This window comes from Triturus cristatus, chromosome 12 (genome assembly GCF_964204655.1).
Source record: "Triturus cristatus chromosome 12, aTriCri1.1, whole genome shotgun sequence".
Taxonomy (NCBI): Eukaryota; Metazoa; Chordata; class Amphibia; order Caudata; family Salamandridae; genus Triturus; species Triturus cristatus.
The window spans coordinates 817,016,466-817,304,823 of record NC_140595.1 but is presented as its reverse complement, the minus strand read 5'-3'; the positions used below and the strand labels follow the sequence as shown (position 1 = coordinate 817,304,823).

General features: G+C 45.7%; 1 protein-coding gene across 1 annotated transcript; it reads right to left on the bottom strand.

Annotated features, from left to right (window-relative positions):
- Positions 1-58,348: 58,348 nt before the first annotated feature.
- On the bottom strand, positions 58,349-203,990 carry LOC146782970 (uncharacterized). Its single transcript, XM_085638102.1, has 4 exons — positions 203,863-203,990; positions 126,535-126,655; positions 106,638-106,864; positions 58,349-59,447 (listed from the first exon to the last, which is right to left on the bottom strand). Exons 2-4 carry the CDS (start codon positions 126,647-126,649, stop codon positions 59,013-59,015), a joined length of 777 nt encoding a protein of 258 aa, XP_085494228.1. The 5' UTR covers positions 126,650-126,655; positions 203,863-203,990; the 3' UTR covers positions 58,349-59,012.
- Between the last annotated feature and the right edge of the window lie 84,368 nt (positions 203,991-288,358).

Genomic DNA, 288,358 nt, shown 5'->3' with positions numbered 1-288,358 from the left:
TTTTTATAAACATCCCATTATTGATGGCGAAGAGAAGACTAGCAGTTTGCGGGGGCAAACGGAACTTACAGATGAAGCAGCAATGGCTCACAGACCATGTATATTGCATAGATCAACTTGTAACATATGTAGAGGAACTACCTGCAGCATCGCGTTCTGAAGATATATGGGCGCCTTTGACCACCTACCTGTCGACAGAGGAGGAAATACCATTTACGTGACTATGCCCGTGCTTATATGAATCCTACAATCATAGTTGTAATGGGTTGTGTTACTGTTAACCACTACGTCTGCAACATTGTCAACTTTGCAATGCTGTAGTTTATGCTTTGAAGAAAATGTTGTTTATTTTTTCGTAGTACTTCAGATTTATGTTGTAAACACACCAAAACTCAAATAAAACAAGCATTGGCATAGCCAATAGGTCTCACTTTTGGGACCTTATAAGTATTTAGTTATGCAACACAATATCCTTGGTGCAACAGCATCAACTGTTGCATGGCTAAACACTTATAAGGTCCCAAAGGCGAGACCTATTGGCTATGCCAATGCTTGTTTAATTTTACTTTTATTACTTCTCCTGACCAGGGGTGACTCCTCAATTTGAGTGGAGGAGCGTCGCCCCACTCAATTGCCCCAGAAATGCTTCAATGTTAATGAAGTTAATTCATTACCATTATATTTTCTGTCAACCCGTCCTGAACCAAGTGTCAGGACGGGGTGGGGCCTGCTGAGTGGCAGCAGTGATGGGCTGCCTGTGCACTAGTTTATAGTGCACATGTCCCTTTGGCTGGCCATCTTGCGACAGCCAGCCTGACATGCGCATTATAAAGCTCCCAACCCAGTTGTCTTAGACAGCCGGATTAAGAGCCTACACACGCCTTCAGTGTCCTCGGGAGCGGTGAGAGAGGCCGCTCCCTCCAATACTGGCGCTGCTCTCGTGCTGGTTAACAGCATGGGAGCAGTGCCAGGATTGGTTAAAAGCAGCTAGTCAGGAGAAGAAGATGACGGAGTGAGGAGGACGTGTCTCCGGAAACAAGGCAAGTACCTTTATATTTATGTATTTAATTTTATTTGTGTATTTCTTAATGTATTAATCCATTTTCCTGCCCTTCCAATTGCCGTACTTTCCAGCCGCCACTGCTCCTTAACCCTTCCACATTTCCCCATCCTACACCGTCTTCCTGCTATCTTTGCACCTTTTACTTCCCCTTCCATTTCTTCAATGGCCAAATGTCTTGTTCCCCATTTCTTTTCTTCTTTTGGTTTTACTTATATTACCTTCCCTACCTGTTTCCATATCCCTATATCCTATACGCTCTCTCCATTAACGTCCCTCTTCTGCTCTCTTCTACTCTTTTACCTTTCCTTCCCTTTCTTTAATACCTGTGTCTTCTACCCTTCCGCTTTACTCCTGTTTTTAACTTTACTCTACCCATTCAGTGTCTCCCCAACCTATACCCTCTTCCCTGCTACTTTTTATCCTTTCAGTTCTCCTTCCCTTTCTTTAATACCAGAGCCTCTTGTAACCTGCTGCTTTGCCCCCTTTGCTGCTTTGCCCCCTTTGCTGCTTTGCCCCCTTTGCTGCTTTGTTCCTTTTTCTACTTCCCTCGACCACATTTATGTTTTTCCACATCTTACACACCCTCCTCTGATACCTTCCTCTCTTTACTCTCTCCTATTCTTTTACCTACCATTCCCTTTCTTTAACACCCATGCATTGTCTGTCCTCTTGCTTTACTCCTTTTTCATTTATGTTATTGCTTTGCCTACCCCATCCTATACACCGCCATCCTACGTTCCTACCTTTATAATTGAAAAGACATTTCCTCATTTTGATATTTGTGTAACATGCATCTTCCTCAGGCTGACTCTCCACATGTATGAAAACCATCAATGCCTTTGATGATAGAACACACATACACGGCTGCCTTTCAACTTCTTGAAAGGGCAGTACCCCTTGCCTCCACTGGGTGGCACGAGTCTCACACATTGATAAAGGACAGAGGTCTTGTTATTAATGAGTACTGGAGTCACCACAAAGGAGACAGACGCTTCCCTTCTCTGACAGGGTCGCTCATATGACACCGCGTGACTACTCCGGTTTGCAAAATATTAGACGTGGTATGCAAATCCTGTGGGATGTATATATAGACTGGCTTGTTTTCCTCTCTTATTTGGCTTGAGGGCAGGCAAATAACTTGCTGTATGCTGAGCCATGAAGTAATCAGGGGTAGATCTCAAAGTCAGGCTGTGGGGTGGTTGGGTGGGTTGACCCAGGTTCAGGATGGACTGTTCATGAGGGACAGGGTCAGTAGTGATTCGCATTAGGTGGGCTTCTGTCTAGAGTGACAGACATGGTGGGCAAAACAGGATGGGTTGTGATGCTCTCCTGAGCGGTTGCCAGTGCTTAATTTGTAAAACAAAATATAGTGCCAGAGCCCTCGTCAGGAGGCCACCACAGTTTACACCACCCATTGATACTACCAGCGCTGCCAATGACAGTACCTACACAACTACTAACCATCACACTGCTATAAGTGTGATATTTTAGACTGTTTGAGGCCTCAATCCTATAAAAATGGTTTAGGCAGCTGGTATTAGTTGTTTTTAATGTATATTGAGTTAATAAACAACTACTGTCTTCTCATTTTTTAACTGCACAAACAACGCCACCCTGTGGCAGCTGCCATAAATGCCGCTGTTGACAATTAAGTGCTGATGCAGAGCACCAGAAACCACCAGCTCATATTAAGCACTGATGGTTGCCAGCGGTTAGACTTTCTGCAAGCATTCGTCCCATCACCTTTTGGGTGTTCGATTGCCAGTAATAGGCCTGGAAAACCTGAGACTGGTGCAGCTTTCCAAGCCTCTGTCAATGTTTGTGTATTCCAAAAAGTAGTACATTAATTTGCACCTATTCAAGAGTAGTTCTGTGGGTGTAGATGGCCTGTTGTTTTGAAAAACAGGTGTAAATATATTTAAGTTCTGGATCAAAAGAATTAACAAGTTGAAAACTTTAACTGAAATTAGAACAAGAAAAAGCAACACAAACAGCACACCCAACTCAGGGCCCCTAGACCCAACTACCAAGCTAAGAATGCATTTATTTGGAGGGGATCCCCTCCCCCCCGAAGTTACAACCCAATACAGACACTCTTGTATCATAGTGCAAGGGTGCCTGTGTTTAAGGACGGGCAGAGAACTCCACTCCGCCAGCGGAGTGTGCAGAGTATTGCCTACTCCACGCTCCTGCTGAGAACGTGGAGTTGTAGGCAAAATTCCGACTCCGCAGTGGAGAGTAGTTAGCCAGCCCCCCGACAAAAAAGACTCCCCACCTCCACCCCCCTAAAAAAAAATATTAAAACATACATTAAAAAAGAAAAAAGGCACTTACCTGGCCTGTGGCAAGGACTGTGCATGCGCAGTTCTTGCAAGACGTACGTCGGACATAGGGGTTTGCAGGAGAGTGACCACGGCGAGGAGGAGGAGGGCAGCCCGGAGATGCCACAGTACAGGTAAGTGCCTTTTTTCTTTTTAAATATATGTTTTGATATTTTGTATTAGGGGGGGGGGTGGAGGTGCGCAGCGGAGTTCCACAGAGTGTTTTCCCAACTCTGTGGAACTCCGCGTAGTGGCACTATGCCAGCTCCGCCCAGGGTTACCTATGTTACAGGCAGGATTCTTTTTGGGCAGGAAGGAACAACATCCTGCACAAAAACATTCCGTAGAGGCAAGAGGGAATAATGTGGCAAAATGAAGATATTTCTTCTTGTTAAACCTCACTGGGAAAGGCACAGCATTTTGAGCCATTTCCAGGTTCAATAGCTTTATTAATTCTGTGAATTTGCCAAAATTCATGGCTGGATGCATGGGACCCACCCATGGAACGTCTCACAACTTAAAATGTAATGCAATGCAAGGAGCTACGGTGCATTACATTTCATTACAACGCCCCTCAAGGTGGTGCAAATTGCCCCTTTGTGTGATTTTGTAAATATTAAGGAAGCGTTTGTGCTATCCTTGAGTCAACTTGTGTGACCCAAGGACAATGGAAGGCTTGATGTATCTGGGCCCTAATGTTCCTCGACACCAGGCCCAATGACCCACATTGATGGACACCAGGCATAGTTACCCAGCGTTGACGGCTATCAAAACGACTCTCACAAAGACCATACTTAGTTACCCAGTGTTAAGGGGTACCAAACCTAGTTACTCAAACTTGAAGGACAGCGGGGAACAGCCTTTACTCTGAAGGTTTTTCTTCGTATTGCATTTTCCACGCATGTTTTACATCGTAAGACTGTTGGCACGCCAGTCTTTACAACGCAAGACAAAATCACACATTTATAGTCATTAAAAAAGGGGGCTTGGGGAGTTTCCCCCCCAAAATTTAACATTTTCAAATAGTACCAAACCTGTAAATGACAAATGCAATTAAAAATGTATTAAGAAGTAATGTATAATCTTTGAAAAGTAGGTGGCAGTGTTAGACCGTGAAAAAGTATGCACGGTGTGGAATGCGTGGTGAAGGTGTTTCTAATGTGAGTGAATGTAAATGCGTGGTAGTGGTATGCGTTGTAAAATCTGCGACGTAAAGATGTGCGAGCTGAAGGAAGGCATGGTGATGTCATTCAACCAGGACACCAGGTCTAGTTATATAGAGGTGATGGACACTAAACCAAGACACCCAACATTCACAGACACTCGGTCTTGTTATCCAGTGTTGAAAAGACACCAGTCTAATTAGTTAACACTGAAGGACGTCAGCCTAGTTACCCATTGTTGACAGACATCAGGCCTAAATATCCAGTGTTGAAGGACACCAGGTCTAGTTACCCAATGTTGATGGACAACAGGGGCTGTATTAATCATTGAACCCCCTTTGTGGGCCCTGGAGCACAATGGTATTATAGAAGGGGCCACATACGCTTGTGTGGCCCCTTCCGTAATACTGACAGTGCTGGCACACATTTAGTGCCAACGCTGTCATGAGAGGGCATTCCCTTATTTGCATGGGGACATGGCAGTCACTCACTGCACCCACCTGCAGGGGGCTCTCTCTTCCCTCTTTAAAGTACAGGCGAGCGTCTTTAAAGCAGCTGCTCGGCATTTCACTGAATGCGCTCCCCCAGGGCAGATGAAGTTTGCAGCTGCCCTGGCGGAAGCGCATTCGTTGCAATAGCGGGCCCTGTCCCTGTTTGAGCACAGCGCACCTGTTTAAAGAGAGCACGCCTATCCATAATACACCCCCAGGCCAAGTTTCCCACCGTTAAAGGACATCAGGAGTGGACTAGTTACACCACACCGAAGGACACCAGGTCTAGTTACACCACACTGAAGGACACCAGGCCTAGTTAGCCAACACTGACAGACACCAGGCCTAGTTAGCCTACAGAGACAGACCAGTAGCGGCCCGTGCAGGATGTGCCGCGGGGCGCGGCGGGGGAGGGACAGGGTGGAGGGTAGGAAACTCCGGCTCACGGCCGACCGGAGTAATGTAACGAAATAAATAGATAAAACGAATTTCATTGCGCGCGCTGAAATGCCAAATGAGTTTCAGCCCTTCCCCCACCCCGCCCCACCACGCCGCGGCACTCCCTGCACGGGCCACTACTGTGATAGACACCAGGCCTAGTTACACCACACTGAAGTACACCAGGACTTGTTAGCCAATGCAAACGGACACCAGGCCTAGTTAGCCAACACTGACTGACACCAGGACTAGTTAGCCAACACTGACAGACACCAGGCCTAGTTAGCCAACACTGACTGACACCAGGCGTAGTTAGCTTACACTGACAGACCAGTAGCGGCCCGTGCAGGGAGTGCCGCGGGGGAGGGGCAGGGTGGGGGGTAGTAAACTCCGGCTCACGGCCGACCGGAGTAATGTAACAAAATAAATAAATAAAACGAATTTCATTGCGCGCTGAAACGCCAAATGCGCTTCAGCCCCTCCCCCACCCCGCCCTACCGCCCCGCGGCACTCCCTGCACGGGCCGCTACTGTGACAGACACCAGGCCTAGTTACACCACACTGAAGGACACCAGGACTTGTTATCCAACACAGACAGACACCAGGCCTAGTTAGCCTACACTGACAGACACCAGGCCTAGTTAGCCAACACTGACAGACACCAGGCCTAGTTAGCAAACACTGAAGGACACCAGGCCTAGTTAGCCAACACTGACAGACACCAGGCCTAATTAGCCAACACTGACAGACACCAGGCCTAGTTAGCCAACACTGACAGACACCAGGCCTAGTTAGCCAACACTGACAGACACCAGGTCTAGGTAGCCAACACTGACAGACACCAGCACTAGGTAGCCACTTTGAAGGACACCAGGCCTAGTTGCCCAATGTTGACTGACTCCAGGCTCACGGCTGACCGGAGTAATGTAACGAAATAAATAAATAAAACGAATTTCATTGCGCGCGCTGAAATGCCAAATGCGTTTCAGCCCTTCCCCAACCCCGCCCTACTGCCCCGCGGCACTCCCTGCACGGGCCGCTACTGTGACAGACACCAGGCCTTTTTACACCACACTGAAGGACACCAGGACTTGTTATCCAACACAGACAGACACCAGGCCTAGTTAGCCTACACTGACAGACACCAGGCCTAGTTAGCCAACACTGACAGACACCAGGCCTAGTTAGCAAACTCTGAAGGACACCAGGCCTAGTTAGCCAACACTGAGAGACACCAGGCCTAGTTAGCCAATACTGACAGACACCAGGCCTAGTTATCCAACACTGACAGGCACCAGGCCTAGTTAGCCAACACTGACAGACACCAGGCCTAGCTAGCCAACACTGACAGACACCAGGTCTAGGTAGCCAACACTGACAGACACCAGGTCTAGGTAGCCACTTTGAAGGACACCAGGTCTAGGTAGCCAACACTGACAGACACCAGGTCTAGGTAGCCAACACTGACAGACACCAGGTCTAGGTAGCCAACACTGACAGACACCAGGTCTAGGTAGCCACTTTGAAGGACACCAGGCCTAGTTGCCCAATGTTGACTGACTCCAGGCCTAGTACACAACGTTGACGTCTGCTGTGGGTCTTCAGGCACAAGGATGATCTTTCCACTGTTCTGTCTTGAAGGAGCGGCCAGCAGGGCTTGGCCTGAGGCTGAGGAGCGCCTCAGACCTAGTGACGTCTTCAGCTCATAGGGACCCACTGAGGGCTGGGAGTGGTCTGTTCTGTTTGTGGCCTTTGTTCTGTGGTGTTTGAGTTGCTAAGTACACATGCAAGGCCTTAACAATAGCCGCCCCAGGCTTTGTGTGTGACTGATGGACGTGAATAAGTAGTGGAGGCTGGCACGCCCTGTTAGCACCAAGGCCTCCCTCAGAGTCTGAAGGACACTCAAGGACTCTCAGAGGGGGTGGAAGTTACCCCCAACTTATCCTAGTCAATCAAGCACTCCTGCCCGGCAGCCAAGACCCCTCTTGGAGGTCCATTCCTTCCAGAGGAGGGACTCTCTGTCTGCCCCCTGGTGGGCTAGCCCCCCCCCGCACCGAGGAGTGGAAAACACACAGTTCTATTGCCAAACACCTTCATGATTTGCATATTTTGCAAAGTGTCTCCGCTCTAAGATATATTTCAATTGTTTTCAGAGTATTAATGACTCTCAGATAATCCCCCGATCCTCTTTGTATTATTGACATGTTCAACAACTCAGACCATTTTTTCTTAGTAAGTCTCAAAGTATTGCTCAAATGTTCCTAATTCTACCTCATGCCGCAGGTCCACACTGTCTCTTTAATCTGTGCCTCTCTGTCTGTCTCTTTATTTCACTTTAACATGTTCTTTTTTCACCCAATTGTATCCTCTTTCTCTTCCTCCTTTCTGGCTTTTCTGTCTTTCTCTCACCAATTCCGATGTTGAAAAATAAATCCCTGCCTCCAGAAAGGAGTGCCAGGGCCCACCACAGACACCGGAACAAGTTAAGCACTACCTACTGCCTGCTGCTTATCTTTATAATGTTGCTGTCTTTTAACATTTCCCTAATTGTGCCGACTCTATTTTTTCTCTCTCTTTATTATTGAAAACATGCCTTAAAGTTGGCAATATCCGGTACGTTTCCAGATATTTTGATCCAGTGTGTTTGTACCTCTGTTTTTTAGGTTTCTCCTAAAACAGCGCATGCGCTGTCACTGGGAGGACCTTTGTTATCTTACAGGGGGCTTAGAGCCCGCCCATTCCTTACCAGTGGTTGGTTTCACTGTCACTCACTCGCTTCTTATTGGTCAGCTTCTGTAGGCTTCCTTCTTCATGTGCTTGTCCCTCCCCTGGAACATGGATGCATTACTTGTTTTCTTCCACTGTGCATTTTTCGGTAGCCACATTTTCATTTTTGCTTTAGTTCTCCACAAGAGTGCATATTTTTTACCTGTCTCTCTTGTGTACTACTCCCTCTCCACAGTGGCGTAACATTATACCCCTCTGCCCCGGCGGTGCAGGGGGCCCGGACTACAGGGGGTGCCTTCTGGCCCTGTGCACGGGCAGCGGGCCCCTAGTCTGTAATCCCCAGACTGGGTCCTGGGGTGGGGGCCCTCAATGCACTCTACAGGGGGTACCCTCAAGATTCGTTACGTCACTGCCTCTCCACGGTCCTCACCTAGTCCCCCGAACCCTCCATTGTCCGTCTGCTTGCCCCAGCCCTTCCATCCTCCCCCATTGTCTGTGTGCTTGAGTGACACGAACCCTTCATGTCGGCCTCCCCACATTAAGCTGGAGAGCCAGAGTTACATCCTCCATCCTACAGCCTTGCCCTTGAGGTGGCTTCACTGGGTGAGACGGTGTGGGTCAACACACTGATGTGTTTCAAACTGAACCTTCATAGGTTTACTTGAACATTAACAAAAGCATTTAGACTATGCTGTGTTGTGACCTGTTTTTTTTTTTATTCAGTCGTTTTTATTTGTGACACTTTCTACAATATCCATTTATGGGATCATATTCCCTTAGTCCATGTCTTGACTTGTGTAATTAAATCTTTGACACTAATTTGCTTGGACCTTTAAGTCCTTTCAATCATAACTGTAGTGATGCTTGCCTGGGGATTCCACACATCCCACCCACACTTTGATGGAAGCCTTGCTGCTGAGGACAAGCTACCAAGGGTGAGCCAAGGACTCTTTACAGACACCGGGCTGTGTGGGTCTGAATATTTGGTTCTTCTGGCGGTTCAGTCACAGTTTACATCAAAACAGGGACCTCCTTACACCACACCCTTCCAACAGTCATTCCTTGCACGAGAGGACATCAGTTTGCACAGTAGCGAGATGGGCAGCAAGGTAGGGGCTATCTTGAGGGGCTTAAAATGTGAATCTTAAGTTCCCAGTGTGAGTTTTGTGTTATTGCATCCCAGCATGTCACATAACAAAGAACATACACCTAAAATAAGCAAGAACAATTGGTTTTGCCAATGCTTCTTAGGAGTATCAAATAAATGAATAACAATGATGTTGTTGTGAATAATTAGAACTAAGGTCTGTGGAGGGGGTAGTGGTTTTTGGAGTGTCACTCAAGTTCTCCCCTACACACCTCTTTCCTCCACAGTCTGTCAGTCTATTAGACACTTACACCATTTCCCCCTCACACATTTCTGAGATCTTCCATCTGCATATCTCCCACCTCATCTCTTTCCTCTTCAGCATCATTTTTTAACCCTCTCTCACATGTACTTTCATCTCCTCTGCTTCCCTATCTCCTCACAACCCATTTACTCACCTCTAGGCTCTGTATTGTGTTGCCTTTGGCACTGTTCATCTTCCCAACACTTTCCGCCTTTACAGTGATCTATGCTCTGTGCAGAACTTCTGAGTCTACTAGCCACAGATCCTCTATACCATAACATACATAGCACAACTGATATGGCAGGAATTAGCTCCCTGTATTTTATCAGGTATAAATGGACACTTCTGTGCTACAGGATAGTTACCACGACAAGTATGAAGACATTTGTCGGAAAGTCCTCACCCACTCTTTTGTGGCATGCTTCATCATCGGCCAGTTTGACCCACCATGTTAAGATGATACCAACACAGTGGTCTCAACTTTATTGGAGGGGGAGATCGGAAGAGTGGGGTCCAGTTAATCCTAAAACTCAAACCTCATTATAGGGTACACTTGGTTAGATTCAAATGTGAGGATGCTACAGAGAGCTTACATGTCGAGCATCACATCAAAGCATATTTGTCAACATGTTTCGGCCTCATCTGGATCACTCATAGGAGGGTCGCGGGTCTTCGTCATGGCAGTCCAGGTACCCCTAAAGTCAGACGCTCATGTACCCTAGGTAAGAGTAGGCCTTACCTCTCAATCTACCGTCTTCACCCTATATTACTTAGGTGTTATGCCATGAAGACACACCATGGACACACTAGGGATGAAACTCTCCTGTAGTCACACATTCGTCAAGATGCAGGCTCCTGCTGACAATCTTTGGCAGACGCCGGTGCTCTTCCTTGCTGGTCAGCAAGTGAAGCCGAAGCATGCCACAAAAGAGTGGGCGAGGCGGTTCCGCCCAATATCTTCATGCTTTGTCATGGTAACTATCCTATAGCACCAAGTGTCCGTTTTTCACTGATAAAATACAGGGAGCTAATTCCTGCCATCAAAATGATGTGATATACTCTCTGCGAATGGCCAAAGTTTGGATGTGCATGTAGCCTGTCGGACTGTCGACCTTTATGATTCACTGAGACACTCGCACATTCAGCCAAAACTCCAGAGCTCTCAATCGTGCCCCGTCATAAACAGCCGCCCACACCCTGAACTCACCCAGCCACCTGGAGGCAACTAATTTCACACTTTGCGCTAAATATATATGCACTGTGCAGCCGCGGCCCGTGGAGGGAGTTCCGTGGGGCGGAAAGGCGGGGCGGGGGAGGGGCACCCTGCCCCTCCCCCGCCCCGCCTGTCCGCCCCACGGAACTCCCTCCACGGGCCGCGGCTGGCACTGTGTCAAATCTACAGAAATAGGAGATGAAATAGGAATTAGAACACTTTAATGTTTAGCGCTCCATTGAAGACAATGGAGTGCTCCGGGCTTCTAATGGTTGGTAGATACCCGGAGCATCAACATGTCAATGTTTCCATTTCATAGCTGTTGCTGTGAACAAAGGATTTCTGGAGCCCAAGGGGATTTCAACCCCCTCGGGCTCCGAGAGGACGGTGTTTTATAAACTAGAACATCCTGGTCTCTAGGGGTGGAATGTTCTAATAGCCTTATAGCTTTCCGTAGCGGGCTGTCCATTTTCAGTCACCTCCAGTCCTTAATTTGTTTAAAAGAAAGGGCAGATACCCAAAGTTTTCGTTAGCCCGCTGCTAGCGCTGCTGAATACCTGGGTTGCTGAATACCAGGCCTAAAAGACTGAGACTTTTTGACTTTGCCAGTGCTTATCTTAATGGTATTTGTCTCCTGCTGTGCTATCAGCAGACAACCCTCTTAGAATGTGTATTTTGGCCCTTTCAAGATGGCCCCAACTAGTGCACATGTGCATGCAGTGTTCATCTTTGAATGGTTTTGTTATAGGTACCAAAAATCCCATTTTAGACGGCGCACACATCCACGGCAGCCTTGTTTGAGCGGTATGTGTTAACACATTACAAGTATATGGAAAGAAGGATGCACCTCCATTTGTGGTTACTGTATGTAACAGCACTTCATGTAGCTTAAATGACGGGTGTGCATATTTGATTTTCATTCTCCTAAGTTTACAAAGTTGTGAGTTCACACACTCCTAGTTTATATCCGCTGCATAGAACAAAGAGTGAGCACGGAGTATGATCTCTTCGTTCCTGCCTCACCTCGTCCACACCCGGTACCTGGTCCTTGCCAAGGTAGCTGTTCTCAATTCCAGGGCCCTTTTTTTAGCATGCGCTGGTGATACCATCTGAGATATGTGCTTGTCGCTTACAGGTGCACGTGCCCCAGGGGCAGGTCGACAAACCTGCAGGACAGGTCAGACCGTGCACTCGCATATTTTAGCCTTGCCCTTCTTAGAAAATACCAGGCCTGGGTTGGAGGAGAAATTACAAAGAAACTCAGCAAACTTTCTCCAACAAACGGATGTTCAATTGTATTGCCAGTGAGACAGACCACTAGGTGAACATTAGAAATCAGTGATTGCCATGTATGTTACATGTTCGCAGTATGACAGGACTGTTCCAGACTTTTCATCCTCTGACCTGTCCTGCAGGGTGATTAGCATGATTCCATTATGTTGACTGTGGCCTTTCCTTCCCTGGGCATTGACGTGACTGCATTAAGTTGACTGGGCTTTTCCTGCATGGCGCATTGCCAAGGCTGCACTATGTTGACTGTGGCCTTTCCTTCCCCGGGCATTGCAAACGCTGCACTTTGTTGACTGGGCTTTTCTTGCTAAGACTGCACTATGTTCGCTGTGGCCTTTTCTACCCTGGGCATTGCCAAGGCTACACTATGTTGAAAGTGACCTTTCCTTCCCCGGGCATTCCCAACACTATATTGACTGTGGCCTTTCCTTCCCCGGGCACTGCCAAGGCTGCACTATGTTGACTGTGGCCTTTCCTTCCGCGGGCATTGCCAAGGCTGCACTATGTTGACCGTGGCCTTTTTTCCCCGAGCATTGCCAAGGCTGCACAATGTTGACAGTGGCCTTTCTTTCCCGGGCATTGCCGAGGCTGCACTATGTTGACTGTGGCCTTTGCTTCCCCGGGCATTGCTGTGGCTGCACTATATTGACTGTGACCTTTTCTCTCCATGGGCATTGCCAAGGCTGCACTATGTTGACTACAGCCTTTCTTTACCCAGGCATTGCCAAGATTGCACCATGTCGACTGTGGCATTTCCTTCCCCTAGCAGTGCCAAGGCTGCACTATGTTGAAAGTGACCATTCCTTTCCCGGGCATTGCCAAGGCTGCACTATATTTACTGTGACCTTTCCTTCCCCAGGCATTGCCGTGACTGCACTATGTTGACTGTGGCCTTTTCTACCCTGGGCATTGCCAAGGCTGCACCATGTTGACTGTGGCCTTTCCTTCCCTGGGCATTGCCGTGACTGCACTATGTTGACTGTGGCCTTTTCTACCTTGGGCATTGCCAAGGCTGGACTATGTTGACTGCGGCCTTTCCATACCCAGGCATTGCCAAGACTGCACAATGTTGACTGGGGCATTTCCTTCCCCGGGCATTGCCAAGGCTGCACTATGTTGATAGTGGCCTTTCCTTTCCCGGGCGTTGCCAAGGCTGCCCTATGTTGACTGTGGCCTTTGCTTCCCCTGGCGTTGCCAAGACTGCACTATGTTGACTCTGGCCTTTCCTTCCCCGGGCATTGCCAAGGCTGCACTATGTTGACTGTGACCTTTCCTTCCACGGGCATTGCGACAGGCTGCACTATGTTGACTGTGGACTTTCCTTCCCCGGGCATTGCCAAGGCTGCACTATGCTAACTGTGGCCTTTCCTTCCCTGGGCATTACCAAGGCTGCACTATGTTGACTGTGGACTTTCCTTCCCCTGGCATTGCCAAGGCTGCCCTATGCTGACTGTGGCCTTTCCTTCCCTGGGCATTGCCAAGGCTGCTCTATGTTGACTGTGGCCTTTCCTTCCCCAAGCGTTGTCAAGGCTGCACTTTGTTGACTGCGACGACTGGTGCATGTGAATTCAAATCCCTTTCGAGGAGTTTGCCATTTGTGCGCCTGTCTACTGCACAGTTACTCAGGCTGTCACTAGGAGTATCCAAAGAAAAATGGACTACTAGGTCACAGCAACTTCTCAATGCATGGAAACTAAACAATCAACACAAACAGCAGGTCTCCAGGTGACAGCAGCAGGACTTTCAGGATGCTGACGTGGAATATCACCTAGGTGAAAATGGTGTCAGAACGCATCACTCATCCACCTATACATTCATCTCAGTGAGTTAAGCACCAGCTCCAGATACCTGTCTGTGCTCTGCATGTCACACCTGCAAAAACTATACAAGTTCGGTTTGCAATGAAAGCTTGCTCTCATCTGCCCTGCTGAATCAGTTCTATAAGGAATGATAGAGTGCCCTTGCTTCTTTATGGGAGAAAGGGAAGCTTGCTTTGCTACTGCCGTGCTGTACCTGTTCTGTGAGAAAGCAAAGCTTGCGCTGTTTCTGCCCAAAGAGCATTCGTTCTATGAAGAAGCAGATTTTCCACGACTGTTTCCCCAGCTTATGACAAAACAAACAGTATATTGAATGCACTTACAGAAAATGCCCTATGAAGCAGGGACTGATTTACAATTTTTGATGTTAGACACTGAGACCTGTAGTCCTGGGGAAGAACCTTGCCTCATAAGGGAAATATTAGAGTGTCGAAACATGTCACTGGAAACGAGAAGCAGGGTCCATTGGTAGTCTCTCCTATTTTTATACCCATGGTAGGGGACACCAGTAAAACCATTTTTAGCTCATCCACACACAGTTTTAATGCATGTGTGAGACTTCAACAAAGGGACCAAATATACGTTAACATAAGGGGTATAACGCATACCTAGGAGACTGTGCTACGAGTGAGCAGTAGTTCTCGCAGATGCTTCGCACTGCTAGATGTGGAACCCACTGATGAAGCATAGCACACTTGGTAGGTGAGGTTTAACCGTCCGATGTGAGTACATGAATGTATGGAAATTCCATAGGAGGTTTGGATGTTTCTTCCAGGAGTTTTGGACTTCTTGTATGTTTTGTGTATATTTGCGGGGAGCATAGAATTGTCTGGTGACTCCTCTCACTGTCTCTTTTGTGTGTTTGTCATCTTTATGTGTGAGAGGAGCATTGCCACTTGCCCTTTACGTATTCTTCGGGTTAGGGAAGATCGTGCTGCTCCTGCCCATGCTCCACATTTGTTCTTTGGTGAAGTTCTGTATAAAACTTTGCACTACACACAAGTCAAAAAGATTTGCATTGCCAATGCAGTTTTAATGCATTACCTGAATGAAAGAGTGAACTCTCACAAGATATGTATGCAGATTTTACTTAGGGTTTTACTTGTGAAACAAGCAGTTTTTGAAATGGACTATGGGCATATTTATGGGAAAGTCACGCAGCGCAGCAAATCACCTTGCTGTGCTGTGCTGCATGACTGGGAAAAGGCAGGAAAGTGCCGTATTTAAAAGAATATTGTGCATTCCTGCCATTTTCCATGCACTGGTTCCCTTTTGGCAGCCTAGCGCCAACGCAGGCACCCTTGCACCATGGTGCAGGGGTTCCTGTGTTGCATGCAGGATTGCTTTTGTGCAGGAAGGGTCATCTTCCTGCACTAACACATTTTCCTGAGGTGTATTCCTCTTTCTGTGTTTCTTTTCAGAACACAGGACACATAGAAAGAGGAAGTGACGAGGAGAAATAAAGATATTTCTCCTCGTTACGCCTCTCCTGGGAAGGCGTAGCATTTTTCCCCATTCCCAGATTTAGCATTTTTGGTAGATCTGGGAATGTGTCAAAATCCATGGGAGTTGTGTGGTAAGACCTATGAAATGCCCATGAAACGCCTTCCTAGGGCAGAGTAACACAACGGAGCGATTTGCACAGCGTTACTCCAGATTTATGAAGCCCCCCAGGGGTATGCAAAAAGGCCTTGCGTGGCTTCATAAATCTCATTTTTGAGTTGCGTCACGCATGCACCATGCTGTGTGGTGCAGGTGCAAAGGAACTGGGCTCATGAATATGGCCCTTAATGATTGTGTAAAATGTAGACGAAAACTGACAAGTGTTTCCATGTCATGTATAACACCTTTGTTCAATTCTGGCATTTAGGCACCAGCACTTCTGGGGGCAGTATTGAAACACAAATACAAGCCCCACAAGAGAGCATGCTGTAAGCTGAAAATGTAGGAGGGGCACCTGCTAACATTTGTCTGCAGGAGCTGCCCTGCGAGGGCCACACGTGCACTGGAGTCTACCAGGGAGAGGAGATTCAGATGGGCTGATAGTGAAGTCATCATGGGGTGCTGTGTCAGTGCTTGTAGACGTGAGGTATGCTACTTATTTTCCAAACTGCATGTTGTGATCTCTGATACCGCTTTGTTTTGTTAGCATGAGTAGTTTGCTTCACTCAGGTGTTGAGCCTCTCCTGAACCCAGCCCCTCTCTTAAGACAAGAGGAGCCTGCTAGACTTCCTGGTGTCATCTTTTTAGATGTGTGAGAGAACAAGGTATTCGCCCAGGGGCTGAATTACACAATGTGTAACCAGGAAACCAGGAAAGCTACAGGTCAGGGTTCAGCTCATCAGCAAATAGTGTGATCCTAGGCAAGGACCTCACCGTGCTTCTTGTCTGTGATTTTCCTGTTTGAGGGGCTTTGATGTTACTTACTTCAGGATACTTGCTCTACAACACTTCTCTTGCATGCACTATCACATTGTTCAAACATTAGTGACAATATAGGGCACAGGCCATGTAAAGGAGGCACTTAACATCTGGATTGCTTCTTAGACCCTGTTGGCATCATCATCAGGGAAGGGGGAAAAGTTCTAAGGTCCTATTTAGAAGCTGTCACTTCCAATACATGTCACTCAGTGCAGGGTATAATCTAAGATACTAAAGCGAAATGCCTCCTAATGTAAGAGGAATGGGGTTTGTAGCACATTTACATACCAAGCCTTTTACTGGCTCAGCTGGTGCTCCGGCTGACCCTGGCTCGGCTCTCCCTGGTACTTTGCTGGCTTGCCCACATTTACGCTGGAAAAGAGTTTAAAAAAAAGTCTCAGTCTCTAATTCCCTTCCCTTGCCTCCTGCTCTTTGTCCTGGTCTGACTCCACGGTGCAGGAGCTTCAAGGCTCGCACTTGCCCAGTGGCGCGGCACGAGTGCCGGGGGCTCCTATTCAAGGAGCAACAATGCTCCTGCTGCACCCTGGTCTGTAGTTAAAAAAAAAAGCTATAACAGGAAGCAGTGGCCACTTGAACAGGAAGCAGTGGCCACTTGAACAGGAAGCAGTGGCCACTTGAACAGGAAGCAGTGGCCACTTGAACAGGAAGCAGTGGCCACTTGAACAGGAAGCAGTGGCCACTTGAACAGGAAGCAGTGGCCACTTGAACAGGAAGCAGTGGCCACTTGCTGTCATAATAACAGTAGATGCCCCTATTCTTGCACAGGTGCCAACCATAGGCACCTCCCTTCTTACGTCTAAGCTGTTTTATCACTCCTGTATGGCCAAAAGAACCTTCTCTTCCTTCTCTGGTCTGCTCTCAGGCCCTCTCCCTCACTTCCCTCTACTTTGATCACCTCATGTTAACCCGGCTACAAAGTCTGGACCCGTCCCATTGTTACACGGACACCGCAAGCCCCTCAACCACTGGTGGATGCCTTCTCTTCCTGGGATATTATTTGCTCTTCCCCCAACTCCCTTCCCTTCCACACCTCATCTTTGTTTGTCTCGCCTATAGACAGCTTTTTGTGTCTGTTGTGAAATATCTTTTGTGTACTATACCTAAACTTATAGTGGACTTTGAGCCGGCCGATTGCATACAACTTGTTGTTTTTATTTCCTCTTCTTGTGTTTTTCCCTCCACTGGAGCATAGCTTCTTTACCATTTATTTAATTGGGTGACTTGTATCCTTCCACTGCCCACATTCAGGGAACTGGGCTGTTCTTTCTGATTCAGCACTCCATGAGAGTACATGTGTTTTCTTGCTCTCTGCCTCATGTGCTGCTACCCACTTAAATACCAGCCTCCCCTCATGCTCTGTGTGCCTCCCTCCTCTCCCACCCCAAGTGTGTCCATTGCTTCCCTCATCCCTATGTGTCTTTTACATTTTTTTTTTCTTTCTCGCCCTATGCACCTATTTGCGTCCCTGCTACCTCCCACACCCTGTTGCTTCCATGGTATTGACACATGCATGTGCGTTTGCTATGATGTGTGTGCCCATTTAAGTCATCTCGCTTTTTTATGTTTTTTTGTTGGTAATGCTTGGCATAAAGCATTTCTTTTTTCCAATGCTAAACAGCATTGGCCAAAATTGGCAGACCGCTCCGTCAGAATTGCAAGAGCGATTGACTTTGCCAATGATTTATTTTACTTCCACTATGTATGGTACAGCGGTAGATTACAAACTCTTGCTGCCTTGATAAGCTCATCTCAGGGAAGCCTGTCATTGGATATATTCTTCTAGGTTTGCCCTGTTCCTTGGTGGTTGATGCACAGCCTGATGCTCCCACTTGCTGGTGGTTCACTGCTGTAGCCCCTTCGCTGATGACTTCACTGGTAAAGGTTTTTCCAAGCGATGCCTTGTACGAGGTCCAGGACTCCAACCCCCAAAACAGCAGGTGAGAAATTATGTGCCGTTTGACCTCCAGTAGCAAATAGATCACGTGTTCCACCCTCTGCACCTCCTATTCGGAGCTAAGAGGCCAGGGTAGTGCATAGTGAGGAAACAGTAGAAAGTGTACATGGGTTTGGAGCCGTGCTACCCTTAATGTGCCTGCCTCTCCAAAAATCACTACATACCCGCTTTGATGAAGGCTAGCATGTGCAGCGAAAGGGGTAGCATAAGGCAGGTCTGGCAGTACCTACCTCCAGACTTGCCTCCCCTCCTGGTGGCTCCATCCCATACTGCATTCAAGCATGCAACTTGCCCTATCACAAGTGGCTCAGATCATTCCTAGCATTCCTTCTGTCACTTTATTGTTAGTTGCACTAATAGGATTGTAAACTTTGCTTTTGCTAGCAATATAATTTTTAATATCAATATTGTTATAAGTAGAATGAATAAAATTATGTTTTGTCAATGCTAATACTATTTCCAGTAAATATAATAGGATCAATGTTTACATTGTGTGTAATGTTAGGATTGTTGGTATTGGTCCTATATGTATTGTTAAGATTGGACCATTAAAAATATTTAGATTAGTTGTTTCTTTCAGTTCAAATTATTTTATTGATATTTTCAAATAACAATATGGCATACATTAAAACTTAATATAAATTCAATGTATAATACAGACTAGAAGGAAGAGCTAATATCGTCTATGATAGGGGAAAAGGTAAGGAGTATAATAAAAGCGATAAAGTAACAGAACACAAACAATATCACAATCCGTTGTTCATAAATGTATCCAAACAAGACCACCAAGGTGAGCCATGAACTCTATGTTAGATAGAGAAGTGAAGAAACAGCCACATTCATTCCTCTCTTGGTAACATTGACCCACTCCCAACACGTGTGACGGGATAATCTAGTCGATGACTTTCAAGTAGAATAGATTTAACTTCCAAGACTATTGGAATATCAAATAACTTACGCTCATTTCTCTTTAAATGGATTTCAAACCTTTGCATTTATAAATAATTAAAGGTGTGTGTAATTCACATAATTTGTAAGAGTTCATTTTGATAGAATTACGGGAAATTATGTTAAATTGTGTGAAATGCAAACCCATCATTTCGAGCTATCTTTTAGTTCAAAATGCATTCTCACATCAATTTCTAATGCAAGGAGCAACAAATCAAAATCACTAAGAGGAACATTCACTCTCATTCTCTTTTCCAGTGCGTTTGCAGTAAATTTGCATAGTGAACATTTTTCAATGAATGGCGTGTATTTGGGTGAAGTGGCATAATGGTATAGGGAATTTCACATAATAAGTCTGTTGCAAATCTCCCAAAATTACACTGGCTTAACTGAAATTTTGGCCCATAAATATTGTGTAAATTTGGTACATTCTCTTTCATAGGAACATTTTTGAAAATTATATCCTATACCAGATTTCAAAATGTAGTAACTCTTTTGCATTGAAATACGGGCCAAAATATTAATCACATTTCCAACAAGAAGAGGATTTGAGCAGTTTGGCTTTAAAATATTTGGTGGAGTCCATAACACATCATGCATTAAAAAGTAGTTAGTTTGAAAAGATGACATTGGTAAAAATCTTCTGAGATTATATGTCCATGACTCCAGTTGTCATCAGTAGTCAACATATTAGTCTTTTCTTTCTATTTATAAAGAGATAGTTTTTTTTTTTTTTTACAAAAATAAGAATGAAGTATTTTATACACTGTTGATGACCTATGATGTGTACATGTGAAGAAATTAAACATACGCAAGATTAAAGGAGGTCTAAAAATCTTTGGGCTATCTGGGTATAATTTTTTGAGAGCTTTTTATAGCTGTAAATAATGTGAATGTTCACTTGATGGAAGGTGAAACCAATCCTTTGGCAGGGCAAATGACAGTCTTGTGTTATTAAACATTAGAACACTGGAATGTCGGGAGCTCTATTGAAAACAGTGGAGTGCTCCGGGCTTCTAACGACCAGTAGAAGCCTGGAGTGCCAACATTCCAATGTTTGTTCACAGCTGTTGCTGTGAATAAAGGCCTCACAAAGCCCGAGGGGATTTCAATCCCGTCGGGCTCCGTAAGGCCTTTGTTTACAAATTAGATTCTGCCCTCTAGAGGCGGAATGTTCTAGGAGCCTTAGAGCCCTCTGTATCGGGATCTACTGGCCATTAAAGGCCCACTTCCCTGGTTAACTCTGGAGCGGGCCTTTAATGGCGGGCTCTAAGGCTTATATTAAATCACCCAGGTTGAAAAAAATTCTCAAATGCAACTCTTGCCAGTGTATAGATTTACCTGAATGTTTGGTTATAGGATTATACATAATTGAAATAAATTGAGACTTTTAAAATTAGGATGCAAAGTATCTAATTTCAATAAAGCTCTCACTGTAGAAAATATAATATTACTTTCAGCCAATGATTTGAAAATAAACATAGTAAAAATTAGTCTGAAAAGGAAAATTGTTAAATCCAATTTTTCTCTGCCAAGAACTATTTAGGAACAATAACTTTACTATCCTTCCTAAATCATGAAGACCATTGGTTTACAAAAAATACCTAATGATAAATTTGGACAATAGGTACATTAACTCTGCCATTCACTTTAGAGGCTTAGAGTTTATTTAAAGTAATGTTTGTTTTTGGCATATAAAATGAAAGATCAAAGAGTCAATGTATTAAAAAAGTTGTTGTGGAACTGGTAACATATTAAATAAATAAATAATGTTATGGGAAATAATCATTTTAAATGACTCACTTCTCTCCCATCAAGATAAATAAAGACCATTTAGATATATCATCGTCTATAAGCTTTAGAGTATTATTACAAGTTAGGGACATAGCATCAGAAATAAGTTTAGTAGATGAAATACTGACACATTTAATAGAGGAAGTAACCCATAAAATACCTAAAGTATCTAAAATGTAAGAAAACATATACTGTTAAAAAGATCATATTTGCTTCTATTTAAAAAACTATACAAAAACTTTAGAGTTCTCAGATATCATACCAGGATTGCAAGCAATAGATGTTAAAGGGTTAGTTACAAATAATAAATAATTATTTGCATAAACTGATGATATGAGTTTTATTGTAGTGTATAACCTGGTAACAAATACTAGTATGAAATTTTTGAAGCAAAATTTCTAAACGTCAATAAGAAAATAAAGGAGAAAGAGGGAAAACCTGTCTAGTACCTCAATATGATCTAAAAGGAGAGGAATCTACTCCATTTTAATAAATAAGAAATTGTAAGGAGCTGCATATAAACATTTTACCATAATGATACATTTTGAACCAGAATTAAATTTACGCATAACGCTAAATAGGAAATTCCAAGTTACGTGCCCAATTTCAAGCCCTCCTGTTAGCTGATTGGTTGACCATTGTTGAGAGGCATTAGCACATTTTTGTCACTCACCTTATTGGGAATCTCTGAACTTGCTCCTTTCTAACTATAGTCTGTATTTTGCCTTGGATACAATATCTATCAACACACTTTTAAAGGTGACGTATTTTGGCAGAGACTCAGGTAATCTAATTAATTACATTCGAATTTCACCAGATATAACAACTTTTTTCTCAGACTATACTGTGAGTGAAACTGCATTCAGTGACCATTGTCTTCTTTCAGTGACATGTCGTGGAAGGCAGGTGGCAGGTGAGGTTAGTGCACCAGGTCCAACTCTTATCCATGTTAACTACGAGCAAATTATTCAGAAGTGGGGGTACATAGATAAAGAAAAACTGATCTCCTTTTTGATGACCCAAAATATGACTGAGGTTTTACCCTGTTTAGATGTGGATGCTAATGTTGATGATATTGCCTGTTTCCTCGGGCTATTCACCTCTGTCAAAGAGGTGTTGATGATTCCCTGCAAGCTAAAATAGATTCGCACCATGCATTGGTTCGATGCCAATTGTTCAATGGCCTAGAGGAATTTGATGATGGCTTTGAAATCAACCTTCAGGTCTCTGGAGGAATTTTGGTTATGTCGAACAGCCTATAAAAAAGCCACTGCCGTAAGAAAACAACTGATTCGGGAAGAGGTTTACGAAGGCCTCTTAGAGACATGCTAAAATAAAGATAGCAAAGGGTTTCGGCAAGATATCAATCATTCGTTTTGTAATGATTCAACCAATTCAGGGTTGGATGTTGTTATCTTTCCAGATGATTGGCTTATCCATTTTACCGGGGTCTATAATATTGACATCTTTTCTGAAATTGCTTCTAAGACAGTGCCTTTAAGACACTGTGGCCTGAGAACAGAGCTTGAGAATGTTGTAAAAGGCATTAGCAAATTCCCCTGCGCCAAGGCTCCTGGGCTGGATGGGGTTCCCAATGATCTTTTTAAGGCAAGCTTCGAACTATGGGCACCTCTTCTCACCAACACTTTGATTGCTGTTGTCGCCATGGGCATCTCTAGGACTTGGTCATATGCTACAATTGTGCAGATTTTTAAGAAGAGTGACACAATATGCTATTGCCTTATATCCTAGATCGATTCCACCGCCAAGGTGATGGGCAGAATTTTATTGGATTGGCTCGAATCCTGGGCAAAAGACAACCAGATAATTTCTGATCTACAGTATGGCTTTAGGCCATGTGTGGGCCCAAAAGAACAGTGTCTCAATTTTTATCTTTTAATCAACAAGTATTCAATAGTGCAAAGTGGATCTGTTTGTGCCACATTTATGGATCTTAGCTCGCCCTTTGGTCACGTAAATTGTAATAAACTTTGAGCTGCTATGATTGATTTAGAGGTCGAGGCTGATAATATTGCTTTTTTAAGACAATTGTATAGTGATGTGACAGTTAATGTCAGATAAAGTTCCAACGAGGAGACAACCAAGCCTTTTAGGATCATCAGGAGTGTCAGGTAGGGCTGTCAAGTTCGAAAAATGTCTCCTTAATTCCCCCGTTGATGTAGCACATGTTGTTACGAGTCCCATTCCTGCATTATTACATGCAGACGGTGTTGTCCTCATTGCTCGGAATCTGCTCAGGCTTCAGAGGCTATTGGGCAGGTCTGCAAATTTCATGCTAAATCTTGATCTCACAATAAAACAGGCAAAGACTAACATTATGGTCTTTTTGATTAAAAAGTTCCAGAATTATCATTTATTGGTACTCAAACCAAAATTAGTCACATTCCTTCTTTTTCTTATTCAGAAATCCTATTTCATGATTCTTGTAGTTGGTCCACCCTTGGTTGAAGTGAGGCAGGCCTGTTTGGAAGAAGCCTAGAAGCACTTTTCAAATTTTCTTTAAGGCGAGGCAACAAACCGATAGGAGATTTAGTTTGGGAATATAAATCAACGTGCCTTTCTATTGTTACATATAGTGCCGGGAGATGGAGTATGCAGGAGTACGACATTGTTCAAAAAATGGAAAATAGATTTCTAAGACGTTTATTATCAGCCTCCCCATAGTATTTCCACAGTTTTGTGTTACACACTCCCTGGATGTGGCAAGTCCAGAAAGTCAATTTGTGGCCTGAGATGTGCAACTTTTGGACAAAAGATTGTGGCCGACACCTACATTCTCTGATGTATTGACGCATCAACCACGGTTTTCACCGCAGGCCTCAGCTTGCAATCACAGCACACCAGAAAAATCGATGCAGTGTGAGTTCCGAGCACCATGTCACCGACGTCAGTGATGCCTGGTCCAACTTCGATACAGCACCTGCGTGCGGCATAAAAATCAATGCAGCGCCTGCTTCATAGCTGTGGAATTGACGCAGTGCCTGTTTCACTGCTGTCACATCGGCGCAGCACGTCTAGATTTTCAAGGCATCGTCCCAGGGCACTGATTCTTCATTGACACCACAGTAAGGAATTGAGGCTGCATGTCCAGAAACCAACGCATCACCTCCCCTGCCAGTAAGGAACCGACGCTTCACCTTCCCTGCCTAGCAGTAAGGAACCAATGCTTCACCTCCCCTGCCAGTAAGGAACCGACGCTTCACCTCCCCTGCCTAGCAGTAAGGAACCAATGCTTCACCTCCCCTGCCAGTAAGGAACCGACGCTTCACCTCCCCTGCCTAGCAGTAAGGAACCAATGCTTCACCTCCCCTGCCAGTAAGGAACCGACGCTTCACCTCCCCTGCCTAGCAGTAAGGAACCAATGCTTCACCTCCCCTGCCAGTAAGGAACCGACGCTTCACCTCCCCTGCCTAGCAGTAAGGAACCAATGCTTCACCTCCCCTGCCAGTAAGGAACCGACGCTTCACCTCCCCTGCCTAGCAGTAAGGAACAAATGCTTCACCTCCCCTGCCAGTAAGGAACCGACGCTTCACCTCCCCTGCCTAGCAGTAAGGAACCAATGCTTCACCTCCCCTGCCAGTAAAGAACTAATGCATCACCTCCCTACTAGTAAGGAACCAACATATTTCCTGCGCCTCACCTCCTGTGCACCTGCACCATCTTTGATTTTTGATGCATCTAAGTTACTTTGTGCTAAAACAAAGCATCCATTGCTTGCTATGAACTAAACTTGTGTAATCTTCGAAAAGGGACATTTTGACTTGTTCATGGTGGATTTTTGTCACTTTGGTCTTGTTTTATTCAGATAAATAGTGCCTATTTTTCTAAACTGGTGTGGTGTTCTGTGGTAGTGTTTTCACTGTGTTACTGTGTGTGTGTTTACAAATACTTTACACATTGCCTCTGAGATAAGCCTAACTGCACGTGCCAACCTACCAAGGGGGTGAGCAGGGGTTATCCTAGCTGTGTGGCTCCCTTACCCTGACTAGAGAGAGGGTCCCTACTTGGACAGGGTGCAAACCACTGGTAACCAGAGACCCCAGTTCTAACAAGCACTAATAGGAGCAACTATAAAAGGGGAGAAAAATAACTGTATAGTATGTAGATGAGACAGTCAGCAACCTTAGCAAGGAGCTATAATTGAGCAACGGTAACTAAAGGAAGAAAAAAATGAGTAATAAATGTCTGTAAAGGCAAGAGTGCCCCACGAGGCACCAGGTGTAGATGTTGTGCTATGCTGCGTATCGAGTGATGGCGAAGAAGAGGATCACAACCCAGACAAACAGTACTCCATTTTCTGAGAGGGGAGGCATAGAAGATAATCAAACGCCTTCGCCAGTGCCTTTGGATATGTACGTGAGAGGCCGTGTGTGAGAAGTTGGCCTGGCATACGCTGTTCCTAGTTATAGGAACACCTTGCACCAGTCCAATTCGACTCCTATTGATGATAGGTTTAAGACAACCTTTAAAGAAAGCTATCCTAGTGGTAGCTGTGGAGAGCAGCCTTCAGGCTAAGTCTTGAAGGAGTGTTAAGCTTATTGTTTTACCATAATAACCTCTTGAATAACTAAATGAAAGAGTAGCCCACACAGGTATATATATAAAATATATGTATTTATTCTAGACAGAATCCCACAGTCACTTTATGTGGCTAGTGGCAAAGTTACAATTCAAACAAGCATTTCCAAACACAATAAATAGCACAGAAATCAATGGGCCCCAGGGGGGGACCAAACCATATACTAAAATAGTGGTATAAGGACCACGACAATTCTACAGGCAATGCCTAGGGCATTCAGGATCGCTTGCCCCTTCAGAATCCACCCACAGTTAAGAGGAAGGGGACCCACGGGAGACGCGTGCAGTGCAAAGAGCTGCTATCGGGATCGCAATGATAGCCTATGGAGAATGTCGCGGTTGAATATTTAAAGTTAAAGGACACTTCTAGCAACAGTACAAAGTTAAGGCTTGAGACTTAAGGCTTTGGAGAGCCCACTACCACTGGAGTACCGAAGTACCACTGTTACCTGCCCCAGGGAAGCCGGGTGCATAGGTCGATTCTGGTGTCGGGTCGCGGGCTGATTTTCTATGGAAAAGTAGTCCAAACTGCTGCTAGCTGCGAGTGTCGTTGAAGTCGTGAAGATTGGAGTTGAAGAGAAGATAAAGATGAACCTGAAAGCAGAGGGGACAGAGTCTGGGTCACAGCAAGTGACCAGGGAGCTCACAGCAAGGAGCTCGTGGAAGTCGGGTGCGTCAGGTGTAGGAGGTACAGCTGGGCTCTGCAGTCACGGGCTCCGGGAGGCTTCAAGGAAGGCCAGCTTCTGGAGGGCGACTGTCCCACGTCGGCTGAGGGTCGCTGCGGTGTTAGTGTCCCGATTGGATCCACTAAGCCTTGGCAACCGCAACCCACGCAAGATGGACAAAGCAGCTGCTGGTGCAGACCCACGAGGTCTGAGGGTGCTCTCCTTTGCAGGGAGCGTAGAGCAGGCCTGGAGCAACCAGGGGAACTCTTGGAAACAAAGATTGTCCTCCGTCAGGGCCCACAAGTCGAGGGACAAGGGACCGCGGAAGGCAGCAAAATGGAGTGCGTAAAAGGGCTCCCACGGGCCACCGGAGCGGGCCAGGGAGCTGAGGGTCGGCACAAATGCTGCTGGATGGTTGGCTCAGAAATGGGCCAAAGCACAACTTCCCCACTGGTCGGGGTCGTGTGCTGGACAAGAGGTGGCCGGTGTCTCGGGGTATGCAGGGATCTCGACACCCACGTGGTCCAGGGTGCTCAGACTTGCTGGGCACGCTCACAGGACGCTGGGATGCACTGGAGACCCACCTCGAGGTTGCTGGAAGGCGTCGAAGGTCGTGAGAGCAACGAAGTTCCAACTGGGTATCTTGTAGTCTTTAAGGTGCCTGCCAAGCAGGGGGATAACTCCTTTATCCCAAGGGAGATTTCTTCTGTCAGCTGGGCAGCAGCTCGTCGAAGGTCAGTTCTGTGAAGTTCTGGACGAATCTAAGGCTCTAGGGCAAAGTTATTCCCATATATCCCCAAGATTAGGGGATGGTCCAAAAGAGAGCCTACCAATCAGAGTAGAGGCGGGAAAGGGTGGCTACACCCACTCCCCTTTGTGTGTTTCCCGCCTGGGCGAGGGGCAGGATGCCCCTGAACCGGTTCCAGGCGGTGTATGCAGAATTGGGGCTCTGCAGCTGCCTACGTGCAACTCTGAAAGGACATTTGGTGCACCCACCCTGTTCCAATCCACATTATCCTGTCTGGGGAGGTGCTGGCACCTTCCTGCCACAGGAGCCTTATTGTCCAGCTGGCGAGGCTGGGGTTTTCCCCAGCAACAGCCAGCCAGAGTCGTGTAGGTGGCGGACAGTAGCCATTTTGTGGTACATGTGCACTTTTAAATTGGTGTCTAAAATCTACCGCTTTTCCCATATCACCCTCCTAGCAATGGGGAATCGTGCCCCCATGCCCATGGCTGGACTGGGGGTATGATTCCTTCATGTTTGACACCAAACACGATATGGTTCTGTGTAGCCATTCTCAAGTTATCGCGATGACGCGATTCACTTATAATGCGGTTTAGAGTATATGGTATGGCTACACTACAAACAACCCAGTAACGGTTTTACGAAGGTTGCAGAGAGGTCCTACTCACGTAGGGGTCCCCCCTCACACATACCTCAGCACCCAGCCCTGTAGGATTACCAGGGCCTGCCATAGGGGTGACCTATGAGAGTATATGTGTTGTAATTGTATGGGACATAGGGTACCTACATCCCTGTAAGAGGTGCTAGCACCACCTTACCCAGGCTACAGTAGTGGCCTGGTGGTGTCAGTTTGGGTGGCTGTCCCAGGGTGGCACAATAAGTGCTGCAGCCCTGGTAGGCCTACTGGGGGACCCATGCCCTGGGTACCTAGGGTACCATCTACAAGGGACTGGTAGGGCATGCCCAGCATCCAATTATGTTTTTACCTAGAGTACTCACAACAGTTTTAGGGAGAAAGCAGATAGGCTGGGGTCCTGGATAGCAGGATCCCAGCCAGACTAGTCAAAAACCACTTAAATACCAGGCAAAAAGTTGGGGGCAACCATTAGTCAGATTCCACTCTCCTACACCGTGGGATTGGAGGACCTCATCCAGGGCCTAAAGGCAAGGGATGTTGGCAACACACAGAGGCGGCTGCCATACCTATCCCTGAAGGCCAGTTGCAGTTTACAGATAAACCCCCATCTCCTCAAGGAGGTCTCTTGTCTGCTTTGGCTGATAATTCGTCTATGCATACATCCCAAGCTTCCAGAGATGGCACCATCCCGAGTTAAGGGTAATGACCTCCATGCGGTTGTCTCAGAGGTTGCTCATTTAAGATCTTTCAACCAGAATGACAGCAACGGTGCTGCAGCGGATTTCTAGGCCATGGCTATACGGCGCTTTAGGAGATCAAATGGCAAGTCGATGAACCTAACAATGACCTCAAGCATGCACGTCTGGGTGGTCAGTCCCAGATGGTAGTGAAGCTGATCACACTTCAGTGGGTGGATCATAACCGCAGACATGGCCTGTTTGGCCTCCCCCCAGAAGCGTCTAATTTCCGTACATTGTCAGACGATATGACAGAAGTCGGATTTTATGCAGGGGCAGTGGTGGCATCTCTGAGAGACACCCGGTAAGATACGATGAAGGCACACCAGAGTCAGGTAAGTCAAGTAATCAAGTAAGTGGGGAGAGGAGTTGGCCTAACGGCTAGGGCGCTCGACCTCGGACCTCGGGGAACTGGGTTTGAGACTCATTACGCTAAAACATCCTGTGATTCTGGGCAAATCACTTCGGGCCATATGTAGGTAGCTAAATACCAGTCGGTAACAGCCGAAAATCGGTAAATATCCCGTTACTGACCGGTATTTAGGCATTTGAGATGTAGGAGGCATGATTTAAGGATTCGGTAATTTACCGAATCGGTAAGGGATCGGTAAAATACCGAATCGGTAAAATACAGATTCGGTAAATTACCGAATCCTGAAATCATATGTAGGGAGCACTCAAGTGAGTGAATTTCAGTAGTAAGGATTCAGTATTTACCACCAACTACAGGTTGATGATAAATAACGAATACCTTTCAAAAAGCTATATTTGGCTGATTTAAAAGTGCCATGTGGCAGACATACATGCCCTTAGGGCATGTATGTGCGCCACATGTGCACACATGCACGAATCAGGGGCGCAACAGGGTGTCAATGTGACACCCTGCCACCCATGAATATGCTTCCCCTATTACCGATTCGGTATTTACCGAATCGGTAATAGTAAATGGCTTCCCATTCATTCCTATGGGCCTCCAGGCCCATAGGAATGAATGGGAAGGGATGCATTATTACCGATTCGGTAAATACCTATTCATAAATTCCGATATTTACCGAATCGGTAATAATTACCGATTGTTTACCTACATACTATTTACCGATTCATAAATACCGAATCGGTAAAATTCGGTATTTATGAATCGGTAAATATAATTTATCTACATATGGCCCTTAGTCTCCCCGTGCCTAACAAAAAAAAATATTATGTGTGTCCTCATGTATCGTAACTGGTGCTATGTAAAGCGCTCTGATACCTGATTGGATTCGGGTCAAGTTTGCGCTATATAAAACTATGCAAAAAAAAAAAATCGGAAGGAAATAGTTGAATTGAGTGCATTTCAGGTGGAGTTCCTAGAAACAGAATGCACTTGTTCCAGTGTATGGGTCCACTGCCATTCCTTCAACTGCTGAACAATAAATTGAGCCCATTTATCTCTTAAAATTTGGAGAGTGGGCACATGAGGTTCCAACAGCCCGCCATAAAGCATTGTGATCGCGTGTCTACTGAAGTTGTACCCTAATAATGTCTATAGGGCCAATGCGTGGCTGGTTCGGCACAATCTGGTCCCCACACGACCCCAGTAGCCACTGCAGAGGCAATGTAGGTTAAAAATAAGCCTGGGTGGAAAAAAAACCTCCGTCGCGCTATACGGAACCTCGCAAGCGGCGAGTGCGTTAGATAAATGCCGTTCTCGGTGATTTTCAGTGTCACGTGCTTGTCCACACGGTGCAATCAGCATGAACGGCACCATGCACAGCGCAAGTGAGCAAAGCTTCCTTTTTGCCGCTCGAGTAGATTTTTTACTTGAGTGTCAGCTTTCTCAACGGGAACGGATGGTTTCTCAACGCGAGCGGTCGCGAGCATTCATGACTACTCGCAATGAGAAATCTGACAACCTGCGTTGAAAAATCTCGCCGGGAGGTGGATCTTCCTTGCTCGCGCTTGTCAACTTAACGTTGACAAACGCAAGTGAGGAAGAAAACTCTGCGAGCTCCGCGAAACGTGGAGTGTGGAGAACTCCGCGAGCGGAGTTCACCGCCCAGACATAGTCAAAAGTCAACCTTCATAAATCTCAAATCTCACCGAGATCCTGGAAAGGCATCAGGAGTATGTGGTTGTGTACATCCCCTAAGGTGAGAAGACCTGCATCCATCCACACGCCCATACCATGGCAGTCAGCAATACAGCAAAATGCTGAGAGTACCCACAACGGCATAGTAGGGGTGTAAAGGGCTGGGCCACGGTGCAGGGCCACATATCAATCCCAGCAGTACTTAGCCACCCTGATCAGGCGCCCCACCCATCGCGTATTGCATTGAGGACCTATAAACCAGCCCAGAATATCCTGTCTGCCAAAATCTCAGACATTGCAAGCCCGCTCAGGAGCAGGGCCCATCACAAGCCATCGCATAGGCCACTTCAATTTAGTAACATTTTCCTGCCGATATGCATTCTGGTGACCGGCCTTGTATAGGAGATCTATCAACTCCAATATCTCGATTCCCAGCCGCATTCACCGCAACACCCTGTGCAAGTAAGGCCTTCCCAAGGAGTGAAAGGCCTGCTCAATATTCAACGAAAGGGCTATGCTAGGGGATGTCTCAAGTGGCTGCTCATCTGATGCGAAAAAGGCAGAGATTAAGGAACGTATTTCTCGTTGGAATGAAGCTGTTCTGGTCCTGGTGCACCAAACTAACGATGTGTGGCAGCAAACGATTTGCATTAATCTTCCCCAGGACCATACAGTCCGTGTTGAGCAGCGAGAGTGGTTGATAGGAGCACACCTCCAATGCGTCCCTCCCCGTCTTTGGGAGTACCATAATCAGTGCCTCTCGCAGTGACGTTGGAGGGGCGCCCTCTGACTTAGAGCTACAGGTGAAGCATGTCTTGGTATGTCAAGTAAAACTCCACAGGGAAGTCCATCAGTCCCTGGAGTCTTATTGTGCACTATCTGGTCTAGCGCCAGATGGACCTTGGCAACCATCAGTGTAACATCAAGAGCTTGGTGGTGGGGTGTGGGGTCAAGGAAGGCAGGGTATTGGTAGACTGTCCAAATACGCGGATAACATGGATTCTCCAACCCCAGTGTCTTCCTGTTAAAGGACGCTGTAATAGTCGAAGAAGGCCTTGGTAATGGGCCACCTGTCAGAGACCTAATGTCCGTCAACCAGGGTCACTTATTCTCAGGGAGAAGCGACCAGGTAGGACACATCCCACCTTATCGCCCTCTGCATTTTATTTAGAGGTATATTCTGCATAGTCCAACCACCCCTGTCTGTCCAGAAGACCCCTGTGGTCAGCCAGGAGGGAGGTAAGTACATCTCGCTGATCCTCCTAGCCCCCTAACAAATCGCAGCTACACTCATTGCGGCCTCTGTAATCGTCAACTCATGCAGCAAAGTCACTTTCCTGCCATATTTGGGCTTAATACAAAGAACAGGCATGACCACCTTGAAGGCATTCCACTCCATCCCTCTATCTGACGCTGTGTCTTTGTTAAGTTCAAAGTACTGGAGAACTTACATACACACAAGCTCTCAAAACACAGTTTCTTGGAGTGCATGCGTAGGCAGCTTCCACATAGGGATCGGGGTCTGACGCTTACCCCAACTCAACACAATCAGTCGAGGACTGTGGTCCCATAACGTGCGGCCTAGATATTCAGCTAATTGGACAAAGGGAAGCATCTCTGGCTGCCCAGAAAGATTGACCAGATAAAAATGAGAGTATTCCCACCCAGGGGATTTAGAAAGCGTGGAGCCTACCATGCATCAGCCAATCTGCTAAGGATTTTGCCATCCTCATTGCTTGCGTTCTGCAAGAGGAGGAGTGGGCCTATCCATACGGATGTTATGCACACAAAGGGTCGGGCATGTAAACCAGGAAGCAATGTTGGTGAGAGGGTCAGTGGAAATGAGATTGGTCCATGTTGCGTACATCAAGTCCAACAAGAGCGATGGGCGCACTGTCCAACTGCCCCTCAACTACAACTTGTCACCCCTCCAGATCCACCTTCTTGAGCATAATCTGAAAGGGTAGCGTAGGCGCCACCCATATCAACACCCCTTGGGCATTTGTCCAGTAAACAGTACCCACCACCTGACCCTTACAGCTGCATTGCAAATGCAGCAACTCCACTAATTTCATGTGCATTTACCAGAGATATGCAATGTGTATGTGCATACGCTTCATATGAATACACTCAACGTCAACGCCTAGGAGTCCCCATTTCACGTACAATCCAGGATAGAAAATTGTAAACGGGGGAGAATCAATAACTCTTGTCCCTATCAAAGGATCACCAAAGCACTCCCTCCCCCTCAAGCCACCTCCCCCTGCAGCCACCCACAGCGTGTCCGACCCATCCCCGCCTGCAAGATGCTCGCAATCATTCAAAGACAAGAGAATACAACAAAACAAGAGGAATACAAGATCGTCAGCCCCAACTCCCTTCCTCATCTTGAAGCAAAAACAAGCTCCTGGGCAACAACAGACCATTAAAGAACACAAGTCTAACGAAGTCCGTCATGGTTGAGGGAGCAGAAGTTTGAATTCTAGAGAAAGTGTGGGGAGCCCAGCCTGCCGCCTACACTGGAGCTATGTGAGACCCTTAGTTTCCACAGGGCCTAGCCAATCAATACCCCAACAGTAACAGGATATAAGGCCTTCGCTCAAATCACTAGGTCAGCAGTCATTGGGGTGAGAGCTGGGCCAGTTCATATCTCAGGAGGAATGTCAACCAAAGCAGGCCTCTGTTCTCTCTCCAATGAGAAAAGGGACTGAGTAGGGGAGCCCATGGTGTGGCTATGGCGAGATTCCAGCTCAGCCATCGGCAGGGCCTGCCCTCTCATGGCCTGCTCTTTCTTGGTCTTCCCTTGCGCTAGCCACTGAGTTGCCACTGGTGTGGAGGGATATTTCTGAATTATCCACCAATGTTTGTCTTGGCCCATGATGGAAGCGAAATCCCCTTTAATTCCAACCCCTCTGTGCCTTGGTCTGGAACGTGAAGAAGTGGGTAGAATCAGAGTTCAATAACCGCAGCTTGGCCAGGAACATCAAGGAGTAACACAGGCCCATCTGGTGAAGCTGACGCTTGATTGGCATGAAGGAGCAGCGTTTGGATTTGACCTCCACCGTGTCATCTGGATATATGTTTACTGGACTGTTGTCCACCTGCCAGGGGCCCTTTCTATACACAACTTGTAGTACATGGTCCCAATCGTGATAATTGAAGAGTTGTGCCACAACAGGTCATGCAGAGGACACGGGGTAGGGTCCTGCTGGGCATTCTGTGTGCGCCCTCCACAAATAAGAAAGTGGATCTACGCCCATCAAGTATGGTGTTGAGCAGCCAATCCTCTGAGAAAAAGTCCATGTTGGGACCCACTGCCCTTCTGGGAGCCCCACTATACGAACATTGTTATGCCTTGCTCTCCCCTCAGCATTATTCACCCAATTGAGCATCAACATCACCTCCACCTGAAGGGCTTTCAATTGAGATTGCATGTCCATCATGTCCATCATTGAGAGGCATAGGCCAGCAGGTGCAGACTCACTGGATTCTACTCTATCTCTTAACTTGGGTTGATAGACCCTAAACATAGTTATGTCAACCGTCGATGCATCCAACTTGCGGGGTCCAGCGTGCCCTTAACGTCCTTAATGGCCCCCTGGAGCTCACCGAACCTGGCCATGGTAGATCACTCAGTCAGGTCACAGGCACCTCCAGCGGTTCAGCGCCCTTTGGCGGATGCAACATCCCCCCTCCATACTCTGGTCCACCCTTCAGGTCAAGTTGCTTAACCATGTTGACAGGATAAACTCTCAGGATGGGGAGTTAGTTTGGGCAACGAATCTTGATCATTATCCCAGAGCTAGACCCCAACACACCTTGCAACAGCGACACATGCAGTACTCATGTTTTCTCCAACCAAGAGGACGACACACAAGAGGGCGGCCGTGCAGAATGGACACAGGAACCATTGCAGGTTCTGGAGCTACCAGCACACCAGGTCAATTGTTGCCACACAAACCAGTGGTTTCAAGTGCCAGGTCATCATAATCATATCAATGCGGGGCCCTCTAGGGGGAAAGAGAAAAAAAATCATGTAGCCCCCCCCCCCCCAAGGCGCAAGAGGCACCATCCACTGAGAAACCAATGTCCGTTGGGGGGGCAGCACGCATTCAGTAGGGGATGACACCAATTTCAAGGCCCAACGTTGCAAGCCCATCCACAGGTGCCTTCACCAGCCCGGCCGAGAGCCAATAAGGGCCAACAAAGTCAAGGAGGATCTCTGGGTCAGCTGTCCGGTGCAGGGGGCTCAATCCACTGCACTACACCTCCCCTGCACTGGGTAATGATGTTGAGCACTCTCTAGGTCAGTGAGGGAGGTACTGCACACCAGGATCTGATGCCCACCTGGGGCCACAGCCCAGTCCGTGGCCTCACAGCACCCCCACAGAGGTTGAGGGGCTGCCCTGGCTTCCACACCACCACGGTCCAGTTGTCACCTTCTTTTGAGGCAGGCGTGTGATCTCCGTCTTGCTGAGGGGAGGCGTCAGTCCCTCCGTGGGCAGCACCGATGCTCTCAGCCCATCCCCAAGGGCCACCCCTTACAGGACCACAGGTAAGTCAAGCACTGAGCCCCCAATAGAAAGAAGTTACAAAGGATTTCTCCTCCACGGTGTGGGGGAGGGGGGAGCAGAACAGATGCTCCATGCTGCCTCAAGGTCAGCGGTAGACGAGGCCTTGGGGGTGGGGGGAGATAGTTCCTCTTTTGTGGTTTTTCTTTTGTATCTCTTTGTGGGGCACGCTCAGGCCACACAGGCTGCGTGGACCACAGCTCTAGGCCCTGCTGCGTGAAGCGTAGAAGTCCGCAGATCAGGCAAATCACGTTCCCGGGCCTTTGAGGAGAGGGAGGGGCCTCAAAGAAAATACCCCAGGCACTGGGGTCCCTGAGGTACCCATTCTGTGAAGTCCTGCACTCGACGGTAGTTGCGGCCTCGGACCCAGGAGAGAAAGGCTGAAACCCCCCCCGACGCCTGCTCAGACCTTATGAGCAACGTAGGCCTCAGTTCCGGTCCTGCAAATGGCATTGACGCGCCTGCGGGGAATCATCCTTACCCCGCTGTTGTGGCCCGGGCTCCACCACCTGGCAGGAGGTCAGAAAAGCTTTCACTAGTGGCCTGAGGGGGTCTCTGATGGAGCAAGATACTGTTGGATGGGCAAGGCGCACGGAGCCTTTCCAAGGCGTGTCCGTCCGTCCGTCTGCCATTAGTGATTTACTCTCTCGAAGAGTACATGCAGCCAGTAATTTTGATAAAAAAACCTGGTAGGATTTAAAGTAACTATACATGAGGGATGTCCTTCAAGGACATATGTGGAAATGCAGAAGCAAATGGTGCATTTGCAAGTGTGTTAGTGCCAAGGTCAGTGGAACAAAGACCATTTTCCAGGTGTTGCTATTCCCCATTTTATAGGGTCACCCCCAGTAGATTGTATTAGTCTCCAGATGTATGTGTATAGCCTTCGGCTCTGCGGAGTAAATGAAAATGGAGAGGTGTTCCTCACCCCTCCTTCGGGCCCCACTCATAGCAATATTAGTTTCCAAGGAATCTGGCAGACCTGCCAGAGAAGCTCTCAGAGGGTATAGCTGAGATGCCATACCCTAGGCCCCTTCGTCCGAAGCACTTCACACACTAACCGTAGCATTTTACAGTAATTAATGTTTATTATGTACTGATCTACTATATATAAAGTTAATGTCAGATATGACCATAATAAAAGATAACTCAGCCATACTGAATATTGTTGGAATGAAGAAAATATAACCTACAAACAGTTTCCATCACATTTCTTTCACTGATATTGTTTATCAGTAACATTAGGAAACGTTCTATTTGTCCTACTAAATCATGGTATTATGCTGTTGTGTTGCTAAAACATCTAATACGCCCCGCACTCCTGCTGAAGACTGGAGGGTATTCAGTATTGTGTCCCAACAGGCAGCTGCCCCTCAGCATCTGGTTTCTTTCTCTACCTCTCCCTCATTGACAGGAGCTTATGTATGTTACAACCCGGCCTCTGATAGCGCTAAGGATGCCGATGCCAATCCCGCCTGTAATGGAGTTAGCAGCCTAGTAGTTGGGGAGGGCGGAGCCAGGGTGGTGGAAGGAAGAGGAGGAGTCATGACAGGATAGGGGCAGTTAGAGTAGGGACAAGGCAGAGATAACAAGTAGAATAATAAAGCTCCTGTTACACCACAAGAAGTGTCTGTGGTTATTTGTAGCGCGATGCTACAACTGGCGACGAGGATGGGATGAGCAAGCCCCACTGACCACGGAGCCCCAGAGATCGTTGAGGAGCCGGTAGCAGCCACAGGAACAAGTGTGGACCGGCCTGAAGTGACGAAGCTGATCGCTCCGAAGCGCGACTCACGCTAGATGCGTGTGTCTTGAATGACGCCAGTGTTTGCAGAAGTCGGGAGCCCACCCCGACCCTGCCTTGTGCCCAAGAGCGGAGAGAGAAGTGCCCCAACGTCGGAGACGCTGTCTCTGAAAGCCTGCCAGCGAGCGCCGGTGAGCGCGTTGAAATAGGAGCTGAAAGCCCGTCGATGCCGGCAAACCTCACGCCCGATGCGTGAGCTTTGGCACGCTGTCACGAGGGAAAAACGGGAAGCTGCAGAATAAGGCGGGAGCCCACCCCGACCTCACCTGATAGCTGTCGCCGCTGAGGAAAAGCAGGGCCTGAAGAGTGCCACCCTTGAAGCTGCCCACCGGTGAGTCCAGCATGGAAAGGACTGAATGAGCCAGGAGAGAAAGCCTCGTGCGTGTGTAGTGACGGCGGCCATCTTGGAGTCAGGCGGCTTTCAAGACAGACCCCTTGAGTGTTGCAGAGCGGCCATTTTTAAGTCAGGCACCCAGCAAATAAGCAAGCCTTGTCAAGTGCAAATAAACAAGCATTGGCGAGGAGACGTAAAACAAGCATTGTCAAGGGCAAACAAACAAGCATTGCTAAGTGCAAATAAACAAGCATTGGCAAGAGGAAGTAAACAAGCATTGTTGAGTGCGAATAAACAAGCATTGGCAAGTACAAATAAACAAGCATTGGTGAGAAGAAGTAAACGAGCACTGTCAAGTGCAAATAAACAAGCATTGTCAAGTACAAATAAACAAGCATTGGCGAGAACAGATAAAGACACAGGCACCAACAAAAGGGTGAGAATAAACCAACGACACTATGGTGACTCCTCCTGTCTCACCGTCGAGGAAGCTCCTTGTTGCGGGAGGATCACACCTGCGAGCTCCGGATCCTCTGACCGTGACCACAGGAGGGAGTATGGGCCCCAAGTGGCAAGAATGGTTAGAAGACTTTGAAGATTACATCGAGGGATCCAAAGTGACGGAAGACAAAGATAAGTTAATTGCCCTCCGCAACCTAGCAGGCCGGGAGATAAGTAAAATCATCAAGGATTTCTCACCTGCAGATAATGGAACATATGACAAGGTGCGTGAGGCACTAAACAAAAAGTTTCTACATAAAAGAAACGTGGACTATGAGCGCCACGAGTTTCACCAAGCGCGTCAAGGAAAAGAGGAGGCAATGAGTGCATTTTTCACCCGGTTACGACGGCTGTCGAGACACTGTGAGTTTGAAACCTTCTCGCCTGACGCTGCCATCAAATCACAAATCATAGTTGGCTGTCACTCAGAAGCTCTCAGGAGACGGCTACTGAGGAAATCCCACGAATTGGAAGAGATAGAAGAAATGACTCGTATATACGACGAAGCGGAGGAACACGCCGCTACCATCGAAACGGGACACAACGGCCGTCAGGAGCAAGCGCACCATGTTCGAGACCGACCTCGTAGCAGAAGGAAGTATTCGCGGGAGAATAAATGGAGACAGAGACCGTCGTCTCACCAACGACGCCCAGAGTACAGGAGAAGAGAAACGGGGCGAAGGGACCAAAAGCCAGAGATGACTAGCCGATGTTATCGGTGTGGTTATGACTATCCCCATATAGACACCTGTCCGGCCATGGGTCAGCGATGCAGGAAATGTGGGCGATCCAATCACTTCGAAGCCATGTGCGGGGACTATCACAAAGAAAGGCGAGGTGAGACAATGAGATCGTCCCGCTCTGACACAAGAAAACATCACATTAGAGCTGTTCAAGGAGAGCCCAGGTGGTCCCCAGGTTCATCACATTCCAGCCGGGAATCACGCAGGTCACGCTGGGGACGCAGATCCCCATCTCGGGACTCGAGATCATCTTCCTCCAAAGACTCGGCCTACACTGGGGAACACTTGAACCTGATTGCGGACCCTGATCAACTGAAAAAGTATCCACGCCTAGATATTAAAGTGGGGAATCACGACACCAAATTTATATGGGATAGCGGAGCCTCCCTGAACTATATCCCAGTTGCGGAACACGAGAAAATGGTCCCGAAACCCCCACTAACTTTTGCACCGGTCCGCGTCTTCACGTGGATGTCCAAAAGACCACTCCCCTGTCTGGGTAAATTTCACACAACTCTCACCCATGGCGACATCACCGTACAAGCGGTCATACATGTCATCAAAGGGCCTGAAGCAGACTGCCTACTTAGCCTCCCCACTGCGGAGCGTCTTCGTCTGGTGGAAGTCTTATTCACGGTCAACGACAATAAGAACTGTGTCAGCAAGTTTCCCAAATTACTTCCCAAACCGGGGAAGGCGGAGAACCTGGCTGACTACATGCCCCGCCACCCTCTGCCGTCGTCAGAATCCACACCATCGATTGCTGAGGAGTATATCCACTTTGTGGATAATCAAGCCTTGTCACCTGCCATTCCCATGGACGCCATTCGGGAAGTCACCGCCAAAGACACTGTCCTGCAAATGGTCCTCCACCGGATTCAAACTAATGGATGGAGATACAACCCGCGAGAAGAAGACACAGCCTCTACAATCCGGAAAGAGATACAAGCATTCCGTCACGTCTGTGATGAACTGTCGGTCACCACCGATGGAGTCATTCTAAGGGGTCAACGACTTGTCATCCCCAGTCAACTACGGCAGGGAGTCATCAATCTGGCCCATGAAGGCCACAGAGGAGTAGTATCTACAAAGCGAGCTCTACGGGAAAGCGTCTGGTTTCCCTTTCTGGACCAAATGGTGGAAGCTACACTGAAGGATTGCCATCTCTGTCAGTTGACCAGCAACAGCAATCCACCGGCACCACTACAAATGACCACCTTACCCAGTGGAGTGTGGCAAGAAGTTGCCATGGACTTCTATGGACCGCTGCAGTCTGGAAAATATGTGGTTGCCATAATTGACGAATATTCACGATTTCCCATTGCGCAAATAATATCGTCTACAAGCGCCTCCTGCACTCTCAAAGTGCTAGATGAGATATTCGCAACATGGGGTGTCCCCAAGGAAGTCAAAACAGACAATGGGCCCCCATTCAATGGACACAAATTCAGTGCTTTTGCGAAACACATGGACTTTGAGCACAGAAAAGTTACACCACTCTGGCCACAAGCGAATGGCACCATTGAGAGATTGATGGCTACGATCAAAAAGACATTTCAGCAAGCCACTGCTGAGAAGAGAGAACTGCAGGCAGCTCTGAATGAAGTTCTAAGAGCCTACAGGGCAACTCCCCACTCAACCACCGGACAATGCCTTGCGACCCTCATGCTAGGGCGGCCAGTGAGAAATCGCATCCCGACAGGGGAAGGTGCTCTGCAAGCGGTATCACCAAATTACATGCACCAGGAAATAGCTGTGACTGACAAGCATAACAAGGACAAAATGAAATCGTATGCCGATGCCAAGAGGAGGGCGAGGTCTCCATCCTTGCATGAAGGGGATCATGTCTTCGTTAAACAGGAGCAGCAGAGAAAGACTGATTCCCGATTCCGTGACGAGCCATTATCAGTTACCCAGCAGAAGGGCACGATGCTGACGGCGGAATCTGAACAACGCAGAATCACCAGGAACACCTCCCCCTTCAAGAGGTGTCCGCGAGACATAAAAGGACCTGGGGTGAGCTCGACTGACACTCCCGCACCTGAAGAACCTGATCCTAGTGATACAGGAGGCAGAGGTCAGCAGAGTGAGTCCGTGCCGAGCGTGTCCACTGGGAACATGTCACTACGGCACGTCGTGAAATCCAGCCACCCAAGAGACTCATTGTAGAAATGGACTGAAGCATTGTTGATTGTTTGCTTTATTAAGAAAGGGGGAGATGTAATGGAGTTAGCAGTAAGATGTAACACCACTGGCGCACCAGGCAGGAGGGAGCGAGGGGTAGGGAGAGAAAACTAACAAACACAGCTGGTGGCAAATTGCAGCAACAATTAAAGTTAAGGAGCCAAGGGACCCAAGCAGGGGAAAATAACAAAGGTGAGAATGATTCGGATGAGTGCACACTGACACACTGGAGAAGTAGCTGTAACAAGGGCCCGTTCACCAGAAACCTAGCTTCTGCACACAGTAGGTCTTTATACAATCTCTGTCTCTTCTGATTAATACGTGCTACTGGTAGGGTTGGCCATGCAGGGGCTGGCACAATGCAGCTGACCTGCCTGACTCTGGAAGTGTTGGCTCTTGGTATTGGTATGCAAGTCTATATTTTCCATTGGCGTGTTCTCCACCCTCTTCAAGTTTGAAGTAATTGATGACTTTTACAGGTGACTGTCCTGACATGACAGCATGGGCTTCATCATATCACCTTTGAACAACCTAAGATTACTACGGTCATTTACTCCACCAGGAGTCTAATTTCGCATGCTGGCGTTCCATCTGCTAATGTAGGTGATGGAACCGAAGGAGTGGATGAACCGGCTTTCTCAACGCGGGAGATGTGGAAAACAGGACGGTCTTTCTAATAGATAGGAAGGTCTAATTTAACAGCAGCTGACCACCCTAGTCCTACTACAGGAAAGGGACTCGCATATTTAGGAACAAACTTGGGATACATTTGAGGAATTACAAGATAGTATGTGGCAAGCCGGACCATCTCCACTATATTGAAAATTGAGTGACCATTGTAATGTCTATCTGCAAAAGTTTCATGTCTGGCTTTCAGAAGCCTTAAAGGAAAAAGCGTAGATTTCTGGATAGTATTGATCTCTTGTAAGAGGATTTATACAGAAGGAACTATAAATGGTGAAAATATTGGATTCCAAGTACAATGATGGAGCTCTGATGAACAATACAGGAATATCCTAAAGAGGTATGTAGGGTATTATTTTAAGTGAACTCTGCTGCAGGTATCCACTGAGCCCACTGATCAAAATGACTCGTAAGAAAACATCTCAAATGCTGTTTCAGCATCTCATTGAGTCTCTCTATTTGGACATCTGTCTGAGGGTGATAGCTGGTAGACAACTACAGCAACTGGAAAGGTATCCATTTCCGCAAAGAAAGCAAGAGTGCAATCAGGATGTATTAAAATCGGTGCAGCAGTGACGGCAACTATTTAACCTTTGAAACAATGCTTCCTGTTCTAGCACCAATACAACTGAACACCCTTTGAGTCAATTTAGAAATTGCATGGATAATATCTGAGAAGTCTTGAATGAAACAACAGTAGTAAATGGAGAAACCAAGGAATCTTTAAATTTCTTTGACAGCTCAAGGGGTGTGCCAGTCCCACACTACTCTCACATTCTCATGAGCCATATGTATTCCTTTGGCAGAAATTTTAAATCCCCAAAGTACCATCTCAGGTACTTCAAGAATGTACTTTTTGAGTTTGGCAAAGAGAGAATATTTTTGTAGATACTTCTTTCCCTTGTTCCCAATGATACACTAGATTTTCTGAGAAAACCAGAACGTTGTTGAGATATATTATGATATTGGTGTCTAGGATGTCTTGAAAGATTTAATTTATGAAGTGCTGAAATGCTGCTGGACCCTTGTACAAACCAAAGAACGTCACCAGATACTCAACGTGTCCATATTTTGTGTTGAATGCAGTTTTCTTTTTGTCTCCTTGATGGATTTGTACCAGATTATGGGCCCCTTGGAGATCCAGTTTTGAGAAAATAAAAGCAGCTTTTACCTGATTCAGTAACACTGAAATAAGGTGTATGAGATTCCTGCAACGGATCGTGATGGCATTGAGTTCTTTATAATATACACGGTCAAAATTCTCCTATATCAGAGTTAGATGTCATGGATTCGCTGGAAGCCACTGCTGTCCCCTAGTCCCTGTACGGATGAACAGTTTGATCATTATCACCAGACACAGGACAATGGGGGAAGGGAGTCAGAGTGAAATCCAGGACCGGAGCTCACGATCCAAGACGTCATCTGGTTCAAGGGACAGCACCACTCTGCCTTGATGGCATGAATCTTAGGTAGATCTGCTAACCAATCTCTAAGACACAGGGCAGAAGGTCTGGATGGTTACCAGCTAGATGTCACACAGAGGCAACAACTGAAGCAAGATTTACTGGTTCCAGCAGCAGATGAATGATGAGCTCAGAGATGACCAGGAATCTGGCGTAGGCTTCAAGGCGCTGCTGAACAGAAGCAATATCACTGTAGCACTATAGTGATCTGTCTGTTAAATGATTTTGTGATCCAGAGACAGGAAGGGAAATCACTGCAGTGCTGTGACCTGTCCATTAATCGATTTTGTGATCCAGAGAAAATAAGTGATATCACTGTAGCCCTGGGACTTCATCTCTCAGATGTGGACACCAGTGAGAAGTTCTTCCAAATTTATTTAGCTCTAAATATTAAATTGTTTAACCCTTGGCAAGGAAATTATTGGCCCGGCAACTATCCAGCCCCAAGAGTGCCAACATTCAAATAGAAGCCAGGGACAGCATCTTTCAATCCCCTTAACAGACCCTGATTTAGCACAACAACATTTTAACCTAGAAAAGAGATTTGTCGCTGCCCAAATCATACACAGCTATTGTATCCAGGCTGGAGTCACCCCTGATGTTCAGAATGGAATGTTCCTGCCTGTGCTGAAGGTCATGACTTAAGAACTGTTCCCCATGGTTCATTCATATTCATCCATGGTGTTTTGATTGCACATTTTCCAGTAAAGTGACCCTTACCGTGTCAACTTGTGGTGGCTTTCAACCTCCCACCCACACTTATTCATCATGGCAGTAATGTGTTCCTCTGCCCAGCCCAGCAGCGCCACATTGCTGGCCCCAGAGAAAACAGCTGTAAGTGAAATGCTACGAATGTGGTACTACTAAGCCTGCTTTTCAGTCAGTCTTTCAGCAAACCCGCTTTGACATTGTACGGCATCCTTTTGCTAGAATAGAGCCGAAGAGGACTTGAAAAACTGAAATATGAGAGGCAATTAGGGCCGGGCAGAGTCAATGGCATATCAGATCAGGAAATTATTCTAGGCAATTCTTCATCCAGCATTCCTGTACTTTACACCGCTGCTGCATTAGGTACCAGCAGAAAGTCCTACATGAATATAACTACATTGCTTAATGTTCTGTGTTCTGTTTAGTTCATCATATTAAGTCATTACAAACATAATTTTTCTTTATGATCTAAACATATATTCAGAGTGTCAGAGTGTTGTAGGATGCTCTACACAGGAGCCGCTCTCCACCCAAACTCGGAAACTACCCAGAGTTCTCTTTATCTTCTATATATATAATAGTTTTTCTAAAATATTTTAAAATATTGGTAGCAAGATGTTTGTTTACATTGTTGAACTAATCAGTATACAAAATATTAACAAAAAAAACAGTCATTTCCATTTACAGTTTCTCTTCAAATTCATTATCCTCAGCCTGCTCTGGACCCCCGGGCTCAAGTTTGCTAAGATGCTGGAAACCTCAGAAGACATCTGTCAGGGTAAAGAGAACAGTTTTTCTTCACCCCATAATCTAAAATCTTTATCAATTCCTGCTTGTAGGGGCCTCAAGTGTCACTCATCAGGAGTGAGGCTCACACATTTTGAGGTTACATTGAGCCTACTTCATGCCTGACTGAATCTCACACTTGTGAGGTTGGTTAGAAGCTGACTTCCAGGCAGGGCTCTGTTTAGACCTCTGTGGATTGCCACAATTCCTATGATAGCCTAAGAGGCTGCAGCTGGTCCTCCATCCCAGGGGTGGGGCGGGGACTCTGCTTATTTAAATAGCAGGTAGTAGTTGTTTTATTACATTTATCTTTTAACATGTTTCTCCCATTTAGCGAACACCCCTTCCTGTGACATCATTGGGGTCAAAGATCATGTGGCATTATTTACTATGATGCCAAGGAAGCTCTTCGTTTTGTTGTCTTGAAACCCGCCTCCTTCAGATGTTTGACATGGCGACCACTGAGAGATACAGTCCCAGCAGACTTAGGGACTGGTTTAGAGTTTGGCAGACTACAAATGCTATGGGAAAGGTCTTGTGCCTCTTGGAGCTGCTGAGCTCTGATGACTGCAGGAAATACTCAACCACCCCATTGGTCACCGTGAGGCTGGGCATTGCTCGAATGCTTGCCCTGCCTGCTACAGAATAACTTGCAATATTGTGAGGCACAGCGCTCGCCAATATGGATGAACCATTGAATGACTCTGAAAGACAGTAACCTGTCAGCAATGAGGAGATTGAGCCAATGAGAGCGCTTGGAATGCTGGCACTACCTTCAATTGTTTGCCTTCTTTCTGCATTGGCTGAGAGTTTGAAGCCAGGACATAGAGCGGAGAATGGGAGCAGGCATGATTGTCCGCCATATTGGGTGAAGTCCGTTTTTTTTACACATTTTTAGGTTTGCAAGGGATTCTGGGTAATAAAGAACCTGGTGAGAGCCAGTCAAGTCATCCCATCCTAGATTTCCCTGGGTATCTAGTTTTCAAAAATATATAGTTTTGCTAGGTTTCCCTAGATGCTAGCAGAGTTAGGGTTCAACATCTAGAGCTAGGCACTTTGCAAAAAAAGGGTCAGTTTTCACTCTGAAAATGTGGTGGGTCCACGTTGCGTTTTGGACGTTTCCTGCTACGGGAACTAGGCCTACCCACACAAGTGAGGTACCATTTTTCTCGGAAGACTTTGGGGAACGCGGGGTGGTTAAAATGTTGTGGATCCACACAGATTCCAGAACATTCCACCACAGAAATGTGAGGAAAATGTGGTTTGTTTTACAAAGTTTTAGGTTTGCAAGGGATTCTGGGTAACAGAACCTGGTGAGAGCCAGTCAAGTCACCCCATCCTGGATTCCCCTGGGTGTCTAGTTTTAAAAAATATATAGTTTTGCTAGGTTTCCCTAGGTGCTAGCAGAGTTAGGGTTCAAAATCTAGACTAGGCACTTTGCAAAAAAAGGGTCAGTTTTCACTGTGAAAATGTGGTGGGTCCACGTTGCGTTTTGGGACGTTTCCTGCTACGGGCCCTAGGCCTACCCACACAAGTGAGGTACCATTTTTCTTGGAAGACATTCGGCAATGCGGGGTGAGTGGAATTTTGTGGATCCACGCAGATTCCAGAACTTTCCACCACAGAAATGTGAGGAAAATGTGTTTTTTTAAAACACATTTTTAGGTTTGCAAGGGATTCTGGATAACAGAACCTGGTGAGAGCTAGTCAAGTCATCCCATCCTGGATTCCCCTGCGTTTCTAGTTTTAAAAAATGTATGGTTTTGCTAGGTTTCTCTAGGTGCCGTCAGAGCTAGGGTTCAAAATCTACAGCTGGGCACTTTGCAAAAAAAGTGTAATTTTTCACTGTAAAAATGTGGTGTGTCCATGTTGCGTTTTGGGCCATTTCCTGTTGCAGGCACTAGGCCAACACACACAACTGAGGTACAATTTTTCTCAGAAGACTTTGGGGAACGCGGTGTGGGGGAATTATGTGGATCCACGCAGATTCCAGAATTTTCCACCACAGAAATGTGAGGACAATGTGTTTTTTTACACATTTTTAGGTTTGCAAGGGATTCTGGCTAATAGAACCTGGTGAGAGCCAGTCAAGTCATCCCATCCTAGATTTCCCTGGGTATCTAGGTTTCAAAAATGTATAGGTTTGCTAGGTTTCCCTAGGTGCTGGCAGAGCTAGGGTTCAAAATCTACAGCTAGGCACTTGACAAAAAAAGGGTCCGTTTTCACTGTAAAAATAAAGTGTGTCCACGTTGCGTTTTGAGCCGTTTCCTGTCACGGGCACTAGGCCTACCCACACAAGTGAGGTACCATTTTTATTGGGAGACATAGGGTAACACAGAATTGTAGAGCAACTGTTATTATCTATTGACTTTAGATGCATTTCTGCCTTCCAAATGAAAGACAATGTGAAAAAAATAAGTCATTTTGAAAAATGACCCATAATTCTCATGCTAGTATGGGTACACACAAATTCGGAAATGTGCAAATATCTGCTGTTTCTAAACTCTATATTTTGTTCCAATTTCAGAAATACATAGGTGTCTTTCATACCAATTTTTCGATGTATATATTTTCTCAAATTATTTGCTATATACCCGGTACATAAAAAAATCCATTGCAAGATGCTGCTCAGTAATTGGCTCTGGGTTCGTCGGGTTCTTGGTGAACCTACATGTCCTATATATCCCCACAACTAGAAAGGTCGGGCGGATGTAGCAGTATATTGCTTTGAAACAGCTGTCATAATTAGAAGAAGTTACAGGTGAAAACGTTGACACAAATGGCTGTTTTTTTCCACTAATTTTCAATTTTTCCTACATTCAACGGTTAGTTTCTATAAAGAAACCTTGAAGGATCTACACAAATGACCCCTTGCTGAATTCAGAATTGTATCTATGTTTTTAAAATGTATAGCTTTCCAGCATCCATTATTGCTTTCATACCCATTTCTACCATTAACTGGAAAGAGGTTGAAAGCACAAAAAATAGCAAAAATAGGCTATGTCCCAGAAAAATGCCAAAACTGTCTAAAAAGTTTTGGTTTTCTGACAAAAGTCTGCTTGTCCCTGAAAGCTGGGAAGATGGTGATATCAGCACCACAACCCCTTTTTTTGATAATATTTGCAGGGAAAAACCAGAGGCTCTCATCTGTAGCCCTTTTTTCCCATTTCCCCCTGTATTTTGACTAATTTCTGGGTACCCTCCAGGGGAATCCACAAACCCTGGGTACATTTAGAATCCCCATGATGTTGGAAAAAAAGGACGCTAATTTGGCATGGATACCATATGTGGTCAAAAGGTTACGGGGGCCTAAGCACAAACTACCTCAAATAGCCAAAAAAAGGCTGAGCACAGGGGGGGGAAAGGCCTAGCAGCGAAGGGGTTAAAGGCTATCATATCTTTGCTGCTTAGACTGTTTGTGTCACAAAGGAAGATTTGCTGCTTATACTGTATACGTCACACAGGAAGATTTCATCTTTCAGCAGCATTAACAGCGTTTTCTTGGATTTTCTCTCAGGTGTAATAATATATATAGATATATGTTATTTCTTTTTTTTCTCCACATTTTCTATTTTGGCTTACAATAATAATTATGCAACTCCACCACCGGAATTTTTCAAGGGTCTCAATCAACCCAGCATGAAATGGGACATAAGGCTTAGACATGTTAACAATTATCTTTTGACAACTAATGGAGGAATATTTCCACCCCCATAAAAGCTTTACTTCTAAATTCAAAGGGCACTGATGCTGAAGCCATCGAACGCTTACCTGTTATGGCACCACCACATGGTGTAGAAGCGTAAGATTATAACTGTTATTCTGAAGCGTTAGACGGATTCAAATAGATTTAGTGAAGAACCACATATAGTTTTGGAAATGTTTCATTCCTATACTCGCCATCAATTACTGGAGGAGTCGGTGGATGCTTATGTTTCTTCCTCGAGAGTTCTTGCTGCAGACTGCGCATTTGGTGCTGAAGTAGCCACTTATATTAGAGATCAATTGGTTATTTGTTGCTCTAAAAAAGATTCAAGAACAGCTTTTGCGGCAACGTAATTACACATTACAAGAAGCAATAGACATTGCTAAAAGTGTTGAATGTTCTATTAATTCTTTTAAAACTATTAATGTTGACAGCACGACTGTTAAAGTAGAGGCGTTATCCATTAAAGATAATAGTAAATTTTGATCTGTCAAAACTAAAATGTCTAAACCTTTTACACGTTTCAGTTATTCTAGCACTACATTTGCTTGTAATTGTTGTGGTTCAAAATGCATTCTGCTCAACTTAAGCAAAGTCCAGCCAAGGGTAAAGAATGTTTTAAATGTAGAAGAATTGGACATTTCAGAAATGTTTGTTTAAGTAAGGCTAAAGGAGTTTCAAGTGTTCATGAAGGTGGTAGGGAGCCAGAGTGTAAACAAGAATTGGAGTTGTGTATTAGAGAAAGTATGTCTGTAGTAGAACCTGATCAGAAGAATGATGTTTGCACCACTCCTCCGCAAGTCAATGACTCGGTTTCCAATAACTTTGAAGTTCGAGAAGTGGATTTAAATTCCAGTATTCCTCTTGAAGAAGTGGATGTGGAACCTTATGTACCACCCATGTGTGTGAGATCATTATTGAAGGCAGAGCAGTACGAGTTATGGTGGATTCTGGCTCTCCTTATACGATTATATCTGGTTCTATTTTCTACACAAATTGGCAAGAAAAAAATTGTGAAGCCACTGATGTTAGAGTGTTTGGATTTGGAGGCAAATAAATTACTATGAAGGGATACTTTGTATACAAACTTTATTTCAGAAATATAACTATTATTTGGAAAGTGTATGTTGCAGCAGATGGCTTGCAGGTTTTGGCATGGAGACACCAAGGGAAGTTTAATATCACTCTTCATCCAAATCTGAAAGTACAAGTGTGTTTTGCTGAAGACACAGAGTTTGTTCATGGTGTTATGACTAAAGATAACAAATTATAAAGCATTCTAGGAGAACATAAGAGTCTTTTCCGCAAAGAACTTGATAAGGATTAAGGTTTTTCACATCATATTCAATTAAAAAAGGATGCTGTACCTGTTAAACATAAATTGAGCCATGTTCCATTATCAGTTCGAGCAAAGTTGTCTCAAATGTTGAAAGACATGTGCAAAGAAGGTATAATTTAACCTGTTAATTCATCTGAGGGGGTTTCTCCAATTGTTTTGGTAAAATAAAAATGGAAAACTTAGGCTGTGTTTGGATTTGAGGTCAGTAGGTCAGTAAACAAACACATTTTGCTGGATTGCCATCCTTTGCCAAGAGTGCATGAATTGTTAGCAGAATTGGATGGTGCTAATGTTTTTTCTACAACTGACCTTAAAGCAGCCTATCATCAGGTTGCATTAACACCTGAATCAAGACATGTTGTCACATTTATTATACCTTACGGGGCATTTAGATATGTCAGGATGCCTTTTGGATTAGCGTCTGCTGCATCAGTTGTTCAAAAATTGATGTTTTGTCTTTTTAGAGATATCGATGAAGTTGTTGCATTCCAGGATTACATTTTGGTGTATTCTAGAACAGAGGGCCCGATTCACAGAACTAATCTAAGACAACATCCTAAACTTATTACTTTTGGTATTCACAGAATGCACTTACTACTTTTGGTTAAACTTACTACTTTTGGTTAAACTTACTACTTTTGGTATTCACAGTAGTACTACTAAATGCCTTCTGTGAATACCAAAAGTAGTAAGTTTAACCAAAAGTAGTAAGTGCATTCTGTGAATACCAAAAGTAGTAAGTTTAGGATTTTGTCTCGGATTAGTTCTGTGTATCGGGCCAAGAGTATGTAAATTCTAACATGCTTAGTAGGGTGTTAACTATCTTGGAAGAAAAAGGAATTACTATTCGTCTTGATAAATGTAAATTTTTCACCCATGAAGTAGAATACTTGGGTCACATGATTTCTAATTCTGGCATTTATCCTAAGAAAGATTTGTTAAATTCGATCCAGATTATACAAATTCCCAAAAGTAAGGATCAACTCAAATCTTTTTGGGGTTTATGCGAATACTGTGCTAGATTTGTATAACATTTTTCCGATGTTGTTCTTCCTTAAAGATCTTTACCTAAAAAAGGAATCAAGTTTGAGTGGTTGGAAGAACATTCCTTAGCATTTAATGGTCTTAAGGAAGCGATTATCAACTCTAAACTGTTGTGTTCTTTTTCTCATGATGCTACCAATGTGGTTACTGTGGATGCCAGTTCTACTGGTCCTGGAGCACTTCTGAGTCAAATAAAGGATGGTGTTGAACGCACCATCGCATTTGCTTCCAGACTACTTACGACTGGGTCTCGGTATTCCACAATTGAACGTGAGGCATTGGGATGTTCTTGGTCACAGGAACATTTCCAAATGTATTTATGGGGAAAACATTTTCATCTTAAGACTGACCATCAACCACTCATTTCTTTACTGTCAAAACATGGTAAGCGTAAAGCATCATCCAGGTTGGTTAGAATTTTATCAAAACTCCATGAATATAATTTCACTTTGACATACATACCAGGGACAGAGAATGTTCGAGCTGATTGTCTTCCTCATTAATCAGGAACTGTTTTATCACCCTCTAGTTTACTAACACAAGAAGAATGTGTTGTAGCATTTCTTGAAGATATAGTACTTTCAGTGGGTGAATTGTTACCTAAAGAAGAATGGTTGTTAGCCATGTCAAAAGATGACAAGTTTGGAACTCTTAAGGGTTATATTTTAGAAGGTTGGCCTTTAGAAAAATATTTGTCAAAAGAATTGCAAGTTTTCTGGAAGGCCAGAGATGACTTATTGGTTGAAAATGGTGTAATTGCAAAAAGAGGGCGTTTTGTTCCACCTACAGGCATCAGGAACAAAGTAATTTCATTTGCTCATTTAGGTCACATGGGTCAGTCTTGTACTATCAAAAAGGTCAGAGAGTTTTGTAGGTGGACAAAGATGGACAGTGCCATTGTTAGGTTTGTGGAAGACTGTCCTTTATGTATTAAGTCTGACAAAGTCTTGAAGACTCAACAAATTGATCAGGTTTAAACCAATTTACCAAACATACCTTGGACCAAATTAGCATGGATCTGTTAGGACCTTATGAAGGAAATGAGTTTGGAAAAAACAATAATTTGGTTCTTATTGATTATTTTTCAAAGTGGGTGGAATTGAAGTGGATTTCTCAACCTAATACTTTAGCTGTTATTGATTCTTTGCAGGAAGTTTTTAGGAAAGAAGGTTTTCTTGTATCTCACAATGGTACTCAATTTACCTCTACTATCACGAGTCTCTATTTTAAGAGTGTAGGCATTCCTCATCTTAAGACAGCTTTAGACTCTCCAAATGTGAATGGTTTAGTGGAAAGATTTAACAGAACATTAATAGAAGGTATTCAGTTGGCTCTCAGGTCCAGAATTGACGTTAAGCAACATATTACTGACCTCTTGTGGTCATGTCACTGTACTCCTCATTGCACTACCAAGTTTTCACCTTTTATGTTACTTAAAGGGAGAAGTCCCAGACAACAACTTAATTTTGGTTGGTTATTTCCCAAGGTAGATACTTCTAATCTCAATCAAATGTATAATACTGTCAAGACCAATGTGGAAATGAAAGAAGCTAAAGGTTTTAAACATGAGTTTAAAAAAAGAAAACATTAAGGGGCTCATTATGATGTCGGGCGGAAAGCCTCCGCCCGACACCGCCTTGCAATCGGCATTGACTGATTTGCTCTTGGCAATTCCGACCGCCCTATTACAATGCGACTGAACACTGTTAGGTCTGATTCCCATTGTTTCGCATGGGAGCTCGTGTTCTGCCCGACAACCGGCTGTAGCAATGGCTCCTATGGGGAAATGGGGTGTGTGAAGAAAACCCTGCACCCTGTCAGAGGCACCCCACGGTGGCTGCCACACAGTTGAGGTTTTTACAGGGGGGTCCCTTACGTACCCCCTCGGCAATCAACTGTAGGCCGCAGGGGCTAAGGGGGCCTGCCAGGGGCCTCCAAAGCCACTTTTTGTCAGCCTTTCCATGTCAGACAGGCTGACGCAGAAAGGCTGTTGGAAATTGACATCATAATCCCGACTGCGGTGTACAATGTGTTTCTGACTGATACGAATACTCAGCGAGTTACTCGGAACCGATTCGGAATGACCGTGCGGTTTACGTTCCGACCACGAACATCGTAATCGGGTGGTAGGAATGTAAACCGACCATGTCGGTTCGAAGTGCTTCGATGCGGTCACAAAGGTTCTGACTGTCGGGAGAAGGCTTTCCGCCTGACATCGTAATAAGCCCCTGAATGTTGGAGATGAAGTTAAGATCAAACTTCCTGGGCATGTTCAAAAAAGATGTTCTCAATTTTCAGATGTAAGGAAAATTGTCGATTTGGGAAAAACTTCAGCTTTATTGGACAACGGCACTTGGTGATGTATTTCTAAATTAGCAAGAACTAATTCTCATTTGCAAAGGTATGTCAAAGCAACTGATGAACCTGATTTTGGAGGTGAATCAGTTACAAGAAATGTTTCAGATGATTGTCTTGAGACAAATGTTAGCGAAATACCTGAGGTTTTAGAGAAAAGTAAGAAAAAAACCAAGTTACCAAAAATATTTAATGACTTTATTGCATATTATTTATTTATTTATTATTTCTCTTTTGTTCTTGTTTAAGTATAAGGAAGGGGGTATGTGGTAGCTAATGTTAGCTATTCTACTATGAGTATTCTAAGTATTCTTTATTCCATCTAAGGGCCTCATTACGATGTCGGTCGGAAAGCATTCCGACCGACTCGATGTCGGTATCATCTCCAACTGACTCGGATTGTCTTCAATGGGAGCCTGTGTTTTGACCGACAACACAGGCTCCCATTGAAAAACGGGGTTGTTGCAGAAAGCCTTGCACCCCATGGTGCCTGCCACACCGGGCATGGTTGCAAAGTAGGGACCCATGGGTACCTCCACAGGCCCCAACTGTAGGCCTCCAGGTGAAGGGGGGCCTGCTACGGGCCCCCAAAGTTGGTTACCAACAGCCGATACATGTCAGACAAACCAAATTGGAAAGGCTGTCTGAATTCTACATTGTAATTGTGTTGGTCGGAAACACGTTCCGTAGAGCTGTAGGAGTCGGCTCCAATCGACTCTCTGAATGCCGATTGGAACAAGTCAGAAAGCCCGAATGGTTACCTAACATTGTAATCGGTGGGTTGGAGATGTTTCCGAGTCAGACGGAAACATAGGTTCCGACACCGATCCGAACAAACTGAATGCCGTTTGGAGCCTTTCCAACCGACATCGTAATGAGGCCCTAAGTATTTTATATTCCATGTTCCTAACAAAAGTTCCTTCACTGCAGGTATAACTTACCTGATGGTTGTTATTGTATTTATTCATTGGTTCAGCTTTATCCTGGATGACATTTCATGTTCTAGGCTGGGGAGTTCTGATTCAGTTGGGTAGCAGTCTAGCTTGTTGGTGGATGCTCCAATAAAGTGTCGAATTGAACACTTATGTCTAAGTGTTATCATTACCTCAGCAAGCCTCATGCATTCTTACAAAAATAAACTTTAGCTGGCGTGGTTGGATAAAAAAGAGCGTGTTAATCGAGTGGTGCCGGAGTTGTCGATGGATGGGGGAGAGGTTGTCACTGACCCCGACGGTATAGTCCAGTGTTTCTCGGACTATTTTCGTACGGTATACACCTCGGTTTCGGATAGGCCGACTGAGGACTCGTGCGACCTTCTGCGTGATATTGCTCTGCCCTGCCTTTCTGCCATAGATAGGGATGACCTCGATGGAGATATAACTGTTGACGAAGTGGCGTGTGCTATCCGTGCGTTGCGCTCGGGTAAGGCCTCGGGCCCAAATGGTTTGCCGATTGAGTTGTATAAGCTTCGTCCGGATAAGTTGGCTCCTCACCTGCGCGCCATGTTCGTGGAGGCGCGGGTGAATGGGTTTCTTCCGCTCGATCAACGACTGGCGACGATTGTGGTAATACACAAAGACGGTAAGCCCCGGGATAAGTGTGGTTCCTATCGGCCGATATCACTTCTCAACGCCGAGCCGAAAATCCTTGCCAAGATCCTTGCTAACCGCCTGGTCCTGGTTCTTGGAGATTTGATCCACCCGGACCAGTCGGGCTTTATCCCGCACCGTAACACTGCACTGAATCTTAGACGCCTTCATGGAGTGATTGCTAGGACGGGCACGATGCGAGAGCCGGCCATTGTGGCGGCCCTCGATGCCACGATGGCTTTCGATACGGTGGAGTGGGCATACCTGTGGGCTGTGCTAGCCAAATTCGGCTTCGGGCCTGGCTTTGTAGGCTGGGTGAGGTTGCTTTATGAGGGGCCCCTTGCTAGCGTCGTGGTGAACGGGCGGGCGTCGACACCATTCGAGCTCGGGAGGGGCACCCGGCAGGGCTGTCCCCTGTCGCCGTTGTTGTTCGCCCTTGCTCTTGAACCGCTGGCGGCGTGGATACGATGGCACCCGGATATACGTGGGATTCGTTGGTCGCCTGACCACGAGGACCGTATTTCGCTTTACGCCGACGATATTCTGCTATACCTCACCTCGCCTAAGAAATCTCTCATAGTGGTTTGTGACGTCTTGACTTCTTTCGGTAGGAACTCTGGTCTTGTTATTAATTGGGGAAAGTCATACTTGTATGTCCTGTGTGGTGATGTCCCGCCTGTCCCACGAAACTGCTCGATCCAGATCGCCCGGCAGGGCTTTTTGTATTTAGGGATCTATATTTCCACTGACCCCACTTTACAATACGAGAAAAACTTGCTCCCTCCCTTGGCACGTTTGCGGCGGGACGTGGCGGGCTGGCGGCGGTTGCCGCTTTCCCTCCTTGGCCGCGCCGCCCTGTTTAAAATGATGTCTCTTCCCCGTTTCCTCTATGCCTTGCAGAATACCCTTGAATTGGTCCCGGCCAGTTATTTCCGTGAGGTCGAAAGCCTCCAGCGCGCGCTATTGTGGGAAGGGCGACCGCGCATAGCGATTGCTAAGTTGACGCTTCCGTGGTATGACGGGGGTATCGCGCTTCCAGACATTCGACGTTATTATTGGGCCACTCAGTTGAGCGCGATTAACCATGGTGTCTATGGTCCGGCGCTGAGCCCCGGCTACGCCATGGACCGGTGGTTGCTGCGCGGGGGTAATTACCACAGAGCGTTGTACTCGAAGTCGTTGGACTTAACCCTTACGGGGCCCACCAGGGTGGCCGTGCACGTGTGGAAGGTGGCGACAGATTCACTGGGCTGGAAAGGTAAGCTTACCCTTGCCACCCCGTTGTTTGACTCCGATATTCTGGGAAAGCTTTGGCATACAAAAGGGTTTGAGAAATGGGACCTGATCGGTATATCCAGGGTTGGAGACCTTTTGGTTAAGGGTAGGGTGAAGTCATTCGAGGAGCTGCAGAAGGAATATGAGCTAGGGAGCACGGAGTTCTTCCGATACGCTCAAGTGTGTCACGCCTTGCGGTCAGTCCTTGTAGAGGGGGAGACGGTGCCTGAGTCCTCTCCGTTAGAGGACCGGATCCTGGATGGCCATATGCCAGAGAGTACGATCTCTCTCATTTATAAGAAACTAATTAATGTTCGGGCAGATCTTCTTCTAGGGTTGCGCGATCAATGGACTAGGGATGGCCTCGAATTAGATGATGAGGATTGGCAGTATGCAGTTTCTTCTCCCAAAGAGGTCGCGATCCCTGCGCGCCTGCGGCTGGTGCAGCTTAAAATACTCCATAGAGTTTACGTGACAGGGCCTAGGCTGGTCCATATGGGTTTCTCTGAGGAGGGCTTATGTAAGAGAGGCTGTGGTATGGTGGGCACCTTCCTACATATTATTTGGGAATGCGGTGCGATCATGGAGTTCTGGAAGCGAATCCACGATGTGATGGGGGAGGTGACGGGCATCGTCATGCAGCCGGAGGCGCGGTGTTGTCTCCTGAATGTTTGGGGTCCTACTGACCACGACTCGGCACAGACTCAGTGGGTGACCCTAGGGAACATGGTAGCTAAGCGCGACATCGCTCGCCTGTGGGGCTCTAGTAGGCCTCCTACATTGACAGCGTGGATGGAAAACATGGATTGGAGCATGTTTAGGGAGAAGATAGTGTATTGTGCTCGAGGGCGCCCCCGGAAATGGCACACCGTATGGGGGCGATGGAACCAGTACAGAGGGGGCATATGCCTGCCCCCAGACCCGGACCCGCCTGAGGAGCAGCTCTCCCCTTAGCATTCTTCCCGGCTTTGTATTCATTGCTGGTATGTGTTTGCCTTCTTGAGTCTCTGCCTTCCCCTCCTTTCCCTTACTATAGACCTGTGTCTGATGGACGAACTGGGGCTCGCTCCCCCTGATGGGAACCCTTTTTGTGCTTTAAGTACTTTTTGCCTTGCTTGTGTTTAGGTTTGGGTTTGTGTTTATTTAAAACAGAACCTTTTGATTCTCCTATCAGTGAAATGTGGACGCTCGCTTGTGTTGTGTTTCTAAAGCTGCCGTACCTCCGGGTTGTCGGCTGAATAGCTATGTCCCTGACTTAAAAGAATAAAGGTTTTTAAAAAAAAATAAATACAAAAAATAAATAAACTTTAGCTTTTAATTTGGACCACAATAATTTTTAACTTAATTGTAGCACTGCATTATAGAGCTATAGTTCTATGTAGCGGTCCTGATGATGCAATACATTTTGCCACAACGTCAAATTGCCACAATTTAATTGTAATACACTGGTTAACCATTTGTCATTTTGTCATATTTATTTATGCGTTTTTATACAGCTCAATCTTTACCCGAAGGTGTCAGAGCACCTTACAATACAACCTGTTACATTACATAAGGACTTCAGAGTACATGAATGACATAAAAGATACTAAACAGAAACTCTAAAATCTCATAAGAATGGGAGTCAGTACATTCGTCTACTCCAGATACTAGTGGTTAGAGTTACAAATATACAAGTTGCAAATTCCCTCAAGATTATATTTTAAGAAAAGTTGAAGCGATTATGGTTGGAAAAATATATATCACCTATTTACAGAGCAAGATCTCGCCATTGCTGGGGGTTTTGTGGTGCTCTTTCAGCCAGGCCTTCAGGGTGCTGTTGCACTCACAGGCGGTGATCTAGGGCCTGGAGGGATCACCGAGCAAGTGATGGGCATAGGGGTAGAAGACAGAGTGGTGGTGGGTGAAGGCAGCATGCTGAAGCCTGTGGCTGCTCTCATGCTGGTCACCAACTATGGTGGCTCGGCGCTGTAGAGCAGGAAGGCTCCATAGCCAGTGTAGGGGAGTTCGTAAATAGAGGAAAGGTAGACATTGGTTCGGTGCTGTGGGTGAGAGACTGGAGTAGTGGGAGCTGGCTAGTCTGCGGTGCGCCCGAACTGACCCCCTGAGTGGGGGCATCTCCCTAAAAGGAACTCACTGCTGTGGCCACGGGGGTAATCAAGGGAGCCCCTGCTCTCAAAGGGAGGCCGCCATCTTAGTCCTGGTACTAGGGCTGTAGCCAGGTAATATGGAGGTTGATGGAGCGGTGGATGGGGGGGCCGGTCAGTCAATTAACAGAACCCCTGACAGCAGCAGCAAGCGAAGAGGGCACCAGCCCCTTGGAACTCACTGCCACAGCCACGGGTAGAAGAGGACCGTTCAAGTGCTCTGGGCAGGGCCAAATGTCTGTGCTCCAGCTGCCACCACTGTATATGTGGTAAGTAATACATGGGAGCTTGTAATCAATCCCTATTTAAGCTTGTCTCTGATTTACTTATTACAGGTGACTGCTGACAAAAGAAATGACATAGCTGCTCAACTGTAATAAGTTATTACAGTTGAGGTCTGATGTCACAATTACTGCTGCCAGAGGTAGCAGCTAAGAGGAAAGGCATGTCATGGAGTGTTGTTACAGCCGCAGTTTTTCAAGGAAAACAAAACTTGGTTTTTCTTCTTGCTTCTCTAAATGAACACTTTTCAACAGAAAGCAGATATTTATGGCAATAAGATTAGTTTTGCACGCTACAGGTACTACAGAAAATAGAGACTCCGAGGAACCTGATTCTAATATATTTATTATTACCATGTATTACCAGGAATAAAGTACCCCATCATTCATTATTAGGATATTGCACGTCACCTCGAAGGAGCCCTACCATATAAAGGAGCCCTGCCTTCTGTCTTTTTCCTCTAGATGGTCGTGCAATGCCTCAGTGACTTGCAGAATTCTTATAATGTACATTAGGGGTACTTTGTCACTTATACATAGTACACATAAAAATGATGTAACTTGTTTTGAAGATTCCCACTGCTTCAGATCCATAATTCATGGGAACAATGTAATTCATGTGAATTATGTAACTAGGTCATGGCATGAGTGCTTCCTGTGAACCTTGAGCTGTAAAACCACTGTACTTGCAGTGCATTACCAACATATAAGATTGCAACATCCTATATATTTTCGTTTCTTACAATTTTTCAAACATGTTGTTAACAACATGAATATTTTGCTATGTATATAAAAATAAAATTCAAATATTTGGTAAGCATGATGTGCTCTCATCTTGAACAGCATTCATCCCATACATAAAATGTCTAGTCCACCTACCCTGATGCCACCTTTGAGGAAAGGGGTTCACAGGCGTACAGTGGCAGTTGTGTGTGTTGGAGTGAATAGCAGTGCCCGCCCTGCAGCAATCAGGTCCCGCCTTAACCCCCGCATTACTGATAGTGCTGCACAGCCTGAGCCATGTCATCGGAGTAGGGCGGGGGCATCTGATCAGCCATGACATCGGAGTAGGGCGGGGGCATCTGATCAGCCATGCCATCGGAGTAGGGCAGAGGCATCTGATGAGCCATGCCTTCGGAGTAGGGCGGAGGCATCTGATGAGCCATGCCATCGGAGTAGGGCAGAGGCATCTGATGAGCCATGCCATCAGAGTAGGGCAGAGGCATCTGATGAGCCATGCCATCGGAGTAGGGCAGAGGCATCTGATGAGCCATACCATCGGAGTGGGGCTGGGGCGTTTGAATGGTGGTGGTCTGGGCGGTGACGACGTTGAAGGGCTGCTTCCTCTTCTTGATCTCTCGCGCCATCTGGCACCAGGCGCAGCAGTAGCACCAGTACAGCGTGCAGCAGTCATCGCAGATGGAGCCCTAAAGGGGGTGGTGTGGGATAGAAGATAGAGAAACAAGTTACTTTTATAAAATTATTGGATTAATGCTGCCTATGGGGCCCTTCAATCAATCAATCAGGTATTTGTGAAACGCGCTACTCACCCGTGAGGGTCTCAAGGCGCTGACGCTGGGGGATATGGGGGGCAGGGGTTTCGTGCAGCTCTTGAACAGAGAGAAGCCCCTATTCATTTTACTCTTTCACTTCTATGTAATATAAATATAATCATAAAGCACTTTTAGCATCTGTTTTTCATGCCACAAGTATAAAAAAACAGCTGCAAACTTGAAATTAGTGTCAAAAATAATATATATACATTTTCATTTACAGTGAACCAGGTGCTCGCAAAAGGTCTTTTCAGGGAAAGTAAATCCTTGAGAGATAGTGAACTTCCCCCTGAGATTGAGGTAGACTTTAAAGTGCTTGCAAGTTTCAGCCTTGCTGTACTTTGACTGACCACTAGGTGTCACTAGATTTCATCACTGCACCTATGTAGATTTATAGGGCCTAATGTATGAAATTTCCATCTGCAAAAAGTAGTCATAAATATTGCTGCAAATTTTTGCGAATGAAAAGGAAATATGTGAGTCGACCTATGTACTAATTCTGAACCGTACTGGGTTGCAATCCAACCTATCTCATCAATATTCATAAGATGTGTCATTAGTTGCGACTCACTACGATTGGATGCCATCTCAGGGATGGTGGCCTTTTGGCGTTAGCAGACCACCATGTCTGTGATAGCATTTTAATTACAGTCAACTTTTTTCTTTTTGAATATGGTACGATTTACTTAAATGAAACAGGGCTGCATTTGAAAAGAAATTTTGTTTTTTGCTTGTTTGAGAGTTGTTTGTGGTTTTGTGAGCCACTACCTACTCCCCAAATAAACTACTTAACATAATCAAAGAAGAAGGGGCCTCAAGGATCCCATTTGCAAATGAGATAATACCTTCTTTGAGGTGTAGGTAAAATTTCTATGTTTTGGGAACAGATTTCAGTAAAAAAAAACATGGATACATACCATAATGAATCTCTAATTGGAAGAGACACCCTAAAAACACAACACCCCTTTTAAAATAGTGCTATGTTATTCAGTAACATGTTACTGAATCAGAAAATGGGTTTAGTACATAACAAAAGGTTATTTCGTGGTTGCAAACCCAGCCATTTTGTGAAGTGCAGGCTTTCACAATTGCAAAATGGCTTCGTACATGATGCCACAATTTAGCTAAGCATTCATCTAAACATGTTGTACTGACATATCACACTACACCAACAGTACACATTAGACACAACTTGTTGCTGCATTATGGGAACAGCAATGCTTCCAAACTATCTAGTTGGGTCACTGTTTGCCAGCTCAACCATCATAAACAACTTACATTAACAACCTCACACCCCAGCAGAGCAAAACAACAACCTCACAGCACACACCCCACACCCCAGCAGAGCAAAGTAAGAAGCAAAACAAGAAGTAATGCCCTTTGGCAATTACCCAATACAATCTACCACTGAACAATACACCAGTCTATTCCAACTATGATGCCACTAGCCACTAACCAGTATGAGAAAACCAATAAACGAAGGGGGACCCCCGGTGGCGCGATAAAGAACCGGTAAAAAGGGTTAAAGGCAAAATACTTCAAAGAGAAAACAAAACCGGTTCAATAATTGTAGACTGTGGCCTAATAAATAGGTCCTTGATAGAGCACAAGACACAACTGGAACAAAGGTGGACAAAACAAAGACAAAAAGTACTCAGAAGATAGTAGGTATTAAAATAGACCTAGCATATTTATTTTGCTTTTTTTTGGTTTATAGGAAATTTCATTTTTCAATTTGTATAAATGTGTCTCATCATAAGACAAATACATAAACATATAATGCAAAAAATTACAATACAATAAATATACAATAGTCAAAGACAAAGACAAAGGGAGTGCCCCGCTAGAAAACTTAACCATACATACATTCAGTCAATACCACATTCATAACATCTAGACAAATAATAGGTAAACATAAGTTATCCTTGGGATTTCGAATGGATGAATTGATTGTATCTCATCCAGAGGAAGCCAGATGGTACTTCAGAAAGAAGGGAGGTCATCGAATCAAGCGCCAACGCGCGTTTCGGTATAGGGCCCACGGGGGAGCCCCACCTTCATCAGGGCGTAGACCAAGGATAATAGGGGGCAAACACTCGATCTAAAAATTCAAATAAATATATATCATAAAGTGACAAACACTAATGCATTCATCTCTTAACAACTTTGATATTCAAACAACAATTCTAGATTCTTTAATGTCCAGATCACTTGTCCAGTTATATCACTGGTGGTTCATAAATAAATCGCTTCATATATATAGGCCCAATGGGTCCGACAGTAGCATGAAAAACAAATCACCACTAATAAATGAAGTGACCGAGTAAGAAAGTGAAAATCCATTCACCAAGGTAATGAGGATAAAACTCCAGTTAGATCAGGGCAAAAAGAAAAGGTAATGATAAAAGAAAGATTGATACAGAAAAAAGGAAGCCATCCGCAAGAGTGGTGGAATCATAGACGAACATAAGTGCTGTTACCAGACAACCCAAACATAAAAGGGAATACATACTAAAATAGATGTTCTAGGAGGAACATGGATAATTCGCCTCCAGGCAACAGTAGTAAGACCAGAGTCCTATGGAACCGTAAGATGAGGCTCGCTATAGGCAACATTTTTTGTTTCCAATGAGAAACAGAGGTGCTTAAATCTTGTGCATCAATGATCTACAGAAAGAATAAATGAACAAAGAATAAACCTCCGGCTCTATCGGTTTCTATAATGACAAGCTAATAAAGTTTCTGTAAAATTTTTCTTTACAGAAACTTTATCAATACATATCTACATTATGGTGATTATGGACCGCTAGTCACTTGCCGCTTTTTTGCATTGCTTGCTCTTCGATTCTGAGTATCTCGAGCTTGCGCTCCGATTGGATTCTCTCGCATCGTAAGTATGGTGGTCACCTTATCTAGCCCCATTCTCCCTTTTCCCTTTTATACAGCCTCCCCTTCTGAATAGCTTGTCATTATAGAAACCGATAGAGCCGGAGGTTTATTCTTTGTTCATGTATGGTTAAGTTTTCTAGCGGGGCACTCCCTTTGTCTTTGTCTTTGACTATTGTATATTTAATGTATTGTAATTTTTTGCATTATATGTTTATGTATTTGTCTTATGATGAGACACATTTATACAAATTGAAAAATGAAATTTCCTATAAACAAAAAAAAGCAAAATAAATATGCTAGGTCTATTTTAATACCTACTATCTTCTGAGTACTTTTTGTCTTTGTTTTGTCCACCTTTGTTCCAGTTGTGTCTTGTGCTCTATCAAGGACCTATTTATTAGGCCACAGTCTACAATTATTGAACCAGTTTTGTTTTCTCTTTGAAGCACTAACCAGTATGAGCCAGCTCTGAACACAACTAAATGCAATACCAACAGGTCCCTCTGACTCCAATCAACAAGTCTCCCAGAACCATAAATTCCGAACAGGTTCCAAAAGCTGAACAAAACCATGCAAAGGCTAGGAATACATTATATAAATACACTTAAAATAGTTCTCCTAAAATGAAAAATACTATAGTGACTCCTAGTGGCTACCAAAGAGAGTGCAGGCTCCTTCTGGGCCCCGGATCATACTGGTAGCAAAGTTTTCACAAGGGCCACCTGTCATTAAAATCCTGGCCCAACTTACAGCTTCTTTAAAATGCACAGGTCTGGAGAGAAAATGTAAAGGCCCTGGGCAAGGGAGGGCAAGGGAGAGCCTAGCACCAGGGAGAGCCTGAGCCAGGAAGAGCTGAGTAGTGAGTACTAGGAAGAGCCTAGTGCCACGGAGAGCCTAGCACCAAGAAAAATCCGAACTAGGAAGAGCCTTACGCTAGGAAGAACCTAGAGCTAGGAAGAGCCTTGCGAAGGGAGAGACTAGCACCAGGAAGAGCCTGTGCCAGGAAGAGCTGAGTAGTGAGTACTAGGAAGAACCTAGTGCCACGGAGAGCCTAGCACCAAGATAAATCCGACCTAGGAAGAGCCTTACACTAGGAAGAGCCTAGAGCTAGGAAGAGTTTAGAGCGAGGAAGAGCCTTGTGCAAGGGAGAGACTAGCACCAGGAAGAGCCTGAGCCAGGAAGAGCTGAGTAGTGAGCACTAGGAAGAGCCTAGTGCCACGAAGAGCCTAGCACCAAGAAAAATCCAAACTAGGAAGAGCCTTACGCTAGAAAGAGCCTAGAGATAGGAAGAGCTTAGAGTGAGAAAGAGCCTTGCGCAAGGGAGAGACTAGCACCAGGAAGAGCCTCAGCCAGGAAGAGCTGAGTAGTGAGTACTAGGAAGAGCCTAGTGCCACGGAGAGCCTAGCACCAAGAAAAATCCAAACTAGGAAGAGCCTTACGCTAGGAAGAGCTTAGAGCGAAAAAGAGCCTTGCGCAAGGGAGAGACTAGCACCAGGAAGAGCCAGCGCCAGGAATAGCTCAGCACCAGCAAGAGCCTAAACAAGGAATAGCCTGGCACCACTGTTATATTCTTGTGGTGTGCTCACCACTCTAGTTTGGAACTCTCTGTTGTCATGCTTTCTTCATTCTTTATTCATGCCTATGTCACATTGGAATGTTACATTTGTCATAGTGTTTGAAGTAATAACCTGTTGACACTTGAGGTGGTGTGTCAGTTGATGCTGCGGCTGCCTTGGCTGTTGGAAGGGATCTTCGAATAGAAATAAACCTGCATTTAAGTGCCTTCCTGTTTCCAGCATCTTACTTCAGGAATGCTACACTGGCGTAGTCGGCAGGTCTAAGAAGATCTCAACACAACAAAGTTCCTTCATTGGAAATCCGGTGAGAGATAACCATCTAGTGTTTGTCTTTGCACACTAGGAGAATTCTTTTTTTTTTTTTTTTCTTTCTTTTTTTTTATTCCTCATATACCAAGGTGGGCATTCCAGATGGAGAAACCCGCCCCCTCTCTCCTCTTCCCGCGTTATTCCAATCTCGGTGTTTAGGGGTCTGAGGAGAGATGGGAAGGAAATACCCCTCTAGTAGCAACTGTTTTCTTATTCCACTCCATTCCATTCAGGCCATTTGACCCAATGTTTTGAAGGCAAAGAACCAACAGTGCCCAGGTGAAATCATTGGAATATGCTCATCTATTCCGCCATGCCACAAGGGCCGCCCAGATCTTATCTTGGCTGGTACTATCACAGGCCATATCAAATTCGCTTATATATATAAGGTACTTCAGGCAGTCTGCAAAGTTTGGGGCATTTTCACTCTTCCAGGCTTTACATATTTCTCGTCGCGCTAGGATGATGACATAAAAGATAAATTTAGAAGCCAGATCATTCTGTTCAATGTGCGATGTTACTCCAAACATGATCATCCTAGTAGTTACTACTAATTGTCTGCCTAGAACCTCAGCCAGGAACCCTTGTACTTTAAGCCAGTAATTTGTTAACATTGGGCACTCTACAAACATGTGCAAATCGTCTGCGGCTAACAGTTTGCATCTCGGGCAATAGTAATCTAAACTTGTTATTTTGGCTAATTTTTTAGGTGAGATGTATACTCTATACAAGGTAAAAAGGTGATTTCTTTTTAGGGGGGCAGACTTAACCACCGTATAAAGCATTGCAAATGAGTCCACCCACAGATCCCGCAGATTAACGCCTGTACCAATAACATTGCCCCACAGCTTTTGGAGTTCAGGCTCGGTAACATCCTCCACTTCTATCAACGCCCAATACCAGTAAGAAAGTTCTTTTGGCCATCTGCCCTTTTTATTGACCAGATCAAACTTTGGGTTTGGGATGTTAATATTCCATGGAAAGGTGGCCCACCACCCCGAAAGCTGATAATATTTAAATCTTGTAAGTGTTCCCCCTGTCAGACTCGACAGAGAATTCCAATCCAGGAGCTCCGAATCTCTCTGTAGATCCCTCCAAAATACTAATCCTGCTGTTTTAAGTGGAGATGAAAGGGTGTCTTTAAGACAGTCCGGAGTCCCTGGTGAGTCCCATATCGGGGCGTTAGGGGCATAATAGGGGATACTCAATCTTTTCCTAATAAACATCCAGTTTTTTAAAGCCGTGTTTAGAATTTTTAGTCTCACCCTCTTGTAGTATTTTGGATCTCCAAATTTGAACAGAAAATATTCCTGTCCTTGTGGGATACCATGGAGAAGTGCCCGAAACAGAAGACCCAAAGAGGAGGCATCTGTCTCATCAGCCAGGAGTCTGAAGTTTTTAAAATGAAAGGAGTGGCAATATATGAGTAAATCTGGTAAAGCTAACCCACCCATTTTCAGGGTTCTCCTCATTTTCTTCCAAGAAATTCTTGAAGTCTTCGTATTCCAAATGAAGGAGCCTATTTTCCCCTGAAGTTTGGCCAAATCTGGTGAGTTAAACATTAGTGGGATGGAATTGAATAGGAAAGTGATTTTGGGCAGTATAATCATTTTAATTAAATTTACTCTCCCAAATATGTTCAGCTGAAGGCCTGACCACCGTGATAGAAGGTTGCACACCTCCTTATGGACTCTACTGAGATTTACTTTCGATATCTCCATAATATCTTGAGCTAAATGAATGCCAAGATATCTCATGCGGAGTTTTACATCAGGAGCTGCCACCTCCTGATTCCATTGCATTATCTCGGTCTTTTCCCTATTGATCTTATATCCCGAGATCTTCCCAAAAGACTCTGCCTGAGCGAATAACCTAGGAATGGCTTCAGCCGGATTAGATGTAAACAATAAAAGATCATCAGCATATAAGGCCAATTTTAACGTAAAGTCCGCTATATTGAAGGGTTTAATTGCCTGGTCGCCTCTCAGCTGACAAGCAAAAGGCTCGATATAAAGATTGAACAACAGGGGAGAAAGGGGGCACCCCTGTCTTGTTCCACGTAAAATGTAAACCCAATCCGTAAGTGACCCATTTATCAGAATTTTTGCCCTGGGAGAGAGATACAGTGATCTAACTGCTGTTACATAATTTTTCGGGATTCCAAACCTGGACAGAGCCAACCATAAGTATGACCAATTCACTTGGTCAAAAGCCTTGGCAGCATCGATTGCCACAATAGTCAGGGGGGATTTTTTATCTGTAGCTACATCTATAGCGGCGATGGCCTGGAATGTTAGTTCGTTTAGCTGTCTTCCGGGGATAAAACCTCTCTGGTCTCTATGTACTATGGATTTTATAACTTTAGCCATTCTAGCTGCCAGGACCCCTGCAAAAATCTTATAGTCCACGTTCAATAATGAGATTGGCCTATATGACTCAACCCTTGCAGGGTCCTTATCGGGTTTTAAGATCAGCGTGACTGTTGCCTCTGACCAGGTTTGTGGAATTGCCTCGCCCGATATCAGTATCTTATTAAACAGTGTAGTAAGAATCGGGGCAACCTTATCCAATCCCAGATGGTAGATCTCTACAGGGAGTCCATCCGGCCCCGCTGCTTTCCCTTTTTTCATTTTTTTAATCTGAGTACAGACTTCGCCCTCTTGTATTTCAGAGCTCAGATATCTTCTGTCAGCCTCTGACAATTGTGGCAGTTCCAGCTGATTTAACCATTGCTCGGCATCGTGTATTGAGGTGCCGCTCTCTTCAGTATATAGGTCCTGCATAAACCGTTTTGCCTCCCCGGAGATTATATCATTGTCATGGGAGATGGCCCCAGTGTCACCTATGGTTAACCCCTTAATCACATTCCTAGCCCGGTCTGATCTAGCCTTCCAGGCGAGTAATCGGCCACATTTCTCCCCATACGAAAAGTTTTGTAAGTTACTAGCGTCCCATCTGTCTTTGACTATTTTGTCCAACCTTGCCTGATATTCAGCTTTCAGAGCATCAAATTCATTCTGTATAGTGGCTAGATTAGGCTGGAGGTCTAGTGAAGCCTTCTGCAACTGTTGTTCTTTTAATTTAATTTTTGTGAGATGATCTTCTTCCTCTCTTCTTCGTGACTTATTTTTCCTAATCATAAAGGAGGTTAAATACCCTCTCAGCCACGCCTTAAAGGTTTCCCAGACCAATTGACCTGTTGCGGTACCACTATTTGCCTTAAAGAACTCAGCGACTTCGACCACCAACTCCATTCTCATTTCCTCTTTTAAAAGTATTGACCTGTCTAAGGTCCACCTCCTCACTTGGTCTTCTTGCCCAAGCTTAACCTTTAGCTCAACCATGGAGTGGTCTGAAAGTATGGCAGGAATATAGGATACGGTGACGACCCCCGATATTAATGTTTGATCTAACAAAAAGAAATCTATCCTAGAGTAATGTCTATACCTATGACTATAGAACGAGTACTCTCTACTGCTGCCATTTCTGACCCTCCAAATATCGTGTAAATTCAAATCCTTCATAATATTTTTAAGCTCTGTTTGTGTTTTACGTGGGGGGGTGAATTTAACTCTAGAGGTACGATCCAGATCTTCATTGAGGATCAGATTAAAATCCCCTCCTAAGATAACAGGTGTTTCGTAATTTAAAAGACTCATTTTTAAACTAGATAGAGCCCCTGGAGAATCAGAATTGGGACCGTAATATACTGCGCAAGTGAATCGTGACCTATCTACCACAAAGGATGCGGTCAGCCATCTACCTGAGCAATCAGTTTCAGACTTCTCCACCCTAATCCCACTATTTGCTCGTACTAAAATTGCAACTCCCCTAGTGTTCCCACTCTGGTTGGAACAAAGAAGTTCCTGTATCCATCCTTGTCCCCTGAATGCTATCCTACATTCCTGTCGCTCTAGATGGGTTTCTTCTAAAAGGCATATGTCTGCCTTTGATTTGTTTAAAAATTCACAGATCCTAAATAGTTTCCTCCTTTCCCTTAATCCATTTACATTCAGATTTACTATTTTTAATATTTTTCTAGCCAAATCCGTCATGTCGGATAAAATTCTTGGGTAAGAGGGTCATATACGGCCCATAACTTTTTACTACCGAGGAGTTGTTCCATAAGCCGAGGTTATATGAGGAATGTTTTTTATTTTTTTCCACCCCCCCCCCTTGCCCTCTCCCCCCACCCTTGAGGAACCCTCCCTTGTAGACCTTGGCGATCATATCGCCGTTTAGGAGCCCAAGTCCCATACGCGTGCTCTACCTCTAAACATTCAAAGTGAGAGTGGGAGATAGATAGCTAAACTAAAAATTAAGCTTTTCCGTCAGCTTTCTGTAACCCCCATGTGTACATGTGCTCTTTTTTATTTATTTATTTATTTATTTATTTATTTATATTTTTTTTTTTTTTTTTTTTTTTTTTTCCCCTTTCCCTTCTCCTCCCTCCTACCTTTCTCTTCCCAAATAAAGTCACACTCTTCATCACAGCATTCATCTAAAAAAAAAAAGGCTATCACTGGGACTTCTTCATACCAGCCAAAAACGTATCTACCTCCTGAGGTGAAGTGAAGTTGTACGTTTTATTTCTCCAGACTAGGAGAATTCTTAACCTAAGACTATAATTTATGAATTCTCTTCTCGCTCTGGGAAAGCACGGATTTAAAGTTAATCTGGCGGTGGCATGCTTTGTTAAATTCATTTCTCCACTCTTTGAATTTTACTGGTCTGAAGATTCTGTTAAAGCCAAAAGTAAAGGGAATTGGGATTGGGAGCTTTTGCCGCTAACTCGCCCCTTTCATCTAATTTGGGGTTGGGAGGTACCGATGCGGGCTCATCCCTCATTGGAATTTCAGCTCAATTTGAGTACTTGGCTGGGATTAAGTGTGTTATTTCAGGAGCGAATTTGGCTGGTACAGCGCGTGTCTCCTCACGAGCGACTATGCGAGCTAGCGTTTTGAAAGTAAACTAGTATATTTATTCAGCAGCCGCGTGCTCCATTGTCACATGCGAGAATGCTTACCTTTAATGAGTGCTTGCGTCTTCTCATCACCCAGTTCCAAACTTCTCTACATGAGTGACATTGACGTCATGTCACCTACGCTTTCACGCTGCGTAAGTCTGCATGGCGGCCATCTTGGAGGACTTGTCTTCGTTTTGTTTCGGCGTTGCCTGGAGACGAGTGTAAACACTCTGCATGCCGTTTCAGTGACACGCACACTTTTTCAATAATTCTTGTGCGTTTGTGGTGTATTACATCTTCAAATTCCACTGGGTGTCTTCCGTGACACGCACACAATAAAAAAAGAGGAAAGTGATCGGTCTGTGTACCGTTCAGTTACACGCATATTTTAATATCTCCTGTGCATTTACCTAATTGTGGAGCGTTGTATCGTTAATACACACATTTATTTAATTGTGGTGTATTATATCTTCAACTTCTACTGCGTGTCTTCCGTGACATGCACACGTTAAAAAAAATACCTTTTTGGTTGTGTGCAATTTTTCCGACACATACAGGTTAACTTATAATTTGTATGTATTTCACAATTGTAAGTTTATGTTCAAGTTGTGCAAGGTGGTATCACTTTTCGCCTAGAATTATTACTCACTGATGTGTTGTTTCCCACATTCTTAGATTCATGTGTTTCATGTGTTGCAACTGATATAATACTCAACATTATTTTTATTCAATTCAATAAGGTGATTTACCAGAGGCTGCAATATGCAAAACATTACTGCGGCACCCTTTTTCTTGTTGAGTCCCGGGGTACCACCTATAAAATGGCAAAAATGAAAGATGGTATTTGAAAGATATGCCAGGGTATGTGGAAATCCTCTCTACTACTCCATTGCCTGGGCTCAGAGGGCCAAGATGTGTTTGATCATCTTCCTGATCTTTCTCCTGCAGAAGCTAGAGACTTAAATGATTATGAGATTTGTATAAAAAAACTTGATAAGCACTATTTGCCTAAGGTTTGTACTATCTTGGAAAGATACCAATTTTCAAAAAGAACACAAAAGGATGATGAAACCATAGAAGGATACGTGACTGATCTGAGAAAACTTGCCTCATCCTGCAAATGTGAAAATTTAACGGATTAATGCATCCGTGATCAGTTTATGTTTGGATGCAATGTGGAAAAAGTGAGGGAGGAACTCTGGTTGCGAGATGAACCGACTTTAGATGAAGTTCTCACTGTAGCTAAAAGAATTGAACATTCATTGAAATGTGTTGCAGTGTTGGTGAAAACGATACCAAGGTACAAGTGGTTAAAGAAAAAAATCAAAAGTAGGTTGAGAAAGGTAAAGATAAATCTTACTTTGAGAAGGAAGGGCCTAAAGGAAAAGTGGTAGAGCGCAGATGTTACAGATGTATTAAAATTGGTCATCTCGCTAATGTTAAAAAATGTCCTGCATTGAGTCAAACATGCACAAAATATAAAAGGAAAGGACATTCTGCTACGATGTGCAAAACTAAACCAGAACCAAGGGTCAAAAGAGTAGAGGTTTATGAGGATAACAGTACTGAAAATAATTCTGATGATTGTGAATGTGGCCAAATTGTCATACAAGTTAAAAATGTTTATAGCAAGAAATCTTGTCCCTTTGATAGTATTACTATTGAAGGGGAAACCACTCGTGTCTTATTTGCTTAGGGTGCAAAGATCACCATTGTCTCAAATGAATTTTATCACTCTAAATTGAAAGAAAAAGTCTCACTCTTAAAACCTGATATCGTTCCTTTAGCTTATGGGGGTGAGCCTATCAAGTTACATGATTATTTAATTGGTCTGATTCAGTACAAAAACAGACTGGTGTCTGGAAAAATTTACGTTTCCAAGAAGGGAGATAGCATTATTAGTTGGCTTCACCAGGGTGACTTAGGTGTATTTCTTGATCCTAGTTCTGATCCTCCTATCCAGATTAAGGATGGTGCGTACTCTGTGATGAAGGGCCTCATGTAGGTAGCCAAATACCGGTCGGTAACGGCCGATTTTCGGTAATTATACCGTTACCGACCGGTATTTTGGCTATTGGTATGTAGGGGGACAATTTCTGGATTCGGAATTTACCGAATCGGTAAAAATACCGAATCGGTAAAATTACCGAATCGGTAACGTTACCGATTTGGTAATTTTACCGATTCGGTAATTTTACCGATTCGGTAAATTCCGAATCCAGAAATGATATGTAGGGGGAGTGTGTGGGTGTGTTTAGGAGTCGGTATTTACCACCAACTTATAGTTGGTGGTAAATAATTAATGGATGTGTGTATGCTTTTTTAAACGCTTAGCAGTGTGCAATGTGGCAGACATACATGCCCTTAGGGCATGTATGTGTGCCACATGTGCACACATGGCCGAATCAGGGGTGCAACAGGGTGTCAATGTGACACCCTGCCACCCTTGCATGTTTTCCACCATTACCGAATCGGTATTTACCGATTCGGTAATGAGGCATACCTTCCCCTCAATGGGAAGGTATGCCTCATTACCGAATCGGTAAATACCGATTCGGTAATTACCGAATTGTAACGAATCGGTAAAAAATACCGACTCATTACCTACATACGAGTTACCACTTCTTAAATACCGATTCGGTAACGTTCGGAATTTTAGAAGTGGTAACTGGTATGCTACCTACATGAGGCCCGAAATGTGGAGAGAACGAGTTTCTAGAGGATCTCAAAAAAGAATTACCTGGTGTTTTCAAACGAGAGTTGGGATGTTTGGTAGGATATCAACATAAGATTAAATTAAAGAATGGTGCTGTCCCTGTTTGCTGCAAGGTAAGAAATGTGCCTCTTACAGTGAGGGATGATATGCAAAAAGAAATCTCAAAACTCAATAGCAGTGGATTTATTGAGGAGGTGGAAGGAAAAGAGTGGTTGGCTCCAGTTGTCGCTGCCAAAAAACCTAGTGGAGACCTACATCTTTGCATAGACTTGAGACAGTTAAATAAGTGCATAATTGTAGATAGATATCCACTGCCAAATATTACAGAATTGTCGGTTTTACTTGGTGGGGCTAAAGTTTTTAGCACTATCGACCTCACTTCTGCTTACCATCAGATTGAGTTAGAAGAATCGTGTAGAGACCTTACATCATTTATAACACCCTTTGGCACGTTTAGGTTCATTAGTTTCAGCTCCGTCTGTTTTCCAGCGTGCTATGGAGAACGTCTTAAAAGATCAGACAGGGGTGTGTATTTATCAGGATGACATTCTCATATTTGGTGATAATGTGGATGAACATAATGCTCAATTGAAGTGGGTTTTAAAGAAACTGTGCGACTGCAATCTTACGATAAAAATGGAAAAGTGTAAATTTAGATCTGATTCAATAATTTATTTAGGGCATAACATAACCGGTGATGGGGTTAAACCAACGTGTGATCTAGTTAGTACCATTCAAAATATGAGGTCTCCTACCAATAAGAATGAATTGATGAAATTCTTGGGTATTGTAGAATATTGCACTAAATTTGTAAGAAATATTGCTGATTTTACCACAAGCATGAGGTGCCTGTTACGTAAGGGTGTTGACTTTGTGAGAGAGAATTTACCAGTGTCAAAGAAAAATTAAGTGCTGCTCCCTCTCTTAAGAGTTTTGACCCCAAAATTAAACCTGTTCTAACCACTGATGCGAGTGAAAGAGGATTGGGTGCAGTTCCACAGCAGCACGGTTCCTCTGGTATGCAAACTGTCATGTTTTTATCTTGTAGCTTAAGAGATCCTGAAACACGTTATTCTATTGTGGAAAGGGAATCCCTTGTGGGTTTTTGGGCATAAAATCTGTTTGTTTTTTTAAATCTTTGGGGAATTGATTTTGAGGTCCGCACTGATCGCAAACCCTTAGTTGAAATCCTTAAAAAGAAAGGGTTGGATTTAATTTCCAGCAGGACCACTAAATGAGTCATTGGCCTGCAGGAATATAACTTTCACTTAAGTATATTCCCAGTTTGGAAAACGGGGTTGCAGATGTGTTATCACGTCATATTCCTAGTCAATCTTTTGAGGATGAGGACTTTGATGGAAATAATGAATGGGTGTGTGTGGTGGATCATGGCATTATCTTTGAAAAGAGGAGGAGTGAGGAGTTAGTCATTTGACTCTACCCTCAAAGAGGTAATGTTGTTTATTCAAAAGGGTTGGACTAGCCTTAAGGATGGATCTGAACTAACAAGACCTTTTTGGTACCTACAGGATGAACTGTCAGTGGAGAATGGTTTGTTGTTTCCAGGCACAAGATTGATTCCACCCAGTAGTCTCAGAAACGAATTAGTCGACTTAGCTCATTCTACCCATGTGGGTCATACGAAATGCAAGGAAAGATTGCGTATGTCTTATTGGTGGCCCGGCATGGACAAGCTGGTAGAGCGTGTAGTGCGGGACTGTGTCCCTTGCACCTTAAGTGATAAATTCAAATGTTCTCGGGTGCAACCCATGATTGTGAGAAAGCATCCTTCAAGTCCTTGGCAGGATATCGCTTTGGATATTTTAGGACCTGTATATTGTGGTGGTCTACAAATCTTTCTGTTGGTCATAATTGATATGTACTCTCATTGGCCTGAAGTTTTTTTTTTTAGTGATTGATTCTGCACGTCATTAAGTGTCTTAAAGAATTATTTTCGAAGGAAGGTGTTCCTGAGTCTATTCTAACTGACAATGGTGTTCAATTGACTTCAAGAGAAATGGAAGAGTTTTTATCCTCTAGAGGTATAGTTCATAAACCATGTTCTCGCTATCATCCCGAATCCAATGGGATGGTTGAGAGATTCAACAGAGTGCTTAAGGAGACTATCACTTCAGCAAAGTCATCATCACTAAAATGGAAAAATGAGGTTCCTAAGAAAGTTGAGGAGTACAGGTTTACTCCTCATGGCACTATTGGGAAAACCCAATTTTTATCATTTCGCTGTAGAGTACCTAATACTTGCTTAGAACCTTCTTGGGTTAACAAGTATGAATTAGCCTAGAGAAAGGAATGTGTGTGTGTCATGGTAGTGATGTGCATCGGAAGGAAGAGAGGAAAGCCACTGAAAGGAAATGTTGTTTCGATACAAGGAAAGCTGTAAAAAAACTGTGGCAAATGTAGGAGATTGGGTCATGATTAAACGTCCTGGTCTTGTTTATAATTCTCTCTCTAAGTTCATGAAGCCTTTAATGGTTATTAAAGTTTTTTATAATGCTATAAAAACTCAAGACGATAGCATTTGGAATCTTAACAGAGTTGTGGTTGTGAAGGGAAATCCCATGGGAAGTTTAATGCATCTCCATATAACAACACTTCTCGTGTTTGTCCCTCTTCAAAAATGGCTAGAAACACCAAGGTGATGGGTGATACTCGTCATTCCTTCAGGGCTTGCAAACGTCCTAGCTATCTTGGTGATTATGCTTAATTTTCTTATTTGTTGATAGTTTGTTAAGGAAGGGACGTGTGTAGTGTGCTCACCACTCTAGTTTGGAACTCTCTGGTGTCATACTTTCTTCATTCTTTCTTCATGCCTATGTCACATTGGAAAGTTGCATATGTCATAGTGTTTGATGTATTACCCTGTTGACATTTGAGGTGGTGTGTCAGTTGATGCTGCTGCCTTGGCTGTTGGAAGGGATCTTCTAATAGATATAAACCTGCATTTAACTGCCTTTCTGTTTCCAGCCTCTTACTTCAGGAATGCTACAATTCTGTTATTGTTAGGTCATGCCCATGTGTCCTGGCAACTGTTGCTCTGTTCCAATCCAACAAGTGGCTTCTATTTCTGGAATCGAATCACATTCAAGATATTGAGAGACACGGTTGCGCAGGATCTCTGAACTTCCCAGGGGGGCATTTCTGGATACTAATAAACAAAATTTACAACATCCTGTGAGTCCTGTTGTTATATTCCCGGGTTAGGCCCATGTAGGGAGGCAACTTAATCATTACATTGTCCTAGAAAATAACATTTCAGCTATGAACTTTTGCACACATTTGCATGCATGACAATGTTGAATTAGTTTTCCTGCAACTACTTTGTTTATACATCCAGCTTCACACAATATTATCACGATGCCTTGAACATCATGTACTAGGTCTCTCCACACACTAGGTACAAAAGTTGTCCTATTTTCGTCCACAGGGCAACAGTGCTATCTACATATCCATAACATCACTATTCTAGCACGCACATCGCAAAGGCTGTTTTTAATTATAAATAATAGGCATCCCAATAGATTGGTAGAGGAGGCACTTCTGCTGACCCTGAAGGTCTGTGCATGCTGAGAAACCACAACACACCGGTCTGACATTCTGTGAGGGGTATCCAACTCGAGACAAAGACAGGGTCCTAAACTCTCTCCCATCAGGTAACGGGGTTGGATCGTCCCTAGGGTTTTTTTCGGCTTTATACCTATACACACTCTAGGTACACTTAGAGTAGGGTCCGCATTGTAGGAGTACGTTAGATTACCATTTTGCATATGCCGGCATATATTCACTGCTTCAGCACTATGATAGGAATGTATCTACTGTTTACTCTTTTGGTGCTTGTAATCTCCTTTATTTGCTTCTTTCTCCTAATCATTGCAGCACAAGTATTTTCTGCAAGAATAACGTTGATCCAATAAATCTTATTGAAAACGTCCCACTGTGTATTCTCTGTATATCTCTCTGAGAACAAGTGAGCACGAGTGACTGCGCAAAAGATTATGTACTGTTTGCAAGATTCCTGAGGAATCAGGGTTGTCATGTTCAGTGGTTGCCAGAAACTGTTTGCTCCCTGGTAGGTTGGGGGGCTAACAGTGGCACTGTGAGCTAGCTGGTCTATAGGCCAACATATCCTGCGGGGGTGCCCAGAATCAGTCTTGACACCAAGCCCTTAGTTTATGTTGTCCAAACAATGCGCAGATACAACGGATTAGTAGGAACTACACAACACTGTCATTTTCAAAAATGCTGACGATGGATGGGATCCAGTTAATAGGAAACCTGGAGGAAGTTTTTGCAGCTGTACAAGAAGAAGAATTTTTTGCAGAAGAAGCATTTTTAATGTTTGCGGCCCTGGAGCTCAGAATATAATGAATATTGCTGAGAAGCAACATGCACAACTAATTAGGGAAATAGATTAGCTGTGGATGTAATACAGGTTAGGCTATTGGACGAAGGGAAACATTTAGAACTGTTTACATTCAAAAGACGTGAGAGACGGTGCCGTCTGTTTACATTTGAGTGAAGGTGTGGGTGAGTACCACAAGGAGTGACAAAGTAAGATCTAAGGTGAGCAGCGTGCACCTGCAAAAGCACAAGCAATTACTTGGAGTTTTAGTGCGTGCTTTGTTCCAGTTGCGGTTTTCTGGAGAGCACGTTAAGAATCTCGACGAGTTGGAGAGTAGATGTCACAGCGCATTACGTGGAAGAAGAAGGTCGTGTGACGGCTTGGGGTGCATTTTGGTATTCTGCCAATGGTGGTGTACAGTGCATCCTGACGTTGTGCGTGCCCCTATTTTGGTAATAGCTTAAAGAAACGCTGTGGAATCCTAGCAACAGCAGTACACGATTCGTCCCGATGCTGGACCACATTGTTTGCATTCGCTTAGTGCTGATTTCTACAATTGGTAATTTGTGGTGTCTGTGACGTTTGGGCAGAGTTTTACAGCGACAAGCATGCCTCATTAACCCTTTCATTGCTTGTCTGCTGGAGGGAGTACAGTCACAAATCACTGTTAGAAAACCAATCTTTTCCAATATTGCCCGTCATAATCGTTTATGGAAAAGGAGCGGTGACCAGCACTCCGATCTTCATCAGCGATCGGCACGCTATGCAAGTTTTACTGATGTGCTAGTTGTTCATTGTTGTAGCAAGGTACAACAATGCATTAGAGTGTTCTGTACTGCTAATAGCTCTGAACTCTGTACATTATTGTGATTAGTTCCTTTTTTTTTTTTTTTTTTAAAACCTTTATTTCTTCAAGAGTCTGGACACAGCTATTCAGCCGACAACCCGGAGGTTCGGCAGCTTCGATAGAGAGGAACAGAGACGCGTCCACATTACATTAAAGGAGCAGTGAAAAGATTCCATTTTTAAATAAACACAAACACACAACAAACCCCAGCAAGGCAAGAACACTGAATGCCCATGGTGATAGCCCCCCAGGGGAGGCAGGACCCCAATCATCTAACAGTCACAGTACTGTGAAAAGAGGAAGAAGGGGGACAGCAGAGGCCCAAGAAGTCAATTAACCATCACATCTTATATACTGAGCTGGAAAGAAGGTTAGGAAGAAAGCTGTTCCTCGGGGGGATCCAAATCAGGGGCAAGACATATTCCCCCCCTGTATTGATTCCACCGCCCCCAGATGGCGTGCCACTTCCGAGGGCGGCCTCTAGCGCAATATACTGTCTTCTCCCTGAGCATACTCCAGTCCATATTTTCTTTCCATGCGGTCAATGTGGGGGGCCCCGCGGAGCCCCACAATCGCGCGATATCTCTCTTAGCGACCATGTTACCCAGAGTCACCCATTGGGTCTGTGCCTCATCGTGATCAGTGGGCCCCCAGACATTCAGGAGGCAACACCGCGCTTCCGGCTGCATAGCAATGCCCGTCACCTCCCCCATCACTGCATGGACTCTCCTCCAGAATTCCGTAATGACACCACATTCCCAAATGATATGCAGGAAAGTACCCACCATACCACATCCCCTCCTACATAGGCCTTCCTCCGAGAATCCCATATGAACCAGCCTTGGCCCCGTCACATACACTCGATGCAGTATTTTAAGCTGCACCAGCCTCAGACGCGACGGGATCGCAACCTCCTTGGGAGAGGAAACAGCAGACTGCCAATCCTCGTCATCCAACTCGAGTCCATCCCTAGTCCACTGGTCCCGCAGCCCCAGAAGCATATCCGCCCGGACGTTGATCAATTTCTTATAGATGAGCGAGATCGTGCTCTCAGGCATATGGCCATCAAGGATCCGGTCCTCCAAAGGAGAGGACTCAGGCACCTTCTCACCCTCTACGAGGACTGATCGGAGGGCGTGACGCACCTGAACATAGCGGAAAAACTCGGATGGCCCCAGCTCATACTCCTTCTGCAACTCTTCAAAGGACTTCACCCTCCCCTTAATCAGCACATCTCCGACCCTGGAGATGCCGATCAAGTCCCATTTATCAAAGCCTTTTGTGTGCCAAAGCCTACCCAGTCTTTCAGATTCAAACAGCGGGGTAGCGAGGGTGAGCCTATCCTTCCAGCCCAGCGAGTCAGTTGCCATCTTCCACACACGCACCGCCACCCCAGTGGGCCCCGTGAGGGACGAGTCCAGGGACCGCGAGTACAACGCCCTGTGATAGTTACCACCATGCAGCAACCACCTGTCCATGGCATAACCAGGGCTGAGGGCAGGGCCATAAAACCCATGATTAATCGCACTCAGCTGGGTGGCCCAATAGTAACGTCGGATGTCTGGAAGCGCAATACCCCCGTCATACCATGGAAGCGTCAACTTAGCAATAGCTATTCGCGGCCGCCCATCCCACAACAACGTTCATTGGAGGCTTTCGACCTCCCGAAAGTAGTTGGCCGGTACCCAATCCAAAGTATTCTGCAATGCGTAGAGGAACCGGGGAAGAGACATCATTTTGAACAAGGCCGCGCGCCCAACGAGGGAGAGCGGCAGCCTCCGCCAGCCCTCTACATCCCGCCTCAGGCGCGCTAGGGGGGGAGCAGGTTCCTCTCATATCGCAAAGCGGAGTCCATGGAGATAAAGATCCCCAGATACACGAAGCCCTGCTGAGCGACCTGGATCGAACAAGTTCGCGGGATCGGTGGAACCTCGCCACTCAGAACATATAAATACGATTTACTCCAGTTGATAACGAGACCCGAGTTCCTACCGAAAGATGTGAGTACGTCACAGACCACTATAAGTGATTTCTTGGGTGAGGCAAGATACAACAGGATGTCATCAGCATAGAGCGAAATACGGTCCTCGTGTTCGGGCGACCATCTAAGTCCCCGTATATCCGGGTGCCAGCGTATCCACGCTGCCAGCGGCTCAAGGGCGAGGGCGAAAAACAATGGCGACAGGGGACAACCTTGCCGAGTACCCCTCCCAAGCTGAAACGGAGTCGACGCCCGGCCATTTACCACCACACTCGCAAGGGGTCCCTCATACAGCAACCTCACCCAGCCCACAAAACCATGGCCAAAGCCGAACTTGGCCAGCACAGCCCACAAATATGCCCATTCCACCGTATCAAAGGCCATCGTGGCATCAAGAGACGCCACAATAGCTGGTTCACGCAGCGTGCCCGCCCTGGCGATTACACCATGAAGGCGCCGAAGGTTTAACGCAGTGTTACGATGCGGGATAAATCCGGATTGATCCGGGTGAACCAAGTCACCAAGTACCCTGATCAATCGGGCCGCCAGGATTTTAGCCAGAATCTTCGGCTCTGCGTTAAGGAGTGAGATAGGCCTATATGAGGCACACTTATCTCGGGGTTTACCCTCTTTGTGTATAACAACAATTGTCGCCAGTCGCTGATCCAACGGGAGGGCCCCACTCCCCCGCGCCTCCACGAACATGGCGCGCAGGTGAGGGGCGACCCTATCCGGAAACAGCTTATACAGGTCAACCGGCAAGCCGTTCGGACCCGAGGCCTTGCCCGAGTTCAACGCGCGGATGGCTCCCGCCACCTCATCGACCGTTATGTCACCATCAAGATCATCCCTATCTACGTCGGAGAGACAGGGCAAAGCGATATCACGCAAGAGGTCACGCGAGTCCTCGGGCGGCCTATCCGACACTGAGGCATAAACCATACGGAAATAGTCCGAGAAACACTGTACAATCCTCTCAGGTTCCACAATCACCTCTCCTCCCTCTCCCGTCAACTCCGGCACTACTCTATTAACCCGTTCTTTTTTGTCCAGCCAAGCTAGGAGTTTCCCGGCCTTGTCACCAACATCATACAGGCGGCCCTGCTGTTCCCTACTGAGGGTCTTAGCGGCATTCGTCACCAGATCCTTATACTCAGCTTGCTTCAAGCACAGCTCATGCAGTGAGGCCTCTGTAACCTCCTCCTCTAGCGCTCCCTCCAAAGCCACGATCTCCTCCTCAACCTGCAAAACCTCGCCATCTCTCCGCCGCTTGGCCGCCACTACAAGGGAGAGGGCTTCCCCTCGCAGCACGGTCTTAAATGCTTCCCACAGCGACACTGCCGAGTCCACGGATCCCTGATTGTCCTTGAAAAAATTATCAACTGTCTTCACCAGTGCGCTGCGCATCTTGGGGTCTCGAAAGTACCAAGGGTTAATAGGGGCCACCCTTCCCCCTCCCTCCCGGCCTAGATCCAGCCTGACCCACACTGGCGAATGGTCCGATATACCACGCGCCATGTGCCTGGCCTCGGACACCAATGAGGCATGCGCAGCCAGAGTGAGTAGGTAATCAATCCTAGAAAGGCTACCATGCGCCCCGGAGTGGAAGGTGTATTGGCTCTGTGTGGGGTGCCGGAGCCTCCAGCAGTCTATCAGGCCAAGCGTGTCTAGAAAGTCTGGAAGCCACTTCTGAGCCCCCCCTGTGTCTCTGGGCGGGTATCTATCCAGCAGCCCGGAGCCGACAGCATTGAAATCACCTCCCACCACAAGCATACCCCCCGGGAGATCCAGCAAGGCCCTACCCAGATCTGTGAACGTGGAGGCCTGCAGGGCCGGCGGGACATAAACCGAAACTAAAACCAAAGTTCTTCCTTCCCACCGCCCCGCCACCGCCACAAACCTCCCCCTATCGTCAACAATGGTGGAGTCCACCTCAAATGGTAGCGAGGCTCTGACTAGGATGCCCACACCCCTGGACCCAGAGGAGAATCCCGAATGAGCTATGAATTTATAACCCTTCCTATTAAGAGCATAGCACGTGTTACCTATAAGGTGCGTCTCCTGCAGCAGGGCGACATCCGGCAATGACCGTTTCAAGAATTGCAAAACAATCCCACGCTTAATGCGATCCCCCAAACCATTAACATTCCAGCTAATAACACTTAAACCCTTACCCCCATCCCCAAACGTAAAGAGGCCCACCCCACACCCGAAGAGCCACCATGGAACAGTCCTGGAAATAATCACTATGCCTTGCAGAAACGAACCCCCCAACAACAAACCCAAAATCCCGAATATCCCCCCCACCCTGCACCCCTGCTGCAGCTTACAAAGCCCCCCCAACTTGCAGTGTGCCTGTCGCCCTACCAAACCCAAAGTCTACAAAAAGTACCCTAAGGGAGGAAAGAGCTCCCCTCGTCCTCCCACAACCTCCGTATTTACTGCATTCAGTGCAAGTCATTAGCTAGAGTCAAACCGAGTCAGTCCGGTTCCGAAGACATCAACCTTGTTCATCCCGGCCACTGTCCCCGTCTGCGGCAGTGTCCTCTCCCGTCCGTCGTCGAGGCAGAGCGTCCAGCCATTCATCGGCCATGGCAGGCGACTCAAAGAAGAATGTTCGGTCTTCATACACCACACGTAGTCTGGCAGGGAAGAGCATGGCGTATTTCAGTTCCCTCTCCTGAAGCCGCCTCTTCACCCCCAGGAAGCCCTGCCTCTGCCTCTGCACCTGCTGGGTGAAGTCAGGATAGAAATTCACCGACGCGTTCTGGAAGGGGACCGGGCCCGTTACCCTCGAGGCCTGCAGGATAGCGTCCCGTTCTCGAAAATGAAACGCGACAATCGGCCTCGGTGGGGCTCCCACCTTGGGCCTCCCACCCGGCACTCTATGGGCCCTCTCAACTGCGAAAAACTTCCCAAGACCCTTAGGCTGCAGATGGTTGAGCACCAAGTCCTCCACGAGCAGGTCCACGGAAGTCTCGTCCGAGGACTCCGGGACCCCGATAACGCGCACGTTGTTGCGCCTGGCCCGGCTCTCAAAGTCCTCCAGCCGACGGGCGGCGAGATCACTCTCGGTCCGCAACTTACGGACCTCGGTCTGTAGTTCCGAGACATCATCAGCGAGGCCCGTGGTCTTGAGGTCCAGGGTTTTAACCCGTTCATTTGTTTTGCCCAAATCCGCGCGGATCAGATTAACGTCCACCAAGATGGTATCCACAATGTGCGCCAGGGCATCAAACTGTCTCCCAATCGAAGTCTGCAGCCCTTCGAGCGCGCCCATGACATCCTGCAGCGAGAGCTCCGGGGCCAAGGGTGAGGCAGTCTTCTGTGTATCCGGCGACTGGCTCGGTCCACCCGGTGACCCCTTCTGCTGGGCATAGCGGTCCATGTTATTGGCTTGAGTATAGGCTCCCCGCCTGGTGGCCTTAGGCTTCAGCCGGTCCACCTCTGCTTTGCCCGACATGGTTGGCTCAAGCAAGTCGGTTCAAACAGGACGGCCCTCTCTCAGCGAGAGAAATCAGGAGTGCTCAGTCCTGCGATGGGCCGCCAGAGTAGCGTGCAGAGCGTCCAAATGATAATAAAGCAGCCGAGAGCACTCCCTGGGCTGGGCAGACAAAGGGCGAGAAAGTGAAAGTGAAAGGATGGGGACCTCCGTCCGGCAGTTCACACCTCGCCTGGCCGCTGTTGTTCAATTAGAGGTCGGGCATCCTGCCAACTCTAGCCCCTGGCATCCCTCGGAGATAGGCCTCAATCTTCCGCCATGCATAACTCCGGTTCCCGGTGGGCGATCCGACCTCGGGTAGCATCAATCGCCTCCCTGACAAGTCATCTACACGATGCCATGCGTACAAACAGGATTAGATACAGGATAGTCGACGGAGGGCACGAGGGTCTCGGGAGCTCAAAGCTCACGCGGCCATCTTGGTCAAGCGCTAGGCTCCTCCCCCCCGTGATTAGTTCCTTTTGCTGAGTAGTGACAATGACATCAAAAACTATTCCTCCTCCACCATATTTTGTACAAGATCCTGGTCTATGTTTCATGGATTGGGATGATTGTAAAGACATTTTTAGGTCTCGCCTGAGCCAGCGCTTTAGCGCTGCTCTGGCGAGAGTTTTAGTAAGCGGGATTTGGAAGTGCAGACTAGTGTCTTTTCAGGCCTCCAACTACAGTGCATGTGTGCCGGGCGCGCGCACCATTTGTCAGCCTGCGTGATCACTTTCGCTGCCGCTTTGATGTTCTCAGTGAGCTGCGCGGCCACTGAGAACATCAAAGCGGCCGCGAAAGTGATCACCATTTGCCACCCCCTCCCTTATCCCACTTCCTGGTTGTATGACTCCCACTCGCTGCCTCCTCCAGGGTCTGAGTCCACTCCGGAGTCGCGCTCCCCCTCCCGCCACGCACACACGCCCATCACAAGCTCTCCTACAATAACTCCTCCCAGTAAACTCCGACCCCGCTTGCTTTCCCCGAAGATGGGACATTATTATTTTGCATTTATATTCGGGCGAGATCGTGTCAAGTATGAGCTCCTGGGCTGGCGTGATGTTATTGTCAGCGAACGTTCATTTGTGCCAGTCTCTGCCCTCATGCCGCTGCTTGAGCGGTCCCATTTCCTGCCAGCGCCTTACACAAAGCTCACAAAGTTTACACCGAAATAACTCCCCCACCAAGTCCACATAAAACTTTAATAGGAATAAGTTTCTTGCTTGCCTGTGGCCTCTCGTTGCATCTGCGGGTCTTTGTGATCCGCTCCTGTCTCCAACCGCTGCACATGTTGCCTATGCTCCCGCCCCTCCCATTGTCTCTGCTCGTAACCTACATTTTTTTTTTCGGCCCTTGGTAAAGCGCGCGTGACGGTATGATGGCTCGTTGGACACGCACTGCTTGCATGAGAGCTCTTGAATAGGTTGTTCCCTCCCCGCACGCATGTGGCGTGTTGCCTATGCTCCCGCACCCTGCCGTTGTCTGGGCTGCCTATGTTTCTAACAGACAAGCGGAGGCGGTGTGGAAGCGGAAGGAAGTGGCAAATCTTCTTCTCTTCTAAGATGGCAGCTTCCACAGTCTCCATGTCCGGCTTGTAAATCAGCCCCTCCGGAGCTCCCCCCAGCAACCCACCACTTTAAACATGGTCTGTACGTTTTCTGTCACATTTTTGGGGTTTATTCTTCTGATCTGCAAAAGCTGCCACTACTTCCCACTGCGGCCCGCCACCTTCTAAGGCACTCCAGCCTCTCTGGAAGCGGGTGGTGGGCTGATGAGACCGTTGCCAGGCACGGACATTGCGCAGTGGCCATCAAGAAGCTCATAATGTTTTTTGGAGGCAGCAAAAGAAGGGTAGTTGCCGAGCTGCTCGTTGCACATCTGCAAAAACCTGGTGGGTTGAACATACATTGACCAGAATGCAGTTTGAGCTGGAGTAGTGGGTCCCTGGCTGGAGTCATGTTGTGTTGTCTCTTGCAGGTGGCCCTGTATATTGAAGCCTTGTTTGCTTCAGACATGCTTACTCAAGCTGTTGTTTTATTTTCTTAATAACATTGAATGGCATTTAATTAGAGGTGGATTTTTCTTAGAATGGGGAGTCTTTTACATACTGCTTACACACACACACAAACACACACACACACACACAACCACACAACCACAACCGCACACACAACCACACCCACACACACACAACCACACACACACGCACACAACCACACACACACAACCATAACCACACACACACAACCACACACACACACAACCACACACAAACATACACAACCACAACCACACACAACCACAACCACACCCACAACCACACACAAGCACACACACACAACCATACAAACACAACCACAAGCACACACAACCACACACACAACCACACCCACAACCACACCCACACAACCACAACCACACACACCCACAAGCACACACAACCACACGCACAAACACACACAACCACACACAAAACCACACCCACAACCACACCCACACCCACAACCACACACACAATCACACACACAATAACACACACACAACCACACACACAACCACACACACAACCACACACACACACACACACACAACTACTCACACACAACTACTCACACACAACCACACACACACACAACCACACACACACAACCCCACACACAACCACACACACACACAACTATAACCATACACACCCACAAGCACACACAACCACACACACAAACACACACAACCACACACAAAACCACACCCACAACCACACCCACACCCACAACCACACACACAATCACACACACAATCACACACACACAACCACACACACACAACCACACACACACAACTACTCACACACAACCACACACACACACAACCACACACACACAACCACACACACAACCATAACCATACACACACAACCACACACAACCACACACACAACCACAACCACACACACATACACACAACCACAATCACACACAACCACACACACACAACCACACACAACCACACACACACAATCGCACACACACACAACCAGACACACACACAACCACACACACACCCACATCCACACACACAACCACACACAACCACAAGCACACACAACCACAAGCACACACAACCACACACACAACCACACACACAACCACACACACAACCACACACACACAATCACACACACACACACAACCACGCACATACAACCACACACACAACCACACACACACAACCACACACACACAACCACAACCACACACACAACCACACACACAACCACACACACACACAACCAACCACAACCACAGACATAACCACACAACCACACACACACACAACTAACCACAACCACACACATACACACACACAACCACAACCACACACACAAACACACACAACCACACAAACAAACACACACAACCACACACACAACCACATACACACAACCACACACACACACAACCACACACATACACACAACACCCACACACAACCACAAACAGTCTTTTGGGCTGTAAGCATAAATACGCTGTCACCAAACACTATGAACACCTCAGGAAAGTTTGGGAAGTTACCCCCAACTTTGAAACCACTTGCGGTTTCAGAGTGTGTGCTGTACACATGGCAATACCTTGACACAGCGGACTGTTGCAAGGAATGCTTTGAGCCTCGGAGGCTGACAGACCTCAGTCTGTGCATTAGTTCAACCCGTCTTGGCGCTGCATGAAAACAGGGTGCCCACTGTCCAGCATGAAGTTAGACATTGTGATCGGGGCTGGAGATGCTATTTAGCAATCTGCTTAGAACATTGTGTTTCATTTATGGCATTAAACATAAAGGAGCACTGGCAACGCTGATAAAATGGATTTAATTTTGAGTAGTGACTAAAACTTTTTAAAAAGCCTGCAGTACTGAAACAAGCATTTGCAATGCAATAGGTCTCGCATTTGCAAAAGTTTAAGCTATTGGCATTGTTCATGACAATGCCTTTTTTAATCTATTTTATAAAGCAAACACATAAATAAATGCCATTATCATTTACAAAGCCAATAGCTAGTGTTGCATTATTATTAGCAATGCCAACTGCTCACACTTTTATAATGCGAGACCTATTGCATTGCAAATGCTTGTTTTAACTTGTCTGGAAGCAATTGGGGAGATGTATACGTAGCATAGAGACAATTAGCCATTCTGAAAAACAGTTTAGGTGTGGAAGGTAGGAAAGTATTAAAAACTTTACCAACACCAGTGAGCTGGGGTGTAGATGGATCAGACAATGAGGAAGAGGATGTGTATGAGGATGCTCTTTTGGCATTAGAAGAGAACTACGGAAAAAAATGAAGTATTGTTATCGATGACACCATTGTTTTCATGCGGTCAAGAATCTGGGGAGTCAGTTGGTTAATATGTCACCAGATTAAAGAGATTCCGATCACATGCAAATTCAGGGATCTTAGGGATGATATCATAAGATACCAAATGATAAATAAGTTAAGCAATTTGAATATTCAAGAAAAGTTACTTGACCTGAAAGATCCTACATTAGACAAGACAATTGAAGTGGCCAAACGCAGGGAGAACACCTCCGGTTATGTAAAAGAATTGGGGCGAAGTGTGTCCAAATGAAATTCTGATGCAGCGAAAATATGAAAATATGTGATGTTGTGACAGCAACAAAACATGAAAATATGATTCAGATGTGGTAGTAAAAGATATAATGCAGAGGCTAATAATTGCCCTACTATCAAAAGCAACTGCTTCAAGTGTAACAAGTTGGGCATTTTGCAAGTGTATGCAGGATGAGTAATTCTAGGAGTGTAATAAAATCTGTAACTGTGGTAAGAGACACAGAAATGAGGTCTCATTATGAAGATTCTGATAACAGTGATCTAGGAGAAATAGAGGTACTAGTGGTGAAGGAAGCAGATGGGCAACCGTATACAGTCTCAGCAATGAGTGGGGAAAGTTATCATCCACCAAACTTTTGCATTACATTGAATGGTGTGGAAGTGCAGGTTTGGGCAGATTCGTGCTCACCTTTCACTATTATAGATAAGTCTACCTGGGAAAGGGTTAATGTTTTTGAATTGCAAATTACAAATTTAGAATTCCAAAACAGACATGCATGTGGCAAGGTATATGTGGTCGAGAAAGGGAGGTCATTTTTAGGCTGGAAGGAACAACGGTCGTTGGGCATGGTCATGGATCCCAATCATCCGTGACATGTCTTGTTGACCCAAAATGATTGAGTGCAAGTAATCAATTTCTCGAATTGTTTAGTGAGGAACAAGGCTGTCTAAGAAAATTCGAACATAAAATTATTCTAAAGGAAAATGCTAAACCTAAAGTGCACAAGGTGCGGAATGTGCCATTGGCTTTGAGGAGTGCACTGAAGTAAGAATTGCGAAGATTGTGTGAAAATTGTGTCATAGAACCATTTGGGGCTTCAGAGTGGCTTAGTCCCATTGTTATCACTAAAAATCCCAATAGCAGTATACGCATGTGTGTGGACTTGAGACCTTAACGAAGGAATATGGGTGGATTACCACCCTCTACCTCGCATTAATGAAATGTTGGTGGATGTGTCTGAGGGTGGGTATTTTACCACTTTGGATTTATCAAATGCCTACCACCATATGTGATTACATACTGGATCCAGGCATCTAACATCATTCATCAGGCTAGAGGGGGCGCTCCAGTTTGTTTGCATGCTTTTGATCTGGCATCTGCAGTATTCCAGTGCGTCATGCAGAACATTGTGGGGGGACATAGCTAATCTCTTAGTATTTCAGGACGATGTTTTGGTGTGGGGTAAAGACATTGTTCAGCATAATCAGATTATCAGGAAGCGTTAAGCAGACTGGAGAAAGCTGGTGTTACCATTGGTTTGGGAAAATGTAAATTTGGTAAGATGGAATACCTGGGCAATACTTTAACTTACAATGGGGTCAAACTCAAACACAATTTAGTGGAGGCCATAAAGAGAGCCCCATCTCCACGAGATAAGGACCAGCTCAGGTCATTTCTGGGGTTAGCAGAATATTATGCCAAATTTGTACATCATTTTGCTGAGGGAGTGCATATTTTGTGTGAATTGATGAAAAAGAGTGTTGAATATTCATGGACTGATGAGTGCCAGAAAGCTTTTGATGCTACAAAAAAGGCAATTGTGAAGGTTGTGACGCCTAAACCATTTAATCCTACAGACAAAACTATTGTTGTCACAGATGCCAGTGGTTATTGACTGGGAGCAGTTTTGATGCAAGAACATGAGGAGAAGGAGAGTCCTCGCACTTGCATCACAGACTATAAAGGGTGCTGAGAAAACATACTCAGTTGTAGAGAAGGAGGCCCTGGCATGTTGTTGGGGAGTGCAATACTTCCATATTTTTGTCTGGGGTATGTAATTTGAGCTTCGGACCGATCACAAGCCTTTAGTTGATCTGTTCTCCACTGCTGGTGCAGCAAACGTTACACCACGCATTGCAAAGTGGTTACATTGTTTGCAGTGGCATGACTTCTCAGTGTTCTGGAGGTAAGAAAAATAAGAGACTGCTTGTCTACATTGCCTCTGGATAATGGGAATGTACTAGAAGAAGATGAGTGGACAGTTGTAGAACTGTCTAAAGTGTGTCAGACCATTGAGGAAACTGAATTGAAGGACGCTATGGCTGCTGATCCTGTGCTGACAAAGGTGAAGAACATGTTACCCAAAATGTTTGATTAGAAATTAGATAAAGAGTAAAATTTGTATAACAATGTCTGGGAAGAACTGTCTGAGGTAACTAGGACTGTGAGAAGAGGATATCAAGTTGTGGTACTGGAAGGGCCATGTTGTAGGTTGTTGAGTCCGATGCATGATGGGCAAGGTGGAATGTCCGCAATGAGGAGTAAGGTCAGAATGAATTTCTAGTGGCCATGGATGGACAGGCATATTGAAAGGTATGTTAGAGGTTGTGTTTCATTTATGTGCAACAATAAATCACACATTTTACAAGAAACAACAATATATCCTATAGAATTGCCCAGGCAGGCATGGGAAAAAGTAGCCATGGATATTTGTGGTTCCATTTAACTGTTCAGGATTGAACAAGAAATTTGCCATAGTACTTAAGGACTACTATTCTAAATGGCCGGTTGGGGCATTTGTGCGAGAGGTGGAGACAGTGAACATAATTGCATTTTGTGAAAATATTTTCCGCAGAGACGGATCTCCTGTGAAAATTCAGACGGACAACATTCTGCATTTTGTGTCAGATTAGTTTACTCAATAAATGGGGCATCAAACAGAGTAGGACCCCAGTTTATCACCCAAGGGGAAATGGTTGGAAGAAAGCGGGCAATTGGCGATATCAAACAATATCTCTTGGAGAAGACAAGTTAAAGAAATGTTATGGAATTACAGAACAATGCCCCATTCTGTGACAGGGGAGACGCCTGTTTGTTTGTTGAAGAGAAGGGTACCTTGTACAGTGGCTCTCCCTGTATGGATGGCGAGGTATGGTCAGAAGAAGATACAAAGTGAGAATTTACATGATCAGATGGAGGGTGATCAAAGAGGACAGAAAATGTGAGGAAGGTACGTTGGTGGGAGTATGTGCAGGCAATGTAGTAAAAAAAGGATGTTCCAGGGTATCCGATCCCAAAAGGGTAATGAAAGTATGGGGAAATTTGCTGTTATTGTCTGATGGCAAGAGGTGGAACGCCAGAAGAATACTACAATGCTCTGTAGTTGAGGAGAATAAATGGATGGAAAAAGAAGGGCGTATGGAGAGCAAGGTGGAAAACAGTGGATGGTGTGAGAGGGAGCTAAGCATGCGTTGTTGGGAAACACTGTTGTGGCTTTAGGATTACAAGGATAATTAAAAAGTTAAAATTGTTGTGGCTTTAGTATTACAAGTGGAATTTAAAATGTTAGAATTTAATATGTTAAAATGTCTTGTTTTACTTTATTCTGCTTTGAAAAGGAGATCTGTTATAGTCTGTTATTGTTAGGTCATGACCATGTTTCCTGGCAACTGTTGCTCTGTTCCAATGCAACATGTGGCTTCTACTTCTGGAATCAAGTCAGATTCAAGGAGTTGAGAGACATGGTTGTGGAGGATCTTAGAGCTTCCCTTGGGCCATTTCTGTATACTAATAAAGAAGATTTACAACAGCCTGTGTGTACGGACATTGTCAAAAGCCACAAAGAGCCCTAGTCAGGCAGAGCCTAGTGCCAGGGAGAGCCTAGTGCCAGGAAGAGTCTAGTGCCAGGAAGAGCAGAGTGCCAGGAAGTGCAGAGTGCCAGTAAGAGCCTAATACAAGGGAGACCCTAGAGCCAGGAAGAGCCAAAGGAACGCCATTTGATAGCAACGGATACTCTGAAGGACCCCCAGGTGGCACTGCTGCATCTCTGTCTGTACCAACTCCCCATAGGTTTCACCATCTGTAATAGCTCATCGAACAACACAACAGCACCTTAAGGTGTATCCCCCCGGCCATTAACTAAGGAGCTTAAATTTTAACTATGCAAATCAAGTTCCTTGTCTAGGCAGCACTCTCCTCAGATCCAATGGGACTCTAATCCTGGATTAGTAATGTTAAAGATGAAGTCCCTCGAAAATGTGTTTCTGCCACAAGAGGCTAGTGGCAACAGGTACCTCAGGAACTTCTTCGAACTGGAGTAGTACTTTCCTGAGTGATTGGTAGCTGGTTTTATCCCCAACACTTTTTTGGTCTTGACCCTTTTCTATCCATTGTGGATACTCTGGGTTCCCCACACTGCTCTATGTGAATGCCCAGCTGCTAACACACCTTGTTTGATCCCACTGTTTCAGATTATCTCATATTACAACTTGATCAAAATCTGGGCCATGCCCTTCACAGATTTTCTGAATGTCTGTCTGCCTTCCAGTCAGGGATGGGTCAGAAAGAGCTCAAGCTGAACTCTGACATGACCAGGAATTTGCCTGTGAAGAATGAGAAGGTTGAGAGCTGTAGTATGCAATTGATGCGTTGTTCTTTTATGTATCATTTGCCTTTATGCTTTCCTATCATTTGTATCACTTCTGTTCTGTTTAGAATGGTCCTTGTTGCCTGGGGACATTAGAATCTATGTGGTTTAGGGGATTGGAGCATGAGAAGCAAGATGGCGGCCGCATAGGAGGCCGTTAGCAGCGCAATGACCAAGGGGTGCTGAGCTGTAGCTAACTATGACCTGTGAGAAAAAGCCGAACAAGAAGAAGGCAGAAAGTAAAAGGAAACCAATGCCACTCGGAGCCAAAGCCTGCTGATGCTGCTGCTCGTGGGCTAACTGGATCACAATTCGGGCTGAGAATCTTAAAGCGGTTCACAGCAGCGCACTCACCCTGTACAAGCTGCGGTGTGTCGGACGTACTCGCTACCGTGATGGGGTCAAAGAATTCAGGAACCGGGGGAACAACCAAGGCAGGAGGAGCTCGCTAGGTGCAGAGCGGGTTTACAGCAAGTCGTGGGTTGGAGAGTCCAGAAGAGCCGGCGCCCAGGCAAGGGTGGCGAGCGCAGACAGAGCGAGCAACCCCTGGAGAAGAGAGGAAGGGGAGGGGCCACAGTAAAGCTATGTCCAGCCGGCCCTTCTGTAGTTGATCTGCTACAGCGAGGGTGGGAGCTACAGCTAAGGGCAGACACAGATCATAGAGGACTCGGCAAACCCAGACCGGAGCTGAAGTTAGGAGAGTCTCCTGAGCTAGTTTGCCTTCAAGAACAACCGGAACAACAGGGACTTCTGACACTCCGCCTGGTGAAGGTAGGCCTATAGAGACAAGTGCTTTGCTGGCAACAACGTTGTTAACAGTGCCCCAGAGCAATTCTGAACAAGATGGAGGGGGACTAGCGAGATTTTAACCAGTGACAGGATAATGGCATGTGGGGATCTTAGTGGGACAAGTGGAAGGGGAGGTAATGGTGCATCCTTACCTATGAACGATGATGTAATACCCCTAGTTCCATAATCTGCTCCTTCAGCAATAATGAAAAAACCCTACATCTAACTAGTATGATCAATAATCAGGAAAATAAGAAGTTGGAGAGCATGGTTCACCCTTCAGAAGCAGCATCAATGGAAGGTCAACAAGGGGAGGAGGAGATGGATAAAGGAAATAAAGACATCACAGAGAGAGAGACAAGCGATTGCTTTTTTTTCAGTTTCAGAGGGGGCTGAGTGGTCCAAAGATGGTTGTGGTTACTCCTCTGAACTCAGCAATATTGACACTGACGCTGACCCTGAAGAAAGCGATGGAGCTCAAGTTCTAACTGCTCAAAAAATAAATAGGAAATCTGCTGCACAACGCTTGGGTGGCAAAGCTCTCAAGTGGGACTATACATCTGTGACCCAACTGTCAGGCTCTCCACTAGGGGAGGCAGCAGGCCCAGCCAACCCGGATACCCCAAATCTAGAGGCTATATACCAGAAATTTTTGATGCATCGAGAAGAGACACGCCAGGATAGTCGGAAAGCCCAGTCTGCATTGTGCAAGGTACAGGGGGTTGTTAGGAAATTGACCAAGTCGTGCAATACTATTGGCGAGCGAATGTCTGACCTAGAGACAAGGATTGTTACAGCAGAGACGGACCTTACAGCAACACTAGCACAAAGTGAAGCACACGAGGCCCAGCTGAAGGATATACAGTGGAAGCTGGAGGACCTCGAAAATCGGCAGAGGCGAAATAACCTGCGTGTCCACGGGGTCCCGGAAGGAGTGGAGGGGGCAGATACTTGGACTTACGCAGTGGAGCTGTTAAGAGCCGCCTTCCCTGAACTATCTGACTGGAATTGGTCACCAGAGATACAGCGAGCCCATCGAAGCCCCTTCAAATTAAGATACCCAGCGAAAGAAGATGCAAAGCAGAGGGCCATTCTTGTTTAATTCGGGAAATTTCTGCTTCGCCAAGCTGTGTCAGAAAAAGCCAGGCCCGAATCAAAAAGGAATAGTGGGGGAGGGCTAATTTAGCGCTTGGTCATGGGTGCTGTGCTCATCTCACGCGCAGATCTAGGTCTCAAGGGTAGTGGTGGGGAAGGGGGGTTGACAAGTGGGGAGGAAGCAGGGATATGGGGGAAGGGCAAGGGTTGTGGGGGGTGGTGGGGGATGGAAAATTTCAAAAAAATATATACCCAGGAATGGACTAAAGACTACCGCAGAAACATTATATTTTGGGTGGATTAAGGCAATGAAGGTATACCAGGCTGGTACAAAAGCTAAGCATAAATGGGTAAGATAAATATATGTATAATAAACATGGGCGGTTTGAATGACCGGAAAAAGAGGAATAGGCTAGCTGAGTTTATTAGATTGCGTATATTGGATGTCGTGTGTGTACAAGAGACTTATATTCCCTGGGGAAAAAGGAATCTGATGGGTATGGGAGGATATAGCATGCTGGCTTGTACTTCTCAGAGCTCCAATATTTGAGGGGTGGTGATCTTTGTGAAGGTGGCTATGGGGGAGGCTAAGAGTAAGCTATCAGATGCACTAGGGTGATGGGCAGTGGTCGGATTAGAGACAGGCTATACCATCTGTGTAATAGCTGGCTCAAACCAAGATGACCCAGAGATTTTTGAAGCCCTTGAGATAGAACTGGCAACCTGGCCCTGTCTCCTAATTATCTGTGGTGATCTTAATATCCCAACCGAGTTTTGCAACATTTAGCGATATCAAGGACGAAAGCCTAGAGTACATAGAGCATTGGCATCCCTTATTAGCAGTCGCGGTTTGGTCGACATCTGGGCTAGTAAAAACCTCAATAATCCAGGGCATACTTATTACTCTTGTCCTCACAAAAAATACACTAGACTGCACTACTTTTTCACTTCTATGAACCTGGCTATTAAAAGTGGGGATTAGAAAGCTCCCAAAAGTGATATTGGATCATAATTGATTGATACTGGATCTTGATGTTGATATTTCTAGTAAGATACATGGTAAGTGGACATTTGACAAGAAGCTCCTGTTTAATAAATCTTATATTGAGTATATTAAGAATCGGGCTCAGCAATTCCTAGACATTAATAGATATAGTGCTAGCTGTAATATAGTCTGGGATACTTTCAAAGCTGCCCTAAGGGGTGAAACAATCAGCTTTGTATCAAGTGCGAGGAAAGAATGTCGGCTAGAGAATGAACGGCTGTTAGCTGAGCTGGCCAAGGCAGAAGAAAATCACACAACCTCAATAACTCAGGGACAAGAAGCAGCAGATTACCAATTATGGATTATCTCTCTTAAAGCCAAAATTAACAGCTGGCTTATGCAGAAATCGGACGAAGTGCAAAGCTCGCGCTACGCACCAGGCAAACAAATGTACGAATCTGATATCCGCCATAACAAAAGATGGTCAAACATACACCGAGACTAATGACATACTGGGAGCAACACAGGATGCTTTGTGTAAAATGACCGAAACAGAACTAGGGCCTCTGCTTGATAGTCAGGCTAAGGAGGAGCTAGACAGGGATTTTTCACTAGAGGAGGTATTAACAGCACTGCACGAGCTACCATCAGGGAAAGCTGCTTGCCCCATTAGTATTCCCCTAGAAATAGATAAAATATTACAAACAGTGATTGCCCCCATAATATTAGATCTGTTCCTGGGTGTGCAACATAATGGGCAAACACCAGAATCCTGGAAAGAGACAGACATCATCATTTTTCCTAAAAAAGGCAAACCACCAGATAATCCAGCTTCATACAGGCCTATATCATTGAACAACACAGATACAAAACTATACTCCAAAAAATGGGCTACTCGATTAGGGAGGGTCATTGACCACCTGGTCTCGCCCTGGCAGCATGGTTTTATTCCCAGGAAGGGGACAACCGATCGCATCAGGCGGTTTATAACACTGTTTGATATCCAGGCTACAACAGGGGGACAGATGGCCATGATCCTCCTCAATGCTGAAAAAGTGTTTGATCGGGTGGCCTGGAGGTTCTTGTGGGGGATATTGGAGCTAAAAGGCTTTGGGCCACGAATGATTAGGGCCATCAAAGCAATGTACACAGATCCTAGAGCCTGTTTACAACTGATGGGAAAAGAATCAAATAGTATTTTAATATCAAGGGGGACTAGACAGGGATGCCCTTGTTCCCGTTTTTATTTGCTCTGTACATAAACCCTCTGATAGAAACATACTTAAAAAGTCAAGCTGTCAAGCTATCAAGCCGATTGTTTTTAGAGGTTTTGAAACCAAGATCATGGCTTATGCAGACGACATTGCCATTTTAACCACCAACCCGAGCGATGCAGTCAGGGAAGCCACGGCTATCGCCAAAGAATATGGGCAGGCATCAGGTTATTCGTTGAATGAAGGTAAAACATTGATAGTATGCACAGACAATATAATTTTTAATGATCCTCAGTGTGTAGAAAATGCTACCTATCTGGGGGTCTGTATTAGCTCGAAAATAGATACAATAGCTAAGATTAATTTTAACCCTCTGATAAAAACAATATCTACAGTCCTTAAAAGGATAAACGGGCTGCATTTATCTGTCATTGGGCAGGGAAACATCTTAAAAATGACAATGTTACCAAAAATCTTGTATATGTTTCGCTCTATTCCGCTCGCGATAGATGTAGTAATTTTAAAAGCACTAGAAGCCATGTTTAAAATTTCACTTGGCAAAACGGTAAATTCAGACACTCCCTAAAGTACATGACACTTCCACAGGGGGGTTTAGTGTTTCTTAATATCATATTCTATCACTGGGCAAGCCTTCTACACCAGATGGCGATTTTATTCTGCTTCACCACAAGTAAAGAGAAAGAGGAGGAAAGGAAGGCCAGGATTCCAACAATATCTGAACTTACCCTAGGGAGGGATGCCTCGGGGCTGCAATTACGTCAGGTGGAGCCAAGCTACTACAAGAAGGTGTGATTTAAGGTGGTGCAAAGCACCTGGGAAATATGGACCAGGGTGCGCAAGGCTATGGCATTTCCAAAAGTTAGTCGCTATACCCCTCTCTGGCACTCGTATATTTTTCCGCACCCATTCTATGATAATATGGGTAAGCACTGGGAACATCTAGGCCTAACTGCGATAGGAGATCTATATGGGTCAGGCCAGGTGCGCCCTTTTGCTGCCCTGCAACAGGATTATGGGACCTCTGCTAGGCAATATTTTAAATATGTACAGATCTGAGAATTTTTTGCTAGTCGTAGACCGGTAGTACATTCCGAAAAAATAGAATTAATGGAGATAATTGCAAGGAGGGGTAACAGGATAAAAAACATTTACAGTATATTGCTAAAGAGCATCCCAGATAATCTAGAGAAAATTGAAACTAATTGGGCTGGGAAGCTGAACAACCCTGATGTTGATGTGTATATCGCTCTGTTATTAGCGGCCAAGATCTTTATATCAATCAATCTTAAGACACAACAATATAAAACCTTGTTTAATCTGTATTTTACCCCTGCCAAGCTTTTAAGTTGGGGCAAGAGAGCAGACGGTAGGTGCCCAAGGTGTGGGGAAGGGCCTGCAACGATAGTGCATATGTTTTATGATTGTGACAGGCTGCTATCTCTAAAGAACAAGGTGGCTAGTTTTTGGGAGGGGCTGTTGGACGTAGGATTAACCTATCTCCTTCTCTGATGCTAATGGGCTATGATAGCTATATAGGCCTGGATACCACAGAGAAATATTTTGTATTTATATGCACAGCTGTTTTTAGGATAATAATTGCAGCAAGATGGAAGGATGCTGATCCCCCCACCTTTCAAATATGGCTAGCACGTCTCCTGGGGATATATAATCAAGAGTCCGCACTGTGCGCACGCAGGGGTAGGGAGACCAGTAGACTCGGATGGGCGATTCAGTCACCTATTGCAAGGTGGAGAAAGAATCTGGGAAGCCCGGCAGCATAAGAGGTGGAGGTCTGTGGGATGTATCTTAAATTACGTGTATTTTAATTTAATATATGTAACTAGGAACTGCTAGCATCCAGGTTTATGGATTCAACTGTTTTAGTCAGTGTTCATAATATTGATTGTATTTATAATATTTATGGTATTTTCTTCCCCAATTCTGATAATAATATGTATTAGTGCCCTTTTGTATATACTGTATAAATTTAACGCATTGCCTTTTTTTTCCTCTCTTTGTAAGAATCAGTATATGCACTGAAATTGGATTTCCATGGGTATATAATAAAAGAAAATAAAAGAATCTATGTGGTTTACTCTTGAAGCTGTGCTGTGGGAGCTGGCTGCTTGCCTGTTAGCTCCTTTCCATGTAGTCTGGCAATAAACTAGTTCAAGACACATCACGTTTCCTGGACCTTTACTACATTTTATTAGCAACGATCCTGGCTTCAGGGACGTACCCAGGGTGCATTTTCCCTCAACATTCAACAAATCTACTTGTTTGCAAGAAGCCCTTGAAGAGCTCTTAAAATTCTTCACACCAACAGGGAGCCGCATGGCCGTCTATCTGAAGGACCTGTATCCTGCCGTTCATGCTACTAAGGTATCAAGTTTTATTTTGTTTCAACTTTATTGCTATTAATGCTCACCTTTCAACTGCCGCTCTTGTGCTGTCATCGCGCTCCTCCTTCTTGCATTGTTCCACACCAAAGCTTCCATTTCATGCACTGTGACCCTGCGCGCACCCGACCGCATCTTCTCTTCGCTGGCATCTCACCCGTCACGTGATACCGGAGCAGTGTATTGAGGTTCTGTAATTCTCGAGTCTGACTCCATTTTGTTCTGTGCCACCATTTTGTGTTGCCCTCACATAGGCCTGTGAAGGTAGCCTGGCGAATAAAGTGGCCTGGCCTTCTTAGTTCATGTATACATTAACTAGGTTTCTTTTTGACTCTGAAATGAACTGTAAGAAACTGACCTCTGCACCTGAAACTGACCCCGCAAAGCCAATTTCCCTGATCGATCTTTGTCTGAGATTGCCAATCAATGTTCAGGACATCGTTAACTTTTAGTTTCCTTGCACATGCCTTATCTTGTTCAGCATCTGTTACCGTTTCTTTTTTTTATGTTTCTTCATTACATGGGTTATGCTTTCAATTATAGGTTTGTCCGGCTTGTGGAGATTGAATTTGGGACATTCCTAATAATTAACTTTTGGCTTGGGATACTGTAAATTGAGTTTTTGTTATGTGACACTTTGTTTGAAAATGTACCTTATTGGCTAGAATTTTGTGCAGTGGGTGTACATTTATAATGTGAATATTGGGTATAAAAGGAGACGTCTCGCCTTAGAAAAAGGAGCAGTCTCCTGAGAATTTACACCATGATGTATTTCTAGGATCACTGTTACTAGCTGCAGCTAATAAACTTGGTCTCTGATGCCATCCAGAAGTATTCCGTGTCTCTGTGTACCAAGACAGGTGAACTCAAAGATTTTAGGCGTTCCCCTGACGCCGCTGGGTTAAACCCCGGTTCTTCAGTATCACGTCACCACGTCAGCAGCCATCTTTACTGTTTGAGCTCACTCACACTTCCAATCCTTATCTTCTTTGGCGTCTCATGTTGCTTTCACCCATCACGTGATACCGAAGCAGCGTGTCATGTCACCTCATCGGCGGCCATCTTAACTCCTTGGACTCACTCGCATCTCCAGACTGAAGCAACCATTTTAAGTGGTTGGGTAAATTCTTCGTTTATTATACATTTTCACGGTCTCTTACAACGCTCTGGTTTACACATGGTAACCACTCATCGGTTAACACTTTATTACTTTGTTTGTGTTTGTCACACGGTGATGTGCACACCTGGACCTTTATTTTCTACAATGAATTCTCCTTTGTATACTATTTGGTGATGTGCAAACTCATCTATTTTTTGTGTTTTCTCTAAGTCAACGTGTGGTAAGCATTTTTCACTAAATTATTAGAAATTTCTTTGGACTGTTGCTTGTGCCCATCACGCAGTGATGTGCACACCTTGACATCTATTGTGCCTCTTCAGAACAGTGTACTATTCGGTGATGTACACACCTTACTTTTATTTTTCTTACCAGCTAAAGTATTCAAGGACACACTGGCTCATCAACCTTAAATACGGTGATGAGCACACCTTTGTAACTTTTTCACATTTCTTTTCTTTTCCATTACGTCTACCTTTTGGTGCTTCTCACATTTGTTACTTTTCCTTTATTATTTCTACCTTACCTTAAAAATCTTCTTGTTACCTTAACAATGTGCACCTTACAATCCATTAATCCTCCTCCTGCGTTTCTAGACACCCCAGGAGAACCATTCATCAGATGGGAAGTTTGACATGATGCCTTCGAGACTTATTAAGGGTCTATTGGCGCATCCAGATTTAGTGCTGATAGAAAGAAATGTTTACTTTTACATTCCCTCTGGTATGAAGGAAGGTCTTCATTGAAACACTTACCTGATTTACCACAAGAGGAAAATGTAGGAATCAATGAGTATAAGGAAATTGGACTCAAACTTGAGCTCAGGTTTGACAGACAATCTAGCCTGATGGTCCTCAGGCATAAGATTTTTAAAAGGAAGCAAAGTGAAGCAGAAGACGTTGATTCCAACATTTCTGTTTTATGCAGGTTGTCAGCTGATTGTAAGTTTGAAAATTTTACGGACCGACTAATCAGGGATCAATTTGTTTGCCACTGCAAGGATAAAAACATTAGGCAAAAGCCATTGAGCTTGGGTGATCCATCCTTAGAAGAGACAATCAAAATAGCCAAGAGCATTGAAATCTCTATGGTTTCTTTAAAGGAATTGGATGCAAGGTGTTGGATTCCGTCAATGTTATTAATACCAATATCAATGTCAAACCACTCAAAATGTCAGGGAAGGGTGGTGGTGGTGTTATCCTTTAGATCTGAAACGTCATCTAATATTGGTTTGAACTTATGTCTTAGGTGTGTTAATCCTCCTCATTCCAAGGGAGCTAGATGTCCTGCTGTTAATGTTACCTGCAACTACTGTAAAAAAGTGGGGCATTTTGCCAAAATTTGTCTGAAAGGGAGGGGAAAAAAGAAACAACTTGTGTGTGCTGTAGACTCTGATTCATCTTCTGATACTGAAATCAGTAGTCACTAATAGCAGTATTTGTCCTGATGATCACACTGCCTCACAAGATGTGGTTGAAGGTGATCCTTCACCTTGTGTTGATCCCATTGTTGATATTACTGTGGGAGACAAGTGTATCAAGTTGTTGGTTGATTCTGGTGCCAAGATAACAATGATCACTCAAAAATTATTCGAAGAGACATGGATAGGTTCCCAACCATTGTGTCCTCCTGATCGCTCTCCTGTATCATATGAAGGTCGTAAAATAGAACTTATGGGTTTCTTTGAGGAAGAGATATGTTTCAAAGGGAGAAAAATCAAAGGGAAAATGTATGTAGCGGTAAAAGGGTTGAATATTTTAGGTTGGTTCCACCAAGGCCTCTTTGGCATGATTCTGAAATCTAGGGCCAAGGAACAAGTACTGGTTGTGGGGTGTGCTGACGAATTTCAGGTTTTGAAAAGTAAATTTCCATCTGTTTTCGGGAATGATCTGGGCAGAATTCATGGTTTCAAACACAGGATTATTGTAAAAGAGGGTGCCATTCCTGTCAAGCATAAGCTCAGAGGTGTTCCCTACAGCGTGAGAGACGACCTTGAGAAGGAATTGTTACAATTGTGTGAGAAAGGTGTTATTGAACCTGCAGAGTCATCTTTGTGGCTTTCTCCATTGGTGGTTGCCAGGAAGAGGTGTGGTCAACTCAGGGTCTGTATTGATTTAAGATCCCTGAACAATTAAATTTGGGTTGACTCGCATCGGCTTTCCAAGATCAATGATTTGTTTGCATCCACCAAAGGGGCTAAGTTTGTTTCCAAGCTGGACCTTCCAAGTGTGTACTACCAAGTGGACCTGCATCATGACTTTCATCATTTCACTGCCATTGTTTCACCTCTGGGTACCTTTCAACATAGGTGCATGCCGTTATTTAGGATCCTCTCTCTCCAAACGTCGGGTTCATTATACTTTTGTGTGACCCAGTATGGATTCAGACATTTATGATGTTGTTGCCAATTGTTGTTTGCGGTGCTGCTGACCAGACTCTTAAAGCTGCTGTTCCACCCCTGTTGCCTGTTGAGTGTCCAGATGGTCCCTGGGTAAAACTTGGAGTGGATATCATGGGACGGTATGAGATTCTTGCAGGTGGGTGCAAATATGTTCTGGTCCTCATGGACTATGCCTCCAAATGGCCGGAGATTAAGCTAGTCAGGGAACCCAACACTAAGAGTGATATTGACTTTTTGAGTGATGTTTGGTCGAGAGAGGGTTTTCCAGAGGTCTTGATTTCAGACAATGGGAAACAGTTTGTCAGCAATGAGTTTTAGTCCTTTTTGTGTGTTTCAGGTGTGAGACACGTCAAAAGTTCCTTTTATCATTCTCAAGCCAACGGCCTTATTGAGACGATGAACCGTGTTGTTGATGATTGTCTCAAGTGGGCTAAAGCTGGGAATCATGATGCTTATGGTGCTTTGAAGAGTATGATTTGGTTCTACAGGACCACGCCTCATTCTTCTACTAAAGTCTCACCTTTCGAGCTCATGAGGGGTAGGAAGGAATATACATCTTTCAGACCTGGTCGGATGTCTTAGTGGATCAAGTCAAAGTCTGATATTTAAAAATGTATGTCTATTGTCAAAGAGAACATGTCTTCCACTCAATCTAATCAGAAACGTTGGTATGATCAAAGAAGGCTGTCAAAACTTATGCTTTGCAGGTTGGTGACATTATTAGGATAAGTAAGTCATTTCCTGTCAACAAAGGGGAAAGTAAATTTGGTAAACCTGTCAAAGTCTCTAAGATTGTGGGGAACGCTGTGCAAGTTGACAATGGATTTTGGTGGAATCTGAGCAAGGTTGCTAAAGTTCGGCAAAATGATTCATGTTCTGATTCTGTTAACAAGAGTTTTGTTCCTAGTGATGCAGATCCTTTACAGGGTAACCTTAGGAGAAGTGCCCGTGTAATTGTTATGCCTGCAAAATACAGAGAGTAACTTTTAATTGTTAAGCCTTCATTATGATTAGAGGTTTTTTTGGGGGGGGAAGAAGGAAAGATATGTAGTATGCAATTGATGTGTTGTTCTTTTATGTATCATTTGCCTTTAAGATTTCCTATCATTTGCATTACTTTTGTTCTGTTTAGAATGTTCCTTGTTGCCTGGGGCAATTAGAATCTATGTGGTTTACTCTTGAAGCTTTGCTGTTGGAGCTGAATGGTTGCCTGCTAGCTCCTTTCCACAGCACGTTTCCTGGATCTTTACTACAATAGCCATTGATGGTTTTGGCCATCATCACTCAAACCTGCTCCAACCCCAGCCAAGAAACTGGCGAACATACTCTTCTTCCTGGGTAAAGATCTCTCAATCACTAATCAGATCAATGCACTTGCTTCCATCAGCTGTGCCGGCTGAGGATAATCTTCCCACTACTTTTGTGTGGCTTAGAAGGGCTGCTAGTCAATTCTTTTATGGTCTCATGACTGGATTATGGTTCTACATTTTTCCTGGGATGCCCTTGTAAATCTCTAGTATATCCAGAACCCCAGAACCCTACAGTGAGCCTCCTCCATGACTTTTGAGAATCTGATCAAGTCACGTAGGTCTGGTAAAGGCTCTGCTGCCTTCTCCTGCCACAGCACATTCTGTTTAATGCTTTCCTCCATGTATGTAATGCATGTAACCCTATGTTCAATGCCCAAAAATAAAACTCTATCTGTCAAAGTGCAAGTTTTGCTCAAAGTCCCTGGCCCTAAAGATGCTCCTGAAGTGTAAGTGCACGTGCATTGGCTGCCGCACACTCGCACGGTTTGCCATTTACTTCTGACCACCTTCTTTTATGAAGGTCTTAGGACTCTTACTCGTTTGCTGAACTCTCCTTCAGTTGATTTCTTCAAGTCACATTGCCATTGAGCCAATCATCAGGCGTAGGTGGCCCTATACGTTCTGCTAAAAAACTCAGTCAATCAAGTCAAGGGTGTTGCTCCATTCGAGTTTTGAACTTGTAATATATGAGGTTTATTCACTGTGATAAAGCTGAAGCTGGCTTAGCAGTAGGTGCTGTCTTGGGATAATCTTCAAAGCTGTCAATATTTACAAACTGAGGAATACATATGCCGCCAAAGATGGAGACTTGATCTAGAGCATTCTGTAGCTATCACTAAGGGTCTAACTTAGATCTTGGCAGATGGCTTACTCCGTCACAACAGGGACAGATAATACCGTCTTCTGGAATATACATTCCATTATATCCAATAGTATTTACATTTCGACGGACAGGATGTCCGTCACTGTGGTGACGAAGTAACCTGTCTGGCAAGATATAAATCAGACCCTGAGTCAGGTACCTTTAGCTGTCCCTGGTGCAATCAGCAAGGGATTTCCTTCCTCCACCTCCCAAGTGAGGGGCCAGGCACCAATTTACATGTCCTTGCTGCGTCAGTGGGGCTCCTCTGTGCAAAACAGATGTAAAGGATGCACTTTTGTCACAACGGAATGCAGAGAGGGATATCATATTGTTAAAGTTCACTTGGCATTCTTTATTTGTTTTCCAGTATCAAACCCCAAAAGTGGGTGTTTATTTCTGCAAATTGAAAGAAAATGTTGGCCTGAACATTCAAGGAATTTTGGGCCAGATGTACATAGACTCAGGTTTGCGATTACCTAATAGCAAAGTTTGGAGATTCGCTATTAGGAAATTGCAAACAGCTATGTACAGCAGTGTGTTTTACACTGTTTGCGTTTCCCAGTGGGTCGCAAATTAACCTACCTCATTAAGGGCCAGACGTATCAAGGCTTTTTGCATTCGCAAACGGGCCTATTCGCAGAATCGGCCTGTTTGCAAACGTAAAAATTCCTTTCGCAATGTATCAAACTTTTGGCATTCATAATATGGGTAATCAAAATTTTTTGCAATTACCTAAATTGCGCATGCAGTTAGGGAATCATAATTTTCGATTCCCTAAATGCAATTCATGTAACAATTGTTAAATACAAATTTGCATTTAGGAATCGCAAATTACCATCAACTTCAAGTTGATGGTAATTTGCAATTCCTTTGAAAAATGCACAAAAGTGCATTTTTCAAAATGCCATGTGGCGCGCAAACATGCCCTTGGGGCATGTATGTGCACCACATGTGCATGCTTACCTTTTCCAGGGGTGCATCAGGGGGCCCTCTAGGCCCCCTAGCACCCTTGCACTTGCATTTGCAATTTGCGATTACCAATTTTGTACACGGAAATTGCGAATGCATTCCTATGAGCCTATAGGCCCATAGGAATGAATAGGAATGCATTCTCTAATAGCGAATCGCAATTTGCAATTCGCTAATAGGGAATGTTAAGGATTCGCAAAAAATGTTGCAAATCCTACTAACATTGCATTTTGCGATTCTTGAATAGCGGATCGGTGAAATTCGCTATTTAAGAATCGCAAAAGCAATTCTTGATACATTTGGCTCTGATTTTTATGAGCTAGGTCGCAATTTGCGACCCATTGGGAATCTCCCAAAACACAGGGATGGTGGCCAGCTGAGGCCAGCAGACCAACTTGTCTGTGTTTGCTTTTAAATAACGTTTTTTTTGTTTTGTTTATGCAGCCCATTTTCTTTAAAGAAAACCAGGATGCGTTTCAAAATGAAAAATGAAAAATGTTATATTTATTTTTTAAGAGTAGGCAGTGGTCCATGACTCTGCTCTTAAAAAGAGTTTTCACATACATTCACAAAGGGTAAGGGATCTCCTTGCTGTCTGCGAATGGGTTGCCACCTACTTGAAGTAGACGGCAAAATGAGAATGTTTTGCGACTGCATTTCTGTCGCAAAACATTCACACATACCACTGCTGGTCACTATTAGCAAGGGACGCCCTTAACAGGCCCCTTCCTAATACCGAATCGCTAACCCACTTTGCAATTTAGTAATAGGTTACCGAAGCGTAAAATAGGGCTTGGTACATGGGAAAATGCTATTTTCTGGCCGCAACATGAAAACAGCTACATACATCTGGCCCAATCTCCCTGCACCTGCAAGCCAATGGATATTTTTATGGCCAGGGTATGCCATGTCTTGCATGACGAACCCTGCAGGGAAAATCTGTACAAAGAGGACTGCCTTCCGGTGCACTACCATTGGCAGCTTTGCGGTGTATTGACCACCACCTGTGATGGTGTGCCGATGGAGCGGGCGAAGGCTCCGCCCGCACGCAGTCAGAAGGTCCCCCTCCTTGAAGGTCTAGGTCAGGAGTTCCTGTGTAATTCCACTGGGGTCAGTGATCTCTGGGTGGAATGCTAGGAATTGAATGAGGAATAACCCGGGGAATCAGAATAACTGATCCTCCTCTCACTTCTAAAGGGACACTCAGGGCCCCTCTTGTGATACCGGCTAACTCAGTCCTCAGAGTGATCTGTATCCCAGGGAGGTTGAGTTACCAGGTGCTACACTGGAGCACTCAGAATGAGGCCGTAAATGGCCAGTGGAACCACTGGCTTGGCACAGTGGGCGTTCCTTCAGTTTATGGTGGAGCAGCTCACTCTGTCAAACTATTAATAGTCCCCCAGTCTTCACTTTTTGGTGGACGGATTTCATTAGCACATCTCTTACAAACATCCCTCTACAAGCACTCTCTTTTAGAGGTACATTTATTCAAGTGTTGATGAGGGCACATACAGTCAGTCTCCAAACTCCAATTTTGAAAATAAAATTAACTGCTTTTCCATGTATGCGGGTGCAGAGCATGTACATCCCACATAGCTAGGTGTTTGGTCTGCTAAATGTATTACTGAAATATAGTTATAGCAGGGGACCACCTCACCATTCCTTGCACTGCCCCCTGAGTTTTTTTTACATCACTGGCAAGGAATGTGCTCGCTCCTGCATCCCTCCACACTGCCCTATACAGACAAGGCGTGACTCATTCAGGGCCCCCCTGTGCTTACCTGGATTTTGTATCTCTCGCGGAGCCCGCTACGCATCGCCATGGAGATGGGTGGGCAGGGTGTGCCGGCGCCAGGTACGCCGAAAGCCATGTCGACTGTGAGGCTGACTGCGATGCTGCCAGTGCCGGCTATGCATAGTAGCTCAAAAAGCGGCAGACACAGGCCCTCTCCAAACTCGCTGACAGTCTTGCACTGGAAACACGGGCAGCACCAGAAGGCGCAGCAGCCTATAGGGGAAAGAGGGAATAAACATGACGTCATCAGAGCTGAGGTCTTCAGTCTAGAGGAGGGGCGTGGCTGGATATCCTATGAGGAGGAGGGCCACGGAGGGATACCAGAGGGAGAGACAGGCACAGAGGGATACAGGGGAGGAGGAGGGTCACACAGTGATAGGGGGGAAGGGAAAAGCACAAAGGGCTATCCCTGGTGGAAGAGGGTCACGGAGGGATACCAGGGGGAAGGGAAAGGCACAGAGGGATATCCCTGGTGGAAGAGGGTCACGGAGGGATACCAGGGGGAAGGGAAAGGCACAGAGGGATATCCCTGGTTGAGGAGTGTCACAGAGGGATACCAGGGGGAAGGGAAAGGCACAGGGGGATATCCCTGGTTGAGGAGTGTCACAGAGGGATACCAGGGGGAAGGGAAAGGCACAGAGGGATATCCCTGGTGGAGGAGGGCCACAGAGGGATACCAGGGGGAAGGGAAAGGCACAGAGGGATATCCCTGGTTGAGGAGTGTCACAGAGGGATACCAGGGGGAAGGGAAAGGCACAGAGGGATATCCCTGGTGGAGGAGGGTCACGGAGGGATACCAGGGAGAAGGGAAAGGCACAGAGGGATATCCCTGGTTGAGGAGTGTCACAGAGGGATACCAGGGGGAAGGGAAAGGCACAGAGGGATATCCCTGGTAGAGAAGGGCCACAGACGGATACCAGGGGGAAGGGAAAGGCACAGAGGGATATCCCTGGTAGAGAAGGGCCACAAACGGATAAAAGGGGGAAGGAAAAGGCACAGAGGGATATCCGTGGTAGAGGAGCGCTAAAGAGGGATACCAGGGAAAAGGGAAAGGCACAGAGGGATATCCTTGGTTGAGGAGTGTCACAGAGGGATACCAGGGGGAAGGGAAAGGCACAGAGGGATATCCCTGGTAGAGAAGGGCCACAGACGGATAAAAGGGGGAAGGAAAAGGCACAGAGGGATATCCGTGGTAGAGGAGCGCTAAAGAGGGATACCAGGGAGAAGGGAAAGGCACAGAGGGATATCCCTGGTTGAGGAGTGTCACAGAGGGATACCAGGGGGAAGGGAAAGGCACAGAGGGATATCCCTGGTGGAGGAGGGCCACAGAGGGATACCAGGGAGAAGGGAAAGGCACAGAGGGATATCCCTGGTAGAAAAGGGCCACAAAAGGATACCAGGGGGGTAGGGAAAGGCACTTAGAGATATCCCTGGTTGAGGAGGGCCACGGAGGGATACCAGGGAGGAAGGGAAAGACACAGTGTAGTGAGGACGGGGTTCTATGTGCACACATTGCTATGTTAGCATAAGCGCTTTAGAGGTAAAACGCCATCTTGCCACTTTGCTGCTTTTGCACACGACACTGCAGGTAGCTGTTATTACAAGTAAAACTGCTTGCTTGCTTTTTCTTCGCATGAGAACGGTCTATTGTTCACATCTCTAGACATGCACCGCGACCTTAGTCTGAACACTGTGTGCAGAAGCCATCAAGGTCAAATAACAATGTATGCTGTTGAATTCAGGTTGATCGGCCCACGCTATAGACACAACAAGCACACAGCTGCAAATATCTGAAACTCGGGTGCCTTTAATATTGCATTTGCATGCATGATTCAGACACTTGGAGAAAACCTTTCCAGACACAGAGAGCAGAGCTGATCCTGTGATGTGATTCACCTACGCTGATCTTTGAGGTATGGGGTTCCCCATTCAAGCTTAGAGACCTTCTATTAGTTTATAAAACTAGTTTACTAGCCAAGGGAGCGTGGTTCACAAATTATTATAGGACTTGTTTTCCACTATCATTTGTGATGATTTCTCCCTTCATTTTTGATGGTATTGTAACAATGCTGATGGTTTTATTTTTAATCATTTGCCTGCTTGTATTAGCCAAAGTACTGCACCTTAGAGCACGTAGTTAAAAATAAACATTTTAAACATTTCCGTGTCTCTGATTACTCTTGTTGTGGACTGATATGAGAATAATAACGAAAAGGTGTTTCCGATTCCCACCATTCCTGAGAGTACTCTAAATCGCTTGTTCTGGGTCTCTAATCATTGGTAGCTTTGAAATGATATGGAGAGCGAATGAGACACTGATGCTAGTCGGATAAGGGGTTCTGGGTACTGAGGTGAGTTTTTTGGTACACCACAATTCACTGAGGTCCTGGTTTCCTGTGCATAGTTCTGTACATGAGCAGAATCCCCGCAACAACAGAGGGATATCCCTTGTAGAAGAGGGCCACAAAAGGATACCAGGGGGTAGGGAAAGGCACAGAGAGATATCCCTGGTGGAGGAGGGCCAAGGAGGGAAACCTGGAGGGATGGGAAAGCACAGAGGGATATTCCTGGTAAAGGAGGGCCACGGAGAGATACCAGGAGGAAGGGAAAGCACAGAGGAATATGCCTGGTTGGGGAGGGTCACAGAGGGATACCAGGGGGATGGGAATTGCACAGAGGGCTATCCCTGGTGGAGGAGAGCCACAGAGGGATACCGGGGGTGGGAAATTCACGGAGGGATATAGAGGTGGAGGAGGGCCACACAGGGATACCCGGGGGGAAGGGAAAGTCACAGAAGGATATTCCTGGTAAAGGAGGGCCACAGAGGGATACCAGGGGGGAAAGGAAAGGCACAGATGGATATCCCTGGTAGAAGAGGGCCACAGAAGGATACCAGGGGGTAGGGAAAGGCATAGAGGAATATCCCTGGGGGAGGAGGACCAAGGAAGGAAACCTGGGGGGAAGGGAAAGCACAGAGGGATATTCCTGGTGGAGGAGAACCACGGAGAGATACCAGAAGGAAGGGAAAGGCACAGAGGGATATCCCTGGTAGAAGAGGGCCACAGAAGGATACAGGGGGGTAGGGAAAGGCACAGAAGGATATCCCTGGTGGAGGAGGGCAAAGGAGGGAAACCTGGGGGGAAGGGAAAGCACAGAGGCATATTCCTGGTGGAGGAGGGCCACGAAGAGATACCAGGAGGAAGGAAAAGCACAGAGAGATATCCCTAGTGGAGAAGGGCCACAGAGGGATTCCTTGGGGAAAGGGAAAGGCACAAATGGATAGCCATGGTGGAGGAGGGCCACGGAGCGGTACATGGGGTAAGGTAAAGGCACAGAGGGATATTCCTAGAGGATGAGGTCCACTGAGAGATCCCAGGGAGAAGGGAAAGGCACTGAAGGATATCCCTGCAGGGATAACTGGAGGAAAAGAAAGGCACAGGAGGAGGGCCATATAGTGATACTGGGGGAGAGGCACAGAGGGATATCCCTGGTGAAAGAGGGCCACTGAGGGATTCCAGGGAGAAAGGGAAAGGCATAGAGGGATATCCCTGGTGGGGGAGTGGCACGCAGGGCTACCCGAGGGAAAGGGAAAAGCATAGAGAATGTATGACGTTAGAACGCATACATTTACAACGCATGCCTTTACAACGCAGATTTTACATCGCAACATCCTTTACAACGCATTCATTTACATCGCATGCTACTACATCGCATTTTAGAAAATACCTTTACAACGCATTCCATTACATCGCATTATACCTCTACAACACATACCATTACAGCGCATACTATTACCTTGCATTTAAGGTAAGTGTTGAATAGTGTAGGGGTAGAAATTACTATTCTGACTCCAGGGGGTCCAACAGTAGTGTAAGTGTTGGATAGTGTAGGGGTAAAAATTACTATTCTAACTCCAGTGGGTGCAACAGTAGGGTAAGTGTTGGATAGTGCAGGGGCACTATGCGTTGTAATAGTATGCATTGTAATGACATGCAATGTAATGCCTGCGTTGTAGTGACATGCGTTGTAATGGCATGCGTTGTAGTGACATGCAATGTAATGACTGCGTTGTAGTGACATGCGTTGTAAAGGACGTTGTGATATAATGGCTGCGTTGTAAATGTAGTGCGATGTATTGACTGCGTTGTAAAGGTTGTTTCCCAGCACAGAGGGATATCCCATTTAGAGGAGGGCCTAATAGGGATACCAGGGAGGAAGAGAAATTAACAGAGGGATATCCCTGGTAAAGAAGGGCCACAGAGGGATATCAGGGGAAATGGCAGGGCACAGAGGAATATTTCTGGTAGAGGAGGGCCACAGAAGGATACCAGGGGGAAGGGAAAGGCACGGAGGGATATACCTGGTGAAGGAGGGACATGGAGGGGTGCCAGGGGGGAAGGGAAAGCACAGTGTGATATCTCTTGTTGTGGAGGGTCACAGAGGGATACTAGGGGGAAGGGAAAGGCGTAGAGGGATATCCCTGGTGGAAGAGGGCCACAGAGGGATTACATGGGGAAAGGGAAAGGCACAGAGGGGTTTCCCTGGAGGAGGAGGGCCACGGAAGGATACCGGGGGGAAGGGAAAGGCAGAGAGGGATATTCCTAGTGGATGAGGGCCACTGAGGGATACCAGGGAGAAGGGAAAGGCACAGAGGGATATCCCTGGTGGAGAAGGGACACAGAAAGATACTAGAGGGGAGAGAAAAGCACAGAGGGATATCCCTGGTGGAGGAGGATACGCATGGATACTAGGGGGAAGGGAAATGTACAGAGGGATATCCCTGGTAGAGGAGGGCCACAGAGGGATTCCAGGGGGAAGGGAAAGTCACAGAAGGATATTCCTGGTGAAGGAGGGCCACAGAGTGATACCAGGGGGGAAAGGAAAGGCACAGATGGATATCCCTGGTAGAAGAGAGCCACAGAAGGATACCAGGGGGGTAGGGAAAGGCATAGAGGAATATCCCTGGGGAGGAGGAGCAAGGAAGGAAACCTGGGGGAAGCGAAAGCACAGAGGGATATTCCTGGTGGAGGAGGACCACAGAGAGATACCAGGAGGAAGGGAAAGGCACAGAGGGATATCCCTGGTAGAAGAGGGCCACAGAACGATACAGGGGGGTAGGGAAAGGCACAGAAGGATATTCCTGGTGGAGGAGGGCCAAGGAGGGAAACTTGGGGGGAAGGGAAAGCACAGAGGCATATTCCTGGTGGAGGAGGGCCACGGAGAGATACCAGGAGGAAGGAAAAGCACAGAGAGATATCCCTAGTGGAGAAGGGCCACAGAGGGTTTCCTTGGGGAAAGGGAAAGGCACAAATGGATAGCCATGGTGGAGGAGGGCCACGGAGCGGTACATGGGGGAAGGTAAAGGCACAGAGGGATATTCCTAGAGGATGAGGTCCACTGAGGGATCCCAGGGAGAAGGGAAAGGCACTGAAGGATATCCCTGCAGGGATAACTGGAGGAAAAGAAAGGCACAGAAGGAGGGCCATAGAGTGATACCGGGGGAAAGGCACAGAGGGATATCCCTGGTGAAAGAGGGCCACTGAGGGATTCCAGGGAGAAAGGGAAAGGCATGGAGGGATATCCCTGGTGGAGAAGGGACACAGAAAGATACTAGAGGGGAGAGAAAAGCACAGAGGGATATCCCTGGTGGAGGAGGATACGCAGGGATACTAGGGGGAAGGGAAATGTACAGAGGGATATCCCTGGTAGAGGAGGGCCACAGAGGGATTCCAGGGGGAAGGGAATGGCACAGAGGGATATCCCTGGTAGAGGAGGGTATCAGCGGGGCCGGCAGAGCAGGGGAGGTCTGCAGACGTGAGCGCGGATTTCCTAGACACTGAATTATTCAGTGGTTGAGCCCTCTGGCCACCGATGTAACATCCCCGTGACCCCGATTGGGTTGACTTCATTTGATCTACAGGTTCCACATTTTTTAGGGTGCTGTAAGGGTGGTCACTGTATTTATTAATTGTGTACCACCACCAAAAAGTGTGGATAGATCTCTTTTTAGGTCCTGAAGAATTGCCTTCTAATTGAAGTAGTGACAAGAAACATGTTGACCATAATTGCGCACAATCCTGTGACCTTATAACAGGGGTGCGCTAACTTTCACGTTTTTAATCAGGATAGTGGCCACAATCATTAAAATAGTTCTGGGTGGACCATTACATCCTGTTTTAACCTCACATCTACACTCTCCACATCTACACTCACTAGGGCCCTCACACGCACGGCACCTTACGGCAAAAGGAAAAAAATATCTCCGCCAAACGGTCCCCCAAGGGCGCCGATCGGGTATTGCAGCGCCGACCCGATTAGGAGCAGACCCGATGATGAGCATTACAACAAACAAATGATGGACGGAATGCTGACAATGCAGACATTCTCCCCCAGTCAAGAGATCTGGGTTAAATCCATCGTTCTGGGGTGGTGTAGTGGGCAAAAGAACGATGGATTTAACCCAGATCTCTTGACTGGGGGAGAATGTCTGCATTGTCAGCATTCCGTCCATCATTTGTTTGTTGTAACGCTTTTCGCCCTAAGTGGGATGGGTATTCCCAGACGTGGGACCCGTGCTCACTACGCCACTGAAGTCAAGCTATCCTGGCTGATGAAGGCTGATAGCCAGAAACCGGTCCTAGGATGCTTGATTCCGGTCCAGGGAAGACATGGCTCGGCAGTTCGGGCTGGACTGTTCCCATGAGGCACAGGGTCAAGACTGATTGGCATATGGCCATGTCTAAACTGGGGTGGTGTAGTGGGCAAAAGAACAATGGATTTAACCCAGATCTCTTGACTGGGGGAGAATGTCTGCATTGTCAGCATTCCGTCCATCATTTGTTTGTTGTAACGCTTTTCGCCCTAAGTGGGATGGGTATTCCCAGACGTGGGACCCGTGCTCACTACGCCACTGGAGTCAAGCTATCCTGGCTGATGAAGGCTGATAGCCAGAAACCGGTCCTAGGATGCTTGATTCCGGTCCAGGGAAGACATGGCTCGGCAGTTCGGGCTGGACTGTTCCCATGAGGCACAGGGTCAAGACTGATTTGCAAATGGCCATGTCTAAACTGGGGTGGTGTAGTGGGCAAAAGAACGATGGATTTAACCCAGATCTCTTGACTGGGGGAGAATGTCTGCATTGTCAGCATCCGTCCATCATTTGTTTGTTGTAACGCTTTTCGCCCTAAGTGGGATGGGTATTCCCAGACGTGGGACCCGTGCTCACTACGCCACTGGAGTCACGCTATCCTGGCTGATGAAGGCTGATAGCCAGAAACCGGTCCTAGGATGCTTGATTCCGGTCCAGGGAAGACATGGCTCGGCAGTTCGGGCTGGACTGTTCCCATGAGGCACAGGGTCAAGACTGATTTGCATATGGCCATGTCTAAACTGGGGTGGTGTAGTGGGCAAAAGAACGATGGATTTAACCCAGATCTCTTGACTGGGGGAGAATGTCTGCATTGTCAGCATTCCGTCCATCATTTGTTTGTTGTAACCCCGATGATGAAGCAAGACATCCCACTGCGGGGGGGGGGGTGAGGATCTCTTTTCCGAAAGGAAGACATTTTCCAAGTGTGTGGCCCATACACACCCACTGCACGTCAACCTACAGTGTTCAATAGGAACTGCATACCCTTCTGCTTATAGTCCCAAAGGGATACCAGGGGGGAGGGAAAGGCACAGAGGGATATCCTTGGTGGAAGCGGTCCATAGAGAGATACCAGGAGGAAGGAAAAGGCACAGAGGGATATTCCTGGTGGAGAAGGGCCACAGAGGGATACTAGGGGAGGGGAAAGCACAGAGGGATATTCCTAGTGGAGGAGGGCCACAGAGGTAAACCTGGGGGGGGGCAGCACAGAGAAATATTCCTGGTGGAGTAGGGCCGTGGAGGGAAACCTGTGGGGAAGGGAAAGCACAGAGGGATATTCCTGGTGGAGGTGGGTCACAGAGGGATATCAGGGTGACGGGAAAGGCACAGCGGGATATCTCTTGTGGAGGAGGGTCACAGAGGGATACCAGGGGAAGGTAAGGGCATATAGGGATATCCCTGGTAGAGGCGGGCCACAGAGGGATTCCAGGGGGAAAGAAAAGGGGCAGAGGGATTTAGGAGTGGAGGAGGGCCACGGAAGGATGTCCGAGGGAAGGGAAAGGCACAGAGGGATATTCCTGGTGGAGGAGGGCCACGGGGGATACTGGGGAGAAGGAAAGGCACAGAGGAATATCCCTGGTGGAGGAGTGCTATGCAGGCATTCTAGTGGGAAAGGGAATGCACAGAGGGATATCCCTTGTAGAGGAGGGCCACAGAGGGATACCAGGGGGAAGGGAAAGGCACAGAGGAATATCCCTGGTGGAGGAGTGCTATGCAGGGATTCTAGTGGGAAAGGGAATGCACAGAGGGATATCCCTTGTAGAGGGGGGCCACAGTGGGATACCAGGGGGAAGGGAAAGGCACAGAGAGATATCATTGGTGGAGGAGGTTCACAGAGGGATATCCCTTGTAGAGGAGGGCCACGAAGGGATACCAGGGGGAAAGGAAAGGCACAGAAGGATATCCTTGGTGGAGGAGGGCTATGAAAGGATACAGGGGTGGGATATTCACGGAGGGATATAGGGGTGGAGGAGGGCCACACAGGGATACCCAAGGGGAAGGTAAAGGCACAAAAGAGTACTCCTGGTGGAGAAGGGCCAGGGAGGGATGCCGGGGGAGAGGAAAGGCAGAGAGGAATATCCCTGGTGGAGGAGGGTCACAGAGGGATACCTGGGAGAAGGGAAAGGCACAGATGGATACAGGGGTAGAGGAGAGCCACAGAGGGATACTAGGGGGAAAGGGAAAGGCAGAGTGGAATATCCCTGGTGGAAGAGGGCCACGTAGGGATAAAAGGGGGAAGGGAAAGCACAGGGGGATATCCCTGATGGAGGAGGGTCACAAAAGGATACCAGGGGGAAGGAAATGGCACAGAAGGATATCCCTGGTGGAGGAGGGTCACAGATGGACACCAGGGGGAAGGGACATCACAGAGGGATATGCCTGGTGGAGAGGTGGAGAAGGCTACGCAGGGATACCTGGGAGAAGGGAAAGGCACAGAGGGATATCCCTGGTAGAGGACGGCCACCGAGGAAAACCAGGGGGAAAGGCATAGAGGGATACACCTGTGGATAAGGGCCTGGGAGGGAGGGGGGAGGGAAAGGAATACAGGAATACCCCTAGTAGAGAAGGGCCATGGAGGGATACCAGGGGGAAAGGCAAAGGCACAGAGGGATATTCCTAGTGGATGAGGGCCATGGAGGGATACCAGGGAGAAGGTAAAGGCTCAGAGGGATATTCCTGGTGGAGAAGGGCCTCAGAGAGATACTAAAGGGGAGGGGAAAACAGAGGGATATCCCTGGTGGAGGGGGCTATGCAGGGATACTAGGGGGAAAGGAAAAGGTACAGAGGGATATCCCCCGTAGAGGGGGGCCACACAGGGATTCCAGGGGTAAGTGAATGGCACAGAGGGATATCCCTGGTAGAGGAGGGCCACGGAGGGATACCAAGGGGAAGGGAAAGGCACGGAGGGCTATCCCTTGGGGAGGAGGGCCACAGAGGGATACCAGGGTGAAGAGCAAGGCACAGAGGAATGTCCTTGATGGAAGAGGGTCACAGAGGGATACAAGGAGTAAGGGAAAGGCACAGAGGGATATCCCTGGTTGCAAAAGGCCACAAAGGGATACTAGGGGGGAGAGGAAAGAACAGAGGGATATTCCTAGCGGAGGAGGGCCACAGAGGGAAACCGGGGTGCGGGGGGCACAGAGGTATATTCCTGGTAAAGTACGGCCACTGAGGGTAACCTGGGGGGGTGGAAAGCACAGAGTGATATTTCTAATGGAGGAGGGCTACGGCGGGAAACCTGGGGGGAAGGGAAAGCACAGAGGGATATCCTTGGTGGAGGAGGGTCACAGAGGGTTACCAAGGGGAAGGGGAAGTCACAGAGGGATAAAAGGGTGGAGGATGGCCACAGAAGGATACCAGGGGGAAGGGAAAGGCACAGAGGAAAATCCCTGGATGAAGAGGGTCACAGAAGGATACCTGGGGAAGGGAAAGGCACGGGGGGATATTCCTGATGGAGGAGGGCCATGGAGGGATACTGGGGTGAAGGAAAGACACAGAGGGATATCCATTGTGGAGGAGGGATACGCAGGTATAGTAGGGGGAAGTGGAATGCACAGAGGGATATCCTTTGTAGAGGAGGGCCACGGATGGATACCAGAGGGGAAGGGAAAGGCATAGACGGATATCCCTAGTGGAAGACAACCACGGAGGAATTCCAGAAGGAGGGATAGGCACAGAGGGATATAGGGGTGGAGGAGGGCCACAGAGTAATATCAGGGGAACGGAAAGGCACATAGGGATATCCGTTAGTGGAGGAGGGTCACAGAGGGATACCACCAGGTGTAGGGAAAGCACAGAGGACTATCCCTGGTTGAGCAGGGTCACATAGGGATACAAGGGGGAAGGGAAAGCACAGAGGTATATCCTTATTTGGGGAGGGTCACAGAGGGATACCAGGGGGAAGGGAAAGGCACAGAGGGATATCCTTGGCGGAGGAGTGCCACAGTGGGATACGAGGGGGAAGGGAAAGCACTGAGGAATTTCCCTGGTGGAGGAGGGCCACGGAGGGATACCGGTGCGTAGAGAAAGGCACAGAGGGATATCCTTGGTGGAGGAGGGCCATGGAGGGATACCAGGGGTGGGAAATTCACTGAGGGATAAAGTGGTGAAGGAGGGTCACACAGGAATACCCAAGGGAAATGAAAAGACACATAAGAGTACTCCTGGTGGAGGACAGCCCTAGAGGGATTCTGGGGGAAGGGAAAGGCAGAGGGAAATATACTTGGTGGAGTAGGGCCACAGAGGGATACGTTGGAGAAGGGAAAGGCACATAGGGATATAGGGGTGGATTAGGGCCACAGAGGGATACTAGGGGGATAGGGAAAGGCAGAGAGTGATATCCTTGGTGGAAGAGGGCCACAGAGGGATACAAGGTGGAAGGGAAAGCACAGAGGGATATCCCTGGTGGGGGAGGGTCACTGAGGGATACCAGGGGGAAGGGAATGGCACAGAGGGATATCCCTAGTGGGGGAGGGTCACGTAGGGATACCAGGGGAAAGGGAATGGTACAGAGGGAGATCCCTGGTGGTAGTTGGTCACAGAGGGATACCGGGGGAAGGGAAAGCACAGAGGGAAATCTCTGGTGGAGATGGCTACGCCGGGATACTCGGGGGAAGGGAAAGGCACAGAGGGATATCCCTGGTAGAGGACGGCTATGGAGGAAAACCAGGGAAAGGCACAGAGGGATATACCTGGTGGAAAAGGGCCATGGAGGGATACCGGGGGGAGGTAAAGGTATACAGGGATACCCTTAGTAGAGAAGGGCCAAGGAGGGATACCAGGGGGGTAGGGAAAAGAATACAGTGATATCCTTGGTGGAAGAGGGTTATGCAGAGATACCCGTGGGAAGGGTGAGGAATAGAGGGATATCCCTGATGGAGGCAGGCCATGGAAGATACCACTTGGGAAGGGAAAGGCACAGAGGGCTATCCCTGGTGGAGAAGGCCATGCAGGGATACACGAGGGAAAGGCTCAGAGGGATTTCCCTGGTGGAGGAGGGTCACAGAGGGATACCATGGGGAAAGGGAAAGGCACAGAGTAATATCTCTGGTGGACAGAGTGCTATCTGTGGTGGAGGAGGGCCACAGAAGGATACAAGTGAGGAAGGATGAAGCTCGGAGGGATGTCCGAGAAGAGCATGTAACAACAATTCAATCTTTAGAACTTCTGTTTTAAATCCATGGGAGTGGTGTGGCAGGATGCATCAGGTGGAGGCAGGCGCAGCCCGTGCAGGTAAGAGCGGTGGGGGGGTGGAGTCAACAGACGAGAACGAGGGAAACTAAAAAAAAAAAATAACCACTTACCTTGGGCTCGCTGTAACACTGAGTAGGTCTGTCGATTCCGTCCCACGCCCCACCGTTCCTTCCTGCATGGGCTGCACCTGGGTGGAGGAAGTTCATGGATGGCCAAAAGGGAGAAGCGTAGAAGGATACCCAGTGTGAGGGTGGAATAGTCTTTCATTCCTAAGAGCTGTAGTCTTCACTCTAGGGGGTGGCATCGAGGGATATCCAGATGGAGGAGGAGCACAGATGGATACCAGTGAAAAGGGGAGGGGCAAAGAAGGATCCCAGGGGTGAAAGGTGCTGAGAGACATCTCAGGGAAGATAGAATAATCACTAAACCTTTAGAGCTCCAGTCTTCAGTCTAGGGCGGGGGCACAGAGTGATACCACGGTTACTTCAGCAATGGCAATAGATTCCACTACATCTCTAGCTAATGAGGCATGTTCCTTAAATGTTCCTGTGACAAACAGCTACTTGCCACAGTCTAAAAGTGCAGCTGCAGCTCCTCAACACTTTACACCAGTCAGCACCAAACTGTGGTGCAGATTACATCCCACATTAGCACTTCTAGTGCTCGCTTTATACAATACGACCTCATGTGATGTTACACTTCTGCTGCCTGTGCACTGGCTGTTCTGTGTGAGGGTGAAATCTGCCCTGCTGCTGCCTGTGCACTGGCTGTTCTGTGTGAGGGTGAACCCTGTCCTACTGCTGCCTGTTCTGTGTGAGGGTGAAATCTGTCCTGTTGCTGCCTGTGCACTAACTTCTGTGTGAGGGTGAAACCTGCCCTGCTGCTGCTGTGCACTAACTGTTCTGTGTGAGGGTGAAACCTGTCTTGCTGCTGCCTGGGCTCTCACTGCTCTGTACCAAGGTGAAACCCACCCTGCTGCTGCCTCTGCACTAACTGCTCTGTGTGAGGGTGAAATCTGTTCTGCTGCTGCCTGGGATCTCACTGTTCTGTGTGAGGGTGAACCCCACTGTGCTGCTGCCTGTGCACTAATTGTTCTGTGTGAGGGTGAAACCTGTTCTGCTGCTGCCTGTGCACTAACTGTTCAGTGTGAAGGTGACCTGCTGCTGCCTGTGCACTAACTGTTCTGTGTGAAGGTGAAACCTGTTCTGCTGCTGCCTGGGATCTCACTGTACTGTGTGAGGGTGAAACCCGCCCTGCTGCTGCCTGTGCACTAATTGCTCTGTGTGAGGGTGAAACCTGTTCTGCTGCTGCCTGGAATCTCACTGTTCTGTGTGAGGGTTAAACCCGCCCTGCTGCTGCCTGTGCACTAACTGTTGTGTGTGAGGATAAAACTCGCCCTGCTACTGCTGCCTGTGCATTAACTGTTCTGTGTGAGGGTGGTACCTGCCCTGCTGATACTTGGGTTCTGCCTGAACAGTGTGAAAGTGAAAGCTGCTCTTCTGGTACCTGGGTTCTGCCTATTCAGTGTGAGGGTGAAGCCTACACTGCTGCCGCCTCTGCTCTGCCTGTTGTGTGTGAGGGTGCAAACTGCACCACTGCTGATGGTGAGAAAAGCTTGGACTGTTTCTTTCTGCCCCAAATCAGTTCTGTGCTAGAGGCATGCCTGCATTGCTGCTGATTTCCTGTCTGTGTTCTATTTTTAGGGAAAACAAGCATCAGAAATGTGGAAACCTACAATCAGCTGCTCAGCAACATCACCACAAGTCTGCAGAGTATTTTATGGGGGCTTTTAAGGGCAGACAAGGAGCCCTCACTCACTCACTTGTTTTCTATTCATTTCAGATCTCAACTCTAAACCCTTGAAGAGTCATGATAAGTTCATTGCCTTGAAAAAGCTCGTGGGGAGTATTTCCTCAAGGGAACCACGTGTCGGAGAGTATTCAGACAGCATTCTCTGGCATTCATTGAAGCAGCAAGGCATTCTAAGAAGAGGACGAGACATGGATGCAATGGGAGGTTTGGTCGCTGGCTCAGAGGGTTCTTCTCTTGTGCTCTTGGAGATGCGAGGCTTTTAGCTGTGCCCATTCCCCACCCTAGACACAGAGTATACGCACAGGTAATGACAGTAGCTGTGGTCCATCATCAGACCCTTTGTCTCTGTCTATTGCTCTATCAGGTCCAACCCCATAAACTCTACTGTGCAGTCCAGCAGAGCCTCCCACTGTGAGTGGGTTTGCCACCAGATTCATTCCTTTAGTAACACAGTAGATGAGAACGAGCTGGCTTAACCCGGGCACCATTGCGTATGGATCCGCTTCATGAGCATGATAAGGGAGAAGCCCAGTTAGGAACCATCGAGGATGTCACCTGCATAGACTAGGTCTGTAGGAGTCACCCTCGACTTCGATAGAGCTAGGCACCTCTTCTGCTGGGATAGCTTGAAAGCGTCCTCTGTTGTCGCTCTGAGTTCCAGTGGCCTGGGGTGATTTTCAGGTGTCCCTTGGCTTACACTTGAAAAGCCTTTAAGAACTCTGAATAGCCAATTGAAATTACACATTGAAATTAATAAAATGGTTAAACTTTCCATCATTTTGAAATATGCTCACCTCTTAATACCAGCAGAAGGGGTGTGGACTCTATCCGACTCCACACTCAAGTACACAAGAGCAGGTATGTCCAGGGTGTCCCTTAGGTTTTACTTTCACTCTGTACTGGGTATAAGCAAATGCAGCGGCATAACAAAACCTCAGCCCCCCCCCCCAGGAAGGTAAGGTGAGGGTGTCCCCATTACCCAGTTCCTTCCTGACTTGCTGCTTCTGAGTGTCATATTTCATTGCAGCTGGTCAGCCCAGGGGGCCACCCTTTGAGGTGAACAATGTGGGGGTCACTCCCCCTCACCCACACTGCAGCGGCTGTAGGTGACTCTGCTATGCCCCTCAGCAAATGATTCTACCTCTGTTTCAGGACTCACCCTAAGCTCAGTCTTTTCAGTAGGAGATTGGGGGGGGGCTTGAAATGCTGGCCTGTGAGGTTTCCTATCACTGTGAAGACCCGCCCTAATCATCACTTCCTGTCTGATTACTGGCATGGGCACCAGCAGAAGAGATCCACCAGTGAGGGCCATTGAGGAGTTAACTGCCAGGGGCGCCAGCAGAAGAGATCCACCAGTGGGGGCCATTGAGGAGTTAACTGCCATGGGCACCAGCAGAAGAGATCCAGCAGTGAGGGCCATTGCAGAGTTAACTGCCATGGGCACCAGCAAAAGAAATCCACCAGTGAGGGCCATTGCAGAGTTAACTGCCAGGGGCACCAGCAGAAGGGATCCACCAGTGAGGGCCATTAAGGAGTTAGAGGCACAACCTAGTTACCAATGATTCCACTCTAATCCCAGGGGTGAAAGGGAGTATCTTCCTGTGATTATCTATGCATTAATATTTCAGATGCTAAGCGCATCGCCAGCAAGCTACACATATTCTACCACCCCCCAGGCGATAGCTTGACTTCTATTGATGAGATAATGGAGATCATGGCTTCTAATGCCAACTCACAAGTTCATCATATCTTCTTGGGTGACTTCAACCTCCATTGGAACAACGCAAACAATCATATTGTAGGCTGTCTTAAAGAGTTTCTGTCAGAACAGGAGCTATCTCAATTCTGTGACAGCCCAATTCATAACAAGGGAGAGACATTGGACCTCATTATTGCAAAACCAAACATCGTCTTACTAGAATCCATCACCCCATGCGATTGGTCTGATCATTATTGCATCCTCTTCTCCATCATTAGCAAAGCTATTAAAAAAAGGGGCCAACCATCAAAAACAAGGCAATGGAAAAGGAACTTACAAAATATCAACCCCATCACCTGGGTAAACCGTTGTAACTCCGCTCTGAGCCCCATGATGGACATTACTAATGTACATGACCTCACAATCTTCTACAATGACTCGTTGCTCGACATACTGGACTCCACAGCACCCCTCCAGGAAAAAAACGTCTCCACTAAGATTTCCAAACCATGGTTCAACGAGCGCTTGAACGCGGAGCGTAGACACCTAAGAGTTGCAGCTCGTCTATGGAAATCGGCTCCTACCACTGATAATCTTGAGCACCTGAGAAGGTTAAGGAATTCTTACAATAGGAAGATTCTTAAGGCAAAGGCAGACTTTTTCAGAACTCAGCTGAATCAAGCTAGCAACCGGCCAAAAAACCTCTTTAAAATCGTCAAGCAACAATCATGCAATACACCTAACTCTATGGAATTAAACGACCTGGCCACACCTACCTGTGATGTGCTTGCCAATTTCTTACATGAAAAGACTAAGTCTATCAAGCTTGACATACAATCCAAGATAGCGCTACCACAAACTATGAGCCAAGATTCCAACTGTAGCGATTTATTCAAAGTACATTTTAATAATTCTGGGGAAGTCACAAAAAATAATTACTCTTGGCACACCTTCTCGCCAATCTCTCAACAAATTATAGACAACACTCTTCAAGCAATCAACCCCTCCAATCATTTCTCTGACCCCCTGCCCCCCGCCTTGTTCAAAATGTTAAAATCATCTATCCTACCACTATGGGCTAAAATTTTAAATGCCTCCCTGAGTCAAGTTGTCATTCCGGACTGCCTTAAAATAGGGCAGGTCACACCTATACTTAAGAAAGCTGACACCACTCCATTTCATCTAAACAACTACTGTCCTATAACCAACATCCCTACTTTGGCGAAACTATTGGAGAAATGTGTGCAAATTCAATTATGCAATCACATTGAGAATTATAACCTCCTAGATATTCACCAATCGGGCTTCCGTCAAGGTCACAGCACAGAATCTGCACTCACACACATTATGGACGACATCCTTAAAATACTTGACTGCAATGAATCATGCCTACTGATTCTTTTTGATCTGTCCTCCGCCTTTGATACGGTCAAGCATGACAACCTTCTGTCCCTATTGGAGCGAAGGATGGGTCTCTCGGGCACAGTGTTGCAATGGTTCTCCTCCTTCTTGAATAACAGAACTCAAAGAATCAAGATGAGGAATTCACTCCCGCAACCCTCTATGGTCACCCTCGGTGTTCCTCAAGGATCTGTCCTATCACCCATTCTTTTCAACCTCCTAATGGAGCCTTTGGCGAACGCTCTGAAATCAGCGAACATCCTATATCACCTGTACGCGGATGACACCCAGCTGTATCTGAAAATCACCTCGCCAGATGACTTCATTGCCCTCAACACTATTCTACTGAACACGCAAAGCTGGCTCACTAACAACCACCTCATGTTGAACACCCAAAAAAATGGAATTCATTCTCATCTCGCCATCGAGCCACAAACCAAAGCTAGACCTATGGTTAAAACACCTAACCTCCTTTGACTGTGTCCCCCTCATCATTGACTCAGCAAAATCCCCAGAAATCTCCATAGACAAACATCTGAATATGCAGTCGCACATCTCTATTGCCACCAAGGAAGCTAATCACAAACTGAGTATATTAAGGAAACTCAATCCCTTCCTCCCTCCGGCTGATCTAAAAATGGCAGTACAAGCCCTAGTGCTACCAAGATTAGACTACGGAAGCACCACCCTCTGTGGTCTCCCTAAATACAAGTTGGCTCCACTGAGAGCAGCACTGAATGCTGCGGCTAGACTGGTATCAGGAAACAAAAGAAATAGTGACATCTCACCAACACTGAAAGCCCTGAATTGGTTGCCTTACGAGGCAAGAATACACCTTAAAGTGGCCTGCATGTCATACAAAGCAATTCACAACAATACACCCAGTTACCTGGCTCTAAAGTTGGAAAGGTCTGGAGGCTGCAGACGACTTCGAAGTGCGAGCACTTTCCTTCTGAAACCTCAATCCTTCCATAAGAAGAGAACTGGCTGTAGAGCTTTCTCAGGGATCGCACCAAGGATCTGGAACTCTTACCTCCTGTAGTTCGTGGTATCACTTCCCTTACCGTCTTCAAAAAGGAAGTAAAAACACTACTAATGAACAAATGCATACCATAAGTCTGATTTCTATGATGTCACTGAGTCATCTTTATGATCGGAATACTTTTGCCTATCTCAGGTTGAATGGTTGAGTCCACTTTATGTATGACAAATATCACTACCGTTACAGTTCAATAACCGTATGTAGTGTAAAGCTTAGCTGGTGGTGGGTCTCTCTTGGTTTTATCTATACACCTCTTATCCATTGGGATACGATCGTGGTTATAATATGTATGTTTGCTAGCACACTCACCTAATGTTCTTTAACTGTATACTGTACTACGCCCTGCAGTTTCACAGTCCTCTATGTTTGTTAGTCATATATCTTTTATTCCTTTTGTACGAATTGACACTTTTGAATGTATGTATACCACCTCAACCATTTATGTTCTAATACTGTAAAGCGCTCTGATACCCTCGTGGGTCACATTCGCGCTATATAAAACTTTATAAATAAATAAATAAATAATAAATAAGTGATTGGGGTAGCACAATCTTCCCACGAGTAGCAAGGGAAGCATCTCACACAGCTACCATCAGTGATTGAGGGATTGACACTCCCGCCTCCATTAATTAAAGAAGATTCGCACTTCTTCCCCTATTATGTGAGTAAAATAAACCTAATGCTTGTTGAGCAAGATTCTGTCACCATAAGTTGAGCTAGAAATTACAAATTTACTAACATGAACTCTTGAAGGGTCCCACCGCTGCCACCATTCGTGTGCAGGGGATTCAACTTAGTGAGACTATTATAAAGTACACCGTATATCTACTGTTATCATTAGTGAGTAGGAACAATCAAAATCCTGCTACCATAATTAGTGAACAATCACAGCACTGCCACCAATAGTGAATAGGGCAGTCAACATTGAAACACTGTTATCTAGTATGGGATGCTGCCACTATTAGTGAGTAGGTGAATCACATTCATGCCACTGTAAGACACTGAGTGATTCCATTGTGGCTACTACTGAGTAGAGGAATCACAATCCTGACACTTCTCTTTGGTGAAGGATCCCATGGTCTGTGCTTAACTTGAGCCGGTGTTTGCAGGTGGCGCCCACCAGCACTTATATTTGGGGCAACACCCTTTTTTTTTTCTCTACACACTTTGCCCCAGAACAAGAAACAGAAAAAACACAAAAGTGAGGAAGAAGGAGGAAGAGAAAGATGGGAAAAAGTGACAAATGGAGAAAGTAGGAGCAAAAAAGAATGAACAGGAATGGGATTGATGGGCAGAGAGTACTGGGGGATGGATTAATGATGCATGAGGAAGAATCAAGACAACATGGCTTTGATATTTGGCATCATGACCTTCATGAGTGCCAGTGGCAGCTTTTGAAGAAAAGTTTGGGCCCCGGCACTTATTCTACAAATGAACCTACGCCCATAGGTGCTAATGTGTGTCTATGAATCATGATGATGATACTGTTTAATAGTGAGTACCATAGTGTAAACAATGTTGGTGAGCAGCAGATGTCACTGTTGATTTAACAAGTAGGAGAGGCCGCTTGGCTACCCAGATGAAGCGGCTCTCCAGTGGCCTTTACCACAGCATGACAGCATCCCTCTCCGGTCACTAGTGCTAGTATGTCTCATGACTGCACTCTGGGCTCCTGAGCTCTACGGCCAGCATCCAGACTTCAAGGGTAGAAGGAAAGCGATCCAGACTGTCCTGTGCACCCCTGTCCCACATTTCATTCCTTGTCACCTTCTCATAACAACTCTGCTTTCTCCAGGCGTCAAGGAACATAGGGCCTGGTTTATATCTTGGCAGACGGGTTACTCTGTCACAGCATTGACGGTTGTCCCATTCGTCGAGACATAAATCCCATAGGATATAATTGGAATCATATTTCCCTGAATGAGATATCCGTCCGCCGAGATCTAAATCAGGCCAGTAGACACCACTGGCTTCCAAGCATTTGTGGCTCATGTGGTGGAAGGGAGTAGGGTAAGGCCTGGGGGAGAGGACCCCGGGCTGGTGAAAGAGAGGCCATCATTCCGCAGCCTCAGAGTGGTGTAACTTACAGACACTGCAGTCATCGCAGCAGTCACATATGTCACTGCTCCAACTGCTGCCACGCATCACCGTGACCTGCGTGGATGTCATGGCGACAGGCTGGCTGACTTGCACCACATTCATGTTGACCTGCAGGAGATAAGAGGGTAAAATTGATTGAGGACAAAGACTGAATGTGTTTAGAGTGCAGCTCCTGGTATAATCACAGATATCCGCATAATCCTCTGGAACAAGAGTCAACATTTGAAACAAAAAAGGGGTCAGCTGAGGGAATTAATTGTACTGAGGACTGATCATAAACTGCCTCGGATGGAGATAACTTCCAGGATCCATTAATCATTCTATATCTGCACTTAAACATTAAATTTACATGGTGGTCAAACCAACACCGATCCACCATGAATTATTTTTTACAACCTCATGAAAACAATCAAGGAATAACTTTTCAATCAGAAGAAAAGTGATTTAAAAACATCTTTACTGCACTAATCTATGTTAAAAATCCATCCCCGAATTTGGAGGTCTACTTACTCTGCATGAAAGCGCCAAGCTGCAAATCTGCGACAATGTTCCACATACGTCTTAAACAAACCAAGATGTTTTTAGCATCTGCTTACTGTGAGCTGTGAGCCACACAAGGTCTTTCTGTGCCTTTGTTTTCCCTCCTGTGCTCAGAGGAGCTCAGATATGGCCCAGCAGATATGCGAGACCATGGCCTTGCGTCTGCAGCACGTTCCAGACCTTCAAACAAGGGCGGCTCCTCCTCTATGGCGGTTGAGCGTTGCCCCACTACTTTTAAGCAGTGCACTGCAAATTAAAGGAAACATGAAATTATAATAACTTAGAGTTATAATAATTTTGTGATTGCTTTACAGGCGGGGCTGCTCTGCTTTCGGAGCAAGGCAGGGGAGGATTGGTTTGCCCACTCCTAAGTGTGCAATGACTGTTTGGTCGGCGGACTCGGGTCGCCCAAACCAGTCATGCGCACTTTCTACATTCTCCGTGCAGGCTGCATTACATCCTGCGTGGAGAACATGCCCAAGCCCCCATTCCCTGGTTGAGATTCGAACCAGGATGCTCAAAACCAATCACAACGCTGCACTGCAACGTTGTGATTGCTCACGGGAGCCTGCGTGCTTACCAATCTCAACACTGCATTGTCTGCATGTTTACCAATCACTATGCTGCATTGCAGTGTTGTGATTGGTCAGGGGAGCCTGGCTGTGCTTCCTGTGCCTCAGTCCAACGAGGAGAGCAGGAGCAGAGACGCGGGACCCGGCACTCAAGGTAAGTGTTTATTTTATTATTATTATTATTTTACATTACGCACTGTTTCCCCCCTCGTCACGCACCCCAATCCCCGCCTCCAGGCGCCCGCAACCGCTAGCCACCCCCAACCACTGCCTTCAAATATTCCCCTTCCCTGTTACAACTATCGATTCAGTTTAAATACACTTCCAGATGCTAACTTGAAACATCCTATATTTCCACGAATATGTTCACCATGAGTTATTTACACATAAGCCTCAAGGACATTCATGTGATATGCATCACAAATATGGAATTTGTGAAAATTCAAAATGGATCCCACTGGCTTCAGTAGTCAGACTCACACATGCAGACTCTTCCTATCACACATACTACATGCACTCTGGGCATGCCCTCCACGAGCCCCTGTTTTCTGCGAGATTACCTTATGTAAGGTCATTTTGTCAATGGTAAACAATGATAAATGTAGCTTAAATTGTTTGATAATAATCCAATTTCACACACATGATGGAAAACGTCACAACCTTCTCGATGTTGCAAAGTATTTCTTTGAACTTTGTGCAGGTTGCAGGATATGAGTCATCGCTCACCACTGTTGTCTGTATACTCAAGCACATGGTGGGTCAAACTCATGAGGTCATTTCTAGAGCCGCAGCTAGAAGGAGGGATAAACACAAAGATTTGAACACCCTTGATTTTGGAGCACACCTCAGTGCCATCTAATCCTGTTGTTCTGGTGTCTACCCAGTATGCAGTTTTTGGTTTGTGTGAGCCGAGAAGCGCAAGGTGCATCAAACATGAGACCAGCACTGATTTCGATATCAATCAATCAATAAGGATTTATAAAACATGGCTAATTACTCGATAGGGTATCCAGGTGCTTGCAGGCCCCAGAGGCTTATTCGAACAGCCAGGTCTTGAGGGCCATTTGAAATTCCGGAAGTGAGGTGATGGTCCGGAAGTGAGGTGATGGTCCGGAGGTGCGTGGGGAGGCTGTTCCAGGTCTTTGCTGCGATGTAGGAAAAGGAGCATCCTCCACTTCTGGTTGATCGATGCAAAAGTATGGGGAAGTGAAAGGGAGAAGGAGTGTAGTGTTCTCGACAGTATGTGGCAGTTCAGGTGGTGGTTAATGTAGGTGGGTCCTTGGTTGTGTAGATCCTTGTGCGTGTGGGTCAGCAGCTTGAATTGGCATCTCTTCTGTACGGGGAGCCAGTGGAGTTGCCTGAGGTGAGGTGTGATGTGGGCTCATCAGGGAAGGCCGGGGATGAGTCTGGCTGCCGCGTTCTGCATGGTCTTAGGTATCTGTAGGAGGTGTGCTCGATTCCTACTTAGAAGGCGTTGCCATCGTCCAGTTGGCTGGTGATGAAGGCTTGCGTCACAGTGCATCTCGTGTAGGGGTAGCCACTTGAATATCTTACGTATCATGCTCAGAGTGAGGAAGCAGATGGAGGAGACGGCGTTGAGCTGTGATTTCATGGTGAGCTTGTTGTCAATGATGATTCTGAGGTTTCTGGTGTGGTTGGAGGGAGTGGGTGCGGGTCTGAGGCCTGATGGCCACCAGGGGTCGTTCCAATTGTTGCTGCTATTGCCAAAGATCAGTACTTCTGTCTTGTCTGTGTTCAGCTGCAGGCAGTTTTTCTTCATCCAGTCAGCGACGTTTGCCATGCATCTGTGGAAGTTGGTTCTGGTAGTGGTGGGACCGATGGTGAGTGAGAGGATGAGTTGTGTGTTGTCTGCGTAGGAAATTATGTGGGATCTGATGATGTTGGCCAGCGGGGTCATATATGAGTTGAAGAGCATGGGGCTGAGGGACGAGCCCTGGGGGACACAGCAGGTGATCTCCTTGGGTTCAGAGATGAAAGGTGGGAGGTATACCCTCTAGGTTTTTCCATCTGAGAGCGCCCCCTTGGATGCTGAAGTGGTGGAGTCCTTTGATCAGCGTGAGGTGGGATACACATTTGTAGTGACGACAAACAGCAGGCAGTGCGGCATTTTACATCAGGTTAAGTGTAGAAAAGGTGAAAAGCAGGCCTGTTCTCGGCCCAGTGTTCACACTCAGGGTAGCACACAGCACAGCAGCACCGGGTGTGTATTCAGGCTCTTCCACATTGTGATTGGCAAACAGCACACTTTTTTTTAAGGGGCTCTGGAAGAGGGCACATGGAACACATTTACACAGCACCACTCATTCAACTCTCAAGGCTGATTACTGGAGCCCCCCTCAGACCCAGCGTTTTGAAGCTGGCTATATAAATTCCTAAAAAGGACTGAAAATTCAACTCTTCTGCTGAGCTCATAGATTGATCCTCCCTTAACTGCCTACACATTTTTATATGTTATACTTTTCCTCTTTCCTTTTTAACCATTCTCTCTGTGAGTGCTGTGAAGCGAAAAGGCACACTGGGTGCTATATACAATAGCAAGAGATCTGAGTCCAGGTTTGCTCTCCTTAAATCAATGGAGACCTCTGTAAAAGATTGCAGCACATCATTGCACGAAGGGCAGAAAATAGTAGAGCACCCGATGTAGTAAGAGTCGCCTGCTGATGATGTCATTGACGGTGCTCGTGCTAAATCTGGCTGCTTCTCATGATGCTCAGCTCTGAGCTCTTGCACAAAAGTGAGCCAGCAGCGCCTAGCCTAGGATGCGCACTCAAGTTACTTGTGTAGACGTCCCTACTTGTAGCGCACCGCACAGGAGCCATTCATGTAAGATGTGTTACAGAGTAAAAGGACACATTACTGATATGTGTATCAGGCAATATACCATTTGACCACTTGTATGACCCCTTGCTTAAGCCTCCTTACACTTGGCATTAGGATTTGGGACAAAGCCAGATCAGGCTAGTTTAGTAGATTTAACTATGGATTTTGTTATGGCTGACACCCTCCCCCCCCACGCCCCACAGGGGCATGGCACAAAGAGGTTTTTGGGCACGTTCTGTAATGCATTCTATGCAGGCCCATTGTAGTTTTCCCTATGTTAGCCTAACTGTACAGGGCTGTGTGGGGCCACGTGCTCACACACCCACTTTCGCTCACACTCAACCATTCACACACCCATAAAGCCACTCACACACCCACTCACTGACCCACAACACCACTCACACAGTGGTGTTGTGGGTCTGTGAGTGGCTGTAAGGGTGTGTGAGTGGGTGTGAGTGGTTGTGTGGGTGTGTAAGTGGGTGTGTGCTTTGTGAGTGGGTGTGTGAGAAGTTTTGTGGGTCAGTGAGTGGGTGTGTGAGTGGCTTTATGGGTGTGTGAATGGTTGAGTGGGAGCGAAAGTGGGTGTGTGAGCATGTGAGTAGGTGTGGGGGTCTGCGAGTGGATGCATATCTTTTTTTTAATTGCGGCCTGGATCTGCAGATCCACTGTGGAGCACACAGAGGGTAATACTGATTACTGCAGTACATCCTTGGACCCTTGCAAGCAAAAAAAAACATTTTTGGACAGTTTCTTACCCATGAGGTGCTCCCGCAAATCCCTTCATCAGTCACATGGGGGTCAGGGTACCTCCACCCTGACCACTTCTATCACTTTTAAATCTTATTTTCTCCCTGGGAAGTCCCGATTTACAAAATGGCAGCTGCAACTTTTTTCTCAGATTGCAACCAGCCAATCATGGCACTGCTGTTGGCGCGTGGCTCTACGGAACCACCGTGGTGGGTACGGGGTGGATCCATGTCTCTCTATTTATACATACATCTTTTTTACTTTAATACCTTCAAAACTAGTGAACACATTCATTCACACCAAACAAAAAGCACTCATACTGGACCAAGATCTAGCTTTCTGCCAAATGTAGTGTGATTCTCTTCAGCGGTTCGGGCTGTGGTCATGTCTAAAATCCCTTTAGGAATTTGCATGGGGAAATGGTGTTTTGGGATCCCCCTTTTTTAATGTCCCCACTTGACAGATCATCTCAAATGTTTCCAGAAGCAGCTGAAGTGACAGGCAAAAAAGATTTGTCAAACTGCACCAAAGTTAATAGCAAAACAAAAAACGCTCTTCATATATATATATATATTATATCTATCTATCTATCTATCTATCTATCTATCTATCTATCTATCTATCTATCTATCTATCTATCTATCTATCTATCAATCTATCTATCTATCTATATATATATTCACTGAAAAAACCATAGGTTTCACACATGTTATAGTTAGCTGTACATTTCACTCGTAAAAAACCAATGAAATTCCCCCGTTATAGTTAGTGCAGGCAACTATAACTCACGCGACCGCAATCCTCTGCTGATGCTAATACTGTATTTAGACACTTATTTGCCCATGTCTTCTTCCATTAAATTTTAGCTATACATATATTACAAATATTTTTTTTTCATAAAGACACATATGTCATCAACAGAAGATTGCGGTCGCGTGAGTTATAGTTGCCTGCACTAACTATAACGGGGGAATTTCATTGGTTTTTTACGAGTGAAATGTACAGCTAACTATAACATGTGTGAAACCTATGTTTTTTTCAGTGAATTTGCAAGGTTTTTTAAATGCTAATTCCTAACTATAACGTGTGTGAAACCTATGGTTTTTTCAGTGAATTTGTACGTTTTTTTAAATGCTAAGTTACTTTACGCCATTCGTGGCGTGCGCGCCTAGTTAACGCAGTTCGTTCCGTGCGCGCACCGTGCGCTTCGCGCACCGTGCACGCACAGTGAGCTTCGCGCACCGTGCGTGCACAGTGAGTACGCGGTGCGCTTCGCGCACCGCGCGCCCACTTTACGTAGTTAGTGCTGTGCACGCACGGTGGTCACGCGGTGCGCGCACGTTATGCGGGATGGGCCATGTACGCACGATGCGCTTCGCGCACCGTGCGCACATGGGGGACATATTATGCGCATCTTTGTGAAATTTATTCTTTGTTTATTTCTTACCTGTAATAAGACATGCACAAATGGTACCCTTCGGGCACCATTTGCACACGGGGTGGGGAGGGTGTGGATAATTTTTTTGTAAAAATTTTTTTACCGTACGCGTACGGTAAGCGTAATCGGCGATTTTCTGAATTTTTTTATTTTTTTTTATTTGGGATTGGGGGTTGTTTGGGGACCCCTATATCAATGCTGGGTGGTTAGGATCTCAAGAAACTGCCTCTTTAGACATTTTTTGGCATCGTTTTTGCTGCCCAACTCAGAGAGCGAGAGAGAAAATGGCGGCCGCTGCTTCCTGGTTTCGACCGATTCGAATGTTTACTAAGATCTAACAGCCAATCAAAATCGCGCTCGCGCACGCCACCGTACGCGTACGGTAAGCGCACCGTAAGCGCACCGTAAGCTGGCTCAGATATATATATTGATTTAAAGGCTATTTTCTCTGAATCTACTGAACAGATTTACACCAAACCTACAAAAGGCACTTCCTTGACCTGAGGACTACCTCTCTGCCAAATTTCAAGTAATTCTGTTCAGCCGTTCGGGCTGTAGCTGTGTCTAAAGGTCCTATGGAAAAATGCATGGGAAAAACGCATTTTGGGACCCCCCTTTTATCTCAGCCCCCGCTTGACGAATCCCCCCGAGACTTTCAGGGTAGGAGCGGAGCGTAGCGCCCCACCTATTTTGAAAAATTCGCGAGGATTCGTCGACCGGCGCCAAAGTTATTCAAAATAGAATGTTGCGGATTTCCTATGGAAACGTGGTCCTAACTATAACTACCTACTGGCGAACGCCAGTAGGTAATATATATATGTATATATATATATATATATATATATATATATATATATATATTCCAAACAGGGAAGTTGCTCCTTCTGGATCACCGGGACCCTTGAAGGCTGGCATACACTCCGGCGGAGCCAGCCGGCGACAATATCCAATTAAATGCAAAAATCCAGTATGCTCTCAGTAAAGTAAGACAGAATCCCAGAAGTAGTGAAAGGTCTAGTGATTTATTTCACACAACGCGTTTCGGCACGCAGCCTTGTTCACGTGTGAAAACAAATGCGAACAGCAGTTTACATATCCTTGCGGTCATTCAAATGAAATCAACATAGGACTAACTCAGCAGGACAGATAGACGAACCGCAATCGGCGGCCATCTTGGACTGTGCAAGACAAATGACTACTCAAAAGAAAATATAACAGCCATAATATGTATTGGTTAAGTCAATAATCAAAATTCATTATATACATAGAAGAGATGAGTAAAATGAATGAGGTTGCACATTGTCATGTATAATCCATAGTGGATAGAAGTCGCTGCACAGAATAAATTCATAGATATCTGACATGATGACATGATGCATACAACTTTATCAAAATAGACTGCTTTCGACAACGTAAAAGTCAGTGGTGTGAAACAGTTGCGGATGGAAGTCAAATATTTAAGTATTAAAGCTCTCTAATGTTATAGTACGAGCGCGTATGAGGCAGTGATCATAGTTCCTGCACAACCAATATATATATATATGTATAATCTACTGGCGGGCGCCAGTAGATAGTTATAGTTAGGACCTAGTTTCAATAGGAAAAGCGTTTTGTGTTTTCTCACAATAACTTTGGCGCTGGTTGACGAATCTTCACGAAATTTTCAAAACTTATGGCCCTCTCCGGTCAGCTCATATCCTGAAAGTTTCAGGGTGATTTGCCAAGCAGGGGCCAAGAAAAAATGGGGGTCCCAAAACGTGTTTTTTCCATGTTATTTTCCATAGAAAACTTTAGACATGGCTACAGCTCGAACTGCTGAACGGAATTACACCAAGTTTGGCAAAAAGGTAGTCCTTGGTTCAGAAAGAGACCTTTTTGTTAAATGGTGTAAATCCGTTCAGTAGTTCCTGAGAAGTTAAAAAAAAAACAGGTTAAAAAATGCATTTCCCATAGGAATCTTTAGACACGGCTACAGCTCGAACTGCTGAACGGAATTACACCAGATTTGGCTTAAAGGTAGTGCTTGGTTCAGAAAGCGTCCTTTTGTTAAATGGTGTAAATCCGTTCAGTAGTATTTGAGATAATAAAGAAAGAAAATCTTTATATATCTGGGTGGAACCTAACTACACAAACACTAGCTTGGCTCCAATTGGCTGCCAACACTTCAATCCAGGAAGTGTTGGCAGCCATCTTGGTGCAATGCTTTTAAGGTCTCGCCTAGCGACACAGCGCATGAGCTGCCACTACACAAACACCACTGCACTACCCTAAACACTAAAACAATACCCCAGAATGACCCCCTACACTACCCAAACACTACTGTACTACCCTAAACCCTACAACGCTACCACAGTATGACCCCTATACAACCCAAACATCACTGCACTACCCTAAACCCTAAAACACTACCCCAGCACGACGATCCCCTACACTGTCCAAACACCACTGCACTACCCTAAACCCTAAAACACTACCCCCAGCATGACCCCCTACACTAACCAAACACCACTGCACTACTCTAAACCCTAACACACTACCCCTAGCATGACCCCCTACACTACCCAAACACAACTGCACTACCCTAAACCCTAAAACACTACCACCAGCCTGACCCCTACACTACCCAAACACAACTGCACGACCCTAAGCCCTATAACACGAACCCCTATACTACACAAACACAACTGCACTACACCAAAGCCTAAAACACTACCCTCAGCATGACCCCCTACACTACACAAACACCACTGCACTACCCCAAACCCTAAAACACTACCACCAGCACGACCCCTACACTACCCAAACACAACTGCACTACCCTAAGCCCTATAACACGAACCCCTATACTACACAAACACAACTGCACTACACCAAGCCCTAAAACACTACCCTCAGCATGACCCCCTACACTACACAAACACCACTGCACTACCCTAAACCCTAAAACACTAACCCCTACACTACACAAAAAAACCACTGCACTACCCTAAACACTAAAACAATACCCCAGCATGACCCCTACACTACCCAAACACTACTGTACTACCCTAAACCCTAAAACACTACCCCCAGCATAACCCCTACACTAACCAAACACCACTGCACTACCCTAAACCCTAACACACTACCCCTAGCATGACCCCCTACACTACCCAAACACAACTGCACTACCCTAAACCCTAAATCTACCCCCAGCATGACCCCCTACACTATACAAAAACCACTGCACTACCCTAAACCCTAAAACACTACCACCAGCACGACCCCTACACTACCCAAACACCACTGCACTACCCTAAACCCTAAAACACTACCTTCAGCATGACCACCTACACTACCCAAACACAATTTCACTACCCTAAGCCCTATAACACGAACCCCTATACTACACAAACACAACTGCACTACACAAAACCCTAAAAAACTACCCCCAGCATGACCCCCTACACTACACAAACACCACTGCACTACCCTAAACACTAAAACACTAACCCCTAAACCGCACAAACACCACTGCACTACCCTAAACCATAAAAAACTACCACCAGCACGACCCCTTCACTACTCAAACACCACTGCACTACCCTAAACCCTAGTCCACGACCCCTACACTACCCAAACACAACTGCACTACCCTAAACCCTAAAACACGACCCTCTACACTACAAAAGCACCACTGCGCTACCCTAAAATCTAAAACACTACCCCCAGCATGACCCCCTACACTACACAAACACCACTGCACTACCCTAAACCCTAAAACTCTACGCCCTACACTACATAAACACCACTGCACTGACTAAACCCTAAAACACTACCCCAGCACGATCCCCTACACTACCCCAACAGCACTTCACTACCCTAAACCCTAAAACACTAACCCCAGCATGACCCCCTACACTACACAAACACCACTGTACTACCCTAAACCCTAAAACACTAACCCCTACACTACACAAACACCACTGCACTACCCTAAACACTACAAAAATACCCCAGCATGACCCCCTACACTACCCAAACACTACTGTACTACCCTAAACCCTAAAACACTACCCCAGCACGACGATCCCCTACACTGCCCAAACACCACTGCACTACCCTGAACCCTAAAACACTACCGCCAGCATGACCCCCTACACTAACCAAACACCACTGCACTACCCTAAACCCTAACACACTACCCCTAGCATGACCCCCTACATTACCCAAACACAACTGCACTACCCTAAACCCTAAATCTACCCCCAGCATGACCCCCTACACTATACAAACACCACTGCACTACTCTAAACCCTAAAACACTACCACCAGCACGACCCCTACACTACCCAAATACAACGGCACTACCCTAAGCCCTATAACACGAACCCCTATACTACACAAACACAACTGCACTACAAGAAACCCTAAAACACTACCCTCAGCATGACCCCCTACACTACACAAACACCACTGCACTACCCTAAACCCTAAAACACAAACCCCTACACTACACAAACACCACTGCACTACCCTAAACCCTAAAACACTACCTCCAGCACGACCCCCTACACTACTCAAACACCACTGCACTACCCTAAACCCTAAACCAGGACCCCTACACTACCCAAACACAACTGCACTACCCTAAACCCTAAAACACGACACTCTACACTACGAAAACACCACTGCGCTACCCTAAAATCTAAAACACTACCCCCAGTACGAACCCCTACACTACCCCAACACCACTTCACTACCCTAAACCCTAAAATACTACCCCTAGCATGACCCCCTACACTAACCAAACACCACTGCATTACCCTAAACCCTAAATCTACCCCCAGCATGACCACCTACACTACACAAACACCACTGCACTACCCTAAATCCTAAAACACTAACACCAGCACGACCCCTACACTACCCAAACACCACTGCACTACCCTAAACCCTAAAACACTACCCCCAGCATGACCCCCTACACTACCCAAACACAACTGCACTACCTTAAACCCTAAAACACAACCCCTAATAATACAAAACTGCACTACACCAAACCCTAAAACACTACCCCCTACACTACACAAACACCACTGCACTACCCTAAACCCTAAAACACTACCACCAGCATGACCCCCTACACTACCCAAACACCACTGCACTACCCTAAACTCTAAAACACGACCCCCTACACTACAAAAACACCACTGCACTACCCTAAAATCTAAAACACTACCCCCAGCAAGACCCCCTACACTACACAAACACCACTGCACTACCCTAAACCCTAAAACACTACCCCTACCCTACACAAACACCACTGCACTACACTAAACCCTAAAACACTACCCCAGCACGAACTCCTACACTACACAAACACCACTGCACTACCCTAAACCCTAAAACACTACCCCCAGCACGACCCCCTACACCTCACAAACACCACTGCACAACCCTAAATCTACCCCCAGCACGACCCCCTACACTACCCAAATACCACTCTACTACGCTAAACCCTAAAACACTACCCCCAGTATGACCCCCTACACAACACAAACACCACTGCGCTACCCTAAACCCCATAACACTACCCCCAGCACTACCCCTACACTACACAAACACCACTGCGCTACCCTAAACCCTAAATCTACCCCCGCACCACCCCCTACACTACCCAAACACCACTGCGCTACCCTAAACCCTAAAACACTACCCCCAGCACCACCCCCTACACTTCCCAAACACCACTGCGATACCCTAAACCCTAAAACACTACCCCTAGCACCACCACCTACGCTACCCAAACACCACTGCGCTACCATAAACCCTAAAACACTACCCCAGCACGAACCCCTACACTACACAAACATCACTGCCCTACCCTAAACCCTAAAACACTACCCCCAGCACGACCCCCCACACTACACAAACACCACTGCACTACCCTAAACCCTAAATCTACCCCCAGCACAACCCCCTACACTACCCAAACACCACTGCACTACGCTAAACCCTAAGACACTACCCCCAGTATGACCCCCTACACTACACAAACACCACTGCGCTACCCTAAACCCTAAAACACAACCCCCAGCACTACTCCTACACTACACAAAGATCACTGTGCTACCCTAAACCCTAAATCTACCCCCGCATGACCCCTATACTACCCAAACACCTCTGCGCTACCCTAAACCCTAAAACACTACCCCCAGCACCACCCCCTACGCTACCCAAACACCACTGTGCTACCCTAAACCCTAAAACACTACCCCCAGCACCAGCCCCTACGCTAACCAAACACCACTGCGCTACCCTGAACCCTAAAGCACTACCCCCAGCACGACCCCCTACACTACCCAAACACGACTGCGCTACCCTAGACCCTAAAACACTAGCCCTAGCACGACCCCCTACACTACCCAAAACCACTGCGCAACCTTAAACCTTAAAACAATACCCCCAGCACGACTCCCAACAATACCAAACACCACTGCGCTACCCCAAACCCTAAAACACAACCCCCAGCACGACCCTCTACACTACACAAACACCACTGCGCTACCATACACCCTAAAACACTACCCCATTATGACCCCCTACACTACACAAACACCACTGCGCTACCATAAACCCTAAAACACAACCCCCAGCACGACCCCCTACACTAACCAAACACCACTGCGCTACCCTCAACGCTAAAACACGACCCCCTACACTACCCAAACACCACGGCACAACCCTCAATGCTAAAACACGACCCCCAACACTGCCCAAACACCACTGCACTACCCTAAACCCTAAAACACTACCCCTTACACTACACAAACACCACTGCACTACCCTAAACCCTAAATCTATCCCCAGCACGACCCCCTACACTACCAAATACCACTGCACTACCCTAAACCCTAAAACACGACCCCCTACACTACACAAACACCACTGCACTACCCTAAACCCTAAAACACTACCCCCAGCACTACCCCTACACTACACAAACACCACTGCACTACCCTAAACCCTAACTCTACCCCCAGCATGAACCCCTACACTACCCAAACACCAATGCACTGCCATACACCCTAAAACACTGCCCCCAGCACGACCCCCTACACTGCCTAAACACCACTGCACTACCCTAAACCCTAAAACACTTCCCCCAGCATGACCCCCTACACTACCCACTCACCACTGCACTACCCTAAACCCTAAAGCACTACCACCAGCACAACCCCCTACACTACCCAAACACCACTGCACTACCCTAAGCCCTAAAACACTACCACCATCATGACCCCCTACACTACACAAATACCACTGCACTACCCTAAACCCTAAAAAACTACCCCCTACACTGCAAAAACACCACTGCACTACTCTAAACCCTAAATCTACCCCCAGCACGACCCCCTACACTACACAAACACCACTGCACTACCCTAAACCCTAAAACACTACCCCCAGCACGACCCTCTACACTACACAAACACCACTGCGCTACGCTAAACCGTAAAACACTACCCCCAGCATGACCCCCTACATTACCCAAACACCACTGCACTACCCTAAACCCTAAATTTACTACCCAGCACGACCCCTTACACTAACCAAACACCACTGCACTGCCCTAAACCCTAAAACACTACCCCCAGCACAACCGCCTACACTACACAAACACCACTGCACTGCCCTAAACCCTAAGACACTACCCCAGCACAACCCCCTACACTACACGAACACCACTGCTATGCCCTAAACCCTAGAAAAGTAGCCCCCACCTCATGCCCAATCCCCCTTACCGGTCACTCCTCGTGGTTCCTGCTTCAGGCGGTGCATGTCGTTGTGAGGAAACGGAACAGCCTATGTTTTTTTACAACAACGTGGATCGTCTTCATTTTTTTAGAACGCATGTTCATTTACCATACATACCTTTAAAACGAAATTCGTTGTAAAGGCATGCGTGGTAAATGACCATGCGTTAAAAAAAAATGCGTAGTAATGACTTCGCGATGTACAACGCATGCAGGGTAATGCATGCGTTGTAATGGTATTGCGAAGTAAAAAAGTCGTTGTAACAGCTGTTTACCGATCAAAGCTGGCCCCTGTTCTTCAGTGAGTCTTTTATTTGATTAGGAGGAAGGAATGTGTTTTTTAACCGAAAAGTGCATTCCCAGCTGTTGTATTGTGAAAGTGTCCGCGTGGCCTGGTTTCACTTCCGGTGAGAGAGTGGAAGAGTCGGTTTTGATCTAAAGGAGTTCTGTTGTTGGACGGGGCCGGTGCGACACGTCATCAGGAAACACAGCTAATGGAAAGCGTCCTCCCCGAAGTGTGGAGCAGTGATGTCATCAGTGATGTCACTGACCATGTCATGAATGATGTAATATGTGACATCATCAGCAGTGCATTGCGGGGGCGCGAGTTATAGTTAGGTGAACTAACTATAACACCAGAATTTCTATGGTTTTGTACGAGTGAAATGTGCAACTAACTATAACGTTCCTGAAACCCATGTTTTTTTTTCAGTTATATATATATATTATCTACTGGCGGTCGCCAGTAGATAGTTATAGCTAGGACCTATTTTCCATAGGAAATCCGCAACATTCTATTGGGAATATCTTTGGCGCCGATTGATGCTCCTACCCTGAAAGTTTGGCGGTGATCCGTGAAGTGGGGGCCGAGAAAAAAGGGGGGTCCCAAAACGCGTTTTCCCCATGCAATTTCCCATAGGATCTGTTGTCACAGCTACGGCCCGAACCGCTGAACGGAATGACACCAAATTTGGCAAAGAGGTAGTCCTCAGTTCGGACTCGTGCCTTTTGCATATTTGGTGTGAATCTGTTCAGTAGTTCCTGAGAAAATTAGGGTAAAAAAATTACTGATATCTATGGCCGCGGAGGATCCGCGGACCGTACCCGCACCGTAAGCACACCCTCCCCGAACGGAGCACGCACCCTCCCAATCGCGCGCTGAATGCTAATTGGCTGTCGAGCGTCTCTTTACATTCGAAACCAGGAACTGTTGGCGCCCATTTTCTGCCTCGGTAGAAGCGAGGCTGAAGATGGAAGGGGTATAAGTGTGTAAAAGATATAAAGGGGGCAGAGTGGAAATACTCTGACCCTCTGGATCTGCTTAGGGGGTCCCAGAAGGACCCCCTGTGGCCCCCCTTTTTTTTAAAAAAAAAAACGGCGAAATGCGGTGCGCGCAACCTATCGCGTTGGATGCACGGATTCTCTCGCGGTGGGTGCGCGGATCCACGGCAACGAGTTTTGAAAAACGACAAGAAATCATTGGCTGTATAACAACTTTCTACACTGAAAGGTAGGGTGTATATTTTTGTTTTTTAAAGGTATGATTGTTATTGGTTAACTAAAACAAATTGTAAGGAACATTATATATGATAAGCTGATATGTTGAAAAGTCAAGCACACTTCCTGTCTTGTGTAGGAACATTGTGTGCTGAACTTGTGACCTGTGAGCTCAGTGCAGTGTTCCATGACCTGTTTCTATGGTAACAGGCAGAAGGCAGATTGGGGGAAGGGTCGAAATATATTTCAGTTGGAAAGGGTTGAAATGTTTAACCAATAGAAATGTGTGTTTGCTTTTGAGTTTATGTGCGAAGGATTGTGATTTGATGTTTACATGTATATGTGTGGAAAATGAAAGGGAAACTTTTCCATTCTTTGCTTTTGCTGAGAGGTGCACAGTGCAAAGATTCTGTAAAAGAAAATATGGTGAGTGATTGATATACTCCTTAATCTACAAAAGAACTTGAAAGATGAGTTATTTAATTGTGAGGGGATGTATGTAGACTATTTTGATTTTAATCAGACTAATGTATTTTTCCTGCTAAAGTGTAGGGAGTACTTTTTTCTCTACAATGTGTGTGCATGTAGAAACCATTCTGTGATAGGCATTTGTGTTTTTCATGTGTTTGTAGACAGATAACTGTGCAGTTTTTATATTTTGGTAGAATTAGAAACCAGTCGTTTATGAATTTGTGAAATGAGTTATGTTATGTTTCTATACTAAAATGTACTACTACTTCTAGATGTATTTTGATATAGTGCAAGGGATGGTGTTGTTTGTCTAGAATCACACAGTGAGTCTGTGTGCATTTGGGAACCACTGTGAGAGAAGCATTTGGTAATATTGTGTATTTGCTGACAGATAACTGTTTTAAAACCAGTCAGGTTGTCAAGTTTTAGTAGCATTAGAAGACAGTTATGGCTTATGCTTTCATTAAATGAGTGAGGCATTGACAGTAAATTGCAGTCGTGAAATATCTAGATTGTGTGCAGTTCCCTTACCACTTGCACTGTTGTGAATGAGTTTTGGTAAGCTCATAGGGATAGTGGTGCTTGTCTAGAATCACACTGTGAGTTAGTGTGTATTTGGGATCAGTGTGAGAGAATCATTTGGTAACATCATGTATTTGCTGACAGATAACTGTTTTAAAATCTGTCATGTTGTGATTTTTAGTAGCATTAGAATCCAGTCTTTGCTTATATGTTGATTAAATGAGTCATGCTTTGACACTGATGTGCTGTACTTAAATATGTAGATTGTGTGCAGTACCATTAACTCTTCCAGACTAGTGAATGAGTTTTGGTAAACTCCTAGGATAGTGTTGCTTGTCTAAAATCACACTGTGAGTCTGTGTGCATTTGGGTAAAGGATTGTGAGAGAAGCATTTGGTAACATCGTGTATTTGCTGACAGATAACTGTTTTAAAACCTGTCATGTTGTCAAGTTTTAGTAGCATTAGAAGACAGTTGTGGCTTATGCTTTCATTATATGAGTCAGGCATTGACAGTAAATTGCAGTCGTGAAATATGTAGATTGTGTGCAGTTCCCTTATCACTTCCAGTGTAGTGAATGAGTTTTGGTAAACTCCTAGGGATACTGGTGCTTGTCTAGAATCACACTGTGAGTCTTTGTGCATTTGGGAACCACTGTGAAAGAAGCGTTTGGTAACATCGTGTATTTGCTGACAGAAAACTGTTTTAAAACTTGTCATGTTGTCAAGTTTTAGTAGCATTAGAAGCCAGTTTTTGCTTATGTGTTGATTAAATGAGTCAGGCATTGACACTAAAGTGCAGTCGTGAAATATGTAGATTGTGTGCAGTTCCCTTATCACTTCCAGTGTAGTGAATGAGTTTTGGTAAACTCCTAGGAATACTGGTGCTTGTCTAGAATCACACTGTGAGTCTGTGTGCATTTGGGAACCGCTGTGAGAGAAGCGTTTGGTAACATCGTGTATTTGCTGAGAGAAAACTGTTTTAAAACCTGTCATGTTGTCAAGTTTTAGTAGCATTAGAAGCCACTCTTTGCTTATGTGTTGATTAAATGAGTCAGGCACTGACACTAAAGAGCAGTCGTGAAATATGTAGATTGTGTGCAGTTCCCTTATCACTTCCAGTGTAGTGAATGAGTTTTGGTAAACTCCTAGGGATACTGGTGCTTGTCTAGAATCACACTGTGAGTCTTTGTGCATTTGGGAACCACTGTGAAAGAAGCGTTTGTTAACATTGTGTATTTGCTGACAGATAAGTGTTGTAAAACATGTCATGTTGTCAAGTTTTAGTAGCATTAGAAGACAGTTATGGCTTATGCTTTCATTATATGAGTCAGGCATTGACAGTAAATTGCAGTTGTGAAATACGTAGATTGTGTGCAGTTCCCTTACCACTTGCACTGTAGTGAATGAGTTTTGGTAAACTCAAAGGGATAGTGGTGCTTGTCTAGATCACACTGTGAGTTAGTGTGTATTTGGGATCACTGTGAGAGAAGCATTTGGTAACATCATGTATTTGCTGACAGATAACTGTTTTAAAATCTGTCATGTTGTGATTTTTAGTAGCATTAGAATCCAGTCTTTGCTTATATGTTGATTAAATGAGTCATGCTTTGACACTGATGTGCTGTACTTAAATATGTAGATTGTGTGCAGTACCATTAACTCTTCCAGACTAGTGAATGATTTTTGGTAAACTCCTAGGTATAGTGGTTGTTGTCTAGAATTACACTGTGAGTCTGTGTGCATTTGAGAACCACTGTGAGAGAAGCATTTGGTAACATTGTGTATTTGCTGACAGATAACTAATTTAAAACCTCTCATGTTGTCAAGTTTTAGTAGCATTAGAAGCTAGTCTTTGCTTATGCATTGATAAAATGAGTCAGGGTTTGACACTAAGGTGCAGTACCATGTACTATTCTGTTCACTGTGGCAGAACTGAACATTTAAAAGTTTTACCTAAGCACTGTCCTAGAAGTAGTCTGATTATTTAGTCAGTTTCTAAGTACCAAATAGATTGCTTCAAATAAAAGTGTTCTGACATACTATACACTTGTCTTTTACACCTTCAATTTCCTGGTCAGTATCCATACACTTCCAGGAAACATCCTGTCACTCCCTTTGCAGTCCTCTAGAGACCCATTCAACAGCATGTACTAATCCATTCACTGTGCCAAAACTCAAACACTTATAAATTCACCTAGACACTCTCTTTCCAGTACTCTAATGATTCAGTCACTGCCTAAGTATTCATGCACTGAGCCAGGTCTTAGCACATGGACTACGTCAAATCCATATCCACTATGCATGCAGTCCTCTAACCACCTACACAATTGTATTTCACACCTTCAATTCCCCAGTCAGTATCCGTTCACTTCCAGCAAACACCCTGTCACTGCCGTTGCACTCCTCTAGTGACCCATTCAGCATCATGTACTAATCCATTCACAGCGCCAAACCCTAATAAATTCACCCAGGCACTCTCCTTGCAGTACTCTAATCATTCAGTCAGTACCCAAGTACTCATCCAGTGACCCAGGCCTTAGTATATGGACTGCTTCAAACCTTTATCCTCTATGTATGCAGTCCTCTAACCACCTACACAATTGTCTTTCACACCTTCAATTCCCTAGTCAGTATCCATACACTTCCAGGAAATACCCTGTCACTCTCTTTGCAGTCCTCTAGTGACCCATTCAGCACCATGTACTAATCCATTCACTGTGCTAAAACCCAAACACTTATAAATTCACCAAGATACTATCTTTGCAGTACTCTAATCATTCAGTCAGTGCCTAAGTATTCATACACTGAGCCAGGCCTCAGCACATGGACTGCTTCAAACCCCTATGCACTATGCATGCAGTCTTCTAACCACCTAGACACTTGTCTTTCACACTTTCAATTTCATAGTCAGTATCCATACAGTCCAGGACTTGTCACTGCCTTTGCACTCCTCTAGTGACCCATTCAGTACCAAGTACTAATCTATTCCCTGTGCGAAAAGCCTAGCACTTATAAATTCATCTAGGCACTCTCCTTGCTGTACGATAATCATTCAGTCAGTACCTAAGTAGTCATGCAGTGAGCCAGGCCTTAGCACATGGACTGCTTTAAATGCCTATGCAGTATGGATGCAGTCCTCTAATCACCTACACAGTTGTGTTTCACACCTTCTATTCCCTAGTTAGTATTCATACTCTTCTAGCAAACACCCTGTGAGTCACCCAGTGTGTCTCCTTATAGTACTGTAATCATTTAGGGCCACATGCATCAACGAGAAAACTGCTCGCAAACGGGCAGATTAGCAGAATCTGCCCCTTTGCGACCGGTATTTTTGCATCATCCCAAATGCAAAAATCGCTATTTAAGGAATCTCTAAATAGCGATTCCTTAAATTGCGATTGCATTTAAGGAATCCCAAATTGAGATTCCTTAAATGCAGTGCATGAAAGTTTTAAAATTAGCGATTTCGCTAATAGGGGGAGCAAATTACCATGAAGTTGAACTTCATGGTAATTTGCAAAAACTTTGAAAAATGCACTAAAGTGCATTTTTCAAAGTTCCATTTTACACACACACATGCCCTTGGTGCATGTGTGTGTGCAAGATGTATTCATATGCAGATTTCAGGGGTGCAACAGGGTATCTTTTTGACGCCCTGGCACCCTTGAAATAGCATGAGCAATTTGCGATTCTCTAATTGAGATTAGCAAATTGAGAAAGTCATCCCATTCATTCCTATGGGCCTCTAGGCCCATAGGAATCAATGGGGAGGTATTCCTTAATTGCGACTCAAGTAGCAAATAAGGAATGTTTAGAAATCGCTATTTTGTAAGCGATTTCTACATGCATAGCCTTTTGCTATTCCTTATTAGCGAATCCTTATTTTTCGCTATTAAGGAATCGCAAATGGCATTGTTGATGCATGTGCCAGTTAGTCAGTTAGTAGTCTTTTAGTGAGGTAGGCTTTAGGGCATGAACTGCTTCAAAGTAGTATGCACTATGCATGTAGTGTTTTAATGATCGTCACACTTGTGGTTCAGGGCTTCAGTTTCATAGTCAGTTTTTATATAAAATGTGTTTGTACAGTAATGGAATAGTATAAATTTAAAAGTTATTAATATACATTTATTTGTGTTTCTTTTTTACAGATACAGAACAGGAGTGTTTCTCATCTGTTTGCACTCTTCTCGTGCAAGATTGTTTGGATGAAGGGTCCTTAGGTGTTTCATCATACTTGCTGTGCCGCACGAGTATTTTTTGTTAGGATCTCCTTGTAACAGAACTCTTTGGCAAATCTTGCGAGTGACGAAGGTGGCATTGGTCTTTGTTTGCTCCTTGGAAAAAGTAAAACATTTCCTCACCACTGAAGAAAAACGTTGGTGGTGTGGTGCCTTCTGCAAAACATTTTCTTCAGATTTGGTAAATATTTTAAAGCGGCAACATTTACAATTTTTGTAAGTTAAACTTATAAAATTTTGTTAGCTGTATGCATTTTATATATCTGTGATTTGTTTCTTGTGGTAGTTTGTTGAGAATACCATGTTGTTTTTTTTTTAACAATCTTTCTTATTTTCCAGGTCTGTCGTCGACATCCATTGTCCCCATAGTAGTGTTCCGCCTTGTTGTTTTTTATTATTGTTGTTACATTTTGTTTATTAGTTTATTGTTCATATATATGTTAATAAAAAAATAAAGTTTGAAAATAGTTTTTCGTTTATATATTTATAATTATAAAAAATAAAGTTTGAAAAAAAAATTAATAACGTTTTTGGTTGTTCTCTTAACTGCTGTGTGACTCTTTCTAGTTCTTATTACTGTTATTTGATGGAGTCCACCATGGTGTTAAATTTTGGGGCACTTATCGCTGGAATACTGGTGATAGCTGCAGTTTGCACCAACTTCTGAATAGTGTGTTAGATTTATCTCAACTTTACTTCCGTTAAAGTGCTGATAATGAAATGGAGAGTAGCCGTTCCCGTGCAAAAAGACACGAGGTGCACCTTTCCGATTTATTCTATATACTAAAATCCTGTATTGAATTGCACTGAGGTATTGGCTGCACTTACAGTGTACTCACAAAATCTATTAAGAAATCTCATTGTATTTATATTGATTGGGAATAATGCATCAGGTGCTGGATCTTGATGAGATACACTGCTCAGTTTGTATATTGTTCTGCACACGAAAAAAATCGCATCACAACCTTCACACCAATTGCAATGCGAAACAAATTCCGGCGATAAGACACGTTAGCACCAGGGATTTTACACCTGCTTTCTGCTGGTGTTAAGCAGGACAACTACCTGCACCATGAAAGGGAACACAGCCAAGAGCCACACCAGAACACCCACAGGTGCCATAGAGTCAATGAGCATGATACAGGGATACCCATGAGGGCCAGAAGACTCATCTCAACAACTCCAGGACCACCAATGCCCCCCAAATCCACATCTTAGTAAGTGTGTCCCTGTGGTCATTGTCTTAGCATGATAGGCACGAGCCCTGCAACATCACAGTGTGCAGTCACCTCAGTGTTGGCAGTGAGCCTGGATGTGTAGCTACGCACGCATCCTCCTGCATGCACAACTGGCGTGTGCTGGTCTGGGGTTCACAGGTCAGTGCAGGGGTGTGCCTATCCGGCAAGGGGAACGGGATGTCTCGGACATGTCCGTGTACAGGAAGTGCGGTAAGTGTGTCTCTGTGTTCTGGTGTGGCCTGCTACAAGAGCGCAGCAGTTGATGTTGTAAACTGGCATGCACCACCTCCAAACGGCACTGTGATGTTGTAGTTGGAATTTAGCAGGACATGCGCAAATAGGCATTACAATGGTGTGCCGTACGAGTGCACGAGATACAACAGCGCACCGTAAAAAAGTGTGGGGGCTCGTGGGAGGGAGGTGCAGCCGTTTGGCAACATAACACACAGTGAACTCGACCATGTGCCACATGCTGGGCATCTCATCCATGATGACCACGGTCGCAGACATCCCACAACACCAATGACTGGCCTTTGTACACATCCTGTATGAATGCAGCGTGGTTTTCACTTCTATGCTCGTTCAGTGGTGTGATGTTGGCGGGTTGTGTGACTTGTGCTGCTTGTTGGTGTGTTTCATTTTGGCCATTGTTAGTCTATATGTGTGTTGTACTTAATTGTGCATGTGTGCCATTCTGCCCATCTCCCCCCCGCTCCCCCCCACTCCCTGCTTTTTCCTCTTCCTAGTGCTGTTGTGTCTATAATTTTGTTGCTGCACATATAAATACATGTAAAGAATAAATTAGAATAGTTCCTTGATTCTTTTAGGTTTCAAAACTTCTCTATTGGTTTCTTTTTAATTTTCCATATGAACCGTTTTTTTAATATTCAACAACACATATAAGTCAGAAGTGCAACGTATTCTATTAACACACTTTCTAGAACATTCTACAACACGTGCAGGTTAAAAGTTCATCAATTTTTTAAAAAGTAACGATATTTTTTGGAACGTTTTCTTGAATATTTAACGACACGTGCAGGTTAAAAGTTGACGATTGTTTTAAGTTCGAACAGTGCCTTCCAAATGCAAGTAGCAGGTGTGGTTGATCTGAGCAAATTTTATCCTTTGATATGTACTCCACGTTGAAACTGCTTTTTCTTTACCAATCACAAAGATGCTTTTCCACAAAACTAATGTGCACCCTACTTTTAAAAAAGAATGCTTTTCATGATATCTTCAGAGATAAGTTATAGATAGGAATCAGCATTTAAAAAACCTTTGAAATTCACTGAAAAAACCATAGGTTTCATGCACGTTATAGTTAGGAATTGGCGTTTAAAAAACCTTTGAAATTCACGGAAAAAAACAACGTTTTCAGGGGCGTTATAGTTAGGAATTGGCATTTAAAAAACCTTAGAAATTCACTGAAAAAACCATAGGTTTCAGGGGCATTATAGTAAGCTGTACATTTCCCTCGTACAAAACCCTAGAAATTCCCCTGTTATAGTTAGTTCAGCTAACTATAACTCGTGCCCCCGCAATGCACTGGTGATGACGTCACATATTACATCACTCATGACATGGTCAGTGACATCACTGATGACATCACTGATGACATCTCAAATGACATCACTGATGACATGACTGATGACGTCATCTATGTGATAAATTAGTACACCTTCTCACACCCTAATATAACTTTTGATACACCAACTCAAAATTTCAGACGGCCATTTTGAAGACCATAGATACTCCAATACCAATAACTACATACCCACTCATTGACTCTTAGGTCTACATGCACCTCCACTCACTCACCTGTACAGTCACTCGTACTTACAGTCACTCCGTACAAGACTATCATATGCATTTATACAGATATATAGACACTCACACACTGCCAATCATCCATTGTGGTACTGACACACCTAGTCAGTTGTGCAAATAATTAAACACTGTCCAATTGACTCACCTATACAGTTAAACACACTCAAGTTCACTTACTCATAAAAATACTAAAAAATGTTGACACTCTTATTCAATTACTAGTACAAGCACACACTCATCCATACAGCCAGTCCTGCAATCACACACTCTCACATATAGATAGTTATTTACTCTTATACACATATACACTGTGTTTCACATATGTAGTTACTGTCACATGTACAACTGAGATATACATTCAATCACTAACACACCCTTACATACACTCACCCAACCATACAGTCCATCACAGTTGCACCCCTAAAACCATGCACCCATAGAATCACCCACTCACACATCTATGCACAGAATCACACACACCCCACCCACACATACACTCAGGCACCCATACAGATACTCAGACAACCAATCAATAACCCATAGAGACACTCATATTGCTATTCACAAAACCATGCTGCCGTTTATACACCAACAGATAGACAGATACAGACATTCACACAGTTTATTCACTGGTCTGCAGTAAGATTCATTTAATGACTCACTTATAGAGTCAGTTACGCACCTAGAAAATCATCCATTCACACACTTGTACACCCACTCATTCTTCCACCGGCCTTTCCCTATATATATTAAACATATTAAAACTGTTCAGAAACACATACTCAATGGATGACGTCATCAGTGATGTCATCAGTGATGTCATTTGAGATGTCATCAGTGATGTCATCAGTGATGTCACTGACCATGTCATGAGTGATGTAATATGTGACGTCATCAGCAGTGCATTGCGGGGGCGCGAGTTATAGTTAGCTGAACTAACTATAACAGGGGAATTTCTAGGGTTTTGTACGAGGGAAATGTCCAGCTAACTATAACGCCCCTGAAACCTATGTTTTTTTCAGTGAATATATATATATACACACACACACACACACACACACACACATATATATATATATATATATATATATATATATATATTATTCACGTTTTCCTGCCGCTAGCTTCGAACTCAGGGCGGGTGCTCTCTCCCACAGTGAGGGCAGAAACTCGCTTGCTAGTCAGCAACCTCCAAGAAAAATCGGGAGCACTCACGGGGTCACTTTTGTTAAAAAAATCTTTATTCTGCCACAGCTATTCCCTCCACAACATGTTTCAGCATCATTGCCTTTCTCAAGTGCTGGAAATAGTCATGTCTCGGCATAGTCATATCTTCAAATGCTGGAATTGCAGAAAAATGAAACACGGAGTCTGGTTGGCTATTAAAGGTGGAATCACTACTGCCATTGGTGGGTTGTAAACCAATGGGAGAATAGTACGGTCGGGAACATCTACGGCATTCATGCCGTTTGCGCACCATGTTTTCCCCACCACATGTGATATTCAATCCATGTGGTGACAATCCAGAAATCCATTCCCCGATGGGAATACCGGGGGAGCACGGCGTCTGCACCTCTTCCCGACTCATGCCGGCCATTTATCCCTTGTTTTAGGGGTAACCAGTCCTCCGTAAGCTGAACCCCTCGCCACAGCCCCTAGATGTAAAACCATGACGTCCCAGCAGGTGTCCATTAAATAACAGCGGCACCACAAGTTCAATAACTCGCACCCTCCATGGGAGACTGGGAAAGTCCTTTAGCGGCGGTTCACAAGCTTTCAAATTACATTATTCACGTTTTCCTGCCGCTAGCTTCGAACTCAGGGCGGGTGCTCTCTCCCACAGCGAGGGCAGAAACTCGCTTGCTAGTCAGCAACCTTCAAGAAAAATCGGGAGCACTCACGGGGTCACTTTTGTTAAAAAAATCTTTATTCTGCCACAGCTATTCCCTCCACAACATGTTTCAGCATCATTGCCTTTCTCAAGTGCTGGAAATAGTCATGTCTCGGCATAGTCACATCTTCAAATGCTGGAATTGCAGAAAAATGAAACACGGAGTCTGGTTGGCTATTAAAGGTGGAATCACTACTGCCATTGGTGGGTTGTAAACCAATGGGAGAATAGTACGGTCGGGAACTTCTACGGCATTCATGCCGTTTGCGCACCATGTTTTCCCCACCGCATGTGATATTCAATCCATGTGGTGACAATCCAGAAATCCATTCCCCGATGGGAATACCGGGGGAGCACGGCGTCTGCACCTCTTCCCGACTCATGCCGGCCATTTATCCCTTGTTTTTTTTTGTATATATATATATATATTCACTGAAAAAAACATAGGTTTCAGGGACTTTAGAGTTACAAATTAGCATTTGAAAAACCTTTGAAATTCACTGAAAAAACCATAGGTTTCAGGGACGTTATAGTAAGTTGGACATTTCACTCATACAAAACCATAGAAATTCCGCTGTTATAGTTAGTTGAGCTAACTATAACTTGCGCCCCCGCAATGCACTGCTGATGACGTCACATATTACATCATTCATGACATGGTCAGTGACATCACTGATAACATCACTGATGACATCTCAAATGACATCACTGATGACATCACTGATGACATCATCCAGTGAATGTGTTTTTCTTTAAAATGTAAATATGTATTATATAAATACCAAGCTGTATTAAAGAATGAGTGGATGTATAAGTGTCTGGATGGAGGTTTTAGTAGGTGTAAAACTCAACGCTAACAAGACGGAAGTGATCTTTTTCGGTAAAGGCCCCCCTCCCCCATCTGATCTTTGGTGGCCGGTAGAGATGGGACAACCTCCCTCGCCCAGCCACTCGGCAAAAAACCTGGGAGTGCGGTGGGATGACAGTCTGTCTTTTGTATCACACGTCCAGCAAAAAGTCGGTTGCTGTCTGTGCAAGCTAAGAAATCTACGTAAGATTCTGCGACTCTTGCCAGTAACTTGCCGAAAAACAGTGATCCATGCCATGGTAACATCCAGGCTGGATTACGCTAACAGCCTTTATCTAGGCCTACCAAAATACCTCATACATCGATTGCAACTGGTCCAAAATGCGGCTGCGAGACTATTAATGCGGATTCCTTTCAAGCATTCGGTCTCTCCACATCTTCTCTCACTTCACTGGCTACCAGTAGCAAATAGAATAAAATTTAAGGCACTGACATTGGCTTTCAGATCTCTATATGGCACTTGTCCAAACTATCTGAAAGCCCGATTGCCTAGATACACACAAATCCGCTCTCTCCGTTCCAACAACCGGGTTCTGATTGCAGTTCCTAGAGCAAAAAGAGCACGGCTGGGAGGACGGACTTTTTCGGCAAATGTGGCGTCACTCTGGAACAGCCTGCCCCCTGCTCTTCAACAGGCCCCTTCTGAAGCCTGCTTTAAGCGCATGCTGAAAACCTGGCTTTTCGCTCAACCACGCTAGGCGCTTACACCTCTAGCTCTCTTGGTCAACATTTATATCTTGTTCTGCAGCGCCGGGACACCTCCCTGTGAGGTAGCTGTTTCGCGCTTTATAAAATTCTGTATTATTATTATTATTACTGTTTCAATGAGTGATTAAATGTGTCTTACTGAATAAACTGAGTGAATGTCTGTATCAGTCTGTCTGTTGTTGTATAACCTGCTGCATCAGTTGGTCATTAGCTCCACGTGTGTCTATATGGGTTATTGATTAGTTGCCTGAGTAATTGTATGGGAGACTGAGGTGCCGATCACGATCCGGTAAAAACCGGGTACGAACCGTCGGACGGAGCATATTCTCCGTCCGACGCGTACCCGGTCGTCAAAATATACAAACATGGAATTACGATTCGCACGGAAACACCATTTCCGTACAAATCGTACAAAACCCCGACCGACGAAAAAAAACATACAAATGTGATCTGGGAAAGCGCCGACGTGACGTCGGGACGCACGCAGCCTGCCATTCACGAACCAGGAATCACGATTCGCACCGACGTCATCCCGCACGGTGAATATTTTCCGGCTGCCAAAAACTGCCGGGAAATCAGGACGATGCGAACAAGGAGTACCTGTACGCGACGGACAGACATGGACCCGAACCTACGTGTCATCCCGGCCCTCATAGCAGTCGACCTCCTCTACAGGTTCGGACGCAGACGCCGCAGAAGGTCAGAACAACAAAGGGAGGGGGGAAAGGGGGGGGGCAGGAGCAGGGGCAGGCCACAAAACCCCCACCAAAGTCACACAGCACACATGCCCTGGACATACCTGACCCCCAGGCCCTGGTCACTACGAGGGGGTGGGGGCGTGTCCAGCAAAGCCAGCGTCCGCCACAACGGAAGTGCTTGACGACGCGAACCGGCAACACAACAATACAGGTACGTCCCGTACCCACGCCTTAAGAGCGTGGGTACGAGCCGTACCCCGCCCACACCTACGTCATCCCAACAATGGCGGGACGGCTGTACCCACGTGGCAAAGGCCTGGGTACGGCCCGCACAAGCATCACATAGCGTGGGGACGCATATGCACGGACCGTACCCCCACCCCCGTATGCATGGAGCGTACCCCCAACTGCAACAGTGTAAGTACGACCCGTACCCTCACCCGCGGATGTATGGAGCGTACCCCCACCCCAACAGTGTAAGTATGACCCGTACCCTCACCCGCGGACGTATGGAGCGTACCCCCACCCCAACAGTGTAAGTACGACCCGTACCCTCACCCGCGGACGTATGGAGCGTACCCCCACCCCAACAGTGTAAGTACGACCCGTACGCTCACCCGCGGATGTATGGAGCGTACCCCCACCCCAACAGTGTAAGTACGACCCGTACCCTCACCCGCGGACGTATGGAGCGTACCCCCACCCCAACAGTGTAAGTACGACCCGTACCCTCACCCGCGTACGTATGGAGCGTACCCCCACCCCAACCGTGTATGTACGACATGTACCCCCACCCGCGTATGCATGGAGCGTACCCCCACCCCAACAGTGTAAGTACGACCCGTACCCTCACCCGCGTACGTATGGAGCGTACCCCCCACCCCAACAGTGTATGTACGACCCGTACCCTCACCCGCGGACGTATGGAGCGTACCCCCCACCCCAACAGTGTAAGTACGACCCGTACCCTCACCCGCAGACGTATGGAGCGTACCCCCACCCCAACAGTGTAAGTACGACCCGTACCCTCACCCGCGGATGTATGGAGCGTACCCCCACCCCAACAGTGTAAGTACGACCCGTAGCCTCACCCGCGGACGTATGGAGCGTACCCCCACCCCAACCGTGTATGTACGACACGTACCCCCACCTCGTATGCATGGAGCGAACCCACACCCGTGTATGTTCTAAGCGTACATATCGTGAAACAGGAGGGGTGGGTGCAGAGTCCTCCCAGCAGTGCCCAGAGACAGGAGGGGTGGATGCAGAGTCCTCCCAGCAGTGCCCAGAGACAGTTGGGGTGGGTGTAGAGTCCTCCCAGCAGTGCCCAGAGACAGGAGGGGTGGGTGTAGAGTCCTCCCAGCAGTGCCCAGACGCAGGAGGGGTGGGTGTAGAGTCCTCCCAGCAGTGCCCAGACACAGGAGGGGTGGGTGCAGAGGCCCCCAGCATTGCCCATGGAAAAATATAAGGGTGGAGTACCCACAGATCCAATTGCCACAATTGTCAGTCAGGTGCACAAAGACCCTGCAGTACATGTAACACATGTGTGCGAGGCTGGGAGTACACACATGCATACAGCCTAAAAGGGAACATGTCCACATGAAGTCATGTCAACAGACTACATACACAAGTACAGTGATCACCAAGGATGCCACGGAAGATACAGGTAGAGACATCGCTCTGCATGCATGGCCAAAGTAGAAGGGGTCCGTCACACACCCAGCTAATGTACACACAGCTCAGCGCTAAATATTGGGAACACCCTGCAGGGAAGATGTCAGGGTACACAGAGGAAGGAATACACCTTGGGACAATTTCACCATGCAGTAACTGCTTACATGAACAGAGAAACCTAGCTAACACCTTGTGATGGCACACAGATACCAGGGTCCCCCCTATGACCAGCACACTACTACATTTCCCACACACCCAACACATGATCACCACCCAAAATCATGTAGCAGCCCCACCAACAGCAACACCACAAAAGCAGTAGTGTTCTAAGGGAAAAAAAGGCTTTATTCAGCATTTCCAAATAATGTGTGTGTGGATCAAGTTCAATATTTACAAAGCCCATAGGGCAGTCCTAGAGTCACAGCTGGATGGGGGACAGAGTGGGACGCGTGTCCCCTAGCTTGCCTGCACAGTCAGACTCCTTCGTCTTCCACAGCGGGGAGGGCATCATGTGGGGGGGAAGGACCAGGCACCGCAGGGACATGAGGGCGAAGGGTAGGCGTCGTGGTTGCAGGGATGGAGGACTCCACCACAGGGGGTGGGGCAGGGCCAAAGGCGGAGGCCAGGATGTCGCTGCACACCTTAGCAAGGTCCTCCAGCGTCTCCCCTGCACCCGAAGGAACCAAAGGCCCCAAGGAGGGGGGGGGGCGGAGGGATGGGTCGCAGCGCCACTGGGGGAGGGTGTGGACAGGGGGGGACTCAACCACCTTGACCGGGGACTCCCTTGACCGCTTGCGGGGTGGTGTCACAGTGGGGCTCAGGGACAGAGCAGCCATGAAGGAGTCCTTGCCGGATATGTGGCCAGGAGAGCTGAGGGGAGGGGATTTGGAGGGAGTGGATTGGGTGGAATGCGGACTCCCACTCTGGCTGCATGACTTACGTTTGCCCCCCGACCCAGTGGGTGTGCCTACTTCACCCTGTGTGTGCGTGCCAGGAGGTGTGCGTATGACCTTCCCTGCTGGTGTGGTGCCTGTGTCTGTTGTGGTGGGTGCATGCTGACGTCTGGGTGTACGTGGGACAGGCATGGGAGTGGGAAGTGTGGATGGGGCAGGGGTAGGGGGTGGGACGTAGCGCTGCAGGAGACCCACTGCTGCAGTCAGTGTTGAGTCTATGGACCTCAGCAACTGGCGTTGGTCAGCCTGCGATGAAAAAATGCCCTCCAAGTATGCCTCCATGTTGTGCAGCACTTGGCTGTGGCCATGGAGGACATTAAGGATCGCAGCCTGACCAACCTGCAACTGCCGCTGGATGTCCACAGACTCGGCATTGGCGGCAGCAGTGGAGACAGGGGCAGAGGGTGCGGTGCCTGGCAGGAAGGAGACATGTGGTGACCCGGCACGCTGGGAAGGGACACGAGCAAGTGGGAGGCGGCTGATGGCAATGGAGGGGGCGGGGTGCGATGTTGTGCCGCTGTCAGCTGCTAGTGCAGCCTCCGCCCACTCGGAGAGATCATCCTCGGACCCGTCAGCTTCATATTCTGTCGTGCCAGTGGACAGGTCCTTGGCCTCACTCTCCTCCGCCTCAGTACCACTCAATGTGCCAGCCACGATGTCAACGCTGGCACTGGTGCTCGGTCCCTCCGCTCCGTCTGTGCTCATGTCTCCCTCCGTGTCCCCCGGCGATGCTGTGGGCAAGGTGAAGAGACAGCAATTAATCACACACCTGTATACATATGTCACATGAGTCCAATCTACATAGGTTACAGTGCATAGCCTGCAAAGAAAGGTCAGTAACATCTACAAAACAAGGTACAGATGTAGGGCATGCAACACACAGTTGGTTCACCCACCATGCCAATGAAAATCCATGGAGAGCATGACACAATAGCAAATGACATGAAATGGAGTTTGACATAGGAGCCAGGCCCTGGGGACAATCCAGCACTGCATCTGCACCACACAGCGTTGCCGAAAATAGGGATGAGGAGGGACCATATCCATGAACTTGAGGCACATGCTGCATAGGTAATACTGAAAACATGCCCACCATGACTGGCTCACTGCACCTTGAGTGTATGTCCAGACAAACATCACACACTGGCCAGACCTAGCAAGGAGAATTCTGGTTTTGACATGTAGGCTTGGCCCGCACAAACCACCCCCTACATGAGACAATTTGTTGAGACACAGGTGGCACTTACATCTCTTAGTCTGGGTGAAATACACAGGGGCTGCATAAATGCAAGATTGGACGCCAAATACCCAAGGTGCGCCTGTCCAAATAATCATGTACAAATGGCCATCATCAGATGATTGTAACAAGACACACAGGCACTGGCCACTGTGACTATGAACAAGGAAAATCAGGTCAGGCTGTACAGTGGACACTTGTACTACATTTCACGTCAATATACATGGTGCCAGGGGACAATGGCACAGAGCACAACCTATGCTGTAGACACTGAGAGTGTCCACGTTTTGTGATGACACACATGACACCTATGAAAATATGCCCCAGGGGACAGTAGTGGCAACACAACTCCATGGTCCTGAATGGGAATGACTGCAACACACGCCACCATCCCTGCACTATGCGTATCGCACACTCATGCACATCATGTCACAGGCCACAACATAGGACATGCGCGCTGTAAGGCATGACACTTGAGAGACTAACTCCCATGTCTGGACTCAGCATCAGTGCCAACTGACATTGAACCCACATGTACTGAACTGGACAGGGCACAGGCAAGGTCCCCAAACCTGTTACACACCATCCCCACACATGATGCTACAGGCATAGTTCACGTGGAGAAAGCGCCAGCCTACATTACCTTGTGAAGGAGTGACTACACACAGACCAGGGAACACATTGCAAGGAGGGGAAGGGAGGCAGGAGAGCACAGCTATACTGTGGGTAACTGGATCTGCACAGCACCTTTAAACCCTGGCAGTGTATCCATGCAACTGTGCACTTACAAATGCTGGTGACACACAACAAACACACATGTACCTACCCCCTTCCTGCTACTGCTTCTCCTGTAAGCGCCTCTCCAAGTCTGGAAATACCACCGCCAGCACACGCTTGTGGATGTGGGTCAGACGGCGGCGCCTGCGGTTCTTATGGGTCTCAGGTGAGTCCCCCAGCAGGACCCGTGCGATCCTCCGCGTCCAGCACCGGATATCCTGCCAGCGTTTCCTCACCTGGGCCAGGCGCCGCTTGCGCCCATCCGCACTCCTCACGGCACTGACGGCAGTCAGCCATATCTGCTTCTTGGCAGAGGCGCCTACCTGTGAGGATGAACAAGTGACACTACATCAATACACCAGGCACATGTCACAGAGAGACATATTAGAACTAGGGGTGGGCGGAATTTGCGGAATTAACCTTCGCAAATTATCGCGAGAATGTTTAAAATTATCGCAAACAAGCCGAAATATCGCGAAGATGCGGAAGTTTTTTTCCGGCATGTTCGCGAGATTTTCTGCATGGTTGCGGGTCGCCAACTTACCCATGTGGTTGCTTGCGGGCGCGGCCATCTTGTTTTGAGTTGTTCTCGCGGTGCATGATCGCGAGAAGAAAGACGTGATCGCGCGACGCATGACGTCACTGCGGGCGCGAACTGTCGCGAGACAGCGCAAATGGCTAAAAACAATACAACATCTCATGGAGAACGCGACCGGATCAAGAAAACTTGTCGGCGAACGCAGGGATTCAGGTAAGGCGATCGCGCGCGCGCGAGAATGTATCATTTTACAGCGCGAGCAAGAAACAAATTATCGCCAAGCTGCGGAAACCGGAATTTTTGACATTTTCGCGCTCTCCGCGGAACGCAAAAATGTCAAATTATCGCAATTTCCGCGAACGGAACGAAATTTTTGCCCAGGCCTAATTAGAACAAATTTGCTGTTTACAACAAGGCATAGTATGCATCCAACGCATTGCACCTTTGTCATAGGGACATGATCCTCTGGGGAAGGGCAAAAGCAGTATGTGCCATTGAAAGTACACAGGTGGAATGAGGGCAACTCCACAATCAATGATCCAGGCTCACACTGTGCATCACAAGCTACACCAGGATAATGTGCAGCACCTCTAAGCAGTCACATGCCACAGGCCACTGACGCTACCGCAGCAGAGTACACAGACACACACAGGCACAGGACATTCACCTGCCATTGCCAAATGCAGCGACAAACCTCACTCTGCACATGTGCCACTAGACGGGGGGGGGCTCACAGGTGTGGGGCTGGCTCTGCACGTCAGACACACAGCACTGCTCCCTGCTCACATCACATGGGCAGGGTATATCCATCCCTCATGCAGCTGGGGTGCTACACTCCACATATGCACCCACCCACATGACAGGAGACTTACACACACACCGATGTCCAGGGTACGAACACATCATGTGGACACTCTCAGCACAGGTACACAGAACTAACACACATCTGTGGGTACAGTCACCTGTCACACTGGGCTGACCACATAATCACATGAGGACTGTAGAGGCTACATTCCCAGGAGGGCAAGACAGGCAGAATGTGGCATGCACCATGCAGTGATTGTCACAGTAAACACAATGCTAGTGAGGATGGCAGACATGCACCACAGCATGCTCTGGCTGGTAGACATCAGGCATTCCCCCCCTGGGACCCCCCCTACAGTACATAGCACCTGGACACAATGGCAGAAGTCACAGTCACAAAAAAGGGACACAGTCTGTGCTAGTGGACTCTGCACTCACCTGATAACCTGGTCGCCCATACAGCAGGGGGTACTGTGGGAGGATCACATCCAGCAATGCCAGGTTCTCCTCCAGGGTGAAGGGCTGTGACCTCTCCACAGACCTTGACATGGTTCCAGGGAATCAGTAGCAGCAGCTGGGTCGTTGAATACAAAGATGTGCAGGCAAGTGCTCCCTCATGGGACCTGGCTGCCTTATATCTGCCTTGCTGGCCTGTTTCATGCACAGGAGTACAGAGTGATTGGTCACTCACATTTGCATCCTATGTTTCCTCCAATCCCTTCAAACCTAGCACAGTCAGTGGGTTCTTATTGTGTTTTTTTCTTCAGCATGATGTCAACTCCAGAAGCACATTGCAACAAAGTAGATTCATTCAAACTGACTACTGCTGTGCACCTGCTTAAAAAATTCAAACTTTAAACTTGGTCTCCATGACAACCAGCATGCATGTAGGCCTTTATACTTGTCCCTCATGTGTCCCCTATGTGATTTGGAGCTTCACACACAGGTACGGTGCGTCCCGGGGCCCTAGGGCACCCCAAATGCATATCAACGGCTCGTACAGGCGTGTGTACGGTCCGTCTCACTGTAAGTGTTCTTGCGTATGCGTACTCATAGTGATAGTGAGCGTACAGGCGTGTGTACGGTCCGTACCACTATGAGTACGCATACGCGAGAACACCCATAGTGAGACGGACCGTACACACGCCTGTACGCTCACTATCACTATGGGTGTTCTCGCGTATGCGTACTCATAGTGGTACGGACCGTACACACGCCTGTACGCTCACTATCACTATGAGTACGCATACGCGAGAACACCCATAGTGAGACGGACCGTACACGCGTGCGTACGCTCACTATCACTATGGGTACACATACGGCAGCACTCCCATAGTGATAGGGAACGTACACAGGCCCTCTTAGCGAAAGTACGGTGCCTTTCACACATCACAGTGGTGACGGGCAGCACACAGGAAGGAATAGGGCTGACATACTTGTCCATGGATGGACATCAAGGCATTGTCTGGGCATTACTACATGTGTGGGGCACAGGTGTGAAAGGCTGTGATGTGGCACATTACTCCTGAGTGGAGAAGGCACCAGATGTATGATGAGATGTGTACAGATGTTATGTGTGACGGTGCAATGTGTGCCAGGCATGCCCTTAACTCCTTTGACATGTGTGCATGTCGTACTGCACACTTGGGATGAGCGTCACTGGCATGGCACAGTCAACAACACACGCAAGTGTCCCCTGATGCCCGGTACAGGGGTTACTACACCAGACATGTCACTACCCACGGTGCACGATGTGACTATGTCATGTATGTGTGGAGGGTTCCCATTAGGTTGATGTTGGAGCTCCCTCAAAAGCATCAGCTGTTGCAGCAACCAACATGTGTCTGTGTGTAGATGGACATGGCACACTGTTCCGCACACCAGGCCACATGTGGTATCGGATGTGAGGTGCGTAAGTATGCATGGGACACAGAGTAGCGTAACAAGGACATGTCTGCATCCTCTCCGTGAATGTGTGGTGAGTCATCACATGTACACCTTCATGGCAAGGTGTGTGGGCTGTCCTAGTGTAATGTCAGGTGACCTGTGGCTCTAGTGTTCCGCTACCAGTCTCTGCAATCGACATCCTACTTCTGCTGATGTGTGGATGTATGTCACTCCTGTGTTGCGTCTGGCTGTTCACTTACACTGGGACACAGCTAATCCCATGCCATGGCATGTGGAGGTTCACAATCTCCATGTGTAGCTGGGTCTTGGTAGGAGTGTCACCTGCCAGCCATACGTGTCTAGGGCATGTGGCACATACCTGACTCCGTATGTCGCATATGTGTATTGACAGATTAACATGTGCTCAGCACCAAAAAATTGTTGTTGTAGTGCACTCACTCTTCCTTGTCACTTGCATATTACTGCAGAGCGCCGCCTCTTCCCCGAGCAATTCCGGACTTGGCTGACATGCGGGAGAATGACTGTATCCGGTGCTACGGCTTCCCCCAACCGTTGATTCTGGAGCTGACGGCGAGGCTGGCACCACACCTGCAACCGCTGCACAGGTATCCTACGGCACTGACACCCAAGCTGAAGGTAATGGCAGCCCTACATGTTCTTGCCACGGGTACCTTTCAAAATACCATAGCTCATGTCGGTGGCATGTCCCAGAGCATGTTCTGCCGTGTGCTGCATGATTTCTTAGAGGCCATGTTGCTTCACCTGGATGAGTTCATCCATTTCCCAACCCCTGAAATGTTGACTGGTGTCAAGCGTGGATTCTATGCCCTGGGAGGGATGCCCCATGTGATTGGGTCCATAGATGGGACACATGTGGCTTTGGTACCACCACAGGCACAGGAGGTAGCGTACAGGAATCGCAAGCACTACCACTCCATCAATGCCCTTGTGGTGTGTCTGTCCAACATGGTGATTTCACATGTCTGTGCTCGTTTTCCAGGATCAGCACACGATGCCTACATCATGAGGCGTAGCAGGGTGCCTGAAATGATGACGCAGCTGCGCAACGAACGAGCATGTGTTGTTGGTGGGTACACTCTGTCTGTCCTGTATTTTGCGTAGACTTCCAGCACGACCGCTTCTCCTGTCCTACTTATGTCCATGTGCTTTCCACGTAGGGGACGCTGGCTATCCCTACATGCCATGGCTGATCACACCTCTCCGCAACCCCATCACGCCGGCCCAGCTCCGCTACAACACCACCCATGGCCGGACAAGGCGAGTGATAGAGAGGACATTTGGCCTTCTGAAGAGCCGATTCCGATGCCTCCACAAGACCGGCGGCGCCCTCCCATATGCCCCGGCGAAGGTCTGCAAAATCTTCATGGTCTGCTGCATGCTACACAACATGGCAGTTGAGAAAGCTGTGCCACTCATCCTGGATCAAGATGATCAGGACCATCCACCCGTGGAGGACGAAGGTCTTGGCAATGGGGCTAGTGATGTGGAAGATGTGGTTCCGCAAGAGGACATCCGGACTCGGCTCATACGCGACTTCTTTGCTTAGTGGTGAGTACCAGTGTCTGTGTGTGCACGCATTGGTCCCCGTGTGGCATGTGTTGCGATGTGTGTGTCCATCTGCATGTATGCCACGTGAGTCAGAGGTGTGTGTGGATGTGTCACTGGAGTGATGGTGGCAGTGATGTGTATTTCCCCAGTCATAATTGTGACCTGGCATGTTGTCATCCTTACATGTGTCGAGTACATGCACATGCAAGTGGCTGTGCTTTTTGTGGCTGACTTCTTGTGTGTCTCTCTTCCCCAAGTACTTGCGCATGCCGTCTGCTGGTTGCATTGTTGTGGCACTGCTATTCCTCATGGACACGTCATCGTGTGCTGACTCAGCGTAACACGCACGGACAAGTTTGGAAGTCTCCTTAGGGTAAGGGATGCATCAGGGGTGTATTGGGTGTGGCAGGTGTTTACGATGTATGCACACTGCCCCTGTCAGACATGTCGCATCACCATGGTACACATGACATGCAGCTGGGTACACCTGAATAGATGGTCAGACTTGTTGACAGTCATCAGTGATGGGATTGTGGAATGTGATGATGGCATCAATGTGTGTTACACTGCCCTCGGACACATACGGTTTGCATTGGCTTGACATGGTGTGGGACTTCCACATCAGCCGATCAATGGTGTATGGCAGTCTCTCCGTGAGCAGCAGGGGGTGTTTAGCTGTTAGCCGACACTTGTGTGCCAGTTCCATGGCTACCACGCATTTGTGCTGCAGAAGGGGGGTGCCAGTGTTGGACCCACATGTTACTCCACATGACCCGTTTATTTGTACTCCGAGTTGCCTCTGCAATCCCTAATACATGACTAATAAAGGTGTCCCTATGCCTCCAAGGTGCCTGTTCTCAGTCAATGCTGGTGTGTTGCCACGGTGCATCCGGCATGTCTGGCATGGTTTTCCGTGATAGTGGCTATGTGTCTATGTGTAGAGTAGCAAGATGCAAGCTGTTTGTGTGGGATTAGACAGTGTATTGTGCATGATGTCCATGACTGTGTGGGTATTGTGACATGTGCCATCCCCATGCATCCAACGTTGGCCAGGCCACCATTCTCTGCATCCACCTGACTCAAGCTTGCAGGACATGGTTCTGCCACCTGTCCACACATACCTGGGTGCCCCACAGGATACTCCACATGATCCCTGACCTCTGCGCCTGGCTGTCGCTGTACTCAATATGTCTGTCGGCACGGTTGTGCGGCCACCCCCTCAGCTGGTTGGGCCCATCACGGGTGTGTATGGTGCTCCATGTCTGTCTTGCCTAATACAATGTGACCCATGTGTGTCCTGTGCCAGACTCAGGCCCCAGGGTGTGGATGGTTGAAGTCAAATGAGAACTCAGGCATGGTTAGACTTTACAAGACACATGTAAGGTAATAATGCAATCAGTAGGCATCTTCTCTTTATGGTGTGACTTTTTAGTTTGGTTGGGGTAGGGGGGGGGGGGTTGACATGAGGGGCTTTCCGGGTGTGTGGAATCCAAAGTTCACTAGGGGAGTTGGTGTCCTTGCCATTAGAAATCCTCAGAGTCCATGCCACAGTCTTTGTCAACATTGGTCAGACAGTGACCAGCAAGTCCATGTGGCAGAGAATGTCTTTTGCTGCTGTGCTGCTGTTGGTCCAGTGGGCCAGGTGCCAGGCCAGGTGTCCTGGGAGATGGTGCTGTTGCGCCGACCCTCACGGTCTTTTCCGTGGACGACCCGCCCTCCTGCGGGGACCCTCAGAAGCAGGCCGTGACGATGTTTGGGATGCTCCGTCGGATGACTCCTCCTCCTCCTCCTGATCCCTTCCTGTGGGTGGTGATGTTCTACCCCTGATGGCACAGGGAGGGTTGCCCATGTTGTCGGCCATCCGACGGAGTGTACTGTGAATTCCCGTGAACAACGTCACGAGCTCAGCCTGTCTGTCCTCCATCCGCCGTTGGTGTTGCAGTAGACAGGCATGTTGCTCCACATGTTGCTGGGCCTGCTGGGTCTTGATCTCCTCGAGGATGGACACAACCTGGGCCATGCCCGTGGTGTCCTGCCGGTGTGTGTCCAGGATGTTTCGGACATGGGAATATACCGGTTCCCCAGCCAACCGGTCAGGCTCGCGCCTCCGCCGTCCTCCACTCCCACCACCCCTGCCCACTTGCACCTGGCCTGCCCTTGTGGGCACATCGGGTCTCCGGGACCCCTGAGGGGTGGCATTGGCATTGTCGCCTGCCTCCTCCTGGGTGCCCGGGACACCGTGTCCCTCCTGGCCAGCCTGGCTGCATTGTGATGGTGGGGCAGGGATCCTGGGTGTCTCCTGGGATGTGGCAGGAGTGGGGGTGGTGGTTGGCCCAGTTGTACCTGACGCAGGTGCTGCAGGCCGTTGGACACCAGAGGGGCCAGGTTGGTCGGGGTCGGGTTCGTCCACAGAGTGGTGAGAGTCGTCGCTGCCGGTGGCTCCGTCATCCCGCCAAGCCGGGTCCTGTGAGTCTTCCCCCCCGGTGTTGGGGGGTGATCCACGACGTTGACCTGTGTGTGAGTGAGACAATGTTAATTTTGTTCCATGCAACATCCATGTTTCATTGTTTTCAAAGTTGGCACATTTCCTCTGGGAATTTGGATATGTCTTGCATTCCACTCACAGTGCACTTGTGCATGGGTATGTCCCTTGGCCACAGCTTTTGCGACTTTACCTATGTGTGGCACAGTCTTACTTGCTGCGTCAATTGTGACTGCAGTCAGCAGTGGAGTGGGCAGGTGTGGCGAGCCATGCATTGGCGCTTTCCGTGTAGCACTGTACGTGTGCACATGGAGTTGTTCCACACACTTATATGATGCAGGTAGCTGTCGTTGTGCTCGTGCACAGGTTGTGACATGGCCGTGTGTTTTGCCATGGAGAAGAGGGGGGGTTCTGGCACTGGCCACCCTTGTCTACATGCACGCAGTCCACCTGCTGACGAGCAGACATTCCCACACCCCACAAGGCTGATTTGCTCTCCCTGTGTGTCCCTTTCTCGCTCCCTCTCTGTCCCCCTCTCCCTCCCTCTGTGTGTCAGCCTCCTCTCTCTGTCCGTCTCCCTGTGTCTCCCTCCCTCTATGTCCCCCTCTCCCTCCCTCTGTGTGTCAGCCTCCTCCCTCTGTCCGTCTCCCCGTGTCTCCCTCCCTCTCTGTCCCCCTCTCCCTCCCTCTGTGTGTCAGCCTCCTCCCTCTGTCCGTCTCCCTGTGTCTCCCTCCCTCTCTGTCCCCCTCTCCCTCCCTCTGTGTGTCAGCCTCCTCCCTCTGTCTGTCTCCCTGTGTCTCCCTCCCTCTCTGTCCCCCTCTCCCTCCCTCTGTGTGTCAGCCTCCTCCCTCTGTCCGTCTCCCTGTGTCTTCCTCCCTCTCTGTCCCCCTCTCCCTCCCTCTGTGTGTCAGCTTCCTCCCTCTGTCCGTCTCCCTGTGTCTCCCTCCCTCTCTGTCCCCCTCTCCCTCCCTCTGTGTGTCACCCTCTGTCACCTCAGCCCAGCTTCCTGGGCACACACTGTTAGCAGATCTTTGAATGGCCCTTGGATTGTTGATGTGAGTTTGTTTCTGATCTCCAGGCACCCATTGGGTGTAGTGTCTGTGTGTGCGCTGCTGCTGTGGTGGTGTGTGCTGCCACTCTTTCACAGTGTTGGCTGTTCATTAGCTGCTGTCATGTGCAAAAAGTGCCTTCACCCCCATGTCTTAATGCAAGGCGTCCGCCATTTGCTGGCAAGTCTTTCCTGTGTGGGGCCACACTGTTTGTCTGGCTGTGACCTAGGCCATATGGGCAGAGGGCATTGTTGTCTGCTTCTGAGTTGCACTATGTGATTTTTGGGGCCCACACTCCCGCCATCCGGCTTACCGTGTCTTGTGTTGGTGTTTTCTGTGGCCTGTGACTTGGCATTGACCAGCTGGGTGCATGGGGCATGGTGGCGCCAGTGGCATGTGCGTGTTCATGGAGTGTGGTTGAGTCATGCGATAGCTTGGGGTGGTTGCGTGCCTGTTTGTGAGTTTGGTTGTGGATGACGTTCCCCCCATGTGAGGTGAGTTGTTTGTGTACTCACCCGGGTCTCGGAGTCCGTCTAATCCGTCCACTGCCACCACCGGCAGGATGGCCATCACCCTCTCCTCCCAGGGATGGTATTCTACGCGTCTGCGGAGCGGCCCTCCTCCAGTGACGTTGGCCTGGTTGTGTTCGTCGGTCATTTTGGCTCGGACCCTCTTCCGCAGATCGTACCACCTGGCTTGGCATTCATGCCTGGTCCTTCTGGTGTCCGCAACAGCATTCACAGCATCGACGATCGTCTGCCACATGGCTGTTTTTTCTGAAATGCTGGTCTGTCTGACCAATATTCCAAAGAGGTGTGGCTCAACTCTGAGGATTTCATCGACAAGGACCTCCAACTCTCGGCTAGTGAACTTTGGATTCTTGTTAGTGGGCATGGTGAGGGGTGTGGGTGTGGATGGTGGGGGGGGTGTGGATGGTTGTGGGTGTGTGGGTGTGGTTGTTTGGGTGTGTGTGAATGTGATGAGGGGGTGTTTGTGAAGGTGTGTGAGTGAAGGTGTGCAAGTGTAAGGTGTAGTAAAGTTTCTAGTATGGTGCTGTAGGTTGTCTGTGGGGTCTGGCAGCAGTGAGTCTGTTGCAAAGGCTCATGGTTTGTGTGTGTGGGCCCTTTTTATTGGTCCATTGGTGGGTGTGGCTGTGTTTGAACTTTGGGTGGGTGTGTTATAAGGAGTGGTTGTGTTTTGGGCCTCTGTTTTGGATTTTGGCAGTTGCAGGTCAGTGTATGTGTTGTTTTTGTGGTTGTTGGACATGTTTTGTGGCTTTGTGCTATTCGAATGGTGTATTCTTGTGTTGTTTTGCTTTGTCCTGGTTGTGTACGTGCGTTTTTAGCGTGTGTACGGTGTGTATATGGGCCATTTTGTTGTACAGTGCTGTCCTTGTGTCTGGCTTGGTACGACTCGTACATGCGCGATGTTGTGTGAAGGTGGTGATGTTGGGGCCTGGGGTGCGCTCCGTACTTAGAATGTTGGGGTGGGGGTACGCTCCATGCATACGCGGGTGGGGGTACGCGTCGTACATACAAGTTTGGGGTGGGGGTACGGTCCGTACATACACGGTTGGGGTGGGGGTACGCTCCATACGTCCGCGGGTGAGGGTACGGTCCGTACATACACGGTTGGGGTGGGGGTAAGCTCCATACATACGCGGGTGAGGGTACGGGTCGTACATACACGGTTGGGGTGGGGGTACGCTCCATACATACGCGGGTGAGGTTACGGTCCGTACATACACGGTTGGGGTGGGGGTACACTCCATACATACGCGGGTGTACATACACGGGGGGTACGACACGTACACGGGTGTACATACACGGGTGGGGGTACGACTCGAACGTACACGGGTGTACATACACGGGTGGGGGTACGACTCGAACGTACACGGGTGTACATACACGGGGGGTACGACATGTACACGGGTGTACAAACACAGTGGGGGTACGACTCAAACGTACACGGGTGTACATACATGGGGGTTATGACACGTACACGGGTGTACATACACGGGTGGGGGTACAACTCGAACGTACACGGGGGGGTACGACACGTACACGGGTGTACATACACGGGTGGGGGTACGACTCGAACGTACACGGGTGTACATACACGGGGGTACGACACGTACACGGGTGTACATACACGGGGGGGTACGACTCGAACGTATGGGGGCTGGGGGGGGTTCGGCGCGTATGCGGGCACATGTCTCCATGGTTGCTATGGGTGTTCGGTGCGGACGGTGTTTTTTCCATACGGTTGTAACATCGGACGCACGGGATGGATCGTGATTCCGTGGTCGGACTTCACTTTTCACATTTGTACGGTAAATCGTTCGGGGACGTGTCGGACACATTTTCCGACCCGAGGACGTGTGGGGAATTATTCCCAATGCGATTCGTATGGTCTTTTTCCCATGCGAATCGTAATTGGCAGTTTGTACGGCACTTGTACGATTCGTACGGTAAAAAGACCGGATACGAGTCGTACGGGGAATTTTTTTACCGGATCGTAATCGGCACCTGAGTGTGTGTGTGGTTGGGTTGGGGGTGTGTGACTCTGTGCATAGATGTGTGAGTGGTCGATTGACTGGGTATTTGACTTTAAGAGTGCATGTGGAAACAGTTCTATGGGTGAGGGAGTGTGTGTATGGATGTGTTGGTGAGTGACTGGGTGTCACAGTTGTAGATGTCAGAGTAAGTACAAAAGTAAAAGGCAGTGTATGTAAGAGTTGGAGTATATAAATGACTATATGTGCGACTCAGTGATTGTGGGAGTGGCTATATGGATGAGTGTATACTTGTATTAGTGATTATATAAGAGAGTAAGTATGCGTTAGTATCTGTATAAATAAATGAGGTGGTGTGTGTATAACTGTGTAGGTGAGTAAATGGAACTATGATGGATTCTTTGCATGACTGACTAGGATAAGTGCATGACTGACTAGGATGAGTGGTGGTGTGTGAGTGTCTGTTTAGGTGTATGAGTGCATATGATACTGTTGTATTGATCAGTGACTACATGTATGAATGGTTGTATGGATGAATGAGTGCATGTGTCTGTAGACCTAGGAATTAGTGAGTGCGTTTGTTGTAAGTGGCATTGGTGTGTCGATGGTTTTGAAAATGGTAGTCTGTATTTTACAGGGGGTGTATCAAAGGTTATATTAGGGTGTGAGGAGGTGCATCAGTGATGTCATCAGTGATGTCATTTGAGATGTCATCAGTGATGTCACTGACCATGTCATGAATGATGTAATATGTGATGTCATCAGCAGTGCATTGCGGGGGCACGAGTTATAGTTAGCTCAACTAACTATAAAGGCGGAATTTCTATGGTTTTGTATGAGTGAAATGTCCAACTAAATATGACGTCCCTGAAACCTATGCTTTTTTCACCCCCCCCCCCCCTGTCACGGGCCTATACCAGCAACTAGAGCCCTGTGCAGCTCTTCCTCCAACACAGACCCTTTTCACCCGACCCTTACTTCCCCCATGTCCAACATCATCTTCAATCCAGTGGTCTCTCTCCCTCCTACTACCACTGCACACTCCCCCGCCGATGTCCCACATCCACAGAAACATCCGGTCTCCACCGATTACCTCACTGACAACCCCCGTGACATCCCCATGGCCAACATCGTCACCAATCCATTAAACTCGTTCCCCCCTATTATCACTACATGCTCCCCCTCCGCTGTCGCACACCCACATACACAACCTGCCTCCACCGCTAATCTCATTGACATTCCCCGGAAATCTGACTTCTTACCTAGAATTTCTCTCCCTCCTCACTTGGACAGTAGACCCTCTACTCCTCCTTTGAACCCCTTGAATGAGAGAATTACTAATCCAGCTCCCCGCGTCCAACCTCTCCCCTCTCCTCACCCCACTGATTCTGTCCAATCCCCGACCCCTGTTCACTCTCCCTCCAAAGACCCAAGTCATTCTCGGACTCTGCCTAAAACCTTTAACTTTTTCAGCTCAATAGCACAGCAACTGAACAGAATGGAGCTGAAGATTAACTCCCTTGCTGCTGATTTCCTATACTTACAACAAGATCTTCTCAACAGGACCAAGCCGCCGTGCTCCCTTTTCCCGGGTAGATTTCCTCAGACCCCACTCAATACCGCTCCCTTGGCCCCTCAGTGCACCCCTCGTCCCTCTAGTCCATCAGGGAGTCAGGCACTTCGACCCAAGCGGGATCGACAACCCTTTTTGATAACGAAACCTGATGAGATCAACTACTCTTACCTCACTTTGACCCAGAAGTCAGCCCCTTTCCCCATCCCTGTTATTATCGGCACTAACAGAATCCCTAAAAATGTCCACTCGTCTAGACCTCCTGCTCAATACTCCTCTATCCACCTTACTCCCCCCATCATCGAGGCGCCCCATCCTCTCTCTTGCATGCTCCTCAACTGCAGATCAGCAGTACAACACGCCACAGACATTGCTGAAGCTCTACTCGCTGAAGAAATTGACATCGCTTTCCTCACTGAATCCTAGCTCAATGTCCACTCCACACCCATTCTTGACATTCTCACCCCTCCAGGGTACACCATCATCAGACAAGACAGACTGACCAAAATCGGGGGGGAGACTAGCCATCATCCACAAGGCAGGAATACAGATTACCAAACTTAAACCTGCAGAATACCTATCATTTGAATACCTGGGTGTCGAACTCAATGCCAAGGGCACCTCACCCATCAAATTCCACACCATCTACCATCCTTCTGGAGAGCGTACCCTTTTCCCCGAAGAACTAACAGACCTAATATCACGGTTCTCCTTGACTGACACTAAAGACGTGTTCCTGGGTGACCTCAATAGCCACTGGAACGACCCAGAAGACTCCACTGCCCAGAACCTACCCAACCTACTTGAAATATATAACCTCAAACAACTCTGCAATAAACCAACTCATATGAAAGGTGCAACACTGAATGCGATCATTACCAACAATGATCTGGTCTCTCTGAGAGCGATTTCTCCCATTGACTGGTCCGACCACCACCTCATTCTGTTCAAGATTGATGCACTTGTCTTCCACCAACCTATTCGTGATGACAAACCTAAACACTGGACCAGAAATATCAAAGCAATCCCTTTATCCGAACTCGAATCCCGGATTCATGCCCATCTTCAACTCCAACCCTCATCATCGACGGCTGATGACCTCACTACACACTTTAACTAAAAAATGACAGAGGTTCTAGACCAAGTAGCTCCTCTCAAACTAAAACAATTGAGGCGAACCAAATCTAAACCCTGGTTTAACGTGGATCTGAATGAGGAAAGGCGTCAACTCAGACAAACGGAAAGGTCTTGGAGACTAAACCCCTCGACCTTACACCTAGCGCAACTTAGATCTGCTTGGCAAGCATACAAAAAACACATTATCAGTGAAAAGGCATCTTTCTTCCGCAGCCAACTAGATCTGGCAAAAAACAGACCGAGAGAACTCTTCAACATTGTCAAAACCCAAACTAACTGCACTCCCTCTCAAGAAATCAAAGCCACCAATGAGCGTTGTGAAGAAATTGCCACCTTCTTCACTAATAAAGTCTCGAAAATTGATCAATCCTTCATCCAAACCTCTAACCCTCCTTCCCTCTTAACCTGCCCCACTCTAACCACCCCTGATAATTCAGAAAGAGTTCTTACCAAGGACAATCAGGTCTGCCTCCAGCTAAAAAACAATGCGCATTGGTCCGACTTTAAGCTAATGTTGGAAAATGAGGTTTTCAGTATAATTTCTAACCTAAAACCTTCCTCTCACACTATGGAACACATCCCATCCACAATCATAAAAGAACTTAACCACACCATTTCCCCTTTCTGGACAAAAATCAACGCCTCTCTCACCTCAGGCTGTGTCCCAGACTCCCTTCAACTTGGACAAATCACACCTAGTCTCAAAAAACGAGGGGCCGACCCGAATGTTCTCAACAACTTCAGACCTATCTGCAACCTCCCATTCCTTGCAAAAACATTGGAGAAATGCGTTCTCCACCAACTCAACAAACACATTGATGAGTTCAACCTCCTCAACACCTTTCAATCAGGATTCAGGAAAGGCTGTAGCACAGAAACAGCTATGCTCAACGTCGCTGACGATATTCACAAGGCTTTAGATTAAGGTGATGCCTGCCTACTCATCCTTATTGACCTATCTGCGGCATTCGACACAGTAAATCATCCCGCGCTTCTGGAGACCATGTCGAAGAGCTCCGGCATCAGTGGCACAGTACTAAAATGGTTCACCTCCTTCCTTCAACACCGCTCGCAACAAATTAAAATCAACTCCTGTCTCTCTAAGCCAACAAAAGTCCCACCTGGCGTACCGCAAGGCTCGATCCTCTCCCCGGCCCTCTTCAATCTTTTCATGGAGCCCCTCACAATCATCTTGAAAAAAGCTGGAGTGAATTACCACCTTTGCGCTGATGACACCCAAATCTATTTCAAAATCAAGTCTCCCAGCGACATCCAACACCTCAATGCCACTCTAACCGAGATCCAAACTTGGTTCAACGCTAACCACTTAAAACTCAATCCAGATTAAACAGAACTAATCCTATTCTCTCCAAAAAGCAACCATCGGTGGCTAAAGAATCTGGTCACCCTAAACTGCCCCATCGTCCTATCCGACTCAGTTAAGTCTCTAGGCATCACTCTTGACAAGAACTTATCTTTGGAGGCCCACATCAAAAACTCTGCAAAAAGTGCTCTTTTCTCTCTAAAACACCTCAAGAAATAGAAACCTTTTCTTCCCCATGATGACCTCAAGACAGCAGTCCAATCCCTAGTTCTCTCTAAAATCGACTATGGGAACGCCATCCTAACAGGGACTCCAAAAGCTCACCTAGCCCCTCTAAGGGCAGTGTTGAACATGGCCGCTCGACTCGTATCTGGAGTAAAAAGATTTGATCACATAAACTCCAGCTCTCAACTCCCTCAACTGGCTTCCCATGGAAGGGAGGTGTATTTACAAACTGGCCTGCATCACACACTAAACCCTTCACTCTCCAGACCCTAACTACCTGAACAACAAACTGATAAGAGCAGGTCAATCCAGATCGCTGAGAGGCTCCAACTCACTCCTTCTTATTCCTCCGAAACTGAAAAAGAAAACCACACAATACCGATCATTCTCTGGCAACACTCCCAGGATGTGGAATGCTCTCCCTAGAGTCCTCAGATGCAACCCCTCCTTCTCCTGTTTCCAAAGGGACCTGAAAATCCATCTCCTTAACAAATACTTTCCTGACCAACGTCAACTAACCTAGACTTCAATATCTGAGTTTACTCCTCTCTCTTGACATTCAAGGATAGTTGGTGACCGGACTGTGTTAACCACCTTATCTTCCATGCTGTATTTTTTTATCCTTGGTTTTGCTTCCTTACTGCCTGCCTACTATGTAATGCAATTTCCGTCTGTTTTTCTTTACAGTATGTATGTAAAGCGCTCTGATACCTACGGGTCCAGCTAGCGCTATATAAAACTTTTAAAATAAAATAAAAATATATTCAACAAAGCCGACTCAGCCATCCCACCCCAACTTCGGAAAGTGATCAACGCCTCCTTCGAGACAGCCACCTTCCCAGAAAGCTGGAAACATGCCGAGATCAACGTACTGCTCAAGAAACCCAAGGGGGACCCCAAAGAACTCAAGAACTTCCGGCCCATCTCCCTGCTCCCGTTCCCGGTGAAGGTCATCGAGAAAATCGTCAACACGCAATTAACCCGCTACCTCGAGGACAACAACATCCTGGACCCGTCCCAGTCCGGATTCCGAAGAAACCACAGCACAGAGACAGCCCTCATCGCTGCCACAGACGACATAAGTGCCCAACTTGACAACGGTGAAACATCGGCCCTCATCCTCCTGGACCTGTCAGCCGCCTTCGACACGGTCTGCCACCGCACACTAATGACACGCCTCCAAGAAGCCGGAATCCAAGAAAAGGCCCTGGACTGGACCACATCCTTTCTCTCCGGCAGAACCCAGAGCGTCCGTCTCCCCCTTCCGCTCCGAAGCCACCGACATCATCTGCGGCATACCCCAGGGATCTTCCCTCAGCCCGACGCTGTTCAATATCTACATGGCCCCCCCTCGCTCAAGTCGCCCGCCAGCACGACCTCAACATCATCTCCTACGCCGACGATACCCTGCTCATCCTCTCCCTCACAAGGATCCGCACACCGCTAAAACCAACCTCCACGAGGGAATGACGGCCGTCGCCGAATGGATGAGGAACAGCCGACTGAAGCTGAACTCGGACAAGACGGAGGTCCTCATCCTCTGACCCACCCCCTCGGCCTGGGATGACTCCTGGTGGCCGACCACGCTGGGAACAGCGCCGACACCCACTGACCATGCACACAACTTAGGATTCATCCTCGACTCCTCCCTCTCAATGTTGAAACAGGTCAACGCTGTCTCCTCCTCCTGCTACAACACCCTCCGCATGCTTCGCAGAATCTACAAGTGGATCCCCATCGAAACTAGACGGACGGTGACACAGGCTGACATCAGCAGTAGGCTGGACTACGGCACCGCACTCTACGCAGATATCCCGGCTAAACACCTACGACGACTGCAACGCATCTAAAACGTCTCCGCCCGACTGATCCTCAACATTCCCCGCTGCAGCCACATCACCCCCCATCTGAGAGACCTCCACTGGCTCCCCGTCGACAAGAGGATCACCTTCAAGCTACTCACACACGCACACAAAGCACTCCACAACACCGGACTGGCCTACCTCAACAGCAGACTCAGCTTCTACACCCCCACCCGACAGCTCCGCTCCGCCAGCCTCGCCCTCGCCGCTGTCCCCCGCATCCAACGAAAGACCACCGGCGGAAGATCCTTCTCCTTCCTCGCCGCCAAGACCTGGAACACCCTCCCCACCCACCTGCGGCAGACCCAGGGCCTACTTACCTTCAGAAGACTCCTCAAGACCTGGCTCTTCGAGCAGTAGCGGCACCCCCCTCCCATCCAGCGCCTTGAGACCCTCACCGGTAAGTAGTGCGCTCTATAAGTACTATGATTGATTGATTGATTGATTGATTGATTGATTGATTGATTATATATCGCTTCGAGATGAGCAGTACACGAGAACAAGGCCAGGCCAGGCCAGGCTTGGCCGAAACGCATCATATTGTATGGACATGTTGCTATCAAAATAAATCGCACATATCAATTTGGAGTCTGTGCCCAGTCTTCATTTTGAATTTCGGTAGTTCGACTCATATATACCCAAAGGATTAGTACATGGAGGGGGGGGGGTATGGTGTATCTGTTGTCAATCTCTGAGAACACTCTTATATATCCTTGAATTGATTAATAATTTACTATTGTTTGATTTAATATTAAGGTTTGATACATTGATACATAACACATAATTTTTCAAAGGAACGTAATCATATTTAAAGAAATATATCAAATCTGAAACAATAGGAGAAGCTAGGAAATGTTATAAAATGGCTAAGGATAACAAAAATGTCCATGTGGTAGATTGCAACAAATGTTTATGCTGTATATTGTAAATAATGCTTAATGATGTGTACTCTGCGAGAAGGATGTAAATGAAATAATGAAAAAAGAGAATACAAAGAAAAGAAAATGTGTCCATAAAGGGACACCCGCAAGGCATATAGTCTGTCCTCTGATAAGGAAAAACATGTGACCGTATTTTGTCGTTCATTTTTTTTTTGCAGAGTTTTATATAGCGCGAACTTGACCCAAATCCAATCAGGTATCAGAGCGCTTTACATAGCACCAGTTACATTACATGAGGACACACATTCATTAGGTCTCGCCTGACCCAGCGCATGCGCTGGTCTGGCGAGACTTATTGAGAGGGCTCCAAAAAGTGCTACCAGGCCAGCCTAGAGCTACAGTGCATGTGCGCGGGTGCGCGCGCCGCACTTTACCACTTTGGCGGCCGCACGGCCGCTTTGATGTTTGATCGTGATCGCGATCACTTTCACTTTTGCGCCGCCGCTTTGCATAGCCAATAGGTCTCGCTTTTGGGACCTTATAAGTATTTAGTTATGCAACTGTTGCATGGCTAAACACTTATAAGGCCCCAAAGGCGAGACCTATTGGCTATGCCAATGCTTGTTTTTTGTTAGGCACGGGGAGATTAAGTGATTTGCCCAGAATCACAGGATGTTCAGCGGCATTACAGAGACTCAAACCCAGTTCTGAGGTCGAGCGCCCTAGCCGTTAGGCCAACTCCTCTCCCCATTTGTTCATTGGCTCTCATGATCCCAGCACAAACTGATGATCGTGCCAGTTGGCGCCAGTGGCCCAAATTTTAAACCAAAAACGCAGGGGGAGAGGATGTGGCCTAACGGCCAGAACTGCTGATTTAGGAGCAAGGGAACCAGCTTGGCTCAACATCCTGTGATTCTGGGCAAATCACTTAATTTCCTCGCGCCTACCAAAAATGAACGAGTCCTTGTGTAACGCAACCGGTGCTCATGTAAAGCGATCCAATCCCTTCGGGACAGTTTCCATTCATTCAGTGCAGGCCTAGTGCTTCGGGGTGATTTTCTTACTTACTATGAAGTGGCAGGCTGCCGTCTGTGCAACGCTGACACGCTGTGACCGCCATGTTATGGTTTGTGGCTGAAGCATACATGCCAACATTTCAGAATAGCAAAGTGGGAGGTTTTTTAGAAAAAATCGGGAGAATGGGGCCTTGAATCGGGTTACTCTCATGTATGGGCCTTGGAAGTGTGCTGCTGCAGGATCCGACATTTGAAACGCAAATGCACGTTTTTGTCTTACTTTTCAGAAGCATGGAGCGCAATGGCTGGCAGAGAGAGGGTGATGCAAGTGTGGTGCACTGGCCTGGCAGGTTGCTGGCAGAGCATACGCCAAATTAACCCTTTTTGCTACATTAATCAATGTTCTAATAATGTATACTTTGCAGTGTGTATGCAGTTCTAGGAAAGTTAATAGCTCACTATTCTATATTAGGACTTTAAGTTATATATTGCAAGTAACAAAAGGATGTCTCTTTTGAAAGCAGTAACCTGCTGATCTGTTTACATCATGCGCACTCTGTAATCTACTTGGTACACGTTCTTTGCAGCAGGCATGTTAACCCTCTGCACTAACTTCACCTAAGTCAAAACCTCAACTATACAAAATGCTCAACTCTCTCCAGGAAGATAATTAATCACACCAGTTATCTTGACATTTATGTGAGGCCTGGTAATTGGGGGGAAAGAAACGCTGCAGCAGGTGCTTCAAAAGCAAAATAAACTTTCAAACATGGCGCCCCCAGGAAGCCAGCACCCGGTGCGGTGGCACCGGTCGCACCGGTCGCACCGCCCTAAAGCCGGCCCTGCACCTAGGGGAGAGACTTGTAAAATGAACTGTATCTTCCATAAGCAATGAGTCCTGTGCAAACAAAGTTTAACATCTGCGTTCATGTGTAATAATATGTAAAATTGAAAAGTATGAGTTTTGAATAACAATAATTGTTCAGGATTTTTCTTCAGATTCAGTGAACCCCCTTTGCAGGGACACCTCCAGGGGGTACAGGACGCATCCAAACGGTGCCCCCTTCCTTCATTTCGGTCAGATTTCTTTTAAATTGTACAACTGCTATTACATATTTGTAAAAGTACATTACTATATCCTAATTAACTTGGGGTTATGTACATGAGGCCTCTTCCTGGTACCATGAACGCACTTAAATTGAAGCTAGGTGCACAGCTGCTCTTCGTACAAGTATAAAGTGTGTTTTGTTATTTATTTACAAGATGTGACTTTACACAGGGAAATGGATTTACTCACTAGTGCAATTATGAGAGCAAGTTGTAATCTTAGCTGTATGAATATCTACACACAGTGGAAAGGAGTAGATGTTGCGATGCCTCGAAAGTATACACACGCCCATTACTTGCTGGTTTCTTGTGTGTGCATCTACACATGTTTGTAAAGTACATTCCAGCCTTGGGTAACGTCGGAGAATTACTCCTGTGAAGGTAAGAGTGGGGAGAGAACAGAAAGGGCTGCCCACATCAAAAAGAAAACAAGCATTGGCATAGTCAATAGGTCTCGCCTTTGGGACTTTGTAAGTGTTTAGCCAAGCAGCACATTCTGTGTAACTGTACTAAATTGATGTAGTGAACTCCCAGTATTAGAAGTTGCACCACAATTCATACTAACAAGTCTTCTTTCACTCACGTTTGCCTTTAAAATTTACTTTTTGTTTTGATTAGAAGAACTTTATTAGGTTGCGCGCTTCTCAACAGTGCTGCCAGGATGCAATGTGTAGTCTCAACCCTTTACAACAGCGCTAATGCAGTCACATGACAACCATACTGGGAGACAGTATAGTTTGACTGCTTGGTCTGAAGAAGCACAAGCTAAGAATTTAAAACGGAACAGCATAATTGAGGGTTCTCTTTAATAATAAACAATCTATTTCTATCCAAATTAACTTTTGTTGCAACATTAATCAATGCTGTAATGTATACTTTGCAGTGCGCATGTAGTTCTTTGATGACCGTTAATTATTCACTGTTCTATATTAGTATTTTAATTTATAAACTGCAAGTAACAAACAGATCTCTCTGACAAAAGCAGTAACCCACTGACCTATTTATATAATATGCACTTTGTGATCTGAATGGTACACGTTCTTTTCAGCAGGCCCATTAACCCTCTGAGCGAGGAGTCAATTCCTCCACTAGACAAAACTCCGATCTGTCTCTAGGAAGAACATTAATCACCAGAGATATCTTGACATTTTTATTGTTGCCTGGAAATTGCTGGAGTAAAGGAAGGCGGCAGCAGGTGATTTTAAAACCAAAATAAACTTGCAAACTCAGCACCCATGAAGTCAGCTCTGGGTGCGGTGGCACCAGTGGTACCGCCCTAGAGCTGGCCCTGCACTGGCCAGCCACTAGGTAGGGCGGGTTACTTCAACTGGCCACTGGCTGCAACGGCTACCAACTTCATATTCAGACTGGACACTGAAGATCATCCCTGGTGATGCCATCTTGGGCCAAGTCACCGCGCAAGGCAGGGATCTTCCTAACTTCTCTGTGAGTGACCCAGGTGCTCCTGCTGAAGACAGGGGTCTGGAGAGATGTGTGGGTGGGTGGGAGCGCTTCAAAGAGAGGGTTCCAATGGGCGGCAGGTCTGTGAGTAAAGGAGCCCATGCAGCTGAGGAATGAGGTTTACTAGAACGGTAAGTGCTGGTGGAACGGGCGCATAGAAGCCCCTGGCTGAGACAAGAGTCAGCACTCTGAATTCACTGGATCCTGGAAGAATTGGGGGACGCAAAGGGTCCCTGAAAATGGTGCTTCCATAACCCTGAGAGGAGGGGGGGGGACTGAGGAGATGTCACGTGCCCTCAGGAGGAGGAAGAGGGGAACCTGAGGTGGTACCCAGAGGCCGAAGCTGCCTGTGGACATGACTACCACAGGATCAAGACGCGTTAAGGAGGACAGTCAAGGTCATGACCCTGTGCCCGATCTGGGTGGATCCCAGTGCGCAAGGCTAACAACCCAGGAGCCAGCCACATGCCGGCGCACACGGAATCCTGCGGTCTCCAGGAAGTAGGAGCCGTGGGCACGGTGACCTGTGTTACCACGTCGGTGGGAGCCCTGGCACATAGTATGCAGTCTCGGGAGGTGAGTTCCCCAGGAGTGTGGGCTTCTCTGGTGGTGGTGGAGGAGTCCTGCCCATGGGGTCTTTTGATCTGAAAGGGGTGGGAGGGCACGTAAGTCCTGTTGTTGGGGGGGTCTTGATACAGGGCTACGACTTGGTGTAAAAGAACACAGCCGTTATTATTCTCTCGAGCACCCCCACCCCGAAGGACACAGCTCATGGCTGTGAGACCATTATTTCAGTGGCCTCAGAGCTGAGATAATGTAGTTGCCTGTGACCTTGGTTTCGGGCTGTGACTGTGAGCACGGGAAGCCAGCAGGGAAGTTTGCAGAGTACGTGAATGTTGTTAACAGGGCTGCAGCCTGGTGGGTTCCAGCAGCTGTGCAGCGGCAGCAGCGTGCACCGATGCATCAAGCGCTTTACCTGCCCCCGTGTTGATCTGAGATCTCTGAACTTACAGGGTGGCTCTGGGCCCCTTGAGATTACAAACAAAAGGAAGAGGTGCTGAGTGGGCAATCGGGGAGTACGGGGTGTCACTCAAGAGGGACATTCGCCTCCTCCACCTGTCCTCAGTGCGCTCATGTCCATCATAGCGCCTAGAATCCTGATATCCTGAAGCGCCGTAGAGGAGTGATCCTGGCACATCCTTCTACAGAACCGGGATCGGCACAAGCTCCAAAGTCATCATCGGCACAATAGCAGAAGCACAGCCCCGTTAGCGCCCAAGGGTTCACGACAGAACAAGAAACAGAGAAAAGCAACTCCAAATAAAGATGGCGTCGGTGTGCAGTCTACTATTAGAAAGCATCAGCCACTTGAAGAGTCTGTAGAGGAGTGATCCCGGCACATCCTTCTACAGAACCGGGATCGGCACAAGCTCCAAAGTCCTCATCGGCACAATAGCAGAAGCACAGCCCTGTTAGCGCCCAAGGGTTCACGACAGAACAAGAAACAGAGAAAAGCAACTCCAAATAAAGATGGCGTCAGTGTGCAGTCTACTATTAGAAAGCATCAGCCACTTGAAGAGTCTGTCCGTTGTCAGGCAACCAGGATACAAAAGCTGCGCTCATTGAAAGAAACAAAGATGGCGTCGGGCTGTCCAGATGGTCCATCCGAAAAGTGGACAAGAAGGTAACCCAAAAGCCCACTTTTCAATCACGCGCCATCGTCTAACATAAACGATGATGCAAGCCAATGGAAAAGAGGGCTCCAAGTACACTTCTGGAATCATATAGATTACAAAAGGCCCTTGCATGGCGAGAGCAGTGAATCCGCGCTGCTAACGCCAGGCGAGACCTAAAAAAGAAAGTGTTTGCGAAGTATTTACACATGCACCACTGTACACCACGTGCACCACTACACCTGTGTAAATACTGATTTACCCGTGCACCGATGTACACCACGTGCACCACTACACCTGTGTAAACACTGATTTACCCGTGCACTGATGTACACCACTACACCTGTGTAAACACTGATTTACCCTGGCACCGATGTGCAGCACTACACCTGTGTAAACACTGATTTACCCACACACCGATGTACACCACGTGCACCACTATACCTGTGTAAACACTGATTTACCCATGGACCAATGTACACCACATGCACCACTACACCTGTGTCAACACTGATACAAGAGAGAACTCCCGACTATGTGCCACTGTCGTCACAAGAGTTTCCTTTAAACTACTTGTGAATTCTAAAAAAGTTGGATATTTACTCCAAATCACTGTTCCCAATAACATGCGCGCATACGCGCCCGCGCACCTCTGTTAAATGTAGCGCGCAGCGCTGTGTGTGGAGCTCGCACACACAGCATTTCAAACAAGAACGTTTGCGCCGCTGCTTTTGAAAAGCGAGCTGTGTGAAAAATGGGTGTTTCTTTCATGTAGCCCGGCTGCGGTGCATACTGTGTGCTTTTGTTGAAGTATTCATGTTAATTGCAGCGCTGTCACGAGCTGCAATTAACATGAATACTTTAAACAAAAGCACACAATCTGCCCATCACCCTGCAGCTGCGCTCTATTAAGAAAAGAAATTCTGCAAATCTGCAAACATTACTTGAAAAAGCACACGTCGTGTTTGTATACTTGCTGAATTTCTTTTCTTAACAGAGCTGGGCTGCGGGGTGATTGTGTGACTTTGTTAAAGTTTTCAGGTTAATTGCAGCTCCAGAGAGGCGCTGCGATTAACCTGAAATTTTTAACAAAGGCCCACAATCACCCCGTAGCCCAGAGCTCTACTGAGAAAAGAAATTCAGCAAGTCTACAAACAAGGCGTGAAAAGCACACGTCATGTTTGTAGGCTTGCTGAATTTCTCTTCCTAATAGAGCGCAGCTGTGGTGTGATTTACACTTTTCTGTGCTTGGCATAGTGTGCCACCCTTCCTTGTATTTTCCTGTTTCTGTCATTGCATCCAGATATATGATGCAACAAGTAGCATCATACCCAGGGCTTTAAGTGGGATGAAAAAACTGGGGGGTCTGGCAAATGGGCTTGGCCAGTGTAATTATGGGCGTGGCTTAAAGACACGTAAGCTAAAAATCTGTACTTAGCATAGTGTGCCGCCCGACTTGTATTTTGCTGTTTCTGTCATTGCATTCAGATATATTATACAACAAGTAACATCATACCTACAAGTCAGGACTATTGGCTTTGTCAATGGTTGTTGGTTGTATAAGATAAATAAGCAGCAACTATGGCTTGTATGTAATATTGAAAAGGCTTCAACTTAAAGCCCTGGTGACACCACAACAATGTTGCTGCTCCTGAGTTTCAAAAAGAGAAGGCAAATCCAGAGAGAAAATGACTCTCTTTAAAGGACTACAGATTTACATCAATAAAGTGTCAAATAATGACAATCCTCATCTTCATAGAAACACAGAACAGAACAGGCACTAAGAAAATAAATTAAATGTAATTTTTGAAACCAGCCTCATGCCTGTTAATTAAACTGCTTACTTATAACATCTGCTTATTAGCCCTGCTTTGGAACACCTAAAAAAATGCCTTGCACTGTTTTTAGCTTACCCTCTCAAAAAACCGGGACATGAGCCACTTTTACCGAAATCTGCCGGTACAACTGTTGAAAAACCGGGATGGTCCAGACTCCTGGCCACCCTACTACAAGGCTCACCTGGCATGACGTCATGCCCTAACTTCTCTAGTAGTGAGAAGTGAGCACTGTGAGCACGCGCACATCAATGTGCCTAGTGTCACTGCAGTCTGGAAAAAAACGGACCGCCTGTGCCAGGGCACAAAACAGAGCCCGGTAGAGATCCGTTTCGAGGCCCCCTTTAAAAGACTGCCGGTGCTCAGCACCGGTGAGACCTGGCCCACTTAAAACCCTGATAATACCTACAAGTCGGACTATTGACTTTGTAAGTGGTTGCTAGTTGCATAAGATAAATACGCAGCAACAATGGCTTGTATAAATTAAATCCATCTGAATTTTGAAAACAGCTAAACTCTCCAGCCATCTTTCTAGTTGTGATGAGGCTGCCAATGACAGAGACTTGCTCGAGTGTGTGTTATGGTCACGCTGGTAGTACAGTTTTAACAACCCCTTTTGACAAAATGTGACATTTTAACAAAAAGCAGTTTGACTGTTCATGAGATTCACTATTTTGTACTTGCACATATTAGGGCAAAAGGGGGTGATCTGCACAAAACTCAGCTCTGAAATTCATCAGGTTAAGCAGTCTGTCTTATGATGGGAGCTTGCCGTACATCTAGTAGGGCAGCTTTCGTACTGTGGTTGGGACAGAAAAGTGACTAATGGGAATTCAACGGTTGGCTTGCTTCTAAATATTTTCAAATTGTAGGTTGATAATTCTTTCCAGGTTTAATGGGGTCAGAGGAAGGAAGAAAGGGGAAATGTTTGTTTTAAAGCTCTGGTGACACCATGACAGTGTTGCTGCCCCTGAGTTTCAAAAAGAGAAGGGAAGCAAGTGTTAGTGAAGAGAATACTCCAGACAAATGGATCTGTCATTAACACACTTGCAGCTGCCATCTGCTCAGACCTGCATCTTGGCAAGATTAAAAATCTTGGCAAGCCCTAACCAGCCTTCCACCCTTCTTAGTTTGTTCAGTTGAGCATGGTTACATAGAGCAAGCGTTTAGAAATGACAAGATGGCGAAAAAGGCTCCTTATAGAACCCCCCAACGTCGATATGCAGAGACGCTACTCCTGAAGCTTTGCCATACCACGCTCGCTGTCTTCTCTGACATATCTTTTGTCCTTTTTTCTTCCACTCCCAGCTGCTCTCGCCATCTCCTTCTCTTCTTTTTCTTCTTCCTCATATCAGTCCTGCTCCACGTTTACCCACTTTCCCCTTCTCCCCATCCTATTCTCGTCTCCATTTCCCTCTCACTGCCTGTTCTTTGCTTTCTCTCTTACCGGTTTTCCATTCTCCGTTCTCTTCCCAGTTCTCCAAAGCCTCTGGCTGCCTTTCTCATTCCGTCCCTCTCTTACCAATTTCTTCATTACCCCTTCCCCATTTCTTGTCTTTGCGCCCTGACTTTTTTTCTACTTTGCTCCTCTCTCCCCCTTTCTCTGCCACTAAATCCTATTTCTCACTAGTCTCCTCTCCTTTTCCTTCAGGCTATGTTCCGATTTTGAAAACACATACCACTATCCCTGAATATTACATGGAAGCACATTTAGAATTTGGACCAGCGTGCCTCTGCAGTGTCGGTGACCTGGCCAAAAAGGACATGAAAAAGCTGAAATTGGATCATAAATCCAAAGCTGTTCTAATCAGGGGCCCCAGAAATAAGCTTGGCCCAGGCACTCAAAATCCTTAAGATGTCCCTGTGCATTTGTTAAAGTTTTCATGTTAATCGCAGCACCCATTATGAGCTACAATTAACACGAAAACCTTATTAAATGCACACAATCCCCCCGCAGCCCAACCCTATTAAGAAAAGAAATGCAGCAACATAGCTGCCAAGGTTTCAAATTGCGATGTGGGATGTTTTCATAATTTCATTGTAATTATTTGTGCCATTTGAACAGGGCCGGCTTTAGTGCTGGTGGCGCCTGGTGTGACAATGTTTGTTGGCGCCCCAATGACCACCTCCGCCACAGATACTCTCATTTCCAACCTTTAACAGTGCCCCTCAAGTCTCCATAACCCCTCTCTCTTTCATATTTATTTTGTTTATTAGCGCCACTCATACCAGTGTAAGGTGTTAAGCACTTTACATCGCATACACATTACACAGAGACACTGAATCATAGTGTGTAAATCAATGTGTAGGAAATGTTACATCAGACAGAGGAATAAAATGTCTCTTCTTAAGAGAGCTGGGCTGCTAGGGTTTTAAGCAAACATTTGGAGTGATATTTGGCGCTGCACACACAATGCGGTGTGGTTCCTGGCACACATAGCCAGGGCTGCAGCGCACAGAGACCATACACTGCTGCACACAGAGGAAACAAATTAGAGGGAACATTGCTCCAAATGTGTACATAATCCAACAAGATTGATCGTGCTAGTCACCTTGACAACAAGACAATAGTGTGTCAGGGTGTATGTGAGGTGTGAGCTTGTCCACACAAATGTATTGGTGGTTGGCTCCAGGGCTGTGATGGTGGTGCCCCTGGTGTGCCTTCTGGCTGGCATTTGTGTTTGCATGTTGCCTAGTGCTGGGTTGTGATGCACTTGCCTGGCTGGAGAGGTTTGGGTTACCTGTTGGGGTTTCTTTCTCCCCACTTGTGTTCCTTTTTGGTGGCTTGGTCTGCTTTTGGGGGTCCTCTGCCTCTCGGCTGCCAGTTCCTTTGCCGCCTGTGGCGGCTGGGTGTTGTGGGTCTTCCTTGGCTTCTGGGTGGGAGGCTCCTTGGTTTCTTGGTCATGCGGCTCCTGTGCCCCCCCTGTCTGCCAGTGTGGTCTTTGTTGGTTCCGCCTGGCCTGCGGCCTTTTCCGCCCTGCCAGTTCTTGTTCTCTGCTGCTCTCGGTGTTTGGGCGGGGTCTTGCTGGGTGTTGCCTGTCTGGTTGTCCTCCTTGCCTCGCCTGGTACTGTCCGTGGCCGGTGGGGCGGCCGTTTTTGGGTCAGGTGTCTGCCTCCCCTGTTGTGTGGGCCGCGTTGCGGCTTTATCGCTCCTCCTTGTTGGCCCTGTGGTTTATGGCTGGCTTTGCCTCGGGTTTAGGCTGTGGCTTTCCCCTTGGGGCCTGTCGTTTGTGTTTGGTCCTTTCTCGCTCCGGTGCGGTGGCTGGTTTTGGTCCTGTAGTGTCTCTGGTCCTTGCTCTTTTATTGGTTCTGCGGTTCTTGGGTCGGCCGGGGTTCGGTCTTCCCTTTTTCTTTCTGGTCCCTCTCCCCTCGGTGGGTTGTGCCCCTTTGGGCTCTCAGGGCGCCTCTCCTTTGGTTTTGGTGGTGCGTGGGGTCTTCCGGCCTGTTGTTGGGGCCTGGGCTTTGCCTCTGATGGGTTTTGGCATTGCTGTCCCTGTGTTTGTCCCCTCGTTTACCTCTGCAGGAGGGTTGCTGGTGCCTGCTCTGCTTGGTTGTGTCCGGCTTTTGGCTGTGGGGGCCTTGGTTGCTTTGGGTTCACCTTTGGGTCTCTGCCTGTGTCCTTTACTGGCCGTTCTTTATCTGGTGCCTTTGGACCTTGTTTCGGTGTGGGTCTTTCGGCCTCTTGTGGTCAGTGGTCCTGTGCCTGGAGTTCCTGGGTACTGGGCTGGCCTTCTGTCCTTTTCCCGTGACCCCTCCTTTGCACCTGGCTGTTGCACTGGGCTGTTGTGTTGGTTGGCATGTGTGGGCTTGCGGGCTCCCTCCCTGTCTTCCTGCTGCTTCTCATCCCTTTGTGGCCTGGGTGTCGCTGGCTCCTGTGCCCCTTCTTGTTTGATGGTTTTGGGGTTAGGGCGGTTAGCCCAGTGCCTCTCCTTCTGGCGACCCCTGAGGGCGCCGTGTTGGGAGCCTCCTGTCTGGCTGGCCTGTCTGTATGGACTGCTGGCTTCTTGGGTGTTTTTCGGGGCGCCAGCGGGGTTGGGCTGTGGGCCTTCCTGTCTTTCTCTCCTGTTTTTCCCCTTCTGTGGCTGCTCTTGGGTTTCACCATGGGTGGTTCCTTGGTGTCCTGCTTTGTCGTCCAGGCCGGTGGGTTGGCTCTTGGGTCGGTGGGGCTTTCCCTCCTTCCTGGTCCTGGGGTTTGGTCTTCCCCGGTTCCGTGTTCGGCCCTCTGTTGTTGTCTCCTGGTGAGGGTATTGTTTGGAGCTTCTTCTTCCTTTTTGGCCCTGTTTGGGCTTTGGGTTCCCCGGGTCTCGGTGGCCTTGATTTTTTTTTCTTCTCCCTGCTCTTGGTGTTGTGCCCTGATCTTGTGCGGGGTCTTCTGCGGTCCTTCCCTTTCCTTTCTATGGGCTGGGTTCTGTTTTTGGTTGCGTTTGTCTGGGGTGGTTGCGCTTCAGGACTCTCCCTGGACTTCGTTGGGCGGAGTGCTTGGTTTGTGTCCCGGTGTTACCTGCTTTCGGGGTGTGTGCCACGGGCCTGGTCTGTTGGCCTGTCCCTGTGCCCCGGGTTCTTCTCTGGGTATGGCAGCCTTTCTGCGGCTGTCCAGTGTCTCCGCTGGGGTTGGTTGCTGGCCGTTCCTGCCTGGTGGCCTGGGCTGCCTTTATGGTTTCTGTTCCTCTGGGCTCTCTGTTGCCGGGGCTGTCAGCTTTGCAGGGTGGGGGACTTGCTCGTGGTCCATGCCCCCTCTCTTCCTGGTTGCTCGGTTTGTGCCTGTCCTTGGTTGGTCCTCGAGGTCGATGCCTGGGTTCTTTTTGGGCTTCGTCCTCTTCGGTCTTTGTGGCTCTGCTGGGGGCTTCCCCTGGTGTGTTGGGGTTGGTCCTGTTGTTGGTTGTGTTTACCTGCTGTGTTCTGGCCGACGGTTGGTGTTTCTGTGCCTTCGGCCGTGCCGCCATGCACGAGCCTGCGCTCATCTGCTCTCAGGAGTTCAGCCAGGTTTGTCCTGGTTTGTCCCTGGTTGGGCAGCTGCCTAGTGGTGCCTGGTGCTGTTGGCTTCGACCTTGGCTGTTTTCTTTCTGGTCGGTTGCCCTTCCTGGCTTTTATTGTGCCGTGTAGGCACTTCCGCTTCTTCTGGACCCCCTTCTGCTGTTTGTTCGGGGGGGCTGGTTTGTTTTGGCCCCTCTTAGGTTCCCTTGGGGCTTGGCTTTGGGTGCTGGGCCTCCTTCTGGCCTTGCCTGGGGTTCTTGTGTCCCTCTAGTTGTGGCCCTGGCTCCTTACGCTGGGTCTTCTTCTGTGGTGGCCTCGTTGCTGTTCTTGCGATCTGACCTGGTCCTTTCTTGTTGGGTTCTCCTCCTCTGTAGCTGGAGGGGAGATTCCTGGCATCGGCTGTCTACCCTTTGGGTGGCGGCTCCTGGGATGGACTCCTCGTTTTGGGGTTTTCCTGGTCGTCCCCTGCTCGTTTTGGGGTTTTGGCTCTGTTGGCTTGGTCGGGGGCATTGCTGGTTGTGTGCTCCTGCCTGTGTTTTTTTCTTGTGGTTCCCCCTTTTGCTTCTGTTGGGTGCCGCTGTGGTGTCCCTGGTGTTGGTGGGAGTTTGGAAGGCCGGGTTGTTTGCTTTGGTATTCTCCACTTAGTTAAGGAATGGGACGAGGACTGGAGGGACCGGGAGGTAATGCCCTATTACTTACCGGTAATCTTCATTACTCCTGGGCCCGTTGTCCTCGTCCTATTCCTTACACCCCTCCCTCCCTCCCAGACGGCTGGCCTTCCGGTTGGTGGCTTGGTGTTTCAGGCTGAATGCTGGGATAGTGCAGTTTATGTACTCCCAGTGGGAGGGGGTGGGTTTACGTATCCCATCATTTTCCTGCTCTTTTTTCTGTTGTGGAGATGGTCATCTCCACTTTGTTAAGGAATGGGACGAGGACAACGGGACCAGGAGTTATGAAGAGTACCGGTAAGTAATAGGGCATGCACACATAATCCTGCAAGAGTGAACATGCTAGTCACCTTGACAACAAGACAAAAGTGTGTAAGGGTATGTGTGAGGTGTGAGCTTGTCCACACAAATGTGTCTAGATACTCGCTGTACTTTCACCAACATTCTATTTTTGAGAAGTTTGTGAGTTGATAAAGAAGTTTCAAAGATGCTCAGATAAAAAGTGCATTTATTGATTTTTTATTTCTTTTTTGTGTTCAATTATTCTTTACATCGCTGTCTCCTCTTCCAGTCTCCTTTGTCCCTTCTCTTCTATTTCCCATCCTCTGCTCCTCTCCTCTGCCCCTCCCGTGTCCCTCCTAAGGGTGGGCGTAATGTTCCGTTGGACTCCCAATTAAACAGAAACCTCATATACTTGTAGTAAAATAACAAGAATCTCTGTCTTCACATTTTTTTGTTTTGTTTTGAAAACCTTTATTTAAGTTATATAAAGGCACACATACAGGAAAAAGACAATCTACAATATGCTCATAATATGTGAGAGTCCCGTTACAAAATTACATTTCTCGCAGGTGTCAGAAAAAACCTATATAAGTGCCAATCCTTATAACCCGGTGGCAGGGTATTATGCATCAGAAAGGAGCAAACATGAAGCCTGTTTTAAGTGATCCACCCCTTCCATTTGTCCGTATGCCAGAGTGCACCAGCTTCTGCCTCCCCTAAAAGTGCTCGGTCAACATAAACATAAGTCATTAGTTTGTTAAGGAAGCGGTTCCTGCAATCAGTGGCGGAGATTTCTTTATGCAAAAAAAGGAACAAGTTCAGTGAGTCCCGTGGGAGGACGTTTCTCGGAGAAAGAATGTCCAAACAGCACAGTATCCCAATTCATCACAGCAATGTCCGCGACATGGAGAAGGAAAGGCTTTACCAAAGTCCAAAAGGCTTGCGTCTGCCTGCAGCCCCAGAACATGTGAGAGACAGTTTCTTTGTGGCCGCAGCGGGAACGTGGGAATTGGACACATTTTAAAGAGGTGCTCCTCACTACGACAGAGATTGTATTTCTTTGGAGCAACACAGTCTTGGGCCTTATGATCTGCCACCCGCAGTTCCTGCAAATGAGCCCTGAGCCTTCTTCCTTGGAGTGGCCAAATTGCAGGCAGAGTCTGCAAAAAAGGGTTTGCTCTGAGTAAACCAAAAACCCCTTATTGGCTCCCAGGGTGGATGTCTGTGGTGGATGTGCCAACCCACGTACTCCGTCAGGGTCCTCCTTGAATGTTACCACATATTCCCTCTTCCCATTCCAAATCCCACACAGGCTTGTAATCTTTTGCCCCCCTCTGACGGTGGCACAATACCGACTTAAAAGCACCTCAATTAGCCTGGGATCCGTGTCAAATGCAAAAGCATCGAAATTATTACATCAAGCTGCAGTTCCACTAGTCGTTACTAGGTGTCCCATTGAAACCCTTTCATGAAGCTGCAGTTCCACTAGTCATTCCTGGGTGTCCCTTATGAGTCAAATGCAAAAGCATTTGACTAGAGGGACACCTAGCAACGACTAGTTGAACTGCAGCTTGATTTAATCATTTCAATGCTTTTGCATTTGACTTGTGAGGGACACCTAGTAACCACTAGTTGAACTGCAGCTCTTTGTAGAATTATTTTGATATTGTACACTATAATATTCACTGCCCACTGCTTATCTCGTCCCATAATGCTTTGCAGGGCCTATGGATGGGATTGTATTTTTGACCATAACTGTGCTTGGGGTGGTCCTAAGAGGATGTGACCACCACTGAATCGTTCAGTGTGATATGCTCTTTGTGTTCAAGGCATCTACTTGGTCTTCCCCTAGGTTAGAGAGGACCCCAAAATCATCACCTCTCTCATTGCCTGATATTTATCAATTACAAAGTTTACTTTTGTGAATTGGTTATATGCCTTTTAGAATGTAAAGTTGCTTTATCAAAGCATTTGTGGGTGCATTTTAGTAGCTCACTCTGCTATGTCAGAGGAACGTTATAGAGTCCATTGCCTAGGGTTAGTCCCTCCCTCCTCTCATTTAAGTCTCACTCCCTACATTTCCCCCTACATTCCTTCCTCTATCTCTCTATTGGTATTTCTTCCTCAATTTATGCCTTGACTGCTCGACTACTTGTCTCCCTACACAACCCTGCACTTTTCCTACTCCTTTTCTTCCCTTCTTATGCTTTTCCTTCTAACCTTCTACATCTCTTTACCCTCCTCTACTTCTCTCTCTCTCTACTCCTAACTTCTTCGTCTCCTTCTCTTTCCATCTGTCTCTCCCATTTTTTATCTTTGACTTTCTCTCTTTTTTGCAGTTGTATATAGCGCGAGCTGTACTCAAGATCATTAGAGCGCTTTACATGGCCACCACATTACATTAGTGGTTACATTACAGAAAGTCAGATTTATTTTAGTTTTTAGGCATGTGGAGGTTAAGCGATTTGCCCAGAATTATAGGATGACTCGTCCTCTTTCTTCTCTGCCCTGTCGGCCCCTTGTTGTGTTGTGAGCTCGTGCCTTTTGGTGAGCTCGTCGTGTTCTTGATCTCGAGGTTCTTCAAGCTCTGGAGTGCAGTGAGGTCAGGAAAAGACAGAGCACCGGGTCGTGAGGAGGTTTTCTTTGGGGCCCCTTGAAGCTGTACGGAGATTCAAGTTAATAAAGAATTGGAGATACAACTCTCTGTCTCCGTGTACTGTACATCTTAACAATGGTGACGAGCGACTTGAATCCTGTCGGACCCACTTAATTTATCGGACCACTTTACTTTTGTCATTATTTGGGTGTACATACCTGTGTCTGCATGAGGATTAGCCACAGAAAGCATTCAGCAGAACGTACAACATGCCGGACATTCAACTGTTGTTCATAACATTTTATCGATTTACCACCTTGTCTGCTTGATTTTCAATGACAGTTGACCGTTTGTGGCTGTGAGGGGCTTGGTGGTGCAAGAGACGTCTTCCCCACGAGCCCTCCTCTGTGATGTCTTTTACTCCCTTGCTGACTCGAATGCTCAACCTTGTGTTTTACGGCCTCATGCACGTTATACACGTTACGTTGCTAACGTGGAAATGTGGCGGCCATCTTGAGGACTGCTAGACTTCTCTGAAGTAACGAGCTGAGTGCCATCCCACACCAGTGACGGTGACACGCACACATGGCATGTCATTTCTATTTGGTACAGTTGCTTCAGAGCTCCAGAGTGGCTCAACTGTTTTCATTTGCCTCGGCTACGGTGATACGCTCACCTCGCTTGTTACATAAGGGTAAAGCTCCGCCCATCTTTGCCTCAGTTACGGTGACACGCACGCCCGCGTGTCACATAAGTTGGCACTTTACATTCTTCAACACTGACACGCACGCTTGTTAATTGCTTCTTACATGCTTGAAATACCTAAAGATTTTCAGCGAACCATCAAAGGTACTTTCTGTTCAAATTTTGTGGTCAGGTGTGTTTTCTTTCTACATTTTCCATTACTTTGGCGCAATCCTATTTTTGCAATTGTTGATTAGCATCTATTCAATATGGCTACTATGAATCTCCCGGCTCCTCAACCCTTTATGGTGAAGGATGGCGAAATTAGCAGTTTGAGATGCGAAGAATGGAAAGATTATTTAATAAATTACATTGACACTTTTGAAAGCAAAGAATTATCTAAAACTAAATTCTCTTACACTGCTTGGGCCCGGGAGGTTTAAGGGTTTATAATCGCATTGATAAGAAACCCAGATCAGGTGATGATGGTGATGTTTTTACACATGCTATTGAGGATTTAGATGCTTATTTTTAGGGGTGGGCGAAATTTGCGAAATCCACTTTCGCAAATTATCACGAAAATGTTTAAAATTATCGCAAACAAGCGGAAATATCGCGAAGATGCACAATTTTTTTTCCCGCATGTTCGTGAGATTTTCTTCATGGTTGCGGGTCGCCAACTTACCCATGTGGTTGCTCGCGGGCGCGGCCATCTTGTTTTGAGTTGTCTCGCGGTGCATGATCGCGAGAAGAAAGACGTGATCGCGCGAGGCATGACGTCACTGCAGGCGCGAACTGTCGCGAGACAGCGCAAATGGCTAAAAACAATCCAACATCTCATGGAGAACGCGACCGGATCAAGAAAACTTGTCGGCAAACGCAGGGATTCAGGTAAGGCGATCGCGCGTGCGCGAGAATGTATTATTTTACAGCGCGAGCAAGAAACAAATTATCGCCAAGCTGCGGAAAGCGGAAATTTTGACATTTTCGCGCTCTCCGCGGAACGCGAAATGTCAAATTATCGCAATTTCCGCGAACGGAACAAATTTTTTGCCCAGGCCTACTTATTTTCTGCCCACTGCATGCAAAGCTGTACATCACTTTTACTTCTACCACCGCAAACAAGGGGTTGATAAGAAGGTTGAAGATTACGTTGCAGTCTTAAGGAAATGTCGCAAACTTCCTTTTGAGTTTAAGGGTAGATATGCAGAGTGTAAAACTTTATGTGTCAGCCTCTGGCCCGTGTGTCTTGGGGTGGTGGGATCAAGAGGAAAGTGGTGTCTTATTTGATCCGAACAGCCTTGATCCTGTGCTCAGTTTGAGTGATGGCAAAGAGGATATGCATATGTGTGTAGAAGTTGTTTCTAAGTTCCCCGGAGTATTCTCTGGGAGTGTGGGTGAACTCAAGGGACTTTTTACACAAAGTTGTGCCTAAAGAGAATGAATGTCCCTGGATCCATAAAGTAAGGAACATCCCTTTGAGTGTGAAAGAAGAGGTGATTACTGAAACTCAGAAATTGGTGGACAATGATCTTATTGAAGGCATTAAATCTTCAGACTGGGTCACTCCTCTTGTTGTCGCACGTAGGGCCAATGTGTGGACTTTTAGGAGCTTAATAAGAATATTTTTGTTGATGTGTTCCCTTCTCCCAGAATATCAGAATTGCTATCTGTCACTAGTAACATGCAATGGTTCTCAACTATAGACTTCACATCTGCGTACCATAAGGTATCCTTACATAAGAGTTGCAGACACCTTACTGCTTTTGTGAACCCTGTGGGCATTTTCCAAATGAAGCGAGTCCTGTTTGGTTTGGCATCTGCCGCCTCTATGTTTCAATGTACCATGCATTTCATTTTTAAGGACATGAAGAAAATAGTCTTCTTTCAAGACGACATTCAAGTCATGGGGTCAAATAAAGATGAACACAACAGTACTTTAGTGAAGGTACTTCAAACCTTGGAATGGAATGGGTTGACTGCAGATAAATCTAAGCGCAAGTTTGGGAGGAAGAGTCTTTCATACTTGGGGCATGGAATCAGCTCAGTAGGTATTTGTCCAAAGTCTGAATTAGGGGATGCTATCAAGGAGGCCCTCCTTCTGCAAAACAAAGATGAGGTCAGATCTTTTTTGGGTCTGGCTGAGTTTTATTCAAAATTTGTTCACCATTTTTCATGCAAGATGTTTTGCATCAGGCAATTGTTAAAAATGGGGTGCACAGTTTAGTGGACTGAAGAGTGCCAACTCATCAAGAAAGATATTTCCACAGCCCCTGCTCTTAATGGATTTAAACCTAGTTCTAGGAGTTTCATCACCACTGATGCCAGTGACAAAGGCCTAGGTGCGGTCCTATCCCAGGTGCAGAAGGATGGCAAAGAATGTGTGGTAGCTTTTGCTTCCAGGGCACTTACTCCCCCAGAGGAAAGGTACTCAGTTATTGAGAGAGAAGCCCTTCGATGTGTTTGGGGACTCAAGTATTTCCGACAGTATGTGTGGGGCACATGTGTTACCGTGAGAACGGACCACAAACCGCTCACGAAGGTCCTCACTTCAAAGGGGCTTGGTAATGTTTCACCTAGAATTTCTCACATGTCGATGCAGCTGTTGGATATTGTCTACGAGATTAAGTATGTACCTGGCGTTCACAACAGAATTTTTGACTTTCTCAGCAGGTGTCCCTTATCTGTGGAGGAAGATACAAAGAATGATTGGGATGATTGGCTTGTGGCATCCATTTTCGGTGAGGAATTGTGCAGCATCTCCCCTGATGAATGGGCCAATGGTTTGTCTCAGGGTGGTAATTTGTTGTCAGTTATCAACTATGTTCGTATGGGCTGGCCTGAGAAAGTTCTTTTAAGTAGTGATTTATTACCTTTTTGGGAAGTCAGAAATGAATTGTTGGTGGACGAAGGCTCACTACTCAGGAGTGGCAGGTTGGTTCCACCTCTGATCTTCAGGGACAAAGTTATTAATCTTTGTCACGAGGGTCACCTCGGTATCAGTAAGAGTAAGTGTAGGGTCAAACAATTTTACTGGTGGCCCGGCGTCGACAAGGATGTGGAAAGAGTCGTCAGGGAGTGTGTGCAGTGCGTCAACTCTGATAAGAGTTTAGTTACCCACAAATCTCCATTGCACCCTGTGGTTATTCCCAGCATGCCTTGGGAAAGAGTGGCAATAGATATTTTTTATCCGGTGAGTGACTGTAATGGTTCACAAAAGTACATTTTTGTCTCAATTGATCATTTCTCCAAGTGGCTGTAAATTAAAGTTGTGGAAAAGGCTGATTCTGAAACACTATTAATTTTCTTTGTCTGAAGTCTTTGGTCGTGAAGAATTGCCCAGGGTCATAATTTCTGACAATGGCAGACAGTTCATTAGTGAAATTTTTAAATGCTTCATCAAGGTAGCAGGTATTATTCATAGGACAACTTCCCCCTATCATCCAGAGGGAAATGGCAGCGTTGAGCGCTTTAATAGAGTTATTAAAGGTATTATTGAGTTAGCGTTTAGCAACCACAAGGATTGGGTAGAACAACTAAGAAAGACTGTCTGTGCTTACAGGGTCACATGCTGCTAATCTACGGGTCACTCTCCGTTTGAGTTGATGCGAGGTAGATCCCCACGCACTAAAGACAACATGGGGTGGTTGAATAGTTCTAAAATTCCTTCGTGGAGTGGCAAGAAAGATATTAGAGATTCTCTCGTGAATAATCAAACTAAGTGTAAGGACAAATATGACCAGTCTCATGGTACCAAGAAGTTGGGGACATTGTCAAGGTCAAAAAGAGAGATTGATGCGCAAAGGGGAGAGTACGTTTTCTGCTCCTCTCAGAGTTGTTAAGGTATTGTGCAACTCTGCAGTGCTCAACGATGGGAAGGTGTGGCACGCTAACAGGATTGCTGTGTTTTAAGGCATGGAAACCTGGGTGGGAGCTGGAGATACCAAGACTGTTCCGGAAGCGAGCACTTGCCCTTTGAAGGATGATTGGATCGATGATGTTAGCTCTTCAGGAAGTAACTGTATTCCAGGACCCTCTTTTGAGGGACCCATTTTAGGTACCACTGATGAGCAGGAATCCACAGGTTCTAGTGGTGTGGAGGGGGAGAGTGTGAGAGTTGGACAGAAAGCCACTTCAAGTAGTATAGACGGGGAGTGTGTGAGAATTGGACCTAATAGTACTAAGAGTGGGGAAGTTAACAGGGCCCGGAGGATGTTTGTCAAGCCCAAATGTTTAGAAGATTATATTACACACATCTGTCAGATGTAACGAAGTCTTGTTTCTTTCCTAAGAGTTTTAAAGGATTATATTACTCACGTGGTCCTATCACATGTTTTAGTTTTGTCTTCTTAGGCATTATTTACCATTACTTATAAAACTACATGTGAAGGTTCTTTTTGTTTCAGTGCAGCCCGTTTGTAGTGTGGTTGTTCATAGTTATATTTCTCTGTAGGGATGGGGGAGTGTTGTGTTGGGAGCTCGTGCCTCTTGGTGGGTTCATGGTGTTCTCGGTCTCGCGGTTCTTCGAGCTCTGGAGTGCTGTGAGGTCAGGAGAAGACGGAGCACCGGGTCGCGAGGACGTTTTCTTTGGGGCTCCTCGATGCTCTACGGGATTCAAGTTAATAAAGGATTGGCGTTATAACTCTCTGTCTCCGTGTACTCTTACACTCCTCTCTCTTATTCTCTTCCCATCACTCGAACTTACTTTTTCTTTAACTATTCTTAAGATGAATTTTACATCTAGAAACTTTTAAAACTGGATGTACTATCAAACAGAGACCGATGAAAATAATAATAATTCTACAGTGAGGTGATAATTGTATCTCAAACCATCAAAGATAGAAATCCAACAGCAAACCGAGTGACCCATCGGGATAGTAAAGAGCGCGTGAGCTGCCAGCGCAGGAAGAGGATGAGAGGCCTGACGGTCTTAAAAAGTGTCAGCGAAAAAGAGAGAAAATGAACGGAGAGAGTGAAGAAGAAAGATTGACGGGCGAGGGGATGGGGTGGGGGTAGGAGGCCTCCAGAGAGGCGTTCCGACTCCAGATATATCTACAACTCTGCCCCAGATTCTATCAAATTCATAGCTTTACCTTCCTTCTATCATTGGTTTCTTGCTCTCTCTCTTTATCACTATCTCTATCTCTCTCCCCTCTCCTTGCCTCTCGTATTTATATCTCTCTCTTGTATCTCTTTATCACTATCTCTTTCTCTCTCACCTCCTATTTATATCTCTCTCTGTCTGTCTTGTATCTCTTTATCACTATCTCTACCTCTCTCACTTCTTATTTATATCTCTCTCTGTCTGTCTTGTATCTCTTTATCACTATCTCTACCTCTCTCACTTCTTATTTATATCTCTCTCTGTCTGTCTTGTATCTCTTTATCACTATCTCTACCTCTCTTACCTCTCTTATTTATATCTCTCTCTGTCTGTCTTGTATCTCTCTTTATCACTATCTCTACTTCTCTCACCTCTTATTTATATCTCTCTCCGTCTGTCTTGTATCTCTTTATCACTATCTCTACCTCTCTTACCTCTCTTATTTATATCTCTCTCCGTCTGTCTTGTATCTCTTTATCACTATCTCTATCACTCTCCACTCTCCTTGCCTCTCGTATTTATATCTCTCTCTTGTATCTCTTTATCACTATCTCTACCTCTCTCACCTCTCTTATTTATATCTCTCTCTGTCTGTCTTGTATCTCTCTTTATTACTATCTCTATCTCTCTCCCCTCTCCTTGCCTCTCGTATTTATATCTCTCTCTTGTATCTCTTTATCACTATCTCTACCTCTCTCACCTCTTATTTATATCTCTCTCTGTCTGTCTTGTATCTCTTTATCACTATTTCTACCCCTCTCACCTCTCTTATTTATACCCCTCTCTGTCTGTCTTGTATCTCTTTATCATTATCTCTACCTCTCTTACCTCTCTTATTTATATCTCTCTCTCTGTCTGTCTTGTATCTCTATATCACTATCTCTACCTCTCTCTACACTCTCCTTGCATCTCGTATTTATATCTCTCTCTGTCTGTCATGCATCATCTTTCTTAATCTCACTTATCTATAGCTACCTCTCTCTGTTTCTGTCCCTCTGCCCTCTCTGCTTCCACTCATTTCCCTCTCTGCGTCACTCTCTTTTGCTTCTCTTTTTCACCCTTTTCTCTAGTTATCTCTCCCATTCGCTCAATTTGCCACACCTCTCCTTATTTCTGATTTATCTCTTCCATTCTCTCTTCTCTCTCTTGATTCCTCTCTCATCCTCTCTCTCTCTCCTATCTCCTTCCTCTGATTTGTCTGTTTCTCACTTTTTCTTATCTCCTCTCTTTCTTCTTTCTCAGACTCCCTCTTCTTTCTCTCTTTCTTTACCGCTCACTTTCTCTCATCACTCTCTTTCTCGCTTTATCTCTCTCTCCCCTTCTGTCTTTGTTCTCTCTCTCCCTCCCATACCTCCTCTTTCTCGCCCTCAGAAGCACATCCTGCTCATCCTTAGGGGTTTGCGTAACTGGCATAATTCTCTCTAGCGTAATTACCGCGATTACTGATAATTTTGCATGAATGTGTGAGACGCGTAATTTAGCATTTGGCGCTATTTTCTTATAACAAAATGCTCCTGTGCATCCAAAATGGGCCCGAGGATGCACTAAATGCCGCAGGACACTAGCAGCAGTAGCCAGCAGCCGCTCGCTCTGAGGATGCACTAAATGCTACAGGACACTAGCAGCAGTAGCCAGAAGCCGCTCGCTCTGAGGATGCACTAAATGCTACAGGACACTAGCAGCAGTAGCCAGAAGCTGCTCGCTCTCTCTTAGCTTGTTGTTCCTCTGGTCCTGCGGTAGGGTTGGTGCTCCAAATTACTCTTAATTACCCAAGCAGGTGTAATTGAATCATTTTATTAATTTCACGTCACAAGAGTAATGTGTAATTACTCCAATTGCTCCGGCATAATTAAAATTTCACCCGGGGCCTCTCATTTGTTGTTTTTAATCCATCTCTTCTTCCTTGTTCTCTCTCACCAGTTTTCTCCTTTGCCTCTCCCTCCAGTTATTCTTAGCCTGTTTCCTGTAATCGCCCCCTACGCCCCCCTCCTCCTCTCCTGCTGTGTGGTGTGTTGGGTGGTGGAGATTTTATTGACGGGTTGGGTCAGTGCAAACCCCCCCCTGCAGTGGTTGCCTGCCACTGGAGAATGGAAGCAGGGGTCTGCATCTGAGTCTGGCCTCAACCACGCAGTCAGATGAGGGTAGCTTCTCACCAGATGCCCGTCCTCTTCCTGCATGCCACCCTCATACCACCCTTCCCAATACCCCCCCACCTGAGACTCCAGCAGCGAATAGGCCTGGGCGGAATTTCAACTACGCCAGAGTAATCAGATTACTTTTGATAATTCCACGGTACTCTTTCACTCTGAATTTGCAACAATTACACAATTACCCCAGCTCGCTTAATTATGAGTTATTTAGTGGGTAAAAGTCCTACCATGAGAGAACATTTAGCGAGTGCGACCAGCCACTCACACTCGCTCTTCGTGTTCTGTTGCATTTAGCGATATATTTCTAAGCACAAAATGCATTCTCATGCACATTTTGGATGTGAGGAGGCATTTTTTCCACTAGGAAATAGCTGTAAATGCAGAAGTTTTCTTCTTGCGTAATTAAACGTAATCTCCTAGAATTCTCAGGTATTGGCACGAAATTACCCTACACTGAATTACGCGAGTTACGCCCACCCCCAGCAGCAAGACATATATCCATGAGGCATTAAGGCTGGGCGCATGAACGCATTTGCTCACAGCAGGAGCTCCTTAACTTCATGCACCTGCTGCTTGGAGGAGGGCGATGGCAGCATTATTTTCCCCAATTCCTAAATTGCAGGTTAGGATTGAGGCACAAAATGGAACTAAGCGCAGGAATCTTAGTACAGGAAAAGCATCGAGTGCGATAAGTTCGCGTTCGGTTACCTTGTTAGAGCTCTGTAGGGTCACACTAATGTCTGTTTGGTGTTCATGTAGGGCAAGCCTAGCAGGGGGCAAAGGAGCTCTGTCTATTCTACTGGTGTTTGGGAGCATACAAAGCCGTGCACACCAAGGGGGTTAACATCTATGGAAATGCACAATTACACAAGGATCGTTCCTCGGACCGACTTTGTTCAATGCATACATGATCCCTCCAAACAGCATAATCCGATCTCACAACATCCATCCTCTCCTACACCAGCAACACCCAACTCATTGCCTCCCTCACGGACAAGACGCCCAGTACTCGGATACCAAACAGCCAAACTGTCTGCAACATGCTATGGCATCATGAGGATGCTTCGTAGAGTGCTTCCCCTCCTTCCGTTCCCGGCAAGAAGGATAATGGTCCAGGCCCTCATTCTTTTGTGAATGGACTATGGAGATGCACTTTATCTGGGAGCCCCTAAGGCCACTATAACCAGAGTACAGATTACTCAGAATTGTGCAGCGCGTCTGCTTCTGGGTCTCCCCTATAGGCGATCGGCCAAACCTGCATTGAAGAATTTACACTGGCTGCCAATATCAGAAAGGATTACATTCAAGGTGCTCTGTATTGCCCAGAAGCCCTTCCAGGGGAAGGGACCGGTAATCAATGAATCCATGACCATCCGTTACCACCCGAACAGAAGCCTCCACTCAATGCACATGTTGCTTGCAACAGTTCCAATAAAGAGGGTAAGAAGCGGCGGCCGTTCCTTTGCCTATAATGTGGCTAAACTCTGCAACGCCCTCCCCCTCTCCATACAACAGGAAACCAATCATCTGTCTTTCAGGAAACTAATAAACCTGGCTGTTCCAACTTACTGCTCAGTAGAGGTGTTATCTAGGTCCACGTCCGCAAATAGCGCTGGGATGCCTTAGGGTAGCTGTACGCTCTATAAATGCTTATTTTATTAATTAATTCTTTCATTTCTTCAAGTTCAATCAATGCCTGCGTGACTGATACCACTCACTGGATGAAGACCGACTGTCTAAAGCTGAACACCGAGAAGACCCAAATCGTAATATTCATGAAGATCACTTTTCCTTGGAGCAACAGAGCTGGGACCCACACCCTCCACCCACTCCAAGAACCTCGGGTTCCTCATCAACAGCAAATCGATATGACTGCTCAAGTCAACACCATCAGCGACTCGTGCGTCCATACTCTGAAGATGCTGAGGAAGATTTTCAAATGTCTCCCAATCAGCACCACTAAAACTGTAACACACGCCCTGGTCAAAAGCAAGCTGGACTGCGGGACCACCCTCTATATTGGGATCAAAACAACACACACCAGAAGGCTGCAGACCATTAACAACTCTGCAGCCAGAATCACTCTCAACCTCCCATGCCGCACTTACATTGCACCACCCCCGAAGAAGCTCCCCTGACTCCCCATATACAAACAAGCACAATTCAGACTCCTGACATGCACTTTCAAGGCACTACATAAACCTAGCCCAGCATACCTTAACAATAATATCCACTCCCACAAACCTTCCAGATACATCCGCTTGTCCCACACCCTACGCATACATAAAATGAGATCTGGTGGTCAAGTATTTTCCTACACTACTCCAAAAGCACTGATGACCTGCCAATAAACATAAGAGCCCTCTTCTCACTTGAAATCTGCAAGGAGCTGCAGGCCTGTCTTTCGAGTAGTCCCACTAGGCCCTTGGTTTGGCTGAAATCAAACCTGCTCAACGCCAGGATACCCTCCCGGGGGATAATACGCTCTATAAATCTTCATAACACAACACAACATAAAATAACAATTTGCACATGAAGTATAAGAGATTTACAGGAAACAGCATTTACAACATGGCGCAAACTACTCGCAGCCATTACAACACAGTCATTACAACAAATGCGAATATTGTTAGGTCACAAACTTTACAACAAATGAGTCTTTACCACGCATTCCTTTACCATGCATTAGACTTTAAAGGCCAACGCTTTCCCTACTGTTGCCCAGACTGGAGCTGGAATTGTAAATTATACTATTCCAAAGGCCAGCCCTTTCCCTAAGGTATGCGGTTGTAATGATATGTGTGGTAAAGGAAAGCGTGGTAAAGACGCATTTGTTGTAAAGTTTGTGGCCTAGCAATATTCGTGGAAAAGGCATGCATTGTTCCAACATACTACCCAGATCTATGCATAGGGGGAAGGTGTGAGATGGCCAGAATCACAGATGATTAGCCCTGTGTCGAGGCTGGCATTTGAATGCTGCACCCCAGGTTCCAAAGTCGGCAACTTAGCCAAAAGACCACATCTTCATGTGAAAATTGAGGTGACTTGACGGAGCTGTGTGAAGCTCCTAATCTAAGAATGGCCAGGAGAACAGAAGGTCAGGATTGAGCTGTACTGACAGAGCAATCAATGGCTCCTAGTACTGAGACTGAAGCCAGGACAAGGTACGTTGGCGGAGCTTTAAGAGGGGCTTGCAGTCCCCAGTACTGGGAAAGCATGCCGAGGACCTCGGCACTGTAGCAGAGCTGTATGGCCGCACTGTGCTAGTGTTAGAATAACAGGGGGTGCTGTAACTCTGGATAGAGGTGCACTAATAGGAATTGCAGCACTGGTGTTGTAGGTGAGGAGTAATGTACCAACCTCTCTCTTGTTTCCTTCCCTCTCGCTGTCCTCTGTCTTCCGACTTGACTCTCACCTCCACCTGCCAGTAACTGGGTCCCTTGTTAGCCCAGTCAGGAGGTGCACACAGGGAGCTCTCCGAACTAATGAGCACCTCCAGGAAGCGTTGGCGCTTTACCGTCTTCAGACAAAGTTGGGAAACTGGTTTTGCACTCAGATAGATGGAATTCCTCACCCACACCAACCACATGACATCTTGAACTTTTCCTGTCTGTCACGACTCTCTGACTGCACAGCTCATAGAGCATGGGTATTAGCAAACATTTTCCCAGGGGCCGCAAAGTATGGTCTGCGGTGTGCCCGAGGGCCACATTGATGCCAGCAGGGTGGGAGAGGGTCCTTACAGGGAACGGGCTAAGGTGGGCATACGGTAAGCAAAGCATGTACATGTTGTGGTCAGTGAGCCACGGAGTTATTTTGAGGGTTTCATTCCATACTGACCTCTAAATTAAGCCCCTGTGTTATACAGTATCTGAATGGCTGTTCCTCTACCGCATCTCGAGGTAAGCCTTCTCTGCTTGCTAACGGTCAATCAATCGTCAATCAATCATGGGTTTGTTAAAGCGCTTCTACTCACCCATAAGGGTCTCAAGGTGCTAGGGGTGGGGAGGGGGGTGCAGGTTCCATTCTATCAAGGAGGGGGTCTGTCGAAGAGCCAGGTTTTGAGGTTTCTTGCAAAGATGGGGAGCGATGTAGTCTGTCTGAGGTGGAGCGGAACGGCGTTCCCTGCTTTGGCCGCAAGGAAGAAGAAGGAGCGGCCTCCCGATCTGGTCTTCCTGGTGCGGGGGACCACAGCGTAGGAGAGCTGGACTGATCGTAGGGTCCTTTGGGGTGCATGGAATTTGAGTCGGCTGTTCAGGTATGCTGGTCCGGTGCCGTGGAGGGCCTTGTGTGCGTGAGTGAGTATCTTGAAGATGATTCTCACCTCAATGGGAGCCAGTGGAGTGTGCGCAGGTGCTGCCAGATGTGGCAGTGTTTTGGCAGGTTGAGGACCAGTTTTGCTGCGGCATTCTGGATGTTCTGTAGCTTGCGGGTGAGGTTTCTGTTTATTTTGGCGTAGAGTGCGTTGCCGTAGTCGAGTCTGCGGGTGACTAGGGCGTGAGTGACGGTCTTTCGGTGTTCGCGGGGGATCCATTTGAAGGTCTTACGAAGGAGGCTGAGGGTGTGGAAGCAGGAAGACGAGACGGAGTTGATCTGGTGGTCCATTTTGAGCTCGGAGTCCAGGATGATTCCGAGGTTGCGTGCGTGGTCCGAGGGGGTTGGCGGGTTTCCGAGGGCGGAGACCACCAGGTGTCGCTCCAGGCATCGGGGTTTGGGCCCATGATGAGTACTTCTACCTTGGGAGAGTCAATTGTAAAAAGGAAGCAACTTAATTACTAAATTGGAATGACATAAATTGCACAGTAACCAGAAAACCTCGGATCAATCCCAGCTTCCCTACTTGACCAAATTGTGTGATCCTAGGCATGATCCTAGGCAATTGTTTTATTTCACTTTTCCTCCTTTTTCCTCATTATCACATATAACAGCACCTTGAAATACTTGCGTTGTGGATGTGCACGCTACAAAACCTTCTCCTGTGTCTGATTTAATAAACTATAATATTTTCAATGTGTAATAATAAACCATGCCGTTCAGAGGAGTCCACATGACACCGATGACTTACTGACCTACTTCTTAGATTCATTATTGGCATTATCAGGGTGGTAGGAGGCTTGAACGTTTGTATGTTTATTTTGTAAAACTATCACTTTAAAAAAATGCTTCTTAATGCACTGATATAATCTGATGTCTTAAGATGAAATGCCTCCGCATGTTAATAAAATAAACTTTTATAAAATATAAATAGGCTTTTATCATATTTTTTACATGTTTAATGCTAGATATCTTAAAAGTAAATGTGTTGCTAAAGTAAGGGGCGAAGGATACCTTATTTGCTTCTTTTCTTTTAATAATTCTATAAAATTCTCACAGAATTGCTTAGAAGGAGCTCATCCCATTACTCAAGATTTAGCAGACAAACTCGCAAATCATTACACAACCAAAGCAGACACGTTAGACTCCTATTTAAATCAAAGAAAAGCTACCAGCACCAATCCTTTAAAAAAAAACTCCAAGAGTAGGCTAACCCAGCTTCTGCATTCCTTCAAACAAATATCACACGATGAATTTATGGACCTAGTCAAAGCAAGCAGGCCTGCCGGCAACACTTCTGACCCTTATCCACCACTAACTTTTAAGACAATTCTTCTAACTACCTCTGCTGAGACACCGGTAAGAAGAATCATCAAAAATTCCTTAAATGCAGGAAACTTTCCAGAAGACCTAAAAAAGTAATACTTATGCCCATTGCTAAAGAAAACAAACCTGGACCTGCTTAAACGCTGACAACTACAGACCGATTTCAAATGGACCTTTCCTGGGCAAAGGGATAGAAAGAGCAGCATTCGCCCAGATGACACAATTCATTGAAGATAATTCCATACTTTCAGACTTCCAAACAGGGTTCCGTCCAGGAAAAGGCACAGAATATGCCCTCATTGCCATCTGGGACAACCATGAGAAGACAGTTGACCGGAACGGGGTTGCTGCCCTACTCCTCTTGGACCTCTCAGCTGCCTTAGACATGGTTGACCATGACACTAATACAAAGACTCTACGAAGCCAGCATACAGGAGACTGCTCTCGACTGGATCACATCTCAACTCCAAAACAGAACTGATTTCATCGTCCAAGCCCCGCCTTTCTCATCCAAACCGTACTTCACAATCTACATGAAGTCATTACCGGCACTGATCAATCAATTTCACCTCACATACTATAACTATGGGGATGACACACACATACTCCTTAAACTGGAAAGCCCCAAGGACATTGGAAACGTACACATTTTCAGTTGCCTCAAAGCCGTGGATGACGTGGAGCCATCTCAAACTGAATGCTTCCAAAACAGAAACACTCACGTGTGGAGATTGCAAAAATGATGACCTACTCGCCGCCTGGCCTGATGACCTGGAAAACACCGCCTAAAGTATCAAAGGAAGTAAAAAACCTCAGAATTACCATGGACTCCAAACTATCAATGAATGCCCAAGTGGACAAACTAGCAAGATCAAGCTTTGTTACTATAAAAACTCTGCAACGCATCTTCCCCCACATGGAATTTCCACACCAGGTCCAGGCTACCATCTCTCTTGTCCTGTCAAAACCTGATTACACCAATAGCCTCTAACACGGATCATGTTTAACAACTATGAAAAGACTACAATGGATTCAGAACTCTGCTGCCAGACTACTCTTATATATAAAGCCACAAGACCACATCTCCTCTGCCTTAAGGGCCCTACGTTGGTTACCGGTTGCCAGAAGATGCACATTCAGGCTGCTCTGTATCACCCACAAGGCGATACATGGAATGGGACCACTCTTCGTCAGGAATATAATTGCCAAATACATTCAACAAAGGAACTAGATTTGCACCTCGCCTCAAAATCCCACCATACAAGAAAAGGAAAACATAGGTGCACATCCTTCTCTGTTCAAGCAGCCAAACTATGGAACTCTTTAGCCACAAACATAAGATCCACGGACATCTATCTTATCTTCAGAAGACTAATCAAGAGTTGGCTCTTCCCCACATAACCACAATACTCAAACATAAATATACCATATATCCCTGTGTATATAAGCATTCATTTGGACTATATATGAGTACATAGATGTGTGTATTGCTTTTTATTTTTTTTAAACTTTTTAAATTAGTTTTGATAATCGTGAATAACAATTGTAAATTTGCACGCTTCACAGTAACATTATACATTTCAGATAAATTCCAAAATTCAAAGATTTCGTCAGATTGGCCAATCATCAATTAATACCACAATGGTGATCACCTTACTACCATTATTCTCATACATTTCCACTTGCCTCTTCTTCAGATGTTTCCCCAGACTGCGCCCTGGGAGGCTCACAGATGTATCCCCTAAATTTATTCCACCTTCCCCATATTTTAGTCCATTTGTTCGGACACCTTTGGTTAAAATACACAGATTTTTCAGTCATCATAACACCATCCATGTCATTACACCAAGCTGTAATCGTCGGTGTTTCCTCCGCTCCCCATCTCTGCGCGATGTTCCGCTTTGCGATCATGATCCCCAGTGTAACCCACACCTGAGCCATGAGCGTAAGATCATTTGACTCCCATATATTTAGAAGGCATGACCTGGGTTCTGGCAACAGTGAAATTTCCTCCACCTGTGATATTGTCCGCATAACCCTAGCCCAGTATTCCGCAATTCTTGGACATTCCCACAACGTATGGAAAAAAGTCCCCTCATTCCCACATTTCCTTAAACAGTATGGATGAGAAGCTTTCCCAATTTTACATAAGAGGACTCTAGTGTAGTAAGTACGGTGCAGTATTTTGAGCTGTACCAGCCTGAGCCTCGAGGTGATGCTCACCTCCCGCGGGGATGCCGTTGCATCTTGCCAATCAGCATCTTCCAGTTCCCCAACATCACTTGACCACTTTCTCCTAAGTACCTCTGTGGGGTCTGGTAAGTTATTAACTAGCTTTCGATATGTGAATGAAGTAGCTCACTTGTGCATATAATCTGTTAGCAATCTGTCTTCTAGGAGGGTAGCTTCCGGAACCTTAGTTCCAGCCGGTATGACGGCTTGTAACGCGTGCTTAATCTGCAGATAGCTAAACCTTTCTGACTCGGCTAGTTGATATTGGTCCTTAAGACGCTCGAACAAGATTATTTCCCCTTTACTCCACATACGCGCACTGTGGAGATGCCAATTGCATCCCATTGAGCGAAACCCTTGCTGTTCCTAAGTCGCCCCAATCGTTTAGTGTCCCATAAAGGAGTAAGTTTGGTTATAACACCACGCCAACCCAACTTAATATGTGCCTTGTGCCAAAGAATAATGGTGTGTTTAGTGGGACCAAGCAAGGAGGGAGCTCGCCTCTCGTGATATAGTGCCAACATCATTCCTTCCACCCCAAGTTCGTGTCTGCCAGCCTTGAAGGCAGGATCCGGTTGCGGGGCACGTAGCCATTGGTTAACGATCTTCAATTGGGCTGCCCATTAGTACAACTGTATATTTGGGAGCGCTATTCCCCCGTCATACCATCCCTTTATCAGTTTGCCCCGTGCAATTCGTGCTTGTTTATTCCCCCATAGCAAGCTGGAAACCTGAGCCTCTATTCCCTTGAAATAGCATGGGGGTACTGGGAATGGCATATTTTCTAGTACATAAAGGAAACGAGGAAGCGCCATCATTTTAAAAAGTGCTGCTTTACCCAGGAGCGTCAATGGCAGCGTGCCCCAATGTGTCACATCCCATCTGAAGCGCTCCAGATGGGGTATGAGATTCAACTTATAGAAGGCCTGGGGGCACTAGGTGGCGCTGGATCGTCATGGCCGCGCTTCTGTGAGGCTCTAGCCGGCCAGGCAAACGTTCATCCTGAAGCAACATCCTCCTGGCCAGCTACTGGGGAACTAACCACGTCGGCGAGTGGCGCAGTACTTTGAGACTGTCCGGTGTCAGTTTGAAGAGGAGCAGAGACCCGGAGGCGGAGAGATCGGCTTGCGAGATCGCCCGGGACGGCTTGGCGAGAGGGGCGGAGCGACGAGGCGGCTGCTGGTGCTACCCTCCGCCGGGGATCCTCGGGGCCTGCTGGGCCGTGACGTTGGTGCTGCCTTGGGACTGCGGCCGGCGTTGCCCCCCCCCTGGTTGCTCACGGAGGGGTGACCTCCCCCTCCGCTCGGGGGACACGAGCTGCTGCTGTGGAGGCCGGTGAGAGCGCTGGAGACCTGCCTTGAGGGTCGCGAGGCCGAGGGGGCTGGCGGTGCGCTCTCCGCTATCTCCGCCTGCCTTGCTGGCGCTGTGGAGGACAGTAGCGGCCGACTCCGGTGCCTGGACGTCATCTGTGGGGCGCTGGCATAGCGCCTGGAGCCGAAGGGGGGCTGGGTCTGGCTGGATCGGCCCCTTCAGGATTTCCTAGCGGGCTGGTGGCACTGAGAGCCGGTCCGGTGGGTGCCTCTCGGATCCTCTGCCTGGTCCTGCAGGTGCGTGACTGACTGGTGCTGCTGCTGTAGGAGCGCGGGAGGTGCTGCGACTCCTGCTTGCCGCTGGACGGGGCTGGGCCTCTGGCTGGGCACCCGGGTGGAACACTATCAACGGCCATTTGGGGACAGTACCATGGGTGGCCCCGCCGGCACTAGAGCAGAGGAGTGGAGCGGAGCGGAGGGGTGCGCGGCCTGTGATTTGGCTCTAGGGACTGACGCCAATTGCATAATTTGAAAGGCACGCTCCCCGCACAGACTGATCTTGGCGTCTGAAGGTACAATGGGCAAACCGGACGCGAAACAATCGACATTGCATTTCAACCCCCAAAAGAAAAAAACGTGCGCCCAGACTGCGGACGGAGGGGAACCGGGTACCAGCGAGGAGGAGGACGTGGACTGGAAGTCCCTGCTCATGGGTATGCAGCGGAGTTTAACCTCCATTGACGCCAAGATCGATCATATGAATACTCGGCTGGACGCGGTGGTGCACCGACTGGATCAGCACGGGGAGCGATTGAAGGAGGCGGAGGGTCGGATTTCGGAGCTGGAGGATGGGGCCGGGACCGTCGCAACTAAAATCTCTCAGATGGACCGCCTACTCAAAGTCATTGCGGACAAAAACGAGGACTTGGAGGCGCGTTCCCGGAGGAACAACGTCCGCCTGGTTGGCCTTGCGGAATCCAGCGGTGGCGACGCATGGAGGAGTTTATAGAACGCCTACTGACAGACAAATTCGGGTGGGACTCTTTTTCGCCTCAGCTGGTAGTGGAGGGGGCTCACAGATCCTTGGGACCCCGGCCGGTCCCTGGCGCCCCGCCGCGCCCGGTGATTATCAAGTTACTCAATTATAGAGACCGCGACACTCTGCTGCGCCTGCCGCGAGAGCAACAACGATCCAGCATGATAACACTACTCTCTCGTTCTATCCGGACTTCACCCAGATGGTGCAGGAGGCTCGTCGCAAGTTCGCGGGTGTGAAGAAAAAGCTGCAGCAGCGTGACATCTCATACTCAATGCTGTACCCCGCCAAGCTCAAGATCACGCATCATGGCAAAGTCCTCTTCTTCGGTAATCCTCAACAGGTGGAGGACTTCCTTCGGGACCAGCGGCCCTCCGCGTCCCCGCGGCTCGGCCCTGGGGCAAGGTCTGGGTCCCGGTCTCCGACGTCTGTTCCGGGCTGATGAGTATTAACGTCATGATCCCCTTTGCGCTCCTTTTTCTTCTGCATTCTCCTCACTTCTCCTAGCTCATTCTTCTCTGCTCCCCTTTCTCTTCCCTTTACTCATGCCCCCTTCTGGTTGCAGATATGGACTGGCTGACTCCACAAGTTGGACTGCCTGGACTGTGGAGAGAACTATTCCAGTCCTTTGACCTTTAGTGGAGTTTGTGGGGCTGGAGGGAACATTGAGGTCAAGCGCCCCATTTGTACTGCCTCTCAATACTTCTGAGGTTCTGGCAGGGTTATTGTTGCTACTATTTTGCCTAGGCACTCACCCTCCCACCCCACTTCTGCCCCTCGCTTTTAGCGGGGGCGGCGCAGTGGGTGAAATATCGGGATAGGGGAGGGGAGGTCCAGGTCACTGGTGTCACCCGGAGAGGGAATACCCCACAACACTGGATCTGTTTGATATATGGGTTGGGAGGGGTCTGGATCCCGGCAGGATTGGGCTGTCACGGTGGGAGGGGGTGGGATGGGGTCGGGAAAGGTTAATGGAGGGACGGTTCATTGGGAGGGTCTCCTCCGACAAGTTGGGGGAGTCGGCTAACACGGGAGAGGGGAGGGAATGTGAATACAGCACTACACTAGTACACTGGACCATGCACTCTTATACATTAGGGCTAGACGCCTGGCGGTGCCTACGATGGGGCCTGGAGATGGCAGTGCTATGTGTTCTCGACCTGGGAGGGGAGGGGCAGTGGGGCCGCGAGACTCGGCAGCGAGATATGCTTAGATTCAGACTCCGGTGTCAGTCCGCGTGATGGCGCAGACGGAAGGAAACATGCTGCGAGATCCGCATAGTAGGATTAATGTCCTGACATGGAACATACGGGGGTTGGGGGACCCGCGCAAGCGCCGACAGATCCTGGGTTATCTCGACCGCCATCAGATACACATAGCGCTGTTGCAGGAAACACACACGGATCCCCGCCGCTTATCTACATTTGCATCCCGGTGGGCGTCCTATTGCCTATTCTCCTCGTATTCCACATATTCCAGGGGAACAGCCATATTGGTCAGGAAACACACACCATTTGTGCCTCTGGGGGAAAAAACGGATGCCGAGGGACGTTTCTGCGTCGTGTGGGGTCGGATGGGCAACGCCACGGTCACTATCGCGTCCTCCTATGGGCCTAATCTGGATGAGCCCACTCACTTAATCTCCCTATGGGAAGTTATACTGGACATAGGGTCTACGCACTTGATATGGGGAGGTGATTTCAATTCTACCCTGAACCCTGCTCTGGACCGCTCGAATGAAGGCGCCTCGTACCATCCTCGCTCTCAGGCCTATATCTCTGACTTGCAGGCTCACCATTTACTGATTGATGCCTGGCGCCACATTCATCCGGATGTGCAGGAGGGCACGCACTGGTCGGCACCGCACTCCACATGGGCTCGGTTGGATTATATACTGCTCTCAAGGAGTCTGGGGTCCTCATTGCTGGCCGCACGACACTTGCCTCGTACCCATTCAGACCATGCACCTGTGTTGATCACTCCTGCTAGAACTGGACTGGTCGGTGTGCCGCTCCCCTGGCGTATGCAACCGAATATTCTCCTAGATGAGCTTTTCCAGAACGAAATGTCCCAGGAGATCATAGATTTTATAGATCGCAATAGAGGGTCGGTGGACTGCGTGGCGACGGTGTGGGAGGCCTTCAAGGTCAGCATGCGGGGGGTGTGTATTTCTAAGGGCTCTGGAGTCCTGCGCTCCCTTCGTACTACGCTAACCTCCCTGGAGCGGGATCTGCGGGTACTAGAGACCGCCCCCGATTTCCTGGAGAACCCCAAGGCGCAGCTTGAATATCGCACTAAGCTCTCGGAGTACAAGCTCACCGCGGAGAGAGAAGTCCACTTCCGGGGGAAACATTTCACCGCACGGGCGTATGGGGAAGGGGGAGCGGCCCGGTAGGTTTCTGGCGGGGGCGGTCCGTCCCCCGCGAGGCGCTAATCACATCTTGGAGGATACGCCCTCTATACTTTCCTCCTTTGTATCACACTACTCCGCCTTGTACACATCTAGGCGTGAGTCGCCGCTGGAAATGTCTGAGTATTTGTCGGAGCTTACTCTCGGATGGCTATCTAATGCCCAGCGGGAACTCTTGGCGGCCTCCATAGGGCTTGCCGAAATTAAGGAAGCCATAATGCAGACGTCATCGGGAAAGGCGCCAGGCCTGGACGGCTTCCCTATTGAGTACTACAAAGCCTTCATTGACCCGCTGGCGGCGGTCTTGCGTGAGGTGTTCGTGGAGGCGAACGAGACTGGCTCTTTGCCACCTAGTATGTCGGAGACTCTGATAGTCTCGCTTCTCAAGCCGGGGAAGCCCCCGGATTCCTGTGATTCCTATAGGCCCCTTTCCCTCCTTAATAGCGATGTTAAGATTCTCGCCAAGGTACTAGCGAACCGCGTCAATCTCCTGATTGGAGACTTGGTCCTGCCGGATCAAGCAGGGTTCATCCCTGGCAGATCTACCTCCCACAATCTGCGGACTCTTTTCTCGGTCCTGAACAACGCTGATCCCTCTCTTGCGCTGGTAGCGGTGTTCTTGGATGCCACCAAGGCATTCGACTCGGTCGAATGGGACTATCTTCATTAGGCCTGGGCTAAATTTCCGTTCCGCTCGCGGAAATTGCGATAATTTGACATTTTCGCGTTCCGCGGAGAGCGCGAAAATGTCAAAATTTCCGCATTCCGCAGTTTAGCGATAATTTGGTTCTTGCTCGCGCTGTAAAATAATACATTCTCGTGCGCGCGATCGCCTTACCTGAATCCCCGCGTTCGCCGACAAGTTTTCCCGATCCGGTCGCGTTCTCCACGAGATGTTGGATTGTTGGTAGCCATTTGCGCTGTCTCGCGACAGTTCATGCCCGCAGTAACGGCATGCATCGCGCGATCACGTCTTTCTTCTCGCGATCATGCACCGCAAGAAGAGTGAAAACAAGATGGCCGCTCCCGCAAGCAACCGCATGGGTAAGTTGGCGAGCCGCGAACACGCAGAAAATACCGCGAACGGGCGGGAAAAAAACTTCCGCATCTTCGCGATATTTCCGCGTGTTTGCGGAGATTTTAAACATTTTCGCGATAATTTGCGAAAGTCGCTTTCGCAAATTCCGCCCACCCCTAATCTTCATCTGATTCTACGCAACATGGGTATGCCATTAGCCTTCTCCAGATGGATCCAAATCCTGTACCACCGCCTCATGGCAAGAGTCCTCATTAATGGTCGTGTTTCTGAACCCTTCCCAGTCACCAGAGGTACTAGGCAGGGGTGCCCATTATCACCGCTCCTCTTCGCCTTAGCGATAGAACCGCTGGCGTCCCGCCTCAGGCAGAATTACCTCGCAGCGTCCCTGAGATGTCAACAGAGACAAATTTTATTGTCGCTCTACGCGGACGATCTCACACTTTATATCAAACACCCCTGGGATCACTTAAACCCTATACTTAGGGAATTTGTTAGATTCTCGCTGTATTCGGGGATACACATCAACTGGGGCAAATCCGCTGTCTTTCCCCTAACGGAGGGGGTCGACAGAATCCCGCTCGACTTCCCGCTAGAGTTGTGCGACACCGACGTGAAGTACTTGGGAGTATGGGTTTCTAGGGATCGGCGGGAGGTGATGCTCATGAATTACGGCAAGGCTCTGGAAGCTATACGCTCGAGCGTGGTTAGGTGGCTGACCTTGCCGCTGACAATGGCAGGTCGGGTCTCACTTATAAAGATGGTTATACTCCCCAAGCTACTCTACCTATTCCTTAATATACCGTTTCATCCGGGTGGATATTTCTTCAGGGCATTGCGATTGGAGCTTATCCGTCTGGTGTGGGGAGGGAAAAGACCGCGGCTTAAGTGGTCTGTACTCATGCGCCCATATATACAAGGTGGCCTTGATATTCCTGATTTCGAACTCTACTACAATTGCGCTCAGGCACACTACGCGTATTATTGGTTTCGCACCTCCCCCTTCATGCCACAGATAGCGGTAGAGCACTGGCTGGCGGATCCGGTCCCGCTTGAGGGGCGGTCCTCACGGAGGTTCCTTTGTCTCATGCCGACCGCAATCCTGTACATGCCACGGCGCATGCTTGGAGTGTTCTTGCCGGGCACGTGGATGCGCCGCTCCTCTATTCCCCACTGATGCCTCTGGTGTATCATCCGGCTCTTCCGCTATTAGAGGAAGGCCTGTTCCAGAGAATAAAACTTAAAACAGGGATTACGTGCTGGGGTGACTTATTCCATGAGGGTCAGTTTCGTGATCTCCCGCTCCTTTTCGGAACCGCTGTCCCCACACCCTTGGAGGTCTTTGCTTTTATTCGACTTCGTAGTGGACTACAGAAAATATTGCCGGCATATCTGGCAGAGCCTACGGTTCTGGAGCCGTTCCATTATCTCCTTGACTCTTCTTCCCCATCGCACATGGTTTCCTCGCTTTACCGGCGCCTCTATAATCGGGTCGTGGGGGAGGTACTGAGGTCTCACGCTGGATGGGAGACTGAGATCAGCATGGCTTTCACGGATGAACAGTGGGAGTTCTGTTGTTTGCAAACTGAAATGATCTCCTCGAGTAGTAGGTTCCGCGTTATCCATTATAAGTTCCTGCATCGCCTTTATTGCACCCCAGTCCAGATGCACAGGTTTAATCTCCGCGATAGTGACCGATGTGATAGGTGCTCCTCCCCTGGGTCGGATTTCTTACACCTGGCCTGGACCTGCCCGAGCATAGATGACTATTGGAACCGGGTCTACGACGCCTTGGGGGAAATGCTGGGGTCCCCGTTACATCCCTCTCCTCTGCAGGCCCTACTGGGATACACCCGGGATATACCTAAGGCGGACCATCGCTTTGTTACCTGCGCGCTACTGCTTGCCAAGCGCCGCGTGGCATGCCCATGGGGGCGGGGGAGAAGTCAGAAGTTTAAGGAATGGCTGCGAGATATGCTTACCTGTCAGGAAAATGTTCTCCTGTATGCTGAATTATTGCCACCTGCGTCTCGCCCCCTTGACATTTGGGGGCCCCTGACGCAGTACCTCGCTGCCCATGAGGAACGGAGATCCCCCCCTGCTGCTGCTGAGGTACACTGACTGGAGTTATGAGATGGGCTTGGAGGGAGGACCGGGTTCCCCACCGGGTACAGATTGCTGAATAGAGGGGCCTTATCGGGAGGAGGGACTGCTATGACCAAGTGCATGCCTCAAGTGTATGATACCCAGTGGTACATTGCTATTTCTATGTCTCCGTTTATGAATAAGTGCAATGTTCTCTGTACTTTGCTGTATAACCTCAAAATAAAGAGTTAAAAAAAAAAATTAAAAAAAAAAAAAAACTTATAGAAGGCCTCGGGACTCGCAGTTAATTCCTAAATATTTAAATGTGTCATTTGCGACTTGCAGTGGGCAGCCCCGGGGAGCCAGGGGGTCGGACCGTTTAAAATAAACCAAACAGATTTGGACCAAGTTATGGTGTACCCAGACGCTTGACCAAAAAGCCTGCAGATGTTAAGTAGTGCCTCGATTGAACGGCTGGGGGAGGCCATATACAATAACACGTCATCTGCATATAAAGAGATGCGATCTTCCCAGCCTGCCGTCCATCTCAGTCCCTTAATCAGTGGTTCCCATCTAATCCATGCCGCCAACGGCTCAAGGACCAGAGCGAACAGGAGTGGAGACAGGGGACAACCTTGGCGTGTGTCGCGTGAGAGTGGAAAATCCAGAGAAATGTGCCCGTTAGCTGTCACCTGCGCCATCGGGTTGGTATAGAGCAAGCGTACCAGTGCGCAGAATTTGGGGCCAAAGCCCATATGGGTAAGGACCGCGAAGAGGAATGGCCACTCCACCGTATCGAATGCCATGCGGGCGTCTAGGGAAAGGATAACTGCTGGTTCTCGTATCTGAGGTATGCGAGCCATCACCCCATGGAGGCGTCTCAAGTTCAGTGCAATGATTCTTCCAGGCATGAAGCCCGATTGGTCTGGGTGTATCAGCGTCCCTAAGTGTGGTGTGAGTCGCATCGCTAGAAGTTTCGCCAGGATTTTTGCCTCCCCATTAGTTAAGGAAATGGGACGATATGAGGCACACTCCTCGGGGGGTTTTCCGGGTTTTGGGATTGCTACTATAGTCGTCATTCTTTGATCCAATGGAAGTTCACCGCGTTTCAGACTGTCGTGAAACATATTAAGCAGGTAAGGTGTGATGTATTATCAGTGGGGATTGCTTTCTAACGAGGATGCCCAACCCTCTTGAGCCAGAGGTGAACTCTGAGCGCGCAACCATTTTAAAGCCCCATCGATCCATTGCTTTGCAGGTGGTACTAGTAAGATGAGTCTCCTGTAGTAAGGCTACCACGGGGGCACATCGTTTTAAACTGTGGAGAACTAGACCACGTTTTATTTTATCCCCCAAACCACGGACATTCCAGGTAACTAATGTCCACCCGTGACATGGAGTGCTGCCTATTCTCTGGGGCATACGGGTTATGAGGTGCCGTTACTATCATCCTGGGTACATTGTGTCGGGGATTTTCGGGCATTGTATTCTATATAGCCTCAGCAGCAGAATCGGGTGGGCCCTGCCCTGGCAATGAGTGCGAGTCTTCTGTGAAACATGCTTAAAAACAAACCTTAACTTTAACCCCCTGAATTTAACCGTACCCCCCACCCACCTCCCTGCGTCCCTGCCTAGCGGACTTAGAACTACCCGCCTCCCCAACCTAGCAGAGTGCTTTGTTCCCCAAACCATTTACTTGTGTGTAGGGGGAGAGCGACAACCAACCACTTTGGGTCCCAACCTTGGATCAATTCTGCCTGCCTGTAAGCGGTCCCTCCATGATGAAGCTTTCAGTCCCGGCAGGGCAGTGAACTAATTACTACCTTATACTCCAGTCTGTGGCAGATTCCCGGCTGCACCTCATCGGCGCTCCCAGCAAGAAACCCCTCCGGGCCCCATCTCCCAGAGAGCTGTGCAGACAAAAGCCAACCTTACGGTTTGTGTCAATGACAGTCAGAGTTCTCCGACCTGTGTGGCGATGTCCTGTCCGTTCTGCCTGTTGCGGTCGTCATGGATAGCACTTCTGATGTACACGATCCCCCAGACGTCCGTCCATTTCTGTGCCCTTGCCGGGTAGTTCCTCCAGGCTTCCGTCATCCCTCAATCCATTCCTGGGCCTCCTGCGGAAATGTGAAGAACCACGTCTTTCCTTCTGCTTCAACTCTTAACTTGGCCGGGAATAGCATCGCATATTTCAAATCTCGACTACGCAGTTCTTTTTTAACTTCAGTAAAATCTCTTCTCCACTTCGCAACCGCAGCTGTGTAGTCTGGGTACAGCATCACTGTATAGTTATCCACCCTAAGTGGAGGTGCAACGCGGGCCGCCTGTAAGATCGCATCGCGGTCCCTGAAGTTTAAGAATCGGTCTAGGATAGGTCTAGGAGGCGCACCGGGCCGCGGCCTCCCGCCTGGGTCCCGGTGCGCTCGTTCCACCGAAAAGAAGTGTGATAAACCACGTGGCTGCAGCTTGGTCTTAATCAAGTCTTCAACGAATAGGTCAAGGCCAGGTCCCTGTACGCTTTCCGGTACCCCCACCAGGTGGACATTATTACGCCTAGAGCGCCCTTCTTGATCATCCAGTTTGGCCTCCATCAGCATTTGGGCCTGCTCTAGGTCGTGAACTTGACGCTTCAGCGCTGCCGTGTCCGATGAGATTGTCGCCGTGGTGGACTCTACGTCTACCAGTCGGGTACTTATTTTAGAAATATCAGCCCGGACCAGGGAGATATCAGTGGAGATAGTCCCCATCGCGGTCTGCATATGGGTCAGTAGTGCCATTACATCCTGCAAAGTTACTTTCTTTTGGGCCTACGCATCGGTCCCTTTCATCGTTACTCTTTGGCGGCACCGTGTCGGTGGACGGATCATTACGGTAGGCATATTTGTCCAGCTTACTTTGCTGTGGCGCGCGTTGGCCCCTACCGCCCATGACAGGAGGGTCCCGCGCCGATCCGGAGGCCGCGCCTGGCAAGAGGTAATCGCCGCTGCCTGACTGCGCAACTCCCAATGCGCACAGCCTTTCGGTGTTCCCTATCGCCTGCCGTCGGGGGGGGGCCCGGCTCCCACCGGTATCCGTCCGTTCCCGAGGTCTCTCTCGTGGACAGTAGTGGTGAGATTGCGACTGGGGCACTCCTCAACCCTAAATAGAAGCCAGCTGAGGCACCGAGTATCAGGAGGGAACGACACTAGCAGCGCGGGCCCTCAGCTCCTCTGCCGACCATAAGCCATACTCATCATTGGTTGCATGTACTTGTAAAGTTCACGGCCCTCCCATCAGAGCCAAAGGTTCCTGCCCGCCCAGTCATATGCAGGCTCCCAGTTGTTTGAAATTTAGTCTTCGGGTGTCCCACTGCCCCATTTGAGCCCTCGTTTCTGCCTCCTTAGTTATTCTGTAGCCACCATTTAAATGTCCATGGTAATCAGCCTGCCACCGGCTACCACCGAATCACGCCGTACCTGTCATTGCCGAGATCGCCACGAGGATCGGGGATTTCAGCCAGGCTCCTCCGCTCTCCAGATGGGGGCATGTGTGTTTAATTGTCCTCAGGCTCCTCTGCCCGGTAGCCGGTGTCATTCGGGGCTCCTCAAATACACGGCGCCATCCCTGCAGCAGGCCCTGCGCCGCCCCGCCCGCCTCCGTAGCCGAGGCGCCGCAGATAATCTACTCCGGATGTCACCACGCGAGGCCCCGGCTCCAATGCTGCTTCCGGGCCGCGGACCTCCCGCACGGCGTCACTGTGCCGCAGGAGCACTGAGAGCGCCGAGACCGGCCGCGATCGTCACTGCTGCCCTTCGGTCGTCGTAGGCAGAGAGAACCGCCAACCAGGCCACGGATCACTGGACGGATTTATTGGGAGAGACTCTCGTGGTCACGGAGCTCTCTCAGGCGGCGGCCATCTTCATTAGTCGCTAGCCACGCCCCCCTGTGTGTATTGCTTTTTATAACCATGCATACTAATTATGTTAATAAATATATAGATATCTTTTAGTTCTGCTTAGCAAATATACATATTACTTATGGTTATATTATTTTATGATTAACATGTATATATGTGACTGCATAAATAAGAAAATCTTTATCATAACTATTTATCTACAATTGCTCCACTATTGAATTAAACACAGAAAAATATATATACCAAAAAACAAATAAATTAACATAAAGTACAGCAACACTTCAAAGTCTGAGTTTATTAAATACAACTTAAATCTACATACATGACCATCCTTATACATATATAGCTTACATGTACTTATCTATCTTTATATTTAGTGCTTTACGTCTAATTCAGCATCTCCATGTCACGATTCAGTACCTGTGCTCTTGTGCTCACCACCAGGGTGCCGAATTGTGGGGCTTTCCAGTGTTCTAATATGCCTTCAGACACTCCCCTGTATGCATGTCCTGACTTCCAGGCATTTGGACATCATTTAGGAATTGACATCCATTCCAAATCCATGCCGGGTTTTGTGAAAGCCAGCCTGCTGATACTTGAAGCCAGCCTGCTCATGTTTGGAACTCCACTACCTAGAATTCCCTGCTCACTGCTTCGTCTCCACCCCTGCAGGCCAAGGATGGGTGGAGGAATTCAGCTCACCTGTGACTGGCTGCTGCTAGCCTGCTCACACCTGATGCATGTGTTTACTGTGAGCTCTTTTAAGCCCCAGCTCCCTTCCAGCCGAGGTTAGTCATTGTAGCTGTGTCCCGGTGAGACCAATCCTTGTTTCCAGTGTTTCATGAGCCTTTGATATCCTTGTTTCCAGTGATTCCTGAGATTTAGTTAATCCTTGTTCCTGGCCTGCAGCAGTTTTCCTTGTTCCTGAGCTGCAGCAGTTTTCCTTGTTCCTGAGCTGCAGCAGTTTCCCTTGTCCCTGAAATAGCACAGCCTGCAGTGCTACCTTGACTGTTGAGCTTTAGCTCAATTCTAGTTGCAGAACCTGAGTCTTAGCATTTCTTGATCCTGAGCTGCAGCAAATTCCCATTGCCCCTGAATTAGCACTGCCTGCAGTGCTACCTTGACTCCTAAGCTTTATCTCAATTCTAGTTCCTGCTCCTGAGCCTTAGCATTCCTTGTTCCTGAGCTACTGCTGGTCCCCTTGTTCCTGAACTAGCACTGCCTGCAGTGCTATCTTGGCTTTTGAGATTTTGCTAAATTCTTGTCTTACTTAAGCACTGCCTTCTATGCTACTTTGTTTTCTTGAATCCTGAACCTTCACTATTCTAGTATACCCTTGTAGCCTCCCCTTCTGTATATCCTTTTCCAGTCCCTGCCCTTCTTCCCATTTCCTTGGTTCCAGTTCCTAGTTTGCTGTCTTTCTATTCCTGCTGTCTTGCTTCTGTTGCCTTGTATGTTTGTTACTTGTTTTCTGCCAAGTGTGCCCTGTGATTTCCTTCCTTTCCTGTTAAGCACTCCTCCTTGCTCGCTCCTTGTCTATTGTGCTTGTGTTTAGTTCTACCCCCTTGCTGTTACTGCCTTGCGTGTTCCTGTTTGATCGCCAGGATCCGTGGGCACAGCTGACTTCCTAGGTGGTGTTTCTTGTTCACTGCGAGTATTGTCTTTGAGTTACATTTATTACATCACCATAGGTATTAGCTTCACAGACCCTGCCTTTACATGCATATCCTATATGTGGGTATTTGCAGTCAGTATCTGTAACAATTGTGGGTGAGAAACTTACTTACCGTGTGGAGCTCCTGAGTGCTTTACCCCACACTCTCCTTTATTGTTAATGTTGTTTCATATATATGTCTTGCACAGTTGTCGTGGGTTTAATTATTCTGAATGCTAAATTGCCCCGTGAGTGCCCTTCCTTTCTGAGTCTTACCCATCTTGTTCACTTGTAAAGGCTTCCCCTCTGGATCCCTTTTTCTCCTCTGACTCCCTGTGTGATCCTGGGCAGCGCTGTACTATTCTTTCTGTGCACTGTACGTTTTCTATCCAGTTCCCAGTCCTTGCCCAAACCCCTGACTCTGTTCCTGACATAGTCCCGAACAGTCCCTGACACTCCAATGCACTACCCTATCTCTCACCCTATTCCTCTCTCAATATATCCTCTTCCTCCACTCTCTGACTCATCCCAAACCCCATGCTACTACTCTGCTCCCCAAAATAACCCTTTCTAGACTCTTCCCTCCTCTACCCTTCCTTGCATCATCTCATACCTTTTTTACTATTCAGATCTCCCAAACAAGCCTTTCTAAACCCCTCCCTCTGAGTCTTCCCCCCTCCACCTCCCAATCATTCATCCCAAACTTCATCCCACTGCTCTGAGCTCCCCAAATAACATTTTGTAGACTCTTCCCTCTTCTATCCCTCCACTATCCTTTTCAATTCAACTAACAGACCAACATGTGCACCGCTCAAATTAATTTAATCTTTTCCTATATTAATTCACCACTAATCCTGTTTGGGTCCCGGAGTAGCATGCTGAAAAGTGCTTTGACACCTCATTAGGGGTAGCAAGCGCTATATAAATGCAAACCTTTCCCTCTTCCAACCCTCCACTATCCTTATTAAATCCAAATAACAAACGTGGGGGTACACATTAATATCTCTACCTGCCCTCTTTACTCCACGCAATCAGGCAAAAATGCAAAAGATCGATTGATTGATTTGGCAATTTATAAAGCGCAAACAAATGCTCGAAGGCATCAAAGCGCTGATGCGGTGAGTCTGATGGTAGGCAAGAGCATCATCCTTAAGTGGCTTTAAGAGGCAGAAAGCCATGTCTTCAAGGCCATGCAAAAAAGAAAAATGAGATTCTAAGAAATGGATTGAGGAGGGTACTCCAAAGCCTAGATGCAGCCACAGCAAAGATTCTCCCTCCCCATCTTGCCCTTCGAAACTTAGGAATAACCAACAGAATTTTTCCAGCAGAAGGCAGCTGTCTAGAGGGAACATACCGTTGAAAGAGATGCCTAACTCCGTCAGGGCCTAAATTGTGAAGTGCCTTATGAACAGTGCTTAAGGCTTTGAAGGCAATCCGTTAGAATGAAATTGAAACACCTTCCTAAAAGTCTTAATTACCCAAAAAGAGGATGATACTGTCCTGTTGGCCTGAAGATTAAAGGACAGATTGTTTGCCACCAAAACACCAAGGTTTAGTCAGCAGGACTGGGACAGGGCCCCTGCATTTCTGGCCACCAAGAATGGGTCCAAATAGATTGTTTATTACCAAAGATCAAGACCTCGGTCTTGTCCCCATTAATAAAGGCCCGATTCTGATGCAGTTGGGAAGGCCTCCTTAAGGCATTTGCTCCATCCGAATCGGAACGGGAATGTGTCTTCCCAACCGACTCGGAAAGGTTTCCTACAAATCGAGTACAATGCGAGTTAGGCGTTAGGAATATACCAATCTGAACCCGACGGTATTCGGAATGACCGAGCTGTACAGAGCAGAATTGTACGTCTTTACGGGCCACATTTCCTAACGACCGAGTACGATGATGGATTTGGACATCCTTTCCGAATCGTGCCGTCCAACTCGAATCGGCAGTTGGAATCAGACGTTGGGGCCCCATAGCGGGCCCCACTGCACTGCCTTCCCAATCGGGCCCATGGGGGTACCCATGGCTTTTCCCTTACCAGCCATGCACAGTGTGGCAGTCACCAGGGGGTGCCCGCCACAGGGTGCCCGATTTTCCACAGCCACCCCTTTCTTCAATGGCAGCCTAGGCAGTCGGTTGGAACATAGGCTCTCATTGAAATCAATGGGAGTCCGACTGAATCGTATCTGAAAGCATACGAATGCATCGTACTTCCCAAACCCATTCGGTCTGGAAGATTTCCTAATCGCATCATAATCGAGCCCTAAGTCAGAAGGAATTTGTTACAGTGCAGAGACAGAATATCTATGTATCGAATTGCATGAATATCGAGTCAAGAATATCGATGGTGGAAAATATCAAGGTAAGTTTTTTCTTTGTTAAAAATATCGATTTTTGTGTAATGTAGAAATTTCAATTTTGTAAATATCAATGGCAAAAACATTGTTGTAAATAATGTTGACTGTATTTTTTAGTTTTTGTTTAATGTTGTTTTTTTAATTAATTTGGTAGTAGTTATTTTGTATGTTTTGATTTTTTTTAATGGTAAAATGTTTGTTCCTATTGTATTTTCATTTATTTTTAGGAGCGGGATGTTGCGTTTATAGGGGATAAGGGTGGGGAGTAATTTAAAAATATTTATTTAATCTTTTTTTTTTTAATTTAATGTAAAATTTTAGGAGCAGGATGTTGGGTTTATTGGGGATAAGGGTGGCAAGTAATTTAAGAATGTTGGTTAAAAATACATTTTAAAGTCATTTTTAAAATGGTTTCTCTGCCCCGATTATTGTATCGGCTGCAGAACTTCCCATATAACATGCCCATTCATGGTTTACTCAACTAAATGCAATCCTTAATAAGTTCCTATGACAGGGTGGGGTGATTCGGGTGGCGCTAAAAACCTTTACACAGTCGACCTACTGCGGAGGCATTGCAATAGCGGATATATATGCATATTATGCCGCATCCCATCTCTTAGTCATTAATGAGTGGTGGTATAGCCCACAATCAGAAATGGCCTATGCCGTAGAATGGCTCGCAATGGAGGGCACTCCCCTACAGAAACTCCTTTATAGTCAGATAAATCTTGTTATCCTCCCTCCAACCAGTAAAACATTTATACAATTATGGACAAATGCATCAGACCTTGACCACCCACACACAGAATACACTACATAAGAACAGAGATGCTTGGGCGACCGACCTACCAACTATGACTGATGACGATTGGACAGAGGCCCTAGCTAGTCCCCGGAGTGTGGTGGTTTCCTAACAATACCGCCTTATACAGTTCAAATATCTCCAGCGTGCATACTATACCAGATCCCATCTGTGGAAAATGGGTGTCATTAAATCCGCCGGTACCTCCATTGTGGGGGTGCTGAGGGCACATTTTTCAACATGGTCCGGAGCTGCGAGGCGCTACAACCATATTGGCGGAAAATCATGTCCTGTCTGGGTCGTGTTCTGGCCTGGAACATTCCACATGATACCAGACTGCTATTACTCCACAGTACGGAGAAGATTGGTGGAAACCGCCACAAACAACACTTGCTGTTCCTGGGCCTAACGTTGGCAGAAAGGGACATAGCCCCAATGTGGCTGAGTATGGGGGGATGGAAAAAAGCCATGGACAGATGCATGGGTGCCGAGATTGCATTCTACCAGGCGCTGGGCTGCCGCAGAAACACAGAAAGATTTGGTCTGGCTAGGCGACATATCGAGGTATTGACCTACCCCCTCTGCCACAACCTGACCCCTCATAAATCCCATGACAATATGCAAGACTTATCCTTAGGCCACAGACAGGTAACCCTGAATGTTGGTGCACACACATTTAATGCTATGCGGTTGTGGGTATTCAGTGGGGTTCGGTGCTACCTTTCAGTTGGAAGGCCTGATGTTCAACAGGCTAGTTTGATAATTTCTCAAAAACATGGTACTTTCAACATCAATTATTATTTGTAATGTATGCATTGTCCACTGCCCATTCTGTACCTTTAAAAACGAATAAAATTTGTTGTGGAAAAAAAAATGTGATTCGAAAAAATTATTGAAAGATGTAAATAGTTTTTTAAAAAATAAAACTTTAAATATAATTTTGTTTTTTAAATGTTGGTTTTTTTTGGGTGCAAATATTTTGATGTAAATTGTATAAAATATTTGATAAATATTTTATTAAAAAAGATGTAAATAAATGTATGATAGGATAATCATTTTTACATTTATTTCTACATTATTTTTTATATTTTTTTTAGTATTAATACATTTTGTCTTTTACTTGGATAATTTAGAATTTTAATTTTTTTTAAACTTTTATTAATTTAGAATGTAATATTTATATTTTTTGTGAGAAGGGATTTATCAAATTGTTATTATAATTTGTTTTAAATATTGTATTTTATAATATGATTTTTTTTTAAATAAACATTTTTAACCCCTTGAGTGCCCCGCCCTTTCCCCGCCCTGTGGCGGCCCTTTCATTAGCGGGCGGGGTTCATGACGAGATAGTCTCGTCATGGGCACAGCGCAACCGCGGCCCATGACGAGACCATCTCGTCATGTGCACTCAAGAGGTTAAACTTTTTGGGACAAATTTTAAAAATGTTTGTGTTACATTTTCTATTTTGATTTAAAAAATGAACATTTTTATAAATTGTTGGTTTGTTCATAGTTTTGAAATGTTTTATATTTTTATATATTTATAATTATTCAGCATTTTCCTTTAGTTGATTCATTTTGGAGTTAGGAATAGTAATTTTTGTTTTGGTTTAGTATCCAGCGCTTTCCCTGAGTATAGTTTGTTTTGGAATTGGCATAGTAATGTTTTATGGTTTATTATCCAGCACTTTCCCTGAGTTTAGTTGGTTTTGGATTTGGGATAGTAATTTTTTATGGTTTAGTATCCAGCACTTCCCTGAGGTTAGTTGGTTTTGGAGTTGGAATAGTAATTTTTCATGGTTTATTATCCATCACTTTCCCTGAGTTTAGCTGGTTTTGGAGTTAGAATTGTAATTTTTTATGGTGTATTATCTAGCACTTTCCCTGAGTTTAGTTGGTTTTGAAGTGGGAACAGTAATTTTTTATGGTTTATTATCCAGCACTTTCCCTGAGTTTAGTTGGTTTTGTAGTCAGGAATAGTACATTTTTATGGTTTAATATGTCGTTTTTTCTTAGAGTTTATATGTAAATTCAATTAAAAAAGGAGTCAGTTTTTATTGTTATTGTTTTTATTTGCAAACATGTGTATTTATTTTTGTTGTTCACAATTAAATTGTTTTTATTTGGTTTTGTTATACCCCGTAGCGGAACCCCCTTAATCCCTGGGACTTGGGCTAGAGCACTAGAGCATCTATGGTGCCCCCTACATTTCCCTGCACCATGTGGCAGGCACCGCATGGTGCCTGCTACGTAGTGCAGGGCAATGTCAAAGGTGCATTTTTAGCATTGCGGGGGGTGCTGCAACTAGCAGCACCCACAGCGATGTTAAATTTAGCAGATGCATCCGCCGTGGTTGCCGTCGCATTGTAGGCGGGCGGTCCTCATCCGCGGGACGATGGAGGACAGACAGAAGTCTGTCTGCCATTGTAATCAGGCCCTCAGTGTTTTATGTGTTTTACGTAGTGTTGAAGAGTAGTAGAGTGTTATGTAGTGTTAGTTATGTGTTATTTAATTATGTTATCTTATTTTTAATGTTGAAATTAATGTGTGTGTTTATACATGTTATTGTGGAAGGGTGTTGTTTTTTTTTTCCCAGGTTCCCGTTTTGTGAACGAATGGTGCCGAAGATACGTTTCTTTTTTTTTTTTTAAAGAAAATGTATTTTGTTTCTTTGAAACAAGTTCCTTTTTTAAATGTCCTTTTATATTTTGGGTTTGTTGCAGAGTTTTTTTTTTCAAGCAAATTTTTGGGTTTTTGTGGGTTTCGTTATTGAGAGGATTGCGTCATTGGAGACTTTTTTCTACAGTTGTATTTTTGCATTTTTGGGGGGACTTTCTTTTTGAATGGATTTGGTTTTCCATTTATCTACTATGGATTTGTTAGTTTTAGAGGACCATCTACTGTGACATAACTGTAAGTTATTTATTTGTATTATGGGTGGGAAATGTCTTTGGTTATATTTGGTTTGTTTGTTTCTTGTTTCTTTTAATAATGATGTTATGTCATATATATATATATATATATATATATATATATATATCGCTGCTCCGTGGTCTTTGCCTGCTGCTGCACTCGTGAGCGGGTGCCCGGTCCAGCGGTGGCAAACCGCTAAATATAAAGCTCCTTACTATCAAGTAAATTCAGACCAGCACTCGCGTTGGGTATAAACTTGTTACGGTTTATTTACGAGACAACTAATAACAAACGCGTTTCGGCGTCAGCCTTCGTCAGTAGCGCGATTCCATGGAGGATCAAAATTATGTTGTAAATAATGAATTGAATCCAGGCGCGATCACTCATGACCTATAAGGTAATTAATTATCAATTGTGGTCCCATATCATGAACTAGTTTGACCAATTGTTATGTCAGGCTGGAGAACGGGAGCTGTGGAAAGTAGTGCGATCCTATATAGCATGAATCATGTTGCACAAAAATAATTGAATGCACACGCGAATATTCGCCACCTGTAAATGTATTAGTGGTAGATTCGCACTTGATTTAGTTGTACCAGACGATTACTATTGGCTGCATTATGAGTTTGATGTAATTTATGTGAATATTAACATATTACAAGATGGCGCTCAAAGTTGAGCAGCAGTCCTTCGTCCATTACATGAAATTGATTTGTATTTAAGCTGTCACGGTAACGGCGATCGTCGACACTGACGAAGGCTGACGCCGAAACGCGTTTGTTATTAGTTGTCTCGTAAATAAACCGTAACAAGTTTATACCCAACGCGAGTGCTGGTCTGAATTTACTTGATAGTAAGGAGCTTTATATATATATATATATATATATATATATTATCTACTGGCGGTCGCCAGTAGATAGTTATAGTTAGGACCGTGTTTCCATAGGAAATCCGCAACATTCTATTTGGAATAACTTTGGCGCCGGTTGACGAATCCTCGTGAAATTTTCAAAATAGGTGGGGCGCTCCGCTCCGCTCCTACCCTGAAAGTCTCCGGGGGATTCGTCAAGCAGGGGCTGAGAAAAAAGGGGGGTCCCAAAATGCATTTTTCCCATGCAATTTTCCATAGGGACCTTTAGTCCAAGGTACAGCCCGAACGGCTGAACAGAATTACTTGAAATTTGGCAGAGAGGTAGTCCTCAGGTCAGGGAAGTGCCTTTTGCAGGTCTGGTGTCAATCTGTTCAGTAGTTCCTGAGACAATCAAAAGTAAAATCATATATATATGTGGGTGTAGCCTAACCACACATCTCATCCTGAGATCTGATTGGCTGTCAGCACTTCATCCAAGAAGTGTTGGCAGCCATCTTGGGACCAATATACATGATAGCACCTCATTAAAAAGCATTGCAGTTAATAGAAGGTTTTAAGACTTTAGTTACATTATAAATCATTTGTTGATGGTACCATACTCATTTTAGGAATTTTGGTATGTTCTAAGGTGATTTCACCATGTGAAAAAGCCTTCTGCTGGGATGTCATGATTGAGAGAAAAATATTTTCTCATGCTTTTCCCACAGAGGTTTGGAAGGTGATCTATAAGCTAAACTGAGAGCTTATTTTCTGTAAATTCACATTATCTTTCTCAGTCATGTAAGAATGAAGTCTGACATTCTCAGTAAAACATGTACATCCAACAAGGGCAGAGACTGTCAGTTGATTCCTTTGTGTTCTACTGCAGCTTCCCAGAGTGTTCCAAAGAACAACTAGAGCGCTAACAGTCCTACTTATGATAAACATATGGCACACCTGAAGCCATCTTGCTTGGATTAAAGTGGTAACTCTTAAAACATTTAATTTAAAAAGGAACAAAATGAGGGGGTTCATTTTTCCATAAAAAGTATGATTAGTGCTGCAGAAAGAAAAATTAGGGCACATTTTGAGTGACTTCTCAAATCCTCTTCTATTTCATTAAAAAATTCTGACATGCAGACTGAAACATGCACTTTCAATACCAGCAGCAGTTTTCCCTGGTGAGCAGTAGCTTTACTACAGTGATCTAATGAGCAAAAATAGTGCTAACATTCTGAATTAATGGCAAATGTGTGACACATCTGAATGCCTTCTTGATGGAATCAAAGTAAAAAACTGAAAGTATTTCCTACTGAGGAGACTGCAGTAAATGAGGAAATTAGGAAACTTCATAACAAATAAGTCTCCCAAGATGGCCACCAGAGACAAAAGAGCCCAAATGTAGCCCAAATATCACCCAGATGTAGCCCAAGTATAGCCGTATGACAATGTCCCAGAGTGTTCTTAAAAACAACTAGAGCGCTTACTGTCTTCATTATGACAAAAGTATGGCACACCTGAAGCCATCTTGATTGGAATAAACTGGTAACACTTAAAACATTTAATTTAAAAAGGAACACAATGAGGGGGTTCATTTTGCCATAGAAATTATGATTAATGCTGAAGAAAGAAAATGAGGGCACATTTTGAGTGACTTCTCAAATCCTCTTCTATTTCATTAAAAAATTCTGACATGCAGACTGAAACATGCACTTTTAATACCAGGAGCAGACTTCCATGGTGAACAGTAGTTTTACTACAGTGATCTAATGAGCAACTAGAGTGCTAACATTCAGAATTTATGGCAAATGTGTGACATATCTGAATACCTTCATGATGGAATCAAAGTAAAAAACTGAAAGCATTTCCTACTGAGGAGACTGCAGTACATGAGGAAATTAGGAAACTTCAAAACAAATAAATCTCCCAAGTGTGCAAAACACTTATTATTTTGTGTTTTTGCAGTGTTATATAGTGCAGACTTGTCAGGTATTGGAGTGCTTTACATGAGCATTGGTTACATCACACAAGAACAAATTCATTTTGGTTGTAGACATGGGGAGACTAAGTTATTTGACCAGAATCACAGAATGTCGAGCTGAAGCAGAAACTCCAACCTGGTTCCCCAGTTGCAAAGTCTGCAGTTCTGGAAGTAACACCACATCCTCTCCCCTAAGTGCAACATTTAATCAAGTGGTCAACTGGATAAAAAAACATAAAGATAACAAATAATTTAAAAGTGCTTTGTCGCTATTTGAAAACTCAGAAATATGTCCTTATTTTAGTCTTTTAGAGCACTAACCATAATTTTGATGCCAATAAGACCCTCTCATATATGTAATTTCTAAAGGAAATGCTCTAGGTATTACAGTTTTGATTACATCAAGATGACGTCAGGCGTTCCACACTTTTGTAATAAATATAGAATGTTAGCAATCTAGTTGTTCATTAGGATACTGTTGAGAGGCAGAGGCCAGGGGCACGGACTCTGAAAATTGAAGGCAGGTAGGAGGGTGGAAAGGCAACAATTTAACCACACTGAGCAGGCAGGAAGGGCCGTGGCAGCACAAAGACTATGGAGGGCAGTGGAAAGGGGGGCAGGGGCAACAAACCAACAATACAGGACTTGCAAGAGAGGCTGTGGCAATGTAATAGACAATTGTGGGCAGAAGGAAGAGGCAATGGTAGTACAACCATACATGCCAACAGACCCGATTCAGCCAGGAAACATACAATGTTTTTAAGCTCAAATGGGCTTTATTTGATCTGTCTCCTGTCTACAATCTCCTCTTTTTCAATGTAACCCAAAGGGGAAAATCAATACCCCAGTTTTTTTTCAAAATCTCCCTCTTACCAAGTTCAAAATGTTCGCAAGTATGGTACATTGGATCACGGAAGGAAATGGGGTAGGGACATGGACTTGGATAACAGAGGACAGGAGGGACATGGAGAGGTGCACCAAACTGACCCTGCAGGGCAGGCATCAGGGTTTGCAGCAGCACAATACACCACACAGGGCATGCGAGACGGGAGTACAGCACAACAATCCATAGAAAGCAAGAGGGAGGGGACAGGACCATGCACATGGACAACAGAGAACAGAGGGGCAAGAGGCAATGGTAGCTAGCTGACCATAATGGACAAACAGGAGAGAAAGCTGCAGCATAACAGACCATAAAGGGCAGGAGGGACGGATCAGGGGCATTACAATGGAACAGACAATCCAGGAGGGAGGGAGTAGGGGTCTGCACATGTAAACAGAGGGCTGGGGGCAAGGGGGCAGGGCAGGAGCAGCAAGATAGCCATGGAGGTCAGGCAGGATGGGCACTAGAAGCAAGACACACCATGACGAGCAACACTGAGACTGTGATGGCATACACACAGACCATGGAGGGAAGGTGGGAGGGGGTCAGAGGCAGCTAACTGACCACACAGGGAAGGTGGGAGGGGCCATGGCAGCACAGAAGACCATGCATGGCAAGTGGTAAGGTTAGTGGCAGCACAATGGCTATGATGGGCAAGAAGGAGGGTGCAGGGGCATGCACAAAGGACGATGGAGGATAGAAGGGAGGGTCAGGACCTGTGCACAGACAAGAAAGTTCAGGGGAAGGGGCCTCACAACAGACCGCACGGGGCAGGCAGGAGGAGCAGTTGCAGCACAACAGACCAGGGAGGGCAGAAGGGTGTGGCAGTACAATGGACCATGTAGGACAGGAGGAAGAGGATAGGGGCATGGCATGTGGACAGGCAGGGTGGAGGTGGCAGGGACAGGTTACAGTCATCTGACAATGCTAGGCAGGTGGGAGGGGAGTGGCAGCTCAACAGAACACTCAGAGTAGATAGGAGTGGCAGGTCCATGGAACATGGTGGGCAAAAAGGATGGAGCAGGGGCATGCACAAAGACATCGGAGGGCAGGGGGAAGGAGAATAGGGGCAGCAAGCTAAGCACAGAGTTTAAGCAGGAGGTCAATGATGGGGCATATTTGGGCAATGGAGGGCAGGAGGAGTGGACTGGTACATCATACTAAATTGAGGGCAGTGGCAGCACATCAGACCATGCATGGCCGGAGGGAGGAGGCTAGTCCATGGATTCACACAACAGAGGATAGGGAGGAGGGGGATGGGGCAGCAAGCTAACTGTTCAGAGAAGGCGGGTATTAGGAATGTTATTGTTTTTAAAACGTGTGTCTGTGCGAACTACTTAAAATATGAACAAGTATGCAGCATAATCTCACTTTTATTCAGGAAGAAGAGGACGTTTGTGACTGTGACTCCGGGCTCACTTGGCAGAAACACCCCCTGACCCTCCACCCCCTATCGCAAAATGTAATGCCCGTGAAAAGGGTAGGTGAACACAGTGTTATATAGAACATAGTCCTGAGAGCACGATTGAAAATGAAAACTAGATATAGTGTATGGTATAAACTATGCACCAAAAAGTGTGATATAAGATGAACCGGCGTGAAATATAATATGCAATACAATGTGCGCAATTACAGATTCATTGGAGAGCGCGAGATAGCACAGGCACTAGCGCGTGCTATGCGATATGCCCCTTGGAGTGTAATATGCACAGGGCAGTGTTGTGTAACCTAACTAGTCTCTAAAGTTGTAATATAAAATATGTGCTGGGGAGTGTAACGTTGCATATGCACTGTGACAAAGATATGGATCCCAGATTGTAATATGTAAGGCATAGCACTGTGCGTTATAACATAGGCATCGAGGAAGGCACGTTAGATGGGGCAATATAACCCGTGCGAAGACAAGTGTGGCATGACATATTCACGGGGTGGTGTTACAGTGCACATGGGCTAGAGAGTGTCATAGCATATGCACTAGCTAGTGGAATACAACACAGAGGTGTGTGGCACTCAGCAGGCAATGGTGGGTGTAACACAGCATTGGGCTCTGCCAGGAGCGCGCTGTGACTCTCAAGTGATGTTCGTCCCCTTTCCAGAGAGTAAAATAAAAAGTATTACACATCCGGCAGTGGATGTGTGTTTTATTAACCGTGAGGGGGGTTTCTTGCATAGTTTTGGTCGAATTTTTGTCGAATCCCCTTTGAATGGCTTGGTGTGCATGTGTATTAAATGTGCCCGTCAATAGCTACCCATGTTTGTATAAATAAACGACAAGGGTGTCTACCGGGATTAGGCACGGTAGGGCATCAGACATGTCAGAGCTTCACTAGTGGTGTAAATACATTCCAAGTGGATTCGTTATATGCATAGTCGCCTTTTAATGAATATCATGCAAATCGTCATGGTGATAGGTACGTACGGTTTGTCCAGCATGTCCTAGGTGTGTCTATAAATATATATTTTTTTAAATAATAAAAAACAGTGGCCGGCCCTGGGGATTGGGGTCAAAAAAATATAATTAGGAGACAGGCCCTGGGGGATGGGGTCATCAGGGCCAATAAATTAGAATAAGAAGGGGAACCACACAGCCCCCCTTCTTAAAAAATTAAAATAAATAAAAGACTGGCATCGTGCCGGAGGCCACGCCCTCTCCTTGCAGCACTCTGCAAACGCGCCCCCTGGCGAATTGTAAGTTGGGGAATTAATTCCTCTTATATACTGAGGGTCCCTGAGGGCCAACTAGCCCAACAGGCATCTCCAGTATGCGCCAGGGAGCTGCGCTGCAGACAGGTGTTCTGAGGCCAAGCCCCTTTTTACACCTCTCTGCAACACAGCTTTGTGGCACTTACTGGAGGTACCTAGTGGTCTAGTTTGACCCTAGGGACCCTTAGGATTCAAGGGGACTTAATCTCTCAACTTAGAACAGCCACAGGGCGCGTTTACACAGTGGTGAAGGGAGGGGACGGGGCCTGAGGTGACGTGTGCAAACACGCACTATGGCACGTTTTAAATTGGGGATATAATTTCCCTTCAATGCTGAGGGCCCCTGGGGGCTAACTAGCCCACCAAGTGCTTCCAGTAAGCGCCACTGAGCTGCATTGCAGAGAGGTGGTCCAGGCCGTGCCACTTTTTACACCTCTCTGCAACGCAGCTCTGTGGCACTTACTGGAGGTACGTAGTGGGCTAGTTGGACCCTAGGGACCCTCAGGATTCAAATGAACTTAATCTCCCAACTAAAAACGGACACAGGGCGTGTTTACACAGTGGTGAAGGGAGGGGACGGGGCCTGAGTTAACGTGTGCAAAAACGCCCTGTGGCCTGTTTTAAGAGGTAGTTTTAATCCCCCTGCCCTATTATATACTAGGGGCTTACAGAGGAGGTCATGCTAATCACAGGGGGACCCCAACGCATAATGTTCCCTAGTGTATGTAGGTGTTTTCACTGTATTCTAAGTGTCTTTTAACATAGCACTGGCTCTAGGACTGGTTAGTCAGACTCAGTTACCACCAGTATCCGCCTGATAAAGTTGAGGGTACAGGATGATTTTGCAACAAGGCTTCTTTCTGCTCTTCTTTTTGTTCTTTCTGCACGTTATCCTTCTTCCTGCACTTTTCTTCGTCTTTGAGGACTTCTGTTGCTTCTTTCTGCACTTCTTTTTTTTCTTTCTGTGCATTTTTTCTTCTTTCTTCACATGTCCTATCTCTGTAGGCATAGTTAGAAATTAGCATTTAAAAAACCTTTGAAATTCACAGAAAAAAACATAGGTTTTAGGCACGTTATAGTTAGGAATTAGCATTTAAAAAACCTCAGAAATTCACTGAAAAAAACATAGGTTTCAGGGGTGTTATAGTTAGCTGGACTTTTCACTTGTACAAAACCATTGAAATTCCCCCGTTATAGTTAGTTCAGCTAACTATAACTTGCGCGCCCACAATGCACTGCTGATGACGTCACATATTACATCACTCATGACATGGTCAGTGACATCACTCATGACATCACTGATGACATCTCAAATGACATCACTGATGACATCACTGATGACATCATCCTTGTGATAGAGTGGCAGACCTCCTCTCACCCTAATATAACCTTTGATACACACATTCAAAAATAGAGACTACAATTTTCAAAACAATGGACATACCAATACCAGTTACAACAACCTCTTCAGTAATTCTAAGATCCACATACACATCCACTCATTCACCAACAGTCCTATACAGTCACTCATACATGTACTCACTCATCATATGTACTCATACACCTATACATCCTGTTACACAATGCCACTAATCCATAGAGTTACTCACACACATAGTCACTCATGCTAATAAAGAATCAAACATACATTTACTTGCATACACAGTTATACACACACCACCACACTTACTTCTATGGAAACTTATACATACTTAGTCTTTTAAACAATCACTTATAGAAACACATACTTATTCATACAGGAACTCTTTCAATCTCTCACTCTCACATATACTCACTTATATACACCAATAGTCACATATACTAGTTTAAAACATATGTATTTACTCATAAATACACTATTGAGACAGTCATTCACTCACTAACACACCCATACACACACTCATCCACCCATACAGTCCTGCACACATGCTGTCTTCAACACATACAAACAGTGAGTCACTCATTCATGCACCTATGCACTATGTAATACCCCCCACCGAACCATGCAGACACTCAGACTGATACTCAAATACCAACTAATAACCTATATAGACACCCATGTAGCTACTCACCAACCCATGCAGCCACTTATACACAAAGTGAGAGACTGATACAGATATTTACATATTTAAACATTACTCACTAAGCCATGTATTCACTATGATACACTTAATCAGTCAGTTACACAATCAATTTTTCAAAAACAAATCATCCATTTAGACACTTATATACCCATTTTTTCTTCCATCGACCTTGAGATATACATATATAAAACATATTTAATTTTCAGAAAAACACACATTCACTGGATGATGTCATCAGTGATGTCATGAGTGATGTCACTGACCATGTCATGAGTGATGTAATATGTGACGTCATCAGCAGTGCATTGCGGGCGCGCGAGTTATAGTTAGCTGAACTAACTATAACGGAGGAATTTCAATGGTTTTGTACAAGTGAAAAGTCCAGCTAACTATAACACCCCTGAAACCTATGGTTTTTTCAGTGAATATATATATATATATATATATATATATATAGGTTTTTAATTTTTAAATGAAAATTATAATTATTAATTTAAAAAGAGTAGAATTATGTTTTTTAAATGTTTAGTGATTTTAAAATGCTTATGATGTTTAGCATTGTTTTTTGTTTAAAGTAGAGATTTAGCCATCATGTTTAGGTATTCTAACCCTTTGGTGTTTGGAAATAGTTGAGTTTTGTGTTGTAGGTATTCATACATTTTCTTTGTTTGCTGACCGAGTGTAGGGCCTATTTTAGTTAGGGATTTCTCTAGCCTTAGCTCATGATAGCTCTGTTATTTGTTGATGGCTTCTATTAGTTTGTGTAAGGTTGGTTGTCCTCTTCCTATTTTGGCTTGGAAGGCATTATGCCATCCTTCCACAGCGTTATTAGTTTTAGCTTTCTGAGCTACAGTGCTATCATAGACATTCCACCAGGGGATTTGGAACTTTGGTTGCCTCCGTTGCCCTGACCTATGTAGCCTTCCCATCCAGGTGTCTTCAAAGTAGTTTAGGTAGGGAGTTACTTTTGCTTCGTTGGCTTGGTAGAAAGCGTTTTCAAGAAGTATATTATAGTGGTTGGCTACTTCAGTTGTTTGTACATAGGCCAGGGCAATTCATTTTTTGATTTGATAGGCAAAGTTGCTATTTGTGGCTTAATCTATACTTAGAGTAGATTTGTTTAGGTGTCTCCAGATATTTTTGTTGAAGTGATAATAGAACCTTGAATTGCAGTGTGTGGTTATATTTTTAAAATTGAGTGAATCATTGCTTGTTCAAAGTAATTGATTATTTTTTGTGGGAAGCAGTTGTCGGTGTGTTGTTTTATTATTGTAAGGAGTTCTATGTAGGTGGTAAATGATGGGTATGTTAGTGTCTTCATATTCGCCGTGGATGGTATAGAGTTGGTAAAAAGGCTTGGGGCAAACTTTTAATCTACCATCCATCATCCATGTTTCACAGTTTTTTCATTTTTGTATGTTGTTGGTGGCAAAGATAATAATTTGTTTTTCATGACGATTATTGTCATGAAGAAGTAATTTCTCATCTTTGTGGGCGACAGTGTATTCCGTTAAGATTTCTATTCTTGCAAAAGTTTTGGGGGGAGTGGGTGGTGTTTGAGCAGTAGCTCTTTTAGTTCTTGCTATCTATTTCATTTAGTGGGGATGGATGGTAGTTGTCCTGTGACATGTTCAGGGTACTGGTCTGTTGGGAGCTGGTGCTTGCTTCTCTGATGGTTTCTAAAGCATCTCTGACCTCGATTTCCGTGACATTGGGGAGATGGTTGTGTTCCCTGACATTAACTACATTTGTTTTGACTGTTGTGGCTCTCCCATAGCAAGAATTGGGGTAGTATTTACTACATTTCCAATGGATTTTGTTTCCTGTTATTTTTTCTTATGTGTAAGTATTGCCCATGTAGCACAGAAGTAGTTTTACCTTTTATGATGTGATCAATTTTGCTCCTTCTGCCATTTTCTTGTCTATCTGTGAATATATGTATGTATAATTTATGAATTATAAAGTCTTGAACAGTAAACATGTTTGTATAATTATTATATTTGAAAATAAACATACATTTGTCTTACTTTAATTTTCATGTTGGATATTATAACGATGGGGGTGGTTTCTTCACTGGTTTCTTTTTTCTGTTGGTTTAAAAGTTTTTTTTTTTTAAATTAAAGTGTTACATTTAATTTGATTATTTTGTTTATTTATTTTCTATTTTTATTTAGTTGAAAAAAGAATACTTACTATTTATAGTTGAAGTTTATTTCATTTATGTTGTTTCGTTGAATTTTGTAGACGCTTTTAGGAGAAAAGTATTTCTTAGTTATATTTTGCTTTTTTATTTAATTTATTGTTTTTTATTCATTTACTCTATTTGTTGGTTAATTTATATACTTACTGTGTTTATATTTTTCTTTAATGTTGATTTTGTACTTGTTTTCGAAGTTAATCATTGTTTTGAGTTTTTTAGGTGGAGTTTTAGTGATGTTTAATCTGTGAAATATAAAGGAAAACATGTTATAGTTTTAGTTAATTTGATTATTTCGATTATTAGAGGGCTGATTATGATGGCGAAGGGGCCGCCACCGTAGGGCTGGCAGTGGCAACTGTAGGCCCTGCGGTGGCGGTCCTTCCGCCATCGAACTGATATTTCCCACCGCCAGATTAGGATGGCGTGGGAACATGAATGCGTCTGCAGCAGACGCGAAGACCGTCCGCCGCCAGCAATCATCCCGATTGCATGGCGGACGGTCCAGGGAGCCCAAAATGATGGTGGTGCCTAGCAGGCACCGTCCATCAGAGTAGGATGCAGGTATACACCGGCCTTTCTATGGCGGCGTGTCACCATGGAAAGGCATACGGAGTTCTGCTCGGGGCCCATTGCGGGCCCCCGGGGGGACTGCACTTGGGGGGTACCTATGGTACCCCCCTACATTGCCATACTCAAGGTGGAATGCACCACGCGGTGCCTGCCACTTTGTGCACCTCAATGCAAAACATGGTTGTTTAACATTGCGTACAGTGCTGCAGTCAGCAGCACCCATCCGCAATGTAAAACTACCAGCATGCGTCCGCAAGTGTGGCGGGCGCATCCTAATTCGGCGGGCAGGACCAGCACACCTATGGCCCCTTAGTCTCTATTTTTATTTAGTTGTAAAACAATTCACTAACTATTTTTATTTGATAACTTTATTTCGTTGATTTTGTTGTTTTGTGAACTTCTGTAGAAGCAGTTAAAAGAAAAGTAATTCTTAGCTATGTTTTTCTTTTTTCTTACATTTATTAGTTTTAATTTGTTTACTTTATTTGTTTGTTAAGTCATATACTTACTTTGTTATATATTTTTTTTATGTTGATTTTATAGTATAATAACCCTGGGCGTGAACTCCACTCCACTCGCGGAGTTTGCGGAGTTTTCCACACTCCGCATTACGCGGAGATCACAGAGTTCCCAAAATCTCAGCTTCACGCTGCGGAGCGGAGGTTTTTTCCTTGCTCGTCAACATCAGGGTGCCGATTCCGATCAGTTAAAAATATTCCCAGTACGAATCGTATCCGGATTTTTTTACGTACGAATCGTACAAGTCCCGTACAAACTGGCAAGTACGATTCGTATGTTAAAAAATCTATACGAATCGCATTGGAAAAATTCCCCGGAAAAAGTGTCCGACACGTCCCCGGACAGTTTTACCTACGAATCGGGAAACTGAAGTCCGAGCGCGCAAGTACGATCTGTCCCGTCCGTCCGAATGCACAACCGTATGGAAAAAACACCGTATGGAGCGAACTCCCATAGCAACCATGGAGATGTCCAAACATGTGCCCGCATACGCGCCGAGCACCCCCCCAGCCCACCCCCACAGGTACGCGCCGTACCCCCAGCCCACCCCCCCAAGTACGCGCCGTACCCCCAGCCCACCCCCCCATGTATGTGCCGTACCCCCACCCCACTCCCATAGGTATGGAGCGTACCCCCACCCCCGTAGATACGGAGCGTACCCCCACCCCGTGTAGGTACGGAGCGTACCCCCACCCCATGTAGGTACGGAGTGTACCCCCACCCCCATAGGTACAGAGCGTACCCGCACCCCATGTAGGTACGGAGCGTACCCCCACCCCACCCCGTAGGTATGGAGCGTACCCCCACCCCATGTAGGTATGGTGCATACCCCCACCCCACCCCGTAGGTACGGAGCGTACCCCCACCCCATGTAGGTACGGAGCGTACACCCACCCCACCCCGTAGGTACGGAGCATACCCCCACCCCCGTAGGTATGGAGCATACCCCCACCCCACCCCGTAGGTACGGAGCATACCCCCACCCCGTAGGTACAGAGCGTACCCCCACCCCGTAGGTACGAAGCATACCTACGGGGTGGGGGTACGCTCCGTACCTATGGGGTGGGGGTATGCTCCGTACCTACGGGGTGGGGGTACGCTCCGTACCTACGGGGGTGGGGGATATGCTCCGTACCTACAGGGGTGGGGCTACGCTCCGTACCTACGGGGTGGGGTGGGGGTATGCTCCGTACCTACGGGGGTGGGGGTATGGCGTGAACATGGGGTGGGTGCTGGGGTACGGCGCTGACATGGGGGGGCTGGGGGTATGGTGCGGACGTGTAGGGATGGGGGTACGGTGCGTACCGGGCCCCCTTTTCGCCGTGCATCGTGGCGTACTTAGCTTTTCCGGCACTTTTTGGGTCCCGTAAAAATATTGCCGTGCGAAGCGCTGTGGGTACGAATCGTACTTGCTGGTCCGTAAAACGCTGCCTGACTCCGTGCGAATGTCACGTACACGGTGTCCCGGATCGGAATTGTGGGTATATTTTAGCCGGTCGGTGTTTTTTACGATTCGTACGGAAATGGTGTTTCTGTACGAATCGTACTTGCGGGTTTGTAAGGTGGTTTTCCCGGGTACGAGTCGGACGGAGAAAACGCTCCGTCCGACGATTCGTACCCGGTTTTTCCAGGATCGGAATCGGCCCCCAAGTTGTCGAGCATGGAAAATCAACCTCCAAGCGAGTTTACTCAACGCGAGGGTCAGATTTCTCATTGCGTGTGGTCGCGTATGCTCGCGTTGAGAACTGTCCATTCGCATCGAGAAAGCTGCAGCTCGAGTAAAAATCTACTCGAGCAGCAGAAAGGAAAGCAAAGCCTGCGTGCGCTGTGCACAGTGCCGTTCGCATTGATTGCACAGTGCGGACAAGCATCCGGCACCGCAAATCACCGTGAACAGCATTTTTCTATCGTACTCTGCCGCTTGCGGTGCTCCGTGTAGTGCGGCAGAATTTTTTTCACTTTGCGAAGTTCAACGTAGCGGAACTCCGCAAACTCTTCCTAGGGTTATTTTGTGGTTGTTTTGGAAGTAAATCTTTGTTTTGAAATTTGTAGGTGGTGTTTTACTGAAGTTTAATCTGTGACACATAAAGGAAAACATGTTATATAGTTTTAGTATTTTTTAAGCTAATTTTATTTATTTAGTTAAAAAGTTTAGTTGTTACCTTTAATGAGAGTTTTTCTGAATAGTTGCTTGTGTAGTTCCCATTTCACTGGAAATTTTGTGCTAATTAACTGATTGCTTTTATAGTGTTTAATTAATTAGTTAAAGTTTTCTATAGGTTTGTGTTGCTGTAATTTAAATATATTGGTCGATATAGCTTTTTTGAATTTTTGGGCAGTTACCATTTAATTTGTTTAATATTAAATATGTTTACTATGGAGCCGATTCCGATCTCGCTCGGAAGGGCTCCGAACACGATCCGGGCGCGAAAAGTACGAGCCGTACACGTGTTTTCCGTCTGACTCGTACAGCTGTACGAGCGAGCAAGTATGATGCGAGCAACGTGAATTTTGCCGACCGAATCGTTTCCGGGTCTGAACCGCTCCGTACGTCTCGTCCGTAAGCCAACCGTGCCGTGCAATGGAGGCGACCGAGCCAGTACGATGCACGATTCAGACAGCCGGATCGAGTCAGAGACTTCGACACGAAAACGCTCTTGGAAGCGGTCTTCGGGGGTCCTATCCGGACCCCCCTTCACCCACAGCCTTACGAGTCGGTCACAGGGAGGGACCCAAGGGACCCCCCTACTTGTGCATGTAAGGTGTGGGTGGCACAGATGCGTCCCCACTGCTGTAGGTGCACTTGTGCGCAACATACCTTTTCATCAATGGGGGCCTATGTACGCATCGCACAACAGGTTCCCATTGACTTCAATGGGGCTCCGAGCGACCCATGTAGGTCAGCCCTTGTTCACATCGTAATCGAGCGCTTGGAGCCCCGGAGCACGAGTCGGTCGGAAAGCCCTCCCGAACCGAGTCGGACGGAGCCTTTTCCCAGCGAGATCGAAATCGACCCCTTAATGTTTGTTTTTAGTTTGTTTATTTTTGGTATTAAAATGTATGTGTAAATAAATGTTATTTTTGTATATATGATATATATTTATGTTTGTTTATTTTTGATAGTTGTGATATTTTTTATGTTGTATTGTTTGTTTGTTTATTTGTTTTTGGTTTTTCAGTATATTTTTTACATTTTTTAAATTTTGTGATTTTTTTAATGTATGTTTATAATGTTTGGAATATGTTATTTCATAATATTATTGAAAGTAGTTTGTTTTTATGTTTAAATGTTATTTTTTGGTATAGTTTATATGTATTTTATTGATATTTGTGTTGTAGATATTATTTATATTGATGTTTTTGTTGTGTTATATTTTATTTTAATGTTATCGATATTTTTGTGTTCTTTTTTTTTGTTGTTTATATTTTTGTCATCGAATTTTTTTTTACAATATCTTTTATCAATGTGTTATTTCTGTTTTGTGTATTGGGTGTCAATATTTTTGTATACGATATTGTTGACTCAATATTGTAGTAGTTTGATGATATAGGAGTCGATGTTGTATCAGTGATTGATTTGTTACCATCCAGGTGTCCACAGCCTGCATGCAGTTGTTAAAATTGGTGGCTGAGGCTTCTTGGTCCTTTGTGATAGACACAATTATTTATGTGTCATCAGCATAGGATAAAGCCTGTAGCCCAAAAGATCTAATCAATATGGCCAGAGGGGAGACATATATATATATATATAACAAAGTTGGACTCATGGATGAGCACTGCGGGACCCCACATAGAGTGACTATGGGCTCAGAGTGGAACTTGTCCACCCACACTGTCTGTGTCCTGCCCGTTAGGACGATGACAGAAGCTTCAAGGCTAAGTCTGTGACACCAATATCCTGTAGGCTGTCAATCATCCTGGTGGGAGAAAAGGTGTCGAAGTTCCTGGATAGAGCCAGCACAATCAGCGCCGCAGCCTGTCCAGCATTAACCATGGAGCGGATGTTATTGACTGCAGATAGTAGTGCAGTCTCTGTCCCATGGTTACTCCTAAATCCATACTGTGAAATGTCCTGCAGATGCTGTTGTTCCAAGTAAGCCATAAGCTGGATATTTAGATGTTACTCCAGGATCTTGGCGGGAACAGGTAAAAAGGAAATGGGCCGATAGTTTTCAATTCAGAGGGGTCCAAATTGTATTGTTTAAGCAGAGGCTTGACAATCCTAGTTTTCCAGCTTTGGGGATAACATCCAGAGGAAATAGCCTGATTAAGAGTTACTATGAGATGGGGAATAATGATGTCTCCTCCCAAATGCATCAGTTTGGAGCATCAGGGTTCAAGTGGGGAGCCTGATTTAATCCTTCGAAGACATTGCACAGTCAGCTCATTGGATTAAGGAGGGCTAAGGGCTCTGTAAATACTCTTTTGGGCAGGGATGGAGGGCTCAGAAATAAGACTTTCCAAGGAAGAGTAGAGGTCAACATTTTTGGAATATAATGTTTTGCCATACGATTACAGAAAACCTGCGCGCTTTCAGTTTTAGTGAAAACGGAGGGATAGGATATTAATCAGTTTAAAGATATCCCCAGAAGACTTAACTGATGCAATCTTCTGAATGCAATACAGGGATTTCTCTGTCCTAGTGGCTGCTTTGTATTCTACCAGACTAGCCTTATAGCTGGCTCTTACAAGCGGGTGATAGTGCTTATGCCAAGCGTGTTCTTGTCGGCGACCGGCCTGAGTATTCTCAGCTTCTTTCAGAACCAGGAAGAGGTGGGCTTCTTCCTACCTATATAAGATTCGTTAAGCGGAGCAAAAGAGTCAATAGCTGCCATAAGCCAAAAAGATACAAACAAAATAAATAACAGATTGTGAAAACCAGAAACAGGGAAATATTAGCAAACAAAGAGGAAGGATTACAATTTGACTTGGGGGCTGATATTAAGTATGGTGGAGCGGGTACTCTGACACAATGATGACAGAGTACTCTCTCTGCCAAACTGAATGCCAAACTGAATGTCCCTCAGCCTGATTTATATACGTATGACAGCAACAAAACTACTCCATCTCTCGCATACTTGTTTGATGACCTTACGGAGAAAGGGCCGTCAGAGGTTTGTCCCTTTGACCATCTGCCAATTTAGAGTGTGCGGTTCAATGGCCAGTTTTTACTGTCCTTTAGTGCAATGAAAACGGTAAGGGGCAGTAAACACTCCCATGGAGTGAAGGTAATTCATTTTTGTTTATTCAAAAACAAAATCCTGCTTTGATATTTTCTTTTTGAAAAAACAAAAACTTGTTAAGTTTGAAGGACAGTGCTGTCATTTTGATGGTATCATCCCTCAATCTTTCAATATGTTAACAGGAACCACTGTGATGGTGGTTCCTGCCTATGTCAGGATTGTGCTGGCAAATCCAGGACAGCTAGTCACCTTATAACGAATGCAATGCGCAAGGGGGCTACCAAATGTTGGCAGCAATGAAAATAGGAACAGGCCAGGAGGCATGGAGGGGAGGCAACAGAAGTACAAGACATGATTTTTATCTGGAGTATGGTGGGGCGAGGGCGTGAAGTGACGTCCCCCACACTGACGTCTGGAGTCAAAGTACAGCGTGCAGTTGCCAGTGAAAACTGGCATTTGCCAGGAGGAGGCAGAGGTGGGCAGGCCCTGTGACCTTTAAAAGGTCAGAAGTTTGAAGGATACCTTTTGCTTGACTGCCTGTAACAATGACACCCCTTACCACAATGGACCAGCTGCTGTTTGGTGCCTGCAGGTAAATGTCTTCAGTCCCCGCTTAACAACTCTCAATGACAATTAGATAATCCTGATGCCTACAACGGATCCTGAGCAACTGGTCCGAGTACCCCTCCTCCACTAGACTCTCAGTGGTAGCTGTGGATGAGCAGTCAAAGGATCCCTCGGTGGAGGGGAGCAGCGTGAATACACGACTCATAACTCAAAGGCAACAGCAGTGTCAATAAATCAATGTCCAGTCAAATACTTTGTATGTGTATGGGGTCCCAGTGATGTGGCGATGCATCCACAGTATCCTCCTCAGTTTACGGAGCAGGCTGTGTGCATTCCTGGGTGCTTTCTTGTGACCTACGGGCAACACATCTTTACAGTTCTCAGGTGGCAGCCAGATCCTCACAGCACTAATAATACTCACAGCCCCTTCTGGCAAATGGGGTTACCACAACACTACCATCCAAGGAGCCGGGTCCCACTGCATGGCAGTCTGTACCACAGTGGCACCTCCTGGCATACGGAGTCACCACTAAGGTACCACAGAGGCTTCGGCCTTCGTTATCTGGCAGTATCTTCCACAACGGCCCCGTATGGCAAACTGGGTAGCTGCAATGATGCCGCACTGGCTTCACTCTCCCTGCACGGCACTCTGCTGATGGCTATCTTCAAATCTGTGCTCTCATCGCATACAGGGGTCGCTGAATTGAATCTGCAAATAGGCAACAACCCGATTAGTGCAGCAGCCATGTCTTCAAACCTCGCCACCGGTGTCCACTCGACAGAGCTTTCCACTGGACTTCGCTCCCTCCGATGCTCACCTATTCCTTACCAGGCACACTGGTCTTGGCAAGCAGGCAGTCGCTGGTGAACCAGGCTCCAGAGCAGCTGGTCTTGTCTTCTCTGGGGAATGTCCCATCACTCAGCAGGGAGAACAGCAAGCTTTGGCCTCAGTCCTGGACACAGGCAGAAGTCTTGCAGGTCTTTCCCTCCTCACACAACCCATCTAGCTGCTTGGCAGATTACAATTTTTGAGATCTCAATCTCCCCTTCTTATAGTCCATTTCCTGACACCAAATGTGATTTATGGTCTGGGGCTTTGAAGTTCTATGTTGGGGTTCTGCTTCTTTTGAGGTACACACTTCTCCTCTTCCATTTAAAAGGCTAAATGTCACAGCAGGACAGACTCAGAAGCTGATAGTCCCACAACAGAGACCATGGGAATGACTAGAGTTCACATCAGGATGTCAGCCACAGTGAGAAATGCATCGAAAGATTAATATCGGGCTCCCAGCCCCACTACTCATGATTCCGTTATCAGCCCCAGCCCTCCTTGAGATGTGTCCAACCCCTTCCATGTGAACTCTCCTTCAACCAAAGAGCGCTCTTTGAGGTGTACAATGGGATCTTCACTCTCCCTGCTCCAGGGTGTTCCACCATCATCCAGCAATTCCCGACAGATCAATGCTGTCGCTTCCACCTGCTTCAACACCCTCCGCGTCCTCCACAAGACCTTTAAGTGGATCCCCCCAAAGTCAGAGAGACCGTCACCCATTCACTCATAAGTAGCAGACTGGACTACGGAAACACCCTCTACACTGGAATCAACAAATCCCTGCTACGCAAACTCCAGACCATCCAGAACACTGCGGCCAGACTCGTACTCGGCATACCACGATATGAGCACATCACCCAACACCTGCGAGACCTCCACTGCCTCCCTGTCGAGAAGAGAGTAACCTTCAAGCTACTCACCCATGCCTAAAAATCCCTCCACAACACCGGATCCAAATACCTCAACGAAAGAGTCTCCTTCCACGTACCCAAAAGGAACCTCTGCTCCTCCGACCTCTCCCTAGCAGAAACTACGTGCATCCGCAGAACCAGAGCGGATGGAAGAACTTCCATCCTCAGCAACCCCCCTCCCCCAGCGCCTTGAGACCTTCACGGATGAGTAGCGTGCTTTAAACCCCCTGATTGATTGATTGATTGATTGATTGATTGATTGATTGATTGAAAGGCATATATCCTGGCACACATGCATGGTCCGTGTTTGCCTATGACAACAAAAATCAGCATTAGGATTCTGGACAACACGACAGTTGGGCAGTCATGGCAGGGTGTACATATCCATCACCATGCAGAGGTCTTTCCCTCCACAACACCCTCACTTTGTGTTAGTAAGAACTATCTGAAAGTTGCAATACATTAAAACACAACAATGTGTGCAGGCCAATGTTTATCTGAAACAGGGAGATACAGGATAACCTATCAGCCAAAGTTCACCTAGCACAGGGAGATACAGAGTAACTAATCAGCCAAAGTTCACCTAACACAGGGAGATACAGAGTAAACTATTAGCAAAAATTCACCTAACACAGGGAGATACAGAGTAACCAATCAGCCAAAGTTCACCTAGCACAGGGAGATACAGAGTAAACTATTAACCAAAGTTCACCTAACACAGGGAGATACAGAGTAACCAATCAGCCAAAGTTCACCTAACACAGGGAGATACAGAGTAAACTATTAGCCAAAGTTCACCTAACACAGGGAGATACAGAGTAACCAATCAGCCAAAGTTCACCTAGCACAGGGAGATACAGAGTAAACTATTAACCAAAATTCACCTAACACAGGGAGATACAGGGTAACCAGTGCTCACCTTAACCGGGGCATAAAAAGGGACTTGGGAATTATGTTGCAGGGATGGGTCAAAATACGCAGAATGGTAGGATGAATAATACTGCAAGGACGGATAAATTATGCAGCAATTATACAGCACCTGTTTCTAATAAAAAAGGAGCTCTGCTGGACAGCTTTGTATATTTCAGATTTATTATGCATGGTTTTCCCTTGGAGTTACTTTATGATTCCGGAAATAGACCCTTATAAAGTGATGTTAGTTACATGCTTGTGTTTTTTAGAATGCCTGAGTGGCCTGTTGGAATAACTTCAGCTGTAAATGCAGTGTCTGTGATGTGAACATGAATGTGTGGTAATAGGGAGAGAATTAGTTTTTCCCATTCAACCCATCCTGCTGGAATTATGTTTTGGTCTATCAAATGGGGATGTATACAGTATCATGGCAACATTCTCAGCTGTTTCAATTAAGGGTGGGCGTAATGTGCGTAAGGGACCTACGCGGAGAGGCACGGAGATGGAACCAATCTCCGCACTCTCCGCATAGTTCCGTTACGCACATCCCGCCTCCCGCCTGCCTCCCACCCGCCTCCCTCCCGCAGTATTAAATACATTAAAAAAGCAATTTTTAAATAACCTTACCTTATCGGCGGCGTCCCCGGGCTTCCATCCTTCTCCATCGTGTCTCCTCCTGGGAACTGCGCATGCGCGGGAGCCCGTGCATGAGCAGTTCCCAGAAGAAGACTCGATGGAGAAGGATGGAAGCCCGGGGACGCCGCCGATAAGGTAAGGTTATTTAAAAATTGCTTTTTTAATGTGTTTAATACTACAGGCGGGAGGCGGGCGGCCAAATTCCGTTATGCCAGAGTGTGCGGAGATTTGCCTTGTGTCTCCGCCTATATCGCGTAAGGCGGAAGGGCAAATCTCCGTACATTCCGTGGGCGGAACGGATTTGTCCGCCCACCCTTAGTTTCAAAGGCCAACTACAACAATAAAATTCTTAATTTTCTGTTGCAGCAATGGTAATAACTTTTGATCTGTTTCATTTAGAAATATATATATTTGTTCAAATCTTTAAATTATGGAGGACTTGATAAATTATTTGTGGAGTGCTGTACATTTATATTTAAAGGGAAAATGCCATAGCTGCATAATTACATTTTTCTACTGGCCCTGGCTGTAACCTATGGATCAAAACTGGATCACCTATTGCGACCTATTGAGCAATTTTGTTATATACTCAATGATTAATGTCAGTGCAAATAAGTCCCCCTGATGAAAGTGGCGCCGTCCATCAAACATCCCACACTTTCTTTTCAGCTTTGAATTTTCAGGTCGCCCTCTCCCAGGGCCCACAGGGAGCTTTCTGTTAGTGTTCAAGGGAATGTTTTGAATTAAGAAGTAAGTCACTTCCAGCTTTTCTTTATTAAAAGTAAAATGATTTCCTAAGAAGTAATGCAAGTTAATGATGGGAGCATTTTTGGACTAGTAAAATTAATACTATAGTTATAATTTGAATTTCTTAATGTTTTTTTTTTCCATGGGCCTTCTCTTATTTGGATATACTTGTAAATACAAACATGTCCTTTGACCTCAAAGCCCCGATCTAAATCAGGAAGCAACAACAGCTGAGTCCATCCTGGGTCACTGCTGATGATATTGAGATGATATTGACGTTAGTAGGGCAGGGGGTGTAAACTTGGCTAGAACTGATAAGGAGGGAACCCATCGAGCACGAGAGTTGACCCGGAGCAAAAAGCATCCAAAGAAATTAAGCCTGAGACCAAAAATTAATTTGTGGCCTGAGAAGAAAAATCTCAGGCCATATTTATTATCAAGCCCACAACCTTATATACATCACCGATGATGCCCTCACCATAGATGAAAACTACCCCTGCCTCCTGATATTGCCAGACGCCTCAACACCCTACCGTCGTACGCACCCTGAAGTCTCGATTGGGATTTCCCACTAACATTCATCACTGGTCCTCCGCCTTCTTTTCATCTCACACCAGTTTGTTCACATGGCCACCTCCAGGGCACAAAGATCCCTAGCACTTTTAGGGTCCCCAAGAGTCCCATCCTGTGTCATGTCATCTCGAGCCTTTACATGGGGCCATTTGGTCCTCTACTCACTGAGAACAACATCAAGAATTACCAATGTGCCAATGATGCACAACTCTATAAGAAAGTCCCCTCTGTGTCATTCATCCAATGCCTCAAACACTGCCTGCACATCATCCAGATCTGGATTTCCAATGCCTAATAGAAGCCCAACCCAATCAAGACAGAATTCTTGTTAATTTCTAAAAGCAACAAACAGGTTACACTAAAAACCTGGCTCAATGACATCAACCTTGCGGGCTTCATACCTCAACATTCACCAAATGCTGAGTCACTTGGATTCAACCTGGGCACCAACCTAACCCTCAAGGAACACACTGCCAAAAAACAAAGACAACCACCTACCAACTCTCTGTTCTAAAGAAAGTCAAACCCTTTCATCCAGAGAGCGACTTCAGAACTTCTGTTCAATCCCTTGTACTCTCACATTTCGATGGTGCTAATGCCCATTTCCATTGTCTCCCAGACTCCACAGTGGCTTCCCTTAGGAGCATCCTACAAGCCACTGTGTATCTCAGCCGGGGCCTGAAGAAATGTGATCACATCACTTCTATCCTGATGGAACACCTCTGGCTACCCCTGTCAGCCTGCTCCATCTTGAAAACCGGCTGAGTCATTTACAAACCGATCATGGACAGCACTCTCTCTTATCTTATCAACAAGGGCACCATCTCTTGTGGCTCTTGGACATGAACCACCATGATTGGTCTTATGGTGTAGGTAATCGGGACCTGCAATTGTGGATTAAAATAAAGTCCTTTGTTGGGTGCGTCATGTGGCAGATCTCATTAGTCATTCCATGCATGTTAAGTGGTAATGGGTAGTTGAAATTTGTTGACTGGTACACTACTGGGTGATGGGCAAGACCCATAGCAGCTCTGTCTTATACCAGTGTAAAAGGGTCAAGCAATATAAGGGAATTATCATGCAGTCTGCATGAACTATAATTGACTGCACAACTGCTGAGTGTTACGATATTAGTATTAACCGTGGGCGGAGAGCTCCGCTCCACTCACAGAGTGTGCAGAGTTTTGCCTACTCCGAGAAGTAGGCGGAGTAGGCAAAACTCCGCACACTCCACGGCGGGGCAGAGTTGGGCAGCCCCCGCCTCCCTCCCGCCCTATTAACAATTAAATTACAAGCTTTAAAAACAATTTAAAAGTAAGGAAAACGGCTTACCTTAGCTGCGGCGTCCCGGGGCTCCCTCTTCCTCCTTCATCGCGACTTCTTCATCAAAACTGAGCATGCGGGAGGCGGGTGGCATGTAGTGGGGGTATGCGGAGTGCGCGGAGTTTGTTTTCCCCTCTCTGGCACTCCACGTATCCCCACTATGCACACTACGCCCACCCTTAATTAGTATTAGTGTGCGCATGAGGATTATATACAGTATTGTATTTTAATTGCATCTGTATAGCACACACTATCCTTGACAAGGCAGTAAAGCGTGTTGTGAGGATTTGGGTGTATCATATGGAATGGATATGCAGCACTATCGTGTAATGCACTCGCAAAAACTGTCTTGTGCACAGTCAGGCTCAGCTGTAAACCCTTAAGCTCAACACTGGGTAGATATGGCTGTAAGCAGCAAGGCTTAAACAAAGGAACTAGTGTAAAGTATTTAACAGTACCAAAAAACGGAATTAGAATGTCACACAACACAAAATAAATCTGACACCAATTTACATAAATAGATTATATTTTTATGAGTTTGTAGAGTCTAAGATTAGCAGAATCCACTAGAGTTTTCTGGAGATAGACATTTTTAAAGAAAACTTAAATCTCAGGTCAAGTGCAAACAAGCATTGGTAACTGCAAAGTATGTAAACGTTAAAACTTTTTTGTAAGAGTTAAGTTCGACTACTTGGGCCTGAGTTGGGTGACCAAATCCAACAGGGAGAAGATCTGGGGGACTGATAAGGAGGATTTGAAATGTTACCTCGCCGCCAAAGTGTTCTACAGTCCAGTTCCAAACTTTACAGCACGACCGCCATTGACTTTAGTGGAGTGGTCCTGATGCTGCAGATGCAGAATATAGAAGATGCTCAAGGATACTCTGGATGCTGTATGGTCAGCTGGGGTACCTTTGCAGCTATTCCTCGGTCTACAGATCAGGCTGAGTCACTTTAGTAGCAGAGGTTAGAGTCCCTGGAAATCCTCTTTGAGATAGTAGATGGCCAGCTGCGCACAACAGCCCCAGCGATATCCTTTGGTGGCGGCTGGTGTCCTTCTTGGGTGACCAACATGGACTCAGATGACAATTCAGGGTCGGGCTGACTCAGGTGCAATTCTTGGCCATCGAGAATCAGTCTCTTGGAACAGTTAGCGGCAGTCAGTGGTGATTCTTCTGAAGTGACTACTGACTTGTCGAGTTGTGCTACTTCAGCTTTGTTGGCCCTTGTGCCAGCCAACTGACCCTTGTTGTCACTTCTTTGGTCTGGGGCTTGGAAATTAATGTTCCTCAAGCCAAGAGCCACAAGCACAGTCCTCTCTTCGCTAGCCCAAGGTGTGGCAGGTGCAGCCCAGTAGGCAGTCCAGGCTCTCTTTGCCAAGTCCAGGGATCAGAAGGACAGTTGTTCTTTTGCCCTTTCTCCAGTTCCAGAATGATCAGAGGTTCAGGATGCCAAGGGTGCCATATTTATTCCCAGAAAGTGCCCTGTGGGGATGATGCAGTCACTAGCCAAAGGGCTATCAGGTCCCCTCCCTTTTGGTGACAGCTCTCCGGCTATTTGTGGCATCTATCAATTCCAGAGAGCACTATTCTGCTCACTCTCAAGATGTCAAGACCCTCCCACGTATGTTAGGAGCTTGGTAGTCCACAACAGAGGTGGGCTACAAGCCCACTGGAAAATTGTTTGGGCACTTGTCTGCCCTCTCAGTTCTTGCCTCCAGCCTGTCGACCTGAACTAAGGGCAGTTCCTCAAGAGTGTGAACGCCATTTGCCCACCAAAGGTGGCTTCCCCTTTGAAGCACGCCTTTAGGGCTTACACCCATAGTGGCTTCTTGCGAAGGGGAGGTACCACCTCACTCTTGTTCCAAAGCCTTGGAGTCATTCACACTACTCCCCAGGAGGGCAGCCAGCTGTCTGGTGGCCAGTAACAGGGTGAGACCACTGGAGAAACTGGGTCACAGAGGGACAGCTTTCTAAAACTTGCATTTCTTTAAAGTCGGGTTCAAAGACATGATTAATTTGATACCTTACAGTTCCCATCTCAGTAGTCTCATTCAGATGTTAATCATGTTGAGTCATCATCCAGTCACCCTGGGTTAGCCAATGGGGCTACTAGCTCTCTCACAGCAAAATGACGATTTGGAATTGTTGCAGTCAGGAAATTTTAGGTCAATCCACCCAAAAATACTTCTTTTCTCATTAGTGACAAAGCTGGTGCAAAATGCAGCTTTTATTTGTTTTATTTAATTATTGAATAGCCACGGTTTTTTTTGCCTCCCCTTTGAGTGCCCACTAGATGGTGATTTGTTTTCTGGTTCTTTTTTAAAGTTGCTGTTATGAAGTGTGTGACATTGTAACATTGTATCAGCCTGTGATTTGAGTGCTTAACCAGGTTTTTATTTATTCTTGTCTCCTTCACACATAACAGTCATAAAATGTATATCACAAATGAAAGGGTTGTTTTTTTAGAAACCCTAATCAGTAAATTGGCTCCATCACTGAATGTTTTTTACATTTCAATTGTTTGCTGCAGGTATATGGCAACTACATTGAGGCAGCAACTTGCTTTTTTTGCAGTATGCACTTGCAATAAAACAATTTAAATTAAGCATTGCATCAGCTTGCTAAGGCCAGAGATTTTGGCTTTGCTAAAGCTTGTTTCAATATCTGTTAACATTGATAGACTCTTCTCGCATCTACTGATTACATATTCAGTCACTCACCAATACAGTTTCTCAAACATTCACTCACTTACTTATAGATATACCAACACTTGTACTCGATCACTCATACAGTCACTGAGACAAGTACATACTCTTCCACACAACCTCTCTCACACTCACTTACTCACTGACACAGCCACTCACACACCCATTCACTCACTCATACAACTACTCACACACTCACTAGATTACCCATACACACACTTACACAACCATTCATGTACCCATCCAGTTACTCCTGTACCCTGTCACTCACTCATACAGACACTTTTGTACCTCCTCAGTCACCTATTCTGCCACAAATGCAGCCTCTCATTCAACATTTACAGCCACTGACACACCTGCACCCTGACTCATACAGACACTTATGTACATCCTCAGTCACTCATTCGGCCTCAAATGCAGAATCTCATTCAACATTTACAGCCACTGACATTCCTGCACCCTCACCCATACAGGCACTCATTCAACCTTCCATTCACTATTGCAGCCACTTACACACCAGCTCACTCACCTATACAGATACTCACACAACCACTCACTTACTCATACACCCACTGACACACCCACTCGTTCATCCACACAAAATCTCACATACCCACTCACTCATGTATACAATCGGTCACATATCCACTCACTCTTCTATACACCACTTACACCCCCACTCACTCACCCATACAGAAACTCCCACAGCTACTTACTTTAGTATATATGTTTAACACTCACTAACTTTTAGAAAACACTCACAATCACTGGATGATGTAATCTGTGATGTCATTTGAGATGTCATCAGTGATGTCATCAGTGATGTCACTTGAGATGTCATGAGTGATGTCATGAGTGATGTCACTAATCATGTCATGAGTGATGTAATATGTGAGGTCAGAAGCAGTGCATTGCAGTTATAGTTAGCTCAGGTAACTGTAACTGCTGAACTTCACTGATTTTGTACAAATGAAATCTGAGTTTAACTAAAACGTCCCTGTAACCTTTGTTTTTTTCAGAAGAAAAAAATAATAATAATGATACAAATATATATATAAGCATAAGCGGGCGATTAAGAACAGGGACAATACGTACCCGGTGGCCCGCCATTTTGAAGAGGATCATTAAAGTAATCACCAACCTACTCAAGTTTTTCTGTTTAGATCAAAGGAGAAAGGGAAGGGAATAGAACTAAGAAACTCAGGAATCTTGAATCCAAATACATAATTGAGCTGCAAACAAAGAGTCCGAGGGGGCCAAATAATGAGCAGGAATTATGGATAAATATATGATTAACTAGATGAATTGTTCCGAAAAATAATGTTATAGGTTCAATAATAAGCGCCCCTTGCCCATTAGGGCTTGATAACAACAACCAAGGAGGGTCCTATTTAACCAATTGATATGCACTGCATGAAACATATTCAAATTTTAGAAATAAAAAAAGACTCATGTTCATATTAACCCTGGGCGAGCTGGCGGAGCGGGACTAATAGGAGGTCCGCGGAGTTGGGACCCAACTTCGCTCTGCCACCCGCCTCCACACCCCAATTAAAAATTAATTTGATATTGATTAAAAGAAACAAAAACCACTTACCTGAACTGCTGCATCCCCCGGATGCCCTCCTCCTCTTCCTCACCGCCTCTCTCTCAAAATTTGGGTGATCATTGCAAAAACTATACATGCTCGCGCACACCTGCATGTGCATTTCTTGTGAATATATGCAATTATTATAGTATGTGAAATTTCCTGCATAGTTTGCACACCACTGCTTTACACCGTTTTTTGTATTAACAACTGCTTCTGCACAACTGAAATTCCAAAATGGTGGATGATGTTGGACAGAATAATACAACTTTGAGAAGTTGAGCTTTTTTTAAAAAAATGGTAGTAGTTAATGGGCTCTGTGCCTTTAAACAGACACTCTATACACTATAACTTTGTGGCCTAGTAGAAGGCATAGGCCATGTTTTCGCAATGTTGCACTTTAGAGAAAATAGAAAATAAATAGATTTTGCAACAAAAGGCTGTGCCGCTTACTTACTTCCGGAGGCAATAAGAGTGGCTGCTTAGGTGATTGCTTGTACAACTGTGGGCCTGATTGGAAGTGTGGAATAAACTAGTGAGTGCAGTTACTGGACCGCATACAGTGGGCACCCGGAAGTGAGACTGGGCCTGATCAGGTAACTTTCTGATATGTGAGGAAAACAGGAGCTCCTTCTCTACCTGAGCCATGTTGAAGTAACTTAGACGAGTGAGGATAAGACTCAAATTCAGTGAAAGGTGGTAAGAGGGGCACGGGTGGAATGCGGGAGGAGCACGTATCAGAGGAGATGCGTTGGGGGAGTGATCCCCAACTCGAACCTCAAACTTTCACGCCATCAATTGCTACAGGTGAGCACTCTTGACGGTGAAGGTATTTCTCCGGTGGTATTGGACCATCCTATGTATTTTTCAGCAGGATCAGGTTAAATTATCAAGGAGCGTCCATTAATCCAAGCATTTCGGGGTATCGTGAATCAATAAAGGTTACCATAAACTTCTTTGAAAAAATTATTCAAATGTACGTTTTGAAGTATTTTGAATGCTCAAAATAGCAGACAGGTGTGCAAAATGAAAATTAAATGTTAAAGAACTGTTTGGAAACCAAGGTGGCAGTACTGTTGTTTCCTGCTGCACAGACAAATGAAGATAGAACACAGTAAAATAATAAAGGAACTTGAACAGGCATGAATTGTGGAAATCAGTAAATCTTGTGAGATGACAACCCTAAAGAGGTATATAGAGTGTGAAAGAATCCCAAGTGGGCTGAGAATATGTGTACTCCCTACATTAAACGATATGGATTTGGATCAGATCAAACAATGGCAGATAGGCCCAGCTGAAAGTTAAATGAAATTGAATAACATGTTGATAATACATTCGGAAATTGATCTAGCTAAATCATCAAAAAGGATAAAAGAATGGGAACAAGCCTTGGAATCAATTAAGGACAAGGATGAAGTGGTTAATGAATTGGGAATATGGAAAGAAACTAGAAAAGCATGAAAATGAGGTACAAGTCAAAAAGGCTAAGAAGTTCAATAGGGGCAGAGTGTACTGGCAGAATGTACACGTTTGCTAGGAGGTTTAACTCGCTCTATAATAGGCATACAATGGAGGAGAAAAGAGAAAAAGAAACCGTTCCCTGAAGCTTAGATGAACAGGGCAAATGCAATCCCAAGAGGACAAGGAGATCAAAGGAAAGCAGGAAGAGGGAGAGGAGGAAGTCAAAAGAAACAGCGGGAGAAATAGAAGTCACGAATGACTTAGTAATGAACCTCTCTTCCAAAAACAGGAAGAGAAACACATCTGACTGCTGAACAAAGGATTGAAAGCAAGAATGGAATTAGCAACACCATAATTGAGCTATATAATTTCTCTAGAAAACTGAAATTTAAAAAATGTTTTGCACATAAACTGAGTAAATAAAAGAAACATGAAATTCAAACAACATTGGTTACTACAACTAAGGACTTAGTCCACTTAAGATCCTATCGACTTAGAACTAGAAGCAGAAGGCATTGATGCACAAGAAAGGATCAATGAGCTCTGGGACCTAGAGTTTTGTGAATACACGAGAGTCCCAAAAGATGGGATGATGGAGAATAAATGTAAATCCAAGTTCAGGTTTTGTCCTCAACTTCCTCCTGGAAACAATGTGGATCTATTCCAAGAGATTATGATTGAAGGACTCAAAAGAATAGATCATAAGGGACAACAAAATAACGCATAAAGCACCAATAACACGAACAAGAAGGATTGGGTGGTTTTGAAGTCTCTTCAACAAGTTCAAATCCTTATAATTAAGACTTCCAACAAAGGAGATAATATTGTAATGATAAATCGCGAAAAGTACATTAAGGAGGCAAATAGACATCAAAGAAATAAAGAACATTACGAGAAGTTATCAAAAGATCCAACAGATTAATTCATGTGTATTTACCATGAAAAAGTTAAGAAATAGGCATGATAGAAACCTTCTAGATGATGATGAAGGATAAACTTCCCCCGAATCAGGGCTCTAGTTTCAACTGATTCTCTCTGTATACTCTGATTATTTTCAATTCTGATGTCTTTGAATTTTTGTTCCAAAGATATTCAATGTTGTGCCTCTATATTGGGACATGCTCCAGTTTATAAAGGATTCATTTTTATTGTTACATGAATGTAGAATTCAGGACTAGAACACTGTGCTTGATCTGGTGTTCTATGATCGTCAACCCAGAGAGGATCTCATGATGAACGTACGATTACTTTTCTCTCTCTGGGGATGATGTCAATGCCTTATTTTTGTCATCTGTCTTTTCTGTATGGATTCATTTGGAAGACCAATGTATGTGGCCATGCTTTACTGCAGCCTTGACATTACTATTGCCTGAATTAATAGCTTATGTTATTTGACTGTCAGCATATGGTAGGAGATACTGGTTTCTCCCATCAACAAAAGTAAAAAAGCCACAAACAGGGTGTCATTAAAATGTACAAAACAGCTGAAGGCCACGGCCCTCTATGGAACTTCTAGGTATGTACAAAGCAAGCATGACAGGGTGTCCTCCCACTTCTCCTTAATGGTTCTAAAGCACCAAGAATGTGGTCTGCTTTATTTAACCTCTCTATAAGTCCATTGGTATGGGAGTGGTATGTGGTGGAATAAAGCTTGCTTTTTTGTCAGCAATCTGACTCCTGAAAGGATGCCAAGCAGTGCCGATGCTAACACAAGTGAAGTGTTGTTCCTCAACAGAACTGCTACTGACTGTCTTACCACATGGGGCACAGCCAGCAAGATATATTTGTTCGCAGTGGTTGTGGGAGGGTCCACTGGGACAATAATGGATTACTACAAGTTTGCGCTATATAAAACTCTGTAAAATAAAAAATAAATAAAAATAAAAATACTACCTCTTAACTTACTCCTACCGCTAGCAGTAGACCTAGGTGGTTCTTTTATTTGAATTCTAGATTTCCCACACTCATCTGATAAGATGGGTATGAGCAGCAGAACTCCTCAATTTCTACTCCCATTCTGGACCAATAGGAATGGCAGAAATGGCTCCCCTTGTTATCCCTTAAATGTTGGATAACTGGTCCTCCTGGGTCAGTTGCATTTGGAGGTTCTGCCACATTTGCATAGTCTACCAACCTCTTCCTGCATTGTCCTAAGCAACCTTGAACCTCATCTTGGTTTTCATAAGACAAGTGAGAAAGGAATCAGAGGGTGGTCAGACCAGTCCAGTGGTATGCTACTTACTATCTGCAGAAGGTTTCTTGGAGGTAATTACAGCTGGAATGGAACCCTTCTCATGTGAGTTTGGTGCAACAATGAGTCAAATCATACTTTTGTAGATGAAAGACAAGCGACATGGGGTCAGACTGGTAATTTTCACCCCAGAGTAGGCTATAGTCACTCAAAACGTTGTTACTGAAGGATATAGCACCTAGATAGTAATGTGGTCTACACATTCCTTAATGATTGTGTGATTCTTTCCTTAGGGGTGATTAGTAATCTTTAATCTGAAGGGATGATTAAAAATGGTCAACTAAGAGGCAATAAATGCAGAGAATTTAAGCTTCAATATACGATGTTGAAAGGTAGGGTAACACTCATTCTGTAATTGTTTGCATTGAAAGAAGTCTTTATGTATACCTCAATGCCAATCTGGATTTTAAATTTAGCCAACACGTGTTTACTGAACTAAATATCAATTATTGCTTCTTCAGGGAAAACACTGGGGTTTCTCAAAAAAGTATAACAAGATTTTTAAGATCCAGTGAACTCTAGAGAGATCCGACCTACCAATTTATGGAGAAGGTGATCCTCTTTAATTGTAACTAAAAAAAGGGAAGTGTTTTGCTTCAATTTGATAGATGTCGTGATAACTGTGGATCTCTCTAATGAGTTGACTGGATCTTAAAAATCTTGTTCTACTACTTTGAGAAAGTATAAGGTACTCAACAATGCGCGTACAGATTTGTCATGAAATGATCCTCACCTTCTTAAATGATAATGCCGTCATAAGATATGGGCCAGCCTGCTCTGCAGGATCAAGTAAAGCACAGGCTGGTTGTCAGGGCCCTTCTGTTTAATATGGTCATCCAGTGGTTGGACGCTGGCAGTGCCCTATGAGGTGAAATCGCTGCCACCTGCAACTGGACCATAGGAACCCAATTAAAATGAGATGTATTGTACAGCATTTGGCTACCTTCCAGCATTGTAGGCATACAATGTCCGATCAGTCTTACTCTATAAGGCTCACTGTTCATTTTTGTAGTCCACCTCGGGCCACCTCCTGAAGCAACATACAGAAACCTGCAGTGTGGGAGTGACGAGACCAAGTTAATGGTCTGCAATCTTACCCTAAGGTCTCTCTTAGGCACAGACTTTAGGAACATTAACTTAACTTTTAGTACTGCTTAAAATGATTTTCAAAATGCAGCTGCACTCATGCAACACATATGTATTTTACTAAGAATTGTGAGCAATTTGAAGTAGCATACTAATAACATATCTTTAACAATACACCTCCCAACTCCCACCCGCAATAGTTTCCATGGAGGCTGCTGCGAGTGGAGAACCCTTTCCTTGAGGGGCTCCGCACTGGGTGCGAAATTATGTGTTCTGGGAGTTGTATCTCTGTAACGTTCTTTTTCAATACTCAGTAGATTTTATATTTAAATGCACAAACTAAACTTAAACCTATTATTTCATGCTTTGTTGTTTTCAAGGACAGCTCATTGTTTCCATCAATGCAAGAGCTCCATGTTCAAATATATCCTACAGAATAAATTCCCCCCACCCCCTGCCTCCTCCAAAAAGATCTCAGCCCACAATTTTTTTCCAATCTATAAAATTGTAAGGTCTTTCATTCCTCGGATAAAATGAGTTATTTTGAAGTTAAAGCTCCCTTATCTGCATCACAGTTGATGTTTTCAACATACAACTCCAGATGAAACTGTTTTAGCTACACTGCAGTTTGCACTCTTCAGTGGCCACCTGAACATGGAGGTGCACGCTGACATTAAGAAGACCAGCAGGTGATCTTAGTCAAACTTACTAAACTCAGTACCTAATAAATTTCAAGGTACTATGAAGTTCCCTTGCACCCCACTTCATCCTTTCCCATGCCAGGATTAAAGAATAAAAATGAATACATAATAAATGTAGGGCAGAAGGTAAGGATGTCAGTAGCCCCACAGACATCACCAGACCCTTACACTTTATCCCACATGGGCAGGGACCCCTTTGCCTGACCACAAGGGTTTCATTGGTCTGTTTCTCACTGATTATCTGTAGAGTTTTCTTCTCTCTCTGCACAGTATGAGGTCAATGAGTGTGATCCAGCATTTCAGGAACTAACAAATCTTTCATCTGGACCCAATTCAATACCCTACAGTCCCTTCCACGCTGGGGGAGTTTAAACCAAACTTACCAATTGGTTCATTTTTGTTTGTCCTTTTTCTTTGGCAATGAAATCTTTAAAAGCAAATCAGGGTTTGGCAAACTAATATCAGAATCTCCAAATATCACCGTAAAAAATTACTTTGTACCACTAAATCAACAACAATAATAATGACAAACTCATTTGTGAGTTTAAAATGCTTTAACTAAATAAATGTGAATTGCTCATCAAGTCCAATACAGCTCAAATCATAAGTCATCATACAAGAGAAACATTGGCAAATAAACAACAATTCTACATCTCAAATATCAGCGTAATGAGGAAGTGTATAGTCGTAGAGACAAAAAGATAAAGACGTTTGCAAAAGATTTTATACAAATTCAGAATATCATATCATACTAACCAATCATATGAGGTTCTAGAAATCTGAAAAGCTACCCTCCGGCCATGAGAGTAAGCTAGGCCCCTCACGAAGAGTTAAGGAGCAAAGTCAGAGTCAGGAATCAGGATCAGCAGAACAACAGCCACCCATAGAATTTAGGAAACAGCGTCATAGCTCTCTTCTCTCGCAAAGTGGCAAAAAAAGGCGCTTTAAATCCCACCCCTTTCTGCTACTAGATATACCCTAAATTCACTAAAAGTCCAAGCCTCATTGTGTCATCTCACATGGTTTTTGTACATTGTGATTGGTCCGAAGCAAGGGGTGTTCCATCACACCACTCTCGTTGTGCCTAACTTCATAATATCCTATTGTTCTAACTTTGCACACTGTAATCACTTCCAGCATAGGAAACTCTAGAATCGAGCTTCTGTGTTTTGTATGTCTCTCCATCCACTCATGTATCTTTTTTGGAAATACAAATCTCCTCATGCTCCGCTCGGCAAGAAAGTTTCATTTCTATTTATCTGCAATCTTGGCCATCATCAGGAACTTGCGAAGGACAGATCACAGTGTTCATTTTCTCCTTTCTACGCTTCTAATATTCCATGTTAACTCTAAAATGTTTTTCGGACCTTTTCTGCAGGGCAGTAAGTACACTTCTAAAGAATACAAGTGTCATTTATCAATTTATAAAACTCCTATTGAATGCTCTTTGAATGCTTTTAATTTACAAATTTTTCGATCGCGCTGCACATTTATTTTCTCTTTCCTTAGTGGAAAAATAAGCTCTACTGCTGAGGCTGGATTGTTATTGTTATTTCTACTTAATAAAGTTTCCTGCTCTACAATCTACCTGTTGCCTCCTACATCATTTTAACATTCCATTAGCTAGAGTATATTTTAAATAAACAAGCACATATACTAAAGCACAAGTATAATTTATTACAAATGCAGGATAGTTCATCATATATAGTCAGAAATCAGATTTGCACAGAAACAATATAATTATTTAGACTTTATTGAATGAATGAATGAATGAATGGAAACTTGTAATCGCGCTACTTAGCCCGAAGGCATCAAGGCGCCTAAACAAAACAGTTCGAAAAAGAGGCAGATCGTATCTAAGCGTAGGCCTTGGCAAAAAGCCAGGTCTTAAGGCCCTTCCTAAAAGCCAGAGCCGATGGAAGAGATCTTATCTCCAAAGGCAGGGAATTCCACTGCCTGGGAGCAAGAGTTGAAAAAGCTCTACCTCCCCACCTAGCCTTACGTATCCTGGGCACTGAAAGCAGAAGTTTATTTGACGACCGGAGAGTTCTGGGGGGAATGTAGGGGACCAGCAAATCCTTCATACCCCCAGACCGATTGGTTGCCAAGGCTCTATAAATCAAAGTCAGGGACTTAAAGGATATCCTGGACTCAATAGGGAGCCAATGCAAGGTCCTTCTTGCCTGATGAGTCTTGGCCCGTTTAGGCAGGTCCAGGACCAGTCTAGCGGCAGCGTTCTGCACCATCTGTAGACGGGTCACCAAGCCCTTATTGATGCCCAAATAAAGAGCATTGCAATAATCAAGTCTGGACCCAATCAATGCCAGGACAATTTGTTTCCTGGCCTGGAAAGACAGATAGTGCCTGATCCTCCGTAAGATGTTTATCAGTCCCCAGCAGGTGGAGATGGTCCTGCTTACCTGTTGATCCATCCTCAAAAGGGGATCGATCAAAACGCCCAGATTTTTGGCCAGGGTCGACGGTGTAGGGCACACCCCCATAGAGGGCGGCCACCAATCAGCTGACCAGAAATCCTCCTTTCCCCCGAACACCAGAAACTCTGTCTTATCCCCATTGAATTTCAATGAATTACCCACCATCCATTGAGCGACTGCCTTCAAACAGTTTTTAAAATTGGAGGCAGCCTGGATAGTGGGTTGGGAAAAGGACAGCAGAATCTGTGTGTCATCAGCATAGGAGATAACCTCCATCCCAAAAGATCTAATAAGCCTGGCCAGTGGGGTAACATAGATGTTAAAGAGGGTCGGACTTAAAGCCGACCCCTGAGGGACCCCACAAAGCACAGGAAGGGATGGAGACAGAAAATCCCCCAGCTTTACCCTCTGTTCCCTCTGATTAAGAAAGGATGTCAGCAAACTAAGTGCTGTGCCCTTGACCCCGATCTCCCTCAGCCTTGATGTTAATACTGAGGGAGACAGGGTATCAAAAGCAGCTGAGAGATCCAAGAGGATGAGGAGAGTAGTCAGTCCCTTATCAACCCTAGTGCGAATGGTGTCGAGCACGATAGTAAGGGCAGACTCGGTACTGTGTTCTCTCCTGAAGCCGTGCTGCGAGTGGTCCAGCTTATCATGGGCTTCCAGAAAATCAACAAGATGCTTATTTAGATGGATTTCCAGCATCTTGGCAGGAGCTGGAAGCAACGAGATAGGGCGGAAGTTCTTAAGCACACCCGGGTCAAGAGAGGGTTTTTTTAAAAGAGGCTTGACCACCGCTTTCTTCCACTGAAGGGGGAAGGTCCCTTCCTTAATTGCCCCATTCATCACACCCAGTAATGGTGGAAGAAGACAGTCTTTACACTGTTTGAGGAGTTTAAGGGGGCAGGGGTCTAATGGGGAACCCGACCTAACCTTGGTCAAGAGGCCTTCAAGATCCAGTAGGGAAAGAGAGGGAAAACTAGACAAACTTCCAGAGGGCACCTCCTCAGATAAAGATGGCGGAACACAGTCTAAGGGGATAGATAGAGTCACCCTTTGTAGCTCCAGAGCTGAATAAATATCCACAATCTTGGTGTTGAAGAATTGTGCAATATCATTGCACAGCTGTTGTGAGCTCACCACCGGGTCCGGCATCTTTAGTGAGGTAAGCGTGTCCACGATTTTAAAAAGATCTTTAGGTGAGGAAAGTGAGGCAGTAAGAGAGGTAAAATATTCTTGTTTGGTTTTTATTACCTCCTTCTTATATAGCCTCAGCATAGTTTTATGTCTGTCCCTCTCACACACATACCCACTGGACCGCCAACGACGCTCCTGTCGCCGTAATCCCTGCCTAAGTAATCTGAGTGGTTCCGAGAACCAAGGGGCGGATGGAGTTCTTCTGGCCGAATAGCACAAGATGGCCGGTGCAAGTTCGTCCAGGGCTAAAGTAACCCCATTCTCCAGCCTTTCCACCGCCGATGTTACCTCCTCCCCCGGGGCGATCAAAAGCCCTGCAAGCTTGGGAGCGAGTAGATTATTGGATAACTTTTTTAAGTTACGTCTTCGTTCAAACTTGGAAGGCATATTACCCCTATTACTGGACAGAGAGGTTGTAAGGACCAGAGGAATTGCATAATGGTCTGACCATGAAAGGGGGATAGGCAATTCAGTGACCAACCGCATGTCGTTGGAGAAAACCCCATCCAGCGTATGGCCAGCCAAATGTGTGGGGCCTCTGACTAGCTGTGTCAAACCGCACCCCGAGAAAGTATCCAAAAGAGACTGGGTTTCGGGCAAATCCACCTTCTCTAGATGAAAATTTACATCCCCTAGAACGGTGAGATGGTCACAACCGAAGTGTGGTTCTAGGACCTCCAGCATTTGACTACAGAAGTCTACTTTGCTCCCTGGGGGTCTGTAGATCAGGAGGCCCTTAAACGGCACTCCATAATCCCCATTAATAGAAAATTGGAGAGCCTGAAAGGACTCCTGATGATCCGAATATATAGTGCTTATTTTAAAGGGGGGGGGGGGTTCCGCTGGTTCTTCGTGGCTATTGCTAGCATATAGGACAGCTTTAAGTCTCTGAGTTTCACCTCGAAATCTTGAAATGTTGAGGGCTGTGATGAACTTCTGATACAAATTAAGGTCTTTCAGACTCAACCATCTCTCCTGAGACTTGCTTCCGGAATCTCTCTTCTTTCCACTTTACATGATCCGAGAGCCTCCCCTCATGGGCAGAACATCACCTGCTCTCTGCATCTCTCTCCCCACCCTCGATTCTGAGGGGGTCAGTGTTCAACACATTGACAAGTGTGCAGACAACAGCTTCTTGGGGGGGGGGGGCATTCAGCATTCTTTGACCTTGAACTATGAGGTTACTGAGATAGCAACGCCATATGTCAAAAATAAAGACAAGCATCGAGGGATTTCTGACAAAATAAATCACGAGGTGGGGCAGGAGGCAAGATTCGAGCAGTGAGATGTTACAGATGCATAAAAACAGAGATGCTTCAACCACTAAGGAAGTCAACGTTCAGCAGTGAGGTCAATAGAGACACAGGTACCAAGAAGAACAGGTGGATTCAAGTATTCTACATAAATCCTAGAAACCACCACACACAACCTCTCTCAGCTCTCACACATCCACAGGTGGACAGCTGTATCAGTCCCCCAGGCAGGCACACCTTTACTGCATTGCTGCATGGCTGCTCCCATTGTGTTCATTCTTCTGTGTCACTCTCTCTGATTGGTCTAATCTCCTCTGATGCAGAATGACTGACCCTCATTTACAAAGGGAGTGAGTTTGTCCACAATCATCAGTTGGCAACACAGACAAGTCGGTATGTGTCCATTTTTTCATTCTGGAGAGAGTGAGTGTGCGCTTTGTTATATAAACTTTACACTGGGCCACGGGTAAACAATAGGATCTATGACAGTGGGGGAAGAAGCGGACCCTAAGCCTGCGACACTAGGACAAATGCACCCATCACCACCACCAGCAAGATTGAGCGGTGCAACGTGAGCACAGCAATTTAATCCATGTGGGATCACTGGTGAGCTCTGGATAACATCTGGATAACATCTGGACATCAACATAGAAGCGCCACTAAGGTTGACAGATGTTGTGAACTAGGAGACAGGAATTGATATCACTGCAGCCCTGGGGCAGCCTGGCAGTTGATAGATTTTGTGATTTAGGAAACAGGAAGTGATATCACTGTATCCCTGGGGCAGCCTGTCTGTTGACAGATCCTGTGATCCAGGAGACAGGAAGGAGTATCACTGTAGGTCTGGGGCAGCCTGTCGGTCGCCCTGGGGTGGTCTGTCTGTCAACTGATTTTGTGATTCAGAGACAGAAAGAGATATCACTGTAGCACTAAGGCAGTCTGTCTGTAAATTGATTTTGTGATCCAGAAACAGGAAGCGATATCACTGTAGCCCTGGGACTTCATCTCCCAGATGTGGACACCAGTAAGAAGTTGTTCCAAATTTATTTAGCTATTAATTTGAAATTGTTTAACCCTTGGCAAGGAAATTATTGGCAAGGCAAATATCCAGCCCCAAGCATGCCAACCAACATACAAATAGATGCCAATCCCTTTAACAGACCCTGATTTAGCCCAACAGTATTTTAACATAGAAAAGAGATTTGTCGCTGCCCAAAAACTTGCACAGCTATTGTATCCAGGCTGGAGTCACCCCTGATGTTCAGAATGGAATATTCCTGCCCTGTGCTTAAGGTCATGATTGAAGAATGGTTCCCCATGGTTCATTCATATTCATCCATGGTGTTTTGATTGCACATTTGCAAGAAAAGTTACCCTTCTGTGTCAACTTGTGGCGGCTTTCAACCTCCCACCCACACTTATTCATCATAGCAGTAATGTATTCCTCTGCCCTGCCCAGCAGCAACAATATTATTGGCCCCAGAGGAAAAGTTGTAAGTGAAATGCTACTAATGTGGTACTACTAAACCTGTTTTTAAGTCAGTTTTTGTTTTAATTCATTTTATTGAACAAGAGACGAAACAAACAAACAAAAAAAAAAACTTCAGAGACATAGCATACATGGACACATATGTTGTGGGTAGTCGAAGAGCACAGATATCTCAAATGCTGCAGGTTCCCATCTCGGAGACATGTTACCAACGGTGAGCAGTCTAAATATCGAAAATGTAATTTCGACCTACAATAATATCGAGTCTAGAATATCGAAGGGACAGAATATCGATGTCAAGAATATCGTTGGACAGAATATCGACCCTAAGGTACGTAATATCGATTTTTTTTTATATCGATGTTAGTAATATCGAAGTTAGTAATATCTATATGAAATATATCGATGTTACTAATATCTATGTCACTAATATCGATATGTATAATATTGCTATGTATTGTATTATGTATTTAATATGTATGTGTTAATTATTTTTTGTTAAGTGTTCAACTGGTTTTAAAATATATGTATACAATATTTATATGTTAATAATGTTTTTTTTAAAGTTAATTTTGTGTTTTAGTACCGTAGCAGGTTGTGGGTTTATAGGGGAATAGGGTGGGAAGTAATTTAATTATATGAATTTAATTAGACATTTTTGGGAATTAAAAATTAATTTTAAATAATTTTTGCGTTTAAATTCTGTAGCGGGTTGTGGGTTTATAGAGGAATAGGGTGGGAAGTAATTTAATTGTAATTAAGTAATATTTTTATTTATTTATTGGTATTGATAATTATATTTTTGTTAATTAAGTATTAATTGGTAATTAATTTTTATTAATTGCTAATTAGTTTTTATTAATTGATTAATTGATAATTATGTTAACTATATTATGTTATTATTTGAGTGTTTCGTGCGTTTATAGGGGAATAGTTTTGGAAGTAATTGAAGTCTAATTAAGTAATTATTAAATTTGTTGTTGGGTATTGATAATTAATTAATTGGAGATTAATTATTAATTGGTAAATATTTTAAATTATAATATTGTGGTTATGAAAATTGGGTTATTGTTGATTAATAATCAATTGGTAATTAGATATGTTTAAATATTATTTATTGATATGTCTAATTACTATATTAAGTAATTATTAATTGGTAATTAATGTATAATAATTATTATTTTTGGTATAAAAAATGCAATTGTTTAATATTTTTTAATTGGTAATTAAAGTTTGATAATTATTTTTTGGTATAAAAAATGTAATTGTTTAATATTTTTTAATTGGTAATTAATATTCATTAATTATTATTTATTGGTATTTATTAATAATGTATTGCTAATTAATTATTTATTGGTCGTTATGTTTTTAATAAATATCTACTGGTATTTGTAAGTACTTTTGAGTTATTTAATAATTACATTATTAATTATTTTAAAGAATTATTGTATTTATAAGTATGTTATTTTTAACTTCTAAGCTATCCAACACTTTCCCTACTGTTGCACTCTCTGGAGTTGGAGTAGTAATTTTTACCCCTACGCTATCCAACACTTTCCCTACTGTTGCACTCTCTGGAGTTGGAATAGTAATTTTTACCCCTACGCTATCCAACACTTTCCCTACTGTTGCACTCTCTGGAGTTGGAATAGTAATTTTTACCCCTACGCTATCCAACACTTTCCCTACTGTTGCACTCTCTGGAGTTGGAACAGTAATTTTTACCCCTACGCTATCCATCACTTTCCCTACTGTTGCACTCTCTGGAGTTGGAATAGCAATTTTTACCCCTACTCTATCCAACACTTTCCCTACTGTTGCTCTCTCTGGAGTTGGAATAGTAATTTTTACCCCTACGCTATCCAACACTTTCCCTACTGTTGCACTCTCTGGAGTTGGAATAGCAATTTTTACCCCTACGCAATCCAACACTTTCCCTACTGTTGCACTCTCTGGAGTTGGAATAGTAATTATTACCCCTACGCTATCCAACACTTTCCCTACTGTTGCACTGTCTGGAGTGGGAATAGTAATTTTTATCCCTACGCAATCCAACACTTTCTCTACTGTTGCACTCCCTGGAGTTTGAATAGTAATTGTTACCCTTAGTTATCCAACACTTTCCCTACTGTTGCACTGTATGGAGTGGGAATACTAATTTTTACCCCTACGCCATCCAACACTTTCCCTACTGTTGCACTCTTTGGAGTTGGAATAGTTATTTTTACCCCTACGCTATCCAACACTTTCCTTACTGTTGCACTCTCTGGAGTTGGAATAGTAATTTTTACCCCTACGCTATCCAACACTTTCCCTACTGTTGCACTCTCTGGAGTTGGAATAGCTATTTTTACCCCTACGCTATCCAACACTTTCCCTACTGTTGCACTCTCTGGAGTTCGAATAGTAATTTTTACCCCTACGTTATCCAACACTTTCCCTACTGTTGCACTGTCTGGAGTGGGAATTGTAGTTTTTACCCCTACGCCATCCAACATTTTCCCTACGGTTGCACTCTTTGGAGTTGTAATCGTTATTTTTACCCCTACGCTATCCAACACTTTCCTTACTGTTGCACTCCCTGGAGTCGGAATAATAATTTATACCTCTACGTTATCCAACACTTTCCCTACTGTTGCACTCTCTGGAGTTGGAATAGCTATTTTTACCCCTACGCTATCCAACACTTTCCCTACTGTTGCACTCTCTGGAGTTGAAATAGTAATTTTTACCCCTACGCTATCCAACACTTTCCCTACTGTTGCACTGTCTGGAGTGGGAATAGTAATTTTTATCCCTACGCAATTCAACACTTTCTCTACTGTTGCACTCCCTGGAGTTGGAATAGTAATTTTTACCCTTACGTTATCCAACACTTTCCCTACTGTTGCACTGTATGGAGTGGGAATTGTAATTTTTACCCCTACGCCATCCAACATTTTCCCTACGGTTGCACTGTCTGGAGTGGGAATACTTTTTACCCCTACGCCATCCAACACTTTCCCTACTGTTGCACTCTTTGGAGTTGGAATAGTTATTTTTACCCCTACGCTATCCAACACTTTCCTTACTGTTGCACTCCCTGGAGTCGGAATAATAATTTATACTTCTACGTTATCCAACACTTTCCCTACTGTTACACTATCTGGAGTGGATATAGTAATTTTTAGCCCTCCGCTATCCAAAATTCGTCTTTCTGTTGTTTTTTGGAGCTGGAGTAGTAGTTTTATTGTCTCTGCTATTTAATATTTTATTTATTATTTTAGCTAATGTAGTATATAATTAATTTTAACAATATTTAAATTAAATGTAATTTTTTTAATTTGGTATATATAATTATTTAATTTTTATTTATGTTATTGTTTTATGTGTGTAATGTTTTTGCAATTTGTAATATTTTTAAATAATTTATAATTTATTAAAATAATTATAAAAACATTTTTAAGTAAGTATATATATTATATAGTATTCCAAAACCACAAACGCTTCTTCTGGACAGCTGGCCCCTCGGAAAGTGGCGTACACGCCAGCGAAGCAACCGGCAAATAATATTCCAAAGTTCAAAGATACGTGCGCTCTCAGGCCAGTAAACGACACATCCAGGTTGTAATAGTGACCAGGTTTATTCCATAACGCGTTTCGACTGCATCCGCAGCCTTGCTCACATGATACCGTGCAGTAACAAACTTTATGCAACTATATACACCGGACACAACTTAAGCGGGCAGTGGAGTCAAAATAGGACTATGTGAAAGACAGCGTCCGCCATCTTGGAAAGGTCGGCAAATGTAAACATAAATGATAACATAAATGCAGTTTTGATGCCAAGTTACGAAGTGCCTCCAAAGAAAAGACCAACAGTGCAAATGAATGGATTAACATCCTCTACTCATCCGCGTATTTGATGTAGGTCACAATTACACATTTTCAATAGACATGATTGACAGAAATGCCGGAGTGTTTCGCGAAGTGAACTTAAAGTAAAGTAGAAGTAAAATACATTTCTAACTGAATGCGTAGGTATTCTATGTCCTAAGATATAATATAAGGAATGCCTGGCATGTGCAAGTGCTCTGCAGAGTAACGATAAAGCAGAAATACTGCAAGGTGAAGGCTGTAAATAGCCAGTAAATCTAGCGCCATGGCTTGATAAAGCAATATTTGTCAGGGCAATGCTGGTAAAGACGTATAGTGGACACCACGCATATAAGGTGTTATGGTCACTGCGGAAAAAAGCAAGTGGAATGGGTGATTGTGCTTACAACGTAATGTTTGACTCGGCAGGACCTGAATGTCTGACCGTGTGCTCGCTAAACACGAATGCACAGATCACCCTAAACATGACACATGGTAACGTTATATACATACATAAGGGTACAGGCATAGTGCTCGTGATGTTTATGACAACATGTCTACTGAAAACCAGATTACAGAGGATTGTCAAAAAAGTAAAACACATTGCCCTGGGCCAATCAGTAACAAAAACACACTTATCCTGTTACTCTCTGTGCCCATCTAGAGGTGTCCAGTCGTATTAGAAGTGCCCCATTTCTCTTAGTGAAAGTGATGAAGTGACTTCGAAGAAAAGGTTAGGCGACCTGTGTCGTGGGTAGGTACCTTCCTTCTCTCCTGCAATAAAACATGAAATAAACGATTAAATGAGAAGTCAGAAAAACATCCGAAAAACACGAGAAAGTACATCCAGGGTTACAATATACGGACTTCATCGACAAGGGATGAATCTAAATTGACAGGCCAGAACAGAATGTACAAGATATTATATAGTATATGTATATATTTAATTATTTTTTTATTAAATTATATTGATTAATTATTATTTTTTAACATTATGAAATATATTTAATTATGTTTATTTTATTTATAAGTATTATTATGTTTATTTTACATATTTTTTGTAACCAAAAAAACCAGATATTTTTAAAAACGATATTTTTGACATCGATATTTTATTTTCGATATTTTTGTACTTACCATGTTGTAGATAGGATGTCGATATTCTTGACATCGATATTTTTGTTGCGATATTTTTGTAGGTCGAATTTCTGACTCTCGAAATTTTGTCAGAGATCCGTTACCAACACCAGTACAATACCATTCAGCCACTTTTTAAGCAAACCCGCTTTGAAATTGTACGGCATCCATTTGCTTGAATAGAGCTGAAGATGAGTCTGACTTGAAAAAACTGAAATATGAGAAGCTATTAGGGCCGGGTCAGAGTCAATGGCATTTCAGATCAAGAAATTATTCAAGGCAATTCTTTATCCTGCATTCCTGGAATTTAAACCAGGCTGCTTTAGGAACCAGCAGAAAGTCCTACATGTATGTAACTACATTTCTTAATATTCTGTGTTCTGTTTAGTTCATTACATTAAGTCATTACAAACATAATTTTTCTTTATCATCTAAATATATATTCAGAGTGGCAGAGCATTGTAGGATGCTCTATACAGGAGCTGCTCTCCACCTAAACTTGGGAACTACCCAGAGTTCTCTTCGTCTTCTATATGTATAATCATTTCTCTAAAATATTTTAAAATATTGGTAGTGAGATGTTCGTTTACATTGGTAAAATAATCAGCATTAAAAATATTATCAAGAACTCATGAAAACCAGTCACTTCCATTTGACGTTTCTCTTCAAATTCATTGTCCACCAGCCTGCTCTGGACCCCAGGACTCAAGTTTGCTAAGATGCTGGAAACCTCAGAAGACATCTGTCAGAGTTTTCCTCACCCCATAATCTAAAATCTTTAGCAAGTCTTGCTTACAGGGGCCTCAAGTGTCACACATAATGAGTGAGGATCACATATGATGGAGCAGGTAAAACAAAATTTTGTATACCTCCTCTAATTTGCATGAAATTAATTACATGCTAAAATTAATTTACATAACCTGTTTGAAGTGGAAGTGATACTAATCAACATTTGCACCTTGATAAACATAAATATACGTGGGACTAAATTGCAAATTGCATGGCTAAATTAAATAATTAACAATGGTACGCAAACTAACATTCGATTGTGGTGAAATAGTAAAATTGCATGATTTATATTGCTTTGTGATTGTATTGTGGCTCAAGGTTAGCATATGGTAAGTATTATCACTTTAAATGTCGCTGCAGCTAGGAGAATACTAATATATAATGGGATTAGTGCGGGTATGAACATTAGAATCTTAATTTCTATATTTTAATTGCTGTTATGTCTATTTTTGCTTAAGTTAACATTCGGGCCTACTAGGCGCAGTACCCAAGATGGAGTTCTCTGAAGCAGATGCCACCATGTGCGTGTGATGATTTCTGCGCATGCCCAGATGGCTCTTGAGATCACCAGGTGGTTGGACTCCTGATATCGTGTTCCCTGCCAAGGACAATGTGTTGGTGACTTGACCGCAAGCCAGAAGACGATTTAATGAGAAACTTGGGAGAAGACAAGGGATGGACCTGTCAATAGGAACTTTTTACCTTGAAATGATACATTTGCCGTTCCTGCCTGAGAAACATGAAACTAACTTTTAATTGTGAACTTTGTGCAAAGTCACCATGGAGAACCAGTTTGCTCTGGGAAAAATGACATGAACTATTGATAACCCCGAACTGTCCAATCAGAACATTTGGTCTGCCCCTAAAGTTGCCATATCTTGTATGAAGTAAGGGGAAAAGTGTATATAAAAACCCTCATCAGTCATTACGGGTTATATATTTTGGTGAGTGGAGGGTTGGAGTTGCGGTTGCGGTTGCGTTTGTCTTTGGGTTGATTCTCTTTAAGGAGGCGTTCTTGTTGGGTGATTGTTCTCTTCTACATTCTAAAATGTATTCTATGCTGTCAGTCTGAGTGTGGAATTGATCCATGCTCCGGATTGATGTATAGACTTTGCTGAATATCTGAACTTTATTACGAGGCATCTTCACCTGAGAATGCAGATAATTCCCTATTTGATCTGAAGCTATCGCCATCTATCTATGGGTAAATATTTCCTGCATTTTTCTTAAATCCATGTCTAAGAGTATTTTCTGAATGTTTAATTTCTCTTTATTAAATACACATTTAATTAATGAGCTTTAGTCAGTAAATGCAACATTTAGAGTTTGATTAATGTTCAGATAAACAAAAATTGAAATAATAAGAAATGAGTTTGTGGTTCTTTAATTAATTACTGAAAATATCAAATGTTTCCTAGGTTTAATTGTGATTTAGCTGGTTCTAATTCACCATCAACCAGTCCAACTAGTTGGTCCATCGACCAAACAGTGGAGTGCCCTGGTGATAAAGTCAGGATTATTAAGAGTGTATATAGAATGTATATGTAATATTTAGTAGAAAATTAGTCCTGACAGTAGGGGTGGGCGGAATTTGCGAAATTCACTTTAGCAAATTATCGCGAAAATGTTAAAATGTTAAAAATCTCCGCAAACACGCGGAAATATCGCGAAGATGCGGAAGTTTTTTTCCCGTCCTACCAACAATCCAACATCTCGTGGAGAACGCGACTGGATCGTGAAAACTTGTCGGCGAACGCGGGGATTCAGGTAAGGCGATCGCGCGCACGCGAGAATGTATTATTTTACAGCGCGAGCAAGCAAAACATTTCCGGTAAAATGCGGATTGCGGACATTTTGACATTTTCGCGCTCTCCGCGGAACGCGAAAATGTCAAATTATCGCAATTTCCGCGAGCGGAACAGAATTTTAGCCCAGGCCTACCTGACAGGTAATAAGGTACCCACTTGGTGCAGCAGCCTTTCTCCTGTGTACAGATTCGAGTGAGTTGTGTGGATGAGAAGCATATTGGTGTTATGGGCCCCACCAATGAATGAATGTATGAATGAACCGTTGTGAATAGGAATCTGTGACATAAGGAGATTATGTAAATTTGTCCCCCGCGCTGGATCAGTATTTCGTGGTAGCAGAGGTGATGTTTTCTATTGTATTGGTTTGGTGATTATTGATTTTATGATTAAGACTATATGTTGAGTATTGTTTAAGTTAAGTGTAGTCGGAGAATTTGGAAGCTTCCGGGAAGTAGGGAGTAGATTTATGTGGCAAGAGAAGTCACATGGAATTAATATTGTCTGGTTTCAAAAATTGTGATAACCTGGAATTGTGTTATGTTAGGGAAATCTCAGTATGAAAGTGTATGAGTGAAAATAGCAACAGGTTTTCTTGTGAAACTCTGGTCATAATTCTCCCTAGCATTGTAGTGTGTTTTATCCCCAGAGAAACGGGTTTGCCTTTTTGCTTGATAGAAGGGTAGGGTAGAGGAAAGTGCTACTTTATCGGCAAAAACTGAAAATTCTGTGGTGGGGTAGAGGTAAGCGCTGCCTACTGGAAAGACAGAATTCTTGTGTAAATGAGCAAAGCTATCTCTTTGGTTTAGTGAAACAGGCAATGGAGATGTGTTTATGTCGTTACTAACAGATTTTTAGAAAAGAAAACTTAAGAAAAAGTTTGCCGATAAATTTTGTAAAGGAGGGGTCAGCAAGAGCAGGAAGGGCTGATGACCAAAAGACCGCGCTGAGATTGGTCAGCTGCGGAAAGACAAAACTTTCACTGATTGGTGCGTTAGTGTGAGACGCATAAGGATTGGATAATTAGAGGAGTGGCGTAAATGCTCTGGATTGGTGCGTTAGTGTGAGTCGTGCTAAGATTGGTCAGAAAACTGAGAAGCCGTGAGGAGGTGAACCGCAGAGCTTCATTGATTAAGAGATTGAAACATAAAACAAGATGTATTACGATCCACCTGAAAAGGAGAAAAAGTCATGGTTTGGGAAAATCAAAGATCTATTCAAGAAGGATAAGCCGATTGTAACTAGGGAAGGTCAGATACTTCCTCCACCGAAAACGCCTGCATCTTTTATGGTGGCAAAATATGGTTATCATACATGTATTTGGTTGGAAAATTGGGTAAAATATACCAAAGATGATGGAGTACTAGCGTTTCCGGAAAATGGTTCATTTAGTCTAGCTGCACTACGAAATTTAAGAGATAGAATGATGAGATTAGAACCGAAACCCAGACCCACCCAATTTGAGGCTTTGACAGAATGGGAAGAAGAGATGTATGAAAGAGAAAGTCATCGGAGTGGTAGAAGGTATAATTATGCATTTGGTAGACATTATGGACAAGAAAGTCATGATGACAAAATGAGAAGATGGCAAAATGCGAGCATGACTGAAGGCATGTTTCCTCTGAGAAGTGCTGGAGATACAGGTGGTAGAAAATGTACGGAGAAGAGAAATATTACAGAGTCAGAAGGTTATAGATATGGAGAGAGTGACTCTGAGGATGAAGTGCTGGAGGACATTTTTTTATAAAAAACCACTTCCTTATCAAGAGGATTCTGTGATGGTGACAGCAAGTGCACCGCCTAAGGAAACTGTTACAAATAAAAGTTTTGAACAAATGCAGAATAAATTTGGGAAAAATAATCCATTTAATGATTCAGAAATGTCACAAACGATAAGACCTGATAATGAAAAGTCAGTAGAGTTAGCTAGAACAACACAGGAATTAACTGAAAAGATGAGAGAATTAACAAAGAATATGGAAGCAGTGACTGTGCCTGTAACTATAGGACCAGTGATACCAGTTTTTGATAAACAAAAGGATAATGAGCATTGGTTGACAGTCCCATACAATGGTGGTATACAAAAGGAGAAAGAAAGGAGTAGTTCAGGAGAAAAAGAATGGAAGATTACTGCAGGAATATCGGGATTAAGTACACCTAAGAATCTAACTATAAACCAGAGTACAGCAAATAAAACACCTATGGCAACAGAATCAGCCACAGAAACCCCAGAGAAAATGGTAGACAATATGAGATTAGTGACAACCCCTGGAGGACCAACAGCTGAAGAATTAAGTGATTGGTTAAGAAGTTTGCAGAAAAAGGACACAGAACCACAACCCTTAGATGTGGCAAAATTAAAAGTAACTTTAGAGGAATTAATTGTTGGGACCATTCCCAGTGAAAAATTAAAAGCATATCAAGATGAGGAATTCATGTTTTTATGTAAAAGCATTACTTGGAGAGCACAGACTTTGCATGAGAAGTTAGAAGAGACAGCGAGTGAAATGGGAATAGATTTGGAGAAAATAAGGTCATTACAGAAGCCATACCGAGTAGATTTTACTGAGAAAAACATTGAAAATTTGAAAACTGAAGGAAGGTTAACCCAAATTAAAGAGTTTATTGCATTATTGCGAAAATGGGGTGATGTGGACCGATGGAAAAGTAGATGGTTTAGAAAGAGAGAAGAAACTACAGACAAAGCCTCTCTGGCTTTCCCAATGAGAGAGAAAGAGCCAGTGGTAACAGAATGTCCCATGAGAGATATTCCTGGAGGAGGATATGTACATGTTCAGTGGACTAGACAGGACATTTTATCATTTACAAATGATTTTCCAAGGTTGAGAGAGAAACCAGTTGAATGGTATAGACAGGTAGATAGGTTTGTCAAACTTTCAAAAGTATTACGGATAGATCTGAATGGTCACTTTGACATAATTGTACCTGCAGATTTATGGACAGAATGTAAGATCACTATAGATTGGCCAACACAAGAGTACCCTAGGGAACCTAAGACAGGAGCCCCAGATCCAGAAGTAATGAAAAAATATGATCAGGTAATTACGTTTTTGAAAAATAAAGTACATCCAAAAGCAACTGATTGGGTAAAAATTGACAGAACTCACCAGGAGACTAAAGAATCAGTGCATGCATATTACGAGAGGTTACTGTTAGCTTTTAAGCAATACAGTGGAGATGAGAAACTAAGTGAAAAGGATTTGAGTCATTTGGTTTACAGATTTGTTTATGGTTTAAGGCCTGAAGTTCGTGAAATGGTTAAACAGCATACAGTAGATTGGCAAAATAAAAAGATAGATGAAGTATTGCGTCATGCAAAGTATTTTAGTGATGAAATTGAAGTCAAAAAATGCAAGTTGAAGGAAAAGGCAATGTGGGCACAGGTTAAAGTAGCGGAGCGACAAGAAGCCCAGTTAATCGAAAAAGCCAATGGAATAGGGCAAGCAAGACCAAAACCTAATATTGGAAAGGGAAAAGGGCAGATTAGCATAGATGAAGCTAAAATGAAGTGGCCATGTCATAAATGCGGAAAGTTAGGACATTGGAAATCCGAGTGTAAATTGCCACTGAAAGCTAATGGTGATAGTTTATCATAGAATCCACAGGTGCAGAGTGAGGTGAGTTGCCAACCGCCGCGACAGCAGCAGGTTGTTACCCAACAGTGTCAGGTGCCAAAACCACCTTTTCTACAGAACCTAAATCCTCAGAGATACAGTAATGAGACAGGATTCTACAACGAAGAACGGGTAACAAAGCTACCGCGCGCTGGTGCCATTTCTCAGTATTGGCTGCAACGCGATGAAAGTGAGTTAGAGGAGAGCTATTGATGGTGCCTAGGAGAGGAAGAGGAGTGCGTACTTGGCACAACTCTAGAAGTAGACCAGACTGGACCCTTTGTGGATGGAAAGGTGAATGAAGTAAATGTTACTTTCCTAGTGGACACTGGTGCTACTCGTTCAACTGTTAGATCAGCTGAAGTGAAAAATCTTCCTCTCTCGGGTGAGACAATCCAAGTGGGTGGAGTTTCTAATAAACAGATAAAAGCCCATCTTAATGAACCTTTGAAGGTGAGAATAGGGAAATTTGCTGATATGCATTGTTTTATAGTGTGCAACACTAGTCCTGTAAATCTGTTAGGAAGGGACTTACTTTGTAAAATGAACTGCACCATCTTTTGTACACCTGATGGTATAGCTTTTGAAACAGCAGATGATGATGTTCTTTATAGAATGACAATGGCTAATTTAGAACCAGAAATTACCGATGCATTTTTTATGTTTGATCCAGGAGGAATACCTAAAGAATTAAAAGAAACAGTGAAAACAGAAGTGTGGGATTCCACAGGAGAAGATGTTGGATTAACGAAAAGGGTAGATCCTGTGAATATAACTGTAAAAGAAGGAGTAAATTATCCAAACATTCCTCAGTATAAATTGACACCAGAAATAGTTGCAGGAGTAACACCTGTAATAGACAGAATGATTGAACAAGGAATTCTAAGAGAGGTAATGAGCAGTCCATGTAATTCACCGCTCATGGGTTTGAAGAAGCCGAATGGGACATTTAAAATATAACAGGATTTGAGAAAGGTGAATAAAATTGTTGTTCCTTGTTGTCCCATTGTGCCAAACCCTTCAGTAATCCTATATCAGATTCCCTATGATGCAGAATGGTACACAGTCATGCTTTCTTTTCTATTCCATTGCACCCAGATAGTCAACCAATTTTTGCGTTCCGGTTCGGCGAGAGTATTTTGGCATGGTGCCGTATCCCTCAAGGGTATACAGAAAGTCCATCAATATTTAATCAGATCTTAAAGAAATCATTGGAAGATCTAAAAATGCCAGAAGGTTCAGTGTTAGTCCAATATATCGATGATCTGTTAGTGGCATCTAAGACACGAGAAGCTTGTGTTGTTGACATCATTGCACTGTTAAATCATTTGGCAGATGGAGGACTTAAAGTATCACCATCAAAATTGCAGTTTTGTCAGAAAGAAGTGCACTATTTAGGTCATAGGATTGAAAAAGCCTGAGAAAAGTAACATTGGATAGGATTAAAATCATTAAAGGAATGAGAGCCCCAATGACACAGAGAGAAGTCAGAATGTTTCTTGGAATGGTGGGGTACTGTCGCCAGTCGATTAGTAACTTTTCCTTGATTGCAAAGCCATTGGTACGTCTGACAAAGAGTGATGTGAGAGATCCAATTGAGCTGAGCAAAGAAGAGATGAGATCTTTTAAACAATTGAGAGACAGCTTGTGTGAAGCACCAGCTCTTGGAACGCCTGATTATAAAAAATAATTCGAGCTTTTTTGCAGTGAAAGAAATGGGTGCGCTCTTTCAGTGCAGAGACATGGAAAATTGAGACGGCCAATTGCCTATTTTTCAGCTGTACTAGATCCAGTATATGTAGCATTGCCTGGATGTTTGAAAGCAGTAGCTGCCATGTGCAAGAGTTTGGAACAAAGTGAAGGAATTATAATGGAATACCCTGTGAGAGTGTTTGTTCCCCATGATGTGGCGATCCTTTTGACAAGAAGTAAAACACAGTTCATGACGCATAGTCGTCTCACCAAATATGAAAAGGGGATTTTGGGTGCTACAAATGTGAATCTTGTGAGATGCACTAATGTGAACCCATCGACATTGCTGCCTGATGCTGTGGATGCGGAAGTAAAGGATGATGTTGACCATGATTGTCTGGAAGTGCTTGATTTTTGCACCAAACCTCGTCCTGACATAAAAGACATGCCTCTGAAAGAGTCTGACTATGTGATGTTTGTGGATGGGTCATGCCTAAGAACTGGAGAAGGAATTTTGAGTGCTGCATATGCTGTGTGCACTGTAGCAAGCGTTTTGGAAGCAACTTGTTTGAGAGGAGTACGATCTGCTCAGGTTGCTGAGTTGTTTGCACTGATTAGAGCAGGGGTCTCCAACCTTTTTTGTTGTGAGAGCTACTTCTGCTCAAGGAAAGTCTTCCCCAGCTACTAGCAAATTTTATACCTGTAAAATAGTGACTACACTATGACCACCCAAAGCAAGATTTTCAGTAGTTACCACCCAAGTATACCAAGTGCGGTTACCAGCAGAAATGCTGGGAAAAAGTTCTTCAATATTAAATGCCTCCCCTTGACTTATGAAGTAACATTCAAGTCTTGACATGCCCAGTGGCACAAATGACATAAGCACAGCAGTACGTCTCCCCAGCTCAGCTTCAATTATCATTCACCAGTTTCTGAAAATGTACAACATTTTTCATCTAATACTACTTTCCACTGTGGGCAAACAAACTCAATTTTCCAGAAGAAACCCCAGTTTTGAAAACTAAAACTGCCTTTAAAATATCAGTTTTCAGTTTATGAGAAATGCAGTCTCAAAACATCAGCTTGTCATTATCATCATGTACTCTCATGTACAAATCCCTCATATGGACAGACTACTTTGAATTCCCAGGTATTACAGTCATATGCCATGGATGCTCACCATTGGTATAGGAAACAATGGTCCTAGACTTCTTTAAAGCTTCAACTCAGTTATGAAAAACATTCATTGATCAAAGGGCATCCGGGACATATAGAATTAACATGGTATCATTACTGTACCACCATTTTCTTTACAATGCAAACAAGTATATACTCAAAAGACACAAAGGCACAAAATATCGCTCCAATAGTGACAGTTTATTATTTAGTTACTTTTATAACAGATCACCATATTCAATGTTCCAAATAGAGAAAGAGGTGGCTCCAAGGGGAGTGTGAAAAAGGAAAGTGCTCATGAGGTAGGGCAGATATAAAGGAGGGGAATCCAAAAGGCAAATTCAATAACCAATCAATTACAAATTCTGGTATCCTTAGTAAAACTGGTTGTGGTTCATAGTGGCACCAGTTTTACAGATAGGCCTGTCACTTATGGATTTACAAATATTCATTTCATGATTTTCTGATGACACACAGAGAACATTCATCTGTGAAAAGGCAGGGCTGCGATGATATCAGGTACAGGCCCACTGGGGAAGAGTGTTGACGTTTCGACCCTGGTGTAATTAGGGTAATTTATATCCTCTGCAGGTGGGTTTTCCTCAGGACGGGGGGCGGGGAGGCAACCTAGGGTGAGGTACAGTCAGGATACAGCCCCTGATGAAGACCCGCCTGCAGAGGATATAAATTACCCTCATTGCACCAGGGTCGAAACGTCGACACTCTCCCCCAGTGGGCCTGTACCTGATATCATCCTAGCCTGCCTTTTCACAGATGAATGTTCTCTGTGCATCATCAGAAGATCATGAAATGAATATTTGTAAATCCATAAGGGACTAGCCTATCTGTAAAACTGGTGCCACTATGAACCACAACCAGTTTTACTACGGATACCAGAATGTGTAATTGATTGGTTATTAGATTTGCCTTTTGGATTCCCCTCCTTTATATCTGTCCTACTTCATGAGCACTTTCCTTTTTCACACTCCCCTTGGAGCAACCTCTTTCTCTATTTGGAGCATTGAATATGGTGATCTGTTATAAAAGTAACTAAATAATAAACAGTCACTATTGGAGCGATATTTTGTGCCTTTGTGTCTTTTAAGGATATACTTGTTTGCATTGGAAAGAAAATGGTGGTACATTAATGATACATTGCTATTTCTATATGTACCGAATGCCCTTTGACTAATGAATGTTTTTCATAACTGAATTGTAGTTTTAAAGAAGTCTAGGACCGTTGTTTCCTATACCAATCATTACCCAGTTCCGTGGACAATTCTGGGTTACCCCATTATATCATAATGGATGCTCACCATACCACAGATGCCTGGATTATGCCAGTATTGCCCACCATTATACTAGGGCCACAGTTGTGCCAAGGCTGGAAACCAGAAGGATCAGGGATAAGACCACATATCAGTCATGACCATTAATATGCCAGGAATAGGTACATATAGGCCAGTCATGCTCAGAGTAGGTCTATGATGGCTGCCAGCATACCACAACTAGACCAAAAATACTAAACTAGTCAAGGATGACCATAAGTATACCATTGGCACTATTATGCCAGGAATGGACACAATTATGCCAAATATAACACTCTTATGATGGGGCTAGCATATATATTTGGCGGTTCTTGGCACCAGCCATAGTTTCAGGAAGCAATAGTGTTTATTATGGGCACACACATAAATGTTGATGAATCTCTTAATTTTCTCTGGTCTGGATCATACTCTGTTCTCCTCAGGTCTTGAGCTGATCATGCATCTAACTGACACATTTTCACTCTGACTCCTGCAGTCCCGCACTTTCGTGGGTCAGCGCTGATTACAGCTCAGGCTACTGCTGCCATACTTTTTTGATGGTGCACTGTTCACACACATGTTGTGACTGATAACAGAGGGACTGCAACATGGTCAATCTCCTTGCTGCTTAATTATATTGAGATTGGATACAGACTGTCATGTAGCAGGTCATATAAGTTGGCACAGTGTGTGTTTGAGTGTTATTATGAGTTACTGTGATAAGTTTGGCTGGCTGTCACTCTTAGGGTCTTGAGATGATCAGTGCTGCCTTTTTTAATAGGCACCTACTCTGATATTCATACTGGGCTTCACTTCACCTCAGAGAGCTACTTTGAAGGTACTGGCGAGCTACCAGTAGCTCCAGAGCTACTTGTTGGAGACCCCTGGATTAGAGCATGCAAGTTGGGAAAGAATTTGCGAGTCACTGTGGTTACTGACAGTCAGTTTGGATTTGGAGTGGTGCATGATTTTGCGCAAATTTGGTCCCAAAGAGGTTTCTTGACATCGAGTGGAACTCCAATTGCAGAAATAGTTGGCAAGTTGCTCGAGGTGATGCAGCTGCCTAAAGAAATAGCTTTCGTGAAATGTACAGCACATAAGAAAGGAACGGATTATGTGTCAGCAGGAAATGAGTATGCAAATGATATAGCCCAATACTGTGCTCGAAATTTGACTTCATTGAATCGTAACAGGGAAATAGAAATGGATTTATGTCCCTTGCTTTTTACTAACACAGTAAGTACGTGGGATGAAGTGAGACAGTTGCAGGAAGAAGCAGGGGAAGAGGAGAAAAACACTGTATAAAATCAGGATGTACACATCGTGAAGTAGACAGAGTTTGGGTTTACAGAGATGGAAGACCAGTAATGCCTGATAGCATGATCTCTACCATGGCATGGATGTACCATGGGCAGGCTCACATAGGCAGGGATGCCATGATTAGACTTTTTAAACAGACCTGGTATAATGCAAAGTTTTGGCTTATGGCAGAGAGCCTTTGCCAGAGATGCCTCATTTGCCAGCAATTTTAATCCAGGAAGGAAAACTGTGGTGAGCTTGGGAACCATAGGACGGGAGGGAGGTCCTTTCACTCGTATGCAGCTTGATTTCATTGAAATGCCCTCATGCAACAGGTTAAGATATGTACTGGTGATTGTTTGTCTGTTTTCTCGTTGGGTTGAGGCTTACCCGACCAGAAGAAATGATGGAGTCACTGTTGCAAAACTCCTACTGAGAGAGTTTATTCCTAGATTTGGTTTCCCAGTAACGATTGAAACAGACAGAGTGACACATTTTCAGAATGAAATTATAAAATTGATTTGTGAAGCATTAAATGTACAACAAAAATTGCATTGTGCCTACCGACCAGAGGCTTCTGGAGTGGTGGAACAAATGAATGGATTAGGAAAAATTTGCTTGGACACAGGTCTAAAATGGCCAGATGTCTTGCCTCTTGTCTTAATGAGCATCAGATCAATTCCTGATAGAAAGACTGGTCTGAGCCCTCATGAAATCATAATGGGCAGAGCAATGAGACATGTTTTCATTCCTGTCAACAAACTGCTGCCTATATCTGATGACTTTGTCTTGGATTATTGCAAAGGATTGGCTGATATGGTATATTCTGTGTTTCATCAGGTTGGACCAGATGCGACCACTCTTGAAAAGAAGCCAGCTCATGACTTGAGTCCTGGAGATTGGGTCCACACAAAAGTACACCGAAGAAGACATTGCCTGGTTCCACGCTGGAGAAGACCACGTCAAGTGATTCTGACAACGACAAGTGCTGTGAAGTGTGCAGGGGTAAAGAACTGGATTCATGCCAGTCACACTCTTCGAGTCCCAGATCCGGAAGATAAATCTGAAGACCAACATCGGGTAGTATCAGAAACCAGTTCGGAATCAGAAGAAACAAGTCAAAAACCAGAAACCGATGAACAAGGCCGAAGTAAAATTATTGGGCAGGAAAATGTACCATTGAGACGGGGCCTTGAAATTTCAGATACTTGTTCTGAATCTGAGACGGAGCAAGCAGGGGTACTAAAAAGAAATAATGATGAAACTGGAGAAACTGAACAAGTAATCTTTGATCAAGAAATCCCGAGTACAAGAGAAATTCCTCCAGAAATTATAGAGATAGAAGGAGAGGAATTAGATACAGAGAGTGAGGGTGAGGTGATTGCGGAAGAACCCCGAGGAGGTTTAGGGACACAACCAAAACAGGTAGAAAAAGGGTCAGATAGTCAGCAGGAAGATTGTACGGAAGAAACACGAGGAGGGATAGATTCAGATAGTGAACCTGAAATATTGAGGATAAAATCAAAGGAAGGCGATATCCAAACGGAGACAGAATCAGAAGAAAGTGAAACGGGACATGAAGAGGGAAGACATTTGAGGAAAAGGGCTTGGAAATCCGAAGGAGAAGCGAAAAGATCAAAATTGAAAAGGCCATTGAAAAGAGACATTTGGCCCAACAAAATCAAGAAGCTGAGATACCGATTGACGAGAATAAGGCGTGATAATGCCGAACAAGTGAATGAAGTGTCCAGTCAAGAAAAACAAGAGGACACGGATCCGAAACACTTGCAACGTACAAAGAGAATAAAGAGACCAAATCCGAAGTACAAGTCACCGGAATGGACATATATGGCACTTCCTGATATACAAGAGGAAGCTGATAGCCAAGAAAGTCTAAGAGTGACTGTGCAGGAGGTGGACAATGAAGAAGAAGATTTGGAAATCCTGAGAGTTATCTTGTCTGATACTAGAGAAGAAACAGATGATCAGGAAATTCTGAATAGAGACTGTGAACTTATGGAAAAGGATGATTCGCGCATGAATTAAGAGACAAAAGAACTTGGAAAGGAATTGAAAAGCCCGGATAAGACACATGACCCGAAAGAACCAAGTAGGCAACTAAAGCCTTAGGTTTAGACAAAGGAAACATTTTGAAGAAAGAGGCTAAGTCAAAAGACACTGATCATTTTCAAAATGGCAAACACCAAGAAAAGAAATCCAACATGTGGATTTTTTCGGAGATGGTGTCAAATGTGTTTTTGTTGTACAGGATTATTAATGCTTGTTTGGATTATATTAGCAATAACAATTTCATTTAGAGTAACATTTGAAAATATAGACAGACACTCAATGAATGGAAGTATTAACCAAAATTCTGATGACAGACATATCACAAAACTGGTAGATAGAACAGAACATCATAAAGATAAGTCTAAAAATGTTTTCTCAAAGTTATTATCTGAGTACGTAGAAACAATGGATGTTAGGGATTGTTACCTATGTATGCAGCTGCCTGCATCTGTATCTGAAGGTGTCACTTATCATCACCTTCCATTAACATATGGGCTAACTTGTAGTGTAAATTAAAATACTGTTACACTGACATAGATAATATTTTCTCACAAATTCCTGTAGTTCCCGAACTAAAAAAGGTGAAGCCTGGTAAAACTCTTGGTCAATTCTTCCTAGAAAAAAGAGAATTAACTTTAGAAGAAGTGTTTAAGAATAACCTTACTTGTAGTTTAAGAAAAGAAGAGAAATCTTTTCTGAATATGGTAGAGGAGAGGAAAATTTAAATGCAAAAGAAGGTGACTGGGGAAAAGATGGAGACATCATATTGGGATGTTGGAAAGGACCGTCATTTAAAGGGAGAGACAAACCCGGCAATGGCTTTAGATTGCCCCCAGAAAGGGAAATTATGCATAAGTAGAGATAATACTGTATATGATAATTATTTTGTAGGAGCAAGTGAATGCCATGATTTATACACATTTTTGGGAGGAAGGGGATTTAAAGGAGGAAAAGATCCAGTATTCCCTGGAATATATTACATTTGTGGAAACAAAGCTTATTACAGGTTGCCGGACCATTGGTACGGATCTTGCTACGTAGGCCTGGTCTTTCCAAAAATATTTCATGTGGAAAGGGGAGAAAATGGATTGCACTAAATCGGTAGACAGCTAACACGTAGAAGAAGGGAGAGTTGGTCAGAAATTATAGGTGATATTTTTAGAGCACTGATACCCGCAGTTAGAATATCTCTGAATGCACATAGAATTAGAAAATTGTCTACAGTTGTGGATCGGTTATCAACCAGCACAGCTGGAGGGTTCTTAATGGTAAATACCGAAATGGTTGCCATGAGAGCTATAGTAATGCAAAATCGACTTGCCCTTGATATTATATTGGAGAAAGAGGGAGGAGTCTGTGGAATGCTGAAAGTACAACATTGCTGTACTTACATTCCTGATGAAAGTCAGAACATAAAGAAATATATTAAGAATATAACTGAATTGCATAATGAAATTGTTCCAATGGAGGTTGAAGGTGTATGGGATAAACTTGGTAAGGGTTTTTCCACTATTAAGGATTTATTAACAAAATTAGGTAGCTCTTTTGTGGGGAAAATACTAATACCTGTGACTTTTGTGATTATTCTAGTGTTAATATTGAGATTAGGATGCCTGTGTATAAAAAGAAGGAAACTACAAAATAAGATAAAAAGAGAAAACAAGAAAAACAAAGAGAAAGAAATAAGGGAAAGAGAAATAGAGTAAAGAGAATTAGAAGAATTTAAAAAAAATGTGAATAAGAGAACAAAAGAGAACAGTATGGAGAACACTAGTGTTTAACTAACAAATGCAAGTGGATTCGAATAAAACCATTTCTTAGATACATTTAGTGAAATTAGTGAGTAGTGGTGATGTTTAAAATCACCAAAAGGGGGGATTGATGGAGCAGGTAAAACAACATTTTGTATACCTCCTCTAATTTGCATGAAATTAATTACGTTAACATACTAAAATTAATTTACATAACCTGTTTGAAGTGGAAGTGATACTAATCAACATTAGCACCTTGATAAACATAAATACACGTGGGACTAAATTGCAAATTGCATGGCTAAAATAAATAATTAACAATGGTACC

Coding starts and splice junctions, on each gene's coding strand:
- LOC146782970 (XM_085638102.1), bottom strand. CDS start 126,649: ATGAATGTGGTGCAAGTCAGCCAGCCTGTCGCCATGACATCCACGCAG. Junction 106,865..126,534: donor CTGCGATGACTGCAGTGTCT/GTAAGTTACACC, acceptor TTTCCCCTATAG/GCTGCTGCGCCTTCTGGTGC. Junction 59,448..106,637: donor GCGAGAGATACAAAATCCAG/GTAAGCACAGGG, acceptor CACCCCCTTTAG/GGCTCCATCTGCGATGACTG.